Raw genomic sequence first — 232,390 nt, forward strand, 5'->3', positions numbered from 1 at the left:
TAATTCCAGCACTCAGGAGGCTGAGGCAGGAGTATCCCAAGTTCAAGGCCAGGCTGGGCTACAAAGCAAGCCCCTGTCTTAAAAAAGAAAAGAAATGATAAATGTTTGAGGAGGTAAATATGTTTCACCTAATTTAAACATTGTGTAACCTAAAAAACTAGCTAGCATTTGTTGCCCTTAATGCAGAGAAACTAAAGCAGATACCTTAAAGCAACTGAGGCCAATAGGAAAAGGGGACCAGGAACTAGAGAAAAGGTTAGATCAAGAAGAATTAACCTAGAAGGTAACACCCACGCACAGGAAATCAATGTGAGTCAACTCCCTGTACAGCTATCCTTATCTCAACCAGCAAAAACCCTTGTCCCTTCCTTTTATGGCTTATACTCTCTCTCTCTTTTTTTTTTTTTTTATGTTTTATTTATGTTTTTATTTTTTTTTCTTTTATTATTCATATGTGCATACAAGGCTTGGTTCATTTCTCCCCCCTGCCCCCACCCCCTCCCTTACCACCCACTCCACCCCCTCCCGCTCCCCTCCCCTCAATACCCAGCAGAAACTATTTTGCCCTTATCTCTAATTTTGTTGTAGGAGAGTATAAGCAATAATAGGAAGGAACAAGGGGTTTTGCTGGTTGAGATAAGGATAGCTATACAGGGCCTTGACTCACATTGATTTCCTGTGCGTGGGTGTTACCTTCTAGGTTAATTCTTTTTGATCTCACCTTTTCTCTAGTTCCTGGTCCCCTTTTCCTATTGGCCTCAGTTGCTTTAAGGTATCTGCTTTAGTTTCTCTGCATTAAGGGCAACAAATGCTAGCTAGTTTTTTAGGTGTCTTACCTATCCTCACCCCTTCCTTGTGTGCTCTCGCTTTTATCATGTGCTCATAGTCCAATCCCCTTGTTATGTTTGCCCTTGATCTAATGTCCACATATGAGGGAGAACATACGATTTTTGGTCTTTTGGGCCAGGCTAACCTCACTCAGAATGATGTTCTCCAATTCCATCCATTTACCAGCGAATGATAACATTTCGTTCTTCTTCATGGCTGCATAAAATTCCATTGTGTATAGATACCACATTTTCTTAATCCATTCGTCAGTGCTGGGGCATCTTGGCTGTTTCCATAACTTGGCTATTGTGAATAGTGCCGCAATAAACATGGATGTGCAGGTGCCTCTGGAGCTTATACTCTCTCTACAACAAAATTAGAAATAAAGGCAAAATAGTTTCTGCTGGGTATTGGGGGGGGAGAGGGAGGGGGCGGAGTTGGTGGTAAGGGAGGGGGTGGGGGCAGGGGGGAGAAATGAACCAAGCCTTGTATGCACATATGAATAATAAAAGAAAAATGAAAAAAAATAAAAAATAAATAAATAAATAAACACTGTGTAATGTATATCTGTATCCAAACAGCATGATACCCCTTATCATGCTATGATATCAGTTAATAATTTTTTAAAGCAAGTCATAAAAGGCTATGAACAAAAGGTTGCAGGAACAAGCAGAGTACATAGACAGAGAAAAATAATTTTTTTTGGTGGGACTGAGGTTTGAACTCAGGGCTTTGTGCTTGCAAAGCAGGTGCTCTTCTTCTTGAGCCTACTGAGATGGGGTCTTATGAACTATTTTCCTGGGCTGGCCTCAAATTATGATCCTCCTGATCTCAGCCTCTCAAGTACCTAGGATTACAGGTGTGAGCCACTGTTGCCTGGCCTAGAAAAAAAAATTTTTTTTTTCAGTACTGGGGTTTGAACTCAGGGCCTACACCTTGAGCCACTCCATCAGCCCTTTTCTGTGAAGGGTTTTTTGGGATAAGGTCTCTCCAGCTATTTGCCTGGGCTGGCTCTGAACCAAGATCCTTTTGATCTCTGCCTCCTGAGTAGCTAGAATTATAGGTGTGAGCCACCAGTGCCTGCCTTAGCAAAATAATTTTTAAAAACAAGTTGAAGTTGATCTGGAGGCCTGGCTGATGTGGTAGAATGCTTGCCTACCAAGCATAAGGCCCTGAGTTCAATCCCCAACTATACCAAAAACAAAAAAGCTAAAGCCAAGGGAATATGCAACTCTAAGTATGTAACTCAATTTTAGCTTCCCCAAAGCCAAGACATCTGTCAGTACCCAGTACTTGATCCAAGCTTGGGGCTCTTTGATAAGCACTATGATAAGCACCCTGGAGTTACTAAATCCTGGATGACTGACTGTGATTTGAGCACTCAATGGAGCTCAATCTGAAATGAACCTAACAGGTAGTGAGGGAGCCAGGTGGTAATCCCCACAAGCCACATTAAGCAAAACACACAGAGAAAGTTCAATAGAGGCTGATAAGGCTGCTCTAGGCTCCAAGGTCAAAAGAGACTTTCATCCCTCTTTCAGGTGAAGTCACTCTGCACAGCCATTCACTTTTGTACAAAAGAAGTATTTAAAGTCATAAATAAATTACTATACAATTGAATTTACTTTGGTCTGGTCAGGCTGTCCCTGAAGTGCAAGGAGACATCAACATCAGGCCTGTGAATGTGCTACACACCCGTGTTACAACTAAGAAAGCTTCTAAATATAAAAGCAGTATACAAAAATCCAAATATTCCTTTTCATTAGAAAGAGACAATGAGAAAAGATGATTTTAGCTGAGTGCTGGTGGCTCACGCCTATAATCCTAGCTACTCAGGAGGCAGAGATCAGGAGGATCACAATTTGAAGCCAGCCCCAGGCAAACAGTTCAAGAGACCCTATCTCAAAAAAAAAAAAAAAAAAAAAAACACAGGGCTGGTGGAGTGGCTCAAGTGGTAGTGCGCCTACCTGGCAAGCGTGAGGCTCTGGGTTCAAGCCCCAGGACCGCCAAAAAAAAAATTAAATTTTAGAACTAAGAGACTCACAGGCATTTTGAAGAATAAGGTGTGAATACTGGCCCATAAGCTGTACTGATTAGAACCCTGTTTTATTGACATAAGAATTTGCAAGCGTAGAAATGGAACAAAAGAGAGTCCAGAAAAGGACTAGATGGCTAGGTGAATGTAACACATGACAGTGCATCAATCTGTAAATGATACTAAGTGCTGCTGGAATAATTGTCTAACAATATGATAGAAAATTTGATCCTTACCTCGCACCACACAAAATATAAATCCAGGTGAACTAAAAGCCTAAATTTAGAAAAGGCAGGCTAGCAGAGTAGCTCAAGTAGTACAGCACCTGCCTAGCAAGCTTAAAGTGAACCCCCCAAAAAGAATAAGAAAAAGAAAAGGCAAAGCCAGGTGCCGGTGGCTCACACCTGTGATTCTAGCTACTCAGGAGACAAAGGTCAGGAGGATCACAGTTCAAAGCCAGCCTGGGCATATTTAGTTCATAAGATCCTATCTCAAAAATATCCAACACTAGCCAGGTGCTGGTAGCTCACGCCTGTAATCCTAGCTACTCAGGAGGCAGAGATCAGGAACATTGAGTTTTGAAGCTAGCTCAGGCAAATAGTTTGAGAGACCCTATCTCAAAAAACCCTTCACCAAAAAGGGTTGGTGGAATGGCTCAAGTTGTAGGCCCTGAGTTCATAACCCAGTACCACAAAAAAAAAAAATACCCAACACTATAAAGGACTGACCTAACAAGCATGAAGCCCTGAGTTCAAATCCCATTACCACCAAAAAAAGAAAATCTTTAAACATCTTAATATAAAATATCTTTATGATATTGAGATAAAGAAAATTTCTTAAGCAAGAGACAAAAAGCACTATGCACAAAAGACTGATGGATTTCACTGTAACAATTTTTAAAAAGCCAGGAACAGTGGCTCACATTTATAATCCCAGCTTCTCAGGAGACAGATTGGGAGGCAGAGATTGGGAGGATCATGGTCAGCCCAGGCAAAAGTTAGGGAGACCCCACCTCAGCCAATAAAACCTGGACATGGTGACATTTACCTGTCATCCCAGATACAGGTAAGCATAAATCCAGAGGATGGAAGTCCAGGCTGGTTAGGCATAGATGTGAGACCCTATCTCAAAAAAAACCAAGGGACATGGCTCACGTGAAAGAGCACCTGCATAGCAAGCACGGCCCTGCATTCAAATCTCAGTACTGCAAATAAAAAACACTTCTGAGCCAGGTATGGTGTACACATCTGTAATCCCACCATTTGAGAGTCTGAGGCAGGCAGGAGGATCATGAGTTTGAGACCAGCCTGAGCTACGTGATGAGATCCTGTCTCAGAAAATAATTCTCTACAACTAAAAATATCGTAAACAAGAAAAACAAGCAAAGTATTCAGACTATATAAAGGAATCCACATAATACAAATAAATATGAAAAATACAAATAACTTACTGAAAGAAAAAAGAGTGCAAAAAGATCTAGTAGGCAACTCACAGAAGATATGAAAAGACACTGGGAGTACCATGTCACAACCATGAGGCTGCCAGAAATGAAAGATCTGACAATGCCAAGGGACATAGCAGAGTGAGATTGTACAATCACTGAACAGTCTCTTAGCAACTAGGCAAATGGAAGAGCAATTCCTCTTCTCAGTATATAGAAAGTCTTGCATATGTAGATAAAGAAGCAAGTACAAGAAAAGCATTTGTGGTGACTCAGGCCTGTAATCCTCACTATTCAGGAGACAGAGAGAGAGAGAGAGAGGGAGAGAGAGAGAGAAAGAGGGAGAGAGAGAGGAAGGAGGAGGAGAGGGGGAGAGGGGGAGAGGAAGAAAGGGAGAGAGGGAGATTGGGAGAGGGAGAGAAGGAGGAAGGGAGGGGAAGGGAAGAGAAGAAAGGAGAGGAGAGGAGGAGAGGAAAAGAAAGAGGAGGAGGAGGAGGAGGCTGGGAGTATATCTCAGTGCTTGCCTAGCATCCATGACGCTCTAGGTTTGATCCCTAGCACTAAGAATGGTCTTTGCAATCTGAACTATCCACCAACAACAGGGTGGGTGAATAAGTGCTGATAGTCATACAATGAAATACTATGCAGCAATTAAAAGTGAAAGATTCGGAGCTACATTTAATGCCTATGGCAGGCAGGATGCAGGCGCAGAGCTGTCAGCACATGACAGGTGTTACAAACAGAGGCATCGCCTTTCCAGGGATGGCAAGTCTCAGCAGGAAGGTGCCACACGCTTGGGGTTCATAGAGAAAATGAGGAGGGGGATTACTGAAGCTAGGAGGGTTGAGAGAGACCCAGACTGAGCTGGGGCTGTGGAGGAGGAACTGCTGTTTCAAAAAAGGGCACCAGAAGAGAAAAAAAAAAAAGAAAAAGTGAAAGAACTTTGAGTTTCTGTTCTCCATGCCTCCTGTCCTATCATCAGAGCTCAAAGCCAAACCAACTGTCCAAGGAGCCCAGGGAACACCTAGCACCCAAGGGCAGGTGCAGGGCTGAGGGTGTAGCTCAGGGTTAAGGCGTGTGCTGACTGTGTGTGAGGCCTGGGTTAATGTTAATCCCTAGAATTTAGACAAAGGCTGAGCAAAAACAGGTAAAAAGTAACACATTAACTAAATCTCAAAAATGTAACACGGAATAATACTGATTATATATAAACTCTGGGATGTGCATAAAGCATGTCGTTTAGGGTGATGTCTGTGTATAGACAAGTGTTATGTATGCATGAGAAACATAGTCACCAAATTCAAGATGGGGTTAAGGAGGAAAGAAAACACCATGGAGCAGAGCACAGGAAGCTGCAACTGAATCTATAACCTTTTGTTTTGTCTTTTTATAGGAACTGGGGTTTGAACTCAGGGCTCCCACTTGCTAGGCAGGCACCCTACCACTTGATCCACTCTGCCAGCCCTGTTTTTGTGTTGGGTATTTTCAAGATAGGGTCTCCCGAACTATTTGACCAGGCTGGCTTCAAATCGGAATTCTCCTGATCTCTGTCTCCTGAGTAGCTTGGATTATAGGCGTGAGCCACTGGCACCTGCAATCTTTTATTTGTGAACAACAACAACAAAAATGACATGAGGCGTTGGTGGTATAATGGTGAGCATAGCTGCCTTCCAAAAAAATGACATGAGCCTGAAAATGTTGGAAAAGTTGGCGGGGGTACATGATCCATATCATTATGTAGTCCTATACTTTATGCCTTATGAAAAGCTGGTGGCTCACACCTGAAATCCTAGCTACTCAGGAGGCAGAGATCAGGAGGATCGCAGTTTGAAGCCAGCCTGGGCAAATAATTCTCGAGACCCTATCTTGAAAAAACCCAACACAAAAAAGGGTCTGATGGAGTGGCTCAAGGTGAAGGCCCTGAGTTCAAACCCAGATACTGCAAAATAATAATGATAATAATAATAATAATAATAATAATTTGCCAGGCACCAGTAGCTCACACCCGCAGTCCTTGGGAGGCTGAGATTGCGAGGATCACAGTTCAAGGCCAGCCTAGGCAAATAATTAACAAGACCTGATCTCCAAAATAACCAGAGCAAAATGTACTATAGATGTGGCTCAAGCAGTAGAGCAAGCACAAAGCCTTAAGTTCAAACTCCAGCTCCACCAAGAAAAAAATATTCATGGAAAAAGTATTTCATGGGCTTGTAGAGTGCTTGCCTGAATTCAATGCCCAGCACTGCAAAAAAAAAAATAATAATAATTTAAAACCTATATTTGTCTGGAGGCATCCCGGCTGTGATACCAGTAATCTTTTGCAGGCTGGGACGACAGCTGGATCGGAGGAGACGTAGATCAGACCATGGCAGCTGAGCCAAACATGAAGGGCTTTGTGGGTGGGACACAGAAGCCATAATCCGCCCTCTGACCTGGTTTTAAAACATGCTGGTCTTCCAGTCTGCACTGTAGAAGGCCACTGGGTCTTGGCCAAACTTGGTAAATGTGACAGAAATTCCTCCTAACTCAGAGTTCATAAAAGCCTGTTATTATTTCTGCATAAATGAACTGAGTGAAGACTGCAGTCCTCTGCCAGTCTATACAGGACTATAAAGAGAAGTAGTTTCCAGTTACTTTAACCAAGGTCAGGTAACACATGTACTTGAGTCTTGGATCAGGTTGCATGAGTAAAAATAGGAACTGCTTATATTTTTGGACCTAGGAGTCTAGAAGTCTCCTACCCTGTCAATTCTCCAAATATGTTTTTCTATACAAAGTCCTTATAAATATTAATTAACTAATGCTTATTTTATGGAAGTAGGCATGTAAGATTTTTGTTAATCTTACAATCAGAGCTTACAACAAATCAATTAATGCTCTGTTGTTTTCCAGTGAGTCTTTGAACAAACAGGATGCAATTTAATTTAACTCATGAATATTAATATAGAGCGACACCACATATGCTGAGGTTATTTGGAATCAGAGAATCAAAACCAGAAGATATTTTAAAGCTGGTTAATCCTGCCCCTCCTTCTGCCCCCCGAATCAGGAAATGATAAGCAGAAAATCTCTAGTTTGCTGACTTTTATTTTATTTCAGCAACCTGGAATACAGAAAGAAGGAAAAGGAAATAAGCCAAAATAAATGTTAGAAAACTCACACACCTTACTCACCAGAAAGTTCCTCAACCTTGCATTCATTCATTCATTCAATGTTTCTTGAGACAGGATTTCTCCTTATGTAGCCTAGGCTGGCCTCAAATTTGCAATCATTCCACCTCAGCCTCCTGAGTGTTGGGATTACAGGTGTGTGCACACCTGGATCAATGCCTCTTTATCAAAACTAGGCAATTCTTTTTTTTTTTTTTTTTTCAGAGGGGGGGACTAGGGATCTCACTATTTAGGCTGAAGTTGGCCTCAGCCACAATTCTCCTATTTACGATTCCCACAGGTATATACCAATATGCTCAATTTTTACTGGTTGAGATGCGGTCTTTTGAACTTTTTTGCCTGGGGTGGCTTTGAACTGCCATCCTCCAGATCTCTGCCTCCCAAGTAGCTAGGATTATGGAAATCAGCCATGGCGCCCATCTCACCATTAATTATTTTTCATTTCTTTTCTATATCTTTCCTCTTTCCCTTCCTTTCTCCCTCCATCCCTCCCTCCCTCCCTTCCTTCCTTTCTGTTGGCAATAATGGTGCCAATAGGTTTCGGTTCTTACTGCACCCTTAAGCTTCTGTTTTCCAGGGTCACAGTCCTGCCTCAAGTCTAGCTTGAATTCTCCTTCTGCCCCAACCTCCAATCAGCATGAACCATAAGATCCTAACCAATCAGATCATGCTGAGTCTCACTGAGGGGTATTTAAGCCCCTGCCCTTCCTGCTTCTCTCTCTCTTGGCTCTCCCCCTCTCCCACGAGGCAATAAAGAATCTCTTGGCCAGACCACTCCTCTCCACGTGGTCATTTTGGGGCCTACATTTGCCTACACTTTCTAATCCTGGGGATCAAACCCAGGGCTTTTGCAAGTTAGGCAAGCACTGCATTAAGCTACAACCCAGCCAGCTTCACCACGAATTCTAATAAGTGCCATTGCCCAAAGACCTAACTAGAGAGGTTAGCAGGAGCACTGGAGATGAGGGAGTACAATCCTAGAAGAAGCTAGGCTTATTCAACAATGACTAAAATTTACAAAGCATATGCAGGGCTGTGGAGTGGCTCAGGTGGTATAATGCCTGCCCAGCAAGGTGTGAGGCCCTGAGTTCAAGCCTCAGTTCTGCCAAAAATAAATAAATATAAAGCATATACAGGACCTCAACAAACATAGGTGTCTGATGGCATGTGGATCCAAGATTCAAGTGACTTTTGTCTATTTTCTTTTTTTTTTTTTTTTAGCAGTAATGGGAATTGAACTCAGGGCCTCACTCATTAGGCAGGAGCTCTACCACTTGAGTCACTTTTTGTGCTGTTCACACTTGAAATAGGGTCTTGTGTCTATGCCTTGGCTGGCCTAGACACAATCCTCCTATTTGTGCTTCCCATGTAGCTGGGGATGACAGGCATGGACCACCATGCCACGCCATTAAGATGGGGGTCTCATGACATTTTTTTTCCTTAGGTTTGCCAGGAAATGGGATCCTTCTGACCTCCACCTCCCAAGTAGACTTCTGGTTATTTCAAAAAACAAATTAACCAATTTAACACAACAAAAGCCAAACCTTAGTACCACCAAAAATATAATAAAATAAAAAGAACGAAACACTAATATTTTTGTAAAGCCTGAACGAATGGGAAGTTTTCGTTTGGTGTGTTCTCTAATCCCCAGTGAATTACTGAAGATTTTGTTTTAATCAGCTCTTGGCTCCTTGCGCACACGGTCAGCCCTATAATCAGCGTGTCCTGCTGTTTTCCTTGGTCATGGCTGAAATCTATCATTTTGGCCAGATAAGAACACCCTGCATAGATTTTCCTCTGTGGAATTGCAGCATGTGCGTTACTTTTCTCTAGGAGGCATTCTTACTAATTAGGAACAACCTTGCATCAATTAACTTTGGTCTTAAAGCCATGATTCAAGAAACCAAATTGTTGTTTACTGAAATTGTTGTGCCAGTGACAGATGGCCCTGGAACACAGGGGCGGGCAACGGTGTCCAAAATGGGCTTCCTACAATATCAGAGAGTCCAGCCACCAGGAGGGATTCCTGGGACACAAGTATAGGGCATTCTGAGTAAGTGGAGAGCTCAGAGCACAATACACAGCTGACCAGTGCACAGAAGTCATGACATCTCAGATGACCCCCATCTTCCCCACCACTCCCCAAATCCCAAGCACCAATGCCCCAGCTCGAGGTTCCTTCTGGGAAGTGAAGCTTGTCACTCCTGCTGAGGGCACAGCCCTGGATATAAGCATCTAATTCACGCTGAGAGAAAGCATCAGCTGGCAAAACACCTGGGCTGGGTGCAGTGGCTCACACCCGGAATCCTTAGCTACTTGGGAGGCTGAATCAAAAGGATCGAGGTTCAAGGTCAACCCGGGCAAAAAGTTCATGAGACCCCCCATGCCCTCATCTCCAAACTAACCAGAGCAAAATGGAGTGGAAGTGTGGTTCAAGAGGTAGTAGAGGAGTGTGAGCACCTGGGTTTTACATCAGCTTTCTGTCACTATAACAAAATATCTGAAATAATCAAATTTCAAGGAGGAAAGATTTTTTTTTGGCTCTTGGTTTCAGCGGTTTCAGCTCTGTTGCTTTGGACCTGTGGTGAGGCAGTGCATCTTGGTGGGAAGGTGTGCCAGGTAAGCTGTCCACCTCATGGGGGCCAGGAATCAGAGGGTAGTGGGGTCCCCTTATCCCCTTCCTGGACACACCAATGACTCAACTTCCTTCTACTAGGGTCACCTCCTACAGACTCCACCACCTCCCAAGAGTGCCACCAAGCCTTCAATACACGGGCCTTTAGGGACATTTAAGTTCCAAACTGTAGCCAGTCTGTTTGGCTTCTAATTCTGTTACCTGTACTGTTGAGCAGGTTGCATCATCTTCATGACTCTTGGTTTCATCTCTAAAGTGGGAATAAAGATAGTACGCCACCTCACCTTCCCTCATGAGAACCCAATGGGGTGGGAGTGCAAACCCGCCTTGTGTACAGTGTGTGAATCATCATGATGTCATAGTTTTGCTGAAATCAAGAGAGTGGAGCACATACTTACCTGGCAGGGGAGATACCATGATCACGAAGAGAGTGGAGCACAGTGAATCTTCTCTCTCTCTGACCTGGGGACATTGCATCATGGTGGGAGTAGATGTGTAGCACCTTCTCTCTTTCTATCAGATCCCTTGTCACTCCTGTCCTCAGTGATAAAATGAATCCGCTACATCCTAGCCTTGGGTCCTGGGCAAATCAATGTCTCTAGGCTTTAGTGTTTGGTGTATAAAATAAGCCTGTTGGAGCAGATGGTCTGAATTCTAAAGTAAGTTCAGGTTCCAATAGCTTAGCAGTCCGTGCTTTCTGGGTTTGTTTCTCTCCAGAGGGAAGAATTGAACTGGCTCATAGTGGTGATGGTGACAGTGGTGATGGTGATGAGGGTGATGATTACCACTTGGCATTTATTAAACATTTACTATAAAAGTAGAACTGTATTAAGCATCTCACATTAATTATCTCTTTTAATTTTCACAATAGTTCTATAAAATACATTCTCTTGTGCAAATTCACTTAAAAAGAAACTCAAGAGAGGTTGTGGAAACCAGGCATGGTGGCTCATATCTGTAATCCCAGCTACATGAAAGGCAGAGATCAGGAGGATCAAGGTCCAAGTCCAGCCCAGGCAAAAAGTTAGTTCCCCATCTCAACCAACAATTTGGGTATAATGGAGCACGCGTGTCATCCCAGCTATGTGGGATGCTATAGGTAGGAGGATCACAGTCTCAGAAACCCCAGGCAAAAAATCTGACAACTAAAGCAAAAAGGACTTCAATTGATACAGTGTCTGCCTAGCAAGTGGCAAGTGAGAGGCCCTGAGTTCAAACCTCAGTACTGCAGAGAGTAAGAAAGACAGAGAAAGAGTTGTGAAGGTTGAAAAATGCATCTCCCAGGGCCTAATCCCTGGAATTTGTAAATATCACTTTATATGGAAACAGCTCTTTGTGGATTTGAGCAAATCAAGGTTTCGAGATGAGAGATTACCTCGGATTGTCAAGGTAGGTCCTAAGTACAATTGCACACATCACTTGAAGACAGGATCACGGCCTAGGCTAGCCCAGACAGGCCCAGGAATAAAGCAAAAAGGGCCGGAGGAATGACTCAAGTGGTAGAGCACCTGCTTTGTAGCATGTAGACCCTGAGTTCAAACCTCAGTGCTTCGAAGAAGGAGGAGGAAGAGGAGAGGGAGGAAGAGGAGGGCACTAAGAACTATCAGAGAATAAACTTGGGTCATTTTGAGTAGGCTGGCTTGTGGAAATTTGTTACAGCAGCCACAGAAAATTAATGCAAAGATAAATCATTTATTTATTCACGGTCATGGCCAATAGTGGTGGTAAAGCCAGGACCCTAAGACTCCAAACCCATGCTCTTCAGTACAGCGCTGGATTCCCCATACATAAAACAAATAGAATTTGACTAAGTATTTATCAACCGAAGAAGAAATAAAAACTTGAAATTCCATCAACAGCACGGTAACATTTTAAGTGACTGATTCCACTAAATTCATTGTATCTCCTGTAAGCACCCCAATTTAGAGGTGCTGCTCTTTTGTGTGTGTGTGTGATACTAAGGTTTGAACTCAGGGCTTCGCAATTGCAAAGCAGGTGCACCTCTTGTCCGTTTTGCTCTGATTATTCTGGAGATGGGGGTCTTATGAACTATTTGCCTGGGCTGACCTTGAATCAGTATCCTCTGGATCTCAGTCTTCCAAGTAGCTAGGATTACAGGTGTGAGCCACCAGTGCCCAGGGTGAGGTGTTGCTTTAAAAGATTCTTCTGCCAGGCTCAGTGGCTCACACCTGTAATCCTAGCTAGTTGGAGAACAGCTCAGGTGAAAAGCTCAAAAGACCACATCTCAACCAATAAAAGGTGGGTGCAGTGCTGTACACCTATCATCCCATCTCCTAGGGAAGTATAAATAGGAGGATCATAGTCTAGGCTGACTTGGACTAAAAAGCAAGACCCTATCTCCAAATAGCTAAAGCAAAAAGGACTGGTGGTGTGGCTCAAGTGGTAAAATGCCTACCAAAGTCCTAAGTTCAAACCTCAGTACTGTCAAAAAAAAAAAGTTTGTTCCCACACAATCTATATCGAAATTATGTCATTACTGTATCACAGCCAAGAATGTGTGCACTTCGATGAGAACATAGAATTTGTAAAAGGAGAAAGGTTGATATATTTAGTTCATAGCTAAAAAGATCATTCGGCAGCAATCTCACCTCAGGCTCTTAGTCCACTTCTGGCAATCAAGGAAATAGACGTTGCTTCTCTCTTTTAAAAGATTTGCTTCCTTTTAACCCCTTCAGTTAGGATTCTGTTTTTTTTGTTTGCTTTTTGTTTTGTGGCACTGGGGTTTGAACTCAGGACTTCACACTTGCAAAGCAGGTGCTCTATTGCTTAATCTACACCTCCAGTCCATTTTGCTCTGGTTATTTTGGAGATGGGGGGTCTCGTGAACTATTTGCTTGGGCTGACCTCGAATCTTGATCCTCCCGATTTCAGCTTCCCAAGTAGTTAGGATTATAGGTGTGAGCTACTGGTGCCTGGCTCATCCTTAACTTTCTCAAAAGGAAAAAGAGGGCTGGGTGTGGCTTAGTGATAGAGGGTTTGCCAGGCCCTGGGTTCAATGCTCATCAATGCAAAAACCAAAAAGGAAACAGAAACTTGATTTCTCCCGCCTAACTTGCTATCTTCCTGAGTTCCCAAGTAAGTCACCCAATAGGAAAATTGGGATTTGGGGTTTGCATTCACTCCTAATCCACAAGTGAACCTGTGTTCTCTGCAGGAATGGACTTTTTGTTCAAACCCTCACCCATTACACCTGTCAGCTTTTGTGTTTTATGTGGTGCTAGGGATGGAATCCAGGGCCTCCAGTGTGCCAGGCCACAGCCTCAGTCCCTTGGTCTATATTCACCAGTGCCTGTCTGCCAATTTTATTCATCTTAGCTCCTTTCAACCTTTTTCCCCTTGCCATTTCTATAGGTGTACAGATTTTGAGATAAATGGTCACAGCAGGGGGATGGCCTGTGGTGCTCTAGTTTGAATATTGTTTTACCCCAGATTTCTGGGGCACGAGGCAGTAACACAGAAAGACCTGTATATGGGTTCCTTAGCTTCCACCATGTTTTCCAAGCACCCTAAAGGAATCAGCTGGGAAAGAAGAACAGTTCTGCATCACCGATGGTCATGCTAGGTGTGGTGTGCAGCCCTCTGACAAGTATCTCCCAGGAAGAGTGAAGCATTTGGATTTATATTTATAAAAGTTGTTGATCCTTTGCTTATAGCTAAGAATTAACCCAATGCATTTTTAAAAAATAATTTGTTTCTTTGCAAGAGCTCAACATCAAAAAAAAAAAAAGCCATTACATCAGCAATATCCTTCCCCATCTGAGATGCTGACAGGTGACATGTCATTTTATGACGAGACTGAAAGGTAGAGAAATAGTAATCAAAGACGCTGTAAGCCCACCCATGAAACGAACAGAGACCACAGACAAGTGACCAGACAGCCCTAGCAATCAACCATGTCTGCCTCTCTCTGACACACACACACACACACACACACACACACACACACACACACGCGCACGCAGGGATCGCAGTGTTGGAGATCCCAAGTCCTATCACAATCCAGCCCACTCTTTCCCTTACTGGCAATTTCACCAATGTGCTTAGCTTTCAATAAACGGCATCAATAATTTAAACCACCATAAAAGTGATACATAATACAAAAGGACAGAAGATTTAGAAACGTCTGCTGGAAACCAGCAACATCACAGTTCCTCTATCCATCTCAGGATCCCATGGGGTTTGGAATGACTGAAGCAAAGCAAGATCTTCCCCACAATGCTTCAGTCTCTGCAGCAAAATACCCCAAAGAGTAGCTTACACAGCCTTCAGGGGCAGGAAGAAATGGACAAGCCCCAGTCTTCAATTAGTAGCTGTGAAGTTGCAGGCAAGTCATGTAACCTTCCTAATTTCAGCTTCTTCATCTGGAGAATGAGTGGATGATCCCTATCTACCACGGGTTCTGAGGAGAACACCGCTGAAGCCCCTCAGCAGAGGCCAGATTTAGATGGGGAGGCAAAAATGCTGAGAAACTGTGCAACAACGGGCCATCCTGAAACAAGGTAGTTGGGCTCAGGGGCAGGAGGATGGCAGCTTGGAACCTAACATGGATGTGGCTGGGGTGGAAGGCAGGCTGGTGATAGCTCAGATTGGAAATGCCCAAGTGCTGTCAGTAGGTGACTTGGTAATAACAGAATGGGTGTGCTGCTGAAATAAAGAATGGATTCCACTGATTTTATTCTTTATTCAAAAGATGAGAAAACAAACTCTTAGGGCTCTTAAACCACACCCACATTTGTGAACTAGGGGACTATGGCTGTAGTTTCTCCTGTCCAAAACTCATGTTGACATTTGGTCCCAAGTGCAATTGTGTCGAGAACTGCTGGGAATAAGTCATCAAGGGGAATTCGTTCTCTCCACACAGGAGTGGAGTAGTAATCATGCAAGCAGGTTGTTTTAAAGTGAGGCTATCCTTTAGGTTTTGTCTCTCTCTTTTTTTTAGTGGGACTGGGATTCGAACTCTGGGCTTTGCACTTGCAAAGCAGGCACTCTACTGCTTGAGCCACACCTCCCATCCATTTTGCTCTGGTTATTTTAGAGGTCTCATGAACTATTTGCCTAGGCTGGCCTTGAACTGTGGTCCTCCTGCTTTCAGCCTCCCAAGTATTCCCATGTCTCTAGGATTACAGACATGAACCACCAGCTCCCAGCTTGTGCTTGTCTCTTGCATGTGCCCTCACCAGAAGCCAAGCAGATGCCAGCATGCTTGTGGCCTTTCCAACCTCCAGAACCACGAGCTAATAAATCATGAACTTATAAATCACTCAATCTCAGCCATTTTGTTACAGCAACAGAATATGGATTAAGACACAGAGGGAGCTGGTCCATACACAGCAGTGTAAATACACTATGTACTGCTGAACTGTACACTTTAAAGTTGTGCTTATGTGAATTTTACTTCAGCTAAAAAATCCACTAAAACTTAAAATATGGATATGACAATACTAAAATTCAGAATTGCTATTTAAAAAGGAGGTCCCGATAAAACTATAAGAGAGGTAAACAGGTGGAGAAAAGATGTTTGCAACCTCTAAAACTGGTTCTAGAACAACACAAGAGAACACCTAAAAATCATCAGGAAAAAGGGAAGAAAGCAAGTATGTAAGGATAGACAATTTATAGAGGGGAAAACCTGTTGGCTGATTTGTGTTGTCTAAGGTGGTCAAAATAATAATAAGACCACTCTGGGCCGGGGGTGTAGCTTACTGGTAGAGCACATGCTTAGTGTGTGTGGGACCCTAGATTCAGTCCTCAGAACCAAAATCAAAACCCAAGGACTGGTGGAGTGACTCAAGTGGTAGAGCACATGCCTAGCAAGTGTGAGGTCCCAGGTTCAAGCCCCAGTGCCACCAAAAACAAAACAAGCAAACAAAAACCCACAAAAAAATCAAAACCAAAAAAATAAAACCAAAACCATCCCATCCCACCTCTCAAATACCCCTTTCATCAAGTAGTGGGGGAGGGTCTGCGTTCCCACCTCTTAAAACTGTGCTGGCCGGGACTATAGCAGAGTGCCAAGCCATAACGACCCAGCTTCTACCTGGTCCTCTCAGGTGCTACCTTAGAGCCTTGTCACCATGCTGCTGCCCGCCTGTGGAAGCCAAGTGGATCCAGAGAGGTCTATGAAGGCATGCCAGCCAACGGCCTGATTTGACTGAGGAAGTCTCCAGCCCAGCCACTATCCGGCCACAACCATGTAAATTCTGAGTGAGAACTGCCTATTTGATCTCAGCCTTCATCAAAGATAAGAAAATCATAGTTCCTACTGAAGCCAGTACATTCGGGCCATCATATTTAGCAGCAAGATTTAGGCCCTTAGAAGTGGGTGCCATTGTAACAAAGCATGACGAGTGTGGCACTGGCTTTGGGAATGAGGGACAGGCAGAATGCAGTACATCACGGAGACTGATGGTGAAGCCAGAGAGCCTCAAGGAAAAGTAAATGTTCTGAGGAGCTGGAGGAAAGGGGACCCTGGTCAGCAGTGTCTGAGATTCTGTCTACACTGTTGTCTGCAATGATGTGGAAAACAGGAAACGTACCTGGTGAGCTCAATGATCTAGTTAAGTCTTCAAAGCAGAACCAACACCTGTGTTAGCTTTCTGCCACTACAAAAAATCACCTTTGATAATCAACTGGCAGAGAGAAAAGGTTCATTCTGGCTGAGTTTCAGCCGTTTTAGTCCGTGACTGACTGGTCTGTTAGTTTGGGCTTGTGGTGAGGTAGCACAGTACGGCAGGAGCGTGTGGTGGTGGTACAAAGCTGCTCATCTCATGGCCAGAATACAAACGAGAAAAATGGAGGGGCTTTATCCCACAATCCCTTACAAGCTCCCACCCTGGGGAGCAAGTCTTTATCAGGTACACCTTTGCAGACATGTAAGATCTGATCTATAGTGTACTACTTGACTTCTCATTACCTATGGAAAAACGGGAGAAGAGCTGACAGATGGTTCAGAGGAGAGAGGAGAGAGGGCCAGGTTTGGGGTTGACAAAAAGGGTTCAGGGCTTTCATATGGTGTCTGGACCTCTAAACCAGATTCTCAACCCTATTAGACCCAACACTCTCTTTTTATAGCCAATGCACACCTCCCTCCTTTACTATCTTGAAATGAATCATAAATAATATGACCTACTTAAACATCTTTCCTCTCTCTCCCCCTGTGCCAGGGATTGAACCCAGGGCCTCACACATGCCAGGCAGGTACACTACCATTAGCTATATCCCCAGCAACCAGCTACTACCATTTTGAGAGAGAAGGACAAGGGGAAAAGCAGGAAGACCAGTTGTGGTTGTCTTAAATAATCCAAGAGAGAGCCAACTATGACTCAGACCAAAGTAACAGTAGTGGGCTTGTTGAGAAGAGGTTCAACTCTGGGTTACAATTTTTTTTTTTTCAGTACTGTGGCTTGAACTCAGAGCCTATACCTTGAGCCACTCCACCAGCCTTTTTTTGTGATAGGTTTTTTCAAGATAGGGTCTTGAGAACTATTTGCCCAGGCTGGCTTTGAACCGTGATTCTCCTGATCTCTGCCTTCTGAGTAGCTAGGATTATAGGCCTGACCCTCTGGCACCTGGCTCTGGGTTCCATTTTGTAGGTGAGCTGGGAGACTTGTAGACAGACTGGAGAATAGATTGGGGAAGTACAACAGGAGTCAAGGATGACACCACTGGTTTTGGCCTAAGTGACTTGGATGCTGCCATTTTCAGCAATAGGGAGACCAAGAGAAGCAGGTTTGCAGTGACATGTAAGGATTTCAGGTTTGCATGTGTTAACTTTGAAGGCATTTTAGTCATCTTGAGATGTCATGTCAGTAGTATAGAAGAGACCTGGACTGGAAATATAAATTTGGGGTCCATAGTAAAGTAGCTAGTAATATATGAAAGCCTTGAGATTGTCATTATCTGACCATTTAAAATGAGTACTAGATCTAGAGTGACCCTAAAGCAAAAGTCCCTTCCAGAATGCTCTGTTTCTCCATGTCTCCTTGGGTACTCTCAACCATTTTAGACTCTGGAGTACTGCCATGCAGCAGGAGTGGTCCTAGATTCATGTACCTACTTCACTGCACCATCTCCATCACTGCTGAGGACTAAATGAACGAATACATGTCAGAGTGGCTTGCACACAGAATATAGTCGTGAAACAGAAATCACCATCAACCTGGGATAACTTCCTGCAGGCCAACAGTAGCTGATACCAACCTCATGCTTGTGGTTCATACCTGACATCCCAGCTACAAAGGAGGCATAGGTAGGTAAAACATTGTGAGGCTAACCCATGCAAAAATTTGAGACCCTGTTCCAAAAAGGGCTAGGGCTGTGGCTCAAGTGGCAGAGCGCCTGCCTAGCAAGCACAAGACCCTGAGTTCAAACCTCAGTACTGCCAAAAATAAAAACATAAATAAAATTAAATCTCAACTTATTAGATGGTGCCTATTAGGTCATTTTAGTACTCCAACAAAGCACTATGCGACTCATTATTTTACATAGCAAACCCAAAGTTTACAAAAAGTAAACAAGATAACATGCTAAGCTCGCATTTTAAAAGCTAGTCTATCAAACCCCTTCAGAACCCACACAATAGTGAGTCACAAAATGAGTAAAAAGTTATTTTAACCATCTTTCTCACAAGGACTTCTGATTATCTGATTCTCAGATTCTCCTTCCTTTTTGATAATTTTCCTTTTAGTCCAGACCTACTTTTGAAATATTTTGGATTTTAGTATCTATAATTAAGGTTAAAAGAAAACACAAGTTTCTGTAAAACAGCCACCCTGACACTCTAAATATAGAAATCCCAAACATCTTTCTCCTAGAGACAGTACAGGAAGGAGACAGACTGCATCCTCCCTACCAAATAGGAGGGCCTTGGGGATGCTGAATTCTGAATATTCAAAACAAGTGCATGTGGAAGTACAAAGCAGCATCTTACTATATTCACAGGGATGCTTGGGGAACTCCAACAGTACAACAGACTCTGCACCTTTTAAGAGTTTAAAATCTAGAAGAGATAAGTGCTACAGTACATTTTCAAAATCAACAAATAGGCTTAAGCATGGTGCCGATAAAAACCACAATTTTGTAAACTAGAGTCACTAGGTGATTTTCCATTTTTTTCTTTTTACTTATATTGTCTAAAACTTATATAATGAATAAACTGTATTTTTTTTGTGGGGTGGGGGGCAGGGGCAAGTCCAAATGTGCTCAAGAGAAGTAGGAGATACAAAGGCTGAGGGCCTGCGATCTAGAGGCTAAACACCTGTCCTTCAAATAACTGGCCAGGTGACATTAGGCAAAGTATGCAATCGTCCTGCATCCTGCATCCGACCTATTCAAAGCAAAGCAAAACAAACAATAAACAGCATTGTCTTCCTGGAGGCTGGCACTACAAATTCAAAGACCCTTGCATAGCAAGGAACCTGGGAAGTCTATGTAAATGTTCCCACTGCTAGTCCTATCACTACACTATGCACTGGTAGAAATGGTTTTACGTGGCTGGGGATGTAGCTCAGTGGTAAAGCACTTGCCTGGCATGCACAAGGATCTGGTTTCAATCCCCAGCACTAAAACAAAAACAAACCAAAAAAAAAAAGAGCTAATGAAAAGGGTAGGACTTGAGTAAGAACCTGGAAGGTCAGGAGAAAGACCTGTGAGGTAGGGTAACACCTCAGAGGACTGCGAATGACAAAGCTCAGCCCCTCCAACAGTGAAATGAGAACCAAATAGAGCATCAAGCCTGATGTGGATGGGAAGGTTTTATCTTAAAAATAGCAGCTCTTAATTGGCTCCAGAAAAGGTAATTCACCATAAGCACACTCACTTGGCTCTTGCTTACCTCCCCGCTTGTCTTCCCACAAAAAGAGACTCAAAGATTCCTTCTGAATGTGTATCACCATTTATTTTAGTTTGCATCAGGAATTGAACAGAGAAGACATTGTCGGTGGAGGGGGAAAAAAGGAAAAGAAAAAAGTATGTTTTTATAGACTTAATTTCTTCAAAACACTTTATGGTTTCAAATCCTTTTTACCCCAAAGGAAATTCAAGAATTCAAGTATGTTACTCGGAGCAGTAATACAAAATGCCTCATGCTTGTGTGCACAGTGGCTGTTTGTCTGTGAGTTCAACAAGCAGACAGACTTCCACATTCCTTGCACTCTTTTTTGCTTTGGTAAGGCCAAACCCCAAGGACATGTTATACAAATGTACCTTGGATTGAGGAGTTTATTTACGTTCATAGGATGATGGTGAAGGTTTGGAACTGTCACATAGCATTAAAAAAACCCTTCAGCCCTCCCCCCCCCCAAAACCAACCCATAAAGTCACGAAAGTCCTGATATACCTAAGCCACAGTTGCACGTGTTCCTTAGATTCCTAATGAAGGGCTTGTAAGAAGGACCAGAGAAACAGGATTTTCTTCATTTTGTTTACAAATAAAAAATTTAAAAGGGGTATTTTAAAAGAAAAAAAAAAACCCTGAAATTCAAATTCTGAAAATATCTTACCTTTTTTTATTAATCATGTCATCTAACACCAATTAAAAAAAACAAATATGTGAATATGATATAAAAATACGATCCCAGGATTAACACTTTGTTGCAGGCACAGTTCTCTCACAGAATATATGTTTGGAGGGCAGGGGAAAGGAATTTTTGTTTTTGCTTCTTAAAAAAAATCCACAGCAGTGCAAGTCGGGTCAGGAAGGGGGAGGAGAGGGAAAGACTCTTTAGCAGCAAAATGTCCAAGTTTTCTAATCACAATCAAATCAACGGATATTGGATTAAAAAACAAACAAAACAAAACAAACAAACAAAAAAAAGATGAAGGGGATGCTGCCCAGACCCACTCGCCATCACTAAAAGACTTTCATTGCAAAAGCCCCAAATTGTGACATGTGAAGGACATGCTTTATTACACAAGCAATCATAAAACTTGTCCCTCAAGCTTTTGACTGTTTGTCACTTAAATATATGTACAGGAATCGGGCTCCTCTTCTCGTTCGTGTCCCTGCAGATCTCTACTGTTTGGTCACTCTTGGTGGGCTCTCGGTGTCTGGCCATATCTGGTCACCAACATTTGAGCAGCAGTTTCACTGTGGATGCTGCTTCTGCCTGCCTCGCTGGCCTTGGCTGCTTCCAGCGGAGGAGGGAGAAGGGGGCCAGCTTAATGATCGCTGTTCTGCTTCTCTCGCATCCATGCTTGAATCTGTTCTTTCAGTTCTGGCACTGAGGGAGAAAAGAAAGGGGGATTAATGCCTCAGACAGGAGGTTTCTTCAGCTTGTAGTTCTGTAGCAAGTGGAAAGAAAAGGCCATTCATTCCCTCATTAAGTTGAAAACAGCAGAAGAAACAGGACATGAAAAGGAAGGGCTAGACTTCTACAGCAAAAAAGAGCAAGAGTGCTTTGCGCCTTTCCATGCAAAGTGCCATAAACTGGCTGGTTTCTGGAACTGATCAAGTTCCCTCATTTGGCTAATCTCTGATACATGAATCTGGCTGCACTCTGGCAGTGACGTGTGCTCTGCGTACCTGGTTCCAGCATGCTCTCAGTCAGCGTCTGGCGGTTGAAGGGGTCTGTGGGGGAGTTCAGGAGATGCCGCAAGATGATGGAGCGGTCCATGATGGTGCCAGAGGGTAGCCGCACAGGGTCAGTCATGAGGGTGTCCATCAGGGGATCTGCAGAGACGAAGCAAAGCAAACTAACCTAAGGATGGAGGCTCATGTGAGAAAGAGGACAAACCCAAACTGCTCCTATCAATGAAAAGTGTAGCCAAAGGAGGTACAGGCTTCAGAGAGTTAAAAGCACAGCTGGTTTATGTTACAGATTTCAAGCCCGGTCAGATCAGGAAGTCAGCATGCACTGCACTGGAGCTACTTGCCTCTGAACTCATCAGGAGCGTCACTATAGTCAATTTCTGCACGGGCGTTCTTGGCCACTATCTCCTCCACTTTCTCAGCGAGAAGTTTAAACTTCTCTATCGCTATTGTGGATTTGATGCCTGCCTTCCGCATCTTTGAAATCACTTCTTCAAACAGTTCCTTGCTGTAGGATCTCTGCAAATGAGGAAAGGCAATGTGAGTTGTGAACAGACTTTAGATGGAAAGTGCAAGTTGCAAAAACATGTCCAAAGTACAATCCATTTGTGGTCTCTCCCCTGAAAAATTAGAATTAAAATATCCGAGTCTTTCTCTATGCATTCACTGTACATAAAAGGATGTACTTTTTAAGCTTATAAATGCATAAAGACTGGAGTAAAATGTGCCAAACGGCACAAGGTCACTACCTATGGTGAAAGCAACAGGATTAACATCAATGGGGAGTTTCTGAACTTTTGAAGCCAGCATGGACTTCTCTCAAAACTTACACATTAAAAAGAGAAGAAAATTTAGTCCATTTCAGTCCTTGCAGGGCACTTGCCCTGGCAGCCTGAGAGGAGGGAGAAATTCCAGCTCTCTTCCAAAAAGATAAATATGGGAAAAACCCCAAAAATGCTCCTAAGCAGAAGCTTCCTGTTATTTAAAGATCACTGTCAAATGTCAGGTCTACACTGGCACAAGACCACTCCAATAAGTGGGTGGTGGGCCTGGAAGCAGATGTGATTTGTGACTAAGAGAGGGGGAGGACAAGTGCACACCATGGATCCACACAAACCTGGACATGAATTCTGGGTCCATTACCTATCAGCTGTGTGGTCTTAGACAAGTCCCTAATTCACCCAAGCCTGTTCCTCACTTGTAAAATGGGCACAGTCACTTACTTCCTAGGTGCCTAATTCATATAAATCATTGACACCACAGAATATCAAAGTATATCATGCTTTGCATTATGGCAAAACAGTGGCTACTTGTTTATTTAGTGACCATGACACAGATAAAGGGAATTAAATCTGAAACCCTGGGACAGAACCATAATCTCTACTCCTATCAGTTATAACCAAAGAACTTAGACCAAACTAAGTCCTACTCTAAGCAGAGAAACGTGCTCTCTTATGACCCCATCCCTAAATGGAGAGGGTGTGTGCATGCCTGTCCTTCTCTGACTTGTAAGACTGTAAGTATGAAAATCAGCAAGTGTGACACGGGCAGGGTGCTGGATGTCGGCAGCCTGCTGCCATTATCCATAGCATGCCCTTCCCACCCCCACCAGTGCAAGAGCAGCTAGGCTTGGCCTGTAGAAACTTCTGTTCTAACTTTAGGAATTGCTTCACTGTGGGGCATTTGCATTGTTGCTACTGCTTACCTTGTGAGCTTTCACTCTTGAGCAGTGGGACCTGTCATCACCGTCCACATCATGAATTCATTCTACAGTTGTGTTCTTTTAGAGTGCTGGACTAAAATTTCCCAACATTTCTTCTTTTCTTTCTTAACTTCAATTTCTAAATAAGTGCACATGCTTACTTTTTCTGCACACACCCACACCCCTTCTAACTGAGGGGGATAAAAGCAGAAAGGGAAAGTAAAGTGGTAGTAGGGTGGCCTGGCCTGGCAATAATCCTCAGAGGGGATTTTGGAACCTGGAAAAATTCAGGTTATAATTTTCTAAAACTAAATTATATTCAACATTTTTTGGGCGGTATTACTGGGGGTTGGACTCAGGGCCTTCACATTGAGCCACTCACCAGCCCCTTTTTATAAACGGTTTTTTTTTTTCCTGAGATAGGGTCTCACGAACTATTTGCCCAAGCTGGCTTTGAACTGCAATCCTCCTGATCTCTGCCTCCTGAGTAGCTAGGATTGCAGGCGTGAGCCATCAGCGCTTGACTACAAATTATTATTTTTTCTTTTTCTTTTAGTTTTCTCAACAAACGCTTTATTTGGTACCTACTTACTCTGAGCCAAGTAAGCCACCGAATGTAAATGGACGAACAATTATAGTAAAACACAGGAAGGGCAGAAATGCACATGGAGTTAGTGCAGGCTGGGGTAGCTGCTTAGCCCATTTGGGATCTTATCAAAACATTGTCCACTCCATTTCCCAAAAGACGATGAGTTTTTAACCAATGGACTAGTGCTTGCTTGAAAGTCAACAACTAAGATACAGCAGTGGACTGAGCATTATTAGAAATCAAAGGGGACTTCTATGGGGACATGGCATTCAGCCTCGGAGAGCAGTGGCATCAGTCAATAAACCAACGCATCCCACTCAGCTGCTTCCTCAAGCCTGGCATGTGGCAGGTGCTGGAGAAGCAGCAGAGATCCTGTTCTTGACTTCAAGGGCCTTACATAGTGGTTACAAACTTACAATGAAAATACCTGTAAAGCATTTGTCAAATAAGGGTCTAGTAGCTAGAAAATACAAAGAACTCTTCCAACTCAACAAGAAAACAAAAACCATTCAATTAAAAATAAGCAAAGATGCTGGGTGTCAGTAGCTCATACCTATAATCCTAGCCACTTGGGAGGCTGAGATTAGGAGGATTTTGGTTTGAGACCAGCCTGGGGAGAAAGTTCACGAGACTCCCATCTCCAAAATAACCAGAGCAAAATGGACTGTATGTGTGGCTCAAGTGACAGAGCGTCTGCTTTGTAAGCACGAAGCTCTGAGTTCAAATCCCAGTTCCACCAAAAAATAAAAATAAATAAATAAATAAGCAAAGAAGGACTTAACATATCTAACTGCAAACCAAAACCATGATGAAATACCACTTCACTGCCAGCAGGACAGCTATTTAAGAAACAAATTTCTTGTACAATGTGCCCCACCCAGCACAACAATAAAAATAAATGTAAAAAAAAAAAAGAAACAAATTTCTTAAACAGTGAGGATGTATTAGTGAGGATGGAGAAATGTGAACCTTGGTACTTTGTGAGTGGGGATATCAAATGGTGTAGTGGCTGTGGAAAACAGTGTGGTCTTTCAAAAATTTAGACAGAATTGTCGTATGACCCGGCAATTCCACTTCTAAGCACACACTCAAAAGAACTAACAGGAGAAGGTCTACAGCAGCATTACTTGCCATGACCCAAAGGTGGACACAACCCAAATGTTCATCCATGGATGAATGGATCAACAGATGGATACAGCTATGTAATTAAACAGTATTCAGCCACGAAAAGGAATGAAGTATTGAAATAGTCTACAACATAGATGAACCTCCAAAACAACATTTAAACACTATTTATTTTATTTTTCTGGTAGTGGGGAATCAAACTCAGGGTCTCATCCATGCTTGCAGGCACTCTACCCAACCCCTCAAACACAGTAGGTGGCCAGATGCTGGTGGCTCACACCTGTAATCCTAGCTACCAGGAGGCAGAGGTCAGGAGGGTCGCAGTCCAAAGCCAGACTGGGCAAATAGTTCATGAGACTTTATCCCGAAAAACCTTATCACAAAAAAAAATGGGCTGATAGAAGTGGAGTGGCTCAAGGTGAAGGCTCTGAGTTCAAGCCCCAGAACAGCAAAACAAAACAAAGTAACAAACACACACACACAACCCCCCAAAAAACAGTAAGCAAAAGAAGCCAGACACTAAAGGCTACACATTGCATGATTCTATTTATATGAATATAAAAAATAGGTAAATACAAAAAAATAAAATAGAGACAGAAATCAGATTAGTGGTTGCCAAGGGAAAACAGTGATTGCTTTGTGGGTCCAGGCTTTCCTTTTGGGGTGATAAAAATATTCTGGAACTAAATAGAGATGTTGGTTACACAATGCTCTGAGTATATGACATGCCACCAACTGCATACTTTGAAACAGTTAACTTTAAGTGAGGGTGTCACTGAAGTGGTAGAATGTTTGCCTAGCATGCTCAAGGCTCTGAGTTCAATTCCCAGTACTGTCAAAAAACAAAAACAAAAAAAAAAAAAGAAAGAAAGCATGCTTGTCTAGTAAGCATGAAGCCCCACGTTCAAACCCCAGAACTCCACCCCCCGCCAAAATTAAAGAACTGTTCAGATTTAAATAATTAATTTTGTTACATGAGATTCAGCTAAAACAAAACAAAACAAAACAAAACGAACATAACAAAAGAAATATAAAATTAAGTGCTAAATTTGTGAGGAAGGAGCAATTAACATAGGAAAGGCTGCATGGGAAACGTGTGACATGAGAGGAACTCTTATCTTTTAATGGAAAGTGCTGCTAACTGACAATGCTCCATGAACACCTGCCATGGAGTTGGAGTATGCCTGTGAAGCAGTCAGACGTGGCCACCAGTGCTATTCAGTCCATGAGGCCTCCTTGTGCTGGGCTCTCTCAGCATTAGGGACCACCTGCCACACTCCACCACTCTGTGTACAAAGCTCAGCGGCTATTCATCCAGCCTCTCTCTGCTGAACCTTGTTTTTAGTCCACTCTTGGTACACAGGGAAGGAAGGCACACAGTGTCTTTCCTTGCAAAGCTGTCATTTTATTTTTATTTTGTACCCCCAGGAAAACAAGCCATACCAAAGCGAACCAAGACTACTACTTCTGGGGCTGGTGGAGTGGCCCAAGTGGTAACAGCAACTGCCTAGGAAGTATGAGGCCCTGAGTTCAAACCCCAGTGCTGACAAACAAACCCAAAAAAACAAAAAAAAGACTACTACTTCTGAAGGAGAAAACTAAATTGTACCACCTCTTCTCTGGGTGCTTTTAAGCCTTTCATTCTTCTACCCCAGTCCCCAAATCATCTAAAACAACCAAGTAGGCAGGGCCCTGATTAGTTTATGGCCAATATAAACAGAAAATGCCCAAAAAAGAACACAAACAACACCTGTGAAAGAAAGCAGAGGCTCCACTTAAAATACTTGTCTCCATGTGTCAGTGGCAGGACTGTACTGGCCTCGTGAGTTTGAGAAAACAAGGTTCTTCTGACATCCAGGAGCCTAGTGTCCACTGTGCAGAGCCAGCTGCCAGCACTGGCATCCCTATGATTCATACATCACCAGGTGGTGTGGACCTCTTCTGGAGCTCACTTGGGTCCCTCTGGCTCACAGGACATGCCTACTTATCCATATGTACACTTCACATGGTTGCGTTAAACCCTGGGAGATGTGGCAGCTATAAGACATACTGGAGAAGAGGGAACATGCTGAAGACCCCTTCCAGGTCTACCTGGAGTGAAGATGAGCAGTCAGGGACTGTTTCATACCTGACCTCTGGCTGGCAGGAAACGTCAAGCTACCTTCTAGCTATACAAAACCTGCCTTGCATGGCTCACCTTGAGGGGGCTTTCCACTTTCCTCTCCATTTCTAACTGTGTGCACTATTACATAGCTGTCAGCCAGAAAAACAGCATGTTTTAACATCTCCTCAATATAACTACAATTTCCTAACCCTCTCATTTACTGAAAAATTGCTTTAGACACATTTCCCGCCTCCCCCTGACCCAGCACAGGCACTTTGTCAAGACCACTTCCTTTGTTTCTATCAAAAAACACATACAGCTGGGCATGGTTGTGCGTGCCTATAATCCTAGGACACAGGAGGCTGAAGTAGGAGGATCTCAAGTTTGAAGTCAGCCTGGGCTATATAACAAAACCCTGTCTCAAAAATACCTAAACTAAAATAACAAAAACCCCTACATATGTGAATTATAGGTCAATACAGCTGTTATTTTTTCAAAGTACCTATGATTCTTCTATTTTGACATTCTTCCTTTGGATGAGGTATGGAGAACCTTCTAGGATGCTACTGAGTCATATTTGGATAAATCACGTGAGTGAAGGTGGAGACACAGAAACAAACATGGCACTTTCTGGGCACTTAAAGGGGAGGCAGAAAGGTGAGAATATGGGCACAGGACAGTGAATCCTGCCTCTATCCCATGCTAACCCTGCAAGCTTCAGCAGGTTTTTAACCTTTTTGTCTCAGTGTCCTCATTTTAAAATGAGGAGTTTAGTAGAACTCCCATCATAGAATTCTGTAAGCACTGAATGAGTGAAAACATGCAAAGTGTTTTCTTGTTACACAGGGTTAATAAATACAAGCTACTACCATGTTAAGGTGATGCAGGTGAGAAGACTGTGGGGAAAGGGAGCCCTTTCTAGATGACCGGACCATCATCACAAAGGGCCAGTGGGGGGAGCAGCTTGTACTATACCGAACACAAAACAGATCTGACCCAGAGCCCGAGGAATGAAGGAGAGGGAGGGATGTAAAGAACGTGTTCATGAAAAAAGCCCCAAAGCAGCAGACTGGGGGATCTGGATTCCCTGAGAAAATGGCTCTTAGGAATTCAGGAAGATGGGGTCTGAACTCAGCTAGAAGGGCCAGGGAGCCAAATCTACTCTTAAGTCCCCAAGGAAAACAATCTGTCCACCTACGCCAGGCATGTGTCACTACTGTGCCTAGTACTCCATTTATGTACAAAATCTTCTCAAACCACAATTTGAAGTATCACCTTCCTTCATGTCCAGTAATGAAAATCAAACGGTGGATGGCTATGGATCGTGCAGGGCCTGACAGTGACGTGTACAGAGGCAAACCCAAACCAGCTCAGCAACCTGAACTCACGGCCCACCTCGGAAGCACCTTGTACCCCTGGCACTGACCTGGTCATCAGCAATGGCTTTAGCGAACCGAGCACAGTCCAGCTGCAAATAAATATCTGTCAGTTGATCCAACAGCTTCTTTGGTTCAAAGCCGTATTTCTCTGGATTTTCAACTTTCAGGTCACGACACTTGGGGCCACAGAGCTGCTGAAGATTAAAGTTCAGCATTGCTGCCAGTCGGGGTCCAAGTTCCTAGGAAATCACAGGTAACAGGACAATTCATATTGTTGAGTCGATCAAAGACCAGCACCTCCCTTCTCAGGGGAAGAACAGCAACTGGCTGATTTAATCGTCAGTGAATCCCTTACATGTGCTCAGCACAAACTGAAGAAGGCCAATGTTATATTCACACATTCTACTCCCCATTTCCTATAAGGAAATTCTAAGATTTAATGGAATATTATAGGCTACCAGCATACTGATAAATACCAGAAAAAGCTTTTAAAAATTCATGCTTTAATTATAAAAATAATTATCACTCCAAAAGCATTGAGAAACATGTAAAAGGAGTTCAGGCATAGTAGCTCATGCCTGTAATCCCAGCTACTTGGGAGGTGGAGATCAGGAGGATTATGGTTCAAGGCTAGACCGGGCAAAGTTAACAAGACCCCACCTCAATCAATAAGCCAGGCACTGTGATATGTGCCTGTTACCCTAGCTATGAGGGAGATCATTGTCTGAGGCCAGCCCTGGGCAAAAACAAGAGACTCCACCTGAAAAATACCTAAATAAAGATGTGCTAGAGGCATGGCTCAAGTGGTAGAGCACCTGCCTAGTAAGAGCAAGGCCCTGAGTTCAAACCCCAGTGCTGAGGGGAAAAAAAGAGGTAACAGGTAAAAGATGAGAAATGAAATAATTCCATTCTCATTTGAATGACAAAAGTGTTTGAGTCTGCTCTTCTAGGTGTCATAGGTGTCATTTCATGCATTTTTTCCCCATAAATTTCAAAAGTCTCTGACAGCTCAGAGCTTGCCATTCATTTTTTTTTTCAGATACAAGAGGAGAAATGCAAAGGAGAAGACAGAATTTATATCTTGAATAGTTTAAATCTAGCCAGAGAGAGAAAACTTAAATGAAATAGTCAGAAAATAATGTAAAATAGTACGACGCAAGAAACCCACAAGCTGACACAGTAAGTACTGCGGCCGGGCAGATGCTGCATTGACTCTAGGGAAACCAACAGATTAGATAGTAGGAATAGACACTGGCTGCAAGGAAGTCCAAAAGCTTCCCGTGAAGTAACAAGGCCATGGTAAAATACAATGAATGGATTTACACAAACTTGACAATCTACTTTTGTACAAAGTACTCCTGTATTCAATTGTTGAGAAGTTGTGGACTAAGGGCTTAATGAGAATAGGGCAGAGTCAGTAATTTTTTTTGGAGTAGGGAGTTTTGAGTGAGCTAGTAAAGAAGGCAAAAATGGTGCATCATACCAAACATCAAAGCAGATGAAGACCTAAGGCTGTGGCAAAAGAACAAAACTGTGTATGGTGTTCAAATGGGTCAGGTTTATGAGCGACCTTGAAGGAAAGAAGTTTTCTACGTAAAATGAAGAATTTAGAACTGAAAATAGGCTTTATAATAACTCAGTCTCAAATAACTTACTTTTCCTACCCTGTCATAATCAACAGCACTGCTACCAGAGTAATCGAAGATAAAATGTGGTTTAAAGCAGGTGCTGACAAAATACTATTGTGGGCCAATTCCAGTTTGATGCTTCCTTTTTTAGGGGGAGAGTGGAATTGGAGTTTGAACTCAAGGCTTTCTGATTGCAAAGCAGGTGCTCTACTGCTTGATCCACACCTCCAGTCCATCTTACTCTGGTTATTCTGGAGATGTGGTCTCATGACGTATTTTCCGAAGCTGGTCTCAAACTGTGATCCTCAGGATCTCAGCCTCCCAAGTAGCTAGGATTACAGGCATGACCCACAGGTGTTTAGCTCACTGCCTCCTTTTGTAAATAAAATCATACTAGAATATGGTCATGCTTCTTTTGCAAATAAAGTTTTATTAGAACACAGCCAGGCTTGTTTATGTATTGGCGGTTACTGTTCTCAAGCTGCAAGAGCAGAGCTGAGAAGTTACAACACAGACCATTTGATCCACAATACCTTAACCTACTCACTATCTGGCCTTTATAGAAAAAATTTAAAGGAAATCCTTTTTTGCAAACGTTTAGACCTTCAGTCTACCATAAACCCTAAGGCTCTCTTGAGTGCAACAAAGCTACTTCTAAAAGAACCAAAGATCTTATGTGTTATCAATCATTCTACTTAATGTACTCCAATTTCCAACTTATGTTATCTTATAACTTTCCTATAAATAAAATATAGGAATCAATAACAATAAAAATACATCACAACTTCAACATCAATAATCCAATGTACTATTTTAAGCAGAAAGAGAACAAAGTCATCTTAGAAGTTAGCATTTGCAGAATATGTAGTGAAATCAGAGGTCATCAATTCAGTCTGTTAGCAGAGTTCTGTGTGCATCAATTAACAAAACTGGGAACAAAATTAGAAGCAGAATTTCACCTACTGGTGATTGGGATGCTAAAATTTCCTGGACTTTACCACCTGTATTAAATTATAAATGTTAGAATGTGGGTGTGGAGCCCAACAGATAGAACAAATACCCCACAGTTTCTACTTACTGGTCTGAGGAATGGCTTCTGGACCTGCTTCGTGAGGATATGGAACATGTCCACAGTTTCTGTTGCCAGGGCGAGGTAAGAGCGTGAAACGCGCTCGTCCTGAGCAAGCTGAGACTGCCGGGCCTGCTGTTGATCCTAGGAAACATAGAACAGGTGCCAAATAAATCTTATTTATTGTCATCAGCTCACTAACACGCCAAGTGTGAGGGAAAAACAGAGTCAGCTCATAACTGGAGAAGTGTAAGACAAAGCCAACATGCTAAGGGAGTGGGATAAGCAGCTGCACCAGCAAACTGTCCAGAGAGCTTAAATTTGTTTCCTCTAGCACCAGAACTCTTTGGAACCTTCAGTCAGGTGGCCTTGGCACTTTTCTTTCTTTCTTTTTGGTCCTGGGATTGAACACAGGGCTTTGTGCTTTACCACTGAGCGACACCCTCAGCCCTGGCACGTTATTAAACTCATTCTCTCGGTTTTTTCAATGATAAAAGAAGTCCCAATCAATCTCTTTGGAGAATGAGTAGTGCTCTGACATAGGACCTGACACACACTGGTGCTATAAAGGGTAGCTCACTGCCATAATAACAAAGTTGTACTTAGTTGTTGCTGTTTTAAAAGTATGTGATGCACTGTACTACAGCACAGAGGCTTATTCGTCCTGCCCCCAGTGTCTGCAATGGCTAATCTTTTTGAATTTTGTCTTTCTACACTTTCAGGCAGTCACTCATTACAACCGTCAGCATGCTTGCCTTGGGGAAGCATCTTTCTCCCTTAGTGCTGCCATGGGTAAATCAGGTGGCACTGTGCCCATCAGCAAAGACTTCCATTTTTACATCTGCCTTAACCACAGGCCTTAACCTCTGGGTCAGAGCTTCAGTCAGTGCCTGGTGGAGATTCTGCAGTGAGACTGCCCACTGGTCCCTGGTCAAGAATGAGAACTAGGAAAAAGGCTGCACCAGGGAATTCACAGAAACAGCCAGCAATGCACAGTCTCCACGTGGGGCTGGGTATCTCATCACTTATCTGAAGTATTACACAAGTGCTTTTACAGGCTGGACCCTCTTTAGGCACTGAGGTAAAGCACAGACCAAGGCTTAGGCCCAGTGGGGCTTCTGAGCCTCCTGCAGCTTAGATTCCATTAGGGAGACTTTACTTAATAAATGCGTGCACACACACACACACACACACACACACACACACAGAGTAAGTCAACAGTGTTGACAAAGAATGAAGCAAGGTAAGGGGAAAGGAGTGACATCAGGGTTGGGGGATGATGCTGTGGAAAAGGTGGTCAGGGAAGGTCTCTCTGAGAGGGTGATAATCTAGGAATATCTAAAGGAAGTGAGTCAATGAAATTCTGGGGAAAAGCACTGCAGACAGAGGGCACAGCAAGTGCAAAGGCCCTCATGTCAGAAGAAAGGCAAGGAGACCAGTATGGCTGGGGTAGAGTGAGCAGAGGAGAGTGTTGGGAAATGAGGGCACAAAGGTGTCCCATGCCCTGTAAGGCCACACTCAGAGCTTAGGATTTGATTCTAAGTAAGAAGGGAGGCCCAGAAGGACTCTGAATAGAGTGGTACTGAGCAAACTGAGATTTTAACAGTGCCCCTCTGGTATAGACATGAGGAAGGGTGGAGGCTGGGAGACCAAAAGTGGCTGCTGCAGTAACACAAGCAAGACATGATGATAGCTTGGAGGCAGAGAGAAGAGGTCAGATAGTAGAGTCTGTCTGTCTATCTATCTATACTTCTTTTTTTTTTTTGTTTTGGGGAATGAACCCAGGGCCTTGCCCATCCTAGACAAACACTCTTATCACTGAGCTACATCTGTAGCCCGTGGAGATAAATTTAAGATAGAACCTAGAGGTATCTGCTGAAAGAGGAAGAGGAATCAAGGACAACGCCAAAGTGAGTAATTGGCAGAAAGAAGCTGTCATTTATTGAGACTGGGCAGACTCAGGAGATTCAAAGGACAACATTGATGGTTTTGTTTGGAACAGTTAGGTTTGAGACACCTACTAGACCATCCAGTAGCAAGGCAAGCCAGCACTAGTTATGTGGGTGTGAAGTCAGGAGAGATCTGGGCTGAGAAGATTATTTATATATACACCCTTCAGTACTGGGGTTTGAACTCAGGGCCTATACCTTGAAACATTCCACCTGTCCTTTCCTGTGATGGGTTTTTTTCGAGATAAGGTCTCAGGAATTATTTGCCTAGGCTGGCCTTGAACCACGATCCTCCTGATTTTTGTCTCCTAAGTAGCTAGGATTTGATTACAGGTGTAAGCCACTGGAGAAGATATATTTTTAAGTCTTTAAAACACAGGTATTTAATGCCCTGAAGGTGATGTTCGACTGGAGGCATTGGGTTATGTGGGGGATAACTCTGTGTGTGTGTGTGTGTGTGTGTTAAATGGGCAGGAACCAGAGATGCTAAATGTCCTGCAATGTAGGAGACAGTCTTCCATCATAAAGAGTTTACTGTTGTATCAAAGCTCCACTAAAGATAAAATTCCAACTAGGAAATTCCAACTGGGAAATGCCAACTGAAGGAGCAAGAGTAGAGAAGGAGAAATCCAAGGGAGGGTTGAATGCTGGAGTCCACCAACAGTCAGAGGCTGAAAAGAACAGCAAGAAGCCAGAGACGTGGGAGGTAGCAAACCATTTCAACGAAAAATTATTTCTGAAATAGTAATTGTTAGTGACTCTGTGTCTTTTTTCATCCATTAACAGAAAAATCCATAGCATTTGTTGTCTCATAAAAAGATATACTGACTACGACAGCCCTGAAGCTCAACTTCTAAAAGATAAGCTGGTGTCTGCTAAGCACCACAAGAGGCACAAGTGGATGCAACTGAGACAGGAGGTTAGGGGTGCAGCCACACTGGCTGGGGAAGGCTAGCCTTGTGGCAGGACTTGAATGGGAACTTGTGCAAAAATTCCATAAGGATGGAAAGTAGACCATTTGTTCAGAAATGTCTCAAAGCAAATTTAAAAACAAGAGCTATAACACTGAGCATCTGGATTGATCCTGTGCTAAACATCACCCATCCACCACCTCACACAGTGTCCCTGGCAAGGTAGATGTTCTCTCTAATTTGCTGATGAGAAAACAGATTAAGGAACTCAACATGAGGCAGGGCTGGTTCTCAAACCCAGGTTGCCTTAGATACCAGAGCTGGTGCTGTTTTGACTAGATGTTTTGAATCCCCAGTCTAGTTTGAGTAGCCTGTAATAAACTCATCCAGATCAGTACCTACTGTCTGCTGTCTGTAATGGGAGATAAGACTACAAGAATCTCATAAAGTTACACTGGAGTGGTGTGGAACAACCAGCTCTGGGCTGATCCCACCCTGAGGAGGGCTGGGAGATGCAGATTTTTGCTGGTAGAAACAAAACAGCTGAAGGGTTTAGAACTGAACCTGAGCAATATGGGCACCATGTGCGCCAGCAGGTAGGAGCACAGTGTCAAAAAAACCATCACTGCACTATTTCAGTACAATCAGAGGGAGTCAAAGAGCATGGGGGGATGGACACGGGAAACCCACATTTATGGAACCCAGGCAAAGCGCCCTGTGTAAGGATTAAGCCTGTAGCTAAAGCATGTTGGCTAGGGCAAGATGTAAAAAACTCATCAAAGTTCCAGGAATACTTGCAACAACAGAACTTCAACACTATCCTCATCATGAGAATGTGACCATAGACAAGGAAGCAACAGTCCTCCTTAGATAGGCAGAAGTCCCATGGAAAGCAACTGTGATGCAGACTGACTGAAAGTGACACAGGAACTGTCTAAAAGGCTGCCATCATGTCAGGAGAGGACAGTGTATTGACATTGCCACAGCATGACTTTCTCACAGAACTGCAAACTCGCTGAGTCTTTTTATTAATAACTGAATATAAAAACCACAATCAACTGGAAGAAAAAAGTCCAGAGTGATGTGTGATTCATAGTTGTCTAGAGAAGACCATACGGACAAATCAAATTCTTGTCCAGCAGACAGAAGTCTAGAGATTTATTTCCTAGTTACTTTCACAAAGCTTAATATATTAAACAATAAAAGCTTTTCTCTAAAAAAGTCCCAGAGTTGGAAGCATGGCTCAAGCAGTAGAGAGTCTGCCTAGCAAGCACAGACCATGAGTTCAAATCGTAGTACTGCCAAAAAAGAAACAGTTAAAAAAGCCCTTTAAAACTAAAAATGGAGAGGTGCATTTTGAAAGGGTTTTTAATTTCTTAGCTTCAAGTTGGTTTTTATTCTTGCAGCACTGGGGATGGAACTCAGGGCCTCCTCACATGCTAAGCTCACATTCTACCACTGAGTTACACCCTATGTCCTTTAATTCATTTTTTTAAACAATGAAAATCCAATTTAGAATGGACTGGCACACAGCTCTATTTAATTTTAGTATGGTAAAGAACATCTTGCCTGAAGCTGCAAGTGTAAGAAGGGAGTGGACTTTTTTTCCTATGTTTTTTCAAGATACTGGGGATTGGACCCACAGTCTTGCACATGGTAGGCAAGCACTCTATCACTGAGTCACTCTCTCAACCACAATTCTCAGTTTTAGAGAAAATGTTTTTCATGTTTTCTCCTATTGCAAACCTGGCTTATAATTTCATGGAAGTCACAGGTATGAAAATCCTAACAGTAAGTCAGACCCATGTCAGCAGCAGACATGCAGATGAAGCCCCCAAGGTAGCGCTCCACCTGTGTCTACGAGCGGATTGTCTGCAAAGTTGTGTGAGAACTGGGACGCTGTCCTTACCCGAGGCAACTGGTCCCACTGTTCTTTGTTCTTCATCTCTTCTTGCACTTCATGGATCCGCTTCAGCGACTCCAGACTTTCATCAAGTAAGAATGTTGTGTCATTTATCAGCATGTTTATATAGCGGACAAACTGCTTCCCAGAACTGAAAGTCAATGAGATGGTGCAAGGTCATACATTCAGTAAGTCCCACAGAAAGTGAATCTTCCCCAAGTGCCAACCGTGTCTGTCACCTGTGAGAGTTGTAACTTGGCACAACTCAAGTACAGTGGAGTTCAAGAATTACCAAGGTTTCTCCTTAGTTTTTTTTTTTTTTTTCAATTTTGAGCTCAGGGCCTAGTGTTCTAACTAGTCCTTTTGCTTTTATACTATTTTTTTCAGATAAAGTTTTGTTTTTTTGCATGGCTGAGTTGTGACTGTGATCTTCCCATCTATGCCTCTTGAATAGCTGGAATATCAGGCATGCGTCACTACTGCCTGACTTGTTTGTTGAAATGGAGTCTTGCTAACTTTTTGCTGGGGTGGCCTAGAACCTCGATTCTCTTGATCTCTACCTCCCAAAGTAACTGGGATTACAGGTGTGAGCCACTGGGCCCAGTGTTGGTTATTTTTGAGTCAGGGTCCAACTACACAGCCCAGGCTGGCCTCAGACTCATGATCCTTTTCCAGCTTCCCAAGTGCTGGGGTCATAGCTGTGTGCCAACACACTCAGCTTTGTTCTTTTTAATTAATTGTGATAAGCTCATTCTAGTGGTATGCTGGAGCTACCTCATATGGCTTGAGAGAGTCATGTGTTGAATATTCCAGAATGCTCTGAGCTGATTCCCTTGGCAGCTTCAATTTGGCAATAGTGAACATGTTCACATCATGGAAAACCAGCAAATGCTTACATTTTTCCCTGTAGAGAACAGGTTTACCAATATAACTCTGGCTCCTTTCCTCAGTGTGGCTAAGCAGAGAAAACACTTTCAGAGTGGGAAAGGAAATATGCTTACACTCACAAAGATACAAGAAAGCACAAATAATTGCCATACATAGCAGACAAAAGAACTACCGGTAAAGTTATTACTTATTCCAAAGAAAGATACACTGAAGAACTGGAACCTGTAATATTGATAAAGTGGGATATTAACTCACTTTATAGAATCTGAAGCTTCTAGTCTAAGGAATGCTCTGCAGATTGTTATAATGAAGGAACTTGGTGAACTGAAATAGCTTGATCTACCTGTTAGACTCTGAAACTGCCAGATTTGCAGAGAAGAGACAAGTTCCACTTCACAACCTGCAACTATGCAATTAGGAGGGAGCAAGCCCAGGCACGGGTGACACGCTCTTGCGAATAAGGACAGGAGGTCTCAATTTCAGGAACATGGGGAGTCCAGGACACCCACTTCCAAAGAGCACCAGGTAGATCAAGTTGGGGCCTAACTGGTCTTCAAGCTCAAGTAAGGCTTGATAGTTTAGGTAATTACTGTCCAGGTTTAAGCAGTGCCTGAAACTTCAGGCAGGAAGATGAAAAGTTCTTAATCACAGTTTAGGGACTGATCACAAAGAATAATTCTTCAAATGACAACTCTACTCTAGCTGCTTCTAAATCTAATGTCTTCCTAACATTGCTGACTCAAAGGCTTGATATCACATTCAAGAACATTGAAAAACGTCATTTCAGTCATTCTGACAGTTTCATTTAATAGTGTGTAATCAAAGAAAACACCAAAAAACGAATCTTCCTTTCTGTAAACCACTACCAAAGTATGTTGACAAATATGGAAGTCGGCAATATTTTTAAGCAAAGACATTGAGATAACCTGCCCATATTTAGCAGTACCTTGTGCCAACATGCAGAAGGCTGAGAGCAAGAAAACAGTCAAGAGGAACTCAGCTGCGGAAGCTTTTAGGTTGCAATACTACCTGGGATTTGCAAGAGAGCAAGCTGTGACATCAGGGGCCCAATACTCACTTGAACTCCTCCATAAAGGTGCCATGGTGAGCTATGTTTTGCCAGAGGCTCTTAAAAATGGTGCTAATGTGATAGCGAATGGTGAATTTGTCATAGAACTCACTGGTGGCTCCGGTATGTTCAACATCTAAAGAAGAAAGACAAACAGGGTAAGGGACATGTCCTCTCTTATCTTTCCAGATATGGTTATTGCCACGACAATGATACTGAAGGAACATAAATCTGTAAACTCAGACATCTTGTAACATTTCACAAGAAATCATGAGCTGGTTTTAAAGAGAACACGTTTACAACAAAGGCCTGGAATAGGCTGGGAAAACTGTTTGTCATCACTAGGACAGCGTCAACTCCTCAAGGACCAAAAGCTGAATTATCACCTGCCCCCCAGGGTTTATAGAAATTCTGTACCACTACAAATGCACATCCCTGAGTGGGAAAAGGTGGGTTAAATTTTACTGAAGGACACATTCCTATTAAATGTGTCTGCTACTTTAAATACTTTTTATAATGCCCATTTTCAAGCACATACTAAAGCAGAGAAAAGCACAGTGAATTCCCTATTGCTCTTTACCAATTACCAACCTCTCTGTACTTATTAAAATGGAACAAAAAGATCACACTTGGTTATTATGCAAATAGTTTATAGCAGGAGGAATTCCAGAATTCATAACAAATTCTAAGAAAAGGAAAAACTGTCAGGAAGACAGTTATGGCTTAAGAGATTAAAATAAGTTACCATTTTAACCTATCAAATTGGCAGACATTACAAAAATGACAAGACTGAGCAGAGGGGAAAAGTAGGCACACTACACATGTAGTGTGTGGCAATGAACAGCAATGTCATCTCTCTGAAGGTAAGTTGGCAAAATGAAGCACAAGCCACCAACATGCCCTTTTCCTCGGATCCCCAAGTTCCATTCAAGAAAACACAGAAGCATGTTCAAAGACTGATTCCCAAGTGATTCAACAAAGGCCACCCACCCCCACCAGGGCCTCCCACACACCAGGCAAATGTTCCACCTGTGAGCTACAATCCCCAGCCCTAGGGCAAAGTATTATTTACATTAGAGAAAAAATGTAAATAACCCAAATGTCCAAAAGAGAATATGAAAATGTTTTTGTGATACATTAAGTGAAAACCAAACATTATCAAACAAAAGTTAGCATTTGGGCCCAATCATAATTTTATTTATTTATTTACTTACTATACAGGTGCTCTACCACTTAAGCCACACCTCCAGCCCCCAATCATAGTTTTAAAAAAATATAATGATTGGAAAGATACATAGCAAAATGTTGAGAGGACTGGAGGTGTGGCTGAAGTGGCAGAATGCCTACTTTGCAAGTGTGAAGACCCAAGTTCAAACTTCAGTCCCACCAAAAAAAAAAAGTTAACAGACTGAGTGTAGAGATGGTCAGTGATTTCTATTTTCTTCTTGATATTTTCTGTATCCCAAAGTACACATTTTTTTATTACTAAAAGAGAAAATAATTACTTAATGATGAAAGAAAGAGTTAAGAAAATTAACACCTATCATGCTAAGATCTGAAAGTGCTTACATATAGTCATTAAGTATAGAAAACGATTTAAGTAGAGCCTGTAAGAGACAGAAACTGGGGGCTGGCATAGCACCTCCTGTCATCTGAAACTGCCCACAATATCTGGACTGTATAATTTAACAGAGGAAAAGCAACAATTGTTAACTTATTATCCATCAGTCTACATCTCTCAATTTTTTTTTTAAATCTGATTTGCTTCCTTGTTTTATTTTTTGCAGTGCTGGGGATCAAACCCAGGAACTTGAACATGCTAGGCTAGTGCTATAGTACTAAGCTGTACACCCTGACTGTATTTCTTTTTTCTTTTTGTAGTGATACTGGGGTTAAGAGGTGACTTTGGAGGGGCGTTGAAAATGAGATAAGTATGAGCTATTAACAGATCTTAGCACAATGTGACAGAAAAAGAGAACAGCAGAGTAAAGGCCTTGAGCAGGTAGCAGAATGAGTCAAAGGAGGCAGCAAGATGGTTTGCTCAGGTAGGTGTGGTGGGGAGTGAGGCTAGCAAGTCATCTTACTGCCTTCTTTGACTCATTCTGCTACCTGCTCAAGGCCTTTACTCCTGCTGTCCCCTTTTTTCTGTCACACATGTGTTAACAGCTCATACTCGTCTCATTTTCAATGCCCCTTCAAAGTCACCTCCTCAGAGACTTTCCCTCACTACCTTCCTAAAGTAGCCCATCTCCTCTCACACCTATGGCCTGCACCTCTCTGCCTTATCTGTCCAGTCTGCCATGTAATGCAGGGTTCTGGCATCTTTCCAGAGTGGGACCATCACAAGCATGTGCTTCATCAGCGATACAATCTACTCTGGCCGATGCCGGCCTTTTGCCTTTACATCAGCACCGGGAGAGGAGGAGTCTGGAAATCTTGCTTCATCAGTGCTCTTCTAGCCTTCAGAGTTTCATGGTTTTTTAAGGAACAGGTTGTTATACAAAATATAAAACTTATTTTAAAGCCTAGTTTTAAAACAATTCAAGCATAAACACTTCTGAAGTGAGAATACTATCTGCAGCATAAGGGGGAGCTTGTTCTGTCGAATGGCCTTGTATATCAACTCCCAGTTCATGTGTAAACAGCACACTGAACAGGGACAGGATCTAATCAGAAGACATGATGTGGTTGCTGGGCCCCTATGGTGGTGTCTGGGAGGCTGCCCTGCAGGGCCAACGAAGAGCAGCAGAGTAGGCAGGTGCACCTGTGCTCTCAGCCAACTGCCGAGGGTGCTGCCACTCCTGAGCTGTTACCTTCAGCAAGCCTCTTGACCTTTCTAAACTTTGGTTTCCTCATTTGCAAGATGTGGGTATTTATAGTACCCAACCTAAGGACTACTATGCAGATCAAGTGAATGGATTAGCAAGTATTCCATGAGTGGTGGCTATTATTAGGACAGTATCATCTATCTGTGACTACCGACATGGTCCAGGCCAGAGGGTACACTGCTCCATGCCAAAGGAAAAGAGAGAATAATACGCACCCCCAGCTTCTGGAACACTGCTAGCAGGCTCCACCAGCCCCACAGTGGTCTCAAAGGCCATAGGTTCAGCCCTGGTGCACAAGCACACACAGGCATACACACCCACACTCAGGTCTTATCTTTTAAGCCACAGTGAAAGGTCCAGGGCACCAACCAAATACAAAGCACATTTGACTACAAATGTTTTTGTTTTTACTACTGATAATATATGTTTATGGTAGAAAAATTAAGTCCAGATAGTAAAAACAAAAAATAAAGCTATTCATAATTCTATCATTCAAAAGTAACCAACTCACTGTTAATAGTATGGTATATGTCCTTTCCTGCTTTTTTCTTCTTTGGTTTTCCTTACTGTTGGCAGTACTGGGGTTTGATATCAGGGTCTCACTTGAGCCATGCCTCCAGCCCAATCTTCCTGTTTTGGTTTTCTATGTAGCTGGATGACAGGTGTACACCACTATACATGGCTTTATATTGGTTGAGGTAGGGTTTTGCTAACTCTTTTGCAAGGGCTGACCTTGAACCAAGATCCTCCTGATTTCAGCCTCCTGAGTAGTTTGGACTACAGGCCACTGAGCCCAACTTTCCATTTTTTCTAACTTACATATATGTACCAAAAGAGTGGACATATGTTCTCATTACTTGACATTTTCTTTACTTTTTGTCAGTTAACCACTGAATGTAAATAACATCATTTTTTATGGTTCATACAGGTTCACTGTATGGATAAACTGTGATTTACTTAACATATCTACAATTAGGTACTTGAAATATTTCACTCTACTGTACTACAGTGCTGTGTGGACGCACCATAAGCATGGGCACAGACTTGCAAGAGTGTCTATGGAATGAACCAGTGGAGAGATCTACAAGGAAGAATAGGTTTGCTGGATCAAGCTGTTGCCTTAGCTTCAAGCCCACTCTCCATGTGGGCTTTGTGATTCAGTGGCCCGTTAGGTTCATCAGGAGAGGGCGCTACTGGAGATCTGGAGGAAAGCCAAGGGACATGGTAGGCCTTGTTCTTGTCAACCATGGGTCTCCATCCTGGCCACGACAGTTGGAGTTAACTCTAGCTGTGTCTAACACCCCTGAGCTACCAACTCTTCACACTCCCCAGCATCCAAGAACTGGCCAGCCAGTGTCCTTCCTCAGAGGTCTGAGACTAGGCTCTGTCCAAACCCTCATTCGTGTAGTCGGGTTCTAATAACCCCAGTCTCTTCCTTTGACCCCCCTACCCAAGGGAGAGAAGGCAGCTGCTTCCTCCAATGCACTGCTAACCCAAATTTTTTTTTTTTTTTTTTGGTAGTATAGGGTTTGAACTGAGGGCCTTCTGCTTACTAGGCAGGCACTTTACTACTCAAGCCATATCCCAAGTACTTTTTGCTTTAGTTACTTTTTTCAGGTATAGTCTCAGTGAGGGCCACCTTGTATGTTGATTCTACTACCCACAGCCTCCTGAATAGCTGGAATGACAGTTATGAACCACCATGCCAGTTAACCTGTTGAGATGGGGGGGCTCAAGCTAACTTTTTGCCTGGGCTGGTCTCAAACCAGGAACCTCCTAATCTCTGTCTCCAGAATAGCTGGGATTATAGATATGAGCCACCATACCTGGACCAATGTTCCTTTTTGACAATATAGTCTTCTAATATCCATACAACCAGTTCATTATATTAAATTTTCTCAATTAAAATTAACTAGTGGCTAGGGGCATGGCTCAAGAGATGAAGTGCTCACCTAGCAAGTGCAAGGCCATGAGTTTAACGCCAAATATTGCAAAAACAAAACAAAACACCATCAACAAAAAACTGGTATATTTTTGCTTCCTGATTGGGCCTTGAATGATATAAAAGATGTAAAAGAAATTTTAAGGCTTGGAAGAAGAGGGACAACAAAAAATTTAAAGCTCCTGATGCAGCAAACCAGTCTTCCAGAAAGGTTTTACTAATTTACATTTTCATGAGTTTCATAACACTAATTTTGCACACTGGCTACATTAAATAGGTTTTATAGGTTTGCTTCTTTTTCTCTCTCCCTCCCTTCTTTCCACCTTTGCTTTTGTTTCTTTTTTTGTGGGACCGGGGTTTGACTCAGGTCTTTGAATGCAGGGCTTTGTGCTTTCAAAGCAGGCATTCTAGCATTTGAGCCACACCTTGAGTCTTCTCTGTTTTAGAGACAGGGTCTCATTATGTATCCCAGTCTTTCCTCAACTCCTAATCCTCCTGACTCTGGCTCTCCAGCGCTGGGATTATGAATGTGTGCAACTGTGCCTGGCTAGCTTATTTCTCTACAAGCATGTTAGTACTGGGTATTTCCAGTTTAATATGTTTAATAGGTGAAAAGCAGTACCTCATCATTATTTTAAGAAATACTAAATTGTCTTCAATTCTCCAAATCCTGCTATGTTTAAGACACCATTTTACCTGAATGACTTGTACTTATCCTTTATGATGGCTAAGAGATGAAATAGGACTTTCACCTAAGAAAGGACCTTTTATCCAGCAGTGCCAAAGAAAGAATGCTAACAAATATCCAAAGACATGTCTACTACTTGCTTTGGATTTAGAAGGCTATGAGTAGGTGGAAGAAGAGAGAAACTTTTATCAGATGTCACAAGATAATGGTGATAAAGCAAAAACGCAGGTAGGCAGACCATTCAGAAGCGGAAAGATAACAGCATGGGCCTCAAACAAGCAGGGGCATGCCTTAGTTGACAGGGAATGATAACTGTCTAAGAACACAGGGGAATCCTCAAAGCAGCCGTCCCTGTGAACAGCAAGGGGCTGTGCTCTGGTCCACCAGTGCTAAGAGCATGGTAAGCACATTCTATTGAATGCGAAAACATGTATGAGGCTCAATGAAGGGTAAGATGGACAGGACACAGTCTCCTGAGAAATATACAACTGTGGGAAAATGTTCCACTAGTGCAATCCTGTGCCTTTTGAGAAGACAGACAAATAGGTCTCATAGGAAACAGTTCAAAAGCCAAAATTTGGAATGTCCTTCAAGCATAAGAGGAGGAGCTCCTTGCACTGTGCCTTGCCTGCTGTCTGACATTGTCAACAGTGTAACCCAGCACCTAGAACAGTACCTTGCAACATGCTCAATGAATGAATGAGGGAAGACTCCCAGGGGCCCCCAGGAACCCTGATTCTACTGGCTTGACTGGGGTCCAGGAACAAGCTCCTATTCTGTACACACTGTGGACACTCCGGGTTACAGGAAGGTGTTATAAAACTAATGTTGGAAGTTTCAAGCTAAAATGACCCAGGTAATTTCACTCAGATTAAAATACCAATTTGGGCTTATTGATACCACACTGAGTCTGCTAAATCAAAGACCTGGAGATAGAATAGTCAGTATGGTATTTCAAATACTCAGGGGGAAAAAAAGCCAATAGCACACACTTGTGGACAGTGGGTGGATTGGTAGGTTGCAATCATAACTGGGTGTCAGGCAACAGGTCTAGAGTAACTTCACTCCTAGGTTTTAGACAACCTTGCCACATGCCCCATACAGATCCAGGAACCTACCTGTATAGAACTTCATCAGGGAAGGTACCAGCAATTTGGTGGAGAGAGGATGGTTCTCAATCATCTCAAAAAACTTCTGGGTTCGTGGCTGAACAGCAGGGTTTGTCATAAACATGACTTCTACCAGTTTGGCCACTAGGTATGGATTTCGGATGTAGTTCTGGTTGCACAACATCACAACAAGGAACATCACAATATCCTGAGTACAGGGCTCATAAAGCACCTGAGGGGAGTATCTGAACAGAGGCAAGAAGGGCAAGCCGTGAGACTCTGAGAGACGGGATGCAAGTGTCACTAGATGGGGAAGGGAATTCAGGATAAGCAACCTAGGGGTAAAGATACTGGACTCAGGAGGTAGAGGCATAAGGATTACAAATTTGAGACTACATAAGAGATGCTCTGTTTCAAAAACACCAAACCCAAATGCCTTTACGGTTGTAGCATGTTACACTGACTTACTATACCTTAGAAAATAAACCAAAGCTACGATTGGGCAAATTTCACAAAAGATTTTCACTACCAAAACACTTTTTAAAACAAATTTCTAACGTAGTAATTCAATTTTTAAAAAACTGTTTTCCTTTAAGAAAACAGGAACTTTCAAATAGGTGAGTTGTGTCATTGTTGTTGGTTTTTGGACAGGGTCTCCCTATGTAGCCCAGGCTAGACTGGGATGAAGTGTGATCATCCTACCTCAGCCTTCTGATTACAGCTGTGTGCCACCACGCCCAGCTCTCAAACAGGAGTTTTTATGTTACTATGCTTAGAACAGATTTTAAAATGGGACTTAAGCTGCTTAAATTCCAAGGCTGGTTTTATTCAACAAATAAACCAGGATCTTCAGTCACCCTTTACATTACTCACCATTCCAAGCTGAGGTGTGGCTCAAGTGGTAGAGCACTAGCCTAGCAAGCACAAGGACCTAGTTCAAACCCCAGTTCCACACATACACACAAAAAATGTACATTTTTTCACCATTCAAAATTCATGTGTCCCCACTGATTTGGGCTTGTCATCTGGCAGCTTTTATGACAGCAGTATACCTTGATCCATTTCATTTTGTCACTAAAAATCACCTATACAATAATTTTATATTTTTGTGCTGCCTGTTAGAACACTTCCACAATTTGGATTCTGTTACTGTTCACTTGCACTATGTTTACTTTTGAAAATAAGACTTCACATATCACTCCTTTCCCTTGCTAGTACTATTACAATATTATTATGGTGGCAAAGAATTGTAATTCTTCTAACCCACAATACTTTAAAAGTGAAATGTGAGTCTTTTAAAAAATTTAAAATTATTATTATTTTTTTGTAGTGCTGGGGATTGAATCCAGGGCCTCCCATCCATGTGCTAGACATTGATGTGAAGTTATAAACCAAGTAAGAATTTAAAAATTAATAAAAATCTCAAGTATCAGTTATAAGAGCAAACCATTTCTCTGAAGGTGTCTCCAGTTGTACAATAGAGACAAATTTTAGTACAAAACACAGATGTGGGTATTTCTGGCTTTTGGATGTTCACTGGGATATTTATAAACTGTTTGCTCCTTCTGTTTCTCAGAACACACACTCAACTCAATTTTCACAGAATACATTAGTAGCAGAACTGTTAATCCTGCTTCTGTCCTGGAGATATTATTGGGAAATGGCCTAGTGCCACAGATGGATTTATTTTCTCAGTCTTTAGGCAGCATTCAGTTAAAAACAAGCATATAAAACTTTAAGCCTAAAATGAAGGTTTGAACAGTTCATAATAGCACATATAAAAACATACTAGAACTATACAATATGTCAAAGGCACTTACTGTACAATAAAAAATAAGAATTCAGCAACGTCTTCTACATAAAACTCAGGCAATGCTGCAAATACCTTGGGGACATCAGAATTTAAAGGCAATGTGATGCTGTCAATGAGAAAATAGTGAAATTTACAAAAGGAAATCATGACACATCAAGCTACAATGAATATTATGCTAGAAGTATCCTATTTGGGGGAAAAAAACCCCTCATTGTATAACACAACTATGTACAAGGTATACAGACAAAGAAATCACAGCCAGAAATGAACAGAGAATAAAGGCGACAGTGTGTCAGTAGATATGCTACAGTGTGTGTGAGATGTTTTCCCTTGTCTTGACTTCTTGTTAAAGTTAATGTAATAAATAAAACTTGAAAGAAATAAAGGGTCACATTTGGTCATTGTGTGCAACTCAAACTAAGCTAAAAGAGCCACAAGTGTATTTTACTTAACTTTTCCTACTTCTGTAGGGGGTAAGGGTCACCAACATTGGTAACCTAGAGACTTCACAATAAACATAAATTATAATAAATAAAAGTGATTGATGATTGATAATGTGATTGATAAAAGTGATTAATAATGTCCTTAGCTCACTCTCTGGATTGATTGGGCATTTTCCTAGATCCAATGTTAGAATGACCTAATATTGTGTCCCATTATTTAGCTTCCAATTTATAAATTTCCTTTGCAATTTTTTTTTTTTTTTGGGTGGTGGTCGTACTGGCGTTTGAACTCAGGGCCTCAGGCTCACTAGGCAGGTGCTCTACCACCTAAGCCACTCCACTAGTCCTGTTTTGTGATGGGTTTTTCTCAAGATAACGTCTTGTGAACTATTTATTATGGCTGGCTTTGAACCATGACCCTCCTGATCTCTATGCCTCCCAAGTAGCTACAATTAGAGGTGAGAGCCACTGGTACCAGGCCTCTATTCATCCAATTTTTATAGCAAATTAAAAAAATACTCTGTCAAAGCTTAAAATAGGTGCTGATATTCACCTCTGACTGCAACTAATTACAGGTAAAAATTCTCATTAATGTAACTAAACCTAATAGTGTATAATGCGATCTGGAAAATGAGGAAGGAATTGGAACAGTGGAGACAACACAGCACAAGGAGGGAAGAGCGCACTCACTCAGGGTATGCGGGGTCCAGGATACGGAGCAGCAGCTGGATGACAAGGCCATAAAAGTTCAGACATCTCCTCAGGAGGCTCTCATCAAGTAAGCCAGCGTCAGCACAGGCCTTGCACCGTACCAGTTTCTGTGGAAGCAGGTGTGCCCCAACCCATAGATTAGTCAGGAACCAAGGCCCTGCTGTGTGACTGGGCAGGGAATGGGACCAGAAGATGGGAAATCTAGGTTTTAGAACTTCTTCTCTGACTAACTATAGGATGCTGTGTGTCTCAAAGTCTTTCTTCTTCCTGAGAAAAACAAATGGTATGCCATGCAAACCACTAAGCAGAGTGGTGCTTCAGAAGGTTAGTTATCACTGCCATATTTAGTAATTTGGCTGGGGGAGGGGTTGACAGGAGGCCCTTTAGATGTCAGGACAGTTAGTGGAAAAAAAGCCAGACAAACTGCATCTAAATTCCAGCACCACCACTTACAAGCTGCACACCAAGGCTACAATACCTACCTTAGAGGACTGTTATGAGAATGAGACACACATGCACACACACACTGACATTTATCACTGAAAACAGTGTATAGATCCCTTAAGACACATCTGTGGAATCTTGGTGGGGGTACAGATCCCAGGTAAGAACCCCTAGTTTATTTTGCATCTTGAAACAATATAGATTATTAGAAAACACACACACACACACACACACCCTGAAATCTTAATTTGGACCCAAAATCAGTTTTTAAGTATTATCCCATTAATCAATACAAAACATGACCAGCTAACATTCAGGTTTACAATTTAAATATAAGCATACAAAAAAATGCATGAATTTGCTATCTAAGCTTTCCTGTACAAGGTTAGCAACCATTTGTTTTTAGCCGAGTCGCACCAGCAGGAATATTTCCATCTATACTTAGGTTCTACATGATGGATCCTTTTCAATTATAAAGGAGAATGAGGGGAAAGGAAAGAGATCTTTCTACTAACACAGATTCACTTTGTCAGGTATCAGGAAAAGGCATGGCTGGAGGTGTGGGGGAGGATCTTGTACAGGGTAGGGTAAGGGTCGTGACATTAAACTGAGAATGAGAAAATGCACTTTGAAGTCAAGCTGTCACTACACATGCACATGCTGTGTAAATGATTAGGATTTAAATGATTACATATAGATATATGAAAGGTATTAAGTTTTAAAATGTCCTATTTTTATCTTGAGGTAAAAGAAAGAAAAACTAAGTACACTAAACTGCTCACTTAAGACATACTTTGGTAGGAAAATACCATTATAACTCTGTTCAGTATTATTTCAATTAACTATACAAACCTTCAGCTGAGTTTTACAGCGCTTCAGCATTTCGCGGTGTCTTGTTGCCAGTGGGGAATCTTTCCACTGGCTTTCGTTATTTTTCAAATCTTCCACAGTTCTGAAATCAAGGACTAAGAGTCAAATTAAGGAACACACCCAGATTCATTCACCTATTCATTTTGACCACCTCACTGATTCTCAGACTTTTTTTTTCACATTTAAGAATTTTTAAAGTCAGAGCATATCTTATAATCAATGGCAAGTTATGATTTAATTGGTACTAATTTTCTTCTTATTGATTCCTAAAATAACTATGTGTCTTAAAATTGTTAGCACTTTAGTATTGATGAGATATAATAATCTTCTTTGGAAGAATGTATACTATTCCCTTATTTTTCTGAGGAAAAATTTTCTCATGAAAATTTAACATTACTAGGACTACTCAATTACCAGAGGAAGAGGTGAGTTACTAATAGCACTTCCTTCTTTACAACTGTTGTTGCCTCTGCTTGGAGTTCTCTTCTCAGAAATCATCTTTGTTGCATGTTCCCTCACTTCCTCTACATATCTAATTAAACATCATGTGCTAGGGAGAGACCATGATCCCCATCACCTAACCTGCTGCCCATCTGAAAGACTGGCTTATCTAATGTGATCCCATACCCTATCTCTCATGACAATGTATAGAAAATTAGAGGCTGCTAAATGTCTAAACAACACACTACCCAGACTCCTTTGCTGCAAGACCTAGACCAAGAGATGGATCCTAACCAAAGGCAGAGTGACTACTGTCAGGATTCTTCTGGAAACATGGTGGCAGAGGGGTTTTGGCTAAGGCTGCAGCACAAGCTCCACCACTAGGCTGAAGCCTGAAACAACGTCTCTGTTAGGCCAAGTTCAAAGAACACCTCTTTCAGTCTTCTTTTCCAGCCATGTCAATGATAAGTCAATAAACCAAACAGCATCCTATGACAACCCCTGTTTTATTTGTCTCAGAGAAATTGGATTCTCTGGTGCACAAGTGGAACAGCAATGTGGCAGACAGAATAATGGCCCTTCAAAGATGTAACATTTCAATCCCTAGATGGAACCTGTGACTGTGTGGCCATACATGGCAAAAGGGACTTTGTAGCTGTGAGTAAGCATATCTGGGTGACCCAATGTCATCACAAAGGTCTTTCTAAGAGAAGGAGGGAGTATGCATGAGGGGAAATGTGATAATGGAAGAAGTGGTGAACGGAGGAGGAAATCTGGAAATACTCTGCTGTTGGTTTTGAAAACAGTGCAAGGGTTTCATGAGTCAAGGAAAGGAGGAAGCTTCCAGAAGCTGGAACAGGCAAGGAAACATATTTCCCCCACAGAGCTTCCTAAAGGAGCACAATCTTGATTTTTAAGAGTTCTGACCCCCCAGAACTACAGGACACAATTCATGTTGTTCGAGGATGCTAGGGTTGTAAGTCATTTGTTGCAGGAGTCATAGGAATGACCTAACACAGTGACCTGCACAGTTACTGGCACCAGGTAAGGTATAAGGTAATATCCCCTCAAGAAAAATGGGTTGCTGGGGTCAGTTCTTTAATTAGGCTGGTTTCAAAGTGGGGAAAATATAGTTATTATTTGGGGATGGAACACTGGTAGCCCAAAGCTAGAATCTAGAATAATGAGATGGAGTCTCATCTCTTTAATTATGCTAGAGAGCTTACAGAAAGAAATGACAAGCTTAAGGCTATAAATTCTCACCTCAAGTAAAAGTCATGGAAGAAGCAGAGTGTGGTCCTACAGATTATCAAAGTAAAACACAGGCTAAATTCATACACCTTTTAGCCCTCCTGTCTGAAAATCAAGGCAAAGACCAGAATCCCAAGGGTTCAAATGAAGGAGTCTGGTGGAGGTAGCTCCCATCATAACCTCCCCTGAGGTGATCAGCTCAAAGGGTAATTAATGCCAGTTTTCCTTGGGTTCCACCTTCATTGCTTTCAGAACCACAACTACAGTCAGGTCAAGAGCAGCCCTGAGGAAAAATCATAAAATCAAATGCAGGAGAAGCTGATAGTTGAAGGGGAAAAGTATGGCAAGATTTGCTAATACAGTGTGTTAGTTTTCTATTGTTGCTGTGACAAGTTGCCACAGAAATGTAATTATTGTCTTAGAGTTGGGCAAGTAAGAAGTGGTCAGCAGAGATGTTCCTTCTTGAAGGCTGTGGGGGAGAATATGTTTCCTTGCTTTTCCCAGCTTCCAAGGTCACCTGCATTCCCTTAGCTTGTGACTCCAAGTCAGGCTGACCTCCGCTTCTGTCATCACACTCCTTCTTTCACTCTGACCCTCCTGCCTCCCTACAAAGACCCTTGTGATGACACTGGGCCCATCCAGATGATCCAACATCCTCTCCTCTCCCCATCTCAAGATCCTACTTAAATCTGCAAAGTGCATTTCCCATGTATAGTATTCACAAGTTCAGGGGACTAGCATGTGAACATCTCTGGGGTTTTTTGGTAGGTTTACCATGTATGTTCTGCTAGAAATGTGAGAATATAAGTGGGGTTATGTGTAAGAATGGATTCTGAGGATGTTTGTTCAGCAGAAGAAAATGCTAACGCACTTCTATGCAAGGCTAAATTCACTATCATGATTACTGATTATTCCTACCAAAGACTCTGGAGTCGATATTATCCTGAGTGAATGGAAGGGGTTCTAATCGTGCCCACCCAGCTAAGTAAAACCTGATGAATGAATAAGCTGTGATGAATCAAGCTGAGTTGTGAGGCATTCCTAGCTCACATGGTATCAGTCAGAGGAAGGAGTTAGAAACTTATGTGATTTGCTGAGAAAAGCTCCCTGGAAAACACACACACAATGCACAAAATTGTGTCCAGATGACACTTCTTATATCGCAGCACTGGTGAGGAGTACAGCAATATCTCTAGAATCACAACAGTGCTGCCAAGAAGGTGCAGACAGTGCCACTGAAATGGACCCACCAGAGTCAGCAGGAGTCATGGGCTCTCAGAATGGCAAAGCAGCATGAGGTGAAACAACTAGAGTGTAAAATCTGTAGAAGGCTCTCTCGAAAACTGATATTAAGGGGCTGGAAGAATGGCTCAGGTGGTAGGGGGCTGGACTAGCAAGCAAAAGGCCTTGAACTCAATCCCCAGTATGGAAAAAAATAAACAAACAAAAAAACCCCTGACATTAAAAGCTGGTAAGAATAGCAGGGGTAAGAGAGCCTTGGAAAAACAAGTAACAAATTTGATGTGAATGACATGCATGGATATTGCAATCAACAACACAGAAAGCTCATTCTTTTCAGATCCAGAAGCAACATTTACTAATGCAAGTACTAGGCTATAAAGCAATTCCCAATAAATTTCAAAAGACACAAATCACACAGGATATACCTCTGCCACAGTGGAATTTAGTTTGAAGGCAATAACAAAAGACACATGCCCTAAAAAAATCTAGACTTCAAACAACACATTCTTAAGTAGCTAAGAAGTAAAAAAATAAAAATTACAAAGCATTTTGAACAAAATAAGACATGTCATACCATAAATGAGGGATGTAATTAAAGCCATGCATACAGGAAAACTAAACAGCCTTAAATGCATACGTAAGAGACGCCTGAAAAGGAAAGATGTTAAGTATCCATCTCAAGAGGTAATAGGGGTCTGGTGGAGTGGATCAAGAGGGAGAACACCCATTTAGCAAAAGGGTGAGCCCCTGAGTTCAAACCCCAGCACCACAAAATAACTAACTAACTAACTAACTAAATAAATAAATAAATAAAAAGAGGAACTAGGAAGCATCGATAAAAAGGAAAAGTAAAAGAAAACCAAAGTAAATTTTAAAGCTCCCGCAACAGTAAAGCGATGAAGAGAACATTTTGAAACTTTCATTCAAAAACTGACACAAAAACTGAAATGAAAACCTAAATAGTCTTAAATCTGTAATTAAAACTTTCCTCACACTGGAAACTAAAGCCTGACAGTTTCCTCACTGAATTGTTCCAGGGAGTTAAGGAAGATGTAACATAATCCTTATACAACGAACTCTTACAGAGATTATTAAAAAGGGAACACTCCTGCTTCTTTCTATGAGGTAAGCATGACCTTGATACGAAAATCTGAGAAGCACTTAACAAGAAATGAAAATTATAGGTCAATCTTTTTTTTGAGCAGACTCAAAGTCCTAAACAGAATATTAGCCAATTAAATATCTAATGAGATATAAAAACAATATAAAAGTTGAGTTTATTCGAGAACTGAAAATTGGTTTGATATCAGAAAACCAACTGATGGAATGCAGCCACATTAAGAGAATAAAGGAGGAAAAACATCTAACATCCACAACAGATATGAATTTCCTTGATCTGAAAAGAGGATATAAAAAAGGATCCCTCCCCCACTGACTGAAAGGATGAATTTCAAGAAGGCTCCAATAGTGCCCTCTTACTGGCAGTTTCATTTTCCATATTTCCAGTTACCTGGAGTCAATCACGGTCAGTTAGCACAACACAGCAAGACTGAGGGACAGGGAGAAGGAAAGAGAGTCCTAGACCACGTTCACATAACTTTTATTACAGTATGTATTATTATAACTGCTCTATCTTATTATTAGCTACTGTTGTTAATATCTTACACTGTGCTGAATTTATAAATTATACTTCATCATAGGTATATGTTTATTCATTCATTCATTCATTCATTCATTTATTGGGTGGTACTGGGGTTTGAATTTAGGACCTCACACCTTTTAGGCAGGAGTTCTACCACTTGAGCCACTCTCCCAGCAGGTATATATTTATTAAAAAACCAAACACATAGTACACATAGGGTTTGGTGGTACCCATGATTTTAGGCATCCACTGGGGTTTTAGAACATATCCCTGAGGATAAAGGGGGACTACCGTATTTCTATTCCACACTGTACAAAATTATAGCCAGTGTACTAAGACATAAAAGCAAAGAAAACTGTCACTATTTACGGACATGATTACATATAGAAAGAAGTCTTGAAGCATCTGTACGTAATGGAATAAGTAATTTTAGAAAGGTAGATATAAAGTTGTATGTGTGCCGATGGGGCAGTTTTTCTCTCCCATCCAGACTAGACCAAAAAGTCCAAGTGGCTTCTCTATTACTACTTTAAATGGCCTGTTTAAAAATGTCTGCGTCCATGCTCCTGTGATGGTCATTTCTTTGGAGGTGCTGGTGCACAGGAAGAAATGCTTAGGTTATCAAAGAAGTGCTACTGATGGGCTGGAAACTGAGGCTGCTATTTGGCCATTTGGGCCCTTGATGCACAAACCAAAGGTGAATGATGTGCTGGCAGGAATGAATGACCTTTATTATCAGGAGAAAGTCTGGTTGCTGTTTAGCAGACCAGGGAGAAAGGAGTACGTCTAGAAGCCAGGGTATCCTTGAAAGTGCCTCATGGGAAAACCATGCCCAGGGGAAAAGTGAAGGCAAGTTGTAGTAAACACATAGAAAAGACGCCAGGGGCTCAGAACTCCAGAAATCAAGTGTCCTCTGGACACTAAGGACCATGGGCACGGTAGATGAGGCATACAGTACACTGTGACGTACAAATCCCACATTCTGATCTACTGGTCACAACGGAACTGCCTCCTCACGAGAGCAAGCAGTAAGGACAATCCCAGGCGCAGCATCGCGGCTCATACCTGTTGAGCTCCCGGATGGCCCGGAGTCTGCGGATATAGCGACGGCAACTAGGCAGAATAGAGAGGTGGTGAGCGTGCAGGGTGAGAAAGAAGCATTCCGTGGGGAATTTTGGCTCAGAAAATGGGGGCTGATCTCCATCTAGGAAAAATAACACGATTCCTATGTAAAATCTACTGCAAGTCTAAATCAAAGAAAAAGCTCAATTATAGAAGAAGAATACACTGGAGCTTTCCAGAAATTTAAGCATGTACAAACTTTTTTTTTAAGATTTTTTTTTTAAGCATGCATAAACTTAAGCGACATTCTAAGAGGAAGCGAATTCCTGTGAGCTTCATTTAATGACCTGGTATCCTGCGTAAGTACCATGCACTGACTGACTGCACCACTGGAGCTCTCTGACCAGCCATCCAGTTTCATCTGATTAAATGCTGACACAGACATCCACCAACAATCTTTTACGATGTGTCTTTCTGATGTATCTTACAAAACCATCTCCATTTTCAATATGTAAATATCATTGAAATATCAAAATGGTATTAGGCCAAATTAAGAAATTACAGACATTTCCTTGCATCTTTGTGATTTCTAATTTTTATCTATTAAAAATAGTACTGTGGGGTGTGGTGGCTCATGTCTGTAATCCCAGCTACTTGGGAGGTGGAGACAGAAGGATTGTAGTTTGGGCCAGCTCAAGCAAAAAAATAAAGATAAAAAGTTAGTAAAACCTTATCTCTAAGAGCAAGCTGGGCATGGTAGGGCATGCCTGCAGTCCCAGCCATGTGGGACATATAGATAGGGGATCATACTCCAAGGCTGACCTGAGGAAAAAGCGTAAGACAACAAAAGGGCTGGAGGCATGGCTCAAGTGGTAGAAGGCTTGACTGGCAACCTCAGGGCTGAATCTAATGTCCAATACTGAAGGGGGAAAAAGAGAGCACTGCTAGGAGGAACTAGGCGCAGAAAATTGCTCCCCTTCTGCCCCTGCTTTGGGAACATACTCTAGGAACTGGAATCACTGAGGGTGACTACCTGACATTTAATTACAATGTGTAATGATCAGATAAGGGTAACTGGAACGTCTGTCTCAAACACTTAGCATGTCTTTGTATCGGGAGCATTCAAAATCCTCTCACCGCTATTTGGAAATATGTAATTAATTGCTGTTGACCACCGTTATCCCACGGTGCTAAAGAACATTAAAAGTTGTTTCTCCTGTAGGCCAGTGACTCAGAGGCTGAGGCAGGGCTCCTCCAGTCCAGTAGTTTGAGACCAGAGTGGGCTCACATTCCCTCCTTTCATTTCACACATCAATTTGTTTCACTCTCTCACAGGTTATGCTTCATATTAAGACACACGCATATTATCTCTGGTGATGTTTCATTTCTTAAGTTCTAAGTTTCTCTCTTCACAGCTGGGCCAAATCCACCATTTATTTTTCTAATTTTTTTTGTTTTTTGAAAAAATTAATGTTTAATCTTTTGACTCTTTTGGAGCTTATTTATCAACAAGGTATGATTCTAAGATTAAGTTAACAGCCAGTCATTCAAATGATAGGCAGAGCCTGACCAACTGTTCATTGGATACTTAGTTCTTTTTTGTATTTGAGACAGGATCTTGCTATGTAGTCCAGTCTGGCCTTGAACTTGAAATCTCCCTGACTCAGGTCTCCCAAAAACTGGGATTATAGAAAGGTACCACATAGCTCAGATACTTAGTTCTTAACAATTTAATCATTTTTCTGGAATATGTACATCTGATCATAATATGCTGCCACTGCCAGGTAAGTGCAGATTCATCCTATTACATGGAAAAATTTTGTAATGTTTAAAAAAAAATGCCATGGAACTTTGATGTCTGGTATTACATAATATATTTTATGTTACCAATAGAATAATTAACCTCATCGTACCTTCAAAATATTCCTACTGTTAAATCATGCATTCATCAGCATGAAATATTTCCAAGAGAATTTTTTGGCACAGAGAATTTATATGGCACAGTACATATAAATTCTAAAGAGTAACTGAGTTGCTGCTATCATTTTAATTTTCTTATTTAAAAAAAAATTCCCAGCAGTGTATTTCCATCATTTGTGCTATGAATGCTTTGGCTAATTCAAAGAAAAACTTTTACTGCATTAAAATCCACTGTGTACTCGCTCACAAATTCATCCAGATGAGGTTGGTGCTCCATGACCTGGCAATGAGCGATTTACTCACAGAGCTCAGTCAGCCAGTCATTCACATCCTCCATGGTCGCATTCACGCGGGTCTCGTCGTTTGGGAGAGTAATACGACATCTTGGGTGGAATATGTACGTGGGATCAACAGTTTCTAACTTGATTTTTGTACTTAGCTGCTGCAGTACCCAAAGGAAATTAAGCATAAATCCATCTGTAGATACCAATCTATCATCTGTCTGTGAAGTATAGAGAAAAACATTTAAAATAATTATTTAAATATAAATTTTGGCACAGCTATCTAGGAAAGCAGACTAAATATTCAATCGAGACCACATCCTAAAGTCAAGGAGAGAACATGTGTGGTGGCCACTGTCACTCTACTAGTGGGTGTTAATCAACTCAGAGGAGCCTTCTCTCCCTGAACCTCCATGAAGAAAGACCACAACAGTGAGCAAAGAGACAATTCACATGTCACAGAAGAGGAAATGAAGGTCAGAGGATGCATGTGATTTTGACCCAAAGCATCAAAATTGCTAAGTAGAAACAAATAAATACTATATTCTTTTTATTTCCCCTCAAAAACATCAGAACTAGTTCTACTTGTTAGTAAGTGACACAGCTGCTCTAGCTGACAGAATTATCATAGTCCTGTATTGACAATTTAACAATTGTAAGATGACAAACAACACCACTTTAGTGATCACTACGTACCTAACACTATTACAACAGCTTTACATATGATTACCACAATTAGCAGATGAGAAGCAGGGGCACAGATGTAACTCAGGTCCCACTTTTAGTAAACCACCAGGTCTGTGCTCTTCTCTACATTTTTTTTGCTTGTGAGTCACATCATTTATTATTAATAACCTAGGAAGAATGCTCTTTTGGCTTTTCCACTTACACACACAACCCTACTCCAGCTTCTCTTACCAGTGACCTGGTCAACTGGCCTCCTTGGGTCTGCTCCTGACCCTATTCTCCACACAGCAGCTTCTGTGCTCTCCTTGTTGACAACTTTCCAGTGGGTTCCCACTGAAGTCCTCATATGTAAACCTAACCTGACACAGTTCCTGTACTGCTTGACCCCATGGCTACCATTCTCTTTCTTGTCCTCTTCCCCAGCCACAAAAGCATGTTGGGCTTGTGCCAGAGCTGCTTCATGGCCACACTGATGCATACATATAGGAGGCTCTTTTTTCAGTCTTGCAATGACTGGCTCTTTTCTCACTAGTCCGGGCTTTGATCAAGTGTCAGCTCCTCTGAGAGGCATCACTGCTACCTGATAAAAATTACTACTCTGCCATCTTTTTGGAACTCCATGATTACTCTTAAGTCCTTCACTTTGTTTGATTTTCTTCATAGATTTCATTATGATCTGAAATAGTGTCCTTATGTATCTACTCCTTGACCCTAGAGAAAACAGACTCCACAAAAGCAGGAAGCTTGCCTGTCCTGTCAACACTGTCTTCCTGATTTCCAGAGTAAGGCTGGGTGGTGCTGAGGAAGTATGTGCTAGAAAGGATTTGATGAATATCTGAAAGCATGTTTGGAAATCTTACCTGCATCTGTGCTTTCTTCATATTGGCATTGACGACAGCTGCCATGTAACCAAGGGCAGCCTCACGGGTTTCACCATTCAACAAAATACTGTGTAGAATCTTGAAAAGCTCTTGCTGAATGATTTTTAGAAAGAAGACAAACATTTAACTTCATTTGAATGGTATTTCTTTTTGATTTCAAGACTATCTGCCCACTTTCCATGTTCTCTCTTCTCCCATTCTGCTCACTGAGGAAAGCTGAGTACAGAAGGAGTACGAGAAAGAGGTGCACACAACCAGGTGGAGATAATGAGCAGAAAAGCAGTATGTGGGGTGGAGGAGGTGAGCAGTCATGGTTTTAATAAAATCGCCTTCATAACTTCCTTTCCATGACCAACATTACCTTCTGATCACCAAACTTACTTTGATTACACAAGCCTAGAATTTCTTTATTTTTATGTTTGAGAACTGAAGTCATGTGACTCTGCACTTGGGATAGTGAGTCAGCACAGGGCTTGTGCACGTGCAGTTCTTACCCTCATACTTTAAACTGCTATGGGCAAACGGAAGAGAAAGCACGGCCAGCCACTAAACATAGAGCTAGTCACAAGTAGTGCTACATAAAAGATGCAGCCCAGCATACAAGACAGGGGAAACTGGGAATGTAGCTTAGTGGTGGACCACTTAACTTGCATTCATGAGGCCCTGGGTTTGATACCCAGCATAGGTTAAAAAAAAGACAGAAAATGGGTCATTCCTATGGTTTTTAAAAAAATATTGAATTGACTTTATTGGCATTTGTGAATTGGGCAGCATCCCGTCTATGAGAAAGAGAAGTTCCTTAGCAACAGTTGCCTTTGCCTCACTTTTTGGATTCTTTTCTGAATACCTACCCTTCCCAACTCCAAGTAATGCTGCAAGGATTGGCTAACCACACGGCTGTTTTCCAGGGTAATGGCAGGCCCTGAGAAATATTTTTCAACCACTTTAGCCTGGAGAGAGAAGGAAAATTTTTAATCAGCACATAGTACACAGCTGGGAAGGATCTGGACAAAAGAGTAGCAAATGTCAATGGCCACTGTACTTACATCATCTTCTGCAAAGACTGAGAAGCTAAAGAAGGCCCCCAAATAAGACAGTCTCTGCAGCTCCCGCCCTGAGCCAGGGCTTAAGGACTTCGGCATCCACAAGGGCAAAGAGGCAACCTAGGCACAACAGGGAAGAGGCCAGTCAAGCGGCTGAGAAGGTCAGAAAGGGAGGATGCTCAGGAGATTCCAGCCACTAGCACAATGGCTGACATCAAAATCCACAACACAAGGCACAAACCCGTCAGGAGCCCTGGTGTTGCTTTCTCACCTCCAACAGGGAAACCCTCAAACTCCTCTAACATACTCCTAAGATACTCTGAGTTTTGTGGTTCAGGATACTCCGGTGATGTTCAAGGGAGCCGTTCTCGCACTCCCCAAAGAACTCCAGTACGTCTTCCCAAGGCATTTGTTATTTATAGAAGGAAAGTTAGAAGGTTCATTGTGGAAATACCATACCTAACAGCAGCGGAACAGCTGAAAGCCTCTGACAGGTTACCTCTACCTACATCCAAGTGTCTTCAAGAGAGGTCTTTTAGCTGCTACTGCTTAAGGAAGGAACAGCTTCTGCAGTGTGACAGGTTCACAGGCAATGTGCAAGGTCATTGAGTAGGCACTTACCAAATTGCACACAGGGTGTGTCTTCCCAAACTTGGTTTCACAGAGTTCACCTAATGCCTAAAAACAGAATCAGAAAGAATTACTTTAGTGAGGGCACCTGTCAGGCAAGTTATGAGGTCCTGAGTTAAAAAAAAAAACTACATACAGAATCACTTCAGTGTATAACATTTCAAACTGCTGCCATGTGAAACAGCAAGGGACAGCTTTAACTGCTGCTATAAAGATACCTGCACTGTCTCTTTGATGATATCAGTCTTCTGATAAAACAATAATAAACTAATATGTGTAAAGAATGCCTATAATCCCAGCACTGGGGATCCTGAAGTAGGAGGACCTCAAGTTTTAGGCCAGCTTGTGCTATATAGCAAGTTCAAGACCAGCCTGAGCTACATAGTGAAATGCTGTCTCAAAAAAAAGAAAGAAAGAAAGAAAGAAAGAAAGAAAAATTGATACATTAGCATTATATATATAAAACCCTCCAAATCAAACAGGAACACAAGCCAAAACTAGAAATCACACACTTATATTATCAGACATAACTCCTATTGATATTCTAATTTAATAGCTTTCCAAAAATATTTTTGTGCATATATACAGAGAAATAAAGGTGTGTATTTGTACCAAAAAAAAAAAAAATGTGTTTTCACTTTAATGTGTTTCCATGTCACAAAGATTTGTTCCATAAATTTTAGGTGGCTACTCTTCCTATAGTTAGGATTCAACATGTTATTAAGCTGGGAAAGGTAGTGAGTGCTTGTAATCCCAGCACTCAGGAGGGAGTTCAAGGCCAATCTGTATAATATACTGAGACCCCCATCTCAAAAACAAAACAAAACAAAACAAAAATAAGCTATCAAATTCAGAAAGAAATTGAAAGCATGACATGGTTTCAAGGTATTTGTGATTTTAACACTTTTCTTCAGTGTTTCAGTAATTCTCACGTTTGAGAATTACAATAAATACTTTTTATAGAAATAAACACAGGTTAATTTATTGCAATCAAATAATACTGGGTATGAATTTAAGAAACACAGATCCAGAAGTTACTAAACAGCAAGAAAGCTTTTGAGTAGATGTGTTCAAGTACTGATGCGGTTTAATAATTAGATAATCCCTACTTAATAAACTAACATTCATGGTGGCAACTCGCCTATGGTCTAGCACCTGAGGCAGAAGGAGCTCAAGTTGGAACCACTCTGAGGCACAGGGAGTAACTGAGAATTTCAAGCTCTCATTATCTCGTGCAAGACACTGAACACTTTGCTGCATGATAGATCACAGAAGAAGCCTTGGGAAATCCTAATGCTATGCTGGGCTCCTGCAATTTGAACCGCAAATGCTGGCATTTTAATTAATTTTATTATTATTAACAAATAATTATAATTATATTAATAATATTGGGTTCTGGGGGGTCACAATCTCATTCTTGCCCAGGCTGGCCTTGAACTCTCCATCCTCCTGCCTCAGCCTCCCAAGTGCTGGGGTTACAGGTGTGTGTCACCATACCTGGTGACATCAGTGTTTTTTAAAGCACCCCAGGTGATTCCAACATATGACATAATAGGGTTCACTACCTAAAGAATAACCCCAATTATTTCTGATTTAGTCCCAGCTTCCCATCTCTCATTATTGTACAAGCATCAGTAATAGCTAAAAATAAAATGACTGCCTACCACAATGGAAGCTTTTGTCTTTTGATATTTGACACTACCAGTTTCACACTGAAACTAAGCTAATTCAAATCACAAGCAAAAAGCCTGCAATTCCACAAGGAATATTTACATAATACAGTTATCATCAGCGTGAACTGAGATATCTCATGCCTGAACTAAATCAGATTATTCCACTTCCTGCTCTGTCTGCCTCAGACTGAACAAGGCATGAGGACTAACATATCTTATTAGGAGCCTTTAAAAATTCTTGTTAAAAGTAACAATTCCTATCTCACTGTTTCATTTCCCAGTGTTATCTCTAACTTTTAGCCTGTTAGTGTTGTGACCATTTACCACAGTGTAGTTACCTAACTGTTTTGCTGGATAGGACTTTTGTAGTGCAAAAGTCAGAGCATCCTGAGGGAAAGAACCTCGACACAAGCTCCTGTGACCCAGGAGTGAGCACAGGACAGATCCCCAGTAAGCAATGAGTTAATGGAACCAAACCAGCAGAATGAGTCCAAGATATACAGTTAAAAAAAATAGTAAAAACTTCACTGTGGTCTCAACTTACACAAGGTTGTATAAATGTAGAGTAAACTAAGTTCATGTTTTAATACTTTTTTCCTTGATATTTCTAGAAGAAAAAATATTTAGGGATATTTCAAAAAATATTCTCCCTAAATACCAAAGCAACAAAATAAAAACAGAAAAGAGCCTCTTATTTTAATCCTGGTTCCAGTGTTTCTATGAAAAAAATGGAATTATTCCATGAGAACCCAGCTGAAGGGTCTTAAGGCTTTACGTGCCTTAAGGGGCTAAGCAGTTCTCCAAGTATGAAGTCTGCAGATGATACATGTGGCCTAACTTAGAGAAGTATTCTGAGATTTTTCTATACAAAGTCAACACACAAAGATAAATTGTATTACTTTTCTTAGTATAACTCTGCCTTTTTACTTGCAATGTAAGTTTTTTCTTTTAAATAATAAAATTTTATCCCAGCTGGGCATGGTAGCACACACTGGTAATTCCAGCACATGGGAGGCTGAGGCAGAAAGATTAGAAGTTCAAAGTTCAAAGCAAGACTCTACCTCAAAAGAGAAAAAAAAATTAAATTCCAAGTTTATTGTGCATGTTTGGAGACCAGGAAGGACGCTGCCAGGAACCCCGTGCCTGGCGCGGTGCACCCACATCAGTGCTCACACATGGCTGTCTAGCACAGCGAGTGGTGGGACATGTACCAAGTTGCTGTCTTCACTCGGGCATCTTACCACACACCACACCCTCCGCATGGCCACCACAATGATTTCATGTTTTAAACTTGAACCCACAGTTGATCATAGATGTGAAAGAAAAGTGTACGTTCAAATAACCGGAAAGAAAAACATGCATCAAGTGTGTTAAAAGAGTGACATTTACCATGAGGGGGTACTTGAAGTAGTCATTATCGAGGGAGCACTCTTTGGCAGCAAGAGCCAGGCCTTGTAAAATGGGAATGAAGATCTGTAAGAAAAAACAAAATCACAAATAAAAGAGAAATTAACAACAGGATCAAAATGTGCAGGCATTCCCACTCCTCCTCCACAGAGAAGCTTTTCTGCATGTAAAGATTCAACCAGCGTGCTGGTCTATCCACTGCTGAGCACGCCCATAAAGTAATACAGATGAACTTTCCAGAAGTGAGAGGCTGTGATGAACTCAGGCAGGACTCCCAGTAACTCACCAAAAGCCCACAATCATGGAGCCAGCGCGAGACCCTGCCGGGGCCTCGGCTCTAATCGACTAATTGCTGCACATCTCAGCAGCGAAATTCTTGTTTACCAAGCATCTGTAAACTGCAAGGAGGTCAGGCCAAATAGTCTGACTTTTCCTCAACTCTACCAATATTTTTTCAAAAGTCTCCCCATTCAATACATTGAGCATTTAAACTGAAGAGAGAACTTTTGTAGGGAGGCCTTCCCTCCACGACTAGTGTAATTAACACAACACCACGAGATGGAGGCTGAGGGCACTCAATGTACTTTCACAAGCGTATTCTGAACACTGGGTGACACTGTGTGAGACCCGCCAGAACACAATGCATTCACTGATGCACGTTTCTTCAGGGAGCTGGCTGGGATTCAAGACTAATCACATCAAGCACAAAATGTAAACAGCTGCCGAGTATCTGAGTTACAAGTTTTAAAGGGAGATTACTATGAAACCACTAGAAAAACCTGAAAAATTCCCTACCCTAGTGATTTCACCCCATCCTTAAAAAAGGACCAAAAATTGCGCTTCTGGTGACACGTATCTGTGGGGTGTTTTGAGACATCAGCACAGCTCAGGGGAACATTCTAGTCTCTGTACCTCAAACAACCAGGGTAGAAGTAATGTGCTTTCATGAGCTAGCTAAAAACGGAGACGGAATGCTTGGTGCGGTGAGAGGAATGCCAAAACTGCAATCAAGAAGAAAAGGCAAACAGAGGTTCCATAACCCCGGAATAAATTTCACAATTGGTCACCTAGAAAAATGCCTAAATATGTTTTCAGAAACGCTATGAACATCTTTACTCTTTCCAGTAGAGACTTCCCCTCAGTCACATAAGGGCTTGATTTATAAAAAACAAAAGATACAGAGTATTTTTCAAATGTCAACCATTATAGTATTTATATAATACAAACTAAAATACAATGTAGATAAATGATATATAATATAAACATTATATAAGTATGTAGGCAATTCTTTTAGTTTAGGAATTCTCTTATTTTCACATCAAAACCATCCAGCTCTAGAAAAACATGCCACAGCTACTTCTTGTCCAATGCTAAATTCTGGCTGCTATTTGCATCTGTTTAGCTGCCTGTGACAATCTCTCAAGCATTAAAAGCGGGCAGAGGGCTAGGCAAGTGGTTCAAGGGATGGAGCCCCTGCTTTGTAAGCACAAAGCCCTGAGTTCAAACCTCAGAACTACCAAAAGAAAAAACAAAAAAGAGGTAGAAATTTCAGTCAGAGATTTAGTAATTCACATTTGCCACACTTGTGAAAAGGTAAAATGCTATTTATATGTTCAGCAGCTCCACTTAACTTATCAGTTCTCTTCAGATTAAGACTCCCAGGAAAATAACACAATGTATACTCAAGCCCAAATGACTGAAAAGGTACCAGAATTCTGTGATTAAAAATAAACAGGTCTGTGGTAATCATACAACACCATGACTTGATTATATGCCATTGAACTGCGCACTTTAAAATAGTAGATTTGGACTAGCAGAGAGGCTAAAATGGTAGAGAGCCTGCCTAGCAAGTATGAGGCCCTGACTTCAAACCCCAGTGATGCCAAAAAAATAAGTAAAATAAAATGGTGTGATGATCCACGCCTGCAATCCCAGCTACTTGGGAGATGTAGGTAGAGGGATTACAGTTCGAGACCAGCCTGAGTAAAGGAAAAAAGAAAACAAAAGAAAAGAGAAAGTTGGTGAGACTCCATCTCAACAAACAAGCTGGGTATGGTGGCTCAAGTCTGTAATGCCAGCTACTTGGAAGGCATGGGTAAGATGATTGTGGTCTGAGGTCAGTCCAGGCAAAAAACACAAAACCCTATCTGAAAAATGACTAAAGCAAAAAGGGCTGGAGGCGTGGTTCAAGTAGTAGAGTAGTAGCCTGGCAAGTACAAGGCCCCGAATTCAAACTCCAGTACCAAAAAAATAAAAAAGGTGAATTTCATGTTATGTGAAATTTACTTCAAATACAAACACCAAAGAGGTCATATCATAACCACTATGTAAGTTTGTTTATAAATAAAATAGGGATAATAGGCTTCTTTCAGTTGATTACTGAGCTGATTTTATACAATTAAAGCAACTCTGGGTTTCTGAAATGATGCTCTTTCTGATAAGAAAAGTCTTCTAATTGATGCCATTACACTCCTTAAACCTCCCAGACAGTTAAAGCTTTCATCAGCGCTCACTCATCTTTGTAAAGAAAGCTCACTCTGCTGCTCATAATAATTCTGTAAGTCAACAAGACCACGATGACAATGAAGATAGCAGTCAAAGAATTCTAGAGATGATGCATAACATGAACTGGAGTTTTTATTCGTGAGCCCTGGATTCGCCTCTTAAAATATTTTGAAGATTGCTGAAAATGCAATTTCTGAGAAGTCAAAGGTCTTAAATCAATAGCTATAAATAACAGCATATATAAAAGAGTTTAAAAAATATGCCAATTATAGCAACTGCCTCTATTGAAAGGATGATAGAGTAGATTACAAGAAATGTCATAAAAAATATTTTCTTCAGCTGGGCGCCGGTGGCTCACACCTGTAATCTCAGCTAGTAAAGAGGCAGAGATCAGGAAGATCATGGTTCGAAGTCAGCCCTGGCAAACAGTTCACAAGACCCTATCTCGAACTATACCCTTCACAAAAAAGCTCTGCTGGAGTGGCTCAAGGTGTAGGCCCTTAGTTCAAACCCCAGTACTGCAAAAAAACAAAAAAACAACAAAAAAACCTGAACGAATAAAAATAAGAATCTTTTCTTCTAGGGAAACAGCCTGTGTGTACACTGCTGAGGCCAAATGTGCACTTTACAACAGGGGGACCACACTGAGCAAATGAATCCTGCAACCTGATCTCACCTTGTGGAAAATTTAAGACCAAGTACTCAAACAGCTAACATCTATCTGCATTTTCACTTGACTTTGCACAACGGGATATCAAAAATAATGTGAACAGTGTAAAATAGTTAAAAATAATGAAGTACATGATAAGATATAAGATGTTTTTCCTACTTTGGTAGTAAGAAGACAGGGATCCTATGTGGTGTGCAGGCTGCCACTGAGCTAATTTGGTTGTTACTAATTTTATAAGCCCAGACAACTAATTATCAGCCCTACTCAGGACAAAAATGTGTATCATGCCTTATATTATCTCTTTGTATTCTTATGCGAAGAGCTCCTTTAAATCAGAAACAGAGATTTATTTGTTTGTTTGTTTGTTTTCTTGTATTCCAAAGAGCTTAGCATCGATAGACCCTGTTCAAAAAGAGTCAATGCTTAATCTGTTCGTTGAAATGGGCATAGGATTTAAACAATGCAGCTGTCAATGCAATTTCTTCAAGAGAGGACTCTTAGTAGGTCTTCCTCTAAGCAAATAATGCTCATGTTTGGAAGGAGTAGTTTTTGATACATGGTATACTTAGACCCTGGCCCAGTACTGAGCACTTGAGCCAAAAGCTGCAGCAGCAAACACGCATGACCATACCTGTTTAAACACTTCTTCATCCTGGTGAGTGGTCCTCACCAGCTCTTGAATGAAGCCGTACGGGAGATTCCTGCACAACATGTAGGGCACGAGGAAGGATGGCTGCTGCATGGACCTGTGGACCCACAAAAACCCAAGGACTATGATGACATGAGCTCACTACCCATAACAACACAAGCACGTGGAATGGTATGGCAGCACTGCCCACCCAATTGTAAGTCAAATATCCCAAATATTCTGCACAAGTTTTAGGCAACAGATAACCTTTCTTATCACACATAATCATTTCCTGGCCTTTTAAGTAAGACACTAAGAAATTTCAAAGATTTCATCTTTCTACATAGTCCACTAAAAAATGAAGGATTCTGTTTTACTTATTCACTAATGCCTCATTCAAACTGAACAAGAAAAGATGAGCAGTAGTCTTTAATACTCTTACTAATTTTAACATGGAACATTCTTTCGGGGGTGGAACTGGGTTTGAACTCAGGGCCTCACGCTTGTTAGGTAGGCTCTCTGCCACTTGAGCCACTCTGCCAGCCCAGTTCCCCCCCCACCACACACCTTGAACTTAGGGCCTATCCCTTGAACATCTCTACCAGCCCTTTTTATGAAGGGTCTTTTTGTTTTGTTTTGTTTTTTGAGATAGGGTCTTGAGAACTATTTGCCTGGGCTGGCTTCAAGCCTCGATCTGCCTGATCTATTTTAAAAAGCACACAGAACTTTTAAAACATAACTATTTCTTTTTAAAATATGCACTACTATAGAAGATGAGGAATATTGTTTTATTTTCATAGTATCTTAGAGAAGAAAAGAGTTCTCAGATCATCTAATCAAACATTTTCACTATACAGATGATGACATAAGTTATCCAACACGGTGTACATGTCTAGACAGCCTGATGTCTACTGAGGGATGGCGTCCTCTCCTGCCATCATCAAGGACATACGAACATAACAGGTCTTCATACCTAGGCTGTGTCAGGGAGCCCTGGAGTACTAATGCAGTGTGGGATATGCACTGTGAGCGGATGTTGCTCAGAAGCTGACTGACCGATGGCTGGCTACACATCTGGAAAAGAAACAAACAAACAAAATAACACCATGCTATTGAAAACTGACAAGGGTCAGAAAAGTGAAGGCTCAAAATGGCAGGCTTTTCTCTTCCTTTGTTCATAATAGACAAAGTGTAGTAAGTTTACTGCATCGGCTGAAATCTACGTGAGCAGAACCTCAGAGACATGCACCCTCTCTTTGCTTTTGCTACGGTTAAGTCCAACAATCCCGAAAGAGGCCTTCACAAATACAAAACTAACAGGTGGACAAAGAGATTACTCTCTAGTGCAAACCTAGAGCTAGATAATGAAATAATAAAATGAGAAGATAAGGAAGTCAGGTCACCGTGAAACAGTGGAAATGGGGCAGTTTCCTGAGTTTAAACCCAGCCCTGTGCCTGATTACTTAAGTAATTATGAACAATAACGAGACAGTCTTTGAGGTTCATCTGCTTATTCACACAATGGAAAGGACACCTGTCTTATACAGGGGAACAGTTACTCTGAGCAGCTTACAGAATTCAGGCTAATGTAGACTAAAGATAGTCTTTGGAAGTCTGTTGGTGCTCCATAATGTTGGTTACTATTACAATGATCATCACAGACTATCAGTGTTAGAGTTTGAATCTAAAAATGTTCCCTGAAGGCTCAATCATTAAAGGTTTGACTGGCAGCTGATGGGCCTCTGAGAGATGTTTGGCTCATGAGGGCCCAAGTAGGAGGTAGGACCTAACTGAACTTAGCAGGACTGTATATCTTGTCCCCAGATCCTTCCTCTTTCCGGTCTGCCATGAAGTATGCAACTTTGCTCTGCCACACACTCCTTTCCACTGTGATGCTCTGCCTCATCACAGGCCTAAAAGCAATGGAGTCAGCAGAACCTGTACTGAAACCTGATACTGTGAGCCAAAATAAACCCTTCTTCCTTGAAGTTGATTTTCTCAAGATATTTTGTCCCAGTGACAGAAAAACTAACACAATTAGCAATTATCAGGGTTGTGTAAGTCACAAGCATCACCCAGCTGCAGAGAGTGAAGAAAGGTAACTCAGAAGCCAGGCTACCTGGTTCACATCTTGGCTCTGTCATTTCTCTTACCCACTAGGATGTGAGTTCTATGAGGACAAGTATTTGTCTTGTTCACTGTTATGTCCCAAGGTGCTAGTACTCTGCCTGGCACATAACAGAAGCCCAATAGCTACTTCATTGATTGACTAAATGAAAGGCTTCTCTGGGCCATGGATGTCATCGACCTTTTTCTATGAATCTTACACAGTACCTTTGGAGCCTTTTTCTCCTCTATCCCAACGCGGTCAAAGCACTCGATGAGGTAGTTCAGCATGTCTGTCTCCTTGCAGGCCTCAATGGTGAAATGGTCACTGCAGGAATCCCAGTTACTTGCTCCTCCAGAGGCTCCCAAACTTCAGAGAAGAGAAAAACATTGATGATCTTACCTCCTCTTGATTATTTCTCTTTACAGAGTTTGAGTTTCTGCAGCAGAAAGCCTGTTAGGATCCTTGCATCCAAGTCAAAGCACAAACACCATGCAGCCCAGAAGGGAGCTCACTGCTTATTTAAACTGCTCCCAGTCCAACAGTGATTTCTGAAAAGCATTCTGTGGGACTATGAAAAGAACCTTATCCTTCTGGAGATGGCAACTTAAGAACCAGAAGGACTACCTCTACTGAGTGCTAAGCATTTGAAGGGTATCAGAGGTACTTAAAACAAACTAACCAGCACTATTCAGAGAGACCTGAAGTTTATAAGGCCAGACGATGCTACTGCTCTAACACAACACTTGAGGAGTGAACTTGAGGAGGGACTAAGAAAATAGCTTTCTTTCTCAGGACTTCTATCTGAAAAGATTCCTCCAGCATTTGCAATAGGACCAGAGGTTAGGGAAAGTGCCCAGTTAGGCGGAGACATGAACATATTTACCATTAAATTTCCCAAACTTTTGGTATAAAAGCAAAGTAGCAGGATAAAACAGATGAGCAAAGGATTTGCACCAGGGGTTAGCAGGCTTGGGTTCGAGTAGCAGCCTTATTGCTCACTTGTTAGCTGAACCCAGAACCTCCATCTGCAGGAGCTTCAATGAGAAAATACAGATGCGCTTTGTGAAATAGCAAGGACAAAATGAAACACTGTCATTATTTGTAAGAACTATTCTCTCAGACAAACATACTCACAGGGACTAGATGTGAGGAAATCAAACATAGTCAAGGTCAACCACTGATGGACTACATATCAAAATGAGTGTGTAACTCACACACTCATCAGATAGGCATACAAAAAATTCAAAGAGATTAACCAAGGCACAAGAAGCAGCAGGAGCTCTGAAATTCATTTCTCCTCAGAGAAAGTGAGAAAACAAACAGCAAAAATATCACAGAAAGATGGTGATAAAGGATGAAAGAAGCCGGGAACTGATAAGACACATCCCTACTTCAACTTAGGGCAAAAAACTGAAGGATAGACAGACCAAGGGGTCCAAAGGGACCAAGAAGAATTGAGATAACTACAATGTCATACAGCTAGACAGATATACCATGACTAATTTTGGAACATGCACAAAATTGACCTTTACTGAAACAATAAAGAGGGTGAAAACAGGGCTGGAGAAGTGGCTCAAGTGGTAGACACTTGCCTAGCAAGCACAAGGTCTTGAGTTCAAACCCCAGTGCCACCAAAAAAGAAAAAGTGCCAATTTTAAATCCAAAGCTTTTGGTCCAGAATCCAGCAAATTTAAATCCCTACAATCTACAATATGGTTTGATAAAAAAGCAAGGTGGAGATGAGGATAAGAGACAGATCAAGGAAGAAGGCAGCCCAGCCAAGTCCACTGAGCAGGATATGAAGCCACCCACGAAGCATATCACTAGAGCCATGCAAAGTTGGGCAGGTCAGCTAGGGACCCTAAACAAAAATAGACAAATTCATTCTTGTGCTGTTACAGCAATTAACATTTGGTACCTTTTTTTGGTTGTGATAGGATTTGGACTCAAGGCCACCACTTGAGCTGAAAGCCCACCTGTTTTGGTACATTTTTTCAGCAGGACTGAGCATTTCTTAACTAGCCTGACAACAGAAAGGTGAGTAGTATGACAAAGCACAGGAGAAACAAAGATAAAACAGAAACACCCATCAACATACATGAGCAGCACAGTGAGCCCTCAAGAGTAAAAATGGGACATTTATCCCTCCCTGCAGCAATCTTCCATTCAAGCTATCTGCGATTCCAGCCTCTCCATCTATGCTAGTGACTCAGTGACTATATTCACCCCACATCCAGCTATGAACTTTGTTAACACAGGCTTGTACCTATGTGCAAGGAAGAGTAATTTTCCTTGTAGCAGCTCTCACAGATGACAATAAAAATAGATTGTTCTCAGGTTTAAAATAAAAAATTTTGAACTATTCATTTCCCTGATGGTAAGCTCTGTACTTCTTACATTTTCTGAAAAGTATTTTATATTTGATGTCAACAGCTGCAAAGAATTAGTTTTATGTGGCACCTATAGCTAGCATACAGACTCGTGTGTTTGTATGAACTCATCATGCTTAGATAGTCTTGGCTCATGCAGTTATCACTGAAATTAGGTTTTATTCCTAACAACATATTCCATTTAACTTAAATTTGAACCCCTCTGTCACTTGAAATATTTTCATAAGTATTTTACTAGGATATGAAAAGTAATAAGGTGCCAGGTGTTGTAGTGTGCACCATGAATCTCAGCCTTTGGGGGGGGTGAAGCAAGAGGATCCAGGACAGTCTGCACTACACAGCAGGACCCTGTCTCACAAAAAGAAAGGCAAAAAAGTGACACGGTATGTAAAATTCTGCCATCTCATGCCAGGCAATACAATGAAAGGTACTTTGAAGACTTTAGAGAATTATCAAAGCTAAAAGATGTTATATTTTGGTCAAATCAATCAAGTACCAAATAACCAGCTGACTTTCAAGAGAAGGGGGGAAAAATGGAGAAACTTAATCCAGTAAGGAAATGTATAGTAAACTCCAGTATGTTTCAAAATGACAAGATCAATCCTAAAGGTACCAAAGGAAATCATTATACAAGTATTAAAAATGGCCAGTCTCACATGGGTATATCCCTGTAATCCCAGAGGCAGGAGGAACTCGAGTTCAAGGTCAACCTGGGCTACACAGTGAGTTCCAGGCCAGTCATCAATGCTAAGAGTCAATGATCAAAACTAACTTAAGGATTTTTAGATTCAAAGTGAAAGAAATGGACTTAAACTATCAATGTGATACTGGAGGAAAAAGTGGTATGTAATTTACATCATAAGTTTATACTATCAATGAATATTTTTGAAATAGTTAAAAGAGACTGAGTGTGGTGATGTGCACCAATAATCCTGGCTATTCAGGAAGCTAAGGAAGGAGAATGAATAGAGTCCAGGAGTTTGAGACGAGCCTGGGCAACACAGTGAGACCCTGACTCAAAAAAAATTAAAAGTTTTTCACTTTTATTCCTCAAAAAGTTATAAAAGTCCTAACACTTCTGGGTTGGGAGCATGGTCAAGAGGAAGAACAGAGGCTGGAGGCAGGGCTCAAGTGTAGGGCGTCTGCCTAACAAGTGCAAGGCCCTGAGTTCAAACCCCAGCACCACACCAAAGACAGATGAGGAGGAGGAGGAAGACAAAGGAGAAGAAGAAGGAAGAAAAGAAAATTCATGCAACTTTTACAACTGTGACATTCTAAAATCTTGGAAATACATACTTAAGAATACCTAAAAACGTCCATCTCCCTCAGGGAGAATATGTGAACCATTTTCTGATAACTACATCAGCAGTCCAATTTAATCTTGTAATTATTTCACATAATAGAAATGTAGCAGAATCCTTCTGAAAGCACAATGAAAACATTCCAGGGATTATACATGCATCAGATTTGTGCAGACTGGATTATATTTAAAATGAACCACGAAACTTGTTTTCTTTGAAGGACTCCATTGCAATTTCTTCTATAATGGGGATAATCGCCCTCCTATTTCCTGAGCTTTGAAATGCCAACTTCGGAATTTTGTATTTTTTCAACCCAAGGCAGAGAGCTGTGCAGGTTCACACAGAATGGATTATGCAACAAGAGTGTGTTGTGGATCTTTTCTGCACAGGGCCTCCTGTAAGGTCCTGGGCCAGTGCACCAAATCACCCAGACAGCATAGCAGTTACATTCTAAAAGTAGAGACAATCCAAAACAAATCAGTATATAAGTGCTATGAAAGAAAATCAAAACAGAGTATAGGTGGTGGAGAGGCTGTGTGTGTGTGTCTAATGCTTAACACAGGTCAGGGTCTAGCCTCTGATAAAATAGCACTCATACATGAGCTGAGGGAAGTTGGGGCGCAGGCCACAAAGCTATCTGGTGAATGAGTGATTCAGAAAGGACACATGTCCAAAGGCCTTAACTCAGGAGTGAATACTAAGTGCAAAGAGCAGAAGTCGGTGCATGAGCTAGAAGATGTATGGGGCCATGAGGAGAACTTCCTTCTGCTTTATCTATGCTGCATCTTCTAGCAGTGATGGCAAGCAGAAACAGGAGGATGAATATCAACCTTTCTCAGTATTTGCTAATTTTCCCTTTCTTTATTCACACAGGCTCAGGACATTCAAATGTTGACTTTTTCAAGAAATATCTAGGCAGCTTAAAAAGGAAACAAGCAAAATAAAAACATCACTCAATGTCTTCCTGGTCACCAATTTCCTAGAAAACAATTAGAAGACTTCTTAGGATAATTCCTACAGTATCTGAGTCATAAGACTGTCTCCTTTCCTGCAAGGAGCAGCTCCTTGTAATTCACAGGTCTTCCTATATAAGGCTTGAAACAATACAGAAGTTATGTATTGTATCTTAAAGTGACCCTTAGAGTCACCACTGTAAGTTACTGTTGCAGCTACTTCCAAAAACATCTGCAAACCACCAACTCCACTGGCTAAACAGAAGGGAGATGGAGACAATACCCTACCCCAACACCTCTCTCTGGTGGTACTGGGGTTTGAACTCACAATCTCATGCTTACTAAGCAGAAGCTCTAACACTTGGGCCAGGCTTTCTCCCACCCCCCATTCTTGTGAGGATAATCTCACTAGGCAAGAAGTGGTTATTTGCTTACTACAAAATGAACAAAATTATGGGAAGACTGATTAGAAAAGAGGTCTCTTTGCTGACCACTCAAATTAACAAGTTTTTTTTTTCCTACCTATTCCTGGTTCTACATATCTTCTTAAGTACCCTATTTGTTTAAATTGTATGTTTTTAACTTTGCATTCTTTTTGGTATCCACTAGTAATCTACAATTAAATTATCTAATCTACAACCTTCATTACCCCATTTCGTTGTAACCATTAGTAGGGGGTACACCAACTGACTGGAATGGAATTTTGTAATTAAGGAGTAAAATACTGGCACCTCCTGTCTAAGGAACAGAGCAGACACACAGACTCTCAGCAGTGAAATAACTCATAGGGAACACAAACAACACAGGTCCTGTCAGACACAGATGGAAAGGCCAGAGGCAGTGCAGTGTGGTGAAGAAAAGTGAGCTCAGACTCCAGCTGCCTGAGTGAATCCAGGCTCTGCCACTCACACATGTATGACTTTTAACCTCTCTGTGCCTTGTTTGCTCACACAATGCTACAGCAAAGGTTAAAGGAACAAGCACAGGTGCAGCACTGACATAGTATCTGGCACAGTGTGCTTAGTAAGCATTTGCAGCTATTATTACACATCAGTAAGTGTAGAACCTAGGCCTCAAGTAAGGCTGAGTTGCTAGAAACCTCGGAAGAGGGGTGTCAGTAAAAACAGCCTATGATGGAGTACAGTTGATAGAGAAGTTGGAATCAAATAGGCCAGAGAGGAAGGGCATTTCTCTCCCAGATAACTTAGCGCAAAAGTGGTAACAAAGCATTTTTACCACATATGGGAGTTGAATCCTAAGAAGAATATCTGCCATGTCACTATAATCTCCCAACAGGATCTTATCTACAAGAGAGAGACACTTCTACTTTGGGGAAATTTACTTGAGAAATAGTGACATACTGTTCAACCTAATACAAATATCAAGCTTCTGGAATCAATACCCAATCTTGCATCAACATTTCTCTCTTTATGTGCTCTCTAATGATTCTTCTGAACACTGTCAAATTTAATGATGTATACCTAATTGCTACCAAGCTCTCTATTTATAGTTTGGAGTTATTTTTTAACTGTTGGGCACAAATACTAACTCTGTTCAAAGGAAACTTCAATTTAAGTACCTTAACATTATAAAGGCTATATATGACAAACCTATAGCCAACATCATACTTAATGGGGAAAAACTGAAACCATTTCCCTTACAGTCAGTAACGAAGTAAGGGTGCTCACTCTCCCCACTCCTATTCAACATAGTCCTGGAATTATTAGCCACAGCAATAAGGCAAGAAGAAGAAATAAAAGAAATACAAATAGGTAAAGAAATAAACTATCTCTATTTGCAGATGACATGATCTTATACCTAAATGACCCAAAAAACTCCACCCAAAAACTCCTAGACACCATAAACAGCTTCAGCAATGCAGCAGGACACAAAATCAACTTACAAAAATCAGTACTCTTCCTATACACCAACGATGAACAAATTAAGAAAGAATATAGGAAAACAATTCCATTTACAATAGCCTAAAAAAAAAAAAATCAAATACCTAGAAATAAACTTAACAAAGGATGTGAATGACCTCTACAAGGAGAACTACAAACCAATGAAAAAAGAGAACAAAGAAGACTACAGAAGGTGGAAAGATCTCCAATGCTCATGGATTGGCAGAATCAACATAGTAAAAATGGCTATACTACCAAAAGCAATCTACATGTTCAATGCAATTCCCATAAAAATCCCAATGTCATTCATCACAGAGGTTGAAAAATCTATCCTAAAGTTCGATGGAGAAAAGACAGCCTCTTCAACAAATGTTGCTGGGAAAAGTGATTATCTGCCTGCAGAAAACTGAAATTAGATTCATGCCTGTCACCCTGTACTAGTATCAATTCAAAGTGGATTAAGGACCTTAGTATCAGATCCGAAACCTTGAGGTTAGTACAGGGAAGAGCAGGGAATACACTGGAAGCAATATGTATAGGCAAGGGACTTCCTCAGTAGAACTCAAGGAGCCCAGAAACTAACAGAAAGGACTGACAAATAGGACTACATGAAATTAAAAAGCTTCTGCACAACAAAAGAAATGGGTCTCTAAATTAAAGAAACCACCCACAGAATGGGAGAAAATCTTTGCTAGCTATCAAGAAGACAAGGGACTGATAACCAGAATATATAGGGCGCTCAAAAACTAAACTCCCAAAAAATCAAGGAACCAGTAAAGTAGTGGGCAACTGAACTAAACAGAACTTTTTCAAAGGAAGAAGTCCAAATGTTCAAAAAAACGCATGAAAAAATGCTCACCATCCCTGGCCATAAAAGAAATGGAAATCAAAACCACACTAAGATTCTACCTCACTCCTATTAGAATTGCTACCATAAGAACACCATCAACAAATGTTGGTGAGGATGTGGGAAAAAGGAACCCTCATACACTGCTGGTGGGAATGTAAGCTAGTACAACCACTATGGAAAACAATATGGAGGCATCTTAAAAAATTAAACATAGATCTGCCATATGATCCAGCAATCCCACTCCTGGGATATACCCAAAGAAATGTGACTCAGGTAATTACAAAGGCACCTACACATCCATGTTTATTGCAGCATTATCCACAACAGCCAAGTTATGGGAACAGCCAAGATATCCACTACTGATGAATAGATTAAGAAAATGTGGTATTTATACACAATGGAAATTTACTTCTTTATCACAAAGAAGAATGAAATTCTGTCATTCATCTTAAGCAAAGTTAGTCAGGCTTAGAAGGCCAAAAATTGCATGTTCTCCCTCATATGTAGTTTATAGACCTAAAACAAATGCAGTAATATTATTGGACATGGGTCACACACTAAGGGGAGAATGTGCATGGGAAGGAAACCTAAAACTTGAATGTGGTTGATATGCACACTCTATAGAATTGAATATAGTATAGTGATTTTAAATTGGCAGAGGCCACTATGGGAAGGGGACTAGGAAATAGTGAAGAGGTCTGGTACAGATGAAACCATACAGGTTGTAATACACATGTGCATGGTAACAAAACTAGGAATCTCTCTGTATAGCTATCTTTCTATCTTTATCTCAAACTAGCAAAAATGCTACCTTTTTCTAGCGTTTCTTATTGTCTCTTCAACAAAATTGGAGAACAAGAGGGTGGAACAGGTTCTGCACGGAAGCAGGGGTGGGGGTGGGGGTGGGGATAGAGGAGAGGTGGCCTACATAATGTACACACACACAAGTAAATGCAAAAATGATAATACAAAATTAAAATTAAAAAAAGCAAAACTGTTAAGATAATAAGCCAGAGGGTTAGAAAGAAAGAGCTATTATATTTTCTTGTTCAAAGTCCATTAGAAAACCCTAGTAGTGTTTTTCACCCAGTTTTAGGAGACTGTTCATTAACAACCTGAACCATGTTTTAGCTTCTGCTGTCATTCAACAGGCTCTTTAAACAAACTGGGTCTGGCTTCACCAAGATGAAGGAGGTCTTCAGGAAAATTTAAGGTTAGATGGTAATCAGAAGCTCATCTATATAAGACAAAATGACCCCATGGTCTTCAACAGACTGCCTAGACGGAGCTTTACAGGGGTGGGAACAGAAAGGACACACACACATATGGCAGGTCCCAGCCCCTGTGCCATTCCTAAATACCAGCAATCCATGCAGACATACTGTAGAACATTCTTACAATGGATAAATGAAGGGTCCCTCATTTTAGAACTAAAGGTGGATGAACTTTGATGATGAATGGTCATTAATCTATTTTCAGGTTTTTGACAAATGATTATAGGTAAGTTTTCCTCCAAAGTTACCAGGCAACAACTATGAAAATCATCTTATATGTAATGTCATCCCATGGTAAGGTTCTCACGTGTCAATACACTTGCTAGCCCACCTCATCTAATTCTATCCTGTTTGGATTTAAAGCACAACCCTAATTAGGATTTACAAGTTAGTTCCTAAGCACCTAAGCACATGCAGGGTAAGACTCCATTCTTCTGATACCTGGACCCAAACTGGACACAAGAAAAATCATCACCACCACCACCACCACCACCTTCATCATCATCATCATCATCATCACCATCATCACCATCTTCAGCTTCTTCATCACTACTGTCCCCAGAAAGTGCGAGGAAGAGGAAGGAGAAAGGATTGTCGTACATACTACCACAACAAAAGCAAAAAAAGGTCATCAGGGAACAAAAGAAAAACAAGAGTGGGAGAAGTTTTTGCCTCTGCTGTATTTTTATGCAAATGTTACACTAAAAGTTATATCCATTGACATGCATAAAAATAATTCACCTGAATTATAGAAATATACAGGTACATTTGAGAGAAGGGGCCACTGGATTTGTGAATTACTATTGCCTTCTAAGAGGCTGAACTTACACATAACCAAAAATCGAAGCTTCAAGGCATGAACAAGATGCAGGAGCCCTCAGAAGAGCAGACAGGGAAGAGATTTGTCACATGGCCTCTGGGTCTGACTGTATTCCAACTACCCTTGATAACAGTCCAAAGACCCAAAAAAGTGGTCCTGTGAGCCCCAACCCTCAAATATTACACTGACCACAGACTCTATAATTCACTTGTAATGAAGAATGACACATAAATTCATGAATTAGACTGCAAAATAAAATTTCAAAATGCAATCCTTTTCTTTTCTTTTTTTCAGGAAGAAGAATAAGCCAGGGTAAGAAGAGGAAGAAAAGAGGGCACAACAGAGCCTCCTTTACTTTCTGACGGGATCAAAGCCTGGCAGAAGCTCCTGTGTGGCCTCTGGACTCAGGGCACATGCCTTCCAAACTGCTAGCAGCACAGGTTAATAACCCAAAACAGCCCCAAAATTTAACTGAGGTCAGTGCCACACAGCAGTTCTTCCAAATCATGTTAATCTTCTTTCCTTGCACTGCAAACACACACTCAGCTCTCCTGTGAATAAATACCTAGGAGAGATCCGCAGGGAGGAGGGGCGTCTGCTGGCAGCACTGGGTGAGGCAGGCGGGAGAGGTGGGCCCACACTGCTGGGCCTCTGTCTGGAATTGCCAGCAGGCACAGCTTGGGGGCTACTTGAGCGGGCAGGGAGGCTTGGGGAGCCAGAAAGAATGGAGGTGCCTGAGGATCGTGGGGCAGGGCAAGGTGAAGACCCCCAAAGGTGCGTGACAGTGTAGGGCCGATACCGAGGGGAGGAGGACTGGCTTCCTGCAGCAGTTCCAGAAGCAGCACTGTGAGGGTTGAGGGAAGTGGAAGACACAGCCGTCTGACTGGCTGCACGGGAAGGTGAGGCAAAAGATGGACTCAGCACTGGCACAGAGCTCCAGAAACTGGTAGTGGGAACTGGACTAGTTTCATAGAGGCTAAATCAATTGAGGAAGAGAGGAAAGAAGAGAAAATCAAAGAAAAACTTAAGGTAACTGAAACGGAAAAATTCAGGCTTTTAAAGGATAGTATATATTACATTTCATGTTTTTAAGAGTACAAATATATAAATCAGATAAGCATTTAAATAATTATAATCTAACTGCTGCATCTAGAGGCATTAATGGACTCTTTTTGAAGAATAATAGAATAATATACTGTACATAGCTATTTGTTTGTAAATTTTAATCTATTAATAATCTAACCATAGAAAGCAAAAAACAAAAAAAAAACCAATCTAGAGAAGGTGATACCACCTCCAGTAACTACCTGCGCCCTCCAATGTGCGTTTCGTAACCTCCCTGACATCACCAAGCTAGATCAACAGTGTGAATAAGCACCATCCTTCTCAGCCGTCCTACTACCAATGGAGTGTGCAGGACATGCACACTGACCTGGACAAGGAGCTGGCACTGAAGGAACCCAGGTTGCAGAACATAGGGCTCGTTCCTGAACTGGAGCCAGCGTTCAGCATGAGGTTTCTGTCTGGTGACCGGGCTGCTGCTGCGATGGGCTGTGATGTGGCTGTCAGACTGGCAAAGGGGTTTTCATCCCGAGTCTGAGTGGACATCATCAGCACTTCCATTAAAATCTGGCCAATCAAATCCTTAAAATCAGAGAACACTGTTGGGAAGGCAAAACAAAGAACAGGTTACACACAGCTCTTCATAGCACCAACTGGTTCAGAACGGCATCCTGGCCTGGATTCTGGAATAGTAAAAGGACATTCATTAGCTGAACCACCCTGTGACACCCAAGTCAACAGTGACTTCCTGGTTATGGGGGACACTAACATTCAGAGAAACTGAGTTAAGTACAAGGAGGAAACTGGTGGGAGGTGCGGCTTCAAGCGGAAGGCCTGGGTGGAGGGGACCAGGGAATGAGGCGGCCTTATCTAGCCAGTAGTATCCACCGCCAGGCATCTGCTTTCTGAGGTGGCTCCCTGTGCCCAGCACAGCCCTGTGGACATCCAGATCGAGACCCCTCAGCTTGGCTCCTCACTGCTGGAACCCTGAACGGCCACAGAATGCAGGAAAGTCCTGGGAGGTGACCTTCCTGGTGCAGGGTTGTGAGCTCATGGCTCACAAGGCAGTGCAAGTTTCTGTCTCTTCTTTCTTACATAAGAAACTGCTTCTGGGGTGCACCTTGACTCATCCTACAAAGCATCCTACAAAGCTGCTCAGCTCATGTACTTAGGGCTCCTCTGCCTGCCACTGCATGCTCTCCCTGCCCATCTCCTTGTGGCCACTGGCCTTCGGGTGTGGCAAGTAATAGACCAGTGCTCAAAAATTCTTAGACAACTAGAAGCTTCAGGTGGAGGAGTCTCCTACCACAGTTCTGTCCCTGTCCTCTCCAGAGTGCTGGCAGAGAGAGGAGGGGACTGGGAGAAGTATGACAAATACAGGTGGAGGAAGAAGAGGAGTGAGAGTCAATAGCCTCTTTTATACTCCTCAACTTCAGAGAGCATCGGGGTTTTGCTGGTGCTCAGGGAACCCATCCACTCATTGCACACACCTGTTCCTCCCCACAAGCTTCCTCCCCCCTCTTCCAGAGGGATTCCAGAGTTGGAATCCCTGCCCCTCCCAAAATCTTCTACATTAAGCAGGACCCCTTTGAGCCTAAGGAGAAGGTACCAGGAGACAGAACTCAGTCTGGATAAGCAAAGGGGGAAACCAAGGCATTTCCTGAAGGGGATGCTAGAGGGAATGGGGAATCAAGTTCCCACTGCCCGTAGAAGCAGGGCCAACATCTAGGGGAGGGGGTCCATTCTGGAAACCAATAGATCTTCATGGGAACAAAATCTTATTAGAGGATGGAGAGCCAGGAAGTGCTGCACATGGGCCTGTGAAGCTAGGGGAGAGCACAGCCTTGCAGATGAAAGTGCTTTGGGTGCTTGTGTGGGAAGTAGTTTGCAAAATGTGTCCAAAAAGTCAAAATATGAAAGACACATTATGCTGATCTTCAGCCTTCAGTCTTTTGGTTATGGCATTTGTAATAAGCATTTCAAGTTGAAAGACCATCTGACAGAGCACATGAAGACCCAAACTGGGAGACTTCCATGCCTGTCCCCATTGTGGCTACTGGTTCTGAGTTCATACCAGGACCCAGGCAAGGGCTAGGGCCGGGCCGCTGCACACTGGACTTTAAATGACTGCTAAAGCTTCACTAGCTACTAGGATAAGACAGCAACTGCTGCTGATGGGTCTGATTTTTTACCCCATTTTGTTAACCACCCTATAGGAAAGTGGTGTATAAGCCATACTTAAATTGATCACTTGCCCTTGATGGACGTTCTTTTTGTAGTGTTGATATCCACTGAGGAAACCAGACTTCAGATTAAAAGGTTGCTGAGAAGAAGAGGTAGAACACAATGACATAATGATAACTTTTCGTTAGTCTCCGTGAGTAGTTAAAGAAGCTGGTTTCCAACTATGAATGTTTGATTCAGACCTCAGATAACTGAAAGAATAAGCTCTACACTTTGCTCTCCCTCATCATTGCAAGAATGATGTAACCAGAATTCTCTGTTATGTACTTCTTTTTGTTATACCTTTCCAGAAGCCCCTCAGATTATACCTTGTGTTCTTAATAGTAGATATCTGTCCAACACCTTTTCTTAAAAAAAAGTTGCAGTTTAACAAATTGTTGTATTTTAACAAATTGAGCATTCCCTGTGTCATTCCTAGAACCCACTTTAATAGAGGGTGTTCCCTCCACAGCCTGTGCCTCTTGTCTACCTTTGACTACCACTGATAACTCTTACATTTATCACACTGATGAATGTGACCAGTGAACTCAGGAGATGGTAACTGGCCTAAAATGCTCTCAGGATAGCACCACTACTCTGTGAACAACTTACCATGATCAGGGAGCTCAGGGCTAAGGCAACACATGCTAAATGCTAGAAAGTAACTGCACTGTGGCCACACATGCCTCCCTTTTCATCTTACTCATATTTCACAGACAGTCCTTGCATTGAGATTCAGAATGGGGGTGGGAGGAGATTTAAATTACTTAATTTCTTCTAATAAACTTTGCCCTGAGATCTACACTGTATGGAAAAAAAAAAAAAAGAAAGAAAAGAAATTGATGTACTGTTAACAAGTTACTACTGATATGTATTAACTGTAAAAAATAAGCCACTCCCATAGAGTTTAGGTTATCACACTACAAATGCAACTGGGTTAATATTTGAGTCAATATACATTTTATGTTAGAACTATAAAGTTCAAGGTTCAAACAATTTTATGATATTGAGTGACCATCTAACTTTCTGGAGCACAGTCTACAGTCTAGCTTCCTTCTTATTCTTTGTAGCTCCCAGCTGATTTGCTGTTAATCTTCAGATACATTCCGAACACAACTAAACAAATAAAAGTCCTAACCCAAATAAATTTTATCTTATTTGTTCATTAAAAGTTACCACTTATATGTGTAAGACAGATTTGAGAATCTTCAGATTTATATCATGAATAAAATATGTGGCTGCTAAACTCATCCCCTAACCAGAGTTAATAAGCAGCAGCTAATAAACTCAGAAGCAACCTACCCATCCTCCAGGAAAGCAGGCCTTTTGCTCCCTCCCTGGAAAACAGGCCGCACAGGAAAAGGAAAGGTGATCACCTTGACTATCATTCATTCATTTAAAATGTATCTATGAAGACTGTTTTTTGCAAAATACCCTCCTAGGCACTGGGGATACATCAGTGAGAAAAACAGATAAAAATTCCCACCTGTGCTGTTCCAATCGCTAGCGTAAGGAAAAAAACAATAGTGCCCCATAATATACGGCTTAGCATAGGTAATCTCTTAAAACAGAATCCTAGAGACACAGCAAAATGTCAGTATGTTCTATCTTGCTACGCAATCCATCAAACAGATTTATTCCACTGTCTACACATGGTCTGGTCGGCACTTAGAGCAGGCTGGTCACACAGAGCACCAAAGTCCCTAGGGACCACATAGCATATTTTCAAATGCCCTCTCTCAGCACCTTCTACTACAAAGAAAAAAACTTCAACCACAAGACAGTGGAACCACTAACTTATTTATATAGGTTTCTTCTGCAGAAGTCATGAAAGTAAAAATTAAGCTACCAATAAGATGAGCAGAAAGGGAAGAAAGTGATCAAACAGCAGTGTCCTCCTTGTATTCCTACAATAAAAGTACAACCCTAACACAAGACAGAATAAATGTGGACAACAGAGAAGCACAAAGCTCTCTCATGTGTTTCCTTGTACATGAGCTGGAAAAAAGATTGCTGAGCTAGATACCTACCTTCTTTTGGGTTCTGCTTAAACTGTGCAGAGAGAGAAGAAAGAAAGATGACGTCTCTGTCTCGATCTTTCCAAGAAACACGGAAGATCTTACAGACCAGCTGTAAAGCCTGCTCTTCAGACACTTCAGGGCCTGAGGAAGGCTCCTGGTGGGGAAAAAGATTTGAGGATTAATCTCCAATAAGAGGCATGAATTAGATACTTCTGTAGGAATGCTTTATGCAGATTTTATCTATTTATTTATTGTGTTTCTGCTACTGGCAATCTAAACCAGGGCCTCAAGCATGCTAGGCAAACATCCAACCACTGAGCTTCATTCCCAGCCCCTTAATGAGGATATTGAAAATTTGCATAAGCCACTCACTCACTAATTAAGAGAAAACTGAACTTGTTACCATGATGATACAATAAGAGAACAATAGCTTCATTAGGAATCACTCAGGAAGAAATGAGATACAGGATGCATGTATTTCCTATGTATTTAACTTTTCTGAACTGCAAAGAACCAGGGTAATATTCTAGGTATATAACCAATTTCCCTTCAAAAATATTTCCAAAATTTCCACACTGGAGCCAGCCACCTCTCTTGTGCCTGTCACTCAATAAACAGTGTCTGTGCCCCTCATTAAAAAAAAAAAGTATTTCCAAAATTAACATTGCTCATTATATTCCACCACAAATTAAATCATACATGGAGGAACTTTGTAAACACTAAAGAACTATACAAACTTTAGCATGGCACCAAGGTTCACCTTCTAATAATCACCACGTGTTGCTAAAGCATTCCTAATAACTTACTGAACAAAAAGTGATGTGATGACTTACACCATGACACCAAAAGCCAAAACAAAAGAATTCTAAATATAGGAACTCAGCTCAGACAATAAAAAAGTTTTTACTTGCTATTGGATTTTATACATTCTTGCTTCAGTTCCCTCAGAATACAGTAAAAAATGTGATCATCTATCTGTTTAACAAAAGGCCCACAGACAAAAATTCTAATTAGCTTTAAATTAGTTTCTATTACAAACTAAATTTACTGATAAAAACATGTTCCTGATCAGGTGTAGCTAGGATTATGCCTATAATCCTAACTACTTGGGAGGCAGGCAAACTGGAAGATTGCAGTTTCAAGGCTGACTCAGGGAAAAAGTAAGAGAGACCCCTAGCTCAACCGACAAACCAGGTATGGTGGTATATACCTGTTATCCCAGCTAGGTGGGAGACAGGTAGGAGGATCATATCTGAGGCTGGAGAGGGGAAAGTAGAATCTATCTGAAAAATAATGAAAAAAGGGCTAGGAGGGTATGTGGCTCAAGTGGTACAGCACCTGCTTACCAAGTGCAAGGACCTCAGTTCAAACCCCTGCACCTTTTGGGGGATAGGGGTGGGTGAAGGACCAAGGATAACTGAGGAGTTTTACCAGATGAAAGGACTGAGTTATATTTCCATTACACCCAAAAAATGAGGCCAGATATGGTGGCCCAGACCTGTAACCTCCCAACCTCTCAGCTTGGGAGAGTAAGGCATAATGATAGAGTTCAAAGCCAGCCTAGGGTACACAGCAAGACTCTATCTCAAAAGGATGGGATGGGGGGAGGATAGAAAGACAAAAGGCAAACAACTCTGCCTACTATTCTTTAAAAAGAAAAAAATCCACGCATATACCTCTGCTGATGGAGTAGGCCAACTGAACAGGCATTACATGATAGTGTGTGTTTGTGATGCCTGCACTAGAGACTGAAGCAAGGGGCTGGGTCTCTTACCAACCTTGTCACTGAGGCTCCTTTTTTCTCTTCGGTCACTTTCATCAACCTCCATATTTTCAATTCCTGAATCCACATCCACCTGGGACATGCTTTAAGTATAAAAGACAAATAAGTCTTTCACCTTTGATAAAACTCCCAATGTCATAGCTGCTGATTAAGGCAAAGTTTTAAATTATCAGTCAAAATTGGTCAGGAAGGCAAAACATAAAAGTTAATCTTTTATTCCTTATAAATTTTTAACAGCCCTTCATGTAATGGGATATAAGCATCTGTCTCTCCTATGTTAGAAACATTATTCTCAAGGTGTCATTTCCTTGGGCTCACTTTTAAAAAGCAGAAAAACAAAACATCCAGTAGAGCAGACTCTCTAGACATGTTATCTTTAAATGAGACATAATGCAATCAGAGCCTGATTACAAAAGCTGGTTAAGTACATACTATTTTTCTCCCACATTAAATAAATAAGTGTCCAGTACCACTTATGGAAAGGCCATTTTTCATTGTGATAGGAAATCTCCAAAATCATATGTCCCATTTCATAAATATGTGGAAATGCTTCTGGATACTCATGTCTGTTACCTAAGGCAGTCTGTCCATGGCCAACACCACTTTCTCACTGACTCACAATGGGTCTTGATGTCACTGGGTCAACAGCACTTCGTTCTACTTCAAAAGTGCCTTGGCTGTCCCTAGTTCTTTCCTCTGCGCAGTCTTAGGAATCAGCTTGATTAGTAACCCTGTGCAGGTTCTGATTAGGATTTCACTGACTATGGAGATTAACTGGGGGAGAAATGGTATCACAGTGTTCTCCCGCCAAGCATTTACACCTTCTTCAGAGACTTTCAGTAATCTTAAGAATTTTCTCCATAAAGGACTCATACGTCTTTGGTTAAATTTATTCTTCGGTACCATATAGCTAATATTATATTTTAATATTTTTTAAAAAACAAAAGTTTTCATATTGTTTGTTGTTGGCATATAATACTGTAACTGTCTTTAAACACACAGTTTTGGTAAGCAACACGTTTTAAGAATATATAAGGTTTACTATGTAGATAATCAATAATCCAAATGGTAGTATTTTTTTTCTTCTAATCCAAACCTCACTTGTGATACTGTGCTGGGCAGTATGCACACACTGAATAGAAGAAAAAACAGCCTTGTTCAAATAGTGGCCAGCCTTGTTCAAATTCCTGATTCTACAGAGTGATTCTACCTGAATGTGAAAGGTAGGAATGTGGCTTTTTGGCAGATGTCCTTTAAGGTAGTCAGAATAAGATAGTCTAAGCTGTTGTAACACACACACTCTGGAATCTTAGAGGCTTAACACTATAAGGGTTATTTCTTGCTTACGCAAAGTCTGATGAGAATGAAGCATCCTTACTCCATCTTTAATTTATGCCATCTGCAATACACAGCCTCCCAGGTCACTGGAGCAAGAGAAGAAAGGGATGGAGGAGGAACATGGCTCAACTGTCTTCACCTAAAAGTGACATGTCACTTCTATTCATTCTAGTGGACAGAACTAGCCACTTGGCCCCTTTCTAACAGCAAAGGAAACTCCAACTTGTGGAACAGCTGGTGAACTATGACTCTGCTACACTGTTTCTTTTATCATTTGCAGTGCTGGGACTTGAACCCAGGGCTTTATGCATGTGCTCTACCACTGAACAACCTCCGCCCTCAGCCCCACTGTCACTTTAAGGATATTCCTTTCTGTTCTTCAAAAATGCTAAGGTTTTTTTTTTCTTTTTTTAAATCATGAATCAATGTAAATTTGACCAAATTTTTACAGCTACCAATACATGGATTTTTCTTTTCAATATGTAATATGGTAGCTGATGTTTATAGATTTTTCAATGTTGACATACTCGTGTAATCCTCAGGTAAACTCAAGTTGACCATGGATTTATGTTAGATTATATTACTTTTAAAGTAAATTGTAATTGATATATATATACAGAAACATGCATGGGTATGCACTGGCTGAATGAACTTTCACAACATAAATATATTAATGTAATCCCACACAGATCAGGAAACAGAACATTACCAGTGTTCCTCAAAAGCCCCTGTGATTCTTCCAATCATGCATTTCTGCAAATATGGATATGATTACCATGCAATTAATTTTCTTCCTCTATATTACCCTTGTTTGGGTTTAATATTAAGGTCACATTAGCCTCATAATTGAGTTAAAATGTTCTCTATTATTTTTAATTATTTGGAAAAAGTTATATAAAATTGGAATGGTAGAACTACCTACAAAACATTAGAAAAACTTTCCAAAAGCAATCTTAAAATAGTGATTCAGATTCAGGGTTTTTTTTTTTGGAGTTACTGGGGATTGAACTTGGGGCCTCACACTTGCTAGGTAGACACTCTTACCACTTGAGCCATTCAGACACCCTTCTTTGTGTTGGATATTTTCAAGATAGGCTCTCCTGAACTATTTGCCTGGGGCTGCCTTTGAATCATGATTCTCCTGATCTCTGTCTCCTGAGTAGCCAGGATTACAGGCGTGAGCCATTGGTTCTTGGCCGGATTCAGTTTGCGTGCGTGTGAGTGCCTATGTGTGTGTATATGGTTTTTGGTTTTTGGGTTTTTTTTGTTTTCATTATTTGGTTCTCTGTTCTTCATTCAATTTGGGGGAGAATTGTGTTTTTCTAGAAATCTGATTTAGATCCAACATTTCAAATTTATATGTACCTTGCATATTTTTCATAGAATTATCTTCTTCAATAACAAATATTACTGAGTGCTATTCTATGTAGGCATTGTTCTCAGTGCCTGGGATACTGCTGAATAAAAGAGATTTAAAAATTCTACCCAGTCCATGGCTCAAAACTGTCCACTGGGAGGACTGCAGTTCAAGGACAGCCTTGGCAAAGTGTTTATAAGACCCCATTCTCAACCAATAAAAAGCTGTGTATGGGGTCATGTGCCTGCTATCCCAGCAATGGGATGGTGGGGGGGGGTACCCGGGGTGGGTGGAGTAGCAAATAGAAGGATTATGGTCCAGGCTAGCACAGGCATGAAGTGAGACCCTAGCTCAAAAATACAGCAAAAAGGGGTGGAGTCGTGTCTCAAGTGGTAGAGTGCCTGTCTACAAGCACGAAGCTTTGAATTCAAACCCCAGTACCACCAAAAAAAAAAAAAAAAGAAAATTCCTACCTCACTGAGCTTACATCCTGATTAGGAGAAAGATAAACTGTAAGCACTCAATAAGCAAAGCATATAGTATGTTAAATGATACACACTATGGAAAAATGAAAGCAAATGAGTCAGAAAAAGACAATTAAAGAGTGCAGGCTCAGGGGTTAGGTGTGGTAGTGCACACCTGTAATGCCAGCTACTCAAGGCAGCTGAAGTAGGAGAATGGTAGTCTGAGGCTGGCCTGGGCAAAGGCAGCAAGACCTAACCTGAAAAATAAACTAAAGGCAAAAAGACTGGGGGAGTGGCTCAAGAGGTAGCAGCACATGCCTAGCAAGCTCGAGGCCCTGAGTTCAACTCCCAGTACCACCAAGGAAGTTTAAAAACAAAAAAAAAAAAAGTGCAGGTGCTTTCTATTTTAAGTGAGAATTAACTTTCTCCCAAATTCTCATCTCCTTGGGCTTACTTAAAAAACAAAACAAAAACCTGACATTCTCTAGACATTTTTTTATGTGCTGGAGATTGAAACCAGAGCCTTCAGCATTCCAGTTATGCACCACTGAGCTACAGCCCAAGTCTAGGAAATGTTACTTTTAAATGATATGAAACTCATTTTAAATGAGCGCATGGAGAAATGGCCTATGGGGAAAAGGCAGAAGGAGGTTATTAGCATGCACACATCTAGAGATGAGTATTCTTGAAAAGGAATTTACTCAATAATCACTACTTTTCTCTTTTCCCTTCACTTACTTAACATATTTCGAACTTCCTACTTTCCTCTAAGAATTAGCTGCTATATACAAATTTTGGATGTAGTCTTTATTATTGTTCAATTCTAGATACTCTGTTTTTTCTGAGACAAGCTCTCATTACGTAGCTCAGATGGGCCTCAGATTTTCCGTTCTCTTGCCTCTGCCTCCCAAGTGCTGGGAGTTCAGGACTGAACCACCATGCTCAGCTTCAGTTCTGGATGCTTTTAAAGTTCCATGATTTATTCTTGACAGGCACTTAAAAATTTCAAATGTGTGAAGGTTTTTAAAAGTTCTACAGGGCTGAGTGTAGTGGCTCAGGTCTATAATCCTGGCTACCCGGGAGGGGGAGATCTGGAGGATTATAGTTCAAGGCCAGCCTGGGCAAAAAGTTCTGAAGACCCCCATCTCACCAATAAAAGCTAGGCATGTGCACCTCTCATTCTAGCTGCGCTGGAAGCATAAATAGGAGGATAACAGGCCAGGCCCACCTGGGCATAAACTTGAGACCTTATTCTAAAAATAGCTAATGCAAAAAGGGCTAAGGGAGTAACTTAAATAGTAGAGCACCTTCCGAACAAGCACAAGGCCCTGAGTTCAAACCCCAGTACTACAAAAAAAAAAAGTTCTGTATTAATTCTCTACCCTAATGTGTGATTCAGAAAACATGATTGATAGGGGTCTGACTTCTGAAAATTTTTGAGTGATGATTATTAGTAAGGAACGCATATCCTCAAACTGTAGGGTGCAGAGTTCTGTATCTTTCCATTACATCAACCTTGTTGGCTGTTACTTCGTTTGTCTGTATGCTTACTGACAGTTATTCTCCTGATCTATCAACGGCTGAAAGCATGTTTAAACCTTCCATCATGATTATGAGCATGTCAGTTTCTTCTTTCAGTTTCATCAGTATTTGCTTGTCACATGTTGATGTCACATTACTAAGTCTATAAAGATTTGAAATATTATGTCCTACTGGTAAAACGCATATTCATCATCACATAATGCTTATTTCTAGTAATTCTTTTTGCCGTAACATCTGATTCGTTGGCATTGTTATTCTGATTTTCTTCTTTGTGGTATTTCTTTATCTTCTACTTTAAACCTTCCTATGTGTCCAGTGTACCTTCTGTAAACAAATGTAACATGGGATTGTATTTTGTTTTTAATCCAATTTATGGCTTTTAAGTGTGATTTACTATGACTGGTGACATATTTTGTTTTGGTTTGGTTTTGGTGGTACTGGGGTTTGAACTCAGGACCTCACAGTTGCTAGGCAGGTATTCTGCCACCCAACTTAAGCCACTCTGCCAGCCCCACATTTTGATTCTTTTAACTATCTCAGTTTGTGCTATTTGTCACTTTTTAAACTTTACATCTTTTTTCCCTTCCCTCCACCCTTGCCCCTGCTTGCTCTGTATTTTCCCTTTACTAGTTTGGAAGATGCATAGTAGTCACCTCTTATTCATTGGTTTTCCCCAGTTTCAGTCAACTGTGGTCCAAAAACATTGAATGGAAAGTTCCAGAAATCAACAGTTCACAAGTTTTAAGTTGCGCCCTATCTATACAGTATATACTACCTGCCAATTAGTCACTTAGTAGCTTGATTATCAGATTGATGGGCAAGGTACTGCCATATCTGTGTTCAAGTGACTCTTACCTGAACTTAATAGTGGCCCTGAAACCCAAATGTAGTGACACTATAGAGGCACTGGAGGAATAAAACAGGAAAGATAAACTGGTACTATGTGGCAATGAAGCAGGCAATATAGTAAAACCAGCATATGCAGATTTCAGTACTGTTCATGGTTTAGACATCCACTAGGGGTCATGGAATGTATCCACTGTGGACATGGAGGACTACTGTATTGTACTTCTATTCTTTTAATGGTAACTCTTAAAATTTTAGCAAGTATTTTAAAGTCTAAAAGTAAGCCAAACTCTAAAATTAGTCACTATCTTTACCATTTTCCCAAGTAATATAAGAACCCGAGGTTGCTTGCTGTATCAGCACTCTTTCTGGCTTACCTGGTTTTGCTTGTTCAGTATTTTAGATCTATATGACTCCCTTTACTCTTCTCTCCCACTGTTATTTTATACACTGCTATTATTGTGATCTGATCACATAAACCAAAAATTCATTATTTTCTTTACTCATCTTTGTTTTTTTCATGTCAGGCATTTAGTCCTGAGGTCATTTTTATAAACCACTCACACCTTATTTCATAAAACACATTTAACACCAACAAATATAAAGAACATTTCCAAATGAAATAAGGACCTTTCAATTTATGAAATTTTGGCTCTAATATGGTAAGGACAGGTAGGGATCTCTGGACTGGCATTTTAGGCTACTAGATAGAGACTAAAATGAGTGGATCCTTAGCTTTCCATAAATAAGAAAGCATATTAGAGAAATGGTTTCACATTACCTTTTCTCACAAGAGACACCATCGATATCCATGCTCTGGGAACGTGAGAGGGACTGAGATTGCGTCTCGAGGCTGTTGGAAGGTGAGCTGCTGAGAGAACTAACTCCTTCACTGCTCTGGCTCCGATGGGCGACTCCTAAACAGAGAAGACAGGAGACAAGGGATTGAGGCCTATGTGAACCAAAGTGAAAGCCAACTGTAATGGCAACTTTTGAGCATACGCAATCTGCATTTAATACTCTGAGAGGAATATTAGGAATATCAATATCTACCATATGAGGTAACAGCTACTTCTGATGCCTAAAACTGACTCATCACCTTTCATCATCATGATAGTCCAGGAAAAATTCTTGAACGAGCCAATAATAATGTACATTAATAAGTAGATGTGCAAGAAAGCAAGTGTAATAAAATGTAAATCACAGGATCTAGACAGTATGGTATGTGCTCATTTCAAAAAGCTTTCAACTTTACTGTATTTTGAAATCTTCATTAGGAGATGTTGAAAAATGTAAATTATTGATTGAACATCTTGATTAAAATTAAAAACTGACACTGCTGCTGTCCTCATAGAGCTTACAGTACAGTGTTAAGTGTCTTCAGTAGTAGAGGGACAGAATGCTTGTTGAGCACCTTTCTCACCAAAGGCTTTAAAAGCACATTTTTCACAGAATTTAAAAAAGTACTTCATGACTATTGTTTTACCAAAAAAACAAGGGGAGAGAAAGAAAATGAAATGGAGTAGAAGAACATTCACCCACAATTTTAACCCTGACTTCATTCTAAGAAAATGTGCCACAATTTATCATTTACTGCTCCTTAATTTCTTAATACCATGGGACTCTACTCATTTCCTAAAACTAAAAACCCGATAGTCTCTTTCACTTTGTTCAGAATATGAATTAAATTATCATGACTAAAACACATCAAAGCAACAGTACAAAATATCACTGTCTTTGGAAACCACATACACTCTTGGTGTCATCACCTGCTCCCATCCCCATTCCTCACTGAAGAAATCATGGACAGGACACCAAGCTTCAAAGAATAAGATTTTTCCCCTTCGCCTTTATAAAGCCAGATATTAAAGCATTAAAGATCTCTTTTAGAAGAAAAGTAAAACTCTCACATATCAGCTTAAAAGTAAGTTTTCAAAAAATGAGATGACATGTAATAAAGACATGTGATAAAGAATGAAGAAAGCCAAGTCTGCTTAATAAAACATGAATTATAATAGTCAAGCTGACAGTTCCTAAACTTCTGTTGCTGCTAAGAGCGTGTTGAGGGTAAATTATGCATTCTCTGTGGGAACACCAGAGCTGTAAAGTAACCAAGAAGGATTTTATTTCCTCCTATATTGTAGCATTTGATATTCCCTTTCATGAACAACCGAGACCAAATGCCTATTTTTAACCTACTAAAGTTGGACCTGTTCCAGTGCCCCTCCCCCCCCCACAGAAGACTGCTAAATTTTAATACAAAAAGAGGCAAAGGATTGCCAAAAAGAGACCTTTAAACCCCAAAAAAGGTATAAGAGAAGGGAGATTAGGTGACCTTAAAAGATCCAAGCCTCATTTAGAGATAAGAGTATCTATGTTTAAAACCTCCTTTCCCTTAAGACCTTTGGCAAGTTTGAAACAGATCAAAGATTAAAACAGAGGTCCTGGGATTTTTAATATAATCCTAATGCTAGTCCTTCTACTCCAGACTACTAGGCTGTCTCTCCATGAGCTTTTTGTGTTTGCGTGTAGGACTGGGGTTTGAACTCAGGGCTTTACACTTGCAAAACACATACTCTACTACCATTTAAGCCACAACTCCAGTCCATTTTGCTGTGGTTATTTTGGAGATGGAGTCTCCCAAACTACTTCCCCCAGGCTGGCCTAAACCATGATTCTCCTGATCTCCAATCTGTCTCCAAAGTAGCTAGGATTATGGGACATGAGGCACAGCAGCCCAGCTGAGTTTTTTTTTTTTTTTTGAGAAGGGTCATTGCTTTGTAGCCTAGGCTGGCCTCAAACCTCAAACTAGTGATCCTCCTCCCTCAGCCTCCAGAGTAATGGGATTACAGATGGGTGCCACCCTATCTACCTTCAATGAGCTATTTAAACCAATGCTCCAGTTCAGTCCCCAGCACAAAAAAAATAAATAAAGCAAAGCTACACAGTGATTGTGACTCACTCCTATAATCCTAGCTACTTGGGAGGGTGAGATCAGGAGGACTGAGGTTTGAGGTCAGTTAGGACAAACAGTTCAAGAGACCCCCATCTCCAAAATAACCACAGCAAAATGGACTGGTCAGTGTGGTTCAAGTGGAAGAGTACCTGCTTTGAAACATGAAGTCCTGATTTCAAATCCCAGTCGTATCAAAAAAAATTTTTTTAAACATAAAAAATTGGTATTGCAAAAGGAATCATTCATTCTATAACCAAAATCCTAGTTTCTTTTACATAGATTTTGGACAATTAACCAAGTTAAAGAGTTTCATAAAAAATACAAAATATATACTTTTTTGCTTTATTTGGCCAATACCAAGACTCACCCTAGAACAGTATTTATAATGAACATATTTTATTTCATAGAGCAGGCTGACATGTATTTTTCTTAGCTAATTTCCTGGCTAAAATATTTTGTTCTTATGAATAAAAACAAAATTTCAAACCTGCGAAGAAAACAATAGTACCTAAAATATTAGGACTAAATAAATTTTAAAATTTAGGAAAATAACCAGGAGCTGGTGGCTCAGGCTTGTAATCCTAGCTACTCAGGAGGCAAAGATCAGGAGGATCGAGGTTCAAAGCCAGCCTGGGTAAATAATTCACAAGACTCTATCTTGAAAATGCTCCACAAAAAAACTGGGCTGGCAGAATGGGTGAAGTGCTAGAACGCCTGCCTAGCAAGCATGAGGTTGAGTTCAAACTCCAGTACAGCCATAAATAAATAAATAAATAAATAAATAAATAAATAAATATTAGGACAGGGAAGCCAACAACTCAAATTAGAAAACTGCTTCAACCTTCCTATATATAAGGCAATGTTCCTTTCCTTAGTGTCAAAAGGGAAAATCATGCAAAGAATTATACACATGGTATAATTTTGGTGGTACTGGGGGTTGAACTCAGACCCCTGAGCTTGCTAGGCAGGTGCTCTACCACTTTAACCCATCCCCAGCTTCAGCGACGTTGTCCCCCAACCTGTCGGTTCAAATAATCACACAAAGTATAATTCCTGTTAATCCACTATACTTAAATTTGTTTAAAAATTTTTACAAAGAACAAACAAATGTGAATTATAGTCTACCTCCTTCAATGGAAAAAGGATGTGCACATTTAACTGAACTGAATTCCCTGATGGAACAATTACCTCACTCCCTATCTCTGCACCTAGTAGTTATTATTAATACTGACTGCAGAAGGGCTCTGAGGGCACTTTCTCAATTTTTGATTTTAGCACATGTAGATGCTGTAAGTGAACTCCATAACTGAAGTCATTTAAGTTCTTAGTGCCTCAGTTTCTCTATGTGTACAATGATGTACAAAAATCTCCAGCCCTGTAGGAAGCTGCTGGTTCACGCCAATAATCCCAGCTACTTGGGAGGCTGAAATCAGTAGAATTGTGGCTCAAGTCAGACAAATAGTTCGAGAGACCCCATCTTCAAAATAATCAGAACAAAATGGAATGGAGGTGTGGCTCAAGTGGTAGAGTGCCTGCTTTAAAGCGTGAAGCCCTAAGTCCAAAACCTCAGTCCCAACCTCCCCCACAAAAAAATTTCCAGTCCCTTCCACTTCTACTAAAGTTAAAATCTGCATAATCAGTTATTTTTTTAAAACCATGCTGTGTTTGCAGTAAGCAAACTAAATACTATACTATGCATTCTCCTAAAACAAAAGAAGCTGAGCCAAACAAATGCCTGACACTGTGCCACTTCACAAAGGCTTTCCTTCTTTCAGTTCAATGTTGCACTATCTCTTTCACCTACCAGATTCGGGGAGCTCCAGGAACTTAAAAGCACCTGATTTAACAAGAGTCAACCATTCATTCTTTCTTTCTTTAGGATGACAAAATTCCATGTCAAAGGGAAAGGCAGAAAGGAGCAGGGACTGTTGCTTAGCTAAAGGAAACAGGGAATTGCCTCTCAACAGTCTACTCCGTGAGAGGAATCCTGCCAGACCTGAGAGACTCATTGCTGGAGGCTGGTTGGAGCTCAACTCTAAGACTTAAAAGTTATCAACATCCAACTCCAGGGATTAAAGGTGACAAACTCTTGTGCATTCAGACCCAAACCTAATTTTTTCTTAAATTTACTTCCTTTACTACAATTGGGAGACTGGGAAAAGATGTCAAGAAAAGTTCTCAGTTATTCTCAAATTAACACAGTAATCCTCCTGGATACTATAAAGCTCAACAGATAAAAGAGAAATAAAAGATGGTTCCCCTTCCCCCAGAACTTTTGGTCTAGTTAGGAAAACAAGATAAATGCACAGAAAACTAAGATTAATTTTTGTATCATAATACCTAGCAATTATAGGTCTGTTGGTGTGAGTACAATGACTGGTATAGTTATAGAGACCTTGCTCTGAACAATCAAGTTACTTGAAGACGTTAGAGCCTAATTACAGAGGACCTAAAAGTCCTCCGCCTGGATTACAGTTGGAATCAGGGAGACAAGGCAGGCTTGTGAGCAGGTGAGTGACAGATCTTGCCTCTTCTATACCATAAGTTCCATTAAGGAACTGGGGAACAGATTTTAAAGAAACCACTCTGATTGCTGGAGGCATAGCCTGTGCCTTGGTTATACTTCAAAGCATGACGAAGGGACTGTGACACAGTGCATGGCCCCCTGTGCAGTGGGCAGAGTGCTAGGAGGCAGCTGGAGTCGGATATGGGCAGCTAGAAAGGCTGTGAACATAGCAGAGGTTCCAGGAAGAGGACAGAGAGAGACTGTCCTCTAGATCAAAAACAGGAAGCTGAATCCCAACATTACAAGCTTCTCACTAACAAGACATCAGTGCCTTTTCCAGATTCACAAAGTCATTAGTATGACCTAGGAATAATGCTTTACAACTGAGTCTGGCACTAATAAAGACACTCTTCAGGAAGCCAAAAGGCAATTCTAATGAGGACTCACTAGAGTAACCAGGCTGCCTAGGACACACCTGTTAGAATCAGGGAACTAAAATCTACATGCTAAAAGCAAAGGATTTCAACTAAGAGTAGGAGCCTCCAGAGCCCAGTAGCTTTTTAAGGGTACCATTATAGCCCTCCAGCCTTGGAGGTTTCACCCGAGCCTCTGCCTCTAGCCAGCTTTGGCTTTTTCTTTATTTTTTTTCCATTATTTTTAAAATTTGCTTGTTTATGTCATTTTATTTTATTTTTTTCTGGAATGGAACCCAGTGCTCCAGCATGCTAATCACATGCTCTACCACTGAGCTACATGCCCAGCCCCTACCCAGCTTCTTCACCACACTCAAAAACTTCTCCCTCTCCCACACTGTAGACCAAGGGGGGGAAAAAGACTTTAAAATAGCAGACAACAGAACAAAACATTATAATTTTGTTTTCAGTCCCAACAGCATTCTTAGCCAAAGACAACTTACTATAAAAGAATGACTTTGGTTTAGTTGAAATTTCTACAAATATACCAGGTGATAACAATGTTCACTGAGACTCAAAACTGGAGGAGGAAAATAAAAATGACTACTCCTCTACCCCTTGCACCAATCAGCACCAAGCCCATTGTTGCCCTAGGGCTATGTAACTGGTTTTCTGCCATCTGGAAAGACTGCCCCACAGATGTCCACTTGGTTTGCTCCCTCACATCATTCAGGCTCCTGATAAAAATGTCATTTTCTTTGTGAGGCCTATGGCTGACTCTCTTTTAAAACAGAGTGTGTCCTCTCCCCACAGTGCTTACTCCAGCTTACTGCTCTACTTATCTCCACGATAATTACCACCATCTGGCATGTTTGGGGGTTGAGTGATTGCTTTCTCACACAAATCTATAACCAACATGAGCAAGATCAGAACCTAACACACAGGATAACTTAAAGAAAAAATAATTTAAGGGCTGGGGGACAGGGCTGCCTAGCAAGTGTGAGGCCCTGAGTTCAAAACTCACTATAGCCAAAAAAAATTTTTTTTAACTCAGAACTTCATCTTTGCAAAGCAGGTGTTCAACTGCTGAGCTATACCTCCAGTCCATTTTGCTCTGATGATTCTGGAGATGGGGTCTCATGAACTATTTGCTGGGGCCGGCCTCAAACTGTGATCCTTCCAATCTCAGACTCTAATCCTGCAGCTAGGATTACAAACATAAGCCTGGCTCTTTCCTTCTTTTTAAGGCTTAATACAACACGTACATACAACACGTTTTCTTTATTCCCTCACCTGAGGATGGGCCCAGCTATTTCCACATTTTAGCTATTATAAATGATGCTGTAATGAACACGTGGAGGACAGGTATCTCTTCATCTTAACAATTTCAACTACTTTGGCTGTATATACTCAGAAATGGGTTTGCTGAATCACATGGTAATTCTGTTTTTTAGTTTCTGAGGAACCTCCACAAAAATTAGTTTTCCATAACAGCCGTATCAATTTACATTCTCATCATGACAGAATCTTCAATCAGATGAATGTCTAATTGATAATACTCCCAAAAAAAGAAAACCAACAGTTCATAGCCATGAATGAGTCTGAGGAAGTTACTGTCCACGGCTGTGCTCTATCAGGCACAGCACACAGGTACCTGGCCTATCTCCTTGTGACACCCTTAAGAGACCTCTCTGAGACCTACCCATCCTAGTGCCCCTAGTTCCTGACACAGTGCCCACAAATAGAAGCCATTTGACAAGGATTTGAGTGCATAAATGGAAGCAGACTGAAGACCATCTGACCAAATGTAACAATGAGGAATTTTAAGTTAAATGATCACTATGCATATTAAAGACTAGCAATCAGACAGGCAATAGATTGTGCTTTTGATGCAGACCCCAGAGTCAGCCCAGAAGCCAAGCATATCATTTGGTTTCTTAGTAGTTCCAAACAGGCCCTGTTCATTCTGCTCCTAGAGCAGGTCTTTATGGGGACCCACAGACGGAAACAAGACTTAGGGTGCTGAAATTATAATAGCTATATGGTTAGCTGCTAGGTTTTTTCTTTAAAGCATTAACAAAGAAGCATATAAATAACTATAAATTTATAGTTCTTTACACTTGAAATACACAACAATCTTTAAAATGTTTAAATTTAAGCCAGGCATGGTGGCGCATGCCAGTAATCCCGGTTATTCAGAAGGTGGAGATCAAGAGAATTGAAGTTTGAGACCAGCCCAGGCAAAAAGTTCAAGAGACCCTATCTCAACCAATAAAAACTGGGCATGACGCGACTGTCATACTGGCTATGGGAAAAAGTGTAAATAGGAGGATCATGGGCCAGCTGGCCCAGGCATAAAGTAAGACCCTATATCAAAAATAACTAAAGCAGAAAAGGGCTGAGAGCATGGCTCAAGTGGTAGAGCACCTGCCTATCAAGCATGAGGTTCTGATATAATCCCTAGTACCATCAAAAAAATTTTTAAATTCAATTTTTAACATTTTGGTGGTTCTGCGGTTTGAACACAGGGCTTTGTGCTTACTAGGCAGGCACTCCACAGCTTGAGCCACACCTCCAACCCTAAAAACTTTAAGTATATGTATGTATATATGTATATATGCAAACATGAACATATACTTATACATATACACATACATATCTATACACACACGTATATCATATATGTATACATATATACGATACACACACACACACACATACAGGAAACAGGGTCTCACTGGGTATCCCAGGCTGGCCCGTCCACCTTAGCCTCTTCAGCACTGGGATTACAGGTAAGTGCTACCAGAACTAGCTTAAAAATATTTTGGTAACTGCATTTCAATATACTGGTCTACTTTGTAATCATGTGTATGTTACCAAAGGTTTCACCAATTTGCAGAAGGAATTGTAGAAGGACAAGAGTTAAGAACTCCATTCCTAGAGAGCATAAAAGCAACAAAAGCACTATTCCACAAAATCAAATAATCCTAGGGAGATGAAACAAAATGATAAACAGCTCACTGGGTAATCCTGAACAAAAGTGACCACATCATCAGAGGTCACAACAACCAGGAAGGGTAAAGGTGAGTTGGATCTATTCAAGAAGGATGACAGGTAAACATCAAATGGAGCAGAGTGAAGATAAGCATTATCCTAAGCGAGATTGTAAAACAAAGTCATTGAAGAGCCTTAACAAGTCCTGGAAATGAGGCAATCTCAAATGATGTAATGAGGGGAAAGAAACCAAGAAAAGTAGTTTGTCCTCCAGGAATTTAATGAGCAGATTTCATTTTACTGTATTTTTGGTGCTGCATATTGAACTAAAGGCTTAATGCATGCTAAGCACATGCTCTACCAGTGAACTACACATCCAGCCCACACAGATTTTAAAAAGGAAATGAAATACTCTTTCCCATACTGGACTGTAAGCTGTTCAAGGACGGAAACTGAGTATTACTCATCTTTACATTCCATGATCTATCTAGCCCTGTGTCTGACCTGCAGTTAAGCTCTAAAAGTCTTAAATGTAAAAGTAACACAATCAATGATGACTATAAAAAAGTGGCAATTCTCAAGTGTCAGTGGCTCATACCTATAATCCTCCGAGGATTATAGCTAGTAAGGCTGAGATGGGGAAGATCGCAGTACAAGGCCAGCCCAGGAAAAAAATTCACAAGACCCCACCCTCAACCAAAAGCTGGGCACACCGGTCATCCCAGCAATGGTGGGAAGCTTAAAATAGGAGGAAATAGATCAGGTGAGACCTCATCTCCAAAAACAACCAGACCAAAAAGTTCTGGCGGTGTCTCAAAGTGGTAGAGTGCTACCTCTCAGGCATGAAGCCTAAGTTCAAACCCTAGGAATGTCAAAAAACAAAACAAAAAAAGGGACAATTATCTGTAACCCATATATATAGTTTTAAAAGACACAAAAGCAATGTCATACAAATGTGAAAACTGCAATCAAAATGCAGTTACTTAGGCCAAAACCAAGCCAAGTAAAGCTGGAGGTCATGGAGGAGGAGCTTCCAGTGGAGCCTGGGATAATAATCACTACAAGGACTCCTGAAAACCGCGACCGCAACCTTACCCAAAGTATTTTGATGAGAACATCTGCCTACTCACCACCTATTCACCTCGCACTGAAGCCACCCCTGTTATTGATTCTTGTAGCCAATAATAATCGTTCCAAAATGACTTACATAATAACCTTCCTCGTTTTTACCTTTAGATACCCTGTCTTCCTTTGCATCCCTAAATATGCTTATGATTCATCAAGGTACATATATCTGGGGTTATAATCCCGTTTATTCCCAGATAACTCATTGTTTCTTTAAAGAGCCCTTCTCTCTGCTGCTATTTTAAGATGAAATAACAGTTCAGTGAAAAAAATCAAGAAGGGTCTGAGAATGATGAATACAAAATTCCGGAACAGAAATGACTGTGGGGGGGGGAGGAGGTGGAGCACCAGGGACTCCATGGGAGTATATACTTCTGTTAGCATGTACACTGAAGTATTTAGTACTAACTTTTTACTAATTTTAGAAAAAAATAGGCAGGGATTTATAAAATTCTGTTCAGAACAACAGGTAAAACAGATCTGCTGGTCATGGTGAAAGGAACAATGTGAACGAACATTCTTTAAGTTAAACTCAATTCTTATTTTAATATTTCCAACAAAAAATACTTCTTTTATTTCTTTAGTCAGCTAACAACCAGCATTTACAGAGTGCCTACTAGAAATGTGCTAAATAAGCATGGTGCTGGGAACATAGGAATGAAGAACACTGACAAAGTCTCTGCCCTGACCTTGTGTTCAAAGTGGAGAGGATGGAGATTGGAAGGGAAAATAAAACCAAACCTACAAGTAAATAATATTCCAATTTAGAAGTGGGGTCTCTGGAAATGTAAGGCACTTAAGATGCAGTCATAGTCTGAGGAAATAAGACAGAAACACACACACACACACACACAAAAATACCAACAATCACCAGAAACTACAGGACGCAGGATGGATTCTTCCTTAGAACCTTGGGAGGGAACCGGCCCTCCCAACACTTTGACTTCAGACGTCTAGCACCCAGACTGTGAGAAAGTCCATTTGCATTGTTTTAAGACAAGTTTGTGGGCACCTTGTTTCAGCAGCTCTGGGAAAGGAACACAGAGCAGAAGGTATTGCAGCACCTGGGACACAAACGGCTACTTGCAACCAAAAGCACCCAGCTAAGGCTGCCAAGTGACCTCTGAGTAAGTGACTCCTTACCATGGGCAGTAGCCAACCCAAAATCTGTCCGTTAGAAAGTCTTTCTTAAAAAAAAAAAAAAAAAAAAAACACACATGGGGTTTTTTTTTTTTTTTTTTTTAAAGTACTCAGGATCCAACCCAAGGCCTAGTGCATGCTACACAATGTTCTACCACTGAGCTACATCCTCAGCCCTGGGCCTCATCTCTGTTGATCGAATACTCTAAGCAGGGCTGGGCCTGGTTAGTTCCTGAATGGGAAAAAGCTTATCTCAATTACAGAAGTCTCTTCTTCACATCCAGTGGATAATAAAACCAGCCCTATATGGAACTTAGAGGATGAAAATGAGCACAAGCAATCATCTTTCTCATGGAAGCTTTTCACTTTTTAAAGACAGCTGTCATCATTTTTTTTTTTGTGGGACTGAAGTTTGAACTCAGGACTTTGAACTTGCAAAGTAGTGCTCTACCACTTGAGCCACACTCCACTCCATTTTGCTTTGGAGATGGGGTCTCAAGAATTATTTGCCTGGGGTAGCCTTACCCTGTAATCCTCTTAATCTCATCCCCTCAAGTAGCTAGGATTACAGGTGTAAGATGCCAGCACCCAGCTTATATTTTCTTAAAGTTTCTTTAAGCTATACATGCCCATGTTGTTCTGCCATTTTCTTTCATGATTCATTTATTAACTCATCTTGTTATGATTTAATAAATCATATGCCAAGCACTGCTGATGGTACTGGAGACATAGCAGTGAACAAAGTGGAGATACGTCCCTCACTCCAGTAAGGAAGGGAGATAAAACAGGATACACAAATAATACACATGCCACATCAGATGGAGGTTCATAATTTAGACAATAGCCAAAGATAATCTTATGAGAAGGTGACAGTGGAATAAGCATCTGAAGTGTTGAGAAACAAAGGCAAGTGGGTTTCTAGATGAACATCCTAGGCAAAAAAATAGCAAATGTAAAGGCCTGGAATGAGCTAGGAACAGAGAGAAGTTAGTTCACCTGAGCAGAAATAATGAGAAGAGTAGTGGAAGAGAGGTCACTTGTAAAGGGCCAGTCACACAGGGCCCTGGGGGCACAGTAGGGACTTTTATCCAGATGGAGGCAGGGAGCCACTGGAGGACTCAGAATAGAAAGCTGACATAATCTGCCTGATGGAGTGTTTTTGTTTCTTTTTACTTGTTTATTTAATAAATCATAGAACCTTGTTTACCCAACTTGCCAAAGCATAGCTAAAATATCCACCTGTCTGTGATCATGAATAATGGTTGATTATGTGAGAAACATAATCAGGACTTCATAGCATAGAGGTGCCCTGCCAAGAACTAACCATTTAGAGAGAAGCCTGAGTGTTTCTGTTAGTTAGTAATAACACTGAGCCTGCTGTGCAAAGTAACATTGCTCTTATACGATGCTGTACCTACTTGTCAGTGGGGGGCCTTGTGGCTCTACACTGAGAACAGACCAAAGTACAACGAGCCTGGGTCTTAAAAGATCAGACAGTATGTCACACCAATAATCCAGACAAGAGATGCTAGTCCCTTGGGCCTAGGCAGTAGTGCTGGAGAAGATAAGGGTAGCAAAAACCCAGTCTCTTTCTATTCTGCTGACAGATTGAGAGCAGGGGTAAACAAGCTAGAGTCCACAGGCCAACTTCAGCTTACTACCTCTTTTGGTCACCTTTATTTTGTCTTCTTTTTTTTTTTTAAAGCCATACTGGGAGATGACTTCAGGGCTTTGTGAATGCCAGGCAGGTGCTTTACTGCTTAAGCCATACTTCCAGGCTTTTTTCCTCTGGTTAATTTTGAGAGAGTCTTGGGAACATTTTTACCCAGGTTGGCCTGGAACTGCTGATCTCAGCCTGCCAAGTAGCTAGGATTGCATGCACGAGCCACCAATGCCTGGCTGTAAATAAAGTTTTATTGTAACATAGACTTGTTTGTTTGTTTGTTTATAGACTCTTATGTACATACTTGTACGGTTGCTTTTGGATTCTGGGAGTAGAGATGAATAGTTATAACCTCAAGGCCTGCAAAGCCTAAAACAGATTATCTGGCTCTTTAAAGAGTTTGCCAATCCCAATTTAGCACAGGAAATAAAAAGAGAATATGTAGGCTTAAGCAACTGGCCAAAATGAGTTGTCATTTACTGAGACAGGGTCCTGGAAGAAGGTAAGATGTGAGGAAGTATCAAAACTTGATTATGACCAGGTGCTGGTGGCTCACGCCTGTAATCCTAGCTACTCAGGAGGCAGAGATCAGGAGGATCATGGTTCAAAACCAGCCTGAACAAATAGTTCCTGAGACAAGATCTCCAAAAACCAATCACAAAAAAAGGGCTGGTGGAATGGCTGAAGGGATAGGCCCTGAGTTCAAGGCCCAGTACAGCAAAATAAAAAAAAAAATTGGTTTTTAATTGTGAGATGCTTACTAGACATACAAGTAGAGAAGGCAATAGGTCACTGGATTATGAGTCTGAGGTTCAAGGAGTAGGTCTGAGCTAGAAATATAAATTTAGGAATCATCAAATTAGAGGTAGTAATTAAAGCCAGGAAACCAGATAAGACAATAAACAATAAGACCAGGTAAGACAATAAACATAGAACAAGATTAAATATTGAACCCTGGCATCCTGCAACTTAGAAGCCAGGGAAATGAAAAGGAACCATGCAAACATCGAAGAAGGAACAGATAGAAACAGGATAAAGACCAGGGAAAGTGATGTTCTGAAGCCAAAAGAAAAAAGTGTTTCAAGAAAGAGAGTGAAAGCCATGCAAATGAGGCTGACAGATCAGACTAGACAGTGACTACAAGCAAACCACAAGAGGCCTTCCTCACATGGACTCAACTCAGCAGAGGATGCAAAGACAGAAGGAGAGGAAAGAGGACATGCAAATCATTCCAGGGGTTTTTTTGTGAAGTACTAAAGACTGGGTAGAAGCTAGCAGAGAAAAGGGATTAAGAAAGTTCCTTTTGGGGCACAGGAGAGTACATATAGTGTAAATACTGTGTACACATATATGTAAATGGAAAAATGATACCTGTTGAATGATACCCCAGAAGTTGGGGGAGGGAGAGATAAAGGAGAACAGTGGAGGGGGTGAATTCAAGTATGATATATTTTTATATCATAAGAACTTTTGTAAATACCACAATGTACCCTCACCCAGCACAATAAAATAAATATATAAATAAACCAAAATAAAAACAAAATGACTAGTGTGTTTAAAAAAAAAAAAAAAGTTCCTTTTGCCAGGTGCCAGTGGTTCTCACCTGCCATCTTGCTACTTGGGAGGCTTAGACTGGAAGGATCATGATATAAGGCCAACCCAAGCAAATAGTTCTTGAGATCCCAGCTTCAAAATAACCAAAGCAAAATAAACTGGAGGTGTGGCTCGGGCTGAACAGCACATGTTTTGCAAGCCCAAAGTCCTGAGTTCAAATAAAGTTCCTTTTTGAAAGTTCCACAATGGGGACTGGGGATGCAGCAGAACACCTGAGTAGCAAGCGTAAGGCCCTGAATTTTGTCAACAAAAAGAAATCCCAAAATGGAAGAAGTAACAGTACATATACAGCATATATACAGGCTATTATAAAAATCCATTTGAGTTGGAAACCTTGATGAGACAGGAGAGAAAAAGGAACTGCTAGACCCATGGCTCTGAGTAGGTGAGAGGAAATTGGATCTAAAGTCTAGGTTTCAATAGAACAGGGACAGTTTGTCCTAACAAGAACTGGGCACACATACAGGTAAGCAGATGGATGCAATGGGGGAGTTTATGTAGGTTCCCTTTTGCCTGTGTTAGTTTTCTCAATATAATAGAAGCCTGGGAGAGTGTGTGTGGAGAATGAGGTGTTGTACACTGGAGGGTAAAGTATAAACTCAACTGGCAGGGTGGGAAAGTGAACTGGGAAACACAGTATAACTGCCTGACAGTGTTATCTACCTGAGTTTGTGATCATAAATCTGAACTGGGGTGGACAGCATAGTTAAGCATTTTTCTCTAGCCTTGTTCCAGTGCATGATGCAGAGGGAAGGTGGGGAATAGTATGTAACCTGAATCATGATGTAACAAAGCAAGACAGACAAAGTGAAAAAGAGAGAGGATCTCGCCCAACAAATTCTAGAACTGCAGGTATGGGCTAACCATAGTAAGACAAACAGCACACTTTTTCCAAGGAAAAGACAAAATCACCACTGGAATCCTGAGCCCTTCAATCCTACCAGAAGACCATCACAGTTTCTCAAAGATGTACAGAAGCAACACTGCAGACAAAAGCATTCTTTACTACTAACTGATGCTTGGGTCTAGACTTTGATCTTTTATAATTAATATGGATAGGCATTTATCCCTTCATGGAGAGGAACCTACATTGATGTCTAATGAGGTACAGTAACAGAAGTTGCAAATACTTTTTTTTTTGAGGGGGGACAGTATTGGGAGGCAGGTGCTCTACCACTTGAGCCATACCTCCAGACCTTTCTGCTCTGATTATTTTTAGAGACAGGGCCTTTCTTTTTTGACCAGGTTGGCTTGGACCTTTTATTTTAGGCTTCCTCCTAAGTGACAGATATGAGCCACAATCCCTTTATCCAGTGAGATGGGTCTCGAAAACTTTTGCCAGGCTGACCTTGGGCTACGATCCTCTCAATCTCGCCCTCACAAGTAGCTAGGATTACAGGCGTGAGCCACAAGTGCCGGGCTTGCAACTACTTTTAATTGACTCCTGGGTCAAAACAGGTCACCTGGAAGGCCAAGGCAGAGAGCACCAATAGCTGTGAACTAACAGTCATGTATCAAATAATTAGTTCAAACTCTAGTCCCCCCACATGAAAAACCCCTAAAGTAATTATAAAACAGTAATTATACATATAATGACACTATTATGGTTAATAAAAAAGTTCATGCAGAAACAAATATTTTCAAGTTAACAATATGGGTCAATATCATCATTTTTAAACCAAAAGAGTCCTAGATAACAACCATGAACTCATTTATTTTAAAGAAATAAACCTAGCCAGGCACCAGTGGCTCACACCTATAATCCTAGCTACTCAGGAGGCAGAGATTAGGAGAATCGAGGTTCAAAGCCAGCCCGTACAAATAGTTCCCGTGACCCTATCTCAAAAAAAAACCCTCACAATAAAGAGCTGGTATGGCTCAGAGTGCAGGCCCTGAGTTCAAACCCAACCACCTCAAAAAAAAAAAAAGAAAGAAAGAAACCTTCACTATCGCTATCGTTAAGCAGTTGTTGATGAGACAGTTATACCGTATCGGAAGACGTCTGTTCGTCAGTGCTGGGGATGGAGCTGGGGATGGAGCCCGGAGCCTTGCACACGTCAGGCAAGCACTCTATCACCAAGATACACCCCCAACAGCTAGTGATACCTAGAGGAAACTTCTGTGCCAGTGTAGCAGGAAGACAAGAAATCCATAATCCCAGAGCTGTTATTTGACCATTATTATTATTTCTTTGTGGTACTGGCATCTGAACTCAGGGCTTCATGCTTGCTAGGTAAACTATCACTTGATCCACTCTGCCAGCCCAGTGACCATTATTTCAATCTTGCGCTTTCAGATTATTTTATTTTAAGGGCTGGAGATGCAGCTCAGTGGGAAAGTAGAGAGAGAGAGAGGAAGAGAAAAAGCGAAGGGAGAGAAGAGGGACAGGAGAGAATAGAGAGAAGAGAAAACCAAATTCAGTCTTAATCACCTTGCCATCAGAGGTAAGACCTGAGTCTGAAAAAAACAGAAGATACAAGGTACAGAAAAGGAAAACAATTAGTTTTAACAGATAATTATCAAAATGAAAATATCAAAACACACTGCAATAATCTTTATCTTTAAACTACTGCTGGCTTTAAGGTGCTGTGAAAACATCAGGACCATCAGTTTAACAAAAAGCTAGGATCAAAAGTATAGCCACAATACTGTGTACACATTTATGTAAATGGAAAAATGATACCTGTTAAAACTACTCCAGAAAGGAGAATGGTAGAGAGGGTGAATTCAACTATGATATATTTGATATATTGTAAGAACTTCTGTAAATGTCACAATTTACCCCTATTCAGCACAACAATAAATAAAAAAAATTTTAAAGTATAGCCACTTCCCAGGTAGGAGCCTGAGGCTTACCTGCTGCACCTATCGGGGAGGTAGCTGGGGTCATGTTGTGGACATTGAGACCAAGACTCTGGGAAGGGCCTGCAGCTGATGCTGCTATTGAAGGCCCAGGAGGGTTCTCTCTCTGGGGAGAGGTAAGAGGGGTGGTCGGCTGGGAGGTCTGTCCACCAGCAAGTCGTGCCAGGCGTCTCCGTCGAATCTACAACAGAAAAGGCATTCTGTAACTGAACAGCAGAAACTCAACTACATGGGAAAATAACAACATTCACAATACTTGACAACCGCCAATAACCATGACAGAGCTTGATAACCAAAAATGCCTTGAAAAGAAAGTATTCATTTGAGAAAAGCAACTCAGCATTCAGCATTCTTTAAGCTCCCACTTCCCTTCTTAAAACTTGGACCTTAATGGCCTGTTTACTGTATGTAACCGCTTGACTGATATTATGAATTTCCAAAAGCATACTACCCTGCTAAACATAAAACACCTGCTGCTTTTTTTTTTTTTTTCAGTACTGCTGTTATTTCAATAAAATGGTACCTTTTGGGCATTTCAAATAGGTAAGATTTATTTTTTTATTTACTTATTTTTCTTTTATTATTCATATGTGCATACAAGGCTTGGGTCATTTCTCCCCCCTGCCCCCACCCCCTCCCTTACCACCCACTCTGCCCCCTCCCTCGGCCCCCCCACCCCCTCAATACCCAGCAGAAACTATTTTGCCCTTATTTCTAATTTTGTTGTAGAGCAAGTATAAGCAATAATAGAAAGGAACAACAGTTTTTGCTGGCTGAGATAAGGATAGCTATACAGGGAGTTGACTCACATTAATTTCCTGTGCGTGTGTTACCTTCTAGGTTAATTCTTTTTGATCTCACCTTTTCTCTAGTTCCTGGTCCCCTTTTCCTATTGGCCTCAGTTGCTTTTAAGGTATCTGCTTTAGTTTCTCTGAGTTAAGGGCAACAAATGCTAGCTAATCTTTTTAGGTGTCTTACCTATCCTCACCCCTCCCTTGTGTGCTCTCGCTTTTATCATGTGCTCAAAGTCCAATCCCCTTGTTGTGTTTGCCCTTGATCTAATGTCCACATATGAGGGAGAACATACAATTTTTGGTCTTTTGGGCCAGGCTAACCTCACTCAGAATGATGTTCTCCAATTCCATACATTTACCAGTGAATGATAACATTTTGTTCTTCTTCATGGCTGCATAAAATTCCATTGTGTATAGATACCACATTTTCTTGATCCATTCTTCAGTAGTGGGGCATCTTGGCTGTTTCCATAACTTGGCTATTGTGAATAATGCTGCAATAAACATGGGTGTGCAGGTGCCTCTGGAGTAACCTGTGTCACAGTCTTTTGGGTATATCCCCAAGAGTGGTATTGCTGGATCAAATGGTAGATCAATGTTTAGATTTTTGAGTAGCCTCCAAATTTTTTTCCAGAGTGGTTGTACTAGTTTACATTCCCACCAACAGTGTATGAGGGTTCCTTTTTCCCCGAATCCTCGCCAACACCTGTTGTTGGTGGTGTTGCTGATGATGGCTATTCTAACAGGGGTGAGGTGGAATCTTAGTGTGGTTTTAATTTGCATTTCCTTTATTGCTAGAGATGGTGAGCATTTTTTCATGTGTTTTTTGGCCATTTGAATTTCTTCTTTGAGAAAGTTCTGTTGAGTTCACTTGCCCATTTCTTTATTGGTTCATTAGTTTTGGGAGAATTTAGTTTTTTAAGTTCCCTGTATATTCTGGTTATCAGTTCTTTGTCTGATATGTAGCTGGCAAATATTTTCTCCCACTCTGTGGGTGTTCTCTTCAGTTTAGAGACCATTTCTTTTGATGAACAGAAGCTTTCAAATAGGTAAGATTTAAAATAGTCAATTTAACCCAATGAAGGAAAGAAACAGAAGTTACAATAAGACACAAATTTTACTGCCAGCTTTGAGAGCAGAATGTTTAGGTTGTTTTACATGACTTCAAAGAAAATATAACCTGCTACTTCTCAAACGCTCCAAAGTTATCAAGTGATAAAAGTTGGCACACTTGACTAGCATGTGTAAAGCCCTGGGTTCAATACCCAGCACCATAAGAAAATAAAATACAAATAGGAAACAAATACGTACCCAAAAAACCCCAGTGGACAACAGCAATGCCTCCCCACATTTTGCTGGTTGTTAATTTCTAACCAGTCAATAAACTCTCAGTGATCTCCTGCTGCTCCAACAGCAGGTCACAAACATACAAGACCCTACCGGATTATGAGGCCAGAAGTATTTTTATAAAAATACCAAAATATTTGCCTCTTCTTCACTCTCATTCTCTCACAAATATCCAGGGGAGTATTCCAGATGTGATTCTACAACATATTCAATACAGAAGTTTTTGTGGGGTTTTTTTGTTGTTGTTGTTTTTGTCGTCTTGTTTTTTTCGGTTCTGGGAATCAAACCCAGGCCCTTGCACATGCAAGACAAGTGCTCTACCACCAAAACTAGAAGCCCAGCCCTTGGAGGAATTGTTTTGTTTTGACTTATTAGATACAGTCTTGTTACATAGTCCAAGCTGGCCTCAAACTTGCACTTGTCCTGCCTCTGCCTTCCAAGTGGTAGGATACAGGGGTACTTTACCACTCCAAGTCCCCAATATAGAAGTTAATATAAGAACCCAGCTGTTTTCTATTAATTCAGACATCAAAAATATTTACAAAGTGAAAACAGGGCTGGAGGCATGGCTCAAAGTAGAGCACTTGATTAGCAAGCATAAAATCCTGAGTTCAAACCCTAGTACCACAAAAAAAACTTTATAAAAGTTAAAAATGTCAATCCTTTCACTAAATATGTTTGTAGGAAATGAAGTAGTCACTTTCATTAACATGGTATTTATATTGACAAATTATGGTTTTTATTTTTTAATTAGTAAGTATTTCTCAAACCTCTTAGTTTTAGTTTCTAACATGGTAATTAAGTATTAACAGACATAACCCACCCATACAAAAACTCTTTGGGCCAGATGCCCGTGGCTCATGCCTGTAATCCTAGCTTCTTGGGAGGCTGAGATCAGGTTTGCAGTTCGAGGTCAGCCTGGGAAAATAGTTGAGGACATCCTATCTCCAAAACAACCAGAACAAAATGGACTGGATGTGTGTCTAGATGATACGGTGCCTGTTTTTACAAGCGTGAAGCCTTGGGTTCAAGCCCCAGTCCCACAAAACAAACAAACAAACAAACAAACAACTAAACTTTGGGACTAGGTGTGGTATGGTGGCACTCCAGCAATTCTAGCTAATCAGGAGGCAGAGATTGGGAAGGATCACACTGGATCAGAAAAATGTCATTATTTGGTTTACATTTTAAAATTATTATTCTGGCTTCTATGGAGAACAAATTGTAGGGACAGAGAGTACACAGGAGGCTTCCTTGGGAGGAGGGAGGATGGACAATGACTTGGATTGGAGTGGGTAGCTGCAAACACTGTGGATAAGTGACCAGTTGGAGTCTATTGTGAAAAGCACAGCTCAAGCGCTCAGGATTTGCTGATGGAATGGACACACAGTGTGGCAGAAGTAGAAGTAAAGGTGACACCAAAGTTTTGGGCCTAACAACTAAGCATATCAGTTTGGAGTTGTGAAGCAGGGACACAGTATACCGAACAGAGGACAGGCTAGGAGAATTTGAGAGCTGTCAGCTTCCAGATGACATTTAAAGCCATGACACCAGAGGAGGCCATGCAGGTAGTTAAGGTCTGAGGATGGCCAAGCTTGGTGGTGGCACCCCTATAATACCAGCTACTCAGGACATAAGAGGAGAAGCGTTACAGTTCAAGGCCAGTCCAGGAAAAAGTTAGCAAGACCCTAGCTCAAAAACAAGCTGGGCATGGTGGCACATGATTGTGGTTCTAGCTACTCGGGAGATGGAGGCAGGAGGATCAAAGTCTGAAGCTGGCCTAGGCAAAGTAATGTGAGATCTATCTGAAAACACACTAAAAACAAAAGGACTGATGAAAGCTTATCTAGCAATAGAAGCCCTGAGTTTAGTTCTCAGTGGGGAGAGAGAAAAGTGGGGGTAGAGTCTGAGGACAAAGCCCTACAACATGCCAGTTGGGGAATAGATTTAAAACCAATCAAGATCCAGAAACTGGTGTCCAGAGACACCTGGTAGCAAGAGTTCTCCAGGAGAACTGAGAATGGCTTCCCAGAAACCAATCCAAATATTTAAAAACAGAGTGACTAACTGTGCTGATGTCATTTAGTTTGATGAACATGAAGACTGAGAGTTGACTATTGGATCAAGCAGTAAGGAGGGGGTTGGAGATCTAGGCAAGAGCTATTTTGAGAATGAATGATTGGAGTGAGTCTTAGAAAGAATGGGATGAAAAAGTAGAAACAAAGTACAGATTTCTGAGGATTTCTGCAATCAAAAAACAGTGGATAAATGGGAGGGGGTGAGCAGAGTCAAGAGAAGTTTCTGCTTGCTTGATTTTAAAGATGGAGAAGAATACAGTGTGTGAATGCAGACTAAGTGGAAAATGCAGTAATGAGAGACAAGAGGTAACACTAGAGCTGGATGGTTGGGTAGGAATAGGGACAGGATGCTATTTGAACAGCTCACACACAGTTACAGGGAAGAAGGCAGAGGATACAGGTGCAGATGTAAAAAGTAGGGAGATATATGGTGGGAGTGTGAAGAGGTTTGGCTCTGCCTTTATCTTCTTGGTGAAACAGGAAGCAAGTTCATCAGCTCAGTGTGGGAAGAGGAGCTATGGGTGTAAAGAGAAAAGAGTGGCCATCTAGAAGGCTGAAGGAATGAACATACTGAGGAGAGAAAGTAGAACTGCTGGGCAGCACTATGCAATCTCCTCACCACTTGAGACTGGTGTCATGAATTAAGAATGAAACCAATGAGGCCACAATGAGGCTAGTCAACAAGGTTGTGTATTTGTCTCCAGCCACAAAACTCCAAAGATGCAGCGCAGGTAGGAAGCTGGATTCAACCCCAGGCAGGGTTTTGACAGGCAGTTGGTTAGTGGAAGAGAGGAACAAGGGAGTTGAGGGTATACACAAGAGTCATCATGAATGAGGACTGGAGGTGTGGCTAAGTGGTAGAGTGCCTGCTTTGCAAGCATGAAGCCTTGAGTTCAAATCCCAGTTCCACCAAAAAAAATAAAGAAAAGAAAAATGACCATGTATAGCATGAACACACCATTTTTAGGGCTGTGGAATGGTTCAAGTGGTAGAGTACCTGTCTAGCAAGCATAAAGCCCTGAGATCAAACCCCAGTACCAAAAAAAAAAAAAGAAAAGAGTCATCACAATGATGCTCATAGAATCCACCCTGGTGAAGAACAGACAAAAGGACTGTGCAGTGCGAAGACATGGGGTACAGATCCCAGTGGTGGTGCACACAAGGCTCAGAAAGAAAGAAATGGAGTTTAACAGAGCAAAATGAACCTAGGATCAGTCAAAAACCCAGTTGTGGGCACCCATGAATTAGGTGTGCTGACTAAAGTTGGGAAATATATTTAAACTTTATGTCACCATTTCCTCAGCTACAAACAGGGCTAATAAAATCATCCCTGCATAGCTTTCCCAGGTAGTTGTAACCAAACAGAATGGTAAAGTCAACCCAAAGTATCCATGACGACTGGTTCTGAGGCCACCCTCCTTACCTTAGGGACATTCATGTCCTTTATATAAATTGGTGTAATGTTTGCACATAACCTCCACACATCCTGTCATATACTTTAAGCCTCCAGATTACTTACAATACCTAATGTAATATAAATACTATGTAAATCATTGTTATACTGCATTACTTAAGGAATAATAACAAGAAAAAAGTCCGCATGCATGAGATACAGACAAAACTTCCTCCCCCATCATTTCTGATCCACAGTTGATTGAAACACTGATGTAGAACCTGTGGGTATAGAAGGCCACCTGTCTATGTGAAAGTACTTTAAGAACTAGGGTGGCTGGTAGAGTGGCTCCAGTGGGAAAAGCGTTTGCCTAACAAGCATGAGGCCCTGAGTTCAAACCCCAGTAATGCTGGAGAAAAAAAAAAAAAGATAAATTATCATCCACTCTTACCCTAGAATCTAATCAAATGAATGAAATCACTCTATGAAACAGGGTGGAAAACTCATACCAACAATAGAGCAAAAGAATTCCAACGTAAAAAAAAAATACATAGATTGATAGATTGTATGGTTCCAGGTAAAGTTTAAAAACAAGAAAATCTAAGCTATAATATTAGTTAGGATAATGGTTATTCCTGGTGGGAAGAAATGAGGGTACAGAGAAGAGGGTTGGGAAAGACATTAAGTGAGCTTTCAGAGGGCTTTAAAAGAAAAAGCAAAAATGTGGAATTTCCCAGATATGTCCACTTTATGAAAATGCTTCGGACTTTACATTTACAATTCATCTCATTCTGTACAACTTGTATGTTAGTCTTTTGCATTTTTCAAGTAGTATATAATTTTCAAAATTAATTCTACCTATCTTTTACTGTAGTGCTAGTCTTTGAGGACTGTATGATCTTTTTGATGTAATATAACCTAAAATATCCTAATCAAACCCTACATTTAATATTGAAATTAAAGGAGTATTTTAATTTTTCAAAATGTGTTTATGCATATATTCCAACACAACAGGAAGCCTGAAAGACACTTTAAATTCTCACAGGAATCTGAGGACTCTCCAACCTCTGAGGATTTGCTCCAAGTTTTGAATTTCATTATTTTAAAGGCAGGTAAAATTCAACCTTTACTACTGATGCCTATGTAAGCTCAAGATAAGTCACTCAACCCCACAATGCTTCAATTTCTGAATCTATACAATGGGGATAAAGACAAACTGGTGAGAAAACCTCAGAGCTGAGAGAAAGTCACCAACCTTGCCCTCTTTCCTACTTTATTTTCCTCCCTGGCTCTTATCTGCCCTACTGTATATCTGTATTTACTTGTATATTGTTAGTCACTGTCCTTAGTTTCTTTTATTCTTTTCCATGACTTTGGTTTGTTTTGCAGTGCTGAGGACTGAACCTAGAGTCTCCTGAAGGTGAGGCACAGACTCCATCACTAAGCTACACCTACATGTCTTAAGGGTAGAGACTTTTCTCATTTTTTTTTTCTTTGACACATCTCCAGTGTCCAGAATATACCTGGCCTATAGTAGTGGTCTCTCAGTATTTGCTGAATGAATGAGAGTGAACAAATACACTAGAAAAATGCAGTACACATAAAATTGACTTTTTTGTTCAAAATTATCATTACTCTTCCTTTTTTTGAGATGAGGTCTCACTATGTTGCTCAGGTTGGTCTCAAACTTGTAGATTCAAGCAATCCTCCTGCCTCAGCCTCCTGAGCAGCTGTGACTAATCACTGCCTTTGAAAGCATGTTCACGTACAATGTATGAAAATGAGACCTGTTGAAACTATTCCAGGAATGGAGGGAGCAGGACAAAGGAGAATGATGGAGGGGTGAATTCAACTATGATACATTGTAAGAACTTTTGTAAATGTCACAATGTACCCCAGTACAACAATAATTTAAAAAAAAAAAAAGACAATTGGAAACTCCAAAAACAAACAAAAGAAAAAAAGAAGGAAAGAAAAAAAACATACTATTCTTGGAAAAAATACTAAGTCACCTTAAACCTGGATGCAAAGTTAGCCTGAGATGTAAAATTCAGACATTCTACTCATTGATATAAATATAGCAAATGTCCTGACTCCCTGAAGTATGGGCTATAGGGAAGTTTTCTGAGAAAGGTTTTTGCTATGATGGGATTCCCCAATCTGTATCTCCACCACTCCATAAACTGAAGAGAGAGAACGGAGCAAAGGGAAGGGGAAGAGACTGGAGGGAGAATCAGACTTTGTGACATACACTGTGGACTATGAAATGGAGAGGAAGAATCAGAGAACAGAAGACGGTCCATAGAGTACATAGATAGATGTTAGCAGAACTGTCCTACACAGGCCATCTTAAAACAGCTACTGGCAAGACAGGAAGCAGCCAGAATGGGGCAGTCCCCAGGCTGCCCACAGCAGCACTCTTGGAAGTAGTGACACCCTTCCACAGACAACCCACCTTTTACAATGCTGGCAGCGTGGAACTGCTTCAGCAACCTGAGGTCTGGGAATATTTAGAGACTCCCAAGAGAATGGCTTTGTGCAACTGCTATCTCTGATCTGACAGTGAGGTGTGGGAAGTAGTGATATAGCTCAGAGGTAAAGTGCTTGCCTGGCATGCAAGAGGCCCTAGATTGGATCCCCAGAACTAACACACACACCCTGAAAGTGAAAGAAGGGAGAGGGGGAGAGAGAGGCCGTGACCTCACTTTTATCATAAACACACAGAACATGAGATACTGCAAATTGTCCCAAAACACCATTTTTTTTTTTTTTTGCGGTACTGCAGTTTGAACTCAGGGCCTACACCTTAAGCCACTCCACCAGCCCTTTTTTGTGAAGGGTTTTTTTTGAGATAGGGTCTCAAGAACTATTTGCCTGGGCTGGCTTCGAACCACGATCCTCCTGATCTCTGCCTCCTGAGCAGCGGGGATTATAGACATGAGCCACTGGCATTTGGTGCACCAAATATTTCTAAACATTTTTTTCTTTGCTTACTCTGTTTTTTATATTAAGCACACGGACTAGTATAATCTCCTTTAGGTTAAAAAGAATTTCTTGTTTTCCCACATATCACAGAGAAAAAAAAACCTGAAAGTATAAAAAAAGGAACTTCCAACTCCTCAACTTACATCCTAAATCACAACACACCCTAACATGCTGACTAGGAAATCTCATTCCTAGAGTTTTTTGTGGCTTGTCTGTTTCAGTTCTTATTTTACAAATGACATTAATATGGTTCTTTCCCCAAAACTGCTCTATCCTGACGCAGTGTTTCCCATCCTCCTCCGATGACCTAAAAATAAGATTCAATGCAGCAAGGATCACTGGGTGACATCAGACAGAAGCTAAGACAGGATAAGTAGGTGGGAGTTGGGGGCAGGGAGGGAATCCATAAGACATTACTTTTAATTTAGTAAACAGTCATTCTACAAAAGCACCTTACTTTTCCACTAAACACACACACACACACACACACACACACACACACACAGTAAATTTCAACGTAAAAATACCTGCAAACACATACTCTTTGGAATGGTCTCCTTTCAGAATGACCTCCCACTTTTATTATTGATTTTATTTTCTCATTTAATAGCCATATCGAAAACTTAAAAATGCTATGAAAATCTCACATATTCCTGTATTTAAGCCCAACAACATATTCAAAATAAATGCATTTGGCGAGACATGGTAGTGCACATCTGTAATCCCAACTTCTGGGGAGGCAGAGACAGAAGGATCTCATTTTATGGCTTGCCTGGACAAGTATTGAGACACTATTTTAAAAACAAGCTGGGTGAGGCAGCATGTGCCTGTGGTCCCAGCTACTCAGGAGGCAAAGGAAAAAGGTTCAAGATTCTAGGTCCAAAGATGGCCCTAGACAAAGTTAGTGCACAAACTAAAAAAGCAAAAAAAGGTTGGAGAATGGCTCAGGTGACAAAGCACTTGCCTAGCAAGCAGGAGGCCCAAAATTCAATCCCTATACCACAAAAATTAATTCATTTAAAAATAGGTAGATAAAATAAAGGAATTCAAATCTAAGCATCATAGCTCTGGACATCAGTTTCCTAAAACCATTTACAATGTTCAGTGAATTTTAACTCAAAAGCTCCAAAAGTGTTGTCACTTAAGTCACTTTTTAAAGCATATAGTAAACGCAGTCTGCCCATCAGCCTATACATGAGGCCAAAAATACAGAAAAATTCTTTTTCCTTCAGTCTTCACTTTGCAGCAAGCAGTGGCTTAGATCCTCCTTCAGGGACTGCAGTCAAACATCTTTCCTAGATTCTGAGCACAGTCCTATACCCTCTCCTCCAAAGGGATGCTGATCCCACACTGGGACAGTCACATTTTCTAAGGTTAGAAGCCACTTCTGGAGACCACTGGAAACTCTACGACTGAAGAATAACTTACAGTAATCTGATTAATTAAACCTATCCCATTCTCGCCACTTGCCAGATGCTATCCTAAAGGCTTCATGTATTTAAACTCATTTAATAACACTTCCTCTAGAATTTAGAGCCGAGAAAACTGAGGTCAGGCTAGGTGGCGTGCTCAAGGTCTTGCTAGAAAGTAAAATGTGGGCATGAACCTAGATGCCAACTCCACACTGCACACACTTCACACACACCCCACGGGTTTCTCTGACAGGAAATCCCTCCCACAGGAACTATGATGTCACTATGCTGGCAGTCTTACTCCTCTTGATGACACAGTGCTTGCCAATTAGTTGAATAAGCAAACTTATATATAGATGTTCATCTTGTTTCCATTTTCTAGTTCAAAGTATAGAGGCCAATAAATAGGAAAAATAACATTCCATGAAAAAAGCATGCACTTATGAAGAAAATTCAAGGTGTGGCTCAAGTGGTAGAATTCCTGCTTTGCAAGCATGAAGACCAGTCCCACCCCCAAAAAAGAAAATTCAGTCCTTTGTTGTAATTTTTATTAAATACACTCTGTGCACCAGCACCATAGCAGGTACCATAGATAAAACGCCCCCCAAAAGTAATAATCCCTACCCTCAGGACTTCCACTGGGAAAGACAGAAGAAAAGCAGTGATTATGATGCAGCATGATAAGGAGTGCACAGGATATGAGAGTAAGAGGACATGAGGCGAGGACACAACTCAGGTTGTCACCGCTTCACAGGGAAATGATGTAAACATGCACCCAGGAGTCTAGTAATGCTGAATCTTTAAAAGAAAACAATGTTATATTCACTTCCATGTCTCCTGCTTTTAATAGGTGTATTTTTATGTTATATGTGTTTTACTACAGTTTTTTTCTTTTAAACTAAACTGAATGTCAGGTACACACACACAGAGATTACCTTTCTTTTTAAAAGGATGTATATTTACCTTATAATGGAGAACATTAGTGCAAATTATACATAAATACAAATAGCAATGACACATAATTTCTATTTTTCTTCATCTCTTCTTGCACAGTTTCTGATGACAAGAATGAAAACCTTTATTATGTCTATAAAACCTGAAAACGTTCAGCTGCAGCTCTGCCCCACATTATCTTCCCTCTAAGATCTAGGGTGACAAACTAGCCACCAGCATGGCCACTACTCACCATCTGGTCAAAGCGAAGGAGGCCTGGCAAACTCACACTGGCCCAAAGTGACTCACTCATTGCTGTTCACAGCTCACTAGCCACGGCAAGTCACCTCCCCCAGGAAGGGGCAGTGAGCACATGGGCAGCAACAGTCTGGTGCACCAGTCTTGTTCCTTCCACACACACCTGGATGTTGGTGGTCACTTCCCCCTTCTTCCTGCCTGCTGGGGAGCTGCTCCTGCCCCTTTAACTTGCTCTGCATCCCTTCTCTCCTTCAGGTCTTGGCTCACCTGTTACCTTCTCTGTTTTATGGTGCTCCCTGTCTGTAAAGAGGTTCAGCTCTAGACAGTAAGCAAGTATGCATGTATGTGTACATGTACATACACACATACACAACTGGGAGAGATAACATGATGCAGAAAAAAATTACAACTGATGAATCTAGGCAATTCATTGAATCCTTGTGCAGATTTGAACATTTTCAAAGTAAAAAGTTGAGGGAAAAATTAGACACACTAGCAGGTGTTTTCTCCAGCTAATTCAGCAGCAAGCAGTGGGCCTGGAATGGGATTGGCTAGGGCCGTCAAAATAGCAGGAAGAAGTGAGAAAGTAAGGCAATGGAGTGTGTGTACAATGGTGGCTACAATGACACAGACAAAGGAAGCCCTGGCAGCATTTAGATTCTCGGTTCTAGTCTCTTCCTGTCATCCAGCTATCTTTCTGTCCCAGGGTTCAGAAAGAGACTACTGTATCTTAAAATAAACCCCACTTCTTGCTTCAGCTCGATAAGTTGTTCTATTACTTACTGTGTGTATGTTTGCAGATACTTCCATTCCCCAGAGATGCGACCCGCAGTTTGTGTACAGAGTATCAGCTTGCTTTCATCACTATTAGGTTTTCAGAATTCAAATTCACTTAGATTAAGTGTATGTTAGTGTCATGACTGAATCATCTCCAAGAGTAGCTGTCACAACCCAGGAACCTACAAGTGCTTGAGCTGTGCCCGTTACCTGACTTGAGTTTCTTTTTCAGAACAAGTGCAGGTCTGACAGGTAAGGGACAGACAAGTGCTGGCAGAGGCAGAGAGGCTCAGCAAAAACCACACTGCTTACCTTATGAGGCTGCATGTGTCCAGATATAGCAAGGAACAAAAAATGGGCTGGCATGAAGCTGAGTTCAAACCTTAGTCTCACCAAAAAAAAAGAAAGAAAGAAAGAAAGGCTGAAGCAGCTGGCCCTTACCTGAGCTGTCCACTTACGGAGGGAGGACGAAAGAGTAGAGAGAGGAAGGGAGGGAGGGAGGGAGGTACGGAGGGAGGGAGGGAGGAAGAAAGAAGAAAGAAGTGCTGCGGGCATGCATGGCTCAAGTGATAGAGTGCCTGATTAGCAAGCACAAGGGTCTGAGTTCAAACTCCAGTCCCACAAAAAAAAACAAACAAACAAAAAAACCAAACTTCTGTTGAGAGCAACTTTTTATGGAGAACGAGTCAAGGACAGTAGGAAGGACCTCCTTGAAAACTGATGCCCTCCTGCCCTTCGTGAGTCCTTGATTTTCAGTCCCTGGGATGGCTAATCTTGATTGCCAACTTGACTGAATTAGAAGCACCCTGATTAGCGGAAGCACATCTCAGGGTGCATCTGCAGGAACAATTTCAAAGAGGATTAAATAAGTGGGGAAGACCTGCCCAGAATGTGGATGGCAGCATCCCACAGGTTGGAAGTTCACCGTACTTTGAGGAAAAAATAAAAATAGGAAATAGAAGGTGAAATAGAAGGTAGAAACAAAACTGTTCTCAGAATCTCACCAAGGATTCTAAAATACACAGCAGGATGAGCCTCTACCCCTTAGAAGTCAAGGTACTTATTCCACACTGATGTGAGGAATGGCTTATTTTCTGATGACCACATATAAACTATTTCAACTTCCTCTAGAACCCTAAGGTGGTTGTGTCTGATTGACTTATGTATTCACTTGCATGTTATAAAAGTAAATACAATGTTTAAACATGCAGGACTGAATCCCCACATTATGCAGGGTACATTCATTTTCCACTGTAAAGACTTGAGCTGCTGGGTGCTGGTGGCTCACACTTATAATCCTAACTACTCAGGAGGCAGAGAATAGGAGGATCTCAGTTCAAAACCAGCCTGGGCAAATAGTTACAAGACTCTAACTTGAAAAAAAGCCCTTACCAAAAAAGGGCTGGTGGGGTCGCTCAAGGTGTAGGCCCTTAGTTCAAGCCCCAGAAACGCAAAAACAAACAAACTAGAGCACCCCTCTCCAGGCAGTGTCCTACAGGGCAGGACTGGCTCCAGGAAACAAACAGGCCTTCCCACTTCTCCTCAAGGCCATGCCTTGGCATGGTTCATCTGTATCCTCTACCCAATCAGGTTCTTAATAAATAAGGCACTGGTAAAGCCCTCAGGATCACCACCTCTCAACTCTGTTGGAAAAGAAGTGCTTTCCCTTGGCTTGCACTGAGGACCTGTGCCACAGAGGTGCCTTTCCGACTGGATTGTGTGAAAGAAGAAGAGGCAAAAGAGCTAAAATGAAAATGGGACCCATCAGTTCCCATCTACAACTTAACATGCCTGTACTGTGGTCAGTGGGTCAATGTGACAAGTTCAGGGGAGTGATACAGAGGAACAGGGTGAGCAGAGAGGGTGTTTCTAGAGAAGGAAGACGAGTCTCCTGGCCTGCTGACTTCTTGGCCTTGTGCTCACAGCTTTGCGTATGTCTCCCAGGAATTGCATGAGCTAGATGGCTTCAAGTTTTTGTCCAATTCACAAAGGGAAAACCGGTGAGCAGGGTCAGCTCCATGACTCTCTAGGAAAGCTGCTGGCTAGGCTGCAATTATGCTCATTTCCCCTCCTGGTTCTACGGAACCATTTCTTCATAGAAGAAATGAGCTCTAGCAACAGCATCCCTTCCACCCTAACCATGAAGTATGAGTGGCTGCATCCTCTACTGATGTTGCTGTAGAAGGAAGGTCAGCTCCATCAGGTATTTACCTGGGCCTCTCTGTGCTCCCCAGCAGATTCTGCTTTATGGAGGCTAGTCAGACACCTCTAGTTTGGGGGGGCACACAGTCCTCACTACTGACAGCTAGCTACATCTGGTCAACCCACCCAGCACTAACCAGGGGGGATTGTTGTCTTCTGCCCTGAGGTGAAACAGATAAAAACTCATAGGCAGCATCTCCCAGCACCTGCCCATGTGCTCTGCCCCTTTTGCCCCAACACCCACCCACTGAAGCAGTTCTCTAGGTGCCGGATTAGCATCAGCTCAAGGCCACCACTAGAAGGCTTGGTTGTAGCACCGACTGCAGTCATTGATATTCCAGAGTTCCCACTGCCCAGATCCATACACTCCCACCATCCCTTGCCTGGCTCCAGGCACCCCACCACCACCATCGAGCTCCCTTGCCGAGAGCAGCCCAACTCCTGGGATCTACCCACTCACTGCCCAGTGCCCCAGTGACCAGCTCCTCATACCTCATTGCTCTGGTCCCACCACCCTCCCACCCACTACCAAACTCCTGATGCCCCTCCTCTAACCACCTGACTCCCCACGTCCTACCATCTGGCTCACCTTGCTCACCACCCAAGTCCCAAGCACTTTCTTCAATGCAAGTTTTTAAACACATAGGAACCTAACAGTTCAATTTTGCCCACATAAACAAGCAAAGGACCAGGCCTGCCAGGGAGTTGAGAAATGTTATAGGATAGATGGGACAAAGTGGAAACAGACAAAGGCAGACAGCATTGTTCCTCTGCCATCACAGTTCTCGTATCATTTTCTGCATCACTTTCTAGATTATTAGCCCAACTCATAAAGTGTTTACCCAGAAGTTACAAAAAGCCTGGTTTCTCTACCACATTTCTTCTTCAAATGTATCATGACCATGCCATAACTTACCCCCAAACCAAAACCTTAAAGGATGTAGTGTTTTTACCCAAATGCTCCCTACCAGCCCATACATGTTACCTATGGCAGGGACCATCCATCCCAACTCTAGCCTCTGTCCAGTGTAGTCTAGGTGTGTCTTTCTAACTGTGACAGCATCCTTTGCCCTCTCGTAATGGACATAACTATCACATGGTCACCTTACACCTGAAAGCCCTTCGTCCCTCTGGGCCAGGTGTTTCCTCTACTCTAATACCTCTCTTTACAGACATATCCTCAGCTACCTACTAAGCTTCCCTTTCCTGAGAAACATATGCAGACAAAACAAAATACCTCATTCCTTTATTAGTTTCATAAATCTCTCAAAAACAAAGCATAGAATTCTCACAAAGGTCAAGATCTAGCAATTACTAGCAAAATACACAGTGTGCAAACTACTAGTTGCCTTTTAACTCCTAGAGCCAGGGCTGCATTTACTGAGGACACACACACTTCATACCAACCTAGCCATCAACCCCAGCAGTCTGCCCACGTCAACAAACCTGTGTTAGGGCCAGAGTTGTGGCTCAAGTGGTACAGTGCTTGCCTAGCAAGCATGAACTCTGGAATTCAAACCCCAGTACTGACAAAGAACTGGTTTTATTTTTATTACACACAGTCTATAAACTGTAGTTTTTCTAATTCTCCAAGGTCACGTTTCAATTACATTTTTTTTATTTATGAAGAGTTTTATAAACTTCGACAATAATTAACATCAATGATTTTTGCTTTTTTTTTTTTTGGCAGTACTAGGGATTGATCCCAGGGCTTTGCACATGCTAGGCAAGCATTCTACCCCTGAGCTACAACCCAGTCCTGCTTTTTGCCTTTAATCAGTAATATAGAAAACATTAAGGATACATAACCACATTTACTGCTAGCTGATAAAAGATATGAACCAAATGCATAAACTTGCCCAATTATCAAAAGTACTTTCATGAGTCATCCACAACACTTAAAAATGTTATTACTATTACTTCAAATTAGAATAAGTAGCTTACAATAATAAAGACTTTTTCCAGACTCTTTATCAACATTTGATAGTAGAGCATATTTTTTAAGAAAGAACTTGAGCCAGGCATGGTGGGCTAAGAAGACTCATGAGTTGGAGGCCACCCTGGGCTACACAGCAAGACCCTACCATAAAGAAAAAAAAAAAAAAATCGCAAGGCACTCCACCTGACAGTGAAGCAGAAACCAGAGGACTGGCAGAAAGGCTCAAGTGGTAAAGCACCTGCCTAGCAAGCAAACCGCCCTGAGTTCAAACCCCAGCACTGCTAAAAAAAAGAAAAAGAAAAAGAAATCACAGTAGTAGCTAAGGGAAGTACTGCTCCAGCTCCATGTGTCATCCTTACAGAGTTCCACAAAACCAGCAACTCTGTGGCTAGCTCTGGTCACAATCCCAGCTGCATTACCTCTCTGAGCACCAGTGTTCTCATTTATAAAAAGCTGATAAAATAGGTTATCACTTGCCTTGCAAGACAATCACGAGAAATAAAGGTAATATAATGCACTAGCTGAATTAGCACCTATTTAACAGTTTATACAAAACAAGCTCTAAGAGCAGGGATTTGGTCTATGTTATTCTCTGCTACATCCCCAGCAACCATTACAATATCTACCACCCAGAGAACACTTGGTAAATGTTTGCTGAACCTGATACATGTAGAAGCAATCTCTTCAACCTACTCGCTTTCTCCAGCCTTCTGCTCTCAAATCTTCCTTTCAGGCTTAGGATTTTTCTCTGGCTTAGGGTTCTTCTGTTTCACCTGAATGACATAAATATGCAACAAAGCTTAAAGCATTTCACATTTGTTAGTTAACTGTGAAATCTGCAGTATGAAAAAAACAAAAGGATCAAGAGCCTCAATCTGTCCAGCATCATATGGGAGAAACATCCGGAGAACAGGACCATTTTAACTGCTTCCTATTATTTAAAAAAAAAAAAAGATTCTTGGAGCTGCAACTTTATGCCCTCACCAAAATCATCACAAAGGATAGAGAAGAATATGAACCCAGGAGACCAAGCATCACCTGCTTCCAACACCACTGCATAAAACTGATTCTGGTAATGTAAAAATCTCCAGATGAAACAAACAGTGTTAATTCTGAAAGAATTTAGCTGGGTGAGGCATCACAGACATGTAATCCCAGATACTCAGGAGACTGAGACAAGAAACCACTTAAGCCTAGGAGTTCAAAGCCAGACTGGGCAACACAGTGGGACCCTGCCTCAAAAAAAATTAACCAAATTAAACTTAAAGGAATTTTTTTTAACCCAGATAATGTGAACAGAGTTTTTTTTTATTATTTATTTAATTGACTCACTAAATAACTATTGCTGAAACCAAAATGTAAATTCTTCTCAGCCAGGGCCCTTGCATTTTCTCTAATTTCAACCAAAGTCTGCATCTGAGTTCATTCTAAGCACTTTAAAGTCAGAACTCCAGCAGATCAACACAAAGGAATGAGAGAAAGTGGGCTCTTTCTAGCACAGAAAACGCTGGCTTCGGCCTCTTCATGCCCATCAGTTTCTGGAATGAGTAAGATTTCCTTGCTAACACAGACCATTTCTAACAGGGATCAGTGATATTGAAATTCCTCTACAGATTAAACATCCTGCAGCCAAGGTCAGTAGGCCCTGTTTTTAATCAGAAATGGTGTAACTACCACATTCCAGTATGGATGAAAGGCCTTGCTACTTTAACATCAAAAAAGATGGGCAAGCCCAGCACCAGTAGCTCACAACTGTAATCCTAGCCACTCAGAAGGCAGAGATCAGGAGGATTATGGTTCAAGGCCAGCCCAGGCAAATAGTTCTCAAGACCCTATCTCAAAAAAAAAAAAAACAAACCTTCACAAAAAAAGGGGGCAGGTGGAGTGGCTCAAGGTATAAGCCCTGAATTCAAACCTCGATACCACAAAAAAAAAAAAAAAAAGAGAAAGATAAGCACCCTTTACACTTCCACATTTCCTCCAGTCTTCTAATTCACAATCTTCTAATGGGAACATATCAAGCCAAAAGACTGCTTTATTAACACTTCCCCAGACTAGAAATCACCTAACTTTTTGAGCATGAGGAAATCTGGACAAAGTAAACATGAGCAGGGATTAGGGGTGCAGCTCATGCCTAGCATGTGCAGGGCCCTGGGTTCATCCCCTACAGTGCAAAAAACCAAAAATGGCCAAGTGAACAAACAAAAGCACCTCCAGAGCACCGCCCCACCTGCCCTAAATTGTCCTGGAAGGAAAAAAAGTGGCAATTCTTTTGATAAGACTCCACTCACACGCTTAATCTGTATCATAAGTAAAAGACTAATAGAAAAGTAAAAGGCTAATTAATGTTAACCAAACACTAATGTACACATTAGGTCATGTTACTGTCCTAAAACAAAAATGCCAAAACATTAAATATACTCTACATAGCTGTTGTTTTACATTTTTATTTTCTTGTGTGGTACTGGGGATTGGATCCAGTTCACGCACTCTTAACACTGAGCCATATCCCCAGATCTTGATGGGGTTTTTTGTTTCTTTCTTTGTTTCTTTCTTTTGGTGGGATTGGTGTTTGAACTTTCCACTTGCAAAGCAAGTGCTCTACCACTTGAGCCATACCCCAGTCCATTTTTCTCTGGTGATTTTGGAGATGGAGTCTCAAAAACTATTGGCCTGAGCGGGCTTTGAACTGAGATCTTCCCTCTCAGCCTCTCAGGTAGCTGAGATTTGAGACTGAGATTTGGTTTTGGGGTCTGAACTCAGGGCCTACCTCCTGAGCCACTCCACTAGTCCTTTTTTGTGATGGGTTTTTTCAAGATAAGGTCTCACAGACTATTTGCCCAGCCAGGGTTGACTTCGACCATGATCCTCCTGATCTCTGCCTCCTGAGGAGCTAAAATTACAGGTGCCCAGCACACCTTGATGTTTTAAATAGACTCAGAGTATAAGATTTTTGTCATTTTAAGTTTAGCATTAACTTTTTTTTTTTTTTGGATGGGGCTGGAGTTTGAACTCAGGGCTTCATGCTTACAAAGCAGGCACTCTACTGCTTGAGCCACACACCTCCAGCCCATTTTGCTCTGGTTATTTTGGAGATGGGATCTCTAGAACTATTTGCCAGCGCTGGACTCTGACCGTGATCCTCCTGGCCTCAGTCTCCGAAATTACAGGTGTAAGCTACCAGAGTCCAGTACATTAACATTTTTTTAATTGACTCACAAAATAATCATTGCTGAAATCGAAGTACAGATTCCTCTGGGAGGAGGAGCTGCAAAGGGTAGCTTAGAGGTAGAGAGCACTTGCCTAGCATGTACGAGGCCCTGGGTTTGATCTACAGCATGGCAAAAATAAATAATAAATTCCTCTGAGGGAATGTGCGTGTAGTAAGAAAAAAAATGTTTTAAAACTTTTGGCAATTTTAATTTTTCTTCATTCCCTTTTTTATTTATTTTTTTTGGCAGTACTGGGGCTTGAACTCAGGGCCTACACCTTGAGCTACTCCACCAGCCCTATTTGTGTGAAGGGTTTTTCGAGATAAGAGTATCACGAACTATTTGCCCAGGCTGGCTTTGAACCATGATCCTCCTGATCTCTGCATTCTGAGTAGCTAGGATTACAGGCATAAGCCACTGGCGCCTGGCTTCCCTTCAAAAAAGTTTATTGCCCACTTTTTTCTAGCTATTTGTAAATCATCCTGTATTGTAAACATGACAATTATTAAATCAAATCACACATAAAAAGTTGGAATGGATAAATTATAAAGACTGCTAAATATTTAATTTTCCACTAATTTTCATTTCTCTATCAGTAATAGTTTTTGCCACCAAGATATCCCTACATATAGACTTCTTCCATATCTAACATTCAGTGTATTTTATTATTTTTGAAATCTGGTAAACTGAACAAAACTATTTCTGGGTAATCATAATACCTGATTCGAAAAATCCAGAGACGTATTTACAGATAAAAACCAATACAAGAGCTGGGAGTATGACTCAATTGCTAGAGCTCCTGCCTAGGAAGTATGAGGCCCTGAGTTCAAACCTTATTATGCAGGGTGGGGTTTGAACAAGATGCTGATATTCTGACAGCTGGTTTGCAGTTACTACAATGACATCCAATTCTGAGATTTCTCCCCCTGCCAGGAGAGAGACAGTGAGTTCAGAAGACAAAGTAAGTCAGCTGATTTGAAGAGTCACCTGAAGTTATACTTTGTAGTTCTGATATGCAACATGTTTCACATGAGTCTCTCAGTTACCCCTTCCTCACAGTTATCTTCCTTAAAATTTTCTCACTCTATCCTTAACCCTTTAGTACAATCAGGCCATCCATCACTCCAGACTTTAGAAAAAGGAAAAGGAAGCAAGGCACAGTGGTTCATGTCTATAATCCCAGCACTCGGGAAGATGAAGGAGAATTTCAAGTTCAAGGCCAGCCTGGGCTACAAAGCGGGACCCTGTATCAAAAAAAAAAAAAACAAGAGGCCGGGTGCTGGTGGCTCACAATCATAGATGCTTGGGAGGCTGAGATCAGAGCACCAAGGTTTGAAACCAAAAGACCCCATCTCTAAAATACCCACAGCAAAATGGACTGGAAATGTGGCTCAAGTAGTAGAGTGTCCAAAGCCCTGAGTTCAAACCTCAGTCCCAACAACAACAACAACAAAAAATACAACAAGAAAAAGAGAGGGGAAAGAAGAGTCCCAACAAGTGATACCACTATGACTCAAAAAACAGCTCCTGGGCAAGAAGATTTGGGGAAGTATAATGTAACAGGGAGAAAATTCCAACCCCCACTTTCACATAAACCAGGGTCCATTTGCTAGTAACTAGTAAGAAACTGCCAATTACACTGTTGACATTACTACGTGCAAAGGTTTGTTAGATGAGCACCAATCAATATTATAGTGATAAATAATTCAATCGTTCTGGGGAAAACAGAGCTAATGTCCCAGGAATCCACTCTGTCAGTACCCTATACTGGGCACATTGGGTATTAACTTTTTTCCTACGGCAGTACTGGAGTTTGAACTCAGGGCTTCATGATTGCTAGGCAGGTGCTCTACCACTTGAAGTCATTACACCAGCCTTTTTTGTGTTGGGTATTTTCAAGATAGGGTCTCATGAGCTATTTGCTTCAGCTGGCCTTGAACCATAACCCTGCTGATCTCTATCTCCCAAGTAGCTAGGATTACAGGTGTGAGCCACCAGCACCCAGTCACATTGAGTATTATTGCAATTAATCTTAAGAATAATGCCAGGAGACAACATTCATAACTCCATAATATAAGTGAGGAAACTGAGGCTCAGAAAGGTTAAGTTTTTTGCTTAGGGTCATCCAATTGGTTGATCGAAATAAAACCCAGGTATATTTGATTTTTGAATTACAATTCTTATCATTAGGTTTCTTCTAAGTGTCCACCTTAACATAACTAATGCAACCTAATGTAGCCAGAAAAAAAAAAAAAAAAACCTACTTCAAGACAAGAACTGGGAGTCACAAAAGATATACTGTCTTGTTCTACTCATTCATGTAATTCATGTGTTCAACGCACTTGTCCTGGTCCACTCTGGGCCAAGCCCTGTGCTAAAAGCAATGAACAACAGTAGCAGGGGGGACTATGTCCCATTAAGAAATACACCAAGTGAATGGACATTCAATGCAGTGTGACTGCTATTAGGACAAGAAAAGGCATTTTAATGGAATACCTGTTCCTCCTCCTCCTTCTGATACTGCTGACACTTAGCAGCAGAGAAGAGTTCAGTTACACATTAACTAGTCTGCACCTGATAATCACTTTTCAAAACCTTTCAGATCAATGCCAGGCATGGCAGTTCATGCCTACAGTCCCAGCTACTCAGGAGGCTAAGAAGGAGGATCTTGAGTTCTAGGTCAGCCTGACTACATAGCAAAACCCTGGCTCAAAAGTTAAAAAAAAAAAAAAAGTGAGAGGGAAATACTTCAAATAAGCAGGATATATGTTAAAACAAAAACCCTTTCAGGTCAACACGAACCCATCAATATCACATACTGGTGGATCATCTTCAATTTTTCCCCAAAAGTTGTCCTACTTCTACACCAACTTCAAAAGAATCAACATATAGCTTGCACTGAGGAAGAAGTGAGTGAAATATTTACCCTCACTCTAAACTCTTCTGCATGCCAAACTCCTGATCATCTTCAAGGGCTAACTCAAATCCTCCCGCCCCCTGCCCAGAGTTCCCATCAGAATTAACCTCTCTGATGACAATATGCCCTTCCTGAACCGTCTACTGAGCATGTGACTCCTGTCTCCCCCACTCCAGTTCCAGCTCACTGAAGGCAAAGACCTGGACTTCCTCCACCTGTATATCCCTCAGTACCTAGCAGTACCACATATTTTTGATGAAATTAAACTAACAGAATTAATAATATTCAGATCTTTTTCTACTTACACACTTGTCATTAAGGGGGCTTTTTTTCATTTTTATTTATTTGGTTTTGGTGGCACTGGGGTTTGAACTCAGGACCTCATGCTTGCTAGACAGGCACTCTGCCATTTGAGCCACTTCACCAGTAAGGGGGCTCTTTTTTTGCTGGGTTCTTTGTTGTTGATGTTGTTTAGTGATAGTGTCTCAATATGTAAATCAGACTGACCTCACACTCACAATCCTCCTAACTCAGCCTCCCTGTGCACTAAGTTCACTTAATGGTTTAAAAATTAACTACAGGCTGGTGTCCTAGCTCCATGGGAGGCTGAGATCAGGAAGACTACAGTTACAAGCCAGCCTGGGCAAACAGTTCATAAGACCCCATCTCCAAAATAACCAGAGCAAAATGGACTGGAGGTGTGTTCAAGAGGCACAGTGCCTGCTTTGCAAGCAGGAATCCCTGAGTTCAAACTCCAGCCCCACCAAATAAAAAAACTAACTACAGGTCTAGCAGAGTGGCTCAATTGGTAGAGCACTTGCCTAGCAAGTATAAGGTCCTGAGTTCAATCCTCAGTACCACCAAAAAAAAAAAAAAAAAAGCAATCTGTGCCAGTCATCAATGAGGCAAGAGGATCACAAGTTCAAGACGAGCCTGGCCTAAGACGAGCCTGGCCTGGCCTACACACACACACACACACACACACACACACACTTTACTACAATATGATTAAGTGTTCCCCAGCATAAGGTTCACAAATACACAGAATTCTTCAGGCCCAAAGCACCCTGACAGGAATAGCACACAATCCATCTCTGTATTTCCCACCTTCAGGGAAGAGAGAGAAACACAGTAAACACCGAATATTTACTGAATAAAGAAAGGAACCAGTCCCTTGATTTGATCCCCGGCTTTGCATAAAGATTGGCTGCTCAGAAGGCAGAAATCAGGAAGACCACAGTTCGAGACCAGTCCAGCCAAAAAGTTCAGAAGACCCCCCCCTCCCTTCACAATGGCTGGTGCACCTGTTATCCCAGCTACTGGGAAAAGTACAAACAGGAGGACTTCAATCCAGGCCAATCCTGGCATAAAGCAAGACCCCATCTTTAAAAAAAAGGCAAAAAGGAATGGGTGGTGGCATAGCTCAAATGTTAGAGCTATGAGATCAAGTTCAACCCCCAATACTGCCAAGGAGAAAAGAAAAAAAGGAATTAATGTTTATAATAAGGAAAGATGAAATTTTAAAAGATATGGGCAACAAATATTTTCTTCTCATTTCTTAAACCCATGGGCTTTCCCCCTCCCTCCTCCTCCTCCTCCTCCTCTTCCTCCTCCTTCTCTCTTTTCCCCCTCCACCCCCCCCATTCCCTGTCCTAGTCAGGGAAGCAATTGGTCTTGTCAAGGTCACCAACAACACCACACTGCTAATCCCATAGTCAAGTCTTGATCCTCCTCTGTCTTACTGCATGGCCATTCAACAGATTGAGTCACTATGAATGACATTCCCCCATCTTGACGCAACTTGCTTTTGCAGATGTCAGGACGTCATGTGCTCTCCTCTTTCCACCCCCTCAGTGGCTGTGTCCTTCATTCAGTCTGCTTTTCTGGGTTCTCTGTATCTCCTGACTTCCAAATGCTGGACTGGGTCAAGGCTCAAGAACTCTGACCTCTCCTCTATTTATTCTCAATCCCTAGATAATGTCTGTTCTTAAGATTTAAATATACTGGAAATTCCAAATTCCAAATTACTAATCCTACCCCAAGCTCTCACCAACACACTGAAAGCTCCTATACAACCATTTAACATCCCCATATGGACAAGTTGGCGACATAATTATATTTTCAAAACAGATCATTTCTCCCTCCAAATTTTCTACCTGCTTAGGCTAAAACTCTATGGTAGAGACAGCTAGTTACCTCCTAATACGTGGTCAGCCACCTCACTGGGGTGGCCATGTGACTAAGTCCTGACCAAGGCGAGGCAAGCAATGCTACATGAAACTCTCTGATGGCACTCTTCAGGGGTAGGAACAAGCCCTTCCTTGCCCTGCCTTAGGACTTTAATACAGGTTTCCTCACAGGAGCTGAGCAGCTACAGCCCATCTAATCTGGACTATAAATTAGATGCTTCATACAAAGGATGCTAGAGCACAGAGCAGAATCACTCGAGCCCATGTCACTGTGGAATACTAAACCAGCTCTCAACCACCTATCCAGGTTTTCACTTAAAATTAAGTTCTTATCTTGTTTAAGCCATTATTATTTTGGCGCTCTCTGCTATAGAATTAAATCAGCATCCCAGCTAATATATTCAGAACTTGGAATCTGCAGGTTATCAACCTTATTTAGTAGAGTATAAATATGTGAGTTTGGCTTAGATATCAGCATGAGCACAGATGCTGCAGGATGGAAGACTGATAACCCTGAGTAGGCCAAAATGAAACATTCAGTGACAGCTCAGAAAACAACCCGCATGCCAACATGGCCTATAATTCTAGGGAAAATGGTTGAATGATTTAGAATGTAGACGTTTTCTGGCTTCATACCACTTTATGAAAGAAGTCCCACAAACATGTGACCAACTCAAGCTACAGCTTGCCAATCTGTACTCAAAGATAAAAGAGGCTATAGCTCAGGGCTGGTGGAGTGGCTCAAGCAAGCACTAAGAGGCTACATAGCTCTGCCTGAGGAATGCCCATGGTCTACAGTTCAAGTTTGCTCAGAGTCTGGTAATCAGGTGCTAAGTGGAGGTGAAACGGCCAACTTCTTTAGTGTCCAACAGGAAGCCAGCTGGAGAAATTGTTCACTCTCAGGAAGGGGATATTCTCCAATGTCCCCTTCAGATCCAGCCCCAGAGGAAAAGAGAGGGTAAAAAACTAGTCTGAGGGTAGAGGGCCAGAGACAAGGGGATGCCTCTAAGAGACCAGAACCAAGGCTGCTGGTCGAGCTAGGTCAAGAACATACACTACTACCAAGGCAGGAAGCCCTCCAACTTGACCTGGCAGGAGCTGAAAATGACCACAAACCAAGGAGTACATATGCTCCATCCTCCCTCTTCCAAATGGGAGTCTTTATTGTCTTGTCTTGTTCCACCATAACATATGGGGGAGGTGGCAACAGGTACCAGGAGTTTTATCCTAAAAGTTTATGGACTGAGAACCTCTAGATTCTGCACTCAAAGTCAATGGGGCTGCCTCCCTTAGCAAGGTGCAGACTTTTAGATTTGGGAAGAAGGGTATGGAAGGAAAGACATAAAGTTCTCCCTTTCTAACAAGAGAACTTTCAGTTGAACATATGGCTTCTCTGTAAACAGTCCTTCATTTCTCAACCTTCCCGACAAATGGCCACATGTCTAGGTGACTTGGGCTTTGACAGATTGCAGGAGCAATCTGTGTGACTTCCAGACTGTGCCATGAAACTGGGCCATGACCTCCCCTTTCCCCTCCTCTCCACATGGCTAATGCAGACACCCGTGGACCACAAGATGGAAGCCATGTGTTAGAGAAATTGGTACAAAACAGACAGTGGCTAGGCCCCTAATAAGCAGAGAGCTGTTCCACCAACCCCGCCTCCTACCCAGACTTCTATTTAGAGAGAGGTAAACATCTAACTGGCTTAGGCAGCTATTTCACATCTCTGTTACAAGAATCAACCCAATAATAACCTGAATCATCTGCCACCCTGGACTGCACTCATAACCCCACATCCTATCCACCTCCAATCCTACTGGCTCCCTTCACAAAACACCTGACCATCCAGCACCTGACTCTCCCGCCTTTTCCATCATTAACCCTGGTTGGTGGCCCCACATCATCTTTTACTGGGTCTCCTGCAATAGTCTCCTCATTTTTCTGTGTTTCCTCTTTCCCCTTGGTCTGTTCTCTTCATAGCAGTCAGAATAAATCTTTTAAAACATAAATGAAAAAGTAAGCCTCGCAAAGGCAGAGATTTCTGTCTGCTTTGTTCATTAGTATATCCTCCTGGTCTAGAACAATGCTGGGCACATGCTGTATTTCGTGAAACATAAGATGTCACAGATTGTAGGTTGCACCATTATTTTTTGTACCACAAAATACACGTGTGTGTGTGTGTGTGTGTGTGTGTTGCCCATTAAACAACAACAAAATGTCTTAACAACAGACAGAGACAGAGCAATAATTGAAATTTGAAATTTCTTTCTGAGCAATGTAGAGTATCTCTGACCTTCAGCTGCCTTGCTTGGATGTAAAAGGCAATTTTACCTGTATGTTCAACAACACAGTGTGACACAGCTTCACAGAAATGGAATTCTCCCTTTCCAAATCTCTCTAACGCACTTACTTGGCTGTTGCCTTACAATAAAACAGAATTGTGGTGATGCTTCCACCAACAAACATTTTCTTTACTAATAACAAATTGACACCCCAAGGCTATTTCCATCCCTTTCTGCATACAAAATAACAGTTACATTCACTGCTAAATCAAAGCGTAATTTTTTTGAAGACACTTAAAATGGCAACTGGTAAAATGACAGGAATAGCAGTCAACAAAGGGGCAATAATAAGAACAGGTGAAACCAGGTTTACACATAAACAGGAAATGATGGCTGTGTCACAAGTTCAACTCTGTCAACAGTAATTACATCACTCAGGATTAGAAGCACCCCAATTTCAAAAGTATTGAAATGTGAAAGGGGGCAGGGAGAGGAACAGCTCAAAATTGACTGAAACACTGCTAGAACTCAGTAGCGCTTTTTTTTTTATTTTTTGGTGGTACTGGGGTTTGAACTCAGGACCTCTCTCTTGCTAGGCAGGTGCTCTATTCCTGAGCCACATCCTAGTCCCTCAGTAACTTTTTGCTGAAAAAATAAAGCTCCTATACCTTCTGAGCAGCAGGCCCACACACCCTTGATTTTCCTACCCTCTCTGAACAAGTCAAGATGCGTTCATCTCCAAGGCACTGGCTCCAAAGCACCAGTTCTTCCCTGTTCCTGAAAACATTCTTCCTTCAGATGGCTCCCTATTATCCCCTAAATTCTCTGCAACAGAGACTCCTAAGCTGAGCACTGTGGCTCATGCCTGTAATTCCAGTTACTCAACAACTTGAGGCAGAAGGATCACTTGAATTCAAGGTTTCAAGGACAGCTTGAGCAACACAAAAAATCCTGTCTCAAAAAGCCCACCTTCCAAAACTGCACATTCCACATATCCCATTGTTTTCCATCCCTTTGGGCTACTTTCCTTTACAACACTTATCACCAAAAGGCAGCTTATGTGCATCTTTAGTACCTGGCTCCTCCTACTAGAATAAAGCTCCAGGCAAGCAGGGCCGTGTGATGCTGGATGTGCAGCAAGACACCTGTAACCTTGGCTGGATAAAGAACATGCAGGCAGACCCTCCCCCAGACAGTACAAGTGCCTAGTGAGAAAATGTGCTTTCCTGGGAGCAGAAGCTTTCCTGCCTTCCTCCCTCTGCACTTGTGCAGGTGTTCAGGGCTATCTGATGTCCTCCACTCTCAGCCATAACAACAAAGTCTACTGGGCTTCCTCTTCCCATCATTCCTGCTCAGGGAAGGAAGTTTTGGAGATGGTTTAATAAAGGGATTGAGAATTCTGGAGTCAGGTTCTGGGTTACAATCCAAGTTCCATCACTTACCAGCTGTGTGCCTTTCAGCAAGTTACTTAATTTCTATTTGCCTGTTTTCCTATCTGTAAAATGGAGGTAATAAGACCAGCCTTGCTAAGCAAATGAAGTGCTTTAGCACCTACTAAGAGCTTAGAAGTGTCAGCTAATATCACTATTATCATTCTCTTCTCTAAAATGAACAAAAGGAGTGGAAAAGGGAGTAGGTGGCTATAGCCCCTCTCTTACGGCTTGATCAACTATCTGTTGTATTGAGGGAGGAGTAAGCTTAGGCCTCAGGCCTGTCACAGTAAAGTTGAAGAGTTGGGGACATTAGAGTAGAAAGGCCAGGATAGGGGTCTCCAAACTGGCTCAGCTTTTTTTTTTTTCTTTCTTTCTTGCCTTTCACTTTTTTTTTTTTTTCCACTTGGCTCATCTTTTCATTGATCTAAAACAAAACTCATCTGCTGTCTCCAAAATCCTGTCCTTGTCTGAAATTCCTTATCCAATCCCAATCCATCCTTTTCCCAAACTAGAAACCAAGGAATCACTTTCTCCCTTTCTCTCCTCCCCTTCACATCTGATCCTAGGACTGGATTAATTCAGATCCTCAGTATTCCTGGTGTCTGTCTACTTGCCTCCACTTCAACTCCCAACGCCTCAGCTACTTGGTTCTCTTCAAGTCTGCAGCCACCTCTTGTAATCTACTCTCTATAACATTTCCAATCATTTTTGTAAACCCTTAAAATCCCTCAAAGGCTTCTTCCAGTCTTACAAATTAAGTTCAAACTCCTAAACCCTAGAAGAGCTGGTGCCCACCACTCCTGCAAACTCCCACACTCCAGTTCCACCAGTTGTCCCTCTTTCCTGACACTTCCGGCCACAGACAGCACCCGGGGGGCCCTTTGTGAGACAACTCGGCACAGGTACCAACTTTCCTCCAAAGTCTTCACTAACATATTGCCCTACAAGGCCCTTACTACTCTTCTCCACGTCTTGTACATACCTCTACTACATAATTTTTACAATTCTGTTTTTGAGGGTTTTTTCTTTTTTTGGTGGTACTGGAGGTTGAACTCAGGACTCGAGCCACACCTTCAGCCCTTTCTGTGCCTGAGGTGGGCCTGGACAGTGTTCTTCTTATTTGTGCTCCCCCCCATAGCTGGGATGATAGGTGTACACCACAGTGCCCAGCCAATGGTTGAAATGAGGTCTCGTAAACTTTTTGCCTATACTGTCCTTGAACCTCAGTCCTCCCGATCTCACCTTCTAAGAAGCTATCACTACAGTCTTGAGCCAGGGAACCCGGATTAGATTCCTATCTATCTACCCCGCCCCAAGTGAATCATAATTTCCTCAAATGCTTATGGAGTGACCACTTCAGCACTGCTGGTGGGTGAATGTGGGTATGAGAGCTAGACTGTATTCTCAAAAAAGACCCCAGCATCTCACGAACGCATGCATGCTTTAAAACACCACTGCACAGCCTGGCGCTGGTGGCTCACACCTGTAATCCTAGCTACTCAGGACACAGAGATCAGAAGGATCCTGGTTCCAAGCCAGTCTGGGCAAATAGTTCCACGAGACCCTATCTCAAAAAAACCCTTCACAAAAAAGGACTGGTGGAGTGGCTCAAGATGTAGGCACTGAGTTCAAGCCCCAGTACCAAAAAAAGAAAAAAAAACAAAAAACGCTGTGCAGAAAAACTATCATATCAAGCAGAACAGGCCAATGTTACAGAATTCTTTTTTGTTTGTTTTCTGGGGCAGGGGGGGTTTGAGGTATTGGGATTGAACCCAGGGCCTCAGGCATGCTAGGCAAGCACTCCACATCTGAACTACACCCTGAGCCCTTTTATTTGGTATCTTATTTCTGAGACAGGGTCTTGCTAACTTTGCCCAAGCTGGCTTTGAACTCTCAATCCTCCAATCTTTGTTTCCCAAATAGATGGCATTACAGACACTGTGGTGAATTTATAGTCAATTGTTAAGAAATAAAATGAAGAAAAGGGATTTGGAGCAGGGAGCCATAGCCTATAATCCTATCTACTCAGGAGGCAGAGATCAGGAAGATCACGGTTTGAAGCCAGCCTGGGCAAATGGTTCATGAGACCCTATCCCAGAAAAATACCCATCACAAAAAAGGGCTGGTGGAGTGGCTCAAGATGTAGGCCCTGAGTTTAAACTCCAGTACCACAAGAAAAAAAAAAAAACCAACACAAAAAAGGGTTTGTGGAATTTGTGGAATGGTTCAAATCATAAAGTGCTTGCCTACTGAGGCCCTGATTTGAAACCCCAATACCATCAAAAAAAAAAAGAAAGAAAGAAAGAAAAGGGGCTTTGGAATCAGGAGCCCTTGTCACTTTTAAGCAAGGTCACTATGGACAAGTTACTTAACCTAAATCTCAGTTTGCTCACCTGTAAAATAGTGCCTTGCTGGATTGCACTGTTTTGCTAAATGAGATAACGTGCCTCACAAAGTACAGGTTTCTAACTTTCTCCATTTCCTCCTCTCTCTCTCTCTCTCTCTCTCTCTCTCTTTCTCTCTCTCTCTCTCTCTCTCTCCCCCTCCATTTCTCTGTTCCTCATTTTTTCTTTTAGTGTTGGGTATTAAGCCCACCGCCTTGTGTATGCTAGGCAAGCACTCTCCCACTAACTACAGCCCAAGAAGCATGGTGAATGATAAAATGATGTCTGTCCTAGGTTTTAGTACCTAAATAAATAAAATGATGGCATTTCCTAAAAAAAAGGTACAGGCCTCTAAAGCTGTCCATAATGTCATACTTTCCCATTTACAGAATACTGATAATCTGCAATTCCAAGACTTAGGAGGTTGAGACAAGAGGACATCAAGTTTGAGGCCAGTCTAGGCTACACAGTAAGAGCCTGTCTCAAAAAAATAGGAGAAAAACAGAAAGGGAAAACACCGCTAAAAAGTCCAAGGTCACATATTCTGCACTTCGGAAGGAATATTTAACACTCTTCTACAACCTGGACCACACCCTGAATCCCAACCAGCCATCTTGCAGAAGAAGTGGGTCATAAAGATTTAGAAGGGGAAAAAAAAAAAAGAAAAAAGAAAAGCAAATCATTTCAGAGCAATCTCATCCTCACTGCTGAACCACAGTTTAAAATGCCTGCCCTACTTACAGTATCATCTTGAAAGATGAAAACAATGAGAGTAAGCTATAGAATGAGTGTAATGTAAATAATGATGCCTTGGAATGTAGATTCTTATGAGACCGAACTTAGTCACAGATCTGGCTCTACGGAGCAAAGAACTCACAGTAATGTACTACATAAATAACAAAGTGCAGTGAGGCTAAAGAACTGCATTTCAAAGCACAAGAGATAAAAAGTAAAAGGATTCAAGGCGATCTGTGAGCAGGACCAAAAAACACCCTAATGTAAAATCTTCTAAAGCTACTGATCTGTTTATAACAGTCTTTTTCAAAGACTGTTTTCTCAAACATCTTCATTTTGTTAAAATATGAAACTCTGCCTTACTTAATTTCATGCTTGCCTGTTTTTTGTAACTTTTTTTTTTTTTGGCAGTACTAGGTTTGAACTCAGGTCCTTGTGCTTGCTAAGCAGCACTCTACCACTTGAGTCATGCCTCCAGCCCTGTCATGCCAGTTTTAATCCTGAAATGTATGTTTGAACTTTCAATAATGTAAGTGTATTTTTTAACCAAATCAACATCATTTACCATATATGACATGTTTCCATCTACAGAGCAACAACAAACGCAAAAGTTTTGGAAATGTCTGTTGAGAAATGTTCAGGGAACAACAGAACTACAGAAATGAGATTAAAAAAAAAAAAAACTTAAAAAGGTTTTTCAAAGACACTGCTCTAGCTTCTAATTAAGGTTAAGGTTAACTGTTCCTTTGTGCTCAGGCCAACTAATTCTTTGACGATAACTTTATACTTACATTACTGAATTTAATTTTTCACATTCATTTTAATATTCTGTTGCTCTTGAAAAAAGTTTCTTCTATTTCTTCTACAAAGGTTACATTCGTTCCTTATATGGTCACAAAAAAGTTACACTTTCCTTAAGAACTGTAGAGACATGTTTCAGATCATACAGTATCTTTAACCAGTCTATATACTTCATTGGTTTGAAAACAGTGTCTTGGTGAAAACTCAAATAAGCAAAAGCCTCTAAAGCCAAGGACTATTTAGAAATCATCAAGAAAAAAAGTAAAGGACTACCGGAAAACATGGACTGCTTTAGGAGAAATTACCCATTCAATTTAAAGAAAAAGGGGGTGTGGAACTACATAAAACAAAGTGCTTCTAAGAAGATCGCTTGCTATTTCCTGAGTGAAACAAACTGCTCAACATTTTTTCTAATTTAAGTTTACATTCCTGATAGACAAGGAAATCAAGTCAGTAACACCAAATGAGCAATACTGGCTTTCAAACCACCAAGGATCACAATCAACAAAATCATTCCGTTCCTTTCCTACCTGACCCTTCACCCACCATTCCCGATCCCTGGAGAATTTCTGTGACTAAGTAAACACACTGAGGACTCTGGAGCTAAAAGTGGAGCATGGGAGACTTAGAGTACAACCAACCTGATGGATGACTACTTTCGTAACTGCAGGGGAAGTTTACATGAACCAGTGGAAGAAATGAGGAGGCAGACTAAAGAGAGCACAGCCAGCAAGGGGTCTTGAAAAAAAGGCAGGAAAAAGTCTTTGGATTCACAGGGAATTCCTGTACCCTAGTTGCCACTGCTTTTAAGACAATCTTACTAAATAATTCTTACAACATCGAGAAGAGGATCTGTATGGCTCCTCCTGAAATGAGAATAGGGGAAGAATTTACAAAGTCATTTGCTTCCATTCGCCTCCTGTTCAGTCTCTGCTACAGCAAAAGACAAGTTCGAAAGGGAAAAGAACTAAGAAAAGGTATAACGAAGGAAAAGAAAACCAGAAGTCATTAGTGGTCTCTTAAATTATTACAATTTAACTGGAATCCTCCAAACTGCTGAGAAGATACATACTTTGTTAAATATCAAGGAATCTGTCTGTAAGCCACCTCCCAAACATAAAGGTATGTTTAATCGACTCATACAATGAAATGGCCATATATATTTGAGATTTCAAATACTTCCTCTAAAACCATACAGCCAGACATTCCGATTCTGCCCAAATTTATTCTTCAAATCCTTGAAGACACACATGTAATTTTACCATGATCTAAATCTCATCCCTTTTTCTTGAAAATCCCTTAAGAAAAGAAAGAACACCTCAAGATGCTGTCTTCTTCTTCAGACCCTAAAAGAACGCTCGAAAAGAAGCAAGCGGAGTTCCGAATGTAGAAAGAAGGCAAGCGAATAAAGGAGAGGAAAACCAGAGACCCACTCTGGGAGTCATCTTACTCTAGAGAAACGTCACCTCCATTCCTTCCCCAAGCCCAAAGCCCAGCACCACTGGCGCAACATCATCCCGGTTCAAAGCGCCAAAGAGTTGCCAACTAATCCCTCAAGGTGTCCCCCAACCTCCTCACCTCATCAGCGCTCAGCTCCTCCATCGCTCTCCTCTTAATGGTGAAAGGCGTTAGGAAGAGAGATCCGTGTGTTCTCGAGACCAGGGCGGGAGCAAGGAGAGTGGAAGGTGTCTATCAGGCTGTCTGGTCCCCCGGATGGGGGAGGTTTCAGAATTGCATAGTCAGAGGTTAAAAAATAAGAACACGAGGCACTGGACTGCCTTGGCTTCGGCCGATCCAATCCTACAGCTGCTCGTGTGCTAAGCAGCCTCCTCTGGCCGCCGCCGCGGCTGCTAGCAGGGTTCCCTTAAGGCGCCACTTGCTACCCTCAGCTTCCCAGCCTACCCAGCTCGTCTCGTGCCCTCAGCGTGCTGGGTCTTCGCGGTGCTGCGTTTTCTCCCACAGATCCTTCCTACCCTGGGCCCCTGGGGGGAACTGCTCCACTGCTGGGTGGACGCCCCGAGGTAAGGCGACCCCACAGCCGCCCTAGCAGAGCCCAGCACTGTACAGGGAAGCCCCTCCCCTCTAAAAGCAGGCCGGACACGCCCCTCCTCCACGTTGGAGCCTTGGTAGGGGGGGAGGGGAGGATAGGACTGGCGAAGCTCTCACTGGAAGCGTAAATCCTCCTACCCCTCCACCCCTACTCTTACCCCCTCGCCCCACCAAGTATTATTCATCAAAACAACAGGGCGGCCATCTTTGAAAGGGATCACGTGACCCCGCCGGGAAGGCGGGGCTTCTGGCTCCAGGATGCGGCAGCCAATAGGCTGCGGACGACGCGCCGCCGATTTCCTCTGGCTGGCGTCCTCTCCCCGCCCCTGCTCCTCCTCCTCCCCCGCAGCTGCGCTGCGCGGGGGTGGGGCGAAAGAGGCTGTCGGAGGGCGGGGCGGGGCGTTACCGAGGCGACCGCGCGGGGGCCGCGTGCGGGACAGGCCCGGCCCAGGTAGGCTGGCTAGGGGAAGCACCGCGCCTGCACCAAAGATGGAGGGGAGGGTGCTCCATCGCTCCTCTGTTCCCGGGAGGCTAGTCTGTGACGTGGGAGCCTTGACATCCACCGTGGCCTAGACCACGGAAAACAGAAAACGTCCCCTTTATGCAGAGGTCATTATGCACCGTGCTGCAAACCTCCTGCTACACGCCTCTCCCCTAGGAAAGCTCATGGGAGAAAACTTAACGCCAGAACTTCAATTAATTTCATTTTACCTTGACCTTTTAGAGACACTTTTTTTTTTTTTTTTTTTTTTTTGATGAGACTGGAGTTTGAACTGAGCACTTGACGCTTGCAAAGCAGAGTGAGCCACACCTTCAATCCATTTTGCTCTGGTTATTTTGCAGATAAGGGTCACCATTTGGCTGTGCAGGCCTCCAGCCGAACCCGGATCCTCCTGATCGCAGCCTTCCCCAAGTAGTTAGGATTACAGACCTACACACGTGGCGCGGCTCACAGACCTGCCCAGCAAGCTTCACGTCCTGAGTTCAAACACTAGTATCTCCTCCTCAAAAAAATCTGCAGGGTGTGCTGGTGCAGGCCTGCAGTCTCACCACTTGGACAGCATAAGCAAGAGGACTGGATCAGGAGTTTTAGGTTTTAGGCCACTTCTCTACATATTGAGACCCTCCCTCAAAAAAAAAAAAAAAAAAAAAAAAGAGATGCCAGGCACTGGTGGCTCATACTTGTAACCCTTGCTACTCAGGAGGCAGAGATCAAGAGGATGGTGGTTTGAAGCCAGCCCAAGGCAAAAAGTTCATTGGACCCTATCTTGAAAAAACCCATCACAAAATAAGGTCTGGTGGAGTGCCTCAAGGTGTAGGCCCAGAATTAAAGCCCCAGTACTCCCCCCCAAAAAAAAAAAAGTTGATAAAATTTGAAAGTAACAATGGACGAGACCTAACTAAATAACCACAAAGTTTAAGCAGCATAGCAAGAAAAATGTTTGGAAAACTACCCTCAGCTGGACAAGAACTTATATCTTTTCTATTTATTTATTTATTTATTTTTGCAGTACTGGGGTTTGAACTCAGGGCCTACACATTGAGCCACTCCATCAGCCCTTTTTTGTGATGGATTTTTTTAAACTATTTGCTTTGGGTCCTGAGTTCAAACTCCAGTACTGGGGAAAACAAATTCCAGATTTTGCCAGAGAGGAAGAATATATAGGATGGTTTATTAAACTATAATCTTGTTTTTGAGACAGGACTGGCTTTGTAGCCCAGGCTGGCCTGAACTCACTATGTAGCCTAGAATGGCCTCCAACTCTCGATCTTCCAGCCTCAACCTCCTGACTGCTAGGATTACAGGCCCATTTCACCAGAATGGGCCCCTAAAACATAATCTTAAAGGTTCCATTCCAGCACTTAAAGAGTTGCAGTCTATTTGCTGCATGCTTAAAATAGGAACTTGACTGTTAGATATGCATGGAATTTGTGAGTAAAATTAAACCCACTGCTGGCTTTGCATGTTATCTGCTTTCCAGGAAAGGAATTCTGTGTAAGCCAGAGCTTGCACTGCTGGTGACATTGCTGTTAATACCCTCATTTCTTTTTTTTAGACATCATTATTGCCATAAATCTCTTACCATACAACTCATCTCTTTGTAGTATATAATGGTTTTAGGATAACCTCAGGGTTGTTCTACCAACATTGCTCATTCCAGAACATTTCATCATCCCCAAAAGAAACCTTCCTTCCCAACCTATTAACTGTCAGTCTTTACTCTTCACCTACAGTCACTAATCTGCCTTCTGTTTTCCTAAATTTGCGTATTCTGGACATTTCACATCAAAGGAATCATCTACTATGTGGCTTCTAGTGGCTTCTTTTTTTTCCTCATTTAGCATGTTTGCAAGGTTCATCCATATTGTCTCACATAGCAGTATTTCACTTTTTTTTTTTTTAGTGGATCTGGGATTTGAACTCAGGACTTCACATTTACAAAGCATGTACTCTACTGCTGGAGCCACACCTCTGGTCCATTTTGCTTTGGTTTTTGGAGATGACAGTCTAATGAGCTGTATGTCCAGACAGGCCTTGAGCCTCCATCCTCCCAATCTCAGCCTCCCAAGTAGGTAGGATTACAGGCATGAGCCACCTGTGACCAGCTAGTATTTCACTTCTTTATATGCACTGTATGGCTGTACCACATTTTACCAATTCAAAGTTGATGGACATTTAGGTCATTTCTACCTTTTGGCCATTCTGAATAATGCTGCAGTAAACTGCTGTGTGTGAGCTCTATGTGGACATAGGTTTGCATTTCTCTTGGGTGTATACAGAGGAGAATTGCTGGGTGGTATGCTGAACTTTTTGAGGAAGGACCAAACTGTTTCCCAAAGCTGCTTTACCGCTTCACATTCCCACCAGCAAAGTATGAGACTTCCAAACTCTGTACATCTTTACCAACAGTTGTTACTCTGTCTTTTTCATTATAGCCATGCTAGAAGATACAAGATGATAGCTCATTGTAGTTTTGTTTCTTATTTTCCTAAAGGCTAACGATGTTGAAAATCTTTTCATGTGTTTATCTTCTTTGGACAAATATCCATTCCCAGCCTCTGTTCATTTTTAATTGGGTTATTTGTATTTTTATTTTTGCGTTGTAAGAGTTCTTTATATATTCTGGATACCAGTACCTTATCAGATATATTGTTTTATAAATATTTTCTCTCATCCTGTGGATTGTCTTTCCACTTTCTTGGTGGTATAATTTGCAGCACAAAAATTTTAATTTCATGCCTAATTTATCTATTTTTTTGTCACTTGTGCTTGTGGTATAATTTCATTCACTTTTACAAGGCACACTTACTTAATCATTTAATATTCAAATATCATAATAAAATTTATTTCCCATTTTGTGGATGGAAAAAGTGAAAGCATCAAAATAAAATGGCCAGGTTGGTGGAGTGACTCGGGTAGTAAGAGTGCCTGCCTAGCATGCGTGAGGTCCTAAGTTCAAACCCCAGTGCTGCAAAAAAGCCAGTGGCTCACACCTGTAATCCTAGCAACTCAGAAGGCAGCGATCAGGAGGATCAGGAGATTCAAACCCAGCCCAGGCAAATAGTTCAAGAGACTCTATCTCAAAAAAGCCCATCACAAGAAAGGGCTGGTGGAGTGGCTCAAGGTGTAGACCCTGAGTTCAAGCCCCAGTAACACACACACAAAAAAGATACAAAAATGAACTGGTGAATCAAGTCAGACTAAGTTATGACCCTACTTGTAAAGTACATACAAGCCAAGGAGAGAGATAAAACTCACTCAACTATAATACATGGTAGAAACTGTTATGCACCATAAAAGAAGTTAAAAAAAAAAAGTATTAGAAGAGCCCAAAAGAAAAAGACTTCTTGTTTGGAGGACACAGCCTCTGGCTGTGTAAAACAGGAAGATATTATAAAGGAAATCTACCCAGCAGCAGCTTACCTTGCTCTCTTTTTACTCTTAGAAAAGACTTGATAGATGTGTCCTCTAGCATAAGAAAGAAAGGGACACCCAAAATGGAAAGTCACCACCTCACATGGGAGTAAATCCTCCACATTAGATTGAAAGGGTTTGGGGAGAAAGGCAAGACACATAGTATCACAAACTAACAGATGCTGTCTACACCTTTCCCTTCTTCTCTTAACATTTCCAGTAGCTTCTAAATTTCTAAACTACAACAGTCATTGTGTTATTAATTTGACCTACCTTGTTGGCAGCTCAAAACCAGAATATGGTCCTTCTTGACCCAAAGTTCATGCCCCGGCCCAGGGGATGATGGGATGAAGCTGTTGCTGGAAGCCTGGAGAAAGAAAATGTGACTCACAGTCTCAACAGGTGAGGGGAGCTGTGTGTTCACCTTGCTTGGTCAAATTTTCTTTGCCTCGCTTTTTTTCCCGTGTTTTTCTTGCTTCTGTGATCAGATGCCAATACATCTGAAGCTGGGGCCAGACCTGGAACAGGGGTATGATGGTGCTGTGAAGACAGAGCAGTCTTGAAATATGCAAAGTGTCACTTAAGAGTAAGAGTCCCTGGGCTCCAGGGAAGCACAACCAAGCACATATTATGAATGGATGAATACATAAAGAATTGAAAGGCTTTTTCTTTTCTTTCTTTTGCTGGGTCCAGTGCATGATGGGAAGGCAGCTCTACTCCTGAGCTGCACCTCCAGCCCCGAGCTTTGTTTTATGGAAATAGGTACTTGATGTTCTAGTGGTCAAATAAAAGGAGAGGATCATATATAAGGAACAAAGCTACAGCACTTTGCAAAGCAGCAAGACTGATCCACAATCAAATTATGATGTCGAATCTATCAACTGTGTTCCACAGCAGAGTCCGACCTGCGTCCGAGATCTAGAGCCAGGCTCAACTTCTGTTTCCTTTGTTATACTATGACCTTGGGCAAGCCACTGAGTGTCTTGGTGTCTAAACTGCTTCCTCTGTAATGTGGGGATGTGAACAGTAGCTGTTTCAGATTGTATAGAAGCTGGATGCATTCGCATGTGTAAGGCACATGGAACAACATTATCTAAGTGGGTTATTATTATCACCTGTTTTTTCAACTTCCCCTTTGGTGAACTAGCATTTCTCATTTTTCTCTATATAGCTTACCCTGCCCACCCAGAACCATATTTCACCAGCAAAGCCATGTGTGCTTACATGAGCTGCTCTCCTCTGAGTGTGAACATGCTTGACTTCAGCCAATCCTGTTATTCCTAGTGCCAACCCCAGAAAGTTCTGATAATCAGCATTGGAGAACATCAATACCAACCACTGTGGTGAGGACATTAAATCAGGCTACAAGGAGATGCACAGTACAGTCATTCACTCATCCCTTGGTATCCATGGTGGGTTAGTTCCAGAAACCTGCGCAGATACCAAAACCCACGGACGCTCAATTTCCTTATGTAAAACAGTGTTTATATATAAAAGCCTGCTTCTGTCAGGTATGATGGCTCAAGCCTGTAATCCTAGCTATTAGGGAGGCAGAGATCAAGAGGCTCGAGATTGCAGACCAGTCAGGGCATAAAGTTTATGATATTCCATTTCAACAAATGGCTGGCTGAGGTGGAGTACACCTGTCATCCCAGCCATGCAGAGATGCACGAATAGGAGGATCAAGGTCCAGGTTGACCCAGTCATAAAGAGAGTCCCTATTTCAAAAATAACCAAAGCAGAAAGGGCTGGGAGAGTGGCTCAAGTGATAGAGTATCTGCTTAGCAAGTGCAAGACCCTGAGTTCAACCCCCCAGTGACACCAAAAGGTCAAAAAAGTCTGCTTTTATGTACATCTTCCCACATAGATTACTTTCAGTAATCTTTAGATTACTTACAATAAATGCTAGAAAATGATTGTTATACTGTATCGTTTAGGGAATAATGACAAGAAAAGAAGTACAAACCTATTCAATACAGACACAATTTTTTTCAAATATTTTTAGTCTGTGGCTGGTGCAGAACCCATGGGTACCAAGGGTTCACTGTGAGAGGTTAAAATTTACTGTTCTGTACTTGGTTTGTCAGTAACCAACTCATGATCCTCTGAAGAATTCACTTACCTTTCAGTAATTCAGTTTCTTATCTTTAAAGTAGAGATAACACTTGTCTTGCATAATTCACTGGATATTTGTTTTGTTTTGCTTTGAGATAGGATCTCCCTGTGTAGCCCAGCCTGGCCTTGAACTCAAAATCCTCCTTCTCAGCCTCCTGGATGCTGGGATTACAGACATGCACAACCACACCTGGTTTGACTGTGTTTTGAATCTCTTCCCATTGACACAGCATATTTGCTTAGATTCAAAGTGTTTTTATTTATTTATGAAATATTTTAGATAAACAAGAAGGTATAATGAATAATATAGGGCTAGGGATATAGTTTTGTGATAGAGCACTTGCCTAGCATGCACAAAGTCCTGAGCTGTATCTGCAGCACAACAAAAAAAAAATAGTAATACAACACAAGGGTTTAAGGAATAGAACACACAAGCCAGGTGCCAGTGGCTCACTCCTGTAATCCTAACTACTCAAGTGGCAGAGATCAGGAGGATTATAGTTCAAAGCCAGTCCCAGGCAAATAGTTCCTGAGACCCTACCTCGAAAAAACCCATCACAAAAAAGGGTTGGTGGAGTGGCCCAAGGTATAGGCCCTGAGTTCAAGTCCCAATACTGCAAAATAAATAAAATTTTAAAACCTCTGCTCTTTCACTCAAAAAAAAAAAAAAAAAAAGGGCTAGTGGAGTGCCTGCCTAGCAAGCACAAGGCCCTCAGTTCAGACCCCAGTACCATAAAAACAACAACAAATGCCCAAAATTAAAAAAAAAAAAAGTTACTCAGAAGAATAAATAAGACCAGGCACTCACTGGTGGCTCACACCTTGTGGGAGGCTGAGATCGGGAGGATTGAGATTCAAGGCCAGGCCTGGCAAACAGTCATGAGACCCCCATCTCCAATAATAACCAGAGCAAAATGGAATGGAGGTGTGGCTCAAGCAACAGAGTACCTACTTTGTAAGCATGAACCCCTGAGTTCAAAATAAATAAATAATTCCCACCAAAAATAAATAAATAATTAGATAAATAAACCTAGCACAGTGGCACATGCCTGTAAATCCTAGTTACTTGGGAGCTGAAAGCAGGAGAATATTAAATTCAAGGCCAGCCCAGGCAAAGTTAGCAAGCTTCTAGCTCAAAAACAAAAACAAAAGGACTGGAGCCACACCTCCTCCGAAAGGACTAGGGGCATAGCTTAAGTTCTAGAGTCCTATCCTAGCAAACCCAGAGCTCTAAATTCAATCCCCAGTATTGCAAAAAATCAATGAATAAACATATATATTTGGTTTCTGTCCCTGTTCCTGGCACAGAGATGCTAAAGTCCTTGGAATTTCTTGAGCTGCAGGAGTGTCTTCTATTATTCATAATAAGCCCTTTTATTTTACTTTTTTTTTTTTTCTGTGATTCTGGGATTTGAACTCAGGGACTTAGCACTTGCTAGACAGGAACTCTATGACTTGAAGCATATGGGTTTTTTCAAGATAGGGTCTTCCAAGATAGAGCCACCAGCACCCACCTTATCAAATTGGTTTTGTTTTCTTATGGGACTGGGGTTTGAGCTCAGGTCTTCAGGCTTACAAAGTAGGCTCTCTATTACTTGAGCCGCACCTCCAGTCCAAAAGATCACCAGGCACCGGTAAGCCTAGTAACTCAGGAGGCACAGATCTGGAGGATCTCGGTTCAAAGCCAGCCTGGGCAAATAGTTCCAAGAGACCCTACCTCGAAAAAACCTTTCACAAAAAAAGGCTGGTGAAGTGGCTCAAGGTGTATGCCCTGAGTTCAAGCCCCAGTACTGCCAAAAAAAACCTAAAAGTGAACAGTATTTTTTTTTCTGATGGCACTGGGGTTTGAACTGAAGGCTTCATACTTGCTAGGCAGGAACTCTTACCACTTGAGCCACTTCAGTTATGGAAATTCTTGAACAGAGATGTTCAGAGAACTTCCAGAATGGCGAAAGCATCTAAGTGCTAGGAGGATGGTGCCTCTGAAGAGGACACGGAAGCCCCACACCCCGTCCCCAAACCTTGTCCTGTGCGTCTCTTCTGTTTGGTTGTGCAGAGTTGTATCCTTGATAATAAAACAAAAACATAAGTAAAGCATTTTCCTGAGCTGTGAGTCATTCCACCAAATTATCAAATCTAAGGGGTAAATGTGCAAACCACTGAATTTATAGTTGGCTGGAAAGAAGTGTGGTGGCCTGGGCACCAGATCCACATTTGGCATCTAACATAGGAGCAGTCTTGTGGGACTGAACCCTTTTTCTGTGTGTGTAATGGAATTTGAACTTAGGGCTTTGTGCTTGCAAATCAGGCTCTCTACTACTTGAGCCATGCCTCCATCCCATTTTGCTCCAGGTAATTTGGAGATGGGGTTTCTCAAACTATTTGCTCAGACTGAACTCAAGCCATGATCCTGCCAATCTCAGCCTGCCAAGCAGCTAGTACTTCAGGCATGAGCCACACAGGCTGATGACCTGAATTCTGAATTCTTTAGTGATTAAAGTAGTAAATTTTATGGGTTTTGTTGTTGCTTGTTTTGTTGTATTGTTTTTTTGGTGCAGGGGTTAGAGCCCACGCTCCTGCTTTACCTCTGAGGCACACCCACAGCCCTATTAGTAATTTTATCACAATTTTTTAAAAGTCTAAAAACTAAAAATGAATTTTTTAAAATAAGAAAAAAAACGCTAAAAACAACAAAGCCAAAGCCAAGGCCATCCCACCTGGATGGTGTCGCTACTGAGGACCCCAGGCCTCTGCCCTGAGTAAAGCCTCTGGGCAGCCCCTGAGCCCCTCTCCCACAGCCCCTTCCTTGGCCCAGGCCTCATTGGGAAGCCAGGTCCGCCCAGTTTCCCTCTGCCTGGGGAAGGCTCCGATTTCATTCCATGTGGTCTCTGTTTTTTCTGCAGGCCCTTATCCCTTTCCCAGGTGGTCAGGCATGTGCAGATGACCCAGTCCTTGCCATGGCAGTTGCTTTCCAGGGCTGCCCAGCAGAGGCCAGCGGCCTCCCCCTGGTGGATGCTTCCCACTGAAGCTAGCTGTGGTGGCCCTGCCACACAGAACCACCAGATAGAACCTAAGCCTAATGGGTCTTTTCCTTAGAGGAAACAGAAAACCAGGAAAGAAGAAAAGGAAGCAGGAGAGGGGTGGGCAGGAAGGAAGGGGCTGCTTCATTTCATAGGGAAGTTATGGAATCCTTGTCTCCACTAAAGTTTCTCCTTTGGCTTTTCAAAGTACTGGGATTTATTTCCAGAGATAAACTTTAGGCCTTGAGGCACTTGAGCCTTGCTGCCAGGTTCTTGTTTTCCCACTATGCGTTAAATCTTTACTCAGTCCCATGACTGATTCAATCATCTTCAGGGTTATGAAATGAATTGTATCCCCCTAAGTCAGAAGGTTGAAGTCTAACCCCCAATGTATTTGAAGATAGAGCCTTTCAGCAGGTAATTAAGGTTAGGAGAGGATATAGTGTGTGGTACTAATCCCATGTGACTGGTAATCTCAAGAGGAAGAGGGGCTGGGGACATGGCTCCAGGGAGAGAGCTCCTGCCTTCCAAGTAAGAAGCCCTAAGTTCAAACCCTAGTACCATTAGAAAAAAAAAGAGGAAGAGATACCAGGATGCCCAAACTGGAAAAAGGCCACATGAGGACAGAGCAAAAAGGCAGTCAACCTCCCCTGTGGCTCAGTAGTAGAGCACATGCCTTGCCTAGCATGCTTAGGCCCTGAGTTTGATCCCCAGAACTGGAGGAAAAGAAGATAAAGTTACTAAAGTCACCGACAAACCAAAGAGCAAGTCTTTGTGTGCATGTGTGTGTGTGTGTCTGGGGGGGGTTCCTTTTTGTTTTTTTTCAGTACTGAGGAATTGAACCCAGGGCCTAATGCATTCTGGAAAGTTCTCTACCATTTGAGTCATGCCTTCAGCACAGCAAGGCTTTGAAAGAAACCTTCTGACACCTTAATCTGGGATTTTTTTTTTTTTTTTTTTTTTTGGTGGTACTGGGATTTGATATCAGGGCCTCACACTTGCTAGGCAGGTGCTCTACCACTTGAGTCATCTGCCAGCCCCAATTTGGGGCTTCCTGCCTCTAGGATATGAAAAAATAAGTTCTGTTGCTTAAATCCCCTAGTTTTTGGTACTTTGCTTTGGCAGCTGATAGGGTTCAGGACCACCTGCCCCAAAATATGGCACCTTGGCAGTTGAGAAAATAGGAAGAAGGTCCCTTTCACCTTCCCTCACCTCTTTACCCCTAAAGCTGGCCCTAAAACCTATCTGACCTCTCCTGAACTCAGTCAAAATACTCTCATTTCAGAAATGACCTTCCTACACCCACAGGAATGTCCTGAAGAGTCTATACACAGTAGGTAAGTATCCTGGTTCATCCCATGAGACCTGATCTTCTGCCCCCAGTCATACATCACGACTGTCTACTCACTCTCATCAAACCTGACCATGAAAACATCTGAGCTTCCCTGCTCCTTTGGTCTGCATTTCTGAAGGCTGTAAACTTACATTCAGTCTACTTGTATGCTTTTCACTTGTTCATTTGGCTTTTGTTCTCTGGGTCTCAGCCAAGAAGCTTTCAGTGGGTAAGAGGGGAAGATAGTACTTTTTCTCAGATATGGACTAACACAATGGATAACCCCTCTACTTTTTAGGGGACAAGGGGGAATTTCATATAACCTAAAATTACCCATTTTAAAGACTACACTTCAGGGCTGTGGTGTGGCTCAAGCGTGATTTCAAGACCCAAGTACCATTGAGCGGTATCTGATACATTTACAATGTTGTTCAACCAGTGCCTCTACTTAGTTCCAAAACCCTTTCATCACCCAAAACAAACTCTGTGCCCAAAAGTAATAACTCCTGCCTTCTACCTACATTCTGCTTTGCCTGTTTCTTCCCTTAAAGTATTTTGTTTGTTTGTTTGTTTGGTGTAGTACTAGAACCCAGGGCCTCACACAGGCTAGCCAAGGACTCTTCCACTAGGCTCTATTCCCAGACCTACCCTACTTTTACTGTAGCTCATGTCACCATCCAAAATGCAATAGTTGTGATTTATTTTGTTGGCTATCTCCTCCTGTTGGAATGAAAGGCCCATAAGGAGAGGGATTTTTCATTTTGTTCACTGCTGACTTCCAGAAATTAGCACAGTTCTTGGGACAGCAGGTTCTTTAAATTTGGATGAATTAGCTGGATGCTAGAGGCTCACAGCTGTGATCCTAGCTACTCAGGAGGCAGAGATCAGGAGATCAGAAGGATCATGGTTTGAAGCCAGCCTGGGCATACAGTTCTCAAGACCCTAACTTGAGGGGAAAAAAAAAAAAACTATCACAGAGAAAGGGCTGGTGGAGTGGCTCAGGATATAGGCCCTGAGTTCAAACCCCAGTGCTAAAAAAAAAAAAAAGGCTGAATTAATAAACAATGATACAGTGTGCCTTCACCAGAGTCTATCATTTCAAATTGTCTGAAAGTAACAGCTGTTGTGTTAGAGGAAAAGAGACTTGCAAAAAGGAATGACTGCACCTCACAGCCCTGCGGCGGGTTACACACCAGGTAATTCTTAAATGTGATGCAGGCCTGCAGCCTCAACAAATCCCTTACTGCCTGACTGTTCTAACCTACTGCGTGTTCCTTTTGTTTGGAGAGGCCACGATGCCTAATTGGTTCTACAACTGTCTTTTTTTTTTTTTTTTTTACTTTACAATAGCAATAACCTTTATTTAAAATATTTTTAACTAGGAAACTCATTTTACATGAGTCTCCCACTAATTATTAGAGTCAGAAACAAAGAAAATAAAACCAGAGAAAAGCCTCTGTAGAAAAAATACACAAGGGACACTTCTACATATGAAAAAACAGTAAACATTCTTAATCTCTGAACATCCAAGCATTAATCTGAATGCCACCTTCCCTAGTCAACACCACGATCAACCTTGAGATCTGATTTGTTCTTGTCATTCTTCACTGAGTAGATGAAATATGTTAAGGTGTCTTTTTCATTCACTGGAATAGACCTAAAATGGCAACCAACTATCTCAACAAGTTGTGCTTTATTAAGTCCTGGTCTGGTTGGTAGCTTGAAGTGTCTTTTGTATCTACTAAGTGTATTTACTTGTAATTGGTACAAATCAACCTCTGGCATATCAATATCTTGAACAGGTGAATCACCTCCATCATCCTCACTCCCTTTTCTTGTTCTTCTGTTCCGAACACCCTGAATTAAGTTTTTATAAAAATCACAAATGTAAAGATGCCTTGCGCTCTTATCCAGCTCTATCTTCACCTTCTTCTGGGAGATGCTTTTCTGGATCCTCTTGCTGAAGCTGGTGTTGCCTGCCGCCCGCCCACACCACTCACCGTCCTCCCGCAGACAGCACAGTACAACTGTCTTTTGACTTTATTTGGCTCTGCAGTTACAGCTTCTCAGGTCAGACTAACAGGCTGGCTTCTGTTCCTGGAAGCCAAGAGTTCCATGTGCTACAGACCTTCATTTCCTACTAGTAAAGTCTGTCAACTTTCCTACTGTAGAGCTGTCAGCACCAGCTGCCTGTGAGTTTCATCCTTTCTACAGCTGCTGGAGCCCCAAACCAGGCATCTTCTTTGAGCCTTCTCCTTCCATCAGGCCTTCACTCACCTGTCACCTTGGACTGTGGATTCTGCTTCTAAAATGACTGGCTGTTTCCTGTCTTTCTCCAGTCCTAAGGGTCCTTAACTGATATTTGGGACATAGGCTCCAGGTCCTCCTGAGCAGCATCTTTTCACGTGTAGATTTCTACCAGCACTTCTTTTTTTTTTTTTCCCCCGAGATAGAGTATCTATGTATAGCCTATATGGACTGGTCTGGAATTCCTGGTCCTCCTGCCTCAGCCTTCTGAGTGCTGGGATTACAGGCGTGCACTACTCACTTGGCTATCTACCAGGACTTTCTTATCTCCCTCCCAAATTGCATCCTCCATTGCCAATCCTTTCCTCTCTGCCTTCATCTTCACATGGCATGCTCCCTGTGTTTTCTTTCTCTCTTTCAGTCTTTCTCTCTCTCTTGCAGTATTGGGGATCAACCCAGGGCTGTGCACATGCTAGGTAAGTACTCAGCCACTGACCTATTCCCCAGCCCCCTTCACTCTTTCTGATCATGCAGATCCCCTGCTGGCCATTGTATTTCTATTGCTTTGGGGACAAACTCTGACCTTTTTACTTTCTTTCTTTTTTTTTTTTGCAGTACTGGGGCTTGAACTCAGGGCCTACACCTTGAGCCACTTAACCAGCCCTTTTTTTTGTGAGAGTTTTTTCAAGATAGGGTCTCAGGAACTATTTGCCTGGGCTGGCTTCAAACTGTGATCCTCCTGATCACTGCCTCCTGAGTAGCTAGGATCACAGGCGTGACCACAAGTGCCAAGCTGACCTTTTAAACTTGATACTCAATGTCCTTCATGATACCACTCCCCTTCCCCCCATCCCGAGTCTCTTTTCACATCCATATACACCCTGTGTTCAGCTAAAGTGATCTGTGTGATCCTTCAACTATCACTCCAGACCTGACATGGTGATGCATGCCTGTAACCCCAGCACTTGGGAGGGGCAGAAGAGGAGGATCACAAATTCATGACCAGTCAGGGCAACACCCTGTCTCAAAACAAAAAAAAACTTACTTCTTGCCTTTCACCCAAGATTTTTTCCAAGTGCACCCGCTCACTCAGGCTTCAGGTCTCAGCTTAAGGACCATCTCCACAAAAACTGAAACCATTCCCTTTAAAATCAGGAACCAGACAAGGATGCCCACTATCTCCACTCCTATTCAACATAGTACTGGAATTCCTAGCCAGAGCAATTAGGCAAGAAGAAGGAATAAAAGGAATACAAATAGGTAAAGAAACTGTTAAAACATCCCTATTTGCAGACGACATGATCCTATACCTTAAAGACCCAAAAAACTCTACTCAGAAGCTTCTAGACATCATCAATAGCTATAGCAAGGTAGCAGGATATAAAATCAACATAGAAAAATCATTAGCATTTCTATACACTAACAATGAGCAAACGGAAAAAGAATACATGAAGATAATTCCATTTACAATAGCCTCAAAAAAATCAAATACCTAGGTGTAAACCTAACAAAAGATGTGAATGACCTCTACAAGGAAAACTATACACTTCTGAAGAAAGAGATTGATGAAGACTATAGAAAGTGGAGAGATCTCCCATGCTCATGGATTGGTGGAATCAACATAGTAAAAATGTCGATACTCCCTAAAGTAATCTATATGTTTAATGCAATTCCCATCAAAATTCCAATGACATTCATTAACGAGATCGAAAAATCTACCGTGAAATGTATATGGAAACACAGGAAGCCACGAATAGCCAAGGCAATACTCAGTCAAAAGAACAATGCAGGAGGTATCACAATACCTGATTTCAAACTATATTACAAAGCAGTAGCAATAAAAACAGCATGGTACTGGCACAAAAACAGACATGAAGACCAGTGGAACAGAATAGAGGACCCAGATATGAAGCCACACAACTATAACCAACTTGTCTTTGACAAAGGAGCTAAAAATATACGATGGAGAAATAGCAGCCTCTTCAACAAAAACCGCTGGGAAAACTGGTTAGCAGTCTGCAAAAAACTGAAACTAGACCCATGTATATCACCCTGTACCAATATTAACTCAAAATGGATCAAGGATCTTAATATCAGACCCCAAACTTAAAGTTGATACAGGAAAGAGTAGGAAATACTCTGGAATTAGTAGGTATAGGTAAGAACTTTCTCAACGAAACCCCAGCAGCACAGCAACTAAGAGATAGCATAGATAAATGGGACCTCATAAAACTAAAAAGAAATGGTCTCTAAACTGAAGAGAACACCCACAGAGTGGGAGAAAATATTTGCCAGCTATACATCAGACAAAGGACTGATAACCAGAATATGTAGGGAACTTAAAAAACTAAATTCTCCCAAAACTAATGAACCAATAAAGAAATGGGCAAGTGAACTAAACAGAACTTTCTCAAAAGAAGAAATTCAAATGGCCAAAAAACACATGAAAAAATGCTCACCATCTCTAGCAATAAAGGAAATGAAAATTAAAACCACACTAAGATTCCACCTCACCCCTGTTAGAATAGCCATCATCAGCAACACCACCAACAACAGGTGTTGGCGAGGATGCGGGGAAAAAGGAACCCTCTTACACTGTTGGTGGGAATGTAAACTAGTACAACCACTCTGGAAAAAAATTTGGAGGCTACTTAAAAAGCTAGACATTGATCCACCATTTGATCCAGCAATACCACTCTTGGGGATATACCCAAAAGACTGTGACACAGGTTATTCCAGAGGCACCTGCACACCCATGTTTATTGCGGCACTATTCACAATAGCCAAGTTATGGAAACAGCCAAGATGCCCCACCACTGACAAATGGATTAAGAAAATATGGTATCTATACACAATGGAATTTTATGCAGCCATGAAGAAGAACGAAATGTTATCATTCACTGGTAAATGGATGGAATTAGAGAACATCATTCTGAGTGAGGTTAGCCTGGCCCAAAAGACCAAAAATTGTATGTTCTCCCTCATATGTGGACATTAGATCAAGGGCAAACACAACAATGGGATTGGACTTTGATCACATGATAAAAGCGAGAGCACACAGGGAGGGGTGAGGATAGGTAAGACACCTAAAAAACTGGATAGCATTTGTTGCCCTTAACGCAGAGAAACTAAAGCAGGTACCTTAAAAGCAACTGAGGCCAATAGGAGAAGGGGACCAGGAACTAGAGAAAAGGTTAGATCAAAAAGAATTAACCTAGAAGGTAACACCCACACACAGGAAATCAATGTGAGTCAATGCCCTGTATAGCTATCCTTATCTCAACCAGCAAAAACCCTTGGTCCTTCCTATTATTGCGTATACTCTCTCTACAACAAAATTAGAAATAAGGGCAAAATAGTTTCTGCTGGGTATTGAGGGGGTGGGGGGGAGAGGGAGGGGGCGGAATGGGTGGTAACGGAGGGGGTGGGGGCAGGGGGAAGAAATGACCCAAGCCTTGTATGCACATATGAATAATAAAAAAAAAAATAGAAAAGGTGAAAAAAAAAAAAAAAGGACCATCTCCACAACCCATACACCATCAATGCTCCCACCTGCCCAGACGTCAGGCTACCCCTCCCTCCAGAACTGCCTGTACTTATCACCACTGCTTATGTGGTTTGTTTTGTCCACCTTCCTCATTAGCTTTGGAGGCAGAAATCTCATCTTGTTCACTGGTATGTACCTTGTGTACCTCACAGATTTTCAGATACTTCCTAAAATAATGGACCATGCTAAATTTAGAAAGAAAAATATCAGAGTCACTTGGAAAGGTTTATTGAAGGAAGTTTTCTTACAATCCAAATGGCTTCCGGTACAGGCTGTGTGACAGCTCTCCAACAATAAAGCTACATCACCAAACCAGGAAAGATGAACACCTATCATTCTGCAATACAGCTTTAAGCTGTAGTCACAAATAGATATGTGTAACTCCGGATACTTATCAGGATCTCTGGAAGGTCTGTTTTCAGACTTGGCCTTCACAGAACATCTCCTGGGATAGGGAGGAAGGGAAGAAAAAGGAAGATGAGTTGATGAATCGTATGTTTTGGTTCTCAACTCTCCAGACCCAAATGTGTGGGATTTTTTCCTGCTGAAACCAAACATGTAGTGTCATTTCCAATCCCACTTATCCAAGTCATAGCCACAAAGTGTTGGTGGCATAGTAAATTGACACACCATTTTGTTTTGTTTGGAGGAACTGGATTTTGAACTCAGGACCTTGTGCTCTCTAGACAGGCCTCTACCACTTGAGCCATGCCACCAGCCCCTGTATATGCCCTTTTGGTAGTGAGTAAGACATGAAATTAGCAAGAGGAAATGAGGTATGTGCCTCTGACAACACAGATCCCAACTGTGGATTCAGCCAAGGGAATAAATCCACAGATACAAAAAGCTCTAGTTCAATAGCAGACAGCACACTGAAACAAGATTCTCAGACACTTAGATTAAGGAAATGTGCCAGGTGCCAGTGGCTCATGTCTGTCATCCTGGCTACTTGACAGGCTGAGTTTAGTAGGAGACTTTGTCTCAATAAATAAACAAATAAATAGCTGGGTGCATGTGGCTCATGCCTGTTGTCCTTGCTATTTGGGAGACTGAGATGGAAAGAATCATGGTTCAAGGCCAGCCAAAGCAAATAGTTGGTGAGACCATCCCCATCTCCAAAAATAACCAGAGTGGGCTGGGATGTAGCTCAATAGTAAAGCACTTGCCTAGCATACACGAGGCCCTGGGTTCTATCGCAGCACCAAAAAAGAAAAGACAAAAAACAAAAACAAAAAACCCAAAATTAACCAGAGCAATATAGACTTCAGGTGTGGCTTAAGCAGTAGAGTTCCTGCTTTGCAAGAGTGAAGCCCTGGGTTCTAAACCCCAGTACTGCCAAAAGAAACTAAGGAGATGCATTCAAATGTTAGTCTGTCAACTTGACAGCATATTAAGCGACAGTTCACTGCCTTATTATATATATTCAATAAATATATAGTGAAATCAACAGGAAAGCTACTTAGAAACCTGGAAAAAAAATTTTTTTTGTGGTACTGGGGTTTGAACTCATGGCCTTGCTCTTGCTAGGCCGGCACTCTACCACTTGAGCCGTGCCCTCAACCTGGAAGATGTTCTTACATTGAATAAAAAGGCAGAATATTCTGCCCAAGATGAGAAGGTAACTTGGGTAGATTTCAGGACATGGCTTCCTATTTAATATTTCCTTTAATTGCCAGGGGGGTTTTTCCTAAAGATCCAGTGGTGACAGCAAATGACACTGAAGGCCAGGCATGGTGGCACACACTTGTGTAATCCCAACACTCAGGAGTTAAGGCAGGAGGATTACGAGTTTGTGGCTATCCTGAGCTACATAGTGAGTTCAAAGCCAGTCTGAGCGACATAGTCAGACCCTGTCTCAAAAATTAAAAAATAAATAAAAAATTTCCTTTAATATTGTATCATCTCATCAAAAATAAGAACAAAATGTGGCAGGTACCAGGTGGAATTTGTCTCCTTTGATCCAATGGCTCCAGCCTTGATCCTTCTTCTCTCCCTTCTGCATGCAGGTGAATTTGTCATTATCCCAGGTAACCAATCTGTGCACAAGAGAAGAAAGGAGATGTGGGTGTGTCCTGGCAGGATCCTCAACTATAACCAAGCAGAAAGCATGCCAGGTTACCCTTGCAAGATTAGGATTTTTATATTGCTTTTTTTTTTGTGGTGCTGGGGATGGAACCCAGGGCCTCATACACAAAGCATGCACTGTACCCCAAAGCTGCACCCATCCCCTTACCTTGCATTGTCTGCTATCTAGGCCTTTGTTCTTCCTAAAATTCTTCTCTAACTTTGAACTGAACAAGGTAGTTCCTTAGACTACCGTACGTGTGGATGGTGAAGGAATCCCCATTCTGTTCAATCACTTTCTGTGGCTTCAGCAACTTGGCTATCTTTTGAGTAACAAAGTCAATACCCAAAAAATAATAATGAAAAGTCTGTTCACTTGAGATGTGAAAGTTGAGAATTTGAGAGCTGTTCACAAAATCATTGCATGTGATGACCTTCGTTTCTTTTACAACTTTAACGTCGCTTGCTGCCAACACTGGATCCATACAGAAAGGCACTCTGGGAAACATCCATCCAAAGACTGAGTAAAATGTTTAGACAGCATTCCTGAAAGTCATTAGTCTGGCTCTGCCTTAGGTAATGGATTTGAAACTGGCCATGGAAGAAGTGGTTGTGGGAATCCCTCCAGAGGCTGATGAGAGGACAAGGAAGCCAAGGAGATAGGGCTCAGGCCCTGACCCAGCCTCAGTCCCAACAACTCTGTCTTTTCACAGGCACAGGGCGTGTGCAAGGCCCTGGGTTCCATCCCTAGCACCAAAGAAGAAGAATCTCAGTTGGAATTCCAGTTTCACTTAGTACTTTTTTGTTATTGTTATGGTGCTAGGGAGCTACACCCCCCAGTCCCACTTGATAGCTTTGAGCACATTATATAGCTAGAGGCAAAGCATTGCTATAGTAAATGGTGTGACCAAGTGACATTTCAGCAGGGAGCTGAGAGAGGTGAGCCACAAGGATTTCTGGGGAAAGAGTTTAGGTGGAAGTCACTGGGAGCCCAAGTACTCTGAGAGATGGTGTGCTGGTGTGTGTCAGGTGCTTGGAGGAGCCTGGTGGGGCTGAAGCAGAAGGAGAGGAGTTGGAGATGAGACATGATCCATGGGCTTTAATTCAGTCAGTTGGAGTGAGATGGAAACAGTGGAGTGCTCCAAACAGGTCACAGGATCTGAGTAGCAGGCAGCCAGACTCAAGCCTCCTTATCACCCTGGCACTCCCATGGGCCTTGGCTCATGGTTCTTCCACATAGAGATTATAGAGACTATCGTAGTATATAAAGAAAGTCTGGACAGGTACCAGTGGCTCATGCCTGTATACCTAGCTACTTGATAGGCTGAGATTGAGAGATATTGAAGTTTGAGGCCAGCCTGGGCAAATAGTTCACAAGACCCCATCTCCAAATTCACCAGAGCAAAATGGACTGAAGGTATGACTCAAGTGGTAGGGCTCCTGCTTTGGAGGCATGAAGCCCTGAGTTCGAACCCCAGTTCCACCAAAAAAAAAAAAAAAAAGAAGAGGGGGGAGGGTCTTCATTTCAGAGATTAATGTGCCTTGCTGCAGGTAGTTTGATTCCACAGTTGACCTGTTTCCATGTGTTTGTGTAAAAGATCCCATTTTTTTCTTCTAAAATTTTCGATATTTTGAGATGTTCTCACTTATGTAGCCCAGGCTAGCCTTGAATTCAAGCCCTTCTTGCCTCAGCCTCCTGAGTGCTGGGGTTATAATAATGCTGGATAACAAATTCATTTCTCCTCCTCCTCCTCCTCCTCCTTCTTCTTCTTGGCAGTTCTGGGGTTTGAACTCAGAGCCATGAGCTATCACTTGAGCCACACCTCCAGCCAGTATTCATTTCTGGATCATGGTGTCTCCTCTGCCAGGCATGTATAAACATTCATTTCCATCTGGCACCAACTGTAAAGCTGGCAGTGCTGTCAAGGGCCAAATGCCTCCCACCTCCACTTCCCACACAGAAAACTTGAAAAAGCACTAATCATAGTTCATTCAGCAACTTATTAACCTCATCCATTTGGGGCTGGAGCCATACTCTAAAGCTGGCTTCTTTAAAGACCAGAATTTACTTTAAGGGATGGGGGTGTAGTTCAAGGATAGGGAGTGGGAGCTAGGGTTTCATTCCCAGCACAGCAATTTAAAAAAATTACTTAAAATTAGTGTTCTGGACACTTTCTGCAGACCCATACTATGATGTCAATGGGCCAAATGGCCTTAATGTGCATAATGCTTTTTTTTTTTGGTGGTACTGGGATTTGAACTCAGGGCCTCACACTTTCTAGGAAGACACTGTACCACTTGAGCCATGTTTCCTGTTGGGTATTTTCAAAATAGGATCTGGCGAACTATTTGCCTGGGCTGGCTTCCAGCCATCATCCTCCTGATCTTTGCCTCCTGAGTAGCACTAGGCTTGCAGGCATGAGCCACCAGGCACCCAGCCAAATCATGCTTTTCCTTATCACTAGATTTTGTCAAGTAGGAAATAATGCACTCAAGTAGGAAGGAACAGACAGCCTGAGGTGCACATTACTACAGCATGTGAGAAGATACACTTTAGGGCAGGACTGCAAAGAAGTCCTTACAAACATATCCTTATCTAAGCTTCAGATGTTCACATTAACGATTATCTGAGTCACTTCACATCTTGAGGAATTGCTTGGAATTCCACTTAATGCAGTGGCCTTGTGTCACTTGTGAGCACATGTTGACATTAGCTCTGGGCTCCCCTGTGCCTAGAGCTTTGCATTCCGGGGCTTCCTTGGGGTCCCACCAGGAACTCCCACACCACAAGCCAAGGGAGCCTCCACACATTAAAACTCAAGCAAGGGCTGGGGCGTGGCTCAAATAGGAAAGCACCTGCTTAGCAAGGACAAGGCCCTGAGTTCAAACCTCAGTACTACCAAAAGATAAAGAAAAAGAAAAATATGGCACCCCCTCCTTCCAATTTATAATGTTACTTGAGCAGAACGCAGAGCCAGAGCAACCATACTCCCCGCCCTGCTCTTGTCACCACGGCATTTCTGGACCATCTGTCACTGAGGAACAGTGCCACATAGGCAGAAGTGCTGGGCACACAGTAGGTGCTGAAATCCACCAAATCGGCAGAATGAGACTATGGGCAGGACAAAGGCAACCAGCGCCCCAGTGCGAGGGCCTTTGGAAGCGAGGACACTGGTCCCTCCTCCCTCGCGGGGTTCCCTTTGCAGCGGCCCTGCAGCACAGGATGACCCTAAGGGCTAGTGTGCGTCCCCCAGGCGGCCAGCAGGGGGCCGGGTCCCTGTCCCCGCTCCGGCAGCCAGCGGAAGGGAAGACGGAGACGTCCAGAGATTTCCACTCGGCGCTGGGACTCCAGCGGGCACCGGAGGCTGCGGCCCCACCTCCCGGGGTGCCGAAAGCGGCTGCGGGCGACCGTCGCCCTGGCGACGGCTTCAGGCCCCGGACCCCGTCTTTCCTGCTGCATCTCCGTCCCCACCTCCCGCGTGTCCCCCGAGACGCCTCTGCGGCCTTAGAAGTCCGCGGTGGGACCCGCCTGGGCCGCGGGGCCAGGAGAGACCGACCCGGGATGGACAAGGGCACAGGGGTTCGGGGAACACGAGAATGGAAGGGGGCACGGAGAGACAGGCGGGGGACAATCGGACCGGTAGACAGAACTGAGGGTGGACAGGTGGATGGGTGGTCGGAGGGGCTAAGGACAGACCCACCGGAAGCACAGGAGTGGGCTGTGTGGAGGGAATGACAGAGAACAAACAGGCCAGGCGCCTTCTCTGGACCCCAGGACTCGCGACCAGGGCCCGGGGACCCCCTTCCCCGTCTCGTGGGCGGCGCGGGCCCCTCCCGTCCTCCTGGGGCCAGCATGTAGCCCTTGAAGTTGTCACTTCTGAGCAGGTTCCAGGTGCCACGAGGTCGGCAGACATGGTTGGGGGTCCTGGGCGAATACCTGCGGGCGGTGGTCCTATAAGTGGGCCAGGGGACAGGGCCGGGGCGGGACCCAGGGAACAGCTTCCTTCCTCAAGTGCTCCTGACTCTGCTCCCCGCTCACCACCAGCCCTCCCCACCCCCGCACCCCCAACCCTTGGCAACTCCTTAGTTGCCCTTGGGGCTCCTTCTCCTTCAAATTCAGCGAACCCCAGACCTAGGGCCCCATTTTTCTTTTCCTACATGTTAATGACTAAGGGATGACCTTCAAACTCATGACATTAAATACGGTGTCAACTGCAAATAATGATGCACCTATTAGTCCAACACAAAAAAGAGGAATGTCAATAAATGGGGGGCCTGGGGTTTGAATTCAGGGCTTCACTCTTGCAAAACCGGTGCGCTGCTGCTTGAGCCACACCTCCAGTCCACTTCGCTGTGGTTATTTTGGAGATGCGGTCTCATGAACTTTTTGCCAGAACTGGCCTCAAACTGAGATCCTCCCAATCTCAGCCTCTCAAGTAGATGGGATTGCAAGTGGGAGCCCCTGGCACCTGGCTGGGACTATTTTTCTTGCCCAGCAATCATAAAATAAGTGATTGCTGGTGATGTTTCCACGCTCAGACACTTGGGTCCTGGTGATCTTTTTTGTTTGTTTGTGAAGTACTGGGGTATGAATTAAGGCCTCACCCTTGCTAGGCAGGCATTCTAGCACTTGAGGTACTCCACCAACTTGTCCTGGTGATCTTTTATTCCTGCTTGCTACCTCACCAGCATGAGTTGGCTGTTGGGTTTCTAGCCAGACCATTCACTGGAGAAAGCATCCCGCAGCATTATCTTTTAGGTAGAAATATCCAGCAGAGTTTACATCTTATTACCCCAAACCGGTGCATGTCACCTGTCACACAATGGATCTTGGGAGATCTAAGTCTCCAGGATTTATCCTGTACTGCAGGGAGAGGAGAAGGAGAAGGGAGTGGGAACATGGACTAACCTACAGTGGCCACAAACACTGTCTATATATCCTGTCTTCAAGATTTACATGTCCATGTATGACCTCCCCATGAGCTCCATATTCAAATATGCTAATAGCTAACATTTACTGTGTGCTTACCATGTGTATTATCATTTGTCAGAAAATCCTACTTCTCCAGTAGCTACTTTTCCTTCCTTTTTTTTTTTTTTTGGCATACTGGGATTATTTGAACTCAGTGCCTTGTGATTGCTAGGCAGGTACTCTACCTCTTGAGTCACACCCCAGCTCCAAGAGTTACTTTATTACCTCTATTTGATAGAGACAAAGCTGAGGCACAGAGAAGTTAAGTGACTTGCAGAAGGTCATAAAATACAATTGGTGGACCCACTTTCCAAGCTCCTGTGCCAATACTCTCATAGCATTTGTTGTCGTCACTTAGATGTCTTAAAGTTATTTGAAACTTGACACATCCACATAGAAATTGTAAGCACAACATTTTTTCTAGCTTCCCTACTCTCCATAACTTCTGCCAGTAGTCACCTGATTGCTCAAGTCAAGAACCAGGTAGGAGCCTGGCACCGATGGCTCACGCCTATAATCCTAGCTACTCAGGAGGCAGAGTTCAGGAAGATCACAGTTTGAAGACAGCCCAGGCAAATAGTTCAAGAGACACTATCGTGAAAAAAACAATCACAAAAATGGCTGATGGAGTGGCTCAAGGTGTAGGCCTTGTGTTCAAACCCAAGTACCACAAAAAAAAAAAAAAAAAAGAACCAAGTAGGTGTGGCCTTCTCCCTTCTCTTCTTGTGACATTCTGCCATTCTCAACTCAGTGACTCCAATCACGCCAGTTTTGTGGTGGAGGTTCGTGCAGAGGTCTAAACCTTCCCTTCTCCGGGTCTTTGCATTTGGTGTTCTCTCTTCCTGGGATGCTTTCCTCTGGGTTTTGTGTGGCTAGCTAACTCCTTTGGCTTCTAGTTCAAAGAGAGAATGGTCTTTTCCAATCATGTGCTCTGTGGAGAGAAATTTTCCCTACACATCACAGGCCTCTTTCCACAACTACTTCCTCCTCACGGAGGTGGGATGAATTACTTGTTTAGGGACAACTGCATGGCCACCTGTCCTGGTTTCCCAGGTACTAAAGGAGGGCTCAGGAAATGGAACTTTTACTGCTAAAACTCAAGACTCTTGCAAAGTGGAATGAGAGCTTGCCCAAAGGAACACAGTAATTGAGCCATTTAATCAACAGGTAGAGTTACTCTATCAGGGTTCTAAACCCAGAGGGGACCTGGGAGTGCATCTCTTTTTGCAGATGCAAACTTTCCCTCAGGTAGGCTGTTTCAAAGTCCAGATTAAATGTTCACACACACACACAAACCCTAGTTAGGTTGAACATAATTAAAGTTGGCTTGGAATACAGTTCAGAGGTAAAGTGTGTGCTTAGCACACCCGAGGCTCTGGGCTTAATACCCAGCACCAAAAAAAAAAAAAAAATCACTAATTTCCTCACTACTGGGTAATCTGGGCAGGACTCACCAGGGACAGGTCACCTTAGCTCCATGCGGCATTAGCTGGAATAAGCTGACAGTTGACTTGAGGTGGGAGGACTGGAGAAGACACTTCCAAAATGGCTCAGGCTCACCATTAGCAAATTGATGCCTGCTATGTGTTAGCTGGGAGCTAGGGTCAGATCTCCCATGATGTGACCTCTTCCTGGGCTTCCTGGGCTCCTAGAAATTGGTCTCAGAAGTTATCCAAGCTTACTTTCACCAGAGTCCCAGGCCTTGGAAGAGTCAAAGGGAGAGGGCAAGGCAGGGTATGGAGGGTAGCTCAGTGGCAGACCTCTCGCCTAGTGTGCACGAAGCCCTAGGTTCAGTCCCCAGCACCTAGAAAACAAAAAAGCAAAGGGAACATGCACCTCACCTCCCATGGGAGGATTGTCAGTGTCACCTTGGGAGAGAAGCAAGTGGATCAGAGTGAGTGTTACAGACATTTTGGACACTGACAGTGTCATAGTTAACAATCCCTCTTTTGACTTTTGCACTAACCTGAACTTTGTGGGTAATAGGGTGCTATTTTGGCCCTCCATTGGTAGTTTTTTCTTTCTGTCTTATTTTCCGGTTAGTTGGTTTAGAACTTGGACAGGAAAGTACCTGGATCTCTTTAAAAAAAGCCTCCCAAATCCACCTCCAAACAGCCTTCAGTTATACTTTTTTTTTTAATTATTCACTTATTCACATGTGCATACATTGTTTGGGTCATTTCTCCTCCCTGCCCCCTCCCCCACCCTCCTCCCTATACTTTCTTTTTAGCTTAGGATTCATTAATAGTGGTTAATTGTGAAATTTCTTTAGGTGACTGTTCAAAGTGTTTTGAACTAGTTCACCACCTCCATCAGACTCCCTCAAGCTCCCTTTTTTCCTCCTCCCCTTCGAGCAGTATTTGGTGGGTTTCATACTGCGATCTCCATACATTTATGTGTAATATACTTCAATCCTCTTTGCCCCCAGTACTCTCTCCTCCCCCCACCACAGTTCCCCTTGTATACTCAACTTCAGTTACACTTCTTATATCTATTTGCTCTGTCACAGTTCTGCTTACATCCTTCATACTGACCATAATCCCTAACGATCTCTTTTTTTCCTTATTTAATGACTGCCTTTTCCATGCAAGGCAGAGACTATGGTCATGTCATTCACCACTATAGTATCTCCAGGTCTAGAACAGAGCCTGGAAAGTGTTCAATAAAGGTTTGTTAAATGATTAACTGACTGACTACAACTTTTTTCTAAAGGAGAAATACCATTTAAAAAAATGATGTTTTTTCTTTTATTTACTAGCATATTATAGTTGTACTGGGGGTACATTGTAATATTTACAAAGGTGCTTACAATATGTCTTAGATTCACCCCCTCCATCCTTCTTCATCCCCATCCTTTCCCTTCCCAGAACAGTTTCAACAGGTCTCATTGTTCCACTGTCACACATGAATATGCAGTACTTCCATCATATTCACCCTCCTTCACCCTTTTCTTATGTCCTCCTGCCTCCACTGGTACCAACCTCAAGACAGGACCTGTTTTATCTTCCTGTCCTTCATTTAAAAAAAAAAAAAGACAGTTTTGTTCATAATGGTTATACAGGGAGTTTCATTAAGTGAAACTCCTTATATGTAAGTGACATTTCCTTATATGTAAGGAAATGTTCATCCCCTCCATTATTCTCCTTTCTACCTTAGTCCTCTTCTTATGGTGATTTCAACAGGTTTGAATGTTCCATATTCATAGTTGAATAGAAAAATTCATCAACTATATTCACCTTCTTTACTTTCTTCATTTACCCTCCCCCTCCCATTAGCGTGATGTTTTACCTTTGTTTTTTGTAGTACTGGGATTTGAACTCAGGGCTTACACCTTGAGCCACTCCACCAGCTGTTTTTTTTGTGATGAGTTTTTTTGAGATAGGGTCTTTCGAAATATTTTCCGGGGCTGGCTTCAACCACGATCCTCCTGATCTCTGCTTCCTGAGTAGCTAGGACTATAGGAGTGAGCCACAGGTACCCAGCTCCATTTTACATTTTTGTTGTTCATTGTTTAGGTATATGTTTGAAAAATACTGTTTTTATTACCATATTGTTGTTCTGGGGGTACACTGTAACATTTACAAAGGTGCCTATAATATATTTTAGTTAAATTCACCCCTCCATTGTTCTCCCTTATCTGTCCTCCCCCCATTCTTAGAACAGCTTCAACAGGTCTCATTTTCCAATTTTGATACTTGAATACATAATATTTGCACCGTATTCACTTCCTACACCCTTTTCTTATATCCTCCCCCCAACACTGGTACCAAATCCCCAGACAGGACCTGTTTGACCTTCCTGTCCTCTGTTTTTGAAAACAGACATTTTTGTTTGCTTTAGATAGCTATATAGGACTTTCATTATGACATTTATATATATACATAAATATATAAATATACATATATACATAATATAATTTATATATATACAGCCAAAATTGGTTTATTCCCTTCATTTTTCTTTCTACCTTAGTCCTTTTTTTTGGCAGTACTGGGGATTGAACTCAGGGTTTTATGCTTGCTTGGCAAGCACTCTACTACTTGACTCACTACACTAGCCCTTTTTTGGTTGGGTACTTTTTGAGATAGGGTCTCTTGAACTGTTTGCCTAGGCTGGCTTCAAACCACCATCCTCCTGATCTCTGCCTCCTGAGTAGCTAGGATTATAGCGTAAGTCTGATTTCAACGGGTTTAGAAATTCTGTATTCATTCTTGTGTAGAAATTACATCAGTCATATTTACCTTCTTTACTGCCATACTCTGGTTTCTCTTCAGATCGTATAAATCTTTCACCTTTCCCTTCCTTTACTCTCCCTCTCCCATTAGTGTTCTACCCTTAGTGTGACCTGTTTTACATTCTTGTCCTTCATTGTTTAGGTATCTGTTCAAGAAATACCATTTTTATGGAGAAGCCAGAAGGGTAGCAATTTGCCCTGAATGGGCTATCACAATGTCTCTTAAGACATTGACTCCTTTGGTGGAATATGACCAATTGTCATCTAAAGGCACAGAACTGTGAACGCTGACCAGAGTTCTGGAGCATGGGATCAGGACATAGAAAGAGTATACTTACTTCCTACCCTTAAAATCTTATGTTCTAAAACTCGACCTGAAAATGAAAACCACAGATGTAACAAATAATGCTAGCCTTTGAGCTGGCTTTGGACCTACTTGAGCAAAGACCATCTATTGTGGACAGAGATCAGACTTGCCCAGAGGACAGGGAGTAATTTTCTCCTCTGTAATTCCAGATCTTCCTTCTAAATGCCAAAAGTTATTCTCTCTACAGAAGAAAGAAACCTATTTGGCCTTCCTTTCCTTCTATTTGATGCCAGTGACTTCAGCCATAACATTAAAGCCAGGATGAGGTTCTAAACTTGTGTACAGCATGTCTCCTTCTAGATAGTAAAGGATAGAATTGATGAAGGCACTTGTAGTGGGAATATTCTTCTGTCACTGGAGTTTGACTCTCCTACAACTCAAGGGACACTGTGACTATCAGAGTAGAGGAAGGGAAAGAACTTGGGATCTTGATGACACTTGATGGGCAGGTTGTACAGCTTATGCTTCGTATGCAGAAGGCCCTGGGTTCGATCCTCAGCACCATGACCCATATTACCTCCTCCTCTGACTAGACATTTATTGCCCGAGTTCCAAGGAATTGGTAACATTGGGAAGTTTAACTACTTCCATATGGAGTGAATACATCAGAAATCTCCAGCAAACTCATATTTTTTAAAGTTTTATTTATACTCATCTAATTAGGCCAGATGAAAATTTAAGATTTGGCTGAACCTTTATTCTTTGGGAAGTAATATTTCATACAAGGAGAACTTTTAGTACAAGCTCTGAAGACACACTGCTTAGAGCCAAGTCTTAGTGTTAGCATTTATACCAGTCTCTAATTTTGCTAGGATTCTTTATGATATAAGGCACCATTAGCTCAAGCCCAGTGGTATTCAGGTAAGTGTTGGCACTATGAAGTTCAAAAGCACCACCTTCAGAGATGGACATTGTTCACGAATCCTCACAGTTGAGTGGCTGCCGTGATGAATGATTTAGATCAAGGCCTTTGGAAATAATTCTGAGAACAGCAGAGGAATGAACTTCCTGCAGCATCCTGAAGAAAATGTTAGAGGCATCTACTTCACAATATAGAAACTTCTGGACCCCCACACAAGTGAATCAGAGAGGTTGAGATAAGATAGCAGGCCTCCTGATACCAGGAGGGACCCTCAGGATGGCAAGGGAAGAAAGCATCCTCTGAAACAGTAGATTAATCTCAAGTGCCCCTTTGGCTCAATCCTATACCTTTATCACCAAGGAGAACCACTCCTTGGACCTAACAAGCTTGCTGTTCACAAGTAAAAGTAAAAAGACTCTGTATGCTACAGATCCTTCTCAATTGAAGATGCCAGGAAAGGACTCTCACTGCCAAGTTCATTCACTGAACTCAAATTATACAATGTGAGGATAAAGAGTTCAACACATAAAATCTGCCAGCATCAAACATACAAAACACCAGCTTCACACATTTCCTCAACTCCAAGTCACAACAGTTGATAATCTTTATTTCCCTGTGAAGTTTTTGTTGTAAATTCCATTAACCAAAGAGGAAGCTCTGTCCTGAAGACACCCAAAATTATGCTGTTACATAGCTACAGCTAAGCAGCATCCCTGGAATGGGTCAGAACGCCAAGTACCAGGTTCTATGTACAAAGTTGTTGATTCACAAATAGGGCAGGGAGGGGGCAGGGAGAAGGGAGGAGAAACAAAACAAAACAAACAAAAAAAAAACCAAATAGGACAACAATAGGATTCTTTCCTAGACAATGGGACTCCTGAGAGGGCCCCCACATCCTCACCCAGTGAGTCCTGAGGTCAGTATAGAGAAGCAGGGTTTGGGCACTTCCAAGTGGGAAGGTGCTACAGTCTGAGGGACATTTCCAGCATCGGAATCTTACTATAGTCCACACGACTCTTCATATGAAACAGATGGAATTTTCTAGAAGTCAAAGTTCAAGTTTAATAGCTCCATCTACTTCTAGACCATTATTTTTCAGTTCTCCTTCAACTCTTAAGCTCCAAAAAGTTAAGAGAAATGAGCCTCATCTCTGTAATCTGAGATTCTGACCTTCCAACAATTCAGCAGTCAGATACTGAAACATACTGGGGGCCAGGTTTGCACCCCTCCCTACCTTTGTGAGTCAGCCTGGTGGCTTTAGTAAGAGTAAGCTGAGGATGGCAGCGTCTACATTTCCCAACCTTAACCATTTCCTTTTTCCAGATCTGACTATACAATTGTACAATTATAGATCGGTATTTTTTTCTTCTGTAGAATTATAAACCCTTCTTCTGGAGAGGTGTCAGTATGAAATATAAATTCCAAAAAGGTAAGCTAGTCTATTTTCATTAGGAGTTTAAGTTTAATCCTTTCTCTTTCATAGAACAAATTTCACAAGTCATAAAAAGCTATCTCTGGTCTTTCTGCTTTACCAATGTGTGGTGGCAAATTTCCACAAAATTTTAATCAGTTGTAAACCATAACAATATACTTATGTTTTTAACTTAAAGTGGGACTTCAAGGCTGGCTGTGGTGGCTTGCACCAATAATCCTAGCATTTAGGAGGCTGAGGCAGGAGGATTAGAAGTTTGAGGCCAGCCAGGGCTATGTAGCAAAACCCTGTCTCAAAAAAAAAAAAAAAAAAAAAGCAAAAAAGCAAAAACCTGTGACTTCAATTGTTATTTGAGAACTTCTACTTAGTTAAACTTCATACAAAAGGGCAAGGAGAAGAAAGGTGAAAGACAACAGACCCTTTTTCTGAATAAATTCACAAAAGGCAGATTCCTGGTAGGCTGAGACTGAAAGCAGTGGGCTGTTCAGAAACTTGATAGTTGTAGACTGGAGCTTGCATCTTTCTTCTGCAAGGCACTCATCAAATTCTGAGCTGCAGGAGTTGCTAGGCTGACACAATGCAGAACTTCTCATGTTCTTAGGGTCTGCATTCATCTTTTATTGTTAAGTTACCAATGAAGGGAAATAACCTGTAAGATGCTTAAATGAGACTCCTCACTCCTTGTCATTCTGTTTGAAGTATTGTGACATTATCTCTGAAGATGTCCCTGAAGTTAACAAGATGGAGATGAGACAGGGCTAGAACATGACCCACAAGGCTCTGCTAAGAGAACATACAGAACATGTTAGACAGTGGCTCTCTACCTTTGGTGGGCATCAGAAATATCTGTGTGCCTTTGTGAGTGAGTTGGGTCCAGTGCCATAGGTGGAGTTTCCAGCAGATGGGTCTTGGCAAAGCTTAACCAGCCATTCTGATGTGTGCCAAGGAGAACTATGGTGCATTCTTATTTCTTCCAGGCATATTCACAACCTGTATTTTGCATAGCTAGAAGATGAGTGATCAACGGCACATTTTACAAGATTCTTTCTTTTTTGAGGTACCAGAGCATGAACTCAGGGCCTTACACTTGCTAGGCAGGTGCACTACTGCCTAAGCCACTCCACCAGCCCTTTTTTGTATTGGGCATTTTCGAGATAGGATCTCACAAACTATCTGCTCTGGCAGGCTTCAAACCACAATCCTCCTGATCTCTGCCTCCTGAGTAGCTAGGATTACAGGCATGAGCCACTAGCACCCGGCTTTTTTTTTTGTTTTTGACATGGGCTTTTTTTTTTTTTTTTTGCTACATTGCTCAGGCTGGTCTTGAACTCCTCAGCTTCAGTGACCCTCCTGCTTCAGCTTTCTGAGTAGCTGGCACACTAGGCCCATATCACTGAACCTGGCTGAAGTTAGGATCTTGAATGGACTTTTGCTTTTCAAACTTTGCTTCTCTTGTGTGGTAGAGCCATCATGTCCATTTCTGATTTATTTGGAGTTAGTTTCATTGAAATTTCTTCTGTTTTAGTGAAGAAATCTTTTATTTTTTCTAATCTCTTCTTTTTAAAGTCAAAGGAAAATGTACATGCTTTAAGGAAAAAAAAGACCTTTCTAAAAACCTTTATTTTAGCAACTCTGATAGAAAAAAAAACAAACCTGATTTTAATTACCTCCTGATTTTTATCAAACTCTCAAGTGTTAGTTTATAAACAGGATCACAATTTCTTCTTTGAGTTACTAATACCAGATTATTTCAAATCTCCAAAAGAACAGTCCAAGCTATCCTGCTGTAGAATGGCTATGACTGGGCTCCTGCAGTGTTTCTCTGCAAGGGAGCCAGGATAACCCCAGCATTCCTGTCCTCACTGTCCGTGCTATACAAGCTATTTTTCTCGATATATTCTTGGACAAGGTCTGGTACTAAGTAGCGAATGCTCTGGCCCCTTCTGAGGGCTCTCCGGATCTTAGTGGATGAGATATCATTCGTGATCCACTCATTCACTAGGTGAATGTTGCTCTGATGTTTCCATAGCACATCAGACTCATAGATGAATTTCTGAGCATTACTTCCAGCCCGAGTGACACAGATGAGACCATAGTCTGCCAGGATTTGGGTGATGTCCTCACTCTTCCACAAATTGGGCACACCGAAGGACTCCAATAAATCTGCCCCGCACAGCAACTTCACCTTTGGCACACCTGGGAGGAAGAATCAGACAGCTTCAGGATTTGCTTTTCTAATTATCACTTGCTGTAATTTTTATTTATTTGTCTTTCAGTGGGACTGAGGTTTGAACTCAGGACTTTGCACTTGCAAAGCAGGCACCCTACTGCTTGAGCCACACCTCCCAACAACCTGTTCTAAAATGACTCTGCATGTATTTTGGAAAAGAGGGCTTTTTGTTGTTGTTGTTTTTGCATATGTGTGGTACTGAGGTTTGAACTCAGAGCCTTGCACTTGCTAGACAAGTGCTCTGCTACTTGAGAATGTGCTTCCAGCCTGAGAATTCAGTTTTTATCAGATTCAGATTCCAAAAACAGACCCAGGACACCTCAAAAGCTAAAAACCACTTCTGGAAGAAGTAGATCTGGTACCTTTTACTCTCCCTTCCTTCTTTTCTTTCTTCATAAAACAAGAGGCATTTCCAGGTATACAGTAGGGATGGAATATTAAATGAAAACACCAAAGGTGGGGGCTTGGTTCTAGAATCTGAGCAACTCTAGTCTGGGGGCCCTGATGGAATGTACAAACCTTTAGGTTCAGACTCTAGGGATTTCTTTTGACTAGAATCCTGTCTTTGTTCAGGCCACTTCCTCTTTCGTCCAGGCCTTTCTAGCACAGGTGAGTTCTGCTGGTGGTCACAATTGCTGGCCTCTAGCTTCTCTTGATGGTGTCTACAAAATGACAAAACAACAGACTGTTCCTCTTTCTCACATGCTCCACTGAAATACTGACCTCAGGAGATGCAAGGACTTGGGTGAGTCTGTGATCCAACATTAATAGTGATGCTGAAAAGTTTCACCACTGCAAATGCCATGCCCCACCAGCACAAGGAAAAATCTGGGAGCACATCAAATGGTGACTGTCCCTATTCTAAGGCATGTGTGTGTGTGTGAAAAGAACAAGAGTTAACATTAACTGTTTATTATTTAGTGTGGTGCATACCACACTTAATCCTTTATATGGATTGTCTGATTCCATTTTCTCAGCTTCCTATATTATAAGTAGAGAATTATCCCCATAATGGAGGGGCAGATGGAGGCTTAGAGTTGCAATTCCACCTCTTGCAGAGTCCCTAGAATATAGGCAGCATTCAATAACAGTTCAACTGAGCAAATGTTTTGGCTATTATAAAACAGTGGTTATTGCCACTTTTCTATCAGAATGATTTATTATCACCATGGACAGAGGAACTAACTAATTTGCCCAAGTCTTTTAGCTTGTATACAGCAGAGCAGGACTTGAATCTGACAGTCTGGTCCAGAGCCCACAAACTTAAAAAAAAAATTTGTGTGTGTGTGGAACTGGGGTTTGAACTCAGGGCCTTGTGCATGCTCTATCATTTGAGCCATGCTCCCAGCTCTCAGAACCCAAACTCTCAATTACCAAAGACCCTAGTAATGAAGAACCACATGGTAAGGACAAGGGCCTAGAAGCGTAAGTGCCCGAGACCTGCAAGGAAGGCACCACAGGGAGGATTTGGGCAGCTTCTGTCTAGGCTGGCAGCAGGATTCACTGCTTTTCAATAGTGAATGCTACCTCAGTAATATGGACTATACCTGTGGAACCTAGCTGCTGGTCTTTTGTGCTCCTAAATTTCTTTCCTTCTGAAGAGGTGGATTGAATATGTCAAGGATAATAAAGTTACCCTGAAGCCAGAGGGTGGGATAGGGTTGGGACTCAAGAGCCTGGTCTGTGGTAGGAGAATGTTTTGACATCAAGCTGGTGAGGCAAGTCTCACTGCCAAGCCTGAAAAATGAGACCTCCCAATAAGTCAGCTAGACACCACCTGCTGGTTCAGTGCCCAGTCCTTGTAGCAGCTTCCTAACGGGACAAAGATTCTGCTGACCAGACTGTCTCATGAGAGACCTGGGAGGTAGAGGTCATCCTCACTCTGGGGCTGTGGAGCCAGGAGAGTGATCTCAGAGTGGGATGTGGCCGGCCTCCACGTCCCACTGTGCAGGGCCCAATGCTTGTAGTCTACAGCAGTGTAACAGCAGCAAAGGTGCAGCGAGGGCAGAATCAGGTTGCTGAACTCAGCTGCCACTCCCCAGCTCCTTTAACACTTGTGTCTAAGCACCTGAACCCCTCCTTTCCATGCTGAGGGGAGTGCTGTTTCCTACTATGAACCCTCTGTGATTCGCTCAGCTGCTGGAAGGTACAGAATTCTAAGATAGAAACTAGACAGGAAGGGTTTTCAGAAAGCCCTCTACCTGTACTCTCAGGATAAAATAAGAAACAGATGTTACTTTCTTAACTGGAATGGTTTCAAAGCTCTCAGCAGGAAATCTGTGCCATCCTGGAAGCTGCACACAAGACCAGGCCTACTGGGCACCAGTGGCTCATACCTGTAATCCTAGTTACTCCAGAGACAGAGAGCAGGAGATCTCAGTTCAAAGTCAGCCCGGGCAAATAGTTCATGAGACTCTATCTCAAAAAAAATCCATCACAAAAAAGGGCAGGTGGAATAGCCCAAGCAGTAACAGGGCCTGGTAGCAAGTGTGAGGCCCTGAGTTCAAACCACAGTGCCACCAGGCCTGTCCCTGAGCATGCACTGCCTGACGTCCCCCATAAGCCACCTGCCTCTCCCTGTCACATCTAAGAAAACTGACACCAATAACATCCTCTTGCAACCTGTCATTCTCACTGGGAGCACAGACAGGATAGGCAGGTTTCCTCTGTTTTCTAACAGACATCGCAAGGCAGCAAACATGTGCACATCTCACACCACACTGAAAGACGTGAAGGCTCAGGAATGTCCATCCTCGGCTGCTGTGCTCTGCAGCACGAGGTTTCCTGCCATGAGAAGCCACTGGCAGCTTTGCAAATCCGTTAGGGTCAAAGGCAGGCAGGCAGGCAAGCAGGACGACAATGGCAGCCCACTTCCCCAGAACTGACAACGTAAATTGCATCATAACTACCTTAGCACCTTCAAGGTCTCTACCCACTCCTTCTGAAGACTTTCCCATGTGTCCACTTCCACCCAATTTGAATTCTTGGTGGCAAGTTCGGCCATGATGATTCGGTGGTGGGCAGGGATAAGTCCTTTCTTCTTGTATGCATCGCCAACAGGAGAAATTATGCCTTTGATAACTTTATATCTTCCTGGATAAAGAATTAGATTTGATAGTAGGTATAACAAATTAGACTTTGTGCACAGAAGGTAATATGATCAATATTGTTTAGTAATCACAGATACCCTGTCATTGTTTTTAAACAGAGAGTCAAGCTTAGTGACTGAAATTGTGGGAAAATATATATCTTTAACCATTTTAACCCCACAGGTCTGTAGTATTAAGCACACATACACTATTACCCAATCATCACCATCCTCTGAACTTTTTCATTTCCCCCAACTGAAACCCTGTACCCCTTATGCACTAACTCCACCCTCCATGCCCAGTTTAGATTTTGACAAGTATTGCCAAATTACCGTATAAAAAGCCTTAACCAATTTGCATTGTTCACCTAGAGTGAATGCAAGAGCCCATGTCTCCCCAACCTGATTCTTTTTTGTTTTTGAGTCATAAATCTTAATACATTTCTTTTTTTTTTTTTCATTTTTTTTATTTTATCATTTTTACATTTACTCACATGTGTATACATTGTTTGGGCAACATCTGCCCTCCCCCGATTCTTTTTTTCAAACATTTTTAATAGTATATATTATTGTACAGGGGGGTTTCATTGTGACCTTCCTATATGTGCTTTCAACATACATTGGTTAGGTTTACCCCACCATCATTCTCCTTCATCCTCTTCCCATCTTTCTTTCTCTCTCTCTCTCTCTCTTTTTTTTATTGTTGTGCTGGGTGGGGTACATTGTGACATTTACAAAAGTTCTTACAATGTATCAAATACACCATACTTGAATTTCCCCTCCACCACTCTCCTTCATGCCCCTGGCCCCCCTCTCAGCTTGGACCAACCTCATTCTTGATATTCCCAAACTTTAAATGTTTTTAATGTGAGAGTCAAAAAATATATCATTTTTAAATTTAGTTCCCAGATTATTAGGATCATTAGTCAGGTTTAGCATCTGTCCATTGCCTACCTATTAGCATATTGCATGATCAGTTATGTAACAAAAAAATCTCAGTATCTAAATACATAATTCTATGTAAAAATCACAGAAAAAAGACTAGAAGGAGGCACTTTATTTATTTTATTACTTTGGTTTTTTTATTTTTTGGTGGTACTGGGGTTTGAGCTCAGGGGACTTATGCTTTCTAGGCAGGCACTCTACCACTTGAACCACTTCCTCAGCCATTTTTGCTTTAGTTATTTTTCAGATAGTATCTTGTGTTTTCACCTGGTGTTGCTTTGGACTGTGATCCTCCTATCTATGCCTTCCAAGTAGCATGGATTACAGACTTGAATCACCATGTTCAGCTTATTGAGATGGGGGTCCTATTAACTTTTTGCCTGGGCTGGCTTCAAACTGCGATCCTCCCAATCTCTGCCTCCCAAGTAGTTAGGATTGCAGGCATTAGACACCACACTCAGATCAAATTTCTATTTTAGATGAGATCGAATGCGTTCAGGGTGGTATAGGCTGTAGACTCAAATTTCTATTTTAGAAGAACCATTCTAGTATAACTGTGGGTGCAATGCTAGTAGAGAGCAGGGAGAAGACTAAAGTGAGCAGTCTAGTCAACAGTCCAGCTAGATGGCTGGGGTGTAGCTCAGTGGTAGAACACTTACCTAGCATGTATGAGGGCCTTGGTTCAACCCAGGGAAAAATAAATAGTCTAGCTAGATGGGGTTTCACCTCCAAGAAGCAAATGCTTACTTTAGTCTCACTTTTTATACTAGGCACACCCTCTTGCCTCACTCTATACAAAGATGGCTGAGAAAAAGAAACAGTACTTATTTATACACACAAATGTAACCTGCTATAAAGTGAATTTCAGGAAGAACTGAAATTATAAAAAAGCAAGGCAGGCAAGGTTTTTGTTTCCTTTTTTGGAGGCTTTCTTTTTTGTGGGGGTGGGGTTGAAATGGGAGGTGTTAAACTCCTGGGCTCAAGGGATCCTCCTCCTGAGTAGCTGGAACCACAGGTGTCTGCCACTGTGGCTGGCTGAAACTCAAGTTCTGAAGAATTGAAGATCAACATTTTTACTTCTATTCCTCTCTAAATACATAAATCTGTATTTTTTTTAATTCTATAGGCCAGTAGCCAGAGACTCCAATCCTCCCTGGACATACTTCACCCCTTGTTTGATTGTCTGTCTGTTTTTGAGATAGGGTCTTACTGGCCAGTCTCCAATTACTGGGCTCAAGTATTCTTTCCATCTCAGCCTCCCAACTGGTGAGACTTATAGGCACATGCCATCCTCTTGCCTCAGCCTCCCAAGTGCTGAGATTATAGGTATTCACTACCTCACCTGTCTCCTCACCCTCTATTGGTTAAGTACCTGGGCCGGGAAGTAGGGTAACACATTTGTGTCCAGTTGATCAAATGTCATTCTGAAACAGACATACCAAGTAGCTCTTTAGTTTTTTTTATGATGCTGAGGTTTGAACTCAGGCCCTAAACTTTCAGCTACTCCACCAGCCCTTTTTTTGTGTGTGTGATGGGTTTTTTCAAGGCAGGGTCTTGCAAACTATTTGCCTGGGCTGACTTTGAACTGTGATCCTCCTGATCTCTGCCTCCTGAGTAGCCAGGATTACAGGCATGAGCTATAGGTAACTGGCTTAATTTAAATTCTGTGGTTTACTGTTCCTACCTGTCCCATTCATGTAGTCCCTGGCCAGTTCAAACAGCCTGAGATGCATGTTGGTGACTGGATTGAAGGAGCCACAAGCAAGGAGAACTACTTCTGTCTTCTCTGATTTATCCATAGTAAGAAGATGAAGTCGTTGATTCTAAATGAAAAACTCTGGCACCTCCCTTATTGTCTACAAAGGAAAAAGAAAGGCAGTTCAGTTGCAGATATTTTAATGTCTTTTCATGTTTTCATTCTAAATACAGGGATAAAAATATCTGGCTTTAATGGTTATGCAGGGTAAGCTACAAAAATGACTTTATTTCTCCACCCTTCCTTTCCAGTGTAAATTCATAGCTCCTACTATAAAGGGATGGAATCTCTACTCTTTGTGACTTGCGTTGCCCAGGAGATTGTGGCCGAATTGATAGTCTGCAGTCCTGAGCCTAACTCTTAGAGGCTGCTAGCAATAATTTTTGTTGCTATAAGAAAATAGCTGAGGGTGGATACTTTATAAAAAAAAGATTTTGTTTATAAAGTCCTAGAGCATGGTGCTAAAATACTGGAGGTGGCCTTCCTGGCTGTGCCACAAAATAGCAAAGAAAATAGGGAACCAGTCATGTGCAGGAGGGGTCAAATATGTGGGATGCACTCACTTTGTAGCAACCTACTCTCTTAAGAATTAACTCACCCCAAGAGCCCTCATGACCTAGTTACTTTCCACTAAGCCCCACCCATTTCTTAAAGCTTCCACTGCCTCAATACCACCACACTGGAGACCAAGCTTCCAGCACGTGAACCTTGAGGGACACACTCAAACTATAGCAGAAGTTTTTTTGTTGTTTGGGTTTTTTTTTTTTTTTTGCAGTACTGGGGTTTCAACTCAGGACCTACACCTTGAGTCACTTCACCAGCCCCTTTTTGCAAAGGGTTTTTTCAAGATAGGATCTTGCAGAACTATTTGCCCAGGCTGGCTTCAAACCACAATCCTCCTGATCTCTGCCTCCTGAGCAGCTAGGATTACAGGCATGAGCCACTGGCGCCTGGCCATAGCAGAGATTTTTTTCCCTATCTACTCTCTTTGGACTGCTTGCCTCTGCCATGAAAACAAGCCCAAGTTAGCCTGCTACAGCATGACAGAACATGAGGAAGAGGGCTGGTGTCTTAGGTGATACACAGTCAATCGCTCGTATGTGACTGCAGCCAGCCCAGAGCAGCTAAACCCCAGCTAAACCTGTTCAAGCCCAAAAGCCTTCTGGAGAGCCACTTGTGCAAGTCTGTGTTCAAAAGCTCACGAACCTGGAATCTGATGTCCCTGGACAACTGCAGCATAGAAAATGACTTGCTCAGGGAGGAAGAGTGCCAGCAAGACAGCTGACTTCCTCCTTGGGCTTTTTTGCTCCATCCAAGCCCCCAGCCTATTGGATGGTGCTGCTAAACATTCAGCACGGGTCTTCTGCACTCAGTTTGCTGAACCACATGCCAATCTTCTGTGGAAACTCCCCACGCACCCCCAGAAGTATGCTTTACCAATCTTCTAGGCATCCGTCAATGCAATCAAGTTGACAAACAAACATAACCACTGCGGGACCCATAGGATAAGTACACAGACGCACAAGAGAGGAGTTATTAGGGGAATTGGCTCGCACGATTGTGGTGATTGAGAAATCCCATGACAGGCAGTCTGAAGGCATAAGACCCTGCCGGGAATGCTGGCAGTGTGGCTCAGGCAGTCTGAAGGTGCAACTCTGTTTGATGCTGAAAGCCTGAGAACCCGGGGTGGGTGTGGAGTGTTGGTGTAAATTCTGGAGTCCAAAGGCCAGGGAGGGGCTGGGGATGTAGCCCAAGTGCTTCCTTCACATGCATGAGGCCCTAGTTCAATCCCTAATACAATCATTGAAAGAAAAATAGAAAAAGGCCGGGGAGCCTGGAGTTCTGATGTCCAAAGCAGAAAGTATATTTTACCAGCCCTCAGACAGGTGACCAATTTCCTATTTTTTCCCTTCCTTTCCCTGCCCCCTCTCTCTCTAGCCCATGCTGGCCTTAAATTTGCCATCCTCCTGCCTCAGTCTCCTGAGTTCTGGGATTACAAGCATGCACCACCCTGCCCAGCTCCAATTGGCCTTTTAAATTCATTTTCTCTGAGCCTCAGCAGATATTCCCACCCAGTTCACTCTGACATGCTAAGAACCTCTGGAAACACCTTCACAGACACCCCAAAATAATGCCTTATAGGTTTCTAGTACTCCTTAATCTACTCAAGGGGACACTAAAATTAACCATCAGTAGTGTTCAGACCCAGCTGCTATACTGACCACCTTGAAACTGCTCAGATTTTTAATTTAATTTTTGGTAGCACTAGGGTTTGAACTCAAGTCCTCACACATGCTAGGCAGGCACTCTTACCCCTTGAGCCACTCTGCAAGCCTGAAACTGCTCAGATTTTATGCTCTGTATTAACAAAGCTACTGAGTGGAGTGACCAGGGCTAGAATTTGGGCTTCATGATCCTTAGGCTCTCTTTCACCAAGAAGAAGATAAACTGGAGCAGTACTTATTGGAAGTGAGCCTCATAGCTGGAGTTAAGGAAGGTGAACTGACATCTCTCAGGCAAAGGGAACCTTTGAAGGTTTCTGAGCAATGGAGTGGCAATAAGTTTCCAGAAAGGGTGTTCTATAAAAATAATGTGATGTGAATATTTAGCCCTTCCCCTTTTATGGGAAGTACGGGGGTTTGAATTCATTCTACCACTTGAGCCACACTCCAGCTATCTTTGCTTTAGTTATTTTTCAGGTAGGGTCTCCCATTTTTACATGGGGCCAGCCTCAGACTGCATTCTCCCTACCCACATAGAGATCCAATGAAGCCAGAATCTACCAATCTCTGCCTCCCACGTAGCTAGGATTACAAGCATAAGTCATCATGCCCAGCCTAAACCTTTTGTGCGGTTATGTGAGTTTGATTTTATCACCTAACTGTGTCTTTAGCTTTCTCATCTGTGAAATGGGGACAGTGGCAGAACTGATTTCAGTTATTTTGAGGGTTTTTTTTTTTTTTGGTGGTGCTGGAGATCGAACTCAGGGCCTTGCACATACGATACCCAGTCCCTGAATATTAATTTTGAGGATAATACATGGCAAAGCACTTAGCACATTGCCTGGCACAGTGTTCTGATGGATGGTAGCTGTTCTCTATAAGAAAGGGATGATACTGATGATGCTGAGGAGACAGGATTGACTGGAAGGGGCAAAACAAGACAGGAAGCAATAGAGCTAGGTAGGACAGCCTCCGTTTAAACAATCAGTGGGAATGGAAAGAAGAAACATATTTGAGGCCATCTTCAAATAAATCACAGTTCACCTGTAGTCTCAGTTATACAGGAGGCTAAGGCAGGAGGAACACTTGAGCCTAGGAATTTGAGACTAGCCTGGGCAACATCACAAGATCCCATCTCCAAAAAGAAAAAGAGAATGAAAAACAATACACACACACACACCCCCAAAACAACAAACAACAAAGGGCCCAGTTGTGAGGATCACAGGCACAAGCATGGTATTAAAGATTGAGTGAATATGTAAGGATTTAAATGTCCCACATTTGGTATCATCCCAAGATGATACCAAGGTTCACTCAGGACTTGTACCAACTCTTCCAGTCCTACCCCTATCTAATTCCCATAAACTACCTATGGTATTATAGGGTAGTGAAGGCAAGTGCCCTGGGCCCTACAGGGAAATGAGGGTATCTGCTAGCCACTCAGCATACTCTCTAGGACTACGGTAGAAGGGCTGGGTTCAGCTGGTAACTGGTGCCAGTCTAGTGCCATGTCAGGTATCAGGCACTATTACCAAAGGAACAATTGGGGGAAGAAAGGTAAAGCTGAGCATGACGTAGGGCCTCAAGGGAGCTGCTTATGGTCCCAAACAAAGAGCTGTGAGCCCCTCCCTGTCCTCTGGGATGAGCTTAGGTTTCCCATCATCCCAAGGGGGATAGGGAGAGGCTGAAGAAGCTGATCTCCCAGCATAAAGGATATTGTCTTGGTCCCTTGTCACATGCATGACCTATCTCAAATGTCCAGCTCACTTTTGTTAATTCAGTGAGCTCTAGACCCTTAAAGCCACAGATGAAGTTATAGTGAACTCTCACCACAGCAACCAGTTCCACCATGGCAGGTGACGATTAGGTATAGAAGTGGTCAGAGTCTCTAACAGAACTGTTTTGGATCCTCCTTGCCTTGTTCCAGGTATTTCAGGACCAGTGTCACCATGATTCACTTTTGTTTGGCTCACATAGCCTATCATTTGCACTGCTGGCTGCCAAGGTCACATCGGCTCAGGCTGTAAGTGTCCCTCCCCAGCACCCTGCCAAAAAGCTTGTTTCTTTCTGAGGCAGTTTTCGTTTAACTAAAATGTACTTCTAATTTTTAAGTCACTGATCTTTTCAAGTTTTAAAAATACTATTATGTAAATATAACATTTTAAAACATTAATATACAATTATAAAACTCTTTCAGGAGAATAGTGATTCTGTTTGGCTCTCCTGTCACATTTCTGGATGGTCAGTAAAGGCCAACATAGGTTGGCCACTGTTAAGTAATGTGATTGACCCGACCATCTCAAGGAATTTATACCTCTCAAAGGATGCTATGCTTTCAAAATAGTAACTTTAAGCGTGTACCTATATTCTTGTTCCAACAATGCTGTGTTGCTTTAAATACTCTTGGAGGTATATTTTGAAGCTGAATATTCTTTTGAGTACTTTCATTTGGAAGATAGATTTGTTTTCTACAAAAATCTTAAAGTCATTCAGTGATAAACTCTATGAATAAAATAAACTAAGGTGAATAGTTTATGGTGAAGTGATTGAACTATCACTTCATAAAGGAAGATTATTTACTTATATGCCACAGAAACTACATGTGTAATCTCCAAAGGATAATTTCAAAAATATTTGGAGCAGTAGTGGTAATCTTCATTTGGTTGTGCGGCTGTGGTAGACAAGTTAACTCTGGTTTTATTAGTTACACTTGGTGTGAATCATCTGGCTGGTGACAGAGCTGTTAGGTGTGGTTAAGACTCCCACACAGGGTTTGAATTCTAGTTGTATCACATACTACTAGTTCTTTGTCCTTGGACAAGTCACTTAAAACTTTCTGAATCTTGTTTTCCTCTCTTTTTTTTTTGAGGTACTGGGGTTTGAACTCAGGGCTACACCTTGAGTCACTCCACCAGCCCCTTCACTTTTTTTTTTTGTAATTTTTTTTTTTTTTTCGAGACAAGGTCTGGTGAGCTATTTGCCCGGCTGGCTTCAAACTGTGGGTTCTCCTGATCGCTGCCTCCTGAGTAGCAAGGATTACAGGTGAGAGCCACTGGCCCCTAGCAGTTTTCCTCATTTATAAAATAAGGACCTATGGCACGGTATGCTCACCTGCAGCCTCAGTTACTTGGGAGGCTGAGGCAGGGGAATTGCTTGACCTCAGGAGTTAAAGGCCAGCGTGGGCGACACAGCCAGATTGTCTCAAGAAAGAAAAGGAGGGCTAGGGATGTAGCTCAGTAATAGAGCCCTTGCCTACCTGGGTTCTACCCCTAGAACCACAAAAAAAAAAAAGAAAAACCCATAGTTCTTAATTCATAGAATCTTGTAAATACTAAATGATATCATACATATAAAATATCCAACCATGAATATTAACTCATCTGTATTTTTGTTTTCTCTTTTTTCTATTTACTTTTATATTAATAACTTAATATTACTTGTAGGTTCTTTTATGGCATTAACTTAGTCATGGTAAAAGAATCAAGGTTCCAAAGATACTGGTCAAGAGACCAGTATCAACTACTGTTATACAGTAAGCTTAATAGAAGGCTGCTCAATAAATACTAGTATTTCTATTAAAGTATTATTAGATAAAATTATGTTCTGGTGGTGTGGACCTTACTTCATCTTTACTATGTTTAAAACTGTTTTAGCTATCATGAAACAGAACCTGAACTTGAAGTAATTTTATCTAAGTAATGCAAAACCGTAACTCACTGTGTCCCACGCAGCCAGGTGACAGTGTTCCTGTTTGGGATCACCACCCTGGTTCTCCAGTTCTATGTTCTGCTAAGGTAAGTTTTCATATCTAGCAGCTCAGCACTCAGCATGCAGGTCTTACCTATGGAGGCAGTTTGGGTGCTCCTTGTGAGTCCTGGTACCCCTTTAACCACCGCCTGCCCCAATATTTCTGCCCCAATTACCAATGACAGCCACCACTTCCCCTCTTTGAAAAGTCAAGGATCTCAATACAGTGGGGGTAGCAGGGATTTGGACAGACTGACTTTTAATCGACACTTCTTGAATAAGAAGGCATTAAATGGGAGACAATGAAGGCACAATATCTCAGTCTATGGGTTCCCTGGAGACAAGTCCCAACAGCCTGGCATTAGCTGATGTCTGCAGGGCTGAAGGCAGCACAGGTGCACACAGCCAGCTTTAGTTCCAATTCTGTGTTGGAAATCAGTCTTGCAGAAACAGCCAGTTAGCTAATAACTTTCTCATTGAGCAAATGAAGCAAGTGCAATTTGACCACTTAAATTAAAAAAGTATAGTTCTAAAAATGTGTTATTTCTAAAAAATCTGCAAACTGACAATCCACTTAAGTATTGGGGAAACTGGCCATGATTGTAATTAGTCTAACTAAAACCTACCAGGCTCCATTATAAGAGATTTGTATACAGTAAGGCATATTTTTTTACTCCGGGTCAGAATTTCCATAAAATATCTATTTTTTTAACCGAACTATAAAGTTAAAATGAACTAGAAAAATAGAAAAAACACATGCACACCAATTTTGACTATTAATAACTATTACTATTACAAGGTTCTAAAGAGAAGTGAGTTGCCTAGAGCAAGAGGAACCTAGTACTCTGATACTCACAGTGATGAGTGCTGGTGTAGTACTTATGGAGAGGATTTCTCATAATAAGTAATGAATTAAGGTATTCTCAGGTATACTGATTTTCAGGCCCACATCGTCTCGATACTGCAGCCAACCTCTCCTGACCAACCTAGTTGGCAATATCATCTTGACTTTCTTCACATTTGGTAAGTGTGCCATTGTCTGTCAAGTACCCATTAGGTGTTTATTACTTGCCTCACACTGCTAGAACAAAAATGGTTAAGCCAGCCACAGTGGCTCATATTTGTAATTCTAGCTACTTGGGAGGCAGAAATCATAGTTCTAGGCAAGCCCCAGCAAAAAATTCATGAGGAGACCCCATCTCACCCAATAGCTGGGCACGGTGGCACGGGACGGGCATCTCAGCTACTTGGGAAGTGTAAATAGGCCAGCCTGGGCAAAAAGCATGACCCTATCCCCACCCCCCAAAAAAAAAACTAGCCAGGCACTGGTGGCTCATGCCTGTAAATCCTAGCTACTCAGGAAGCAGAGACCTGGAGGATCACAGTTTGAAGCCAGTCTCAGGCAAATAGTTTGTGAGACCCTATCTTAAAAAACCCTTCACAAAAAAGGGCTGGTGGAGCACCTTCCTGAGTTCAAGTCCCAGTACTGCCAAAAAAAGAAAAAATTAAGTGAAGGCTTTGTGCTTCTCACTCATAGACATGACCTAAAGGAAAAAAATCACATTTGAAATAGAAATGAAGAGAGTTTGTATTTTTATTTATTGATTTTTATTTGCGGTACAGGAAGGTCAAACTCAGGGCCTTGCACTCGCTAGGTAGGCACTCTAGACTTGAGCCATGCCCTTGGCCCTAGAGAGTTTTTAAAACTTTCTTTCTGCTTCTTGTAGTTCTCCTACTATTTGACTGTGAAACCTACTTAAGCTTAAAAATTATAAAATTCTTTATAGATTTAATCTTAAGGAACCAAAGTCAAAAAAGTAAAACCAAAGAGTTGATCTCTGAAATGGGGAGTTTTAGGAATGTTTAAACAAGTGCTTTTTTTTTTTGGCAGCACTGGGGTTTGAACTCAGGGCTTCAAGTTTGCTAGGCAGGCATTCTACCACTTAAGCCACACCTCCAGCCCTGGAGTGTATTTCTATTATTCTTTTCTTTGTGGGTGTGTATAAGAATGATGCATGATTTCAACAAATACTACCCTGAGGGGTTAGGGGTGCCTCAGTGGTAAGCAAGTGCTTAGCATACATAAGACCCTGGGTTTGAGCTCAGCATCGAAACAAAGATGAAATCTTAAAAAATGAAAAACATAGAGTACCTAGCACTCCTGTAGACCTAAGAGTTTTGCAACTCCACTAGAGGCAACAGTGTAATGGGAAGAGTACTCTGTTTAGAGATCATTTCAAATATTCATTCTACAACCATATGAGTTACCTAAACCTAAGTTTCCCTTTTATCATGTATAAGATGGAGATAGAAATGCGTGCATCACAGTTTTGTTGTAAGGTTTAAAGGAGATGAGAGAATCACTCAAAAAATAATGATTGTTATTACCAGCATGGTCAACCTATGTCAAAGGAAAATTTAGTTGGCTATGTTTTGAGCATTTCTGTTCCACAACAGCAAAGTGAGAAAACAAATTACAGTTAGGTCTCCATTTAAGAATATGTTTCTGTTGGTAGAGTGGCTCAAGTGGTAGAGTGGCTCGAGTAGTAGAGTGCCTGCCTAGCAAACATGAGGCCCTGAATTCAAACCCCAGTACTGGGTGTGATGGCTCAAACCTGTAATCCTAGCTACTCAGGAGGTTTGAGACCAGCCCAGACAAGTTCATGAGACCCCATCTTAACCAATGGCTGGGTGCAGGGGTACATGCCTGTCATCCCCAGCTATGCTAGGATTTACAAATAGGAAATCCCAGTTCAGGCTGTCCCAGGCGTAAAGCAAGACCCTATCTCAAAAATAACCAACACAAAAATGGGCTGGTAATGTGGTTCAAGAGGTATTGGCCCTGCCTAGCAAGGCTCTGAGTTCAAACCCCAACGCTATATATATGTTTCTGAGGGCCAGGCACGGTGGTGCTCACCTGTAATCCCAGCACTTGGAAGGCTGAGGAAGGAGGATCACAAGTTTGATGCCAGCCTGGACTAGATAGCAAGAACCTATCTCAAGAAAAACAAAGGAGAATGTTTCTGAGATGATAAAACCTAGTAAGCCAATACTTTCTCTGCCCTTTTAGGTCTTACGGTGCTGCTTGTCCAGGTGGAACCCGTCCCATAGGCACTGAAGAAGACGTTTTCTGTATTTAGTGTGGGATCCTTCAGTGAAGGAGTCTGCACCGTGGTGTTGACAGTTTTGGCATCAGATTGTGTATGGTTTTAAATATTAGGTATCTACAGGCTTATCTTAACCTGAAAGTTTGGCTATAAGCAGTATACCATGAGTCTTCAGTATTCATTACCTACTTGTACTAAAAATACAAATAAGCAGAAATGGAATTCCTCATAAAGACATGTGTCACACACCAGGCACCAGTGGCTCATGCCTGTAATCCCAGCTACTTAGGAGGCAGAGATCAGGAGGATTATGGTTTGAAGTCACCCCAGAGCAAATACCCAACACAAAACAGGACTAGTGCAGTGGCTCAAGTGGTAGAGCACCTGAGTTCAAACCCCAGTACCACCAAAAAAAAAAAAGCCATGTGCAGTGACTCAAGTCTGTAATACTAGTTACTCAGAATGTGGAGATGAGAGGATTGTGGTTCGAGGCCAGCCCAGGCAAAAAGTTCCAGAGATCACTATCTCTTTTTTTTTTAACAATTTTTTATTCATATTTGCATACGATGTTTGGGTCATTTCTCCCCTCTTCCCCCACCCCCTCTCCTAACCCCACCATCCCCTCCCTCTCCCCCCAACCCCCTTGCTACCCAGCAGAAACTATTTTGCCCTTATCTATAATTTTGTTGAAGAGAGAGTATAAGCAATAATAGGAAAGACCAAGGGTTTTTGCTAGTTGAGATAAGGATAGCTATACAGGGAGTTGACTCGCATTGATGACCTAACCTTTTCTCTAGTTCCTGGTCCTCTTCTGCTATTGGCCTCAGTTGCTTTAAAGTACAGAGATCACCATCTCAACCAATGCCTGGGCATGCTGGCATGATCCCAAGCTACTCAGGGAGGCACAAATAGGAGACTCATGGTCCAGGCTGGCCTGGGCATAAAGTAAGACCCTATCTCAAAATAACCAAAGAAAAAGGGATTGGTGACTCAGCTCAGTGGTAGACCACCTTCCTAGCAAATGTGAGGCCCTGAGTACTGCTAAAAAGAAAAAAGTGATTAAAATACAAAGTATTAATGTGATTTTTTTTCCTCTCAAATATAGGAAAAAACCACCCCTGAACTTTACTACTTGTCTGTACTACTGTCAGTGGGCAGCCTAGTGTCCACAGGTAAGCAAGAATACTTCCCAAGTAACCTGTCCTTGTCAGGTGTTCACCAGTCCTTCAAGGGAAGTAACCAACTAAGAAAGATCACATCACAAGGGGAAGCCCTTGGCTCTGCTTCAGCAGGCTTGAGGAGCTCTAGAGTATGTACAGCAAGGAACATAGCTGGCTTGGGGTGGGACATAAACACTGCCTTTATGAGTCCAGCTGTTTAACTCCCATTCTCTCTTGCAGTATTTTTCTCAGGTATGGGGTTGATTTGGCTGTCCAGGCTGATATGTCCAAAGGCAGATGCTATACCAACAGTCTGAAATGAAACTGACCCTTGGTTCTTGCTGGTCCCTGCTTCAGATACACATTTTGGGCAGGCTGAGCCTGTCCCCGCTGCACTGCCACCTGTTGGCAAGCACAAGCATCTCCTTTCCCGCTACAGAACTGGCCACAACAGGAAGCATGCCCAAGAGCAGCCATTTGGAAGAAAGTTGCTTTTTAAGTATTAATGAGCCTGACAATGGAGGAAAAGGAGTTTGTCAGCTGAGACTGCAGGATTGCCATCAAAACCAACTCCACCCAAAGAAGGAGCCCCTATTAAATACTTGCAAGACCATAACGCTGACTTTCTAAACCTCACCTGGATGAGTGCTACAGAAATAAGTGCTGACAAGAAGAAAGGAAATTACAAATCTCAGCAATCAACAAAGGTTTGACTTCAAAATAACACAGCAATTCAGGATGTACATTTGAACAAGGTTAATTTAATGCTTCTTAAAAACTGCAATGACTGCAATGGGAAATTTTGGAGTAAAGATAATCACAATCTCTTCAGGATGTATTATAATAATCTTTTGCGTTATAACAGTGAATTTTTTTTCTAGAGAAAATAACTAACCGATTTGCATTGTGTCTTCTTTCTTCTGTGCGAATTCAAATATTCTGATGGTTTTTTGGTTTTGTTTTGTTTTTTTGGCAGTACTGAGGTTTGAGCTGAGGGCCTACACTTTGAGCCATTCCACCTGCCCTTTTTTTGTGATGGGTTTTTTCGAGATAAGATTGCTTGAACTACTTGGCTAGGCTGGTTTTGAACCTTGACCTTCCTGATCTCTGCCTCTTAAATAGCTAGGATTACAGGGGTAAGCCACCAGTGTCTTTCTCTGAGGGGTTTTAATTAGGAGCTGGTTGTCAGGCACCAGGGGCTCATGCCTGTAACCCTAGCTACTTGAAACGCTGAGATCAAGAGGATCATGGTTTGAGAACAGTCCAGGCAAATAGTTTGCCAGGCCCCATCTCCAAAATAACCAGAGAAAAATGGACTGGCGGTGTGATTCAAGTGATAGAGTGCCTGCATTGCAAGAGTGAAGCCCTTCAAACCACAGTAAAAATATTTTTTTTTTAATTAAGTAGGAGCTGGTTACTCACAGATGCACAAACCACATGTGGCAGCTCAGGCCTGTTATCCCAGCAGTTGGGAGACTGAGGCAGGAAGATCACAAGTTCAAGGCCAGCCTGGACTACAGCTAGTTCAAGGCCAGTCTGAGACTACATAGGAAGACCCGGTCTCAAAAAAAGAAATACAGACTCTCAAGGCTTATAAGAAAGGAGTGGGAGAAGAAAACCTTTCTTTCCTTGCTTTCTTCCATCTTCTTTCTTTTTTTCTTTCTCTTTTTCTTTCTTTTTGTCTCTCTCCTTCCTTCCTTCATTTTTTTTTTTTTTTGAGACCAGGTCTGACCATGTAGCCCAAGATGGCCTTGAACTTGCTATCCAGAACTGTCTCCACCTATCAAGTGCTGAGATTATGGCTATGCGCCACCATGTACAGAAGATTTCTTTCTTTCTTTTCTTTTCTTTTTTTTTTGGTACTGGGGCTTGAACTCAGGGCCTTCACCTTAAGCCACACTGCCAGCCCTTTTTGTGATGGGTATTTTCGAGCTGGGGTCTTGAGAACTATTTACTGGGGCTGGCTTCGAACCTCAATCTTCCTGATCTCTGCCTCCTGAGTAGTTAGGATTACAGACATGAGCCACTGGCACTAGCAGATTTCTTGACTTGAGTGACTGAGCAGATGATATGCCAGTAGTTAAGAGTATTAAAGGATGAAGGTTAGGAGGTATAAAGGGAATTTATAAAGAAAAAGATTACTGTTAGTCTTGAACTCATGTTGCTCCTGCCTCTGCCTCCCAATCCACACCTGGGTTTAGGCCCCCACTCTTGAAGGTCTCACCACCTCTTAACATGGCCAGGATGGGGACTAAGCTTTCAGCATATAAATATTTGGGAGAGAAACAACATCCAAACTATAGCAGGTATACATGGGATGATCCAAGTAAAGAGATCCAGCAAGCACGCAGAAAGAGACTAGAACAAAGTAATATAAACCACACATATTAAATGCTACCTTTAGTGGGATATCAAGTTAAGAAAGAATGTTAATTCGATCTGATTTTTTTTTTAAAAGAAGAGGATTAGAATGTTGGTAGGTTAATGGAAAATCATCATTAGTGAGCAACAGAGGCATTACAAAAGAAAATAAATGCTGGGCACCAATGGCTCACGACTGTAATCCTAGCTACTCAGGAGACAGAGATCGGCCCCTGCAAATAGTTTGTGAGACCCTATCTCAAAAAAAAAAAAAAAAAACTTCACAAAAAAGGGCTGGTGGAGTGGCTCATGGTGGGCCCTGAGTTTAAACCCCATACCCTAAAAAAAAAAAAAAAAAAAAAAAAAAGACTGCAGAAGAACCGTACATGCTCAGTATGCATTCAGTTCAGCTAGGAAAGGAATTTAGCATAACGGTAAGAGTAGGGAGAAATGGGAAAAAAGACATATTTCCTCCTCCTCTCACCCATGTAGGAAATAGCAGTACAGACACCATTAGCTTTTTGGGAGGAAGATTTTTCACAAAATTAAGGGCAAGGAAACACTCAGCAGATCACATGATTTAAACACTACTGAAAATAATTCAGGGCTGACCGATAGCTTCTAATACACTGAGCTGTGCAATGTGTATGTGGGAATTTAAAGTATCTTTAAAGTTTCTGAAATGTCTCTTGCTTTTTTTTGCTGGTACTGAGGCTTGAACTCGGGACCTCATGCTTTCTAGGCAGGTGCTCTACCACTAGAGTCATGCCCCTAGCCTGTCTCTTGATTGTTTAGTTATTTTATTTGACCATGCTTGGTCAAAACTACTCACAATAAATCTACAAATAAGGCGAAATTCCAGCTATATGAAATTCTAAACAGACAACTTAGTCTATAATGACAGCAGATCATTGGTTGTCAGGGAGAGTTGAAGATGATAAATTAACAAGAGAAGAAAGTTTCAGGGTTCCTACTTATGGAACCCTCATTTTCTCTGCCTATCATTGAATGGTTAATACATATGCCCATTCTTTTGGGTCTGTTCCTTGTAAATATAGGCCCAGTTATTTTTACTTGACTATAATAATGATGATACAGTAATAATAATAATAGCAACATTCACTAAGTTCTTCCTGTGTGACAAACAGTCTCTTCAGCACCCATGGAATCCTTACAACATACATGATAAGGCAGTACTACTATTATCACACAGACCCCCCCTTTTTTTTTTAAGACAAGGAAAGTGAAACTTAAAGGTTGACTAACTTGCTGAGAACCTCATAGCTAGAGTAATGTCCTTGATTCTAAAAGTTCTTGCTCATTCATTATGCAAGACTTACAATGGTACAAACTGTGTTCTGGAAGACATTTAAAAGCTGTCCAGCTGGGGGCATAGGTCAGTGGTAGAGCATTAGTCTAGCATGCATGAGGCCTGAGTTCGATCCCTAGCACCACATAAATAAACAATAAAAGAGATCAAAATGTTTAGAAAATGTTTGGCTCATGGCACTTCCAAGTAGACACTCAAGTTTCATCTGCCCCAGCATTTTCCCTATCTCCACTCCCATGCCAAGTCCAAGGTGAAATGTCCTAAACTCCTTCAGCTGTCAAGTAGCATTTATCTGGTTTCCCAGTTATGGGTTCCAGTTCTGGGGTTACTTCTCCTTAGTCCAGTCTCCAGTGACTACCTACATATCATTCCTCTTTCTCCAATTTCTTCTCTCCCTCCCATCTGAAGACTTGGATTCTATTTTTGTTTCATAACTGGAACCCAAACCAACTTCTCTTTATTATGTACTAGAATATGCTTTCATTATCCATTAACTCAAAACAAGAACTCTCAGCACAGAGCCGATGAATCAGAGTAAGTCACTGAGAAAGAGCAGGCAAATACAATGCACAGATGGTAAGGCCATTCCTTTACAGCTTCTAAGACTATACACACTAAGCCAGAACAAATGGGTGAAGAGAATATTGTCATCATCAAAACAAAGAGAAACACATTGTGACAAAGTATTTATTCAGCAAATATTCTAATGGTTAAATAAGCAAGTATATTTTCCATGAGGAAAAATTTAAAAAATTTAAAACATCCTCAGCTGGACACTGGTGGCTCACGCCTATAATCCTATTTACTTGGGAGTTTGAGATTGGTAGTATCACAGCCCAGGAAAATAGTTTGAGAGAACCCATCTCCAAAATAACCAGACCAAAATGGACGGGAGGTGTGGCTCAAGCAGTAGTGTGCCGAATTTGCAAGCACAAAGCCCTGTGTTCAAACCTCCAAAAATAAAAATGCCATACTCATGCCTAGAAGAAAATCACCAGACCCCAAACCACTCCAGCAACCCAATAAAATGTTTGTTTTTGTGGTGCTGGGAATAAAACCCAGGGTCTGGGGCATGGCAGATTCTACCACTGAGCTACAGCCCCAACCTAAGGCTTCTTTGCTGTCGGAGGGCAGCCTGCATCTCTTATTAAGTGTTTTCCCACTTCTCCTCAACCTTTTTTTTTTTTAATTTCTCTTTCAGTTAAAGCTTCTGCCTAAAAAGTTTGCTCTCTCTGCCTGGATTTTATTTCTATTACCACTGGGCTGGAATTTTCTTCACAACTGTATCATTGTGGTTACATTTTACCCAAAACGATGACACACATATTCACATATCAAAAACTAAGGATAATTGCATTAACGTAACAGGCACTTTCTCTGAATCTGAAGCGTTTTGCAAGGGAGGCTAAATGCGAGCTAGAAAAGTGACCTCATATCTAAACTGTGACACTGAAAAAACAATCGATGGTAATAAAGGAATTCTGTGATCAGGCAAATCTTGACATCCTGCAGAGTTCTACAGTAATCAAAGTTGGGTCTGCCCTGAGCAGCTGAAATGCAAACTTTAACGACCACCTCTGAACAAATTCTGTCGTAAACCCTGACAGCCTGTGGACCACTCTTCAAAGACTGGCTGGTTTCCACCCAACCTCTGGGTACCTTTTAAAGTGTTGCCCAACAGCTAGTTGCCTGCCTCTCGGAGGATATGACAAACCGCTTTTAGTAAAGCAGACCTGGTCTTACACGAATCTGGAAGCATTTACGGGGAAAAGGAATCAACCCTTCACAGTGGAAGACTTCCTCTTTCTCCCCGTCCCCTCCTCCCTGCCAAGCTCAACACAGCTCTACAAATGGAGTCCCTGACACCCCTCCACCTCGCCCCAGCGCGAATTCACTGTACCGAAGGTCGGAGAAAAATGTATCTAGATTTTTGGTTCCACAGAAAGAACTAGGGGTCAAGACCCGAAAATGATGACCTTGCCTCGGGGACCGTTACGCCAGACCCTAAAGGCGTCCTCATCGCACTCTCCGGTTGTCTGGGACAAGAGGAGGACCGACGTCCTTAGGAATGGTTTGTTTTCTCAGGGGCTCCGAGTGGGGAGGCTTACCATTCCCTCACAGCCAAACGGCACCAGTCCTCGCGGAGACGACCGCGGCCGGACGCCAGCGAGGGGAACACCGCGGCCGCACTCTTATTGGTTACGAGAGGCCGGAAGTGCGTGCGTCCGGCGGAAGTGCTCTTCTTGTTCGGTCCGTCCGGCGGGATCCTCAGGTAGGCGGGGCCCCTGGTTCCAATCTGTGGGATCGGTGGGCGGGCGGGATGCAGACCGAGGACCCCTGGGGTCCGAGGAGGTTGGCGGGGTTTGGTCAGCCGGGGCCGACAGGAGTTTCGGGAGCGGCGTGTTCACGGCCACCTCTGGGGGCAGTCGAGGCCTGGTTGAGCCTGTCCGCCGCGGGACCTGATTACCGGAGCTTCAAGTTCACCAGTGGACAAGGGATTTGCAGCGGTACTGGAGCTGGTCTCTAACCGGGGTCTTGGACCAGATGCTGCTTACTTCCAAGAGCCAGGAAAATGTGTGCTTTCCGACCTTACTTTTACTGTGCGTCTGGGTTTGACAGTTTTCCTCAAGGTGTGTCCATGTACCTCGTCTCCATCAGGAAAAACCTCAGAACGACTGCCGAGGGATTCCGGTCCAGGGATTTACGCCCGCGCTCACATCTTACTAGGAATAAAGGGTGTGTTTCGACTGCAGGGTGTCAAGCGGAAGTTGTCTGGACTGTCGGCCAGGTTCGTATATAGCAAATAAAACTACTTAATTGTTTCCCTTTTTCTAGCCAACTCCACCCCCAGATGATTTGGACTTTGAGCCCCTTGTAGCCCAGATGCACAATTTCGCTTTCTTCAGATTGACACTGGGGACTTCAAGAGTTGGAGGTTTATGCAATTTGAGAGCCGTCAGCACTGTGCAGAATTGAGAGAACTAGGAGACAGGTGAGCGTGGATGGGTACTTTCCACTCCAGAAGACAGTGTTTGAGAGCCATTTCTGTGGTTTCGGCAAAAGTGCACCACCTTGATTCAATACTAGGTGGTGCCCGCGAGTTAAATCTTTCCTGGATAAATCTGTAGCGTCTGGTTAAGGCTTTTCAAGTGATGCTATCCTCCCTGAAATTTATTAATAATAACTGCCTCCTTAAAATACATTGAGAACTGGTGTAGCTCAGTGGTAGACTGTTTGCTCATCATGTGTGAGATTCCCGTGTTCAATCCCCAACATCATAAAAAAATATTTTTTTGGTGGTATTGGGGATTGAACTCAGGAAGGCACTTGAGCCCTACCCCCAGATAATTAAATGTTTTTTCTCTATATTAGGTGTTAAGAAGGCTAAAAGAGGAATTAGACTTATTTCCTGCTCTCAAGAATTTAGTCAAGGGGAACCTAGACAAATAATGTGCTATAAGAACTTCACATACAGGGCTGGGGATGTAACTCAGTAGTAGAGTGATTGCCTACCATGAACAAGGCCCTAGGTGCTATCTCCAGCCACTGCAATCAATTAGTAAATAAATAAAATCACATATAATTATGGCAAAAAAAAATAGGTGCTAATAGAGAATAAAATATGTGACACAGAGGAAGAAGCAATCAATTTTCATTATTCATTTAGCCAGTGCATTTTGTCTGTCCAGGTTTGGTAAAGTTCCTTCTCTCAAATAATTCACAACCTACTGATTGGTAGGCAATCAAAGAAAGCTTTATGGAGAAGGTGACACTTGAACCTAGACTAAAAAAGAATGAATAAACTGGGCTTGATGTGTAGAAAAACATGAGGCTCAAAGGACCAGGATAAGACAGTTGTGATACATGCCTGTAATCCCAGCCTCAGGGCATTTGGTGAGGAAGGAGAACTTCAAGTTCTTGGCCAGCCGGTGCTATATTGTGAGACCCTATCTCAAAAAAACAAGCCAGGTGCAGTGGCTCACATCTGTAATTCCAACTACTCAGGAGGTAGAGATGAGGAGGATAGCAGTTCAAAGCCAGCCTGGGCAAAAAGTTATGGAGACTCTCATCTCAGTCAATCCAGGTATGGTGGCATGCACCTGTGATCCCAGCTAGACAAGAAGCTGTAGGTAGGAGGATCATGGTCTGAGGCCGATCCTGGGAGAGACCCTACCTGAAAAAGCAAAAAAAAGGGCAAAGGGCTGGCGGTGTAGCTTAAGTGGTAGAGTGCCTGCCTAGCAAGCTTGAGGCCCAGAGTTCAAATGCAATACTACCTTCCCTCTAAAGGAAAAAAAAAAAAAAAGTATGAAGGACTTGGGTGTAGTTAGAACACATGCTTAGCATGCATGAGGCCCTGGGTTCAATTCCATCACCAAAAAAAAAAAAAAAAAAAAAAGAGGGAAGTATGTTTTGAACATCCAGTGTGGTTAAACTATTAGATTAAGAAGTTGTTTTTTGTTTTTGGTGCTAGGATTCAAGTCCAGCCCAGGACCTTGCTTCACACATGCCAAATGCTTATTCTACCACTGAACTATACTCCCAGCCTCTAGACTAGGAAATTAACTCTAAAAAGACACTTTCAGTTTCATCTTGGGTTTGTCTTGACTTTTACTAGAAGATTAAGCAGATTGAAAATAAGAATATTAAGATTATTTCCAGGAGAGACCCTCCAAACTATTATACATGAAACGTAGTTATAATAAATTACACTTCTGTTATACTGAGAGGTAGCTTGTTCATAGTTGCATATCAACTCAAAGATGATTTAAGCTCTCCTCCAACTTTTTGTTTGCAATTCTGATTACTGAACCCAGGGCCTCCTGCATGCCAGGCAAGTGCTCTGCCACTGACCTACACACCCAGCCCCAAAGCCAATTTTAAAAGATAGGATAGGGCTTGGGATATGGCTCAGTGGTATCAAGAGTGCCCAAGGCCCTGGGTTCAATCCCCAGTACCACTAAATAAGAAAACTGGGCATTGTGGCATAGGTTTGTAATCCCAGCTATTCAGGAGGCGGCTAGGGAGTTCCAAGTCAGCCCTGACAAAGTTAGTGAGACCCTGTCTCAAAAACAAAATACAGATGGAGGTATGGTTCAAGTGGTAGAGCACTTGCCTAGCATGCAAGAGGCCTTGGATTCAATACTCAATACTGCAAGAAAAGAAAAATAAATAAGTAAACTAGAGGGTGTTAAGACTAGATTTCCACTGATTACTTTGTATTTCAAATGTAACGTAAGAATATTCTCCACTGATATTTACATGTCAAATAATGTAAATATAATGTAAATCATAATGATTTCTTTATATATAGGAAAAATTTAAAATACTTTAATGACTAGAGGCAATGTTGCATGCCTATAATCCCAGCACTTGGGAGGTTAAAGCAGGAAGATCATGAGTTTGAGGCTAGTCTGGGCTATATACCAACTTCTACGTCTGTCTGAGCTACAAATTGAGAACCTATCTCAAAGGGAAAAAAAAATGCTTTAATAAGTTAAACTAGGGTTTAAGTTTTAATGAGTGGCTTATACCAATATTAAGCAAAATGTGTTGACTGAAAGGAATGTAAGCTTAACTTTAGTAAATGGGATACATAAATGCTGGATATTAAGGTAAATGGATATAATATCAACACATCATAATCAGTAGATTTAGCCAGGGGCTGGTGGCTCATGCCTGGAATCCCAGTTACTCAGGAAGCAGAGATCAGGAGGATCACAGTTCGAAGCCAGCCCAGGCAAATAGTTCTTGAGATGCTATCTCAAAAAAAGCCCTTCACAAAAAAGGGCTGGTGGAGTGACTCAAGGTGTAGGCCCTGAGTTCAAGCCCTAGTGCCAAAAACAAACCAATAGCTTTGTTCTACACTAGTAGTAATCAGAAGTTATATTGGGTTGGGGTATAGCTCAGTGCATGTTTAACATTAGGGCCTGGATTCAATCCCCAGCACTCCCAAAAATATATATAGGAAGGTAGATACATATAGATATAATAAAATAAACTCTTTCCAATATTAACAAAAAATGTAAGAATAGCCAATGTTCAGGCCTATGTGAATAAAACTTTTTTTTTTTTGGCAGTATTGGAGTTTGAACTCAGGACCTCATACTTGCTAGGCAAGCACTCTATCACTTGAGTCACTCTGCCAGCCCTATTTGGTGTTGGGTTTTATCAAGATAGTGTCTTGAGAACTATTTGCCCAGGCTGACTTTGAACCTTGATCCTCCTCATCTCTGCCTCCCTGGTAGCTAGGATTATAGGCATGAGTCACAGGCACCCAGCAAAACACTTTTTTTTTTTTTTTTTTGCAATACTGAGGATTGAATTCAGGGCTTTGAATTTGCTAGGCAAGCACTATACCACTTAAGCCATACCACAAGTCCTTTTGCTTTTAGTTTGTTTTTCAGATGGAGTCCTGGGCTACTTTCCCTGCTGCACTTTATCCCAGCTGGCCTCCCACTTCAGTCCTCCTACCTCCTCCACCTCCTAAGTAGCTGGAATTACAATTGTGCACCACCATACCCAACTAAAACAATATTCTTTTAAAACTAAACATCATAAGAGAAACACTAGATAAATGGAGCAATATATCCCTAGATAGACAGATTTATATTTCTCCCACCAATACCCCCCAAAGAAAGCCAAGGGCTGGGGGTATAGTTCAGTGGTAGAGTGCATGCTTAACATGTATAAAGAAAGCCCTGAGTTTATGATCCACAACACCAAAAAACAAAAACAACAACAGACGAAGACTTAATTATTTTATTTAATTTATTTTTTTAGTTTGGTGGTGCTGAATTTAGGGCCTCACACTTGCTTAGGCAGGCATTCTTACCACTTGAGCCATTCTGCCAGCCCAAGACTTAAATTTTAAGGATGCAAATATTTTCCACATTCATCTCTTTTTTTTGTTTTTGTTTTTGGAAACAGGCTGGCCTTGAATTTGTGATCCTCTTGCCTCAGCATCCCATTTTATTTTTTGGTGGCACTGGGGTTTGAACTCACATCCTCATACTTGCTAGGTGGGAGCTTTACTACTTAAGCCACTCCCCTAGCCCTTCAATATGATTTTTAATGAAACTTGATCTCAAATTGATCTAGAAGAGAAAGTATATGATAATAACCAAGATTTGGGAGGGGAATAATAATAAGAGCCAATCCTTACCAATTGTCAAAATAGGTCAGTGGTAAAGCTAAAATAATTAGGTAAGGAAATGCCTGAGAACCATAAAACCTGAGTATGGGAATTTGTTTTATCATAAAGGAGGTATATTAGATCAATGAATAAAAGACTGAATAGTAAAGAGTGATGGGGCAATTTGACTAATCATTTGAATAAAAATAAAAGTTGGACCCTTACTTCATAGCAGAAACAAAAAAAAAAGTTTCTGGTGGCTTTTTTCTGTAGCTATAAATTTTTTATAAAAGTCTTAGAATACAAATACATATTTTTATCAGTCTTTGAAGTGGTTGGGGCCTTTATTGGATGCAAAACTACAATATTTAAAGAAAGAAACAGGGTTGGTGGATTGGCTCAAGCAATAAGATCGCCTGCCTAACAAGCATGAAAACCTGACTTTAAACTCCAGTGCCGCCCAAAAAAATAAATAAGAAGGACACAGACACAGATAATTTTTCTATTAAAAAATAATAACTTCCTGGGCTTGGGATATATCTCAGTGGTAGAACACTTGCCTAGCATAGGTGAGGCTCTGGGTTTGATCCCCCAAACTGCAAAAAATAATAAGACTGGGCATATTGGTTCATATCTGTAATCCTAGCACTCCGGAGGCTGAGGTAGGAGGATCTATAGTTCAAGGTCAGCCTGGGCTAAATACTGAAATCCTGTCTCAGAAAACAAAAGCAAAATAAAACAATAACATTAAAATATTTTGGCGTGGTAGCATCATAAGTAAAATTAAAGGTCAGGAGACAAGAGATAGTATATACATAGTTATCAAGGCTTCTTATCCATATTGTATAAATCAGAGAAAGATAGTTTAGTAAAAAAAAATGGGCACATTTCCAAAGAAGAAATTCATATCAAAAGATGTTTTGCCCTCACCCCTGTTAGAATAGCCATCATTAGAAACACCACCAACAACAGGTGTTGGCGAGGATTCGGGGAAAAAGGAACCCTCTTACACTGCTGGTGGGAATGTAAACTAGTACAACCACTCTGGAAAAAAATTTGGAGGCTACTTAAAAAGCTGGACATCGATCTACCATTTGATCCAGCAATACCACTCTTGGGGATATACCCAAAAGACTGTTACTCCAGAGGCACCTGCACATCCATGTTTATTGCGGCACTATTCACAATAGCCAAGTTATGGAAATAGCCAAGATGCCCCACCACTGACGAATGGATTAAGAAAATGTGGTATCTATACACAATGGAATTTTACTCAGCCATGAAGAAGAACGAAATGTTATCATTCGCTGGTAAATGGATGGAATTGGAGAACATCATTCTGAGTGAGGTTAGCCTGGCCCAAAAGACCAAAAATCGTATGTTCTCCCTCATATGTGGACATTAGATCAAGGGCAAACACAACAAGGGGATTGGACTTTGAGCACGTGATAAAAGCGAGAGCACACAGGGAGGGGTGAGGATAGGTAAGACACCTAAAAAATTAGCTAGCATTTGTTGCCCTTAACACTGAAAAACTAAAGCAGATACCTTAAAAGCAACTGAGGCCAATAGGAAAAGGGGAACAGGTACTAGAGAAAAGGTTAGATCAAAAAGAATTAACCTAGAAGGTAACACACACGCACAGGAAATTAATGTGAGTCAACTCCCTGTATAGCTATCCTTATCTCAACCAGCAAAAACCCTTGCTCCTTCCTATTATTGCTTATACTCTCTCTTCAACAAAATTAGAGATAAGGGCAAAATAGTTTCTGCCGGGTATTGAGGGGGTGGGGGGGGAGAGGGAGGGGGTGGAGTGGGTGGTAAGGGAGGGGGTGGGGGCAGCGGGGAGAAATGACCCAAGCCTTGTATGCACATATGAATAATAAAAAAATAAAAAAATAAGATGTTTTGCTCACAAGTCATTAGGTAAATATATAGAAGACCAACAAGATAATACCAGGAGAGTTCTGAGTCCTGGAGTATACTTACTAAAAACAAAAAGAATGCTATATTGGATGTTTTTAATAAAGCAAAGTGACATCTGACCTATTTCTTTATAAATCTGTATGTTCATCCTTTGAATTTGTTTAAGATAGACCAATAGCGAAGACTTCTAATGAAGTTGCAAGTCACTTAAGAGACTGTCAGGCATTTCTGTGGGTGTTATTGCTATGAGTTTAAACTTAGTATCTACGTTGAGATTTTATGTGTGTAACTGTCTTTCCCATATCTGGAACTAAGAGTGTAGCCTTTTAGATTTAAATTTAACTTAAATTTGCCTAATTTTAAATTGCATGATGTGTTGAATCTCTTCAAATAACCACATGTAATATATACTGTATATGGATTTATTTTTCTACATACAGATTAAAATGGCTTCCAGAGGAAAGACAGAGACAAGCAAATTAAAGCAGAATTTAGAAGAGCAGTTAGATAGACTAATGCAACAATTACAAGATCTGGAGGAATGCAGGTAATAGTATAACTGTATGTTGTTATGCTATAAAATGCCTTTTTTCTGTAGCTAAATTGTAAGTGGCATAGATGTAGGTCCATGTGTGATTTTGTTTCCTCCTGTAGTGTTTTTACAGTGTTTTGTCTGTTGGAGAAGTAAACTTAGTTCAGGCTTTAGAGTCAGGAAGCCTGGGACATGGAAGTCTTTCAAGTAATCACTAAGTGCATGTGAGCTTGGTTAGAATGATTAACTTCCTTGAAGTGGAAAGAATTAACACTGATCTTGTCTTTAGTCTTTAAAACAGCCCTGCCTAGTATGAACTCCTGGTGTGTGATTTCACTCTTAATTTCTCAAAGGACCAAAGCTGGGCTGGTTGTGTAGCTCAGTGGAAGACTGCATGCTTATCATGCTCAGGGCATGGTGCTGGTTCAAAGAAAAAAAAAAGGAACATGACTGTTCATTGCATTTTTTAACAGCTTTTCCAGGTTGTTGTGAATATTACAAATAAAACAGGCAACACAGTACCTGGTTCAGAGTAGGTGCTCTGTAAGTGGCAGCTATTGTTACTTATGGTAGTATTTTTTACTTTAATTTTTTTGTGGTACTGCAGGGCCTCACGCTTGCTAAACAGGCATTCTACCACTAGAGTCACTCTGGCAGCCCTTTTTTTTATGTTGGGAAGTTTTGAAATAGGGTCTCACTTTTTGCCTGGCCTGGCCTTGAATTTTGAGCCTTCTGCTCACTGCCTCCCAAGAAGCTAGGATTACAGGCATGAGCCATAGGCACCCCAGCACTCACGGTAAATGTTTAATAAGTGAACTGCTTGATGAATAAAAGTAACTTCTTACTCAGATGACAGAGAGGTAGTGTATTGCTGTTGTTCTGCAGGCACACAAAATGTTCCCTACCAGTAATAATAATGATGATAACAACAGCTAGTCACTTGTTACTATGCATGCCCAGCACTTTATCTCTTTCAATGCTCATTGCAACCTTATTAGATGCGTACTGTAATTACCAAAAGCTTTATAGATAAACTCAGGCTTAGCTGTGTTCAGTAATCTTGCCCTAGATTATTCTATTGACTGCTTAAAGGGAAGTTATCGTGTGGTTAATTAAGTGTGTCTTATTTGGATAAAAGAAAAATGTTTAGGCAATGGTGGTGTAGCTCAGTGGTAGAGCTGAGCTCTACCACTCAGGGATTGGGTTCAATCCCTGAGTTCAATCCCACTCAGGGATTGGGTTCAATCCCTGACACCAAAAAAAAAAAAGATAATGTTACCAATAACCATGTTGGAAGAAAAGTGTTCACACTATAACTGTCTGTACACATTCATTACTAGCATTTTGATGTTTCCCTTCAGCCTTTCTGTAGTGTGTAAGTACTGAGATTGCTGTTTTCACTTGGAACTCTATATTTTTCTGCATTATGGTATTCACTGTATGTTAGAGAGGAACTTGATGCAGATGAATATGAAGAAACCAAAAAGGAAACGCTGGAACAGCTAAGTGAATTTAATGATTCACTGAAGAAAATTATGTCTGGAAATATGACTTTGATAGATGAACTAAGTGGAATGCAGCTGGTAAGCACAATTTACTTATTTTTTCTTTTCTAAGCATATTTCAGATAGAAGTGGACCATTTAAGGGTACATTTAAGGGATGTAGCTCAGTGGTAGAATGTTTGCCTAGCATGTGCAAGATGCTGGGTTTGATTCCCAGCACTGAAAAGAAAAAAAAGTATCCTGTTTTTGGGTATAACTTCTTAATGAATGTCTACTTAGTGCATAAAATAATTGTATCACTCAGATCTTCATTTTGTTATGTATTTTGTTCTAGTGATATGCACAGAAATAGCAAGTGAAAACTGATTTTGTAACAGTGTTTGATGCACAAAGACTTACCAATAATATCAGTAAATAATTGCAAATCTGATTCTTAGGAATGTTTCAATTAGTTTTTACCTTCCTGTGTTTCTAGGCTATTCAGGCAGCTATTAGCCAGGCCTTTAAAACTCCAGAGGTGATCCGATTGTTTGCAAAGAAACAACCAGGTCAGCTTCGGACAAGGTTAGCTGAGGTAAAGTTTCTTTAATTGATCTGGTTGCTGTGTGTTTTTCTTCCTAGCCTGAGAATTTGCTTATTGTAACAATCTACAGTTTAAAAGTTGGTCAGTTGATTTTAGAGCCACAGCCCATAATTTTCTGACAAAATTAGTACCTTGAGCAATTATAGTTCATAATGAATGTAGATGTTTTATAATGACTGTAGCTATTTAAACAGTATATTGCAGTTTAAATTGCCTTGGATCACTTTTACATGGACTCCACCTTTGATGTTTCACCATGGTGTTCTAGAACTCTAACTTGAAATAACATTGAGAATTTATTAGCAGTGTTGCTTCTATACAATGTTGCCTCTATCTAACCTAAGAATTTCAAAGCTGGGCACCTATAATCCTAGCTATTCAGGAGGCAGAGATCAGGAAGATCATGGTTTGAAGCCAGCCCTAGCAAATAGTTCAAGGGATCCTATTTCGAAAATACCCAACACAGTTAGGCACTGGTGGCTCACAACTGTAATCCTAGCTACTCAGTAGGCAGAGATCAGGAGGATTGTGATTCAAAGCCAGCCCAGGAAAATAGTTCACGAAACCCTATCTCAAAAAAACCCATCACAAAAAAGGGCTGTTGGAGTTGCTCAAGGTATAGGTCCTGAGTTCAAACCCCAGTACAGCTAAATAAATAAATAAATAAATAGCACTTAGAATAGTACCAATGTACAGTACATAGTCTTAGTGTTTTTGGTGATAGAGATGATATTTAATGTAATTTCTAAGACTATTGTCAGTTATTTCATTCAAACTTAAAGACCATACTTTAGATTTAAAAAAATAATAATAAGCTCTTAAAGGATAGCTTCTCTCCAAAGGAAGCTACTGACCTACTAACCTTTGGTGGCACTTATAACTAAGACAGTGATTCTGTTTAGCATTAAAATTTAAAGAAGTAGGTCTGGGTTTTATGCACAGAGTATTTCACTTTCAAATCATATGCTTTGCATTCATCCATTGTAGATGGATAGAGATCTGATGGTGGGAAAACTGGAAAGAGACCTATACACTCAACAGAAAGTGGAGATACTAACAGCTCTCAGGAAACTTGGAGAGAAGGTACTATATTTAGTTTGAAATATTAGGTATTAGAAACTGTAGTATTTGCTACAGAATTTCATGACCTGTAATGTAGTTTGTGGACCAAAGACATTCTTAATTTTGATACCAAGAACCTGCTTGTAACATTTGAACCCACGCTGCTGATTTGTTTCCTTTTCTTTAGCTGACTACAGATGATGAGGCCTTCTTGTCAGCAAATGCAGGTACTCTCCTCAGCCAGTTTGAGAAAGTCTCCACAGACCTGGGTGAGTAGAGTGCCCTCAGGTTTCTTATTTTTTACTTTTCTTGCCTCTCTTCCGCCTCCTCCTTTTTTTTTTCTTTTTCTTGTTTGTTTGTTTGTTTTCTTTTCTTTTTTAGCAGTACTGAGGATTGAACTCAGGGTTTCACCCCTGCTAGGCAGGAGCTCTCCCACTTGAGTCACACTTCCAGCCTGCCCTGCTTAGTTTTGAGATAGGGCTCACTTTATACCATGCTGGCCTAGACTGCGATCCTCCTATTCATGCTATCACACATAATTGGGGTGACAGGTGCATACCACTGTGCCCAGACATTGATTGAGATGGGGGTCTCATAAACTTTTTGACCAGGGCAGGCCTAGAACCATGATCCTCCCAATCTTTACCTCCCAAAAACTACGATTACAGATAAGAGCCACTATGCCTGGTGCTTTTAGTTATTTTTCAGATAGGGTCTTGAGGTCTCAGACCTCAATCTACCTACCTACATTTCCTGTGTAGTTAGAATTACAAGTGCCAACCCCCATGCCTGGCTTATTGGTTGATTTTGCTTCTTTTTTTTTTTTTGAATAAAGATCTCACTATGACTGGGTTCAAACCCCAGTACCACACACACACACACACACACACACACACAAAACAACCAAAAACTCACGATGTAGCCCAGGCTAGCCTTGAACTCATGATCCTCCTGCTACTTTCCTTAGTCTCCAGAGTGCTGGAATGGTGTACACCACCATATCTGACCCCAATACTTTTAAAATAGAAATAATTACATTAATGCAGCTTAATTTTTTAAAATAATATTTGTCTTTTTTTTTTTTTTTTTTTTTTTTTTTTTTTTTTTTTGAGATGGTGTTTTGCTATTTTGCCTAGGCTGGCCTTAAACTCCTGGGCTAAAGCAGTCTTCCTTCTTCAACCTCCCAAATAGCTGGGACTATGGTATACCCCATTGTTCCCATATTTCAAGCCTTCTGTTCTAAAATACTTATGCGCTAGATATAACAATAAAAGTAAACTAAAAATTTACATATTCTGTTTCTTATCTAGAGCTAAGTAAGGGTTTGTAACCAGTAAGCACCCTTTGTGCTGGATTGTTTGTCACATGGCAGTGGGAAGTGTAGGGGTTAATGCATTGATAATGGAGGCCACTTCTATTTTCTATTTCATTATCTATGTGATAGATTTTTCCTTCTTTACCTAGAATTGTAAATGTATTTTAAATAATGTTTTTATTATGTGTCTTTCTCCTTAGGGTCTGGAGATAAAGTCCTTGCTCTGGCAAGTTTTGAAGTTGAAAAAGCAAAAAAATGACAGTGTGGAAGCTTATAACACTGACCACATTCTTACTGTAAATGGTGTTTTTGTTCTGAGGATTTGGGGTCATTGCAAAGAAACATGGATTCTAAATGTATTACAGTCCTATGACTAGGCAACATGAAAACATGCTGTGTCTTCTGTTTGTGTTCTTCTACATGTAGGCTCTCTGCTTGAGTGACCCTGGGCTTGCTGAGATGGAGGCACTCACTGGACTTTATTCATTATGTTTTGTCTGTTTGTCTGTTTTTACTAAGACTCCTTAGTTTTGGGGGGTTTATTTGTTTGGTTTTTTTTGGTGGGGGGGTTCTTGCTATGTAGCCCAAACTGGCTTCCAACTTGCTGTGTAGCCCAGCCTCAAACACAATCCTCATGCCTCACCCTCCCAAGTGCTGGGATTGCAGGTCAGCCATCATGCTCAGATGCCTTGCTTTGAAGTCTGCTAGAGAATGAAAAGATTTGAGCTGATCATTCTTTTGTACTCATAACTTACCTCCACTCATTGTAGTGACTAGAACAGCAACACCACTAACTCTCCTATGTGTTCATTGAATTTTGAAGCTCTTATGATGTTAGAAATCATTTTTATTTTCCAAACAAGGAAACAGATTCAGAAACAGCAAGTGATTTGCTTAAAGTCACATTAGAGACAGAGCTGAGAGTGACTCAGGTGTCCCCTCTCTCAGTTTATTACCAATTGAGTTATTGAGTTTTCTTTCCTTATTCTGTCCTGGTTTTTTTTTTTTTAAATAATTAACTTGTATTTGTACAAGTTAGTGTCTATGAAAACTCTGTGTCCTAACCCAAAGTTGATGGGCGGGCGCTAGGGGACAATTCCCCAGCCTGTGAGCTTGGCATGAATGGGGCCCATTGTATCTCCGAATTTCTAACTTGGAACAATGGGAGCCCTGTTGAGTGTCTCCTGAAGTAACTTAACCTCCAGCGTTGTTTCACTAGGGAAGTAACAGGAAATGGCAGCTAGAGACCCTCCCAGGCTAATCTCTTGCCAAAGTCAAAGGGTGGTAACAGTGAGCTACTGTCCACTCTTAACTCACAAAATAAGTTATGAGGAGAAGCCAGTTTTCTCCTGAGTCATTACATCTGTCTGCATGATGGTGCATTTAGACCTCTCCCTATGCATGAAATGTTAGCTTTTCCCAAGACTTTGGCCATTGTTTATTACTAAATGTGTTTCTCAATATTCCTTTCCTTCATACTTTATACAAACTTAAAACATTTTTTAAATTTTACTAGGTGCTTTGCCAGCTGGGCACATTAGGGGACCTTAACTACATTAATGCCTTATTTGGAACATTTGATGGTTTTTGGTTTTTTTGTTGAGACAGGGTCTCTTTATGTTGCCTCCACTGGCCTCAAACTCCTGGGCCCAAGCCTTCTGCCTCAGCTTTCCAAGTAGCTGGGACACTGTGCCTGGCTAATGGGTTATTTTTATGTACTAGTGTATGACCATCAAAAACTCAATGAATTTGTGACAAACCAAGAAAAAGCAAATTATCTGCTATCATCTAGAGCTTTATGGTCATTTACCATCATTATTTCATTTTTCTGTGTTTTTTAGTATAGATGAAATTCATATTAACATACAACTCACCATTTTATAGTGTACAGTTCAGTGGCAGTACGTTCCCAGTGTTATGTCACCACTGCCTCTATCTAGTTCCAAAACATTTCCATCACCCCCAAAGGGGACCCCGAGCCTAGTAAGCTATCATGCCCTAATCCCTTCTCCAAGCTCTACAGCAACCACTAATCTGCTATCTGTCTCTATAGATTTACCTATTCTGGAGATTTCATATAAATGAAATCACAACATATGCCCTTTCTGTGTGTGCTGTGTGCTTCTTTTACTTATCATAATATTTTCAAGGTTAATCTACATTGTAGCATGTATCAATACTTAATTCCTTTTTTATGGCTGAATAATATTCCATTGTATAGATACTACATTTTGTTTACCCATTTATTTGATGATTAACACATACATTTGGGTTGTTTTCACTTTTTTGGCTATTGTGAATAGTGTTGCTATGAACATTTCTGTGCAAGTATTTTTTGAATACCTGTTTTCAGTTCTTTTGGGTATGTGCCTCATGATGTAATTGTTATGTTTATGTTCTAAGCCTTAGCAACGTTCTCCCCTGCTTCCACTCTCTCCCCACCCCCCAAACCAGGAAAAGTCGGAATGTTTTGCATTTGAAAGGGACACGTGAATCTGGAATCCTTAATTGTGGTTTATGTTAAACTTCTTTTTTTTTGGTGGGACTGGAGTTTCAACTCAAGGCTTTGAGTTTACAAAGCAGGCACTCTACCACTTGAGTCCACCTTCAGTCCATTTTGCTCTGGTTATTTTTGGAGATGGGGGGTCTCAGGAACTATTTGGCTGGCTGGCCTTGAACTGCAATCCTCCTGATCTCAGCCTCCTAAGTAGCTAGGATAATAGGAGTGAGCCACCAGCACCTGGCTCCTTAAACTTTCTTCAAGGATAGCATCAGTACATGGGTGTGATGGTGCATGCCTGTTATCCTAACATTTGGAGGATAGAGGCAGGAGGACTGTGAGTTCAAAGCCAGCCTGAGCTACATAGTAAGATACTTAATCAAAAACAAAAATAAAAGGTCACTTTTGGTGGGCAGAGACTTGTTGAGTTTCTAAAGGTGCCTCCCCAGGAGTAAAAGTTGATGTATTCCCTCCTGTCTTCCATTTACTGTTGCAACCAATGAAAGCTGTTTGTACCATTAAAAACAAAGCAAAACTGCATCATGAAATATTTTGTCATTAATCACATTAATGTATTCAATTTAAAATGACCTTCCTTCAAAAAAGGCTAAGTTTGCTGTGCCCACCAAGACACTGACAATGACAATGTGTGATCTTCAGTGGGTTACTTCATCTTTTTGAGCCTTATTTTCCTTTTCTGTTCAATGGGGATAAATAATAAGGCCTACCTCATGGGATTATTTTGTATTCCCCTTTCTTAACATAGAAAAGAATTTTGCATTGGAGCTAATCCACCATTTAACAGCTCTGCCAACATACTTGGTTTCTTAAATTTGGTATTCAGAAAATTAAGTTGAAAAGTGAGTAAATTCTATGCAATTATAGTTATTAAATGACTTGTAATCTGTGTTTCCTATTCACATTTTGATACTTTTTTGATCTCTTTGGAAATCAGAGATTGCAGTAACACCAAGGCAGCTAACTTTTCAACTTTCTTAGGTCAGGCTAATATTTTGGTGAAAATTCCTACATCATTTCTCAAAGAACTGGGCCTGAAGCAGAAATAAGCTCCAATGATCAAGTATCCAAATGAAATTTAATCATTTAAAACAATTCCTGTGTTTCAGTGTTTTGTTTTTACTCTGTGAGTGGTAAAATAGGTATTCTAGGTGGGTGGTTTTTCAAGAAGAAATTGAGGGATTGAATGAGTTGTTCCCAGGAAAGGGTTGGAGTTGGAACAAATGGATTGTTAACTTGCATTATTAGACCTTTTACTGAAGACTAAGGAAAGTCATCTTTAACAAAATAAAAGACTTTGCAACTCTACCACTGAAAGTGGTATTTTATTACAGCAAATGATGGATAATTTGAAGTTATTACAGAGCAAGTAAATCCAGACAGTTTTACTCACGGCCTTTCAACCACCTTCCTGTTCAAGGTTTTTTTGTTTTGTTTTGTTTTGTTTTCCTTATTATATCCATTGCTAAGACCAAAGAATGCTCTTCTTTGCTTCTCAAAACACTTTTCAACACTAGTATGTGAATTAAAGCTGCAGCATTCCCATAAATCCCCAGAACAAGTTGCTTCCATTATGTCTGGCCCAGAAAGGAAAAAAGATTTTAGAAACTGGAGAAACTTACATTTCATATTTCATCAAGTTGTGGAAAGTGTTGGCAATAATGGTGCCAATAGGTTTCAGTTCTTACTGCACCCTTAAGCTTCTGTTTTCCAGGGTCACAGTCCTGCCTCAAGTCTAGCTTGAATCCTCCTTCTGCCCCAACCTCCAATCAGCATGAGCCATAAGATCCTAACCAATCAGATCATGCTGAGTCTCACTGAGGGGTGTTTAAGCCCCTGCCCTTCCTGCTTCTCTCTCTCTTGGCTCTCTCCCTCTCCCACGAGGCAATAAAGAATCTCTTGGCCAGATCACTCCTCTCCACGTGGTCACTTTTGGGGCCTACATTTCCAACATTTTGGTGCCATGACTTGGATGGGGGTTCCCCACTAATCCTGGTGGGACCTCCATTCCAACTAGCCCCACGACCACCCTGAGGACGTGATTGGCCAGGTGACTCATCCTCCCGATCGCCCTCGCTTGCATCCAACACCAGACATTCTTTGGTGAGTCCACATAACTCTTCTGGGCTCCCTTTGCAGTCTCTCCCTCTGGTGTCTCTGGGTTCCAAGCATTTCCCCTATTTGGCTTTCTCTGGGTGGCTCAGATGTTATAGAGGGATCCCCTTCTCTGCAGGGCTTGGATTTTACAGGGTCCGGGACCCTACAAAACCTAGGCCTAGGTAATCCAAGCTGCCGGCCTCTGGCCTGCAAACCACCTGAACTCAGTGACAACTGATTCTCGTGCGCTTTGCGTTTTCTCGGATATTTGTGCTGCATGGGGACGCTCCACAGTACGTAATATCCTCCTCTCCCATTCTGGGACCGGGTCCCTCATAATGGATGCCTCTACATCTTCTCTGCCATCTGACTCCCCATTGAGATGCCTCCTCAATAATTTGGACACCTTGGGTTTGACCCCAGACATAAAACCAAAAATTTGATCTGCTTTTGCACTCAAATCTGGCCCACTTATCCTTTAGACAACCAAAGTCACTGGCCCCTTTTCGGGTTTTTAGATCCCAACCTTTTATGGGACACATAACTAATAGCAATCGGGACCATGGGGAGAGATTCCATTATGTCCAAGCCTTTTCATAATTTCACCTAAATCCTGCTCTCTGACTTCAAACTCTCCCTTCATACTTTCTGTTCCCCTGCACAGATTCTATCAGCCTGTAAATCAGTTTCTACCTATCTCCTCCTATCTTCCTGAAAAACTTTCCCCATCATGGAGTTAAGCAAGCCACTCCTTGCCAATTCTGGCCTCAATGCGGTTCCAGCTCTGGGAGAGCTTATGCTCCCTTCCTCTGGGCTGAGACAAAGCCCCAGATTTATTTGGTGACCAGAGAGTGGAGGTTTCATTTTGCTGAAAGTCTGCCAATACCAATCAATGGGAGCAACCCAGAGACACAGGTGATGGCTAATCCCTTAAGCGTGTGTCATGCCTCCAGGCTCTGCCTTCCCCTCCCTTACCTAAGATGTCAGCACACCTTTCTGCCTCCTCCATGGTCTCACCACATGTCCTCTGTCTCTGTCTGCCTTCCCCTCCCTGGGCTTACTGGGACCCTGCCTCCCATGAAAAACTTGTAGCATGGTACCTTACGACTTAAGTTATTCCAACTAGTTTGCCAGGCCTCTCAGTCTAAAGTAACTTTAAATCAGCTGCTTTGCAAAAGCACTTGCAAAAACCTGCAGCTGCCATGCTTACACTCTAACTCTGCCCCCACAAGGGGAGGAGGGAAAGCAAAGAGGCACACCTGTGCACAGGATGCTGGCTCCTGGACACTAGCTAAGAAAATCCATAGAGAGGACCCAATATATCTTGGGTCGCCAGCCACACGTGGTGATGGCCGTGGCCCGCTGCCACTTCCCCTAGAATAAACGCGCACAGAGTACACAGGAAGGGGGGAGGGGCGACAGGCTGCAGGATCAGGCCTAGGCACTCAGGGTCATTTGTCCCAGGTGTGTGTGGAGGGAGCGGTGCCTTGCACAAGTCCTGCTCCTAGCCCCACCTCAGACCTCGGCATCAGACCCAGCCCTTGTAAGCCAATTGTTAGTTCAAGGTTATAGTTCCAGAAATAACAAAATGGACATTACTGTGGTCTCTAAATTTCTCATTTAGATTTTTCTATAACTTTGGCCTCAACATAAATTTTTCCCTCCAAATATTAACACTAGTTGTCCCGTATGGCACTGTTATTGGCCCGAAATGCCCTCTGAATGCCCTCCTCAAACTTTACAAATGATTTCTTTGTTAAAAAGGTAGCCTTTATTAAAGAGGCCTCCTGCTGCTAGCTAAAAGACAGGATCCTAACGTTTTGTTCTTTCTAGATGGGCTCTGCACCTTCCAGTCTTCTGGCTGGTAGATGTTGGAAGCTTTGTACTGAGGTCGGCCTCAGTATGCCTTGGGTGACCAAGAGAAGTGGTCTTCACAGAGTTCCTTAAATTGCAATACCATACTCCAATTAGACCTTTTCTATAAAAGTAAAAAAGTAAACTGAGGTCCCCTATACAAATTTCTACCTCTAAGCCACCCCAATACTCAGAACCTCTTAATGAGTGCTTCCCTCTCCAACAGGCAATGGTAGGAAGAGGGCAAATCGTATGTCCCCTTCCATTTATCAGATCTAAGGGAAATTTAAAAACATCCAAACAGCTGTACTGATGCCCAGACAAATACATTCAAGCCTTTAGCTCTGTGATCCAAACCTTTCAACTGACATGAAAGGATATTATGCTTCTACTAGACCAGACTCTTATCTCATTGCAGAAGCAATGGGTTCTGGCCCCGGCCACTCAGGTTGGAAATGATTACATGGCTCAAGCAGTAGAGTGCTGCTTTAGAAGCATAAAGTCCTGAGTTCAAGCCCAGTACAGCCAAAGTAAGAAATAATAATAATAATATTTGGGGCTGTGGAAGTAGCTCAATGGGAGAATGTCTTCCTAGCATGTTCAAAGCCCTGGGTTCAATTCCCCAGCATTACTAATATAAATAAATAAATAAATAAATAATGGTAAAGAAGGTAAGTGGCATTAATGTCACTCCAGCCATCTCATAGTGGAAAAACATAGTTTAACCTAGACCAGATCCTTCATTCTTCAAGTGAGGAAACTGAGGCCCAGAACAGTTTAGAGACTTGCTCTCCAGAGTGTCAATGTAAAATAACAACTTTACAGCAACAGCTTAAAAAAAAAAATCCTCTTACTTTCCTACAGCATCTTAAGGACGCTATCAGAAAGCATACCACGGTGGACTCAGAGTCACAGGTAACAGAGGTTCTGCTCAAAGATAAATTTCTAACAGTCAGTCCCAGATATTCGTAAACAACTGTGCTGAAGGGAAAAGTCAATGACCCAAGTAATACAGCTAGCCATGTCTATATTTATGGCTACATCTGTATGTCCAGAACCTTACTAACAGGAGAGAAAAAGATAAGAGACACCATGGCCTCATTGCTGCTCTCAGAGAGGGCCCCACCGGAAAGGGGCCTGTATCCTGAACTTGCTACCGTGGTGGACAGGAGGGGCACTTCTGCAGAGAATGCTTAAAGGGGGACAGCCTGGGAGACAGCCCCGCCCCCAACCAGGACCCTGCCCTCTGCAAGGGTAACCACTGGAGGTCTAAGTGCCCCCGTCACCAGATGGAAGACGAGATGCCTCCTCCTATGGATTGATGAGTCCAAGCCTCCTGGCCACACTCCACTTCTTGGCATCAATGTTGAGGAGCCATAATGGCACAAAAACAAAAGGTCATTTTCCTCCTAGACAGTGGAGCCCGTTTCTCTGTTTTACCTTTTTCTCCTGGTCCCCGGTCCAATGACAAAAGTTATCGTTCGGGCAAATCTGGCTAGCCCCTAAAGCGCTAGTTTACCTGGCCTCTGGCCTGCTCTTGGGGAGACCTCCTCTTCTGTCACTCTTTCCCCATAGTACCTGAAACTCCAGTGTCCCTGCTGGGACGGGATTTACTATCTCAATTAAAAGCTCAAATTCTCCTCCCCCCAGGCAGCTATCTCTGCTGCCCCCTCCTTCAGGAACAAAGAAGATTCCACAGTGTGAACTGATGAGATGAGTGTAGGATAAGCCAGGACAGCCCTCCCTATTCAAATAAAACTCAAAAATCCCTCACAGTTTCCACACCCAAAACAATATCCCCTCAAGCCTGAGGGATGATGTGGATTTATGCCTATTCCTAAAAACAAGGGCTACTAATTAGTTGCTCCAGCCCCTACAATAAATTTAAAATTCTTATAAAAGTTAATTTTAAAATACAAGTTACAAAGTAAACAACTGGAAAGGATATAGATAGGTAATAAATGTATTTTCTGGGAAGTTAAAGGAAAAAGGAATGGTTTTTGGATGAGAAGGGATTTTGGAAAGGGTTTGTCCTAAAGATTGTTTCAAATAGGAAGGATAAGGACAAACCATCGAAGGGTTTAGTATGTTGTATGAAAGTTTGAGTAAGTTTGAAAAGTGTATAATAAAAGTTTTGGTGTGTGATAAAGTTAAAGTTGAATGTAATCTAAGAGTTGCCTAAAAGATTTTTAGGGTCATGTCAAACTAAAATCAAATCCTCTATGTCTATGAAATAACAAGGTTATCTAAATATTGTTCTGCTCTGAGTAACAGCTATGAAAAACCATTACAGAGAAAGATTTTATCTAAGAAATTACTTGTGTTTTCTGCTGATCTTGTCAAGCTTTAAGTACTACTAAATCAGAGTTCATTTACATATTTGCTTATGTGTCTTAAATGACCACCTTGTAACAGTGTTATGTTATACTTTGTCTAAATATGGTACAAACATTTAAAAAGTTAAAAGTGTCAATTTATATAAAATAATAAGCTAAAGCTCTCTTTTATCCAAGAGTGTTACATTTAAATCCTGACAGCCCCTGCCTCCCACAGGTCACCTACCTAGGTGTGGCCTTAAAGGGACAGACTCACTCCCTGAGTCATAAATGCATCAACCCAATCTTCTGTTTCCCAACCCCCATACCATAAGACAGCTTACAGATTTCCTGGCAGTTATAGGATTTTGCAGAATTTAGATCCCTAGGTTTGTAGTCCCTGAACAGACACCTTTTTATGCTCCTCCTAATATTCCTATTTGGGTCTTAGATAATGTATGGCCACCCATTTCTCTCTCTGTAGTTGGAGGACTCTTGAAATTGTCTAGGGAACAACATTTCACAGTGGTTCTCCTGGCCAATGCCCATCCTAATGCCTGTGTTCTTGCTCTCCTATTCTTAAGCTTTCTCCCTTGTATCACACACATGTCTCTATTGCTAATCAAAAATTTAACCAGTTGTACCTCCAGGGATACCAACCTCTCCAAAACGCCAGGATAGTTGGCTGATACCCACCATGCGGAGGTCGGAGGATTGGCTAGAGACTCTTTATGACCTATGGCTACAACAGACCTTCATCAATGTCAGGGAAGAGGAAATCTTCATTTTGGAGCCTGGGTGTACGCCATCATGAGGGTCACCACCCCAACATTGTTTGCCAACTAACCCTCCCTTCCCCCACGCCGCCCCTTGCCAGCTCGAAGAAGCCAGAGTGAACACAACGCCCCCCTTCCTTAACAAACAAAAAAGGGAGGAATGCTGGCAATAATGGCGCTGATAGGTTTCAGTTCTTACTGAACCCTTAAGCTTCTGTTTCCCAGGGTCACAGTCCTGCCTCAAGTTTAGCTTGAATCCTCCTTCTGCCCCACCTCCAATCAGCATGAGCCATAAGATCCTAACCAATCAGATCATGCTGAGTCCCACTGAGGGGTATTTAAGCCCCTGCCCTTCCTCCTTCTCTCTCTCTTGGCTCTCCCTTTCTCCCACCCGGCAATAAAGAATCTCTTGGCCATGCTCCACCATTGATGAATGGATTAAGAAAATGTGGTATCTATACACAATGGAATTTTATGCAGCCATGAAGAAGAATGAAATGTTATCATTCACTGGTAAATGGATGGAATTGGAGAACATTATTCTGAGTGAGGTTAGCCTGGCCCAAAAGATCAAAAATCGTATGTTCTGGGGCTGGGATGTAGCTCGGTGGTACAGCGCTTGCCTAGCATGCGTGAGGCCCTGGGTTCAATCCCAGCACCAAAAAAAGAAAAGACAAAAAAAAAAAAAAAACCTCTCCCCAAAAATCGTATGTTCTCCCTCATATGTGGACATTAGATCAAGGGCAAACACAACAAGGGGATTGGACTTTGAGCACGTGATAAAAGCGAGAGCACACAGGGAGGGGTGAGGATAGGTAAGACACCTAAAAAATTAGCTAGCATTTGTTGCCCTTAACACTGAAAAACTAAAGCAGATACCTTAAAAGCAACTGAGGCCAATAGGAAAAGGGGACCAGGAACTAGAGAAAAGGTGAGATCAAAAAGAATTAACCTAGAAGGTAACACCCACGCACAGGAAATCAATGTGAGTCAATGCCCTGTATAGCTATCCTTATCTCAACCAGCAAAAACCCTTGTTCCTTCCTATTATTGCTTATACTCTCTCTACAACAAAATTAGACATAGGGCAAAATAGTTTCTGCTGGGTATTGAGGGGGGGGAGAGGGAGGGAGCAGAGTGGGTGGTAAGGGAGGGGGTGGGGGCAGGGGGGAGAAATGACCCAAGCCTTGTATGCACATATGAATAATAAAAGAAAAAAAAAAAAAGAATCTCTTGGCCAGATCACTCCTCTCCATGTGGTCACTTTTGGGGCCTACATTTCCAACAGAAAGCAGGTTTAAAATGTGGTTTTTGTCAATAATCCCTTAGTACACAACCTTTTTTTTTTTTTTCAGTACTGGGTTTAAGCTCATGGCCTATACCTTGAACCACTCTAGGAGCCCTTTTTTTGTGATGGGTTTTTTCAAGATGGGGTCTAGTGAACTATTTTCCCAGGCTGGCTTCAAACTGAGATCTCCTGTCTCCTGATCTCTGCCTCCTGAGTAGCTAAAATTACAGGCATGAGCCATGAGTGCCCAGCTGGAAAGGGTCATTTTTAAAATTATTTATCAGCCAAGGATCCTGTGCCTCAGCTTCTGCCAATCTCCTTCTATAACCATGAACTTTTTTTTGTGAGTACTGAGGTTTGAACTCAGGGTCTTTTGCTTGCTCTACTACTTGACCCACATCTCTATCCCTTTTTGCATTAGTTTGTTTGCAGATAGGGTGTCATACTTTTGCACCAGCCATCCTCTGACCTTGATCCTCCTGCCTCCATCCCTCAAGTAGCTGGGATTCTATAGACATAACCCACCATATCCATGAACTTTTGATACAGCCTCACAAGAAAGTCTGATGAAGCTGTGTTACAGTCATAATTGTAATACATGACTTAAGAGGATGTTATCTTAGTTGTTTACTTACTCTAAAAGCAAGTCAGGTGCTAGTTCTTTTGTCACTGTCAAATTGTCATATCACATGAGGCTATTCCTTATTTTAAGAGTTTATTTGGGCTGTAATCCTATCCACTCAGGAGGCAGAGATCAGGAGGATCATAGTTCAAGGCCAGACTGGGCAAATAGTTAGCAAGACTCTATCTTAAAAATACTCACCACACACTCACACACACACAACAAAAGGGCTTGGTGGAGTGTCTCAAGTGATAGAGCACCTGTCTAAGTAAGCATGAGGTCCTGAGTCCAGATTCCAGTACTGCCAAAAAAATTTTTTTTTTAAGTTTTTGTTTGGATTTTACATTTTATATCAAGTTTATTCTAGGTCTTGGCAAATTAAACTTGAGGTTTGTTTTATAAAGTTTAGAACTTATTTACTTAAATATCGTTTCATATTTACCCAGAGCATTTATATTTTTGGATCACTCACAGCAAATTCTGTCCCTTGGCTTCAGCCTTGGAGCATTTATTTCTTTTTATACTGTCTTCCAGAAATGTGAGTGGTTTGTTCCTGTGTCAGAAACCACCAGGAGTGGCCAGGCACTACTGGCTCACACCTGTTTTCCTAGCTAATCAGGAGGCAGAGATCAGGAGGATTGCAGTTCAAAGCCAGCCCGGACAAATAGTTCATGAGACCCTATCTGGAAAAAAAACCTTCACAAAAATAGGACTGGTGGAGTGCCTCAAGGTATAGGCCCTGAGTTCAAGCCCCAGGACTGCAAAAAAAAAAAAAAAAAAAAAAAGAAAGAAAGAAAAAGGAAATACCAGGAGCAAAATTCCATATAAAGGAGTGGTTAGACAGACTTGCCATCAGGAGAAAGCATGCACTCTGCCCTTCCTTTGTGGGCATGAGCTCACTCCCCTGAAGAGAGAGGCCTGTCTCTAGGGAGTCTGACTTGGCTGATGGCATCCTCTGCTCCCACAAGGCCATTCTGACCTCCCACCATGTTACTTGTGCCAGAGCAGGAGTGTGTTGTCCCAGGAGAATTTTGTTATAACTGAGAAATTAGACAAATTATGTACACTGGGCCCTGTGGAGAGCAGATTATGGAAAGCCTATGAGAACTGGACACAAGCAAGGTGAGATGCAGCTCACCTGCTTTTCCGAGATTGGCACAGCCCCAGAAGCAGAACAGCTGTTTCTCCTAAATTGTTTGCGTTCAGAGAAGCAGGAAAGCAGGTCTCTGCTGCTACAATGTCCCCTGTTTACTGCTGTTTATAAAAGACCCCCTGAAGGAGGAAGGGGGGCTTTTGCCTTGGGGTTTGGCTTTTGGCTTTTGCTTTTGGCTTTTTGGTGTGGGAAGCTTTTGGAAGGGAAAAGAATCACTGAAAGGAAAAGAATTACTGAAAGGAAAAGAATTGCTAAAGGGAAATTGCTGAAGGGAAAAGAATGGCTAAAGAAGGGTTGATAGAAAAGTCTGCACTGAGAACTTTAACATAGGCCTTAGAAAAGCTAAGCTGAAGAAAGCCAAAGAAAGAACTTTACAGTGCAAGTCTAAGGACTGAGACTTTAAGAGTTACGCATAAGCAGTTTGTTAGGCGCATGGTCACAAGTCTGAGCACTGAGGCTTTAAGAAAGCTAAGGAGAGATGGGACAGTGCAAGCCTGGGGGCAAAAGACTTTAAGAGTGATTATGTTAAGGAACAGCTAAGAGAAAACTGGGGCAGAGCGAGTCTAAGAAAAAAGGTTTTAAAGAACTCTTACAAGGAGTAAGGCCTTAAAGAATAAAGATAGAGAGGGCTGGGGATATAGCTCAGTGGTTTAGTGTTTACCTCGCATTCATGAGGCCCTGAGTTCAATCCCCGATACCACAAAAAAAATAAATAAATAAATAAAATAAGGATAGAGGAAAAGAACCAATAAGGGCTGGGCATCTCCACCCAAGCGCTCAACACACCTGACCCCACTTTCTGTCTGTCTGTCTATTCTGTGTCTTCCAGTTAGCCCCACTTCAGTAATAACTAGGGGAGAGAAAGCTTGTTCAAACAAAGGAGGGAGCAAGAAAACAGCGCCCCCTCCAGGGCCCTTTAGATTTGAAAACTCAAAATGTGCTTGCTGGGGGATTAGGTACCAAAATTGAAGAGAAGAAACATACTTTGGGAATATCTGGACAGTAATCCCTATACAGGGGTGGGGGGAAGTTTCTGCCTAGCAAGTATGAGACACTGAGTTTAAACCCTGGTACTGCCAAAAAAAGAAAAAGAAAAAAAGAAGAGAAAAATACTGTAAAAATGTATATATATTATAAGGAATAACATACAGTTTGATCTAAATGACTTCTTATTCATAATTTTTTACTTCATCTTTAATCAATCTGAAAAGATATACATCTCATTAAGATATTTGTTATTAAGCTGTCTTGGGAAGGGCTGGAATGTAGCTCAGTGGCACATCACTTGCCTAATATGCACAAGGCTCCAGGTTCCATTTTAGCACCACCAAATAAACAAACTGTTTTGGAGGAGTTTTTTTTTTTTTTGTCAGTACTGGGACTGCAAACTCAGGCCTACACCTTGAGTCACTCCACCAACCCTTTTTTGTGATGGGATTTTTTGAGATAGGGTCTATGACTATTTGCCCCGGGCTGGCTTCGAACCTTGATCCTCCTAATCTCTGCCTCCCGAGAAGCTCGAATTACAGGTGTGAGCCACCGGTGCCTGGCAAGAGATGTTTAAAAAAGTTCTATTAGCTGGGCATGGTGGTATACCCCTGTAATCTTTGCACTCCAGCACCTGAGGCAGGAGGATTGTGAGTTTCAGGCTAGCCTGGTCTACATACCAAGTTCCAGGCTGGCCTCAGTTACATAGCAAGACCCCAATACTAAAAATAAGGCTGGGTGCAGTGCCTCATTTCTATAATCTCAGTTACTTAGAAGGCAGAGCTCATGAGAATCACAGTTCAAAGTCAGCCCAGGTAAAAAGTTAGCAAGATCCCATCTCAGCCAATAAAACTAGGCATGGTGGCATGCACCTGTCATCCCAGGTATTCGAGAGGCATGAATAGGAGGGTCACAGTCTAGGCTGGTCCAGACAAAAAGCAAGACCTCATAAGAAAAATAAAAGCAAAAAGGATTAGGAGTATGACTCAATTGTTAGAGCGCCCACCTAGCAAGTGAGAGGTCCTGAGTTCAAACCCCAATGCCACAAAAAAGAATAAATAAATGAAAATAAAAATAAAGTAATAATAATAAAATACCAGATGTGGTGGGACATAGCTGTGGTCCCAGCCCCAGCAAAATTAACATGAGATGCTATCTGAAAACAAACTAAAAGCCAAGGGCTGGGGGCTGTGGCTCAAGTGGTAGAGTGCTTGCCTAGCAAGTGCAAGGTTCTGAGTTCAATCCCAGTATAGAAAAAAAAAAAGTCCTAAGTGTCACCTGTACTCTTGAGGACCCCCCTTCCTGCCTCCTCTTTACAGTGAGCCTGCCTTCTTTTCTTTCTGCTTGTTAGTGAAATAGTGTCCCTTTCTTTTCTCTCTGGACTTTGCCATCAATTCGTCAGATGAGCAGAAATGCTCCCATGCTGCACACTATGCCAGGGACATGAAGATGCTCACACTACTTTGCTGGTGCAAGCTACTTAAGTCCTTTTTATCTCCCAGGAAAGGCCCTCAATAGGTTTTGTCTACCCCCTGGAGCCTGTAGCTATTTCAGTCTAACTACTCATTAAAGTCAATTTAAGATATTGTTAAAATCTTTGAATTCTTTAAGTGAATTTTCACCACTTGAATTCAGCTAAAAATAGTTCATTTTCACTGCCCAGGGATGTCCCAAGTTACATAAATCCTTCAGCCTCACAACCCAGCAAAAATATTGATTTCTCCAGTAAGACTAGCATCTAATTAAAAACTCAAGACTGTGGTGCATAGTGTTGCATGTCTGGGAGGTTGAGGAAGGAGGATAATGAGTTTGAGGCCACCTAGGCTCCATAGCAAAGTCACATCATAGAGCATCAGAGAGAGAGAGAGAGAGAGAGAGAGAGAGAGAGAGAGAAGAAGAAGAAGAAGAAGAAGAGGAAGAGGAAGAGGAAGAAAGCAGGAGGAGGAGGAGGAGAAGAGGAAGAGAAAGAGAAGAAGAAAGTTTTTGAAAAGGCCCAGATTTTTCTTTTACTCTCCAATAATAAATTACATCTAAAAATGAATGAGCTTACATAGCACTGTGCCAGACTCATCCATTGCAAACTGAGCACCTGCTATGCATTTCTTTCCTCTCCATTTGGAAACTGTTATAGAATTGGTAGCCTTGGGGTAACTTGCAGAAGAGGGAGCATTCCCAGGCAAGGCAGAGCTAGCCCTGACAGAAACTCATCTCATGTTTACATAGAGGTCAGTGCAAAAGGGGAGTGGTTTGTTTCTGAAAACTTGTAATATCATTTGTTATTACAGCAAGTGCTTCCAGCCACCTAGAAATCATGCATATACTGTGGCCAGAGGCTCAGTGAAAAACCTGGGGTCAATGATCCTAAGTTATTCTTTAAATAATAAATAATTCTAAGCTGATAATAATATATCAATGTTGTTCTATGTGTGTTAAAGGCTTTGGGAAAATTGCATTGTTTGGGGGTAAACCAAAGTGTCTTAGGATGAGAAAAGTAATAGACTTTACCATTTGTCTGACTTCTGTCAGAATGAAAAATGCCTTAATCCTAGTTGCTTTGATGTATTGGACTATTACTCAGAAAATACTTTTTTCACACCTTCCTGGAGTATGCTTCCTTGTTTTATGGCTTTGGGTTTAGCCATGAGACATTTGGCCTATGGAATGTTTGTGGATATGACTCTTGGAGGGGCCTTCTATTACTTCCACAGTAGGGCTTGGTGCTTTAGCTCTTATGCCATTTATCATATAAGGAATATGCCTAGTTAGCCACTGGTCCATGGAGAGGAGGAGACTTGTCTGCTCCACAATTAGTCCCAATCTGCTGCTCAACCCTGCTGATCCAGCACAACTTGTTAGTCATGGCCAACCCATAGCCTAAAGCCAGGCAATTCTCAGCCCTTGAACAAAAACATAATTGCCAAGTTTTGAGGTGGTTTGTTATACAGTGTTATGGCTATGATAGCTGATAAAGACACTATTCCATTGTAGTCCATTTTCCATGTGATAGCACAGTTGTTGTTGTTGGTAATGTGTGTGTATGGCATTGTGGATTAAAGCCAGAGCCTTGTGCATACTAAACTCTCACACAAACTGAGTTATACTCCTACCCTCACACCCCTCATAGTTATCTGTTTAAATACAAATGTGATGATGCTACCTCTTCCTGTTTAAACTCTTCAGTACTTCCCATTACTCTTGTGGCAAAAAGCAAAAGTATAGCATGACCTATAAAGTTCCATAGGACCTGGTCCTGGCCTCTTTGACCAGCCTCCTTGGGTCCTCCTTCTCCAATGCTCTATGCAACAGCCTCTCCCTCCCCCCTTCTCCCCCTTCCCACTCAGATTGTGATACCACCATGTTTTCTTGCCTCCTTGTGACCTTTGTATGGGCTGATTCCACTGTCTACTTTGTTCTTCTCCCTACTTGCTTAGTTAATTCCTATTCATACAGAAAGTGTAAACTTAAGTGTTACTTTCTCAGGGAAACTCTCCTTTACCTAATACAAGGATAGATTCCCAGAACTAGGCATTCACAGTCCCTGGCATTTCAGCTTTTAACACTTAATTGCAATTACAAGGAATTATGTGATTGTGTAACTCACTGGTGTCTGTTAGACACTCGATGAAGGCAAGGATAATATAAGTCGATTTGCTGCTTATCCCCTGCCTAGCACAGTGCATGCACTTGGAAAGCACTCAATGAATATTCTTTGGATGAGTGATGAACTCAAGAGACTGGATATGCTTGAAGAAAAGTCAAGGGATACATGTGATGCTGGCAAAGATATGAACCAGTACAGTTGAAAGGTCCTGTAAAAACTGAGTGTAAGGTGGGGTGAATCTTAGATCAAGGTCAGGAAAAAAGACACCTGTAAAGGAAACACAGTCATGTTAGTCACAGAGCCAGGAAAGTCAGATATCTAAGTGTTATTGAATTAGAAATGAATGGTAAGATAATTCAAGGAAATGCCATTAGTTGCAGGGAGGCTGGCAACATGGAAAAAGGTTGGACTACGTTAGAACTGCCGACAAGTTTCAGACAAGTGACCACAGTCCTCAAATTTGAAAATAACTCCAATGCTATGGCTTTTTTGGTTCTTAAATTTAAAATGTGTAATAGCTTATATTTGATACTATTACAGGTATCATGATATAGACAGAAGACAAGTAAAATCTACTTACCATGAGTGACATGAGGTATCATGAACATCTCACAATAGTTGGTGGTACCTGTCTGAAGTCCCTAGATACTCAATAGGCTGACACAAGAGGAATGCTGGAGACCAGGCATTCCGGGCTAGCCTAGGCAACATAGTGAGACCCCTGCCCTTGAAAAAGGGAAAATCTCACCAAGGCTTCACTCTCTTTGATATGCTATCACAGAATAGAGCCTGCTGAAGTAATTTCTTTTTTCTTTTTTTTTTTTTTTTGCGGTACTGGGGTTTGAACTAAGGGCTTACACCTTGAGCCACTTTACCAGCCTTTTTTTTGTGATGGGTTTTTTCAAGATAGGGTCTCGACGAACTATTTTCAATTGAAGTTGGCTTTGATCCTCCTGATCTCTGCTTCCTGAGTAGCCAGGATTACAGGCATGAGCAACCTGTGCCTGACTTAACTTCATTTTCAACTTGCAAAAATCTTCGAATTATTTTGCTACTAAGTATCTTGGTCTGTTTCCCTTGGCTCCATAGTTTGTGCTAATTAAAATGATTTCAACAGAGGATCCTAGAGTGCAGCTTCCTTTTTTTTTTCCTTTGCCGCCTGTGTTGGCTCTCATGCTCATTGCTTAAATAATTAATAATCATTGCTATCTGTTCCGAATCGTATGTGAGAAGGCTGAGTAATCTTGGATCCCAGGACATTCGCACCATGCCTGTCCTTCAGCTTTCATGTGAGGCTCTTCATCAGCTGGCACCAGGATGTAGACTGCTGCCCTCAGCCTTTAATGTTTATTAACTATAAAAAAGAGCCCCCTCTGGTTCACCAGCTGGGGGCAAATACTGCTGATTGGAAGTAATTTCCCAGAATAATAATAATAACGAAGGAATGAGTAGGGGGTGTGGAGAAACAAAACCACAAAGTTCATTTAGATTGAGCAATCTCTGCTGGACTGAATGCAAACTCTGTCTGTCACATCATGGCAAAGTTAGACCTCAATCTTCCACATAGAAAGGACTTCAGAAAAACCTCAGTAAAACATTTTAATGGGAAACAGGAAAGTTTATGATATCGAGTAGATTTGAAAATTGCTACTGTCTTGTAAGGTGGAGAGGCAGAGCAAAGGTACAAATATTTATTAGCAATAAGCTCTGCTGCTTGTTTGCAACAACAGACTGCTGAACAATCAGTTTGTACTGCACTAGGGCCAGGAAGGAACTGCTTGTCAGCGATGGTCTTTTCAGCCTCACCTGAGTACATCGACAGCATCAGCATCACGCATCTGCAGGTATGAAAAGCAGTGTCGTGTTGGGAGAAGGAGCGGCAGCTGTTTTAGCACTCTCTTCCAGAGAATAGAGGCTGTTTGCTTTTAAAGATGGTCATTTAATTAGACAATAATAGCAGGATAAAAGATGAGGAACAGACCACTGTGCTTGAAGGCTAACAGGGTAAGTATTTGGCTCTGAAGTGAGAATTTTTGAGACTGCACAGACAATATACTCTTACAAAACATGTGGCTGTATCAAAACACTCAACCACAGAAAGGAACCATTATTTCTTTCTGCTGTTCCCAGGCACATACAGCAGGGTTCCATGATGTGGGGAGGATCTACCCATCAGATGTGGTGGACACCAACACTCTGGAGGATAGGCTGGCAGCCAGCCAGATGTTCACAGCTGCATATACCCCACTCATGACACAAAATATGTACATTCACTGATCTACAAAATGCTTTCATCACTGTGTTTAATAATTCCTTTTTATCTCCAAAGGAAAATTAGATGATGAGCGTTTGCCAAGGCACAACTGAGAGGATGGCACATGACTGCAGCGCTCTTTGTCTGCTGTGGCCTCTGAATCACTGTCCTCCGGAAAGTTAGAGTCATAACAAATAGAAACACAACACAAATGTAGGAAGTGAAGCACAATAATTGTTTTGCTTTCTATATTACTAGAAATTAGTGCTTAATGTTTAAAATTTGTTTTTTTTCCTGGGTGTGGTAGTACACATTTTTACAGCACTTGGGAGGCAGAGGCAGGAGGAACAAGAATTTGAGGCCAGTCTGGCTACATAGTGAGACACTTCTCACTATTTTTTGGCTAAAGAAAATTGGTGTTTCTCTTTCTTTTTTTTAAATTTTTGTGGTGCTGGGGATTGAATCCAGTGCCTTGTGCATACACTCCTGGCCCTCTTCTTTCATGATACTGGGGCTTGAACTCAGGGCCTACACCATGAGCCACTCCAGCCCATTTTTGTGAAAGGTATTTTTGTTTTGTTTTGATATATCTTTTATTCATATATGCATACAATGTTTGGGTCATTTCTCTCCACTTCCCTCCACCCCTGTGAAGGGTGTTTTTGAGATGAGTTCTCATCAACTATTTGCCCAGGTTGGCTTCGAACCACGATCCTCCTGATCTCTGCCTTCTGAGTAGCTAGGATTATAGGTGTGAGCCATGGCACCTGGCTTCCTCTTCCTTTCTTAACTAAAAAGCAAGTCTTTTTTTTTTTTTGGCAGTACTAAGGTTTAAACTTGGGACCTTGTGACATGCCCCCAGCCATTATGCTTTAGTTATTTTTCAAATAGGGTCTCTTGTTTATGTCAGGGCCTGGATCAAGAGCCTCCTAGTCATGCTTCCTATGCAGCTGGGATGCCTGAGATGGGGTCTTTGCAAGCTTTGTGCCCAGGTTGGCCTGGAACCTTGATCCTCATGATCTCCACTTCCCAAGTAGCTAGGATTACAGGTGTGAGTCATGCCTGGCAAAAACTCTTCTTGATTCAGCACAAAGTCTCTTCCTCTCTCACCCATTCTCACCTTGCACCTGTTCAAGTCATAAGCAGGCAAGTCCTCTTATAGTATGAAATTTGAGGACCACGGTTGCCATAACTGCTTTCTAAAGTGGCTCCTTCCCTGAAGTCTGTTATGCTCCACTGTTGTTTTCAACTTGACCTGAATATTTTACTGTAATAGTTATCCTTTTGACATAAAAATATAGTTTTTATTTTCTTGCTGCAAAAAAAAGCAACTATTTAAAGATACAAGCCAGGCACCAGTGGCTCACACCTATAATCCTATCTACTCAGGAGGCAGAGATCAGGAGGATTGAGGTTTGAAGCTCACTCAGGCAAATAATTCAAGAGACCCTATCTTGAGATTACCCATCACAAAAAAGGGCTGGTGGAGTGGCTCAAGGTATAGGCTCTGAGTGCAAACCGCAGTACCACACACAAAAAAATTAATAAAGATACATAAATATTTTGGGACCACAGGAGGCTCTCCCCAAGAAAGGAGAAAATGTAGAATAATTATAAATTTACTGAAAGAAGAGTAGGAAGGACAAGGCTCATGGCACTGGAACTGGGGGCAGGAGTGGGGGAGTGGGAGTAGCTGGCTACTGGAGAGGAAAGTCCATACTTACTTATTCACACAACCACATTTATTGAGCCAGAAGCTATGCTGGGGGAAAGTGTGCCACAATGACATGGTCTTGCCCTCCTCTATTTTATGGCTATGCTGTGGGACTGAGGTCAGCACAGAATACAAAAAGTTTCCTTGAAGAAGACCTAAGACTGACCATTCAGGCTGGTAGAGAGAGGCCACTGAGGCTAAGAGAAGTGCACACTTAAGAGGTCTTAAAGCATGAAAAAGCTCCTGTGATCAAGGAACAGGGAGAAGGCCTCTGTGCAACTACAGCCCAGTTGGTAAACATGGTTTAAGATCAGACTGGAGCAGATGGTGTAAAACCTTGTAGTCATTATAAGGTTTTTTGTTGTTGGTTTTGTTTTGTTTTGTATTTGGCAGTACTGGAGTTTGAACTCAGGGCTTCAGGTTGCTAGGCAGGCACTCTACCACTTAGGCCATGATGCTGGGTTTTAGACTTCATCACGAAAATGAAGAGAAGTTGAAGAACAGTACAGGTCTGACAAGACTGGTGCATTTTTGAAGATCCCTTTAGTTGCTGTATGGATTGGAGGTGGTTGGGAAAACATGAAGGAGAGACCACTTGCAGTGTTATTGCTGGAGTTAAGGTAAGAGGTGATGATGAAGGTTAAAGTGCAGAAGTGGCTGGGAGTGTGGTTCAGTGGTAGAGCCTTTGCCTAGCATGTATGAGGCCCTTGGTTTAATCCAATGCCAGGCAGAAGCAGAGAGAATGAGAGAGAGAGAGAGAGAGAGAGAGACAGAACAATGTAGGCCCAGTGCAGTGGCACATATTGTAGCCCCAGCTACTAGGAGGGTAAAGCAAGAGGATTGTTTGAGCTCAAGACTATGAGGCCAGCCTGGACAACGTAACGAAGAACCCAACTCAAAATCTCACTGGGGAAGAGGAGTGGGACTGAGGAGTTAAAGATACAGTTCAGTGGTGGAAACAACAGGGATTGTAAATGAAGGGGAAAGGAAAGAGTGGTGCCAAGGGTGCTCTTTAAGTTTCTGGCGTAAACATCTGGGTGATAGCAGTGTTAATTACTGAAGGGGGACACTGTGGGGGAAGGCAGGCTTGGGACCTATTAAGTTTGACATGCTGTGGTCAGAGCTGGTGTGAGGTCTACTCAAACCAAGGAACACATACTATATTAGGGGTCTCTCCCATTCTCCTTCTTTCTCTTTCCATATCTTTGAGCCAGTTTTTGTCTAGTAACATTGTCTCATTCTCTCAGGATTTTCCATGTGGTGTTTGGATAATGAGTCTAACTTCCCTTTTTCTTTTTTTTTTGTGCTGGGGATTGAATCCAGGGCCTCAAGCATGCTAAGCATGTGTGTCTCACTGAGCTACAGGGTCTTATTATGTAGCGCAGGCTGAACTTGACTCTCCTGATTCAGCCTTTGAAGTGCTGAGATTACAGATATGTACAACACTTAGCTCTGGATTCTAACTTTTTCTTTTGGTAGTACTAGGGTTTGAACTCAGGGTCTCATGCTTGGTAGGCAGGTGCTCTCACCGCTTGAGCCACTCCACCAGCCCTGTTTTGTATTGGGTTTATTGAGATAGGGTCTCTTGAACCATTTGCCTGGGGCTGTTTTCAAATCTCCATCCTCCTGATCTCTGCCTCCTGAGTAGCTAGGGTTACAGGCATAACCCACCAGCACCAGACCACATTCTCTTGCGGTCACTCTTTCAGTTGCTGATGCAATGACAAAGAAAAGCTTTCCCATTTCTAACTCAGAAAATTTCAGGGTAAGGTTCAGATTGGCCCAGCTTGGGTCAATGATTTCTCAGTCTTTATTGGGAGGGAATAAATGCTGTAAGTGAAGCCTCATGAGCACCCCAAAAGGTAGGGAGGAGCATTCATTCCCCAAGGAGGAGAGGTAGTGCTGGATTGTCAGACTGATAGGATGTGCTCTACCTCCTGTCTTTCAGATCTCATTCTAAAACTGAACAGATGGGTGGAGCCTGAGTGAATCCTGAAGTAAAGTAATTCTGTTACCTAGAAATGCAAAACTGCCCAATTCTGAGGTGATGGGGTAGTTGAGGAACTGGCTATGTTGATGAACTCACTGTATTTTTTTTTTTTTTTGAGACAGGGCTTGTTATTGTAGAGGAGGCTTCCTACTTCTGTCCCTGTGTCCTCCCCCCCAGAATTACAGGACTGTATCAGTATACCTAGCTGCAATTTTGAACATATGAAAAACTTGAAAAGAAAAAGTAGCTATTATTTTACACTAATCCATTTTATTCTTATGCATTTATCACCTTCATCCTTAAACGTATCTTTTAAAAATATATTATTTATATTCTGTCTTAAATATCAACCAACATGTTCAACTGTGATTTGTTTAAACATCAATATTTGCTCAAAACAGTTCGAATGTGTGTTTTTGCACTAGTGTGCTCACTGGGAACTTGAAGGACCCTCTGGTACACGGTATTGGCAAATATTTGTTGAACTTTTGCTATGGGCAGGGTAGTCTTATAGACACTGTTGGAGATATGGTCATGAATAACACCTATTTCTGGCTCTTAAGGACTAATAATCTCATGACTTTTTGATTAAACTAAAATATTCCTCACTTGTGACTAAAATACAGTTGTGAAATCGAAAGAGTGAAGAGCAATGCACATATTTCAGAATATAAAGTTTTTTTTTTTAAATCAGTTTTTA

The 232,390-nt window shown here is 41.8% G+C and overlaps 4 protein-coding genes and 1 pseudogene across 8 annotated transcripts; 2 read left to right on the forward strand and 3 right to left on the reverse strand.

Annotated features, from left to right (window-relative positions):
- Positions 1-20,003: 20,003 nt before the first annotated feature.
- Ube4b (ubiquitination factor E4B) lies at positions 20,004-142,623 on the reverse strand. 2 transcript variants are annotated; one of them, XM_074081391.1, is made up of 29 exons: positions 141,942-142,623; positions 108,287-108,473; positions 91,801-91,936; positions 85,468-85,555; positions 83,699-83,843; positions 79,816-80,044; positions 78,949-79,359; positions 78,005-78,166; positions 69,119-69,260; positions 67,758-67,858; positions 66,788-66,902; positions 62,964-63,047; positions 59,893-59,949; positions 59,275-59,391; positions 59,080-59,178; positions 58,208-58,321; positions 56,683-56,881; positions 54,463-54,601; positions 48,804-48,903; positions 47,487-47,614; positions 46,361-46,459; positions 44,550-44,785; positions 37,983-38,109; positions 36,023-36,167; positions 31,263-31,397; positions 28,604-28,795; positions 22,002-22,176; positions 21,652-21,798; positions 20,004-21,349 (listed from the first exon to the last, which is right to left on the reverse strand). In XM_074081391.1, exons 1-29 carry the CDS (start codon positions 141,963-141,965, stop codon positions 21,288-21,290), a joined length of 4,095 nt encoding a protein of 1,364 aa, XP_073937492.1. In that variant the 5' UTR covers positions 141,966-142,623; the 3' UTR covers positions 20,004-21,287. The 2 variants fall into 2 exon arrangements, with proteins under 2 accessions (XP_073937492.1, XP_073937491.1); XM_074081390.1 differs by lacking the exons at positions 78,005-78,166; positions 78,949-79,359 and having other exon boundaries at positions 141,942-142,622.
- Positions 80,639-81,511, forward strand: LOC141424717 (zinc finger and BTB domain-containing protein 9-like; annotated as a pseudogene).
- A 16,361-nt stretch (positions 142,624-158,984) lies between the features above and the next one.
- Rbp7 (retinol binding protein 7) lies at positions 158,985-167,105 on the reverse strand. The gene is given in 6 exon segments (XM_074079673.1): positions 158,985-159,035; positions 160,527-160,627; positions 160,823-160,854; positions 160,856-161,005; positions 164,502-164,606; positions 167,095-167,105. Coding segments are annotated over 6 exon segments (450 nt in total).
- A 1,244-nt stretch (positions 167,106-168,349) lies between these two features.
- Positions 168,350-196,668, reverse strand: Nmnat1 (nicotinamide nucleotide adenylyltransferase 1). Of its 2 annotated transcripts, none has more exons than XM_074081392.1 (5): positions 196,576-196,668; positions 180,469-180,640; positions 177,661-177,844; positions 175,271-175,413; positions 168,350-174,717 (listed from the first exon to the last, which is right to left on the reverse strand). In XM_074081392.1, the coding sequence occupies exons 2-5, from the start codon at positions 180,581-180,583 to the stop codon at positions 174,317-174,319; spliced, it is 843 nt and encodes a 280-aa protein (XP_073937493.1). In that variant the 5' UTR covers positions 180,584-180,640; positions 196,576-196,668; the 3' UTR covers positions 168,350-174,316. The 2 variants fall into 2 exon arrangements, with proteins under 2 accessions (XP_073937493.1, XP_073937494.1); XM_074081393.1 differs by having other exon boundaries at positions 196,444-196,577.
- A 46-nt stretch (positions 196,669-196,714) lies between these two features.
- Lzic (leucine zipper and CTNNBIP1 domain containing) lies at positions 196,715-212,367 on the forward strand. Of its 3 annotated transcripts, XM_074081395.1 has the most exons (8): positions 196,715-196,739; positions 197,126-197,255; positions 203,966-204,072; positions 205,505-205,640; positions 206,037-206,135; positions 207,132-207,227; positions 207,394-207,475; positions 208,722-212,367. In XM_074081395.1, the coding sequence occupies exons 3-8, from the start codon at positions 203,972-203,974 to the stop codon at positions 208,778-208,780; spliced, it is 573 nt and encodes a 190-aa protein (XP_073937496.1). In that variant the 5' UTR covers positions 196,715-196,739; positions 197,126-197,255; positions 203,966-203,971; the 3' UTR covers positions 208,781-212,367. The 3 variants fall into 3 exon arrangements, with proteins under 3 accessions (XP_073937496.1, XP_073937495.1, XP_020023500.1); XM_074081394.1 differs by lacking the exon at positions 196,715-196,739 and having other exon boundaries at positions 196,768-197,255; XM_020167911.2 differs by lacking the exons at positions 196,715-196,739; positions 197,126-197,255 and adding an exon at positions 197,320-197,459.
- The last annotated feature ends 20,023 nt before the right edge of the window (positions 212,368-232,390 follow it).

The sequence above is a fragment of the Castor canadensis genome, chromosome 7, assembly GCF_047511655.1.
Source record: "Castor canadensis chromosome 7, mCasCan1.hap1v2, whole genome shotgun sequence".
NCBI classification, from domain to species: Eukaryota; Metazoa; Chordata; class Mammalia; order Rodentia; family Castoridae; genus Castor; species Castor canadensis.

Coding starts and splice junctions, on each gene's coding strand:
- Ube4b (XM_074081391.1), bottom strand. CDS start 141,965: ATGGAGGAGCTGAGCGCTGATGAG. Junction 56,882..58,207: donor TGAAGAAAGCACAGATGCAG/GTAAGATTTCCA, acceptor TATACTTCACAG/ACAGATGATAGATTGGTATC. Junction 21,350..21,651: donor TGAGAGCATGCTGGAACCAG/GTACGCAGAGCA, acceptor TTTCTCCCTCAG/TGCCAGAACTGAAAGAACAG.
- Lzic (XM_074081394.1), top strand. CDS start 197,040: ATGTGTGCTTTCCGACCTTACTTTTACTGTGCGTCTGGGTTTGACAGT. Junction 206,136..207,131: donor TTCGGACAAGGTTAGCTGAG/GTAAAGTTTCTT, acceptor CATCCATTGTAG/ATGGATAGAGATCTGATGGT. Junction 207,228..207,393: donor TCAGGAAACTTGGAGAGAAG/GTACTATATTTA, acceptor CCTTTTCTTTAG/CTGACTACAGATGATGAGGC.
- Nmnat1 (XM_074081392.1), bottom strand. CDS start 180,583: ATGGATAAATCAGAGAAGACAGAAGTAGTTCTCCTTGCTTGTGGCTCC. Junction 177,845..180,468: donor GGACTACATGAATGGGACAG/GTAGGAACAGTA, acceptor TTCTTTATCCAG/GAAGATATAAAGTTATCAAA. Junction 175,414..177,660: donor GAGACCTTGAAGGTGCTAAG/GTAGTTATGATG, acceptor GTCATTTTGTAG/ACACCATCAAGAGAAGCTAG.